The sequence below is a fragment of the Bufo bufo genome, chromosome 4, assembly GCF_905171765.1.
Source record: "Bufo bufo chromosome 4, aBufBuf1.1, whole genome shotgun sequence".
In the NCBI taxonomy this organism is placed as follows: Eukaryota; Metazoa; Chordata; class Amphibia; order Anura; family Bufonidae; genus Bufo; species Bufo bufo.
In genome coordinates this window covers 586,123,319-586,411,676 of record NC_053392.1, presented here as the reverse complement: position 1 = coordinate 586,411,676, position 288,358 = coordinate 586,123,319, and the positions used below count along the sequence as shown (strand labels likewise).

The window sequence follows — 288,358 nt, the reverse complement described above, 5'->3', positions numbered from 1 at the left end:
CACCATCACACCTGGCCCTGACTTCTCCTAAAGTCTCGCGGTGCGCTTCAGTATTAGGCGCAGGCGCAGTACAGGACAGAGACTTGCTGGCAGTTCACTTCTGTACTGCGAGCCTTTTTCCTGTACTGCACCTGTGCTGGATACTGAAGCACATGGCGCTGCGAGAAACTTTAAGAGAAGTCAGGGCCAGGTGTGATCACGTATACTTTGCCTGAACCTGTCAATGAAAATGCAGAGGACGCGGCAGTTGCAGAGAGAGCTGAGCCTCTAGGTGTAACGGCAACGCCCCCGTTGCTCCTAGAGGCTCATTTGCATATCCTAAAACATCATTTTTCTCAGCAATGCGGGCACGTATGACCATGGGACTAACACAGATGCCTTCAGCTGTAGAACCATACAAAACTAGGACAGGAAGTAAAATACATGGAGTGACTTCAGAAAATTTATAGTATTTCCAGAAAACCATCTATCTGTTTTTTATTTAAAAAAAATAAAAAAAAAGACCTAGTATTACTCTACTATATACAGATCCGAAATGGTATGTAGTCCTTCTACAATCGATGACTATTTGGACCAATTAGAAATGCCTTTTCTCTCGGCTCAGGAAACCGGAATGCTTGATCACCCCCCTACGACTTGCAGAATTGGAGGCCGCTCTTTTGTCGGTTAAATATAACTCTTCCCCCGGGGCGGACGGTTTGCCGTTTGAACTCTATAGATATCATGCCAAGGTACTCCTCCCTATTTTGCTGCAGGTTCTAAATGAATCTTATAGTTATGGTTCCCTCCCCCTTCTTTTAGGGAGGCTTTAATTTAAAAAAAAGATAAGGACAGTAGTGAGGTTGGGTCATACAGGCCCATATCACTCCTTAATACAGACTATAAGATCTTTGCAAAAATCTTAGCAAACTGCCTTAAGGGGGTAATTGCATCCCTGGTTCATCCTAATCAAACAGGGTTCATAGCCGGGAGACAGATTCAGGCGAATCTCTATGGGGTGTATCTGAACCTGCTGGTAGGGGAGGGTCTGGACCACTCCATCCTGTCTGTGGATGCTGCTAAAGCATTTGACAGGGTGGAGTGGTCCTTCCTGTGGCGGACCATGGCCCATTTTTGACTGGGGACTACTTTTATTGCAATGACCCAATTGTTATATACTCAACCAATAGCCCGAGTTAATATTGATGGGGTTAATTCCTCTATTATCGAGCTACAACGTGGTACGAGACAGGGGTGTCCCCTCTCTCCCCTTTTTATTTGCGCTATTTATGGAGCCGTTGGCCTGTAGGATTCGTTTGAATGGTCAGATTCGGGGGTTTGGGGTAGCGGGAGAGAGTGATAAAATTTGGCTTTATGCAGATGTCATATTTTTTTTGGACGAGGGCTGTTATGCAGGTGATAGAGAAGTTTAGTCAACTGTTGGGTTATTTAATCAACTGGGCTAAGTCCTCGCTCCTCCCGCTAAACCGAAATGCGCCCGAGGGTGGCTCCCGGTTCCGGGTATTGTCTCTGGATGATTCTCTGGACTATCTGGGGATAAAGATTGGTGTCCCTATAAGTAGATTTTATGATTTAAATCTTTCCCCGGTAATAGACAAAGTGAAGGGGAAAATTAGAGCCTGGCGTTAGTAAAAATGATCGTACTGCCTTTGGTTTTGTATCCGATCTGCGCCTCCCCCATTTGGATAGAGGATGCTTTTTTTATAGATTGGAAACCTTAATAAATGATCTAATTTGGGGGAGGAAGAGGGTCCGAATAAAGCAGAGGTATCAGAAGGGGGACTATCACATCCCTTTTTTTAAGGGTATTTTTTCTCTGCGTAGTTACAAAGATGTTGTAATTTTGGAGAGAATGCATTAGGGCAGTATATCTCCAGGGTAAGAGGTAGGTCACTTGAGAATATTTTTATGCACTTGGAAACAGCACAGTTTGGAGCTTTGGACACTAGGGGCCAGATTTATCATTAGCTCAGGTCAGAATAATGGAGTGAAAAAGTCCCAAAAAAGTCCCAAACGCTAAAACTGCGCACAAATTTGCGACTTTTTTCTGCTCTGCACTATGCTCGCCAGTTTTCTGAAAGTGGGCGTGTCTTCTTATGTAAATGAATCTCTAGACAGATTTACTATTGGGACTATTTAAAAAAGTCGCAAAAAAGTCGCAAAAAAGTCCCAATTTCACTCCAGTGAGGACCATGCTTATCTTATGAGACTTTTTAATAGAACATGCGACTTTTTCATAAAAACGTGCGACTTTTTCGTAAAGATGTGCGACTTTTGTAAAGCTGCTTACTGACGGATAAACTGCTACCGTCAAACCACATTTATTACAGTCTTAAAGGGCCGATCATAAATCTGACTTGGCTAAAACTGACTTTAGCCATATGTGAAAGTGGAGTGAGCTGTCAGAGGAATGATAAATCTGGCCCTAGATGTTTAATCCCGAGGACTCTGCAGAGGGTTTGGGATAGATTGAAAATGATTTTGCAGGTGTCGCATGCTTTTTATTTCACCCCATTGTGAGAGAATCTGAATTTATTGGAATTTCTAAAAAAAAATAGCGGATGACACTTATTGGAGTTGTAGGGGTATCACCAGAGTGGCCCATTTGTTTGTTGCAGATCGGTTTAAAGCTCTAGGGGACTTTAATTACACAAACATCTCCTTCTTAGATCGATTTTATGTACGCACGCTTAAAACACGCATACAAAACTACATCCGATAAAAAATACATGATTACTCAACAACATTCGTTTTTTAATTATAGTTTTGTTCACTCAAGGAAAAGGATTAAAATGGCACAGATTTATTTGAAAATGCGAGATTCACTGTCCACGGTGATTTCTTTCAAAAGTATACATAAATAGGAGCAGGAATTGAGATCTCCCCCCTCTTCCTTGGCCACAGATTTTTTAAAATATGAAAAAAGGTAGTATCTGCAACCAGCTATAGATTGATTGAGTTTAAGATTTTGCACAGGTTATACTATACACCGCAAATGTTTGTTAAGAACAGAGGTCGTGAATTTTTCTGTCAGAAGTGCGGCGGTCCCAATGTTGGATCTATTCATCTGTTATGGGAGTGTAGTGTGATAAAGCGGTTCTGGGAGCAGGTATTTACAGCGCTGCAGGGGGACCTTCCCCAATCTTGTGCTCCGGACATGATCTCTGCGATTTTGGGTCTGTATATACCAGAAAATTCTAACTCTCCCGGTCATCAATTAACCTGGCTGAAGGGCTGCTTGATGGCAAAGGTTTTGATAATCAAGAGATGGGGATCCCCCACTTCTCCCGCATTACTATGACTATGTCCCAAATAAAGTTATATGAGGAGGTTGGGATGCGGAGAAGGGGAGGCATGCGATATGCCTCTGTCCCGTAGAAGCGGGGTGGATTGACTATGCCGGTCTGATGGGCGGAGTATGTGGACTGGTATGGGGTTCGGGCTATCAGCGACGGCAGCCAAGGAGGGGGGGGGGGAATAGGTGGGATTAAATGTATTTTGTTCGAGTCTACAGAGCTGGATTTAATGTTATTGTCTGTGATGATGTAATAATTATATTAATATTCTTTTTATATGTTTGTAAGTTGTTGTTTTTTGTGTTTCTCTCTCTCTCTCTCTCTCTCTCTCTCTCTCTCTCTCTCTCTCCCGCTCTGTCTAAAAGTTTTGTAATTATCACTGAAGAAAATAAAATATTTATTATAAAAAAATAAAAAAGACCTAGAATATCAACATATATGATCAAAAATGATGGAAGTGTCCTTTTAAATGTCTTGCTGTCCATTTAGGCAGGGCTTTGAATCGAGGGTAATATGGAAAACCGTAGATGGTTTGAAGAAGAGAAAAATCAAATCCAAGTTCGGAAATGGAGATGGTGTTTCAATTGTCACCGCGCGCCGCCTATTCTGCCTGTAAAAGATTTGCTGCTTCCATTACTAGATTTTCAAAGTTCTGTCGCGAAAAGAAATAATCAGTGACTATTAAACCATCTCGTCTGTAAATCAGGCTCCGGAGCCGTATAATACCGTCCAGTAAGGTCTTGATTAACTCGGAGCCAATATATCATTTTTGGGCCTTTTCATCCTTTGTGCCTCCGCACTTTGCCGAGACCTTCATATACCCTTGAAGAGCTTCCTCTTTCTATGGCTTCGACTAGTATAATCTTACTGCTCTTCAGCATAATTCATTCTATCAGTGAAAGTTCTGCCGTCCCCGGAGTATTTTAGACCAATTGCCTGTTCTGCCGGTGTTCTCAATACTTTACAATGATTTCTGGCTGCGGAGTGATTATTCCTGGGATGATTGAATAACATGTCTCCTAATTCCGGGCCATTAAAGCAGATTTGATTATTTATTTTTTATTCTTTTTTTTCTTCCACCCTCACTGGTAGTTTGTGATAGACCTGTGCAAATACACATCAATTCATCTAAATAGTTTGAGCTGCAGTGTAAAGCATGGCAGCAGGAAGAGCCTCTGATGGTAGATGGTACTTAACGGATTGCAAGAGACTCTTATTAGACAATATGGCTGCACCCTAACGCAGCATCGGTAAGTGATCCTCCAGAGGCCAACAGAGAATAAATAGCAGCTTTTACCTATTAGTTAATTGCATTAAAGTTTTTCTGCCGCAGCCAATTTTATTATTTCTTTTAACTCACCGCATTCCAAATGCCATAACTTGGACGTTTAAATTGGTTGTCTTAGACTATGTACACCTTCAGAGGAATTTTTATGTTTGCATTTTACTTATTTGGGGCTAAAAATCATTTTTTCAATTGGTTCTCATTGAAAAATATTCGGCCATTTTGTTAGAAAGAGTTAACTGTTTTTGTAGCTGTGTGACTAGTACTTTCCCTTTTTGTTGGTCATCTAATAAAACTTACCGTATTTTTCGCCCTATAAGACTCACTTTTTTCTCTCCCCTAAAATGGGGGGGGGGGGGAAACGTTAGTGTGTATTGTGGGGTCAATACAGTGGGGAAAAAATGTTCCCTCTATAACATTGTGTCAGTGGTAGATCCCCCTATAACATTGTGTCAGTGGTAGATCCCCCTATAACATTGTGTCAGTGGCAGATCCCCCTATAACATTGTGTCAGTGGTAGATCCCCCCCCCCCCCCCCCCCCCCATAATGTGTGTGTGTAGCAGATTACCCCATAACATTGTGTCAGAAGCACCTTTTGTTCCAAATTTTTTTTTTCCTATTTTCACCTTCACGTCTTATAGGGCGGAAAATATGGTATCTCTAAATTCCTAAAAGGTCATAAACACTTAAGCCACATTCTTATCAGTAAGATAAGACTTGAGCTACAATGAGTGTTCATAAGGTCCGAGATAAGGGGCCTTCTGCGGAGACTGATGGAACAGCGTGAAAACGGACAGCATGCTACTAGAAAAACTCAAGGCTGTACAAAGAAAAGGGCAAAACATTTTTCATAAAGACCAAATGAGTACAATGCAATAATGAAATAAATTGCCCCCAAAGGTGTACATAGCCTTTAAACCATTCTTCACTCTGGTTACTAGATGAAGATCCTGGACTGGGCACCCCACCTATTAAATCGTTTGACCACTTTATATATACAGCACAGGATGTGGGAAACGGGGATATTGCCAACTTATGCAGGTCATCAAGAAGAAAGGAAACTGGAGCAGGCTCAGTTTTTTTTTTTTTTTTTTTGGGGGAGGGGGAGTAAAGGCAATGGTGGATAGGGTCACATCATGCGCCTCTCCATCTGCCACTATTTGACAAGAGCGGCGAGAGCGAGGACCTCTGATGGGAATGTGGCCCTAAGACAAATTACTGCAGAACTTCTCAGATGACGCAACCCTGGAGACGAGGTGATGGCGGCAGCAGCAGGGCCATGGGAAGTGAGTGCTCATCTCTCTATATTCTGCTATAACGCCATCCTCAGGAGCGACGTATCCCTTCCCTGTTTCCTCTGATAGGATTAAGGCCTAGTGCCTGCAGCCTAACAGAGGCCAGCACAGGTGGCACGATGATGTCATTGTCATGTCGTCACCTCAACTGGGTAGCATACAGCTCGTGACACAGGCCGGAAAAGTTCTGCACCGCATCGCTGACAGACGCATGGAGGTAAAGTTTTAGTGTTTTTTGTTTTTTTTTATTTGCCACCATGCTGTTGGTATACTATGGAGAAAGGGGGTACAGGAGTACTATGGGGCAATATATAGGGGCATTTTATACTGGCACATTTTATGGGTGGCACTATGGGGAAGGGAGGAGAGGAACACTATGGGTGCATCTACTGGGGGCACTATATAGGGACATTTTATACTGGCACACATTATGGGGTCACTATGGGGAAGGTTGGGAAGGAGTACTATGGGGCCATCTTCTGGGGCACTATATAGGGGTATTTTATACTGGCAGATATGGCAAAGGGGGAGAGAATGATAGGGGGCATTATAGCAGTATTTTATATTGGCACACATGGGGACATTAGCTCAACTGGGGGCACTAATAGGGGGTATTTTTTATACTGGCACACACAAGGGAGCATTGGCACTATGGGAACATTGACTCTACTGGGGGCACTAAGAAGGTATTTTTGTATTGGCACACATGGGGGCACTCTCGGGACATTGGCTCTACTGGGGGCCACAAAGGGAAGGTATTTTTGCACTTGCACACAGAACAAGGGCATTTTTGTACTGGCACACATTATGGGGGCATGTTTTGTACTAGCTCACATTATAAAGGGGCATTTGTGTACTGGCACACATTACAAGGAGAATTATTACTACAGGAGCATTATGGTGAGCTTTAGTACTACTGGGGGACTATGGGGAACATGATTACTAGTATGGGCACTATGGGGTATTATTACTTCTGGGGCACAATGGGGACATTATTGCTGTTGGGGGCAACGTAGGGGCGCTATTACTTCTAAGTGCACTCTGGCAAAGAATTATCACTATTGGAATATTGGGGAACACTATTACTGTGGGGGGCGCACTGGCATAGTATCGGTTAAGTACAGTTATGTTTTGAGGGGCATTATGTTTACATTATTAATGTCGGACACTATTTGCTTTGCGCAGTTATGTTTTAGAGCACTCTGTGCCAATAATTATTGAAGGGGGCACTGTCTTCATGGTATAGTATTTTTAGGGGGACTGTTTCTGCAGTATATTATTTGGGAACACAGCAGGCACAGTATTCAGGGTGGCAGGATAGGGTGTTCAGAAGGTGGGGATGATGAAGGAAAATCATGATGGCGGTCTGGTTCGAATGGAGAATATGAGGAAAGAGAACATCTACATCAGAGAAGATGTCACTGGATGTAAGAGGTATGTGGCGCTGTATGTTACTGGATGTATGTATGTCACTGGATGTATGTAGCTGGCCAGCTGGGACCTGTCCTGGGTTGCTAGTGTAGCTTGTATGTGTATACAGCTTGATCTGCCAAAAGCCTTAGTGCAGTTCCTATGTTTATGTGTTAAAGACAAAAGCAGAGTTATTTACTGTGACATCATGTTTTGGATGTCATATAACTGTTATATTTTGTGTTCACAGAAGCAAAAAAGATAATATGCCTTTAAGATTCATTTTATAGTGTAAGGTAAGCTCAGTGACGCAGCAGAAACAACAGAAAGCATAGTGTTAATCTGTTGTTGCTGGTCAGAAGTAGACCAATCACAGCCAGCTTCTCACAGAGCAAGAGTTTTCACCAATCACAGCCAGCCTCACAGACAGCCTGTCTGGGAATTCCCCTAGCAGGAGCTGCTAGAATCCTTATTCACCAGAGACAGGAGCTGAAAAGACATTCACTCTACTGAGAGCTGTGTTTTTATGGAAGCAGGACAGGCCAAAATAGGTATTTAAAAGAGTTTTATATAATGTTCCTGTTAGTATTGTGATTGGAACTGTATATTGAACCAGTTATATGGGTGTTTACTTACAGTTCCACCAATTGCAACCATACCAATTGCAAAGTACAAATACAAATTGCACTCTACAGTTGCAAACTGTGAACTACTACAAATACCATACAAACATATTGCAATCCAAATTGCATACAACCATACCAGATCATACTCAACCAATCTGCAAATAGTTACTGCTAACTGCATGCCGCCATTTTGTGATATCTTTTCAACACGTGTTTTGTACATGGACTATCTGCTGCGGAGGCGCAGTGTTATATGAAGAAAAGTTGAAGTTAATAAAGAAGTTATTTCAAGCATTTGGTGTGCTCTTTAAACCTACTGTTTCCATAGAACGGCGCTAGAGGAATTACAGAGTAATAGAAAGTCTGGTTAGACTAAAAGTCAGAGGTATCAAAATTCTTCTAATGCCACAGCGCAAAAGGCACTTGATAGTGCTGCGCCTGCCACAATGTGTGTAATGTTAGGAGGGAAGAGATTCGGTTGAGATTTCAATTTTCGCCTCAGGCAGCAGAAAGGCAAGGTGCATCCCTCCAAATATCCCAGGACCCTCTGTCCTCTACTGATTATGTATAGGATGGCCAACCTCTCTACCATCAAGTTTTCCAAACCAGACAAACTCTTTAAGCTTCTAACTGGACATCTGGATTTTTCTGAAAATCCGCAGCACAAATCCAAAACTGAAGCTTGGATTTCTGCTGTAGATTGCCCAGCACATCCTCATAAGCATAAGCCCCACTGTAACTCAATCCGCTTATTCACAGCTATGGACAGTGGCGGCACTTACAATGGAGGCAGAAACCCTGATTGCTATGTGGCCCATGTTAAGGGGGAGCCCTGCACTGAACTCCTATTTCCAATATAAGGGCTCATGCACACGAACGTGTTTTTTTTTTTGCGGGCCAGAACCATTTACTTCATTGGGTCTGCAAAAAAAAAAAAAATGAAATGACTTAGTGTGCATTCCGTTTCTGTATGTCCGCATGGTTGTTCTGCAAAAAAAAAATAGAACATGGACATTTGGCATATTTTTAGTGAATCCGTGTTTTGTGGAACGAGAAATACATACGGTCGTTTGCATGAGCACTACATCCGCAGCATTTTCAAACAGCCATCACTAGGGTTGCTTCCATTGATTTCATTGGTAGCTGTATACATTGCTACACACTGAGCTCCCCCTAGTGGTGGCAGCAATTTTTATCATGTACTATATAAATGGAAGCAGGAACCTTAAGGGTACATGCACACGTTCAGGATTCATGTGCGGAGCATCCGCACTGAAAGCCGCAGGTGTTCGCAGGCAAATCTGTGCGGTCAATCCGCATCAATTGGTGCGGATTTTACTAAGTGAATGAAGAAAATCCGGTCAGGAAAAATAAATTAACATGCTGCAGATTTTAAAATCCGCATCGCAGGTCAAAATCCGTGCAGAAAAAATCTGCATTGTGTGCACTGAGAATTTCAAATTCTCATAGAATAAAATATACATGACCTACAGTGCGGATTATCCGCGCGCAATCCTGATCGTGTGCATTTACATTAATCAGGGTATAACCCCTTAAGGCTAAACAATGAAAATGAGACATCCTACGCATTAATCAAGCTGCCAGCTCAGGAATGTGTCCTGACTGCTGGAGCTTATGGGGCGTGTCCTTTCTACTGCAGCTTAGGGGACGTATGTGACTCCCTATCTCTCTCCCTATTACTGCATCCATCTCGGCAAGATGGACAGAGAAGTAGGAAAAAGAACAAACAGTGGGAGGTGCTACACAGATACATTTTATTGAACAACCAACTGGCTATACAAAATTTTTAACTGCATGAAACTACAAAAGTATTCAGACTGCCAAGTGCTGGTTTGAAAACAGAATATTTTTGTGGGACAACCCCTTTAAGAGCTGAATGGGGGAGATTTAGCAATGTATTTACAGTTGTGTTCAAAATTATTCAACCCCCAATGCTGTAAAGGGTTTTAGGGAATTTAGTGTACATTTGTAATTGTGTTCAGAATGAAATCTTACAAGGACTTTTTAAAGAACCAAATGCAACTAAAATGACATCAAATGTTTTTGTAATACAGTATTAAATGTTTTTTTTGTGATTTCTTCATTGACACAATTATTCAACCCCTTAAAGACTACCACTCTTAAGAACAGAGGTTCATTCAAGTGTTTTCGATCAGGTATTGAAAACACCTGTGGATGAAAGGAGCAGCAATCAAGCATAATATGCACCAATTAGGCAGATGTAAAAGGACTGTGATACTCAGCTCCTTCTAGACATTTACTGGTGTGTTTACAAACATAGTGAAGTCAAGAGAATGGTCCAGGAAGACAAGAGAAGAGGTGATTTCTCTTCACAGGAAGGGCAATGGCTATAAGAAGATTGCAAAGATGTTAAACATACCAAGAGACACCATAGGAAGCATCATTCGCAAATTCAAGGCAAATGGCACTGTTGAAACGCTACCTGGTCGTGGCAGAAAGAAGATGCTGACTTCAACTGCTGTGCGCTACCTGAAGCGCAAAGTGGAGAAAAGTCCCCGTGTGACTGCTGAGGAACTGAAAAAAGATTTGTCAGATGTGGGTACTGAAGTTTCAGCTCAGACAATAAGGCGCACACTGCGTAATGAAGGCCTCCATGCCAAAACTCCCAGGCGCACCCCCTTGCTGTCTCCAAAGAATAAGAAGAGTCGACTGCAGTATGCCAAAAGTCATGTGGACAAACCACAAAAGTTTTGGGATAGTGTTCTGTGGACTGATGAAACAAAATTAGAACTGTTTGGGCCCATGGATCAACGCTATGTTTGGAGGAGGAAGAACAAGGCCTATGAAGAAAAGAACACCTTGCCTACTGTGAAGCATGGCGGGGGGTCAATCATGCTTTGGGGCTGTTTTGCTTCTACAGGAACAGGGAAGCTTCAGCGTGTGCAAGGTACCATGAATTCTCTTCAGTACCAGGAGATATTGGGTGAAAATGTGATGCAGTCCGTCACAAACCTGAGGCTTGGGAGACGTTGGACCTTTCAACAGGACAATGATCCCAAGCATACCTCCAAGTCCACTAGAGCATGGTTGCAGATTAAAGGCTGGAACATTTTGAAGTGGCCATCGCAGTCACCAGACTTAAATCCGATTGAGAACCTCTGGTGGGACTTAAAGAAAGCAGTTGCAGCGCGCAAGCCTAAGAATGTGACTGAACTGGAGGCTTTTGCCCATGAAGGATGGGCGAAGATACCCGTAGATCGCTGCAAGACACTTGTGTCAAGCTATGCTTCACGTTTAAAAGCTGTTATAACTGGAAAAGGATGTTGTACTAAGTACTAAGATTGAATGTCACTTGGGGGTTGAATAAAACATAATGATGTGAGCACAGAAAAGACATTTGTGGTTATTTCATTATAAATGTTATGTTATATTTGTCTGACTTACAAGGGCCTCTTTGATTTAATTGTAAACAAGATGACTGAAATGATCAAAATCAATGTCAAACTGGCCAAAACACTCAATTTCAGTGGGGGTTGAATAATTTTGAACACAACTGTATGTCTGCTGTATACACTGAGAAATATGAAGTCAGTTAAAGTAAACGAGGAGCAACTTTTTTTCAATTAAAATTTCTTCCCTGGGAGGGATGACCCAAACTAAGTTGTTTTTTTTATGGGACCTATGAGGTGCCCCTGGCTATGAAGGTGCTATGGTCCTTTTGTTCTGCTGATTGGTGGAGTGCCAAGGGTCAGACCTTCACGTTAATACCCTATATGCCATCCCATTAATCATTTAGGGCTCATGCATACAACCACAACTATTTGTATTTTGCTGTCTGCAAAAAACAGATCCGCAAAAATTATGGATGAAATCCGTGTGCATTCCGTATTTTGCGGAATGGAACAGCTGGCCCCTATTAGAACAGTACTATCCTTTTTCGCGGGACGGACATACAGATAGACGGAAACAGAACGAACAAGGAGTAACTTCCGTTTGTTTTTTTTCGTGGGCCCATCTAAATGAATGGCTCCGCATACGGTCCGCAAAAAAAAAAAAAAAAACAGAATGGACATGGAAAGAAAATACGTTTGTGTGCATGAGCCCTTACTCTGTCCGTATTTTGGTTACTATTGTAACAAAATGACAAAAATATTTCAAAAACTGTATTTTCTCACAGCTTTCAGCAAGACAACCTCTTTTTCCATATCTCAAGTGTTTGTAGAGGGAGCACAAGGGCCGCCTCAATACATTTCCAGACCTGGACCGAGCTTATTAGCAGAATAAAACTACGACTGAAATTTTCGGTGTCACCTTGTCCTACTCACCGGGAGTCAATAGTAATTAGCAGGATCTTAAAATCTTTTCTCTAATGCAGAAAATCGGTGCATATTACGGAGGCATGAAATGTATTGACGGGTCAGGCTGCCATTGGCGGAGCAGGAAGATGATTACTTTCTTGAATAAAACTACTGGAGGATCATTTATCCTTTGTGAAGGTGATATTTGTGAGAACTCTAATCCACATGAATTGGATGTGTCACGTTGGGGGGGGGTCAAAAAGGCTTCTCTCCGAGATGTAACATTAATAAGGGTCCATTCCCACGTCCGTGTGTGTGGATCCGCAAAACACGGACATCGGCGATTTGCTGACCGCACATCGCCTGCACTTAATAGAAAATGCCTATTCTTGTCTGCAATTGACAAGAATAGGACATGTTCTATATTTTTCGGGATCGGAAGTGCGGATCCGCAATTCCGGATCCGGGCAGCACATCGTGCTGCCGCATAGAAATGAATGGGTCCGCAATATGCAAAACGATATTGCAGACGTGTGAATGGACCCTAAAGGCTATGTACACCTTTTGGGGGCATTTTTTTTTATTATCGAATTCTACTTATTTTGAGCAAAAAAATTTTTTTTCAATTGGTCTTTATTAAAGGGTTTCTACCACCAGAAATACTGTTACGTAGCTGACTGACATTGGCGATGCGCTAATGTCAGCACTACATAACAGTATGTTTCTAACATTTGTCCCTGCAGCCGTTTTTGTAAAAAAAAAGCACTTTTATTATATGCTAATGAGCCTCTAGGTGCTATGTGGGCGTAAAATCAGCACCTAGAGGCTCCGTCTACTCACCCTTTATCCCACCCAGGTCCCCTGTTCTGCCCGCCCAGCTCCTCTTGATTGATGCCACTGTTCCCTGCATCGTTGACGAAATCCCACGCCTGCGCTGTTCACTTCTGTCTTCGGCGCAGTGAGTGAAGGCCGCTCTCCTGATGCCGGCTTCCTCACTGTGACGTAGTTGGCGCAGGCGCAGTGAGGAACCCGGCGCCAGGAGCGCATCATTCATTCACTGCGCCGAAGACAGAAGTGAACGGCGCAGGCGCGGGATTTCGTCAACGATGCGGTGGACCGTGGCATCAATTAAGAGGAGCTGGGTGGGCAGAACAGGGGACCTGGGCGGGATAAAACGTGAGTGGACGGAGCCTCTAGGTGCTGATTTTACGCCCACATAGCACCTAGAGGCTCATTAGCATATTATAAAAGTGCTTTTTTTAAAAAAAACGGCTGCAGGGACAAATGTTAGAAACATACTGTTATGTAGTGCTGACATTAGCGCATCGCCAATGTCAGTCAGCTACATAACAGTATTTCTGGTGGTAGAAGCCCTTTAACAATATGGAATATGGAGTATTTTTGTGTACAGAGCTGTCATGCTCTAGTAGCAGCCTGTGGAATTTCTGTCTATTCCGTCAGACCAGCAGCTGATGGACTCCTTATCTCTGCTCTCTGACATCCTAAACACCCATTTAGTTCAGTTCTTATCTTGCTGATAAGAATGTGGCTTCAATAAGTGTTTATGACGCCCTCACTTGAATGGAAAAAAAACCCAAAAACTTTTATTATTATTTTTTCTCGGGAACCCCACGACTGATTTTTACAAGACAGGTATCATTTTAATCAGCAGGATATACCCTAGCAGACAGTATCCCTGGTTTAATGGGGATGATCCTGCTGACAGGCACTCTTTAAGTAATGAATTAGGATAACATATGGCAAACTGTATTGAAAACTAAACACAAATGTCATCTTATATAGGAGGATGATTGAATGGCGCAGGTTGATCTTTTGCAAGTGGATGAGTTTGTTTTTGCTGCCACCTAAAGTCTACATGAAAACATATGGTTACAACGTGCCCGAGATTCTGTTTTCTCTCAAAATTAGCATTTTTACATATAGATAAACCTTCTGTTGGCTTTGACGTGGAGAAAACTAACAAGAATCTATCTTAGATCAGCAATTCAGACACCTGTTTCCTATACAAAGAACAAAACATATTTCAGATTATCGTCCTACTCAGATGTGCGACTTCCAAAACATCTTAAAGAGCAAGCGGCCTAAAAATCTCCTGTAAAATGGAGTAAAAGGGGTTTTATGAAAGTAAGAAATAGAGCCACTCTGGTCTATAGGCTTTGCCTGGTGTTACGAAGTGGATGTGGACCTGCCGTGTCCCTTGAACAGATTTGGCTTGGGGCTATTCCTAAAGGGCATTATCTAGGTGGTCTTCCCCCTTTAAAGGGAGTCTGTCATCAAAGTTTCACCTTTTTAACCCTTCCCATAGCTTTCTAGCAGCCTTACAGTTAATAAAAACGTTACCTTTATGAGCAATCCTGGACTTATAAAACCGGCAAAAAACATCTTAGCATATGCAAATGAGGGCTCGCAAGTGCCCAGGGGCGGCGTTACCCTCGTAGGTGCCCAGCTAGCTCAGCCTTATCGTCGCTTCCCCCCCGCCCATCCTTTTCCCTCTGACTGCCCATCTACTTACTTCTTGTTTCGCCGAGATCCCGCGCCAGCGCACTCAGTCCGTCGGCCGGCGCATGCGCACTGCGATGCCCATTCCTTGTACGGCATCACAGTAATTAATGCGCATGCGCTAACGGCGCGAAAACACCACAAAGGAGGCAGTCCATCGGCGCTGAGTGCGCAGATGCGGGATCTCGGCGAAAGAAGGGTACGAGGGTAACGCCGCCCCTGGGCACTTGCGAGCCCTCATTTGCATATGCTACTAAGATGTTTTTTGCCGGTTTTATAAGTCCAGGGTGGCTCATAAAAGTAACGTTTTTATTAACTGTAAGGCTGCTAGAAAACTGTGGGAAGGGTTAAAAAGGTGAAACTTTGATGACAGACTCCCTTTAACCTCTATACAGGCATCTGAACTTCGCTGCAGTGGAACCACCAAGCCTCTCTTTCCTGGAATAGTCTCTGGTCAGTAGATTACTGACCCACAGGTGTCAAGAGACACCGGTGCGAAACACAGAAGGGTCAGGCAAAACCGTAGTCAGGGACAGGCCAAGGTCAGGTCAGGTCAGTGTATGTGAATTCCAGTAAACAGGTCAGAACGAAGAACAGGCAGAGGTGAGTCAAACAGTGAAGGACCAGAAACAGACAGAAGTCAGTACACGGGAGAGCAAACAAAACAAATAGCGCACCTTTGCAGAATGCTAGCCTACTAGAATCTATTCCCCACAAGGGGAATGTGCTGTAAAAACCCAAGGGCACACATCCATTGGCTGGAGAGGATCAGAGTACGTGTGTGCTGGCCCTTGAAGAGCCTAAGGGAGCACATGCTTTCTATGGTCAGAGAGACAGCGTAAGCAAGGAGCAGGCCTCAACCTACAAGAAGTGAATGGAGTTGCACAGTCCTGCCAGGTGGGAAATGGAGGAGCCTGGCGGGCACAGGCTCCTAGGATACCAGCAGGGGAAGGAAGGTGAGCGCTGCAGCGGCTCTGCATACTGGGGGAGAGGCGGCAAATACAGTGTCACACTCAGGCTGTCTACGGTACTGCAACTCAGTTCTATTCACTTTAATAGAGCTCCATATGGTACTGTACCTCATGCACAGGCTTGTCACTGTTTTTGGAAGCAACCAACCAAGTCCTTCGAAGCCTGTACAACCTCTTTAGAGGCCAAAATCAGTATACTTACATGGCTAGAGGGTTTGTCTTTAATGGTTCCAAAAATAGTCTGTTTGCAGTGGAGGACCTGGCACACCCATACATTGCAAGGACAGCTAACTGAATTCAATGAAATCTGTGCATCCCAATTCTCCTACTTCCTCTACCAGCTCCTCCCTCTCCTTGATTGACAGGGTCGGATTCCTGCAAAGTCTTCTTGCCTGAGCCTGTCAATCAAGAAGGAGAGGGAGGGGCTAACAGAGGAAGCAGGAGCAGCAAGGGTGCACAGAGTAGCTTGGGCCCGCCCTTGGTGCACCGAACTGTTTGCCTATGGATTAAAAGCCCCTTTTTTTTCTAGAATGAAGCAACGGATCATTACAGTTTGATGAGCTAGTCCTACAAGGCATTGTTCCTGGTGATGGGTTCATGCACACGACCGTATATGTATTTTGCGGTCCGCAAATACGGATCCGCAAAAAATACGGATGACGTCCATGTGCGTTCCGTATTTTGCAGGACGGAACAGCTGGCCCCTAATAGAACTGCCGTATCCTTGTCCGTAATGCGGACAATAATAGGACATGTTCTATACCTTCGCGGAACAGACATACGGAAACGGAATGCACGAGGTGTAACTTCCGTTTTTTTTTTATGGTTTCACGTAAGGTCAGCAAAAAATAAATAAATGGAATGGACACTGAAATAAAATACGTTTGTGTGCATGAGCCCTTAAGAACAGACGCAATAGATCCTATGAGAAATGTCGTAGGCGCTCAAGCCTCGTATACTTTTTATAAACGCGACGCTCCATTTGTTCGGCGCCAATCGGATAAGAGTTAACCGCTCTCTTTATTGGACTTCATTTTCAGCTGCTTCCGAGCAGATCATGGCTGTGTATCCGAGGCGACGCCGCTTTAATAAGCGCGCGCTCCAGGCGACGTCGTAAGACCTTGTTCCATGATTGCTCTGGAGAAGAAATATTTCGGAAATTCTGTAAACATCGTGTTACTTCTTATTAAATCAATAGATATTACAGATAGTGGCTGTGGGCAAGTGCAAAAACGCTCTCTCCTGCGGTATTCTTGCAGAGCGAAGCATCTGTTCATGTGCATTTTCCAATTAATGTTACGTAAATGATTCATTGTGAAAAAGAAAAGTGTTTGAAGAAAAAGGAAAATGAAGGCTCCTTGTAACCACAGAAGAGGTTCCAGAATTTTCCTTATTAATAAAAAAATTCTGGCAAAAATGTATCCCTCTGTAATGCATTATTTAAAGGAATACATCATGGAAAACCAATACACTGCTTTAAGCCTTGTGCAGAGCTAGGGGGCGGAGCATGACAAAGGGATTCTGTCACTAGTATTATTTGAACCCCCTCAAGCCTAGGAGGCATAACCTGGAGTAGAACAGGATTTGATAGTGATTGCCTAGGATAGACCTATCAGGTTGGTGGAGGGTCTGAGACCCTGTACCCCTCCTGATCAGCTGCTTAGTTGTAGTTTTACCACCGGACGTGCCTTAAAGGGGCTATCCCGGATTTTGATAATGATGGTCTGACACCCCAAACCCCCGATGATCAACTGTTTAGTTGTAAGTCTGGTGCCTGAAACTGAGACAACTCCATGCAAGAGATAACTTCAGTGGGAGCAGAGTTGCAGCTACCAGCTCCACTCACTACACAATGGACGGAGCGGTGTCGTTCTGATGCCGACTTCTGGATAACCCCTTTAAGGCACATCTATGGATGATCAAGTAGCTTTTGGCCTTGATACCCAATGACCAGTATGCATACACAAAAAAAATAGCATACATAGACAAACATGCTTACGCTACTTTCACATCTGCGTTTTTGCTGGTTCTGGCTCAGCAAAAACGTTTCCGTTACTGGTAAAACAACCGGCTGCATCCCTTATGAACGGATCCGGTTTTATTATCTCAAAAATAGCCATGACGAATCAGTCCCTAAAACCATTGTCCAAGTCAAAGGGCACCGGATCCGTTTTCTTTTTGTGTCTGAGAAAACGGATCCTGCACCATTGACTTAAATTGTGTTTCACGCCGGATCCATCTTGCTCCGCATCCCATGATGTACTGAAAAACGCAACCAAACGGAACGGAACGCATTCTGGAGCACTCCATATCGTTCTGTTCAGTTTTGTCCCCATTGACAATGAATGGATCTCAATACCGGAAAGGAAAAACGCAGATGTGAAAGTAGCCTTACTAACCTCTACTGTATATACATCCAAAAACTAGACTTCCAGTTGTTCTGTTATATTATGACATGAATACGTTTCAACCGACAACCCTTTTTTTTTTTGCATCACGGGGTAAAAAGGGTATTAAAGAGGATCTGTCACCACAAAATACAATGCAATCTGAAAACACCATGCCATAGAGCAGGAGAAGCTGCGTGCATTGATACACACTGTATATATTTTTTGGGAAAAGACTCAGTAAAACTTGTAATTTATACATATTATATGTTTTTAGTTTTTTTTTACCTCCTGTAAAGAACTTTTGGTTCAGGGAGGAGGTGTTATCAATAACAGCTATCTTCCTATGCACACATATACACAATGCTATCACTAAGGGCTCGTTCACGCACGGGCACCTTCCGTGGGGCAGGCGCATGGGGATCGCAGACCCATTCACTTGAATGGGTCCGCAAAAAGATAGAACATGCTCTATCTTTTTGCGGTGCGGAGGCACGGAACGGAACCCCAGAAAGCACTCCGTAGTGTTCCGTTCCATACCGCTCCGCATCTCCGCATTGAAATGAATGGGTCCGCATCAGTGATGCGAAATGACAACGGAACGGTGCCCCGCGTTGTGCGGATCTGCAATATGGGAACGGGACACCAACGGTCGTGTGAACGAGCCCTAACACTAATAACCCCTCCTGACTGTGCCGATAGGTATTCACAGGAGGTGAGCAAAGTATAAATTACAGGTTTTACTGAATCTTCCCCCCCCCCCGCCCCAAAAAAAAAATATATATATATTTATCTCAATACTCTCAGCTTCTCCTGCTCTACAGCATGGTGCCTTCAGATTGCATAGCATTTTGTGGTGACAGGTCTTCTTAAAGTAGAGATGAATGTTATTTGCATCCAAGAGGATTAAGGGTATTAAGTAGAGCTGAGTGTAATAATCATCCATGCCTAATTTCTATGGGACTTCCAAAAAATAGCTGGGCACGCCGCTCTCGGTCTGCTCTCCTTCACTTTGTGGGCTTCGTTCTAGAGATAGCTGCAGGTCCTGTTATCGCCGATCGCATACGTTATCCCCAGGTGCCTGTTTCTTAAAACTGTAGACACCTGGCTGCTATGGCGCTCGTGAGAGGACACCATCTTTAAATACCTGACCGACGACGTATATGCGTCAGCCAGTCAGAAATGGGTTCTCTGAGATTAGGAGCCCTTTTCACGGCCAGACAGGATACAGAGGTTGAAAAAAAAGTCCAAGCGGACGTTGGCGCTCTGGTTTCAGCTCTCATGTCCCCCGCTGGACCAAAAGTGTGACGTGCAGTCTACATGCACCTTACCTCTGCTAGCCAAACGATGCCTTCCACCGTGACCACTACCACCGCTGAGGCAGCCCGTCCTATTTCCGGCCCAGCAGGGGACAAGAGAGCTCGGCTCTGGAACCGGAACTCCAGTGACACAGATAGAAAGTTGCAACAATGTGTCAAGGAATGTCAACGATGATACATAAATTCAAATGTCACTCAATGACAATCATCTTTAAATTCATCCCCCCCTATAATCAGTTCCTAAGGGAGCACTTTGCTACAATTTAGCAGATATTGCCGTTCCATAATGTGAGACTTAATTACAAACCCCACAAAACGATTTCTTCATCACAGCCCAGGGAAATAAAGTCAGACTGCATCTGTGTCATTTCTCCTTAAGTAACGCTCTACCCCGGGCTGATGGATGCCTTCAGCTCCTTTCTTCCATGGCATAGAAGAGTAATAATGGCTCCTGCAGCTGTTATTGTAATCACAACGGTGTGAAATTAACAATTTCTGACTGTGAATAACATGATTTTCATCATCGCTACGCAGCGGCCTGCCGCGCAAAAAAAAAAAATATAGCTTCATTTTCTTCCTGGCACTTGATAAATGAAGTTGTATTTGCCTTAAGACAGCAACATTAATGGGATCAGGTTTATCTTAATAAGCATTTGATATTTTAGAAAAATTATCCACGGGGTAATGTGTGTGTGTAGTAAATGGAGTTAATCAAAAATTAATTTAAAAAAATAACATCTCCAGCACTTCTTATGGATGCCTGAGCTTACCAAAAAGCCTAAGGCCCCTTTCACACGGGCGAGTATTCCGCGCGGATGCGATGCGTGAGGTGAACGCATTGCACCCGCACTGAATCCGGACCCATTCATTTCTATGGGGCTGTGCACATGAGCGGTGATTTTCACGCATCACTTGTGCGTTGCGTGAAAATCGCAGCATGCTCTATTTTGTACGTTTTTCACGCAATGCAGGCCCCATAGAAGTGAATGGGGCTGCGAAAATCGCAAGCAAGTGCGGATGCGGTGCGATTTTCATGCATGGTTGCTAGGAGACGATCGGGATGGGGAACCTGATCATTATAATTTTCCCTTACAACATGGTTAAAAGGGAAAGAATAGCATTCTTAATACGGGGCTGGAGGGGTTAAAAAATAATAATAATTTAACTCACCTTAATCCACGTGTTCGCGCAGCCCTGGTCCTTTTCTTCCTGCACAGCAAAGAAGAAGACAGAAGAAAAGCCGGGCTGCGCGAACAAGTGGATTATGGTGAGATTAATTATTATAATATTTTTTTTTAACCCCTCCAGCCCCGTATTCAGAATGTTTATTATTTTCCCTTATAACCATGTTATAAGGGAAAATAATAAAATCTACACAACACCTAACCCAAACCTGAACTTCTGTGAAGAAGTTCGGGTCTGGGTACCAAACATGGCGATTTTTCTCACGTGCGTGCAAAACGCAAAGCGCATTTTCCCGCGACGCACCCGCATCTTATCCGGCTCAAATCTATGACGCCCGTGTGAAAGAGGCCTATAGGGAATACATAAAACTGACCAGCTACATATATACACATACAGATATCACTTCCTAAAACAATACTGACCATATCCGTTTTACAGTCCAAAAATTGCTGATCCGCAAAATATGGATAAGGCCCATGTGCTGTCCACATTTTATCTGCAGACCCATTGTTTTCAATGTGTCCCTGGTCCGCATTTTTTGGGACGTAGTCTCTTTTTGACAACCAGCTGCCGACAACCAGAATGGATGGTTACTGCATTAATCCCTTGACGACCAGCTCCGTACATGTACGGCAGAAGTTGTCACTTTAACCCCTTAAGGACTCAGCCCTATTTCACCTTAAGGACTTGGCCATTTTTTGCAAATCTGACCAGTGTCACTTTAAGTGCTGATAACTTTAAAACGCTTTGACTTATCCAGGCCATTCTGAGATTGTTTTTTCGTCACATATTGTACTTCATGACACTGGTAAAATGATGTAAAAAAAATTAATTTTTATTTATAAAAAAAATATCAAATTTACCAAAAATTTGTAAAAAAATTGCAAATTTCCAAGTTTCAATTTCTCTACTTCTATAATACATAGTAATACCTCCAAAAATAGTTATTACTTTACATTCCCTATATGTCAACTTCATGTTTGGATCATTTTGGGAATGATATTTTATTTTTTGGGGATGTTACAAGGCTTAGAAGTTTAGAAGCAAATCTTGAAATTTTTCAGAAATTTTCAAAAACCCAATTTTTAGGGACCATTTCAGGTCTGAAGTCACTTTGCGGGGCTTACATAATAGAAACCACCCAAAAATAACCCCATTCTATAAACTACACCCCTCAAGGTATTCAAAACTGATTTTACAAACTTTGTTAACCCTTTAGGTTTTCCACAAGAATTAATGGAAAATAGAGATACAATTTCAAAATTTCACTTTTTTGGCAGAACACCCCATATGTGGTCGTAAACCGCTGTACGGGCAAACGGCAGGGCACAGAAGGAAAGGAATGCCATATGGTTTTTGGAAGGCAGATTTTGCTGGACTGTTTTTTTTGACACCATGTCCCATTTGAAGCCCCCCTGATGCACCCCTAGAGTAGAAACTCCAAAAAAGTGGCCCCATTTTAGCAACTACGGGACAGGGTGGCAGTATTGTTGGTACTAGTTTAGGGTACAAATGATTTTTGGTTGCTCTATATTACACTTTTTGTGAGGCAAGATAACAAGAAATAGCTGTTTTGGCACTGTTTTTATTTTTTGTTATTTACAACATTCATCTGACAGGTTAGATAATGTGATGTTTTTATAGACCAGGTTGTCACGGATGCGGCGATACCTAATATGTATACATTTTTTTTTATTTATGTACGTTTTACACAATGATTTCATTTTTGAAGCAAAAAAAAAATCATGTTTTAGTGTTTCCATAGTCTGAGAGCCATATTTTTTTCAGTTTTTGGGTGATTACCTTGGGTAGGGTATGATTTTTGCGGGATGAGATGACGGTTTTATTGGCACTATTTTGTGGTGCGTGTGACTTTTTGATCGCTTGCTATTACACTTTTTGTGATGTAAGGTGACAATTTCTTTATTTAGCACAGTTTTTATTTTTTTACGGTGTTTATCTGAGGGGTTAGGTCATGTGATATTTTTATAGAGCCGGTCTATATGAAAGCGGTGATACCAAATATGTATACTTTTTTTTTTATTTATGTAAGTTTTACACAATAACAGCTTTTTTAAAACAAACAAAATTATGTTTTAGTGTCTCCATATTCTGAGCCATATTTATATATTTTGTTTGGGCGATTGTCTCGGGTAGGGGCTCATTTTTTGCGGTATGAGGTGACGGTTAGATTGGTACTATTTTGGTGGGCAAACGCCTTTTTGATCGCTTGCTGTTGTACTTTTTGTGATGTAAGGTGACAAAAAAATGGTTTATTTAGCACAGTTTTTATTTTTTACAGTGTTCATCTGAGGGGTTAGGTCATGTGATATGTTTATAGAGCCGGTAGATACGGACGCGGCGATACCTAATATGTATACTTTTTTTCCCCCCCTTTTTTTCAAATTTTGTTTTCACTTTATTTTTTGTCCCACTTTGGGACTTGAACTCTTGGTGGTCTAATCCTTTACAATGCATTCCAATACTTCTGTATTGGAATGCATTGGCTTGTGTGAGTAATACTGTGTGTATTACTCATACAGCTTCCGGCCTGTGAGATCCAGGGGGCTGGATCTCACAGTCTCGTCACCGGAAGGCAACGCGATGCCTTCCTTAGACATCGTGCTGCCTTCCATGCCATCGGGTCTTCCCTACAGCCGCATGGGGACCCGATGGCACCGCCGCACAGCCGCCGCAACCGCAGGTAAAAGCCGCAAACCACAGGTCTGAATTGACCACAGTGGCTAAACCGCAGGTGTCCATTTTCAAAAAAGGGGCTAGGTCTTTACCAGGAAATTATAGACCAGTAAGCTTAACATCCATAGTGGGAAAAATGTTTGAGGGCCTTCTATGGGACCCAGGGCCTGCGTCAGAACCCGACACACCAGGGGCATGTGCCGGGGCCCACTGTGCCCGCTCACTCCTGCAGCTGTGTCTTGGTCTTCATTAAACTGCCTGTTCTGAATTCTAGAGCAGCTTACCCCAGCAATGCAGACAATTTTCGCCATGTGCACTGCTGGGGTGGGCGGTGCCAGGACTCAGAACAGGGTAGATAGAGTTTCCTACCGGGCTAAAGGACCTTCCTGATGTCATCCGCCCATGTGACCAGTGGGGGAGGAGCTGGAGGAGCAGAGAGCTGTGTTCCTGTAGGGACAGGAGCCAGGCTGGAGTGTGGTGAGGCCTAGTTGTATGTCTGTCCCTGTGTCTGTCTGTCTGTCCCTGTGTGTGTGTGCCCCTGTGTGTGTCTAAGGCATTACTTAGACTCCATCCCACAGTCTAGCGAGTGCCTAATGGGTTACATTTTAGACCACCTTCTGGTACATGTTGATAATTCCTTTGTAAACCCCAGTCCATGTCCCCCCAGTACTGGGAATCAGTGGGAGTCATATTAAAAGGTAACAAAAGGTTGGAGCATAACTAAAGGTGGAATTCCCTTTTAAAGTCCCCTACAGGTGGCCACACATTAGATAGAAGTTGGTTGACGTTCTCACCATCGCACGGGTGTCTGTCCCTGTGTGTGTGTCTGTCCCTGTGTGTGTGTCTGTCCCTGTGTGTGTGTGTGTCTGTCCCTGTGTGTGTGTGTCTGTCCCTGTGTGTGTGTCTGTCCCTGTGTGTCTGTCCCTGTGTGTGTGTCTGCCCGCCGGATCCGTCAAAACGCAGGCAAACTGATGGCATTTGTCAGACGGATAAGGATCCTGATCCGTATGACAAATGCATTGAAATGCCGTATCCGTCTCTCCGGTGTCATCCAGAAAAACGGATCCGGCATTTATTTTTTTCACATTTTTTGCAGTCTGAGCATGCGCAGACCGCAATGACGGATCCGGCATTAATGGGAAAGTCAATGGGAAAAAATGCCGAATCCGGCAAGTGTTCTGTAATTTTGGATGGAGATAAAACCGTAGGTATTATCTCCATCCTGAAAAGTCAAAAAGACTGAACTAAAGACATCCTGATGCATCCTGAACGGATTGCTCTCCATTCAGAATGCATTAGGATAAAACGGATCAGTTATTTTCCGGTTTAGAGCCCCTAGGACGGAACTCAGTGCCAGATAAGAATAACGCTAGTGTGAAAGTACCCTAACACTCCCACATTATCAGCACTAGTGTTATCTGTGGTTTTACATAGGACTGCAGGTAACACTACCACATTATCAGCACTAGTGTTATCTGTGGTTTTACATAGGACTGCAGGTAACACTACCACATTATTAGCAATAGTGTCATCTGTGGTTTTACATAGGACTGCAGGTGACACTACCACATTATAAGCACTAGTGTCATCTGTGGTTTTACATAGGACTACAGGTAAAGCCTCATTCACACGTCAGTGATTTCCATCAGTGATTGTGAGCCAAAACCAGGTGCGGCTCTAAACACAGAACAGGTGCAGATCTTTCCATTATACCTGATGTCTGTGGAGTCTCCAATCCTGGTTTTGGCTTAAATACACTGATGGAAATCAGTGACCAAAACACTGATGTGTGAATGAGGCTTAACACTAACACATTATTAGCACTAGTGTCAATCCGTGAAAAGGTTGCCATGTCATTCATTGTACCATACAAGGGAAATAAGTGCAGGTTCTGGGAGCTGGACTCATGGCGATCAACTATACTGATGTGTCTTCAATAGTGATGAGCGGCAGGTCCCATATTCGAATTCACAATATTTTGCGAATATTCGTATTCAAGATAATTTCGCAATTGCGAAAAATCTGCAATGTAAAAATCGCGTAAATGCGAAGTGGGTCAAAAACGAATATATAACACTATAGAATATAGTGCTATATATTCGTTTTTTAGAATGACTGTTCACTTCAGATAAAAAAAAGACGAATATTCTGAAAAACGAATATATAGCACTATTTAGAATATAGTGCTATACAGGGAGTGCAGAATTATTAGGCAAGTTGTATTTTTGAGGATTAATTTTATTATTGAACAACAACCATGTTCTCAATGAACCCATAAAACTCATTAATATCAAAGCTGAATATTTTTGGAAGTAGTTTTTAGTTTGTTTGTAGTTTTAGCTATTTTAGGGGGATATCTGTGTGTGCAGGTGACTATTACTGTGCATAATTATTAGGCAACTTAACAAAAAACAAATATATACCCATTTCAATTATTTATTTTTACCAGTGAAACCAATATAACATCTCAATATTCACAAATATACATTTCTGACATTCAAAAACAAAACAAAAACTAATCAGTGACCAATATAGCCGTCTTTCTTTGCAAGGACACTCAAAATCCTGCCATCCATGGATTCTGTCAGTGTTTTGATCTGTTCACCATCAACATTGCGTGCAGCAGCAACCACAGCCTCCCAGACACTGTTCAGAGAGGTGAACTGTTTTCCCTCCTTGTAAATCTCACATTTGATGATGGACCACAGGTTCTCAATGGGGTTTAGACCAGGTGAACAAGGAGGCCATGTCATTAGATTTTCTTCTTTTATACCCTTTCTTGCCAGGCACGCTGTGGAGTACTTGGATGCGTGTGATGGAGCATTGTCCTGCATGAAAATCATGTTTTTCTTGAAGGATGCAGACTTCTTCCTGTACCACTGCTTGAAGAAGGTGTCTTCCAGAAACTGGCAGTAGGACTGGGAGTTGAGCTTGACTCCATCCTCAACCCGAAAAGGCCCCACAAGCTCATCTTTGATGATACCAGCCCAAACCAGTACTCCACCTCCACCTTGCTGGCGTCTTAGTTGGACTGGAGCTCTCTGCCCTTTACCAATCCAGCCACGGGCCCATCCATCTGGCCCATCAAGACTCACTCTCATTTCATCAGTCCATAAAACCTTAGAAAAATCAGTCTTGAGATATTTCTTGGCCCAGTCTTGACGTTTCAGCTTGTGTGTCTTGTTCAGTGGTGGTCGTCTTTCAGCCTTTCTTACCTTGGCCATGTCTGTGAGTATTGCACACCTTGTGCTTTTGGGCACTCCAGTGATGTTGCAGCTCTGAAATATGGCCAAACTGGTGGCAAGTGGCATCTTGGCAGCTGCACGCTTGACTTTTCTCAGTTCATGGGCAGTTATTTTGCGCCTTGGCTTTTCCACACGCTTCTTGCGACCCTGTTGACTATTTTGAATGAAACGCTTGATTGTTCGATGATCACGCTTCAGAAGCTTTGCAATTTTAAGAGTGCTGCATCCCTCTGCAAGATATCTCACTATTTTTGACTTTTCTGAGCCTGTCAAGTCCTTCTGTTGACCCATTTTGCCAAAGGAAAGGAAGTTGCCTAATAATTATGCACACCTGATATAGGGTGTTGATGTCATTAGACCACACCCCTTCTCATTACAGAGATGCTTATCACCTAATATGATTAATTGGTAGTAGGCTTTCGAGCCTATACAGCTTGGAGTAAGACAACATGCATAAAGAGGATGATGTGGTCAAAATACTCATTTGCCTAATAATTCTGCACGCAGTGTATATTCGCTATATCGAATATTCCTCATTTTCTAACATCTGGAAACATGATTCCTCCCTGCTTAAAAAGGGGTTCTGCACTTTGTTTAAACTGATGATCTAACCTCTGGATAGATCATCAGCTTCTGATCGGCGGGGGTCCGACACCCGGGACCCCCGCCGATCAGCTGTTTGAGAAGGCAGCGGCGCTTCAGCAGCGCCGCGGCCTTCTCACTGTTTACCGCAGTCCCAGTGACGTCACGACTAGTATCAACTGGCCTGGGCGGGGCTAAGCTCCATTCAAGTGAACAGAGCTTAGCCCCACCCAGGCCAGTGATACTAGTCGTGATGTCACTGGGCCGGCGGTAAACAGTGAGAAGGCCGCGGCGCTGCTGAAGCGCCGCTGCCTTCTCAAACAGCTGATCGGCGGGGGTCCCGGGTGTCGGACCCCCGCCGATCAGAAGCTGATAATCTATCCAGCGGATAGATCATCAGAACCCCTTTAAGTTGCTTGTGGGCCAATGACTCATTGGCTCACAAGCAAGAAGCAGGGAGGAATCATGTTTTCAGATGTTAAAAAAATGACAAATATTCGATATAGCGAATATATAGCACTATATTCTAAATATTCGCGAATTCTCGAGTTGCGATATTCGAGATAAATATTCGTGCTCAACACTAGTCTCTAATCTGAAACCAGTAGCATCCATTGTTTTCTGCTTTAGGTCTCAGTCCTGGGCATATTTCTGGTCCTTTGAAAGCACTGAATATAATATCAGTATACAGCGTACAGTCATGAGAACCAGTGAGACCGCAAACCAAGCAAAGTAACCCTACTAATTGCTATCTCCTCTCCTCAGTCCAGTATGTCTAGTGCGCGAGAGGCGAGGACGCTACAGCTCGTAGCTCGTGTATTCTGCTCACGTCTTCTCCGATGCGGCGCGCTACAGCTTGGATTATTTTGTTCCTATGTTGTTCTTGTCCATTGTTTTGCTGCTGGACCTGGATCCGGGGAGTGAATTTTTTTCTCATTGTTTTGAGCAGAAAGTGACAAATTATATATTTTTTAAGTGTAACTGTCATCATTGTATACAGGGGCGGTCTGGCATTTATACACTGCTCGTATCCAGTGGTTACGAGTCGACCACCCTGTAATCCAGCAGCGGTGGCCATACTTGCACACTATAGGAAAAGGTATATACGCACTCCCACAGTCTCTGCCTCAAAGGTCGTCGCTGATGGAGCAGTGTATAATGTGATGGAAAAATGAAAGGAGGCAATAGGGAGAATCACAATACATTAGTAAGTGTCTTGTATTCACTTTCTTTACATAAGTGCCATTGGCTGAAGTGAGAGGACCCCTTTAATGTGTGGGGACAGGGATTTAAAGTGTTTTTGTGATACCCCAAAAAAAGAGAAAAACATGGATCGCACATCCTAAGTTGTTGTTCCTGAGAGCACATGGAAAGAGGAGCTTTTGACATCTGTTCACATGAAGCAGTGCTGCATGGTTGCCATTTTTGCTGTGGCGCTGTGCTGGCGGGTAGGTGGGACCCAGTGCCAGGGTGGCCTTGGCTTGCAGCAGGGGTGCTGTTTGACTGCTGGGTCCCACCGCCTACTGGTGCAGTGGTGCAGCGGTCGCCACGTGCTTCTGTGCCAAATTGGAGTAGGTCCCACTTAAGGAGGCAACCTTGGCGTATATACGTATATCAGGGGGCTGTGTACTATTATTACACTGAGAAGCAACGTGAATTGCGCTGAGAAGCAGTTATAGATCAATGCATAACATGTGGAGGTGCGATCCAGGGTTTTTTCTCTTTTTTGGTAAAACACTTTATTAGGAAAATGCGTAATTTTATTAGAAAATTGTTAGTGTCCCCAGTGCTGTCGCGGTTTGCGGACTAATTGCCTGGAAACGCCAGGGACAGCGCTCTGAGCCATGTGCAGACTGTGCAGACCTGGAAGAGCCAATATCTGCACTGCCAGGAAAATTGTCCGAGGTGCCACAGCTCGATGTTGAAATGTTAATAACATTGGTCCAGGAGAGGTCCGAGCTCTGGGACACACGGGGGTATGTCCTGGGAGGAGGCTGACTGGGAGCTGTTGCCCATACAATGGGAGACTGTAAGCCGGGGTCACCGTCAAAAAATAAATAAGTGCCCCCACTGAAATATATGTAAGTAAGGCTACATTCACACTAGCGTTATAGTTTTCCGGTATTGAGATCCGTCATAGGGGCTCGATACTGGAGAAAAAACTCTTCAGTTTTATCTCCATTCATTGTCAATGATGACAAAACTGAACTGAACAGAACGGAACGCTCCAAAATGCATCCCGTTCCGTTTAGTTGCGTTCCCATACCGGAGAGCAAACCGCAACATGTTGTATTTTGCTTTCCGTCCTGGGATGCGGAGCAAGACGGATCCGGCATGACCCCCAATGGAAGTCAGTAGGGACGGATCCGTTTTCTCTGCCACAATCAGCCACATCAAACAGATTAATGGACTTGGTCCTATGGATTGAGGTCACTAAATATCATTAACAATAACTGCAGGATTAGTCATTTGTTGATTGTATTAAAACATAACTTTTACTAAAGAATTTAAGAAAAATAGGCCCAAAATACATGAATAAATTAAATTGTTAGGGCGGCGGTATAACAGGTCAATGTGCACGGCGGCACCCAAACAATAAGAAAAAGGTACTCAGCGGCACCCAAAAAGAAACCTGTACTCCTACCGCTCTGTCGTCTGACATTGACTTCCAATGGAGTTCATGACGGATCCGTCTTGGCAATGTTAAAGATAATACAACCGGATCCGTTTATAACGGATGCAGGCGGTTGTATTATCAGTAACAAAAGCGTTTTTGCTGGACCCTGCCAGATCAGGCAAAAACGCTAGTGTGAAAGCAGCCTAATTACCCAGTACTGGACCCTAAAATATGTGAACCCCCTTTTGCACCCTAGTTAAAGTATGTTAACTCCAAATTGCACCCAAAAATATGTTAATCATCTATTGCACTCTAAGGCTATAGTGACGGATCTGCTTTTTTTAGAAGCCTAAAAAACTAAATCCATCACCCATTGACTTTCAATGTATTTAGTGACTCATCCGTTTTTCCCCCCGTTTTAATCCCACACAACCGCATCCAGTGGCGTAGCGCGGGTTGCCAGCAGCCGGGGCACAGATAACACAGTGATAACTCTCTGAGTACAGATAATGTAGTAGATGGGTGTGAGCCCCCAGAATTCAGAACACGCACAGTGTGACCTGACGTCTGGGGCCAGGCTGCGGAAGTGTGGGCCAAAAATCTATATCCACCCTCCCCCCCAACCCTACCGTGAAACAGATATTTGGATGGACATTACATACATTGCTACGAAATATACAGTAGAACACAGCAGCACATACCTCTTACACCTAGTGACATCTCCTGTGATGTAGACTTTCCTCAGTGTCTTCATTCAGAGATAAGACCGCCATGACACCTTCTTTCAGCCGCGTCTCGTCTCTGCAGAGTTTCACAGAATTTTTTTTTAGATTCCTCACTTTACTATCATCCTCTCCTTCTTGGTGTCTCAACACTGTCATCCTGCTTCTACCTCCCAATACTGAGCTAGTACCACCAGGGCCGGCGCCACCAGTAAGGCGACTTAGGCAGTCGCCTAGGGCGCCATTTGGTGTAAAAAAAAAAAAAAAGTTGGCTATATAAGTTCAGCCGAACGCTTGCCGCTCCTCTAAAGAATCTCCGGCCGCCGGCTTAGTGCTGCGCAGCCTGCCTGCGCCTGCTGTGTCTGCTCTGTGCTGTTAGGCTGAGTTCACACGAGCGTGTCCGGATTAGGTCCGGATGTGTCCTGGTGTATTGCGGCAAACCCGCGCGAGTAGGAACGCAATTGCAGTCAGTTTTGACTGCGATTGCGTTCCGATGTTCAGTTTTTATCGGGCGGGTGCAATGTGTTTTGCACGCGCGTGATAAAAAACCGACTGTGGTACCCAGACCCGAACTTCTTCACAGAAGTTCGGGTTTGGGTTAGGTGTTGTGTAGATGTTATTATTTTCCCTTATAACATGGTTATAAGGGAAAATAATAGCATTCTGAATACAGAATGCTTAGTAGGTGATCAATTGAGGGTTAAAAAAAAAAATTGACTCACCTTCTCCTCTTGATCGCGTAGTTACCGGTCTCTTCTTTACTTCTTTAATGATGAGCTGTGGGCTAAAGGACCTGTGGTGACGTCAGATCACATGCTCCTATCACATGGTCCATCACCACGGTGATGGACCATGTGATTGGAGTATGTGATCTGACATCACCACAGGTCCTTTAGCCGACAGCTCATCATTAAAGAAGTAAAGAAGAGACCGGTAACTACGCGATCAAGAGGAGAAGGTGAGTTAATTTTTATTTATTTTTTAACCCTCAATTGATCACCTACTAAGCATTCTGTATTCAGAATGCTATTATTTTCCCTTATAACCATGTTATAAGGGAAAATAATACAGTGAATAGACTGTCACCTAGCAACCATGCGTGAAAATCGCACCGCATCCGCACTTGCTTGCGGATGCTTGCGATTTTCACGCAACCCCATTCACTTCTATGGGGCCTGCGTTGCGTGAAAAACGCAGAATATAGAGCATGCTGCGATTTTCACGCAACGCACAAGTGATGCGTGAAAATCACCGCTCATCTGAACAGCCCCATTGAAATGAATGGGTCGGCATTCAGTGCGGGTGCAATACGTTTACCTACCGCATTGCACCCGCGCGGAAATCTCGCCCGTGTGAACCCAGCCTTAATGTAGCGTGGCCGAGCTCTGTTCGGTCCGCGGTACAGGAGCTTTTGTTTCCTGTACCCGGCCGGACTGACAGGAAGTGCTCACTGTACCGCGGACCGAACAGAGCTCGGCCACGCTACACTAGAGGTGACAGGGTGGGGAATGGAAATGAGAGTAACAAGGGGGGGGAGGAAATGAGAGTGACAAGGGGGGGGGAAATGAGAGTGACAAGGGGGGGGGAATGAGAGTGACAAGGGGGGGGGGAATGAGAGTGACAAGGGGGGGAATGAGAGTGACAAGGGGGGATGGAAATGAGAGTGACAAGGGGGGGAGGAAATGAGTGTAACAAGGGGGGGAATGGAAATGAGAGTGACAAGGGGGGGGGAATGAGAGTGACAAGGGGGGGAGGAAATGAGAGTGACAAGGGAGGGGGTGTAGAATGAGAGTGACAAGGGAGGGAGGGGGGGTAGAATGAGCGTGACAAGGGAGGGGGGAAATGAGAGTGACAAGGGAGGGGGGAAATGAGAGTGACAAGGGGGGAGGAAATGAGTGTAACAAGGGGGGGAATGGAAATGAGAGTGACAAGGGGGGGGAATGAGAGTGACAAGGGAGGGGGTGTAGAATGAGAGTGACAAGGGAGGGAGGGGGGGTAGAATGAGCGTGACAAGGGAGGGGGGAAATGAGAGTGACAAGGGAGGGGGGGAAATGAGAGTGACAAGGGAGGGGGTGTAGAATGAGAGTGACGAGAGAGGGGGGGTAGAATGAGAGTGACAAGGGAGGGGGGTAGAATGAAAGTGACAGAAATGTATGGGTCCACAATTCCGTTCCGCAAAAAGAGACAGCTACAAGAAGCTTGATTAACCGTAAGGGAAGCATAGCAGTTCTTTTAATTTAAAAGCTGAGAAAGGGGTGGAACATATGTGATGTCTGATAAGGGGGAGGGCGGCAATTTTTATCTTGCCTAGGGCGGCAAAAATCCTTGCACCGGCCCTGAGTACCACACAGATAGTCCCCCATAATAACATGCTCCCAAATAGTGTTCCCTACAGCAGGGTTCCTCAACTCCAGTCCTCAGGGACCACCTGCCGGTCATGTTTTCAGGATTTCCTTAGTATTGAGCAGGTGATACAATTAGTGTCAGTGCATCAGGACTTACCACAGGTATTCATTCTGTGGGATACACTCAAATCCTGACCGGTAGGTGGGCCCTGAGGACTGGAGTTGAGGAACACTGCCCCACAGTACCTCCAATAGCATCCCCATTAATAATAATGCCCCCAGCAGTAACAAGGCCCCTCTATAAGATATCCCTATTATTGCAGTAGTTATAATGCCTCCTATAGTGGTCCAATTATTTATAAAGACCCGCTGCAGTGCCCCATGTAGTTACAATGACCCTCTGTAGTGCCACTAGAAAAAGATCTCCCCTCCCCCCGTAGTGCCCATATGTATAATGCCCTCTGTATTATTAAAATACATAATGACCCTTCTGTATTATTTATTATTATTAATATTATGATGGCCCCCTGTGTATTATTATTATTATGGCCCCCATTCTTTCTATATATAATTGCCTCCTTTGTATATTGTCCCCCACCCCCATAGTGCCCCCAGTATGGCCTGCCTATTAAAAAAATAATAATAATACTCACCTCTCTTCCTCACTCCGTCACCGCTTGTTGCCTGTCTTCAAGCGTCCCGGGGCAGGCGGTCAGGAACACATCACCGTGCCCTCCTGCGCCGCGTCATCACGTCATCTCGCGAGACCCGGTGCAGGAGGTCACGGTGAGGTAATTGCGATCTCCTGCGCCACTGTACTGCTTCATAGGCTTCAGGTCACTAGCCTGGGCCTATGGCCCACATTGAAATTCCTGCTGCCTGGCGACCCCTGCAATTTTGCGCCCGGGGCAACAGAACCCCCCCCCCCCCTTCCCTCACGCTATGCCACTGACCGCATCCCAATGGAACGGATGCCTCCTGATGTGCAAAATCAAAACTGAGAAGTTTAATTCCTCTGCCGGATCTCAATACCGGAATTAAGAACGCTAGTGTGAAAGTCGCCTTAAGTAAGTTAAATTCCTATTAAACTATAATGTCTGTGAGTCCTCTATTGTACGATAGCGTAAGTTAACCCCCTATTGTACCATAAAGTATGTTAACCCCCTATTGCACCATTTATTTATTATTTTCTGCACTTATATAGCACTGCTATAGTTCGCAGCTCTTTACAGACACTAGCATCAATCTGTCCCCAATGGGGCTCACAATCTAAGTTCCCTATCAGTATGTATTTGGAGAGTGGAGAGGAAACCGAAGAAAAACCACGCAAACACGGGGAGAACATACAAACTCCATGTAGATGTTGAATGGATTCGAACCTAGAACCCCAGCACTGCAGGGCACCAGTGCTAACCACTGAGCCACCGTGCTGCCCACCATAAAGTATGTTAACCCCCTATTGCACAATATTTTATGTTAACCGCATATTGCTACCTATACTAATTGAACCCACTTAGATAAAACTTGTAAAAAAAAACGCAGCATGTCTGGGGGAGCTTCGGACTGGCTCCCAACACGGCTGGCACCACCACAATAAGGAACAGTATATTGTTTGTCATTGTGCTGCGACACCTTTTTTCTTTTTCTAGAGTGAACCCACTTAGGCATGGTTGAATTTTGTTGGCAGTCGAGGAAGTCAAGACCCAGGAACAGCCGCTGGGACCAGTTTCACCGGGAATCAATCCAGCATTCTCGCAGTGGAGACCCCCCCCCCAACAAAAGAGCTTACTTATACACACAGCAACACAAATATGCAATTAAGGGCACCGAGGGCGGGCTCAAGACACTTTGTGCACCCTTGCTCCTCCTTCTTCCTCTGCTAGCCATCCTTCCCACTTCTTGATCAGCAGGGCTGGGCGAAAGGAACTTGATCCTGACAATTAAAAATTTGGAGGGCCTGGCAGAGGAAGCAGGAGTGCACTGAGTGTCTTGGGCCGACCCTCAATGCACTTCTGCTAATTTGCATATGAAATAAACGTGATTGTTCTCCAGAATGAAGCGACGATCACTATGTGAAAGGTATCATTACATTCAGCTGAGCTAGTCCTGCATTGTGCCTGATTTATCCCATCTCAGTAACTCTAAGGCCCCTTTCACACGGGTGAGATTTCCGCGCGGATGCGATGCGTGAGTTGAACGCATTCCACCCGCACTGAATCCGGACCCATTCATTTCTATGGGGCTGTGCACATGAGCGGTGATTTTCACGCATCACTTGTGCGTTGCGTGAAAATCGCAGCATGCTCCTCTTTGTGCGTTTTTCACGTAACGCAGGCCCCATAGAAATGAATGGGGCTGCGTGAAAATCGCAAGCATCCGCAAGCAAGTGCGGATGCGTGTGCGATTTTCACGCACGGTTGCTAGGAGACGATCGGGATGGGGACCCGATCATTATTATTTTCCCTTATACCATGGTTATAAGGGAAAATAATAGCATGAATGAATACAGAATGCTAAGTAAAATAGGGCTGGAGGGGTTAAAAAAAAAATTAAAAAATTTAACTCACCTCATCCACTTGTTCGCGCAGCCGGCATCTCTTCTGTCTTCATCTGTGAGGAATAAGACCTTTGATGACGTCACTACACTCATCACATGGTCCATCACATGATCCATCACCATGGTTAATTTTTATTATTATTTTTTAACCCCTCCAGCCCTATTTTACTATGCATTCTGTATTCGCGTTGCACCCGCGCGATAAAGACTGAACAACGGAACGCAATCGCAGTCAAAACTGACTGCAATTGCGTACCTACTCGCGCGGGTTTGCCGCAACGCATTCGGGCCTTATCCGGACACGCTCGTGTGAAAGAGGCCTAAAGGTTAGTGAAAAAGTGAATGGAGAGCGTTGCACATGCATAGCCACCTATCAGTTCTTTCTCTGCCATGGTATGGTGGTCCGCCATTTCAGCTGCAAAGGGGCCCAGCATGGGAGGGGGCCCTCCAGCTCAGTTGTTTCTGATGCACAGACAGCTGATTGTAATGGTAAAGCAGAGAGCCGCCAGCTCCCCGCTTCACCATTCATCACTCCATCTAGTATGTAGAAGGGGCCCCCCTGGCAACCATCTAGCCCTCCTGTGACTGTCCCTTGCCCACACACTGTGAGGCTACATTCACAAAATCTTATGTGCAACGTGTGCCTCACCCAGGACCCTCTATATCACATCCCAGGTTTGGTAGAAATGCTGAGTGGTGTAATGCGGCCTAAATGTCTCTTTATGTGTGTCACGGTGCTCCTACCTGAATATCGCTGGGCCCCAGGCTTTGATATAATTGAGGGCTTGGAAGAATAATTTGAGTCCAGACCTTGAGATGAAGTTCAATGGCCGCTTTACTTAACTGCCTCCGGACCGCCTAACGCAGGATTGCGTTCCGGGGCGGTCGATTAATTCCTCCTAGACGCATATACGCGTCATCTCGCGAGACGCGAGCGCACGTTCACAGGAACTGCAGGTAAACGAGTTGATCTACAGCCTGCCAGCGGCGATCATTCGCTGGCAGGCTGTAGATCCGATTTTTTTTTAACCCCTGAAAGGTATATTAGACGCTGTTTTGATAACAGCGTCTAATATACCTGCTACCTGGTCCTCTGGTGGTCCCTTTTGCTTGGATCGACCACCAGAGGACACAGGCAGCTCTGTAAAGTAGCACCAAACACCACTACACTACATCCCCCCCCTGTCACTTATTAACCCCTGATCACCCCATATTAGACTCCCTGATCACCCCCCTGTCCTTGATCACCCCCCTGTAAGGCTCCATTCAGACGTCCGTATGTGTTTTGCGGATCCGCGGATCCGCAAAACACATACAGACGTCTGAATGGAGCCTTACAGGGGGGTGATCACCCCATATAGACTCCCTGATCACCCCCCTGTCATTGATCACCCCCCTGTAAGGCTCCATTCAGAAGTCTGTATGTGTTTTGCGGATCCGCAAAACACATTCGGATGTCTGAATGGAGCCTTACAGTGGGGTGATCAATGACAGGGGGGTGATGACCCTGTCATTGATCACCCCCCTGTAAGGCTCCATTCAGACGTCTGGATCCGTGGATCCGCAAAACACATACGGACGTCTGAATGGAGCCTTACAGGGGGGTGATCACCCCATATAGACTCCCTGATCACCCCCCTGTCATTGATCACCACCCTGTAAGGCTCCATTCAGAGGTCCGTATGTGTTTTGCGAAACACGGACACCGCAGATCCGCAAAACACGGACACCGCGGATCCGCAAAACACGGACACCAGCAATGTGCTTTCCGTATTTTGCAGATCCGCACATTGCCAGAACTATATAGAAAATGCCTTTGCGGACAAGAATAGGACATGTTCTATAGGCTCTACAAAAAACGCAGTGTTCGCCCGATTAGGCCTGATCTTGTGCGCACACTTGCGTTCAGTCCGCCCCACCGCAGTGACAGAAATAAATTTTTTCTGATCACTGCGAAAACACCGTAAAATCGCTGCGGCGCTATAAAAAGATCACTTTTGAGGGGCATGGCGAGATTTTTTTTTTTTTTTTTGTCACAAGTTAGCGGAAATTGATATTTTTTTTATTGTTTTTTTGTTTTTTCTTACAAAGCCTCATATTCCACTAACTTGTGACAAAAATTAAAATCTCACATGAACTCACGGAATCCAAATGCGTAAAATTTTTTAGACATTTATATTCCAGACTTCTTCTCACGCTTTAGGGCCCCTGAAATGCCAGGGCAGTATAAATACCCCACATGTGACCCCATTTTAGAAAGAAGACACCCCAAGGTATTCCGTGAGGGGCATGGCGAGTTCATGTAATTTATTTTTTTTTGTCACAAGTTAGTGGAATATGAGACTTTGTAAGAGAAAAAAAATAAAATAAAATAAAAAATAAATAAATCATTTTCCGCTAACTTGTGCCCAAAAAAATTATTCTAGGAACTCGCCATGCCCCTCACGGAATACCTTGGGGTGTCTTCTTTCCAAAATGGGGTCACTTGTGGGGTATTTATACTGCCCTGGCACTTTAGGGGACCTAAACCGTGAGAAGTAGTTTGGAATCCAAATGCGCAAAAAAAATGCCCTGTGAAATCGTAAAGATTCTCATTGGAATTTGGGCCCCTTTGCGCACCTAGGCTGCAAAAAAGTGTCACACATGTGATATTGCCGTACTCAGGAGAAGTAGGGCAATGTGTTTTGTGGTGTATTTTTACATATACCCATGCTGGGTGAGAAAAATATCTCTGTAAATGACAACTTTTTAATTTTTTTTATACAAAGTTGTCAATTTACAGAGATATTCCTCTCACCCAGCATGGGTATATGTAAAAATACACCCCAAAACACATTGCCCTACTTCTCCTGAATACGGCGATACCACATGTGTGACACTTTTTTGCAGCCTAGGTGCGTAAAGGGGCCGAAAGTCCAACGAGTACCTTTAGGCTTTACAGGGTTGCTCACAATTTTGCCCCGCCCAAAATGTCAGAACAGTAAACACACCCCACAAATGACCCCATTTCGGAAAGTAGACACCCCAAGGTATTCGCTGAGGGGCATATTGAGTCCATGAAAGATTGAACTTTTTGTCACAAGTTAGCGGAAAGGGAGACTTTGTGAGAAAAAAAAATCAATTTCCGCTAACTTGTGCCAAAAAAAAAAAAAAACTTCCATGAACTCGCCATACCCCTCACGGAATACCTTGGGGTATCTTCTTTCCAAAATGGGGTCACATGTGGGGTATTTATACTGCCCTGGCATTTTAGGGGCCCTAAAGCGTGAGAAGAAGTCTGGAATCCAAATGCCTAAAAATGCCCTCCTAAAAGGTACTCATTGGAATTTGGGCCCCTTTGCGCACCTAGGCTGCAAAAAAGTGTCACACATGTGGTATCGCCGTACTCAGGAGAAGTTGGGCAATGTGTTTTGGGGTGTCTTTTTACATATACCCATGCTGGTTGAGAGAAATATCTCTCTAAAATGACAACTTTGTATAAGAAAATGGGAAAAGTTTACTTTTACAGAGATATTTCTCTCACCCAGCATGGGTATATGTAAAAATACACCCCAAAACACATTGCCCTACTTCTCCTGAGTACGGCGATACCACATGTGTGACACTTTTTTGCAGCCTAGGTGCGCAAAGGGGCCCAAATTCCAATGAGTATCTTTACGTTTTCACAGGAGGTAAAATTCATTTGGGTGGTAAGTTGTATGACCGAGCAATAAACCGTGAAAGTAGTGTAGTGCAGAATTGTAAAAAGTGGTCTGGTCATTAAGGGGGTTTAAGCTAGGGGAGCTGAGGTGGTTAAATAAACGTTTTTTCAAACGTTTTTCAGGCTTTGTCTTGGTTCCAGCAGGCTTTAGCATGAACTGGCAGGCAGGGGCGTTGCTAGGGTCGAAAAAGATCTGGGGCACAAGCCCCAATGAATATGGCCCAATTCTATAAGTCCATCACCCACCCCCGCACACTGCATTTTGCTCTACTTGCTATACAGCAGCACCTACCTCTCACATCCAGGGCCTCCCAGTTGACGTCTCCTCCGATGTAGATCTTCTCTGTCATCATCCTCTCAATTCGGTCCGGACAACTTTTCTCAGCCGCAGAGTGTGACACACAGACATCTTAGCTTCTTCACATTTCTATCATCATTCTCCAACCTGGAGCCCCCACAGTGTTATCCTGCTGCTCGCTGTGCTCCCCAATACCCCCAAATACTATCCTGAAGAAAAATAAGTGCCATACAGATAATCTTCCCCATAGTAATAGTATTACTCATAGTCCCACCAATAATAATTCCCTTTTAGAATGCCCTCATTAGTAATACTGCCCCCTACAGTGCCCCCCATTAAGTATTTTGCCCCCCACACTGCCCCCATTAAGTAATTTGGCCCCCACACTGCCCCACATTAAGTAATTTGCCCCACACTTCCCCTATTAAGTAATATGCCCCCCACACTGCCCCACATTAAGTAATTTGCCCCCCACACTGCCCCACATTAAGTAATTTGGCCCCCACACTGCCCCACATTAACCGCCTCCGGACCGCCTAACGCAGGATCGCGTTCCGGAGGCGGCAGCCCTGCACACAGTCACGCATATACGCGTCATCTCGCAAGACGCGAGATTTCCTGTGAACGTGCGCACACGGGCGCGCGTGTTCACAGGATCGGAAGGTAAGCGAGTGGATCTCCAGCCTGCCAGCGGCGATCGTTCGCTGGCAGGCTGGAGATGCGATTTTTTTAACCCCTAACAGGTATATTAGACGCTGTTTTGATAATAGCGTCTAATATACCTGCTACCTGGTCCTCTGGTGGTCCCTTTTGTTTGGATCGACCACCAGAGGACACAGGTAGCTCAGCAATATGTAGCACCAAACACCACTACACTACACCCCCCCTGTCACTTATTAACCCCTTATTAACCCCTGATCACCCCATATAGACTCCCTGATCACCCCCTGTCATTGATCACCCCCTGTCATTGATCACCCCCTTGTAAGGCTCCATTCAGACGTCCGTATGATTTTTACGGATCCACTGATACATGGATCGGATCCGCAAAACACATACGGACGTCTGAATGGAGCCTTATAGGGGGGTGATCAATAACAGCGGTGATCACCCCATATACACTCCCTGATCACCCCCCTGTCATTGATCACCCCCCTGTCATTGATCACTCCCCTGTAAGGCTCCATTCAGACGTCCGTATGTTTTTTTACGGATCCACGGATACATGGATCAGATCCGCAAAACACATACAGACGTCTGAATGGAGCCTTACAGGGGAGTGATCACCCCATATAGACTCCCTGATCACCCCCCTGTCATTGATCACCCCCCTGTAAGGCTCCATTCAGATGTCCGTATGTTTTTTACGGATCCACGGATACATGGATCGGATCCGCAAAACACATACGGACATCTGAATGGAGCCTTATAGGGGGGTGATCAATGACAGGGGGGTGATCACCCCATATAGACTCCCTGATCACCCCCCTGTCATTGATCACCCCCCTGTCATTGATCACCCCCCTGTAAGGCAGCATTCAGATGTCCGTATGTTTTTTACGGATCCACGGATACATGGATCGGATCCGCAAAACACATACGGACATCTGAATGGAGCCTTATAGGGGGGTGATCAATGACAGGGGGGTGATCACCCCATATAGACTCCCTGATCACCACCCTGTCATTGATCACCCCCCTGTCATTGATCACCCCCCTGTAAGGCTGCATTCAGATGTCCGTATGTTTTTTATGGATCCACGGATACATGGATCGGATCGGCAAAACACATACGGACATCTGAATGGAGCCTTGTAGGGGGGTGATCAATGACAGGGGGTGATCACCCCATATAGACTCCCTGATCACCCCCCTGTCATTGATCACCCCCCTGTCATTGATCACCCCCCTGTAAGACTGCATTCAGATGTCCGTATGTTTTTTTATGGATCCACGGATACATGGATCGGATCCGCAAAACACATAAGGACATCTGAATGGAGCCTTATAGGGGGGTGATCAATGACAGGGGGGTGATCACCCCATATGGACTCCCTGATCACCCCCCTGTCATTGATCACCCCCCTGTAAGGCTCCATTCAGATGTCCGTATGTTTTTTACGGATCCACGGATACATGGATCGGATCCGCAAAACACATACGGACATCTGAATGGAGCCTTATAGGGGGGTGATCAATGACAGGGGGGTGATCACCCCATATAGACTCCCTGATCACCCCCCTGTCATTGATCACCCCCCTGTCATTGATCACCCCCCTGTAAGGCTTCATTCAGATGTCCGTATGTTTTTTACGGATCCACGGATACATGGATCGGATCCGCAAAACACATACGGGCATCTGAATGGAGCCTTATAGGGGGGTGATCAATGACAGGGGGGTGATCACCCCATATAGACTCCCTGATCACCCCCCTGTCATTGTTCACCCCCCTGTAAGGCTGCATTCAGATGTCCGTATGTTTTTTACGGATCCACGAAAACATGGATCGGATCCGCAAAACACATACGGACATCTGAATGGAGCCTTATAGGGGGGTGATCAATGACAGGGGGGTGATCACCCCATATAGACTCCCTGATCACCCCCCTGTCATTGATCACCCCCCTGTCATTGATCACCCCCCTGTAAGGCTTCATTCAGATGTCCGTATGTTTTTTACGGATCCACGGATACATGGATCGGATCCGCAAAACACATACGGGCATCTGAATGGAGCCTTATAGGGGGGTGATCAATGACAGGGGGGTGATCACCCCATATAGACTCCCTGATCACCCCCCTGTCATTGATCACCCCCCTGTCATTGATCACCCCCCTGTAAGGCTCCATTCAGATGTCCGTATGTTTTTTACGGATCCACAGATACATGGATCGGATCCGCAAAACACATACGGACATCTGAATGGAGCCTTATAGGGGGGTGATCAATGACAGGGGGGTGATCACCCCATATAGACTCCCTGATCACCCCCCTGTCATTGATCACCCCCCTGTAAGGCTCCATTCAGACATTTTTTTGGCCCAAGTTAGCAGAATTTATTTATTTTTTCTCACAAAGTCTCATATTCCACTAACTTGTGTCAAAAAATAAAATCTCACATGAACTCACCATACCCCTCACGGAATCCAAATGCGTAAAAATTTTTAGACATTTATATTCCAGACTTCTTCTCACGCTTTAGGGCCCCTAGAATGCCAGGGCAGTATAAATACCCCACATGTGACCCCATTTCGGAAAGAAGACACCCCAAGGTATTCCGTGAGGGGCATATTGAGTCCATGAAAGATTGAAATTTTTGTCCCAAGTTAGCGGAAAGGGAGACTTTGTGAGAAAAAAAAATAAAAAATCAATTTCCGCTAACTTGTGCCAAAAAAAAAAAATTCTATGAACTCGCCATGCCCCTCATTAAATACCTTGGGGTGTCTTCTTTCCAAAATGGGGTCACATGTGGGGTATTTATACTGTCCTGGCATTTTAGGGGCCCTAAAGCGTGAGAAGAAGTCTGGGATCCAAATGTCTAGAAATGCCCTCATAAAAGGAATGTGGGCCCCTTTGCGCATCTAGGCTGCAAAAAAGTGTCACACATGTGGTATCGCCGTACTCAGGAGAAGTTGGGCAATGTGTTTTGGGGTGTCATTTTACATATACCCATGCTGGGTGAGATAAATATCTTGGTCAAATGCCAACTTTGTATAAAAAATGGGAAAAGTTGTCTTTTGCCGAGATATTTCTCTGAGACACTTTTTTGCAGCCTAGGTGGGCAAAGGGGCCCACATTCCAAAGAGCATCTTTAGGATTTCACAGGTCATTTACCTACTTACCACACATTAGGGCCCCTAGAATGCCAGGGCAGTATAACTACCCCACAAGTGACCCCATTTTGGAAAGAAGACACCCCAAGGTATTCCGTGAGGGGCATGGCGAGTTCCTAGAATGTTTTACCCAAACCATTTTTTTTTTTACCCCAAATTTTTTTTTTTTATCAAAGACATGTAGAACAATAAATTTAGAGAAAAATTTATATATGGATGTCGTTTTTTTTGCAAAATTTTACAACTGAAATTGAAAAATTTCATTTTTTTGCAAAAAAATCGTTAAATTTCGATTAATAACAAAAAAAGTAAAAATGTCAGCAGCAATGAAATACCACCAAATGAAAGCTCTATTAGTGAAAAGAAAAGGAGGTAAAATTCATTTGGGTAGTAAGTTGCATGACCGAGCAATAAACAGTGAAAGTAGTGTAGGTCAGAAGTGTAAAAAGTGGCCTGGTCATTAAGGGTGTTTAAGCTAGGGACGCTGAGGTGGTTAAGTAATTTGCCCCCCACACTGCCCCACATTAAGTAATTTGCCCCCACACTGCCCCACATTAAGTAATTTGCCCCCACACTGCCCACATTAAGTAATTTGCCCCCACACTGCCCCCCATTAAGTAATTTGCCCCCAACACTGCCCCCATTAAGTAATTTGCCCCCACACTTCCCCCATTAAGTAATATGCCCCCTACACTGCCCCACAATAAGTAATTTTCCCCCAGTCTCATACCAGCTGTACATATATAATAATATACAGGAGAATATACCAGTAGTACCTACTACCTGGGCTTAGGTCCTTGCGCCTAGGCTGGCTCATGCTGAATCGACTAGTGCTGCCTGCTGGAGGCTGGACTGGCTCTGGCTAGCTGAGTCGACGCTGACTGACTATGTCTATGACTGACTATGCCTGGGCCTGGCTGGCAGTCAGAGAACGAGGACGACTGACCGTTTCAACAATATGGCTGTGCCAGTGATTACAGTGGAGTAGGCACTGCAGTGGCACCGGCACCTCGCTCATCTGTTCCCGCCTGCAGAAACAAGACTTAGCCGGCGGTGCAGCAGCGCTGATGACGTGATGTCACAGCGCGCTGTGTGATCTGCACGTTCTGCGCGGCCATGCCTACCATAGGGTTGGAATCAGATACCAGTTGTTGGGGCTGCTGCTAGAGCGAAATACGGGGCAGTGGTAGATTGATTCGGGGCCCTGGCCCCGGATAAAAGGCCCTAGCGACGCCCCTGCTGGCAGGCAAACTAAATTCTGCTCTATCTCTTTCTCTCTGCTGTACTGACAAGTTAGTTTAGTAACTTTGATTCCTTCTTTATGCTGCACTCCACTCTTTAGTCTGACTTAGTTTCAGCCAAGGAATAGGTTAGTGGCCTGTTAGCTCTAACATGGAGTCTAAACCAGAATAATATTGAACTGCCACACTTCCTTCTGGTAGCAAGCAGGACTAGCCCACTTCTGCCCAAAAACGGGGAGAATGGAATGGTGAGTTCCATTCTAACTATAGCTCTGCCATATTTGCTGCCACCTGCTGGCGAACCAGGCATATTACATGTAATAAACAGTTACATAACAAGATTATCAGTGCACAATATGGAGAGGACCTGGAAGAAAATACATAAGATGACATACAAGTTAGACCATTAGCAATAGTAGCAGGGTGCCGGAGTGGTAACACCACTCTGGGGTGTTACATACCCCCTTATTTAAAACCAAGCTGCCCTCGGTTTGTGCTTAGGGCATGCTGTAGCGTTCTCTTTAAAAGTTAAAGTACTGCTTTAAACTATATACTGTCACATACAGTCATGTGAAAAAATTGGGACACCCTTTGAAAGCATGTGGTTTTTTGTAACATTTTTAATAAAAGGTTATTTCATCTCCGTTTCAACAATACAGAGAGATTAAAGTAATCCAACTAAACAAAGAAAACTGAAGAAAAGTCTTTTCAAGATCTTCTGTAAATGTCATTCTACAAAAATGCCTATTCTAACTGAGGAAAAAGATAGGACACCCTCACATGTATTCCCTCTTAAATTGGCTCAGATCTCACACAGGTATATCACACCAGGTGCACATAATTAGTAGATCGTTACTCTGCATGTTGAATGAGGCTTGCCCTATTTAAACCTCAGACATTTAGTTTGGTGTGCTCCTGACTGTTGAAGTGAGAGTGAGCACCATGGTGAGAGCAAAAGAGCTGTCAGAGGACTTCAGAAAAAAGATTGTAGCAGCCTATGAGTCTGGGAAGGGATTTAAAAAGATCTCAAAAGATTTTGAAATCAGCCATTCCACTGTCCGGAAGATAGTCTACAAGTGGAGGGCTTTCAAAACAACTGCCAACATGCCCAGGACTGGTCGCCCCAGCAAGTTCACCCCAAGAGCAGACCGCAAGATGCTAAAAGAGGTCTCCAAAAACCCTAAAGTGTCATCTCGAGAACTACAGCAGGCTCTGGCTACTGTTGATGTAGAAGTACATGCCTCTACAATCAGAAAGAGACTGTACAAGTTTAACTTGCATGGGAGGTGTGCAAGGAGGAAACCTTTGCTTTCCAAGAGAAACATCGAGGCCAGACTGACATTTGCCAGAGATAAAGTTGACAAAGACCAGGACTTCTGGAATAATGTTCTTTGGACAGATGAGTCCAAAATTGAATTATTTGGACACAACAGCAGAGGACATGTTTGGCGTAAACCAAACACAGCATTCCAAGAAAAGAACCTCATACCAACTGTGAAGCATGGAGGTGGAAGTGTCATGGTTTGGGGCTGCTTTGCTGCAGCAGGACCTGGTCAGCTCACCATCATAGAATCCACGATGAATTCTACTGTGTATCAGAAGGTGCTTGAAGAACATGTGAGACCATCAGTTAGAAAATTAAAGCTGAAGCGGAACTGGACCATGCAACATGACAATGACCCAAAACATACTAGTAAATCAACCAAAGATTGGCTGAAAAAGAAGAAATGGAGAGTCCTGGAATGGCCAAGTCAAAGTCCAGATTTGAATCCCATTGAGATGCTGTGGGGTGACTTGAAAAGGGCTGTACGTGCAAGAAACCCCTCAAACATCTCACAGCTGAAAAAGTTCTGCATTGAGGAGTGGGGTAAAATTTCCTCAGACCGATGTCGAAGACTGGTAGATGGCTACAAGAACCGTCTCACTGCAGTTATTTCAGCCAAAGGAGGTAACACTCGCTATTAGGGGCAAGGGTGTCCTATCTTTTTCCTCAGTTAGAATAGGCATTTTTGTAGAATGACATTTACAGAAGATCTTGAAAAGACTTTTCTTCAGTTTTCTTTGTTTAGTCGGATTACTTTAATCTCTCTGTATTGTTGAAACGGAGATGAAATAACCATTTATTAAAAATGTTACAAAAAACCACATGCTTTCAAAGGGTGTCCTAATTTTTTCACATGACTGTACAAATAGACTGAATTAGCAATTACTACCCATAGGTCTCTGCCCGTGTGAGTAGGGGTTCTATTAACTGTTTCTCTCCCAGTATAAACCAGAGAACCAAAGAGTCTGCATCAAGCGCTTAAATACTCCCGTTTTGTGGATACTGAGCTCTAGCACCACCAGGAGCGCGGGGGTGTCATGTACTGTAATCCCTCCACGTTACTATAAAACGCCCGCAAATAGAAGGGTGGCTTCATCCTGTTCCTTCCTGTATTCAGTGTCATCAGAGGCAGTTCATACGAGCAATGAAGCAAGGATGCTAACTATCTGGCTAACAATATAAAGTCCAAAGTCCATTTTAAGTGCATAGAATCACATTGTTGTACCCATAAAAGATTCCATACAATGGTCTAAAGTACTTAAACGTTGCAGAACCTTAGAACTTTAGTGCAAAAAATGTCACATTAGAAATTACAAAGAGTTCAGGTACATGTTTGAGTCCTTTCTTTGGGTGCAGGCTTGTAACGTTGCAAAACTGAAACACATAATGCAAAAATAAAAAGTAATTTGTAATCCACATGAGCACGAAGTTTCCTCTGGGAGGGGATGGAAGTCTTCCTCCTGGGTCCCATATTTGAGGGCGCAAAAGTCCTTCTTTAAGCTGTGTGGCATCCTCATCGCTGTGATTGCTAGCTCTGGTGCTCTCTGCAGCTGCAACTCCAGCAGAAAGTTCATCTGCAATGTCCTGGTGGCCTTCTGTGGCAGAACTTTGAACTGCAGGATCACCCTCTTCTGGAGGATCTTCTGTAAGCCTCGGCCTTTTCCTGGTAGGTGACAGATTCTCCGGACAACAGTAAAAGATAGACCCTTGGTCTTTTATAGCCAGGAGCTCTGGATTTGGTGGTGGTTCCGAAGTGCATGGAGCAGTATGAGTGGACTCCTCCTCCTTTTTCCTGCGCACATCAGGCCGGTGTTCCCGTTTGTGGGGCTCAGGTGCTGCTTCAACTATATTTGGAGGCTCAGGGGCAACAGGAGTAAGTATGGTGGCACTGGTCACCTGTAGACTTTGCAGAGGCACTAGTGGTGTAGGCTTATCACCCTTGCCAAATTGAGTCTCCAGGGGGTTAGGAGTGCAAATGACTGGAACCAGGACTTGATTTGGTGGCTGGGGGAGCCACTGTGGTGGATTTAATACAGGAGACATTTCTGAGGTCTCCCATCCTCCAAGGTATCCACACTGGATTAAATCTTCAGCAGGGTACACATTAGGCAGACAAAGTAACATGCCACACACATCTTAACCAGTGGTAGAGTCCAGAATTCTAGATGAATCAGTCTCTTCCCTCTCTAGGGCCGGACTTTGCAGTCAGACATAGCTCTTAGTACCCTGTACCAGACTAGAGGGGTCAGTGTAAGCTAGACTGCAATTTTAGTGCATGTTGCTATGGGTAGCGGCAGAAGAATTAGTGCATGGCTCCTTTAACTCCTCAAGGACACAGCCTTATTTCACCTTAAGGACCAGGCCATTTTTTGCAAATTTGACCAGTGTCACTTTAAGTGGTGATAACTTTAAAAAGCTTTTACTTATCTAGGCCATTCTGAGAATGTTTGTTTTTTCGTCACATATTGTACTTCATGACACTGGTAAAATGGAGTCAAAAAAATTCATTTTTATTTGTAAAAAAAATACCAAATTTGCCAAAAATCTGGAAATATTTGCAAATTTCCAAGTTTCAATTTCTCTACTTCTATAATACATAGTAATACCTACAAAAAGAGTTATTACTTTACATTCCCCATATGTCTACTTCATGTTAGGATCATTTTGGGAATGACATATTATTTTTGGGGGATATTACAAGGCTTAGAAGTTTAGAAGTAAATCTTGAAATTTCTCAGAAATTTTCAAAAACCAACTTTTTAAGGACCAGTTCAGGTCTGAAGTCATTTTGTAAAACCTACATAATAGAAACCACCCAAAAATGACCCCATTCTAGAAACTACACCCTTTAGGTGTTCCACAAGAATGAATGGAAAATAGAGATACAATTTCAAAATTTCACTTTTTTGGCAGATTTTCCATTTTAATATTTAGTTACAAAGCAAGGGTTAACAGTTAACAGCTAAACAAAACTCAATATTTATGGCCCTGATTCTGTAGTTTACAGAAACACCCCATATGTGGTCGTAAACTGCTGTACGGGCACACGGCAGGGCGCAGAAGGAAAGGAATGCCATAAGGTTTTTGGAAAGCAGATTTTGCTGGACTGTTTTTTTGACACCATGTCCTATTTGAAGCCCCCCTGATGCACCCCTAGAGTAGAAACTCCAAAAAATTGACTACATTTTAGAAACTACGGGATAGGGTGGAAGTTTTGTTGGTACTAGTTTAGGGTACATATGATTTTTGGTTGCTCTATATTACACTTTTTGTGAGGCAAGGTAGCAAGAAATAGCTGTTTTGGCACCGTCACCATTCATCTGACAGGTTAGATCGTGTGGTATTTATATATAGCAGGTTGTCACGGATGCGGCGATACCTAATATGTATACTTTTTATTTATTTATGTAAGTTTTACACAATGATTTCATTTTTGAAACAAAAAAAATCATGTTTTAGTGTCTCCATAGTCTGAGAGCCATAGTTTTTTCAGTTTTTTGGCAATTATCTTGGGTAGGGTCTCATTTTTTGCGGGATGAGATGACAGTTTGATTGGCACTATTTTGGTGTGCGTATGACTTTTTGATCGCTTGCTATTACACTTTTTGTGATGTAAGATGACAAAAAATGGCTTTGTTTACACCGTTTTTTTTTTTTTTACGGTGTTCACCTGAGGGGTTAGGTCTTGTGATATTTTTATAGAGCCGGTCGATACGGACGCGGCAATACCTAATATGTATGCTTTTTTTTATTTACTTAAGATTTACACAATAACAGCTTTCTGAGCCATAGTTTTTTTATTTTTTTGGCGATTGTCTTAGGTAGGGTCTCATTTTTTGCGGGATGAGGTGGCGGTTAGATTGGTACTATTTTGGTGGGCATACGCCTTTTTGATCGCTTACTGTTGTACTTTTTGTGATGTAAGGTGACAAAAAAATTATTTATTTTAGCACAGTTTTTATTTTTTACGGTGTGTTCATCTGAGTGAGGGGTTAGGTCATGTGATATGTTTATAGGGCCGGTCGATACGGACGTGGCGATACCTAATATGTCTACTTTTTTTTACTTTATTTGGGGAAAATTACGTTTTTGTTTATTTTTACTTGAAACTTTTAATTTTTGGGGGGAAAACTTTATTTTTTCAACTTGGGACTTCAACTTTTGGGGGTCTAATCCCTTTTACAATGCATTCCAATACTTCTGTATTGGAATGCATTGGCTGTTTGAATAATACTGTGTGTATTACTCATACAGCTTCCGGCCTGTGAGATCCAGGGGGCTGGATCTCACAGGCACGTCACAGGAAGGCATCGCCGATGCCTCAGGAAGGCATCGTGCTGCCTTCCATGCCATCGGGTCCCCCCTACAGCCGCATGGGGACCCGATGGCACCGCCGATCGCCGCCGCCGCTTAAGGTAAAAGCCACAAACCGCAGGTCTCAATTGACCTGCGGTTTGCGGCGATCGCCGACACGGGGGGGTCACGGGACCCCCCCTCGCATTTAGCCAAGGTGCCTGCTCAATGATTTGAGCAGGCACCGGGTTCTGATCACTGCCGACCGCGCAGCGGTGAATGGAAATACACAGGGCATACATGTATGCCCTGTGTCCTTAAGTACCAGGACATCAGGGCGTACCTGTACGCCCTGTGTCCGTAACAGGTTAAGAGTCACTGCAACTGCTCAATTTTGGGGAGTATTATGCTCTGGCAGGCAGATAATGGCCCCAAACAGTCTTTAGCAAGGTTATTTTCCCCAGCAGTACTCACTCAGACCTCTGGACATATCTTCTTAAGATCCAGGGAAGAAGGAACTATATTTTCCCTTTTCCAAGATGGCCACCGCTTCCACTACCTGTAGGGGGTACAGTTGGTTTCTCTGTCCTCCTGGGAACTTGTGCTGAGCACTTTAGTTCCTTCTGCTGTAAGAATGGTTCCTCTGTGGAGGTGGGCTGTTTGGTTCCCTCCCATCTACTTGGTGGATGTCTTCCTCTCAACACACGATGCCCAAATCCAAGATGACCGATTAACCCTTGTTTTGCCACAGTGCTGCAACTGATGCAGATTCACACTCTCCAGCAGTAAGTAGATGCTATGAAGTCTCTTGTAGGGGGTTTTACGGATAGAGGGGGCCTTCAAGGCGCAAAAATAGATCCTGTTCGTGATGCCAAATTGCGACAGGTTAGACCATTAGAGATAGTGGCAGGGTCAGGAGTGGTAACACTACTCTGGGGTGCTACAAATGTATTTTGCTGTCTGTGGATTGGCAAGACATGGATGCAGTCCATGTGCGATCCGCATATTTTTGCAGACCCATTGACTTGAATGGGTCTGCAGTCAGCATTTTGTAGAGAAGCATAGGACATGTCACATTTTCTGTCTTGTGCATACATACGAAGAAAGTACATAGAAGTAATTTGCTTTCTGCATCGATATGTCTGTTTCGCAAAGGATTGAAAATGTGATATGTCCTATACTGGTCTGCAACATGCAGGCCAGTTGATGGGTCTGCAAAAAAAAATGCAGATGGCACATGGACGTCACCCGTAATTTGCAGATCACAAAATACATAAATAACAAAATATGGTCGTGTTAATGGGTTAGAATTGTTTCCCAGACACTCAGGGAGTCATTTATTAAGACTGGCGTTGTAGAAGCCCAACCCTATATCTGGTGGTGGATCCGCTGAAGTTATGAAGAGGCGCCGGCCTCTCTATAACTTCAGTACATCCAGTGCCAGTCTAAAAGTAATGATGATTGATTGATAGTGTTATATTTCGAATAATGATGACTGTTACTAATCAGTCGTGATCTATGATGTGCATGCAGATTGATGAGACGTGCGCTATATTACTAAACGTTTATTTTATATTATTTGTTAATACTTCATTCTATTTTCTATTTTGACTATATGGGATTCTTTCACCTGCAACAATTTTACTTTTATTAACAGTTTTCAATGAGAAGAGTATGCTCGTTGGTGACATAGAGGCTTTCTTTTCATACGCTCGATTTTGCTATCAGACGCATTAGTCTGACGTCATATGTATGCGCGCGGGCTTCTTTGCGTTCCATTAACTAGTTAGACGCATGTTTGCGTTCCACATACAAACCGGGCACCTACCAGTGACGTCAGACGCCGACGAATACGCGCGAAACTCACTATAACTGGCGCCGCTTAGCCAGTTTCCCCTGTACCACCAACGAACATACATCGCTTCAGATATAGCAGGTAATACTTCGGATATGTCGCTCGTTTTTTGTGATACTTCGATTTATCTTTTGCATTCTTACATGCCACCATAAGGTCGCTGGATTCATTAGGCATACATGTTTAGGATAGAACATTAGAGCTGCAATTGGAGTTATTCTTTCTATGGGTCTATACTATAATTATTATTACCATTTTGTTGATTCAACTATATAATCCCCCACTCTTGATTGGGATTTTCTATTAAACCGCAATTATGACATATGGTATATATTTGCCTAGACTCCTCCTTCAGCTTCTAATTTTTCTATTTTTCTACTTTTTCTTACTTTTTCTTTTTTTCTTTTTTTCTTATTTTCTTGTCAGACTAACCCACCCCTGTGGCTGATTACTGGATTTCTATACAAGTGTGGACTTATTATTGTGTATAATTCTTTAAAATGCTTAGAGTTAACGTTATCTTGCACCTGATTGTTGTAATACATATATATTTTTTCTATGTTCATTATAGGCCGTGATCAAGGTCCAGGTTGGACCGAAACGTTGGCCCTATCTTTTCTGTTATGCTATACACTAAGTTGGTGCCGATATTACAATAAATTCTATTCTACTGACTACCAACAGAGTGTGCCGTGGATTTATAGTTTATTAAAAATAAAACAGCTTCCTTGCTGTCTTGGATTTAGACCATTTTCTACACCTAAAACAGGTGACACCAACTTTTATTTGACCTGCCGTGAGCAGGTAGAAGTTGCGGATTACAGCTCAACTAACAGTTGCACAGAAATCTGTGCCTGAAATATGCCTAATGTATTTCAGGATAATAAATGATCCCCTCAGTTTCTCCTACTGATCAGACATGGAGAGACAGCAAGAACATTTCCGACTGTGAGGGGCACATATCTGGCATAACTACTGTGAGGGGGCACATATCTGGCATAATTACTGTGAGGGGGCACATATCTGGTCATAACTGCTATGAAGGGGGCACATATATGGGCATAACTACTGTGAGGGGCACATATCTGGGCATAATTACTGTGAGGGGCACATATCTTGCATGACCACTGTGAGGGGGCACATATATGGGCATAACTACTGTGAGGGGGCACATAATCTAGCATAATTACTGTGAGGGGCACATATCTGGGCATAATTACTGTGAGAGGCACATATCTGGCATCACCTCTGTGAGGGGGCACATATATGGGCATAATTACTGTGAGGGGGCACATATATGGGCATAACTACTGTGAGGAGGCACATAATCTGTGTGACACAGTGAGAGGTTTGGTCTGGGAAAACAGGTATTTTCCTCCCACCATGTGCTGCTGGGCTGATTTACAGCCAGGTGAGGTCAAATTCCAGACCGGATTTGAAATGCCGGTCTGAGTTTTGGCTGCACCTGGCTGTCCTTAAATAGGCAGCTGGGCTCAGAAGCCAGGTCTCTGTGTTAGGATCTGGGAGCCTTGTGTCTGGATGAAGGCTTGCTACCTGTTTGGCGTAAGAACAGATTGGTGCTGCTATTAGCAAGGACTCATTGAAGCAGAATTGCTGCATGGTGTGAATTACCACCAACACCGCAAGGTGACTTTTTGTTTGAATATGACTTGCCCAAAGTGTGAATAAAACACTGAACTGTTTGATCCAAAGAACTTGTTGCCTCTATACTGCGTCCGCTAATCCTGTCTACCAGAGCGAGTCCCCACATCTGGCATAATAAATGTGAGAGGCACCAGTTGGTCGCCATTGGAGCCTGCGCCAAAATTCTGGCAGCAAAATACGCCATGTAAATGAGCCCTTACAGTTCAAACCGAGTCCCACCTAACCCTTATAATACTGATTTCTTCTTATGTAATCCCCATGGGGCTCCAGGGGCAAGTTGTCCCTGCTGCACCTTTTAGGGCCAAGCTCCTCAGTTTAAGGCTGCATTCACACGTCCTTGGAACGCGGTCCGTGTGATACCGGCCTGGATTTCTTCTGAGTGCAGGAGCGCACGGCGTCCTGCTGCCGCCGCTGTACAGTGATACACTGTTATAGATCATACCAGTGTATTACTGTACTGTGGCGGCAGCAGGAAGCGCACGGCGTCATAGCAAGCAATGACGCCGTGCGCTCCTGCACTCAGATGAAATCCAGGCCGGTATCACACGGACCGTGTTCCACAGACGTGTGAATTCAGCCTAAGGGTCCATTCACACGTCCGCAAAATTTTGCAGAACGGGTGCGGACCCATTCATTTTCAGTAGGCCCGCAAAAGATGCGGACAGCACACTCTGTGCTGTCTGCATCTGCACTTCCATTCTGTGGCCCTGCAAAAAAATAGAACATGTCCTATTCTTGTCCACAGTCACGGAAAAGAAAAGGCATTTCTATCATAGTGCCGGCCATTTGCGGTCCACAAAATGCGGAACGCACATGGTCGTTGTCCGTGTTTTGCGGATACGCAATTTGCGGACCGCAAAACAGTTGCGGACGTGTGAATGGACCCTAACCCTCTCTGCTGGCAGCACAGTGCCGATTCACCGCCGAGCTGAACAGCTGAATGATTCAAGACACTGGTTTCCAGGAGCAGCCCTAACAATTACAGTCTATTTTATGTGGTTGTCAAGCAGCATCTGCCAAACTGGCACCGCTCTGAGGGCAGAGAGGGTGAAAGCAGACAAAGCGTGATTTCAGTCTTCTCTATCTATTGCACCATATTAATTAGAATTTTGCAGAAATTAAATGTAGTTGCAAAAACCCTTTAGAACCCTGCAATTTTCAGTTTTAGCGTTTTTGTTTTTCACTCTCTGCCTTCCCAGAGCCATAACTTTTTTAGTTTTCTGTTCACATAGCCGTATGAGGGCCTGTTTTACTTTTTAATACCATTTATGGGTTTTATTTTTACAGCACTCCCTTTTTTCTTTTAATAGCCATATTCTGACCCCTGTAACTTTTTATGGTTAAGTTTATGGAGCTGTGTAGTGACTTTTTTTGCAATTTTTATTGATACCATTTTGGAGTATGTACAACTTTTTGATGGCTTTTTTGATTTTGGGAGGTGACGTGACAAAAAAATGGCGAATAAATGACTGAGCTGCAATACCAAGCACAGCCACTACACAATGTATGGTGCTGTGCTTGGAGAGATGTCGGTGAGAGTGGTGGCTTAGTGGAACGGCCTATCGGCAAGGGTGTCGGGACCCGGGACCCTGTCAATCTGATAATGATGACCTATCCAGAGGATAAGCCAATCTTTACAATTCCCCGGATAACCCCTTTAACAGCTGGAGGGCAGTGGTTGGATTGAGAAATTGTCACAGGGGGTGCCAAATTAATTTTCTGCCTCTGCCTGTAAACACACACAATGAGTGAGGCCCCATTCCGTAGCCATGTTCTTCCGAGCAGATTCAGAGATAGCATTGTGCCTGCTGAGTAGAATAGCTCAGGGGCTGAGGATTATTTCTTGGCTTCTCCACTCACCTACTCAGCAGGCACAATGATGCCACTGCATCACACCTGCTGGGGAGAGCGGGATATGCTCCATATAATATAAGGTGGGCACTAAGCTAGAGCCCTACTGTGTGGGGGCAGTTTGGGGACATAGCTAGTAAGGGCACTAAGGGGGCATAACTACTGTGTGGGGGCACAAAAGAGGCATAACTACTGTGCTGGGGCACTATGGAGACATAGCTACTGTGTGGGGCACTAGGGAGACATAACTGTTGTGTGCGGCCACTATGGAGGCATAACTAATGTGTAGGGGCACTGTAAGGGCATAACTACTGTGTGGGGCACTAAGGAGGCATAACTAGTGTGTGTGGCCACTATGGAGGCATAACTAATGTATAGGGGCACTATAAGGGCATAACTACTGTGTGTGGGCACTATGAGGGCATAACTACTGTGTGGCGGCACTATGAGGGCATAACTACTGTGTGGCGGCAGTTAGGGAGAGCACTACTGTGTGTGGGGTAACTAAAGGGGCATAACTACTGTGTAGGGGCACTATGGAGGCATAACTACTGTGTGGATGCAGTAAGGGAGGGCACTACTGTGTGGGGGTCACTAAAGGGGCATAACTACTGTGTGGGCGCACTATGGAGGGCATAACTACTGTGTGGGGGCACTATGGAGGCATAACTAATGCATGGGGGCACTATGGTGGCATAACTACTTGTGGGGTCGGGCACTATGGAGGCATCTCTACTGAGTGGGTGTGGGGTTCTATGGCAAGCATTGGCTTTTTTATGAGCCGCGAAGGGGGGGTTGTGGGCAAGTTGCTGGGGGGGAGGGGGTGATAAACAAAAAAAAATTTGCTACATTGCTCAGCCTTTTCTAGTTTCACCCCTGTCATTTCCTTTACCCTTCAGTGGCTCGATTTCAGGAACATTATGAGTCCATAATCTTAATAAGCCGCTGAATATTTAGATCTGTTTATGTGATTTTTTTTTTCCAGCTCATCACTTGCCGTTTCATGTTACAGAAGAGATGAGGACGTTTCCAAGCGATGCTATTTCCAGTGTCTGTTTAATATGGAACAGTCATAAAATGTTGTTCCTCAGCACAGAACCATTTGGACCCTAAAATCCTCAGCGTATCCAGGATGACTTGTTCATTTCTAATTACAGATACAATGACTTGATTTTTTTAATACTTTAAGAGCATTCAATTAATTAAAAACCACTTACTAAGACCTCATTTATTAAAAGGCACTTATAAAAATCCAAAAATACAACACGATTAAGTGGAATAGACAATAAATCCCACCATCAATCATATGCACTCTCATTAGCCAAGTGAAAGCCAAACTGTGCATATGCTTAAAGAGGCTGTCTTGATATAAATGGACCTCATAGCCAAAGGATAGGGGATAAGTATCTGATCGGAGGGGCTACAACCTCTGGGCCCCCCATGATCATGAGAACGGGGGTCTTGAGTTCTCTGAATTATTGGGTTTAATTGTAATTGGTGCCACAGGCTCTACAATTGTGAAGGTCCTACAGTACCAACAACATGAACAGAGCCTCTTCCTTGTTGCTTCATCGGTGGTGGTCTGTAGCTGGTGACTACCATCGATCCAAAGCATTTATCTCAGCTCTCGACTCTTCGACTTCTTATTTGGAGAACTTTGGATCTCAGAGTCTGATGGTGGAATCTCCCATTCATTGCAATGGAACCATGTGAACTAGAGATATTGAGGTCCTTCAGCACCAATGACATGGACGGACCCTCATCCTTCTCTCCTGATCGATGTAGGTGTGACACTGGTGACCCCCAACTGAATAGTGAAACAAATGGGCCAAAGCCTTCATCCCAGCCCCATGCCTCTGTGTCTTCCGACCAGGATGTCTTTGGAGTCTGACCTTACATCTCCTATTCACTACAGAGGGGCCCGGAAGCAGAGGAGAAAAGACCTTGACGCTGGATAGGTCATCAATATCGGATCGATGGGAGTCCAACAACCAACTTCCCCACTAAACAGCTGTTTTGGGGTGCCACAGCACTGGAAACTATACAGTGTATGGGCAGGAGGCTAAAGTTAGGTCATCAATATCTGTAGCCCGGAGAACCTCTATAACTTTTGAAACCTGCCTAGCCATATAAATGGGGCTTCCTGGTCTCAGAGAACCCCTTTAAGGTCATAAAGCACCAGCAACATGGACAATGTCCCATTTTCCCCTCTTCATTGGTGGGGCTAGTGAACTCCATCGAATGCAAAAATAAGTGGGCTACATTATGTACCAACATCAAGAATGAAATAAGGTCTTTGGAGGCCCCTGAGCTCCAAAAATGAGCCTAATACCTTCATGTAGTCCCATAATATCACCAGGCAAGGGTGGACATACTGTAGTGACCTGGAGCAGGGGTACTTTGAAGTCTGAACATTTGTGGCATTTGCCTGTTTCCCCAACTCCTTACTTTATTTCACTTTAAAGGGTTAACTTGCATTGACTTATACTGTTTAATACTGCGTAATTGTATTTCATATGTTTGTTGTCATATATATCCTGTTCATTTGCACAACACTGTGGAAAGGGTTATTAAATGCTAAGAGACTTTTGGGACTTTCTAGCTAATAATGAGAAGCTGGTAATTTTCCACAGCTACCATAGGATTTAAAGAAGAGTATGTTTTGGAGGGAAGAGGCCTGGCTTGTTTGACACCAAAACCAGACTGACTTTTTGAATGCCATGTGTTGCTATGTTATGTCTGAAAACCTGTTTTTGTCTGGAAAAACTACCGTGTCATTGCCATTTACTGTTATTAAAGCTCTAATACAAATCTATGAGAGACGGAAAGTGAAACATTGTATTTGTTTGTGCTGAGTTTCTCCACTCCACCCTCCCACTAGAAGGTTCTATTTTAGATAGAAACTGTATATAAAGAGAGCAGTCAGAGCCCCTAGTGTTAAGCAATTATGGATCAGTGCTTAGAAGAGGAGACTCTGCCAGACTATTGAGTGACCAGAAGAAGACACTGAGACAAGGATACTCTGCCACAGACCCTGGGCCACCAGCCTTTGGCCAGCGTACCAGCCTTCTGAAGAGAGAGGGACAGCTAGTTCAGGCCTTTCCTCAGCAAACCCTTTTTCTGTCAGGAAGAGACTGGAGAAGGCAGCCCTATGCCTTTCCTGTATTGTTTTGCACCTGAATTCCTCCAGTAGACCCTGACTATCTGGACTTATTTACCATTGGAGAGCACCATGCTTTACCATCCCTTCCAGAGAGAAGCAACACATGGTGACACCTGGACTGTGTCTGGGGGACCCAGCGTAGCGTTGGGGCCACCCCAAACCCAGCCACTGCAATACCATTGGTTCAGCCTGCACAGCTGTAAAGGGGCCTTATAGGCAAGGGGTACATAGCAATATAAAAAATAGTTCCCTTGGCTCAAAATGAATAATAGATCCTGATCCATTAGATGATTGACTGACATTAGAGGCATGGCAAGGGACACTATGATGCCCCCCTCAGGGGCAATCATACTATTTTTGCACTGGGGCCAATGTTACCAGGTCTATATAACAGGCCCATGCAGTGTTCAAATAACAGTGCTATACGGTGACTAGTTAATACCGCCATATAGTGCTCAACTAACGATGCCATAAAGTGCCATACTGGAAAATAATACCAGGTCTATGCAGTAGCAAACTATCCTCAGCATCCAGGCCCTTGTTACATGCTAAGAACTTTATCTGGAATTCATCTAAGGGTCCATTCAGACGTCCGCATGATGGGTCCGGATCCGTTCCGCTATTATGCGAAACGGGTACGGACCCATTCATTTTCAATGGGGACGAAAAAGATGCGGACAGCACACAGTGTGCTGTCCACATCCGCATTTCTCTGCATAAAAATAGAGCATGTCCTATTCTTGTCCACAGCTACGGACAAGAATAGGAATCCTCTATATTGTGCCGGCGATGTGCGGTGTCAGTGTTTCGTGGTCCGCAATTTGCGGACCGCAAAACACTACGGAGGTCTGAGTGGACCCTAAAGGTGAAACTGTATTTCAGGGCTAGTGTGAACAACACACTACAAAGGTAGGAGAAAAATGGGGGTGGACATGCAGCAGAGGGGTCCAAGTCCAAGGATTAAAACAGTGCCCCCTTCTGGCACTGAATAAAAGTACAGGACCCCAAACCACATGGGACAGGAGGACTCAGTACTATTTTGCCTCATTTCCTTTCCAGGATCATTGGGTTAACCTCTTAATGACCTCTGGTAACTGTTTTTATGACTCTCAATAATAAGTCTCCCATGTAGAGGAGTGAGCCATGCTCCTGCTGTTATCTGGACCAGAAGGGGTGCCGATCCGGGCTGTTAGCTTAACCCCTTAGATGCCACGGTCAATAGCAATTGCTGCGGCTAAGTAGTTTAGAGGGAGCTCTCTCTGTCTCCCATTGGCATCCCACGAATGAGATTGCGGGGTGCCTATGTCTTTGCATGGCAGCTAGACATCTAATGAAGGCCCAGGCCTGCCTGCAGTGCATTCCTAGCCACCTGCACATCTGCTGGTGACTGTCAGCATAGCACTGACAGTATAATACACTGTACTGCATAAGCAATACAAATGTTTTATAGAAGTGATCAAAAGATCGCCTATATAAGTGCCCTTGTGGGACTAGCAAATGGTTAAAAAATGTAAAAAAAAAGTTTTAGTAAATAAAAAATTCACACTTTTTCAATCAAACAAAGTTTTCCAATGGAAAACATTGCAAAAATTCCTCTCTACATATCTGGTATTCCTGCCCAAAACCGACCTGCATTACACATTATATGTAATCTATCCCATATGGTGAACGCCGTAAAAAAATACTATACCAGAATTCTTATTTTCTAATATGTTGCAAAAAAATATATAAAAAATGAAACAACAAACAGTAAAAAAGGATATCAATGAAAAGTACAAATCATCTTGCAAAAATAAAGCCCTCACACAGCAACGGAGAAAGAAACAAGAAGTTATGAGTCTTGGGATGCAGCGATTCAAAAATGATTTTTTATTTTTTTTTAAAAAGGGTTGCATTTGTGCAAAAGTAGTAAAATGTAAAAAAAAAATGCATTTGGTATAACTGTAGTCGTACTGCCCAGAGAATAAAATGGGCAAAAAAATGAACACCACAAAATTTAGAACGTAAAAACTCTGTGTCAGTATTGCTGTTTTTCCCATCTACCCCTGAAAGAGTTACTATAACTTAACCACCTCAGCCCCCAGTGCTTAAACACCCTGAAAGACCAGGCCACTTTTTACACTTCTGACCTACACTACTTTCACCGTTTATTGCTCGGTCATGCAACTTACCACCCAAATGAATTTTACCTCCTTTTCTTCTCACTAATAGAGCTTTCATTTGGTGGTATTTCATTGCTGCTGACATTTTTACTTTTTTTGTTATTAATCGAAATTTAACGATTTTTTTGCAAAAAAATGACATTTTTCACTTTCAGTTGTAAAATTTTGCAAAAAAAACGACATCCATATAGAAATTTTGCTCTAAATTTATAGTTCTACATGTCTTTGATAAAAAAAAAATGTTTGGGTAAAAAAAAAATGGTTTGGGTAAAAGTTATAGCGTTTACAAACTATGGTACAAAAATGTGAATTTCCGCTTTTTGAAGCAGCTCTGACTTTCTGAGCACCTGTCATGTTTCCTGAGGTTCTACAATGCCCAGACAGTACAAACACCCCACAAATGACCCCATTTCTGAAAGTAGACACCCTAAGGTATTCGCTGATGGGCATAGTGAGTTCATAGAACTTTTTATTTTTTGTCACAAGTTAGCGGAAAATGATGATTTTTTTTTTTTTTTTTTTTTCTTACAAAGTCTCATATTCCACTAACTTGTGACAAAAAATAAAAAGTTCTATGAACTCACTATGCCCATCAGCGAATACCTTGGGGTCTCTTCTTTCCAAAATGGGGTCACTTGTGGGGTAGTTATACTGCCCTGGCATTCTAGGGGCCCAAATGTGTGGTAAGTAGGTAAATGACCTGTGAAATCCGAAAGGTGCTCTTTGGAATGTGGGCCCCTTTGCCCACCTAGGCTGCAAAAAAGTGTCACACATCTGGTATCTCTGTATTCAGGAGAAGTTGAGGAATGTGTTTTGGGGTGTCTTTTTACATATACCCATGCTGGGTGAGATAAATATCTTGGTCAAATGCCAACTTTGTATAAAAAAATGGGAAAAGTTGTCTTTTGCCAAGATATTTCTCTCACCCACCATGGGTATATGTAAAATGACACCCCAAAACACATTCCCCAACTTCTCCCGATTACGGAGATACCAGATGTGTGACACTTTTTTGCAGCCTAGGTGGGCAAAGGGGCCCATATTCAAAAGAGCACCTTTCGGATTTCACAGGTCATTTTTTACAGAATTTGATTTCAAACTCCTTACCACACATTTGGGCCCCTAGAATGCCAGGGCAGTATAACTACCCCACAAGTGACCCCATTTTGGAAAAAAGAGACCCCAAGGTATTCGCTGATGGGCATAGTGAGTTCATGGAAGTTTTTATTTTTTGTCACAAGTTAGTGGAATATGAGACTTTGTATGAAAAAAAAAAATAAAAAAAAAAAAGCATTTTCCACTAACTTGTGACAAAAAATAAAAAATTCTAGGAACTCGCCATGGCCCTCACGGAATACCTTGGGGTGTCTTCTTTCCAAAATGGGGTCACTTGTGGGGTAGTTATACTGCCCTGGCATTTTCCAGGGGCCCTAATGTGTGGTAAGTAGGTAAATGACCTGTGAAATCCTAAAGGTGCTCTTTGGAATATGGGCCCCTTTGCCCACCTAGGCTGCAAAAAAGTGTCACACATGTGGTATCGCCGTATTCAGGAGAAGTTGGGGAATGTGTTTTGGGGTGTCATTTTACATATACCCATGCTGGGTGAGAGAAATATCTTGGCAAAAGACAACTTTTCCCATTTTTTTATACAAAGTTGGCATTTGACCAAGATATTTCTCTCACCCAGCATGGGTATATGTAAAATGACACCCCAAAACACATTCCCCAACTTCTCCTGAGTACGGCGATACCAGATGTGTGACACTTTTTTGCAGCCTAGATGCGCAAAGGTGCCCAAATTCCTTTTAGGAGGGCATTTTTAGACATTTGGATACCAGACTTCTTCTCACGCTTTGGGGCCCCTAGAATGCCAGGGCAGTATAAATACCCCACATGTGACCCCATTTTGGAAAGAAGACACCCCAAGGTATTCAATGAGGGGCATGGCGAGTTCATAGAAATTTTTTTTTTTTGGCACAAGTTAGCGGAAATTGATATTTTTAATTTTTTTCTCACAAAGTCTCCCGTTCCGCTAACTTGGGACAAAAATTTCAATCTTTCATGGACTCAATATGCCCCTCACGGAATACCTGGGGGTGTCTTCTTTCCGAAATGGGGTCACATGTGGGGTATTTATACTGCCCTGGCATTCTAGGGGCCCTAAAGCGTGAGAAGAAGTCTGGAATATAAATGTCTAAAAAATTTTACGCATTTGGATTCCGTGAGGGGTATGGTGAGTTCATGTGAGATTTTATTTTTTGACACAAGTTAGTGGAATATGAGACTTTGTAAGAAAAAAAAAAAAAAATTCCGCTAACTTGGGCCAAAAAAATATCTGAATGGAGCCTTACAGAGGGGTGATCAATGACAGGGGGGGTGATCAATGACAGGGGTGATCAATGACAGGGGGGGTGATCAATGACAGGGGGGTGATCAGGGAGTCTATATGGGGTGATAACCACAGTCATTGATCACGCCCGTGTAAGGCTTCATTCAGACGTCCGGATGCGTTTTGCGGATCCGATCCATCTATCAGTGCATCCGTAAAAATCATGCGGACAACTGAATGGAGCTTTACAGGGGGGTAATCAATGACAGGGGGGTAATCAGGGAGTCTATATGGGGTGATCACCACAGTCATTGATCATGCCCCTGTAAGGCTTCATTCAGACGTCCGGATGCGTTTTGCGGATCCGATCCATCTATCAGTGCATCTGTAAAAATCATGCGGACGTCTGAATGGAGCTTTACAGGGGGGTAATCAATGACAGGGGGGTAATCAATGACAGGGGGGTGATCAGGGAGTCTATATGGGGTGATCACCACAGTCATTGATCATGCCCCTGTAAGGCTTCATTCAGACGTCCGGATGCGTTTTGCGGATCCGATCCATCTATCAGTGCATCCGTAAAAATCATGCGGACATCTGAATGGAGCTTTACAGGGGGGTAATCAATGACAGGGGGGTAATCAATGACAGGGGGGTGATCAGGGAGTCTATATGGGGTGATCACCACAGTCATTGATCACGCCCCTGTAAGGCTTCATTCAGACGTCCGGATGCGTTTTGCGGATCCGATCCATCTATCAGTGGATCCGTAAAAATCATGCGGACGTCTGAATGGAGCTTTACAGGGGGGTGATCAATGACAGGGGTGTAATCAATGACAGGGGGGTGATCAGGGAGTCTATATGGGGTGATCACCACAGTCATTGATCACGCCCCTGTAAGGCTTCATTCAGAAGTCCGGATGCGTTTTGCGGATCCGATCCATCTATCAGTGGATCCGTAAAAATCATGCGGACGTCTGAATGGAGCTTTACAGGGGGTTGATCAATGACAGGGGGGTAATCAATGACAGGGGGGTGATCAGGGAGTCTATATGGGGTGATCGGGGGTGATTAGGGGTGATCAGGGGCTAATAAGGGGTTAATAAGTGACGGGGGGGGGGGTGTAGTGTAGTGTAGTGGTGCTTGGTGCTACTTTACTGAGCTACCTGTGTCCTCTGGTGGTCGATCCAAACAAAGGGGACCACCAGAGGACCAGGTAGCAGGTATATTAGACGCTGTTATCAAAACAGCGTCTAATATACCTGTTAGGGGTTAAAAAAAACACATCTCCAGCCTGCCAGCGAACGATCGCCGCTGGCAGGCTGGAGATCAACTCTCTTACCTTCCGTTCCTGTGAGCGCGCGCGCCTGTGTGCGCGCGTTCACAGGAAGTCTCGCGTCTCGCGAGATGACGCGTATATGCGTGACTGTGCGCAGCGCTGCCACCTCCGGAACGCGATCCTGCGTTAGGCGGTCCGGAGGTGGTTAATCAGTACTTTATGTTTACCCCAAAATGGTGCCATTAAAAATTACAACTTGTCCCACAAAAAGCAAGCCTCATATGGCTACATAGACAGAAAAATTAAAAAGTTATAGCTTTTGTAAGGCGATAATGAAGAAATAAAAAAAAATTGCTTGGTCACTAAATTTCAAAATGCAGGCGTTAATTCCCAAAGCCCATGTCTGCTATCATTGTAGGGGCCTGTGAAGACGTTATCCCTGCACTAGTCCCTACCAGACATGCCCGGGCCCCCTATTTACCTTGTTCCCCAGCACCCGCATTGCTTCTGATGCCTGCACGGCCACTGCTGTATCTCCCAATCCCGTGGATCAAAACATCCAGCGACGGGTGGGGACGGGTACAGCCAATAGTAGGCCGCAAAGGGGACGAGCCTCCTAACATCGCGGGTGACACTAAGAAGGCCGTCACAGCCTGCTTTTAGCTAACACACACACCCCCCCCCCCCCCGTCGCCGGATGTTTTAATTCGCGTAACGGGGGGATGCAGGGGCGGCCGTGTGGCCATCAGAAGCGACGTGGGTGCCGAGTAGCAAGGTAAGTACAACCTGTGTGAGGGGCCCGGTCATTATAGGAGTTGGATAACCGCTTAATAAGGTCACCATGGAAGGACCCTTTTTCTTGTACCCAATTTCCAAATAATATTCCCTGAAATTTTTATTTTATTTTTTTCAAGAGAAATGTTAATGTATCAAAAACTGCACGCCAACTGCCCTGTGTGAATGAGACCTTCAAGGATCTACGCCTTGGATCTCTCACATGTGAATATTTTTTCCTAAGTAAGAATTTCTCTATTTTTGCTCCGGGGAAAGTCCACCGTGACCCGGACCTGGACAGCTGCGATGAGAATGTTTTAGCGCCCTCTTTCTATTTTGTTACTGTATGCAGAGCTATTATTTGAAGGACCCATCTGACTTCACAAATCCTAGTATCATCTTATCAAACGCTATTATTATACCAATTTGGAGGTGAAAAGCCGAAGGATTTCCTCCAAATGTCTTTTCCTGATAGTAACTCCCATATACCCACAGCTTTTATCAGCCGTGTTAAAACCCTTTTGTTCCAGAGCATTTGTTCCTGTGATCCGTGAAAGTGACAGATTAAATCCCATTACAGGGACTCATCATGTCAGTGTCGCCACCTGTTCTCACCAGTCCTTCCGTGGCAATCCATGCTCAATTTTAAAGCAAAGTCTTATATTATTTCTGCCATGGCTATGGTAACACCTGTGACACAACTTCCAGGAGGTTATCTAGCAATCCAACGAGGAATTTTTCAGGTCTAATAGTTTTCCTCTGTAATTGCATTAATGCCGTCATATCTGTGAAGGTCCAACATCACAGGGACACCAACACAAATAATGGGCGCTATCCATGCAAGGCTAGTTTAATAGAAAATTGTATCATGGCCAACAAGCAATATTGGGTAACCCCATCTAGGCAGTTCTCATAATTTCAAAAGATGTATGTACTGTTCTACTTTATCTACTCAAATAGTGCCATAAAGTACCCACACTACACAAAACACGTAAGTTTTCAGTGCCCAAATGATGCCGCCATATAATATTTAACTATTACCCCAATACAAAATCCAAATAATATGGCTACATATTGCCCATATAACACTGCCTTGTAAATCCTGTGCAATACAGCTATTCAGTGCCCAAATAATACCACCATACAATGCTTATATAATATAGCCACAAAGTATCCAAATAGTATGTTTATATACTGACCACATAATACTGCCATGTATTTCATACAATACAGACTTTCAATGCCTAGACAATACCACAAGTGATGAACGTCAGGGGCAATATTCGATTTCGCAATATTTCACGAATATTTAGACGAATATTCGTCATAAATTCACAAATTCTCGAATTCGCGATTATTTTCTTGATTGCGAAAATCGGCAATGTAATATGCGCGTAAAGCGCGCGCAATACAGGCGTGGGTGACTTATGCTACATTTTTCAAGCTGCTAGAAGTTTCCTGAGACTGGAGAAAATGGTTGGCACGGCAGAACATTGCAATAACTTTATATGCAGATAGAGTGCTCCAATATATTCGCGATTGCGCAAATTGGCAATTAATGATGCGCATATTTTTGCGCAATACGTGCAACTTCACATTTTAGCAGGTCTGACTACATATTACTGATTGGTGCATTAAAGGGGTATTCTCATCTTGCTATTTCATCCTCACCTGCAGACAGCTCTGCTGTTCACTTCCTGGTTTCCTGCTGCTAAGGCTGGGCGGGCTTAGGCAGTTTGAGTGAAGGCCGGCCACGCCTCCTTATGACATCACTCTGAGAACTCAGTCCTTCCGTGCTAGTTCATGTGAATTGTATGAGTCATCAGCAGCCTGCAGACTGCTTTTCCATGTGCCCCTCAAATGTACAATGTCCTCCTATTCCCTAAATGTGGACCCTTTGTTCTATCCACTCCATATTTGTCTTCCCCCTATGTTCCTATATTCCACAATAGAGTTCCTCAATTCCTGTTGATTCCCTTTATTATCATATATTGTTATATGGTGGATTTGGTGGTGCATATAGTATTTTAAAAATAATACTCACCTCTTTTGAACTTTCCTCCGATCCTTCTCCGGCACGTCCTCGCGCTCCTCTGTAGTTTCGGCAGTCTTCGGGCGGCCGCGCATGCGCAGATATATATTCTTTTGAGCCACTGCTAAAAATTTTAATAAGATAGATTTACAAAAATGCTCAATGGGACATATTTATTAACTTAAACAATGATCACTGAGATGGAAATACCGCTTTAAGCATTGTTGCGAATTTGTGACATCACAGCACTATGTCTGTAGCATGTACAGTCATGGCCGTAAATGTTGGCACCCCTGAGATTTTTCAAGAAAATTAAGTATTTCTCTCAGAAAAGTATTTCAGTAACACCTGTTTTGCTATACACATGTTCATTCCCTTTGTGTGTATTGGAACAAAACCAAAAAAGGGAGGAAAAAAAGCTAATTGGACATAATGTCACACCAAACTCCAAAAATGGGCTGGACAAAATTATTGGCACCCTTAACTTAATATTTGGTTGCACACCCTTAAAAAAAAAATAACTGAAATTAGTCGCTTCCTATAACCATCAATAAGCTTCTGACACCTCTCACCTGGAATTTTGGAGCACTCTTCCTTAGCAAACTGCTCCAGGTCTCTCTTATTGGGAGGGCGCTTTTTCCCAACAACAATTTTAAGATCTCTCCACAGGTGTTCAATGGGATTTAGATCTGGACTCATTGCTGGCCGCTTCAGAACTCTCCAGCGCTTTGTTGCCATCCATTTCTGGGTGCTTTTTGACGTATGTTTGGGGTCGATGTCCTGCTGGAAGACCCAAGATCTCGGACGCAAACCCAGCTTTCTGACACTGGGCTCTACAGTGCGATCCAAAATCCGTTGGTAATCCTCAGATTTCATGATGCCTTGCACACATTCAAGGTACCCAGTGCCAGAGGCAGAAAAACAACCCCAAAACATCAATGAACCTCCACCATATTTCACTGTAGGTACTGTGTTCTTTTCTTTGTAGGCCTCATTCCGTTTTCGGTAAACAGTAGAATGATGTGCTTTACTAAAAAGCTCTATCTTGGCCTCATCTGTCCACAAGACGTTTTCCCAGAAGGATTTTGGCTTACTCAAGTTCATTTTTGCAGAATATAGTCTTGCTTTTTTATGTCTCTGTGTCAGCAGTGGGGTCCTCCTGGGTCTCCTGCCATAGCGTTTCATTTCATTTATATGTCGACAGATAGTTCACGCTGACACTGATGCTCCCTGAGCCTGCAGGACAGCTTGAATATCTTTGGAACTTGTTTGGGGCTTCTTATCCACCATCCGGACTATCCCGCGTTGACACCTTTCATCAATTTTTCTCTTCTGTCCACGCCCAGGGAGATTAGCTACAGTGCCATGGGTTGCAAACTTCTTGATAATGTTGCGCACTGTGGACAAAGGCAAATCTAGATCTCTGGAGATGGACTAACCTTGAGATTGTTGATATTCTTCCACAATTTTGGTTCTGAGGTCCTCAGACAGTTCTCTTCTCCTCTTTCTGTTGTCCGTGCTTAGTGTGGTGCACACAGACACACAATACACAGACTAAGTGAACTTCTCTCCTTTTTAGTGTGATTTTTAGATTGCCCACACCTGTTACCTGCCCCAGGTGAGTATAAAGGAACATCACATGCGTGAAACAATCTTATTTATCCACAATTTTGAAAGGGTGCCAATCATTTTGTCCAGCCCATTTTTGGAGTTTGATGTGACATTATGTCCAATTTGATTTTTTCCCTCCCTTTTTTGGTTTTGTTCCAATACACACAAAGGGAATAAACATGTGTATAGCAAAACAGGTGTTACTGCAATACGTTTCTGTGAGAAATACGTCATTTTCTTGAAAAATCTCAGGGGTGCCAACATATGCAGCCATGACTGTATGTATGGACAGCAGAACCTATCAGCTACACTATATCACTCTAACCTACACTGACTATCTCCCACTAACTATCTGTATTATACATACGGTATAAGCCAGTGGTGGGCAACCTTTTTTTTTAACTGAGCCAAATATCGCCAAAACCACGATTAAAATTTCTTTGGAGAGCCACATTTTTAAAACCTAAAATATTGCGTCAACAGTACCAGTGAGGACTATTAGGGCTCATGCACACGACCGTGTGCCCGCCATTTCCATATTGCAGGTCGCATACGGCGGGTCCGCAATACACGGGCACTGGCCGTGTGCAGCCCGCATCAAGGACCCATTCACTTCAATGGGTCCAGGATCCGGAATATGAGTGCTACAGAGTGCTTCCGTGGAGCTTCTGGCTGTGCCTCCGCACCGCAAAAAAGTAGCGCATGCACTACTTTTTCGCGGTGCGGAGGCACAGCCAGAAGCACCACGGAAGCACACTGTAGCACTCATATCCCCGATCCTGGACCCATTGAAGTGAATGGGTCCATGATGCGGGCTGCACACGGCCGTGTGCAGCCCGCATCATGGACCCATTCACTTTAGCATGCGCTACTTTTTTCCGGTGCGGGCAGTCGGATGCGGATCGTGAACCCCATTCAAGTGAATGGGTCCGCGATCCTCATGCAGCTGCCCCATGGTCTGTGTCCGTGCATTGCGGACGGACCGCTATTTGCGGTCCAGAGCTCAGGCACGGCGCCCTTACATTCGTGGGCATGAGCCCAGAGTGTGTTTTTACATACTTTTATATGTACTTTCTTTTATTTGGATCTTGATTATTATTTCATTTAATCTTTATAATTTTTTACTTTTATTAAACGCACTTATGGGGGATATCTGTGGATGACGCACTTATGGGGGATATCTGTGGATGACGCACTTATGGGGGATATCTGTGGATGACGCACTTATGGGGGATATCTGTGGATGACGCACTTATGGGGGATATCTGTGGAGGGCGCACTTATGGGGGATATCTGTGGAGGGCGCACTTATGGGGGATATCTGTGGATGACGCACCTATGGGGGATATCTGTGGATGACGCAACTATGGGGGATATCTGTGGATGACACATATATAGCATAAGATGCTATATAAGTGCCCTCCACAGATATCCCCCATAAGTGCCCTCCACAGATATCCCCCATAAGTGCCCTCCACAGATATCCCCCATAAGTGCCCTCCAGTAAGTAAAGTAATGTATTAGTGGGGGGAAGGGAGGAGGCACATGAAATACATGAAGCCCACGGGGGCACTCGGGAAAGCGGCATTTGATATTTGCCATTCGGTGTTCTTGGAAAGGAGGGTGACCACTTTTTTGCGCGCAGTAATGGCGGACATATTGCTTAAGACTCATAGTCATTGGTTATTATTTTTAAACTTTTATTTTTGAAGAAAACTTTCCACAGCTCACAGAACATTTTCCACAGCTCACAGAACATTTTCCCTCAGAGCCTATGTTCATTTTTGAGGGCTATTTTCCCTCAGCACAGTTCAGTCATTAATCCCAATTCATCCCTGTTTACTAAAACTTCCCCCGACGTTAGTCTCCACACCTCCCCATTGACTGCGACCTTCATCTGTATTATAAAGTACTGTAGAGGGCCCGGCCAGAGGCTATTCAAAACTCACCGCACGTCCGCACAGTCACTGCCGCCTGCTGCTTCTGAGTGTCTGACTGGGAGGGATCCGGAGATGCACGGAAACCACGCCTCCGGGCGGCTCCTCCTCACTCTCCTCTGACACACGTGAGCTGCCTACTGCGCTGCGCCGTGCGCACTGCCCCCGACACTGTTAGATCACATTTTGAATAGGAGGCGGTGGGGGGGCCGTGGGCCCCCCTGGCTCAGGGGCCCGGTCGCAATTGCGACCGCTGCGACCCCTGTAGCTACGCCACTGCATCTCACCCTCTGTCATGCACCTCCTGCCCCGCCTGCCTGCTTCATTCATAAAGTGGAAGGAGCAGACAGACGGGGCAGGAGGCGCATGACGGACATTTTGCAAGCTTGAGCGGCGCGATATGGCTGCGCGGCCGCCCACCCGCCAGCCCGCACCAAAGAGCCGCATTCAAGGATAAAAAGAGCCGCATGTGGCTCGCGAGCCGCGGCTTGCCGACCACTGGTATAAGCTAACCAGTGGCGTACCTCCAATAGAGGCAGACCACGCAGCTGCTATGGGGCCCCTGGGGGAAGGGGGCCCGCAGTGGAGGATAGGCCCCGCCCACTAATTACACTTGTATGGTAGATGCTATTTCCTAGCCAGCTAAAGGACCTCTGATGACGTCATGCCCATGTGACCAGACTCGAGTAGGCGGAGCCAGTCTGGAGTCTGCAAGAAGCACAGTTGATTTCCCGGGCTTTTGAGTGGTTTGATCTGGTGAGGACAAGGGCAGAAGCAGGTGAGGTTTTCGCTTGGTGGGTGTATGGCTAAGTAATACTCTGCAGGGGGCCTATAGAGTTAGTCTGGAGTCTGCAAGAAGTACAGTTGATTTCCCCCAGAGGCTTAGGAGCGGGTTGCTGGAATGCTCTGCAAGGGTGGTGGGGGGGGGTTGCTGTAATGCTCTGCAAGGGTGGTGGGGGGTTGCTGGAATGCTCTGCAAGGGTGGTGGGGGGTTGCTGGAATGCTCTGCAAGGGTGGTGGGGGTTTGCTGGAATGCTCTGCAAGGAGGGTGGGGGGGTTGCTGGAATGCTCTGCAAGGGGGGTGGGGGGCTTGCTGGAATGCTCTGCAAGGGGGGTGGGGGGGTTGCTGGAATGCTCTGCAAGGGGGGTGGGAGGGTTGCTGGAATGCTCTGCAAGGGGGGTGGGAGGGTTGCTGGAATCTGCAAGGAGGGTGGGGGGGTTGCTGGAATGCTCTGCAAGGGGGGTGGGGGGCTTGCTGGAATGCTCTGCAAGGGGGGTGGGGGGGTTGCTGGAATGCTCTGCAAGGGGGGTGGGAGGGTTGCTGGAATGCTCTGCAAGGGGGGTGGGAGGGTTGCTGGAATGCTCTGCAAGGGGGGTGGGAGGGTTGCTGGAATGCTCTGCAAGGGGGGTGGGAGGGTTGTTGGAATGCTCTGCAAGGGGGGTGGGAGGGTTGCTGGAATGCTCTGCAAGGGGGGTGGGAGGGTTGTTGGAATGCTCTGCAAGGGGGGTGGGAGGGTTGTTGGAATGCTCTGCAAGGGGGGTGGGAGGGTTGCTGGAATGCTCTGCAAGGGGGGTGGGAGGGTTGCTGGAATGCTCTGCAAGGGGGGTGGGAGGGTTGCTGGAATGCTCTGCAAGGGGGGGTGGGGGGGTTGCTGGAATGCTCTGCAAGGGGGGTGGGGGGGTTGCTGGAATGCTCTGCAAGGGGGGTGGGGGGGTTGCTGGAATGCTCTGCAAGGGGGGTGGGGGGGTTGCTGGAATGCTCTGCAAGGGGGGTGGGGGGGTTGCTGGAATGCTCTGCAAGGGGGGTGGGGGGGTTGCTGGAATGCTCTGCAAGGGGGGTGGGGGGTAGTAGCAGGTGAGGTTTTCGCTTGGTGGGTGTATGGCTAAGGGCTCTTTCACACTTGTGTTGTCCGGATCCGGCGTGCACTCCACTTGCCGGAATTACACGCCGGATCCGGAAAAACGCAAGTGTACTGAAAGCATTTGAAGACTGATCCGTCTTCAAAATGCGTTCAGTGTTACTATGGCAGCCAGGACGCTATTAAAGTTCTGGTTGCCATAGTAGTAGTGGGGAGCGGTATACTTACAGTCCATGCGGCTCCCGGGGCACTCCAGAATGACGTCAGAGCGCCCCATGCGCATGGATGACGTGTCCATGTGATTACGTGATCCATGCGCTTGGGGCGCCCTGACGTCACTCTGGAGCGCCCGGGGAGCCGCACGGACGGTAACTACACTGCTCCCCCGCTCCCCGCTACACTTTACCATGGCTGCCAGGACTTTAGCGTCCCGGCAGCCATGGTAACCATTCAGAAAAAGCTAAACATCGTGTCCGGCAATGCACCGAAACGACGTTTAGCTTAATGCCGGATCCGGCCTTGCGGCAAGTCTTCAGGATTTTTGGCCGGAGCAAAAAGCGTAGCATGCTGTGGTATTTTCTCCGGCCAAAAAACGTTCCGTTCCGGAACTGAAGACATCCTGATGCATCCTGAACGGATTTCTCTCCATTCAGAATGCATTAGGATAAAACTGATCAGGATTCTTTCGGCATAGAGCCCCGACGACGGAACTCTATGCCGGAAGAAAAGAACGCAAGTGTGAAAGAGCCCTAAGGCTACTTTCACACCTGCGTTAGGAGCGGATCCGTCTGGTGTCTGTACAGACGGATCCGCTCCTATAATGCAAATGCTTGTATCCGTTCAGAACGGATCCGTTTGCATAACTGTTTATTTCAGATCTGATTTTTCACTTCGGAAAACTCAGATCCGACAGTATATTCTAAACACAGAAGCGTTCCCATGGTGATGGGGACGCTTCAAGTTAGAAAATACTGAGAACTGTGTACATGACTGCCCCCTTATTGATGGCCAGTGCGGCCCCCCCTCCCTCCCCAGTATTAATTGTAACCAGTGCGGCCCCCCTCCCTCTATAAATATGACCAGTGCTGCCTCCCCCCCCCCCCCCTAAATTAAAATCACCCCCCCCATCATTGGTGGCAGCGGAGAGTACCGATCGGAGTCCCAGTTTAATCGCTGGGGCTCCGATCGGTTACCATCGCTGCCATTGTTACTTAGCAATAAATAGAAGCATTATACTTACCTGCGAGCTGCGATGTCTGTGTCCGGCCGGGAGCTCCTCCTACTGGTAAGTGACAGGTCTGTGCGGCGCATTGCTTATAGAAAAAATCTTAATATATAAAAATAGACTTTTATGAAATCATTACATTTTGTAATTTATATTTCCCCAGTCGTCTCCATGACAGCACAAACTGAGATTGCCTTCCTCTGATAGGACAGGAAAAAGCACACAGAGAGGTTAAAAACCCCACCCCCACCCCTCATCGCCAGTGTTTTTTCCTGTCCTGTCAAGGAAGGAATGCCAGAGAGGTGCTGGGAGACCTTCTGGGTTTCCTAGCTTTCTAATTTTTTTCCCCTTTTTCTTCTCACCCTGCTACGGCGGGATGTCACCTGTTAGACCGGAGGTCGGTTCCGGGGTCCGGGTCACCCTCACTCATGGTGATCCCGGCGAAGTTCCCTCTGCGGCGGCCCAGGCGGGCTTAAAGCAGTGAGGTAGGGCGGCTGGAGCGACGCTGTGACGCGCTTCCCTCCAGTCGCCGGGTGATGACGTCAGACGCCGGGAGGCGTGGCCAGCGTCGTGACGTCACGGAGGCCGCGGCCGGCGCCAAATTCGAAAAAGGAAAGCAGAGTCTGCCGATCTGAGGTCTCCACGGTCACCCTACCTGCTGACAGCAACGCAGGTAGACGGGAGCTGCGAAGATGAGCGCCCCTACCACCACTGGCTCGGTTCCTGAGCCTCCTACCACTCTGGGCGGTGTGAGTAGCCTGCTGGCCTTCTTTCTTATTGCTGTTTTTTCCCTGCAGTGGTTGACCTCTTCCTCCCTTGGTGTTGCAGGGAGAAAAGGAGTCTTCCTCCTCTGTTAAATCCAGACCCAGGAAGTGCGGCGTCTGTTCTAAGCGCCTTGCTTCCTCAGGGTCCAAATTACTATGTAAGGACTGCACCTCTACCGTGGTGAAGGCAGAGTCCTCTAGCTTCATAGAGGAGATCAAGACTCTGGTCAGAACGAAGGTCCAATCAGCATTGGCCGCTAGGGACCCCCCTGCCTCCCCTATACCCCAGCCCGGTCAGGGCCGCAGACCACCCTCTTCCAGAGGCCTGGACTACTCCGGGAGTGATCTGTACTCGGCCGACTCCGTCTTGTCAGATGCGGAGACTTCGGCTAGATCTCAGGAATTGGAGGAAAGTAGTGAGTACAGGAGATTCCTCTTTAACCCAGAGGATATAGAAGAATTGATCCGAACCATAAGGGCCACTATTAAGATGGAGGTCCCTAAGAGATCCAAGTCAGTCCAGGAGGAGATTTTAGGGGAGAGGCACAAATCTGTGTTCCCGGTCCCAGACAATATCCAGAAGATGATACGGGCAGAATGGGAGAAGCCAGAGAAGGGTTCCTTTATCCCACGGGGCCTCAAAAGGCGATACCCCTTCGACGAAGCGGACTGTGCCGACTGGGAGGCCATTCCCAGGGTGGATGCTCCCGTCGCTAAAGTAGCAAAACGAATGGTCCTTCTGTTTGAGGACGCAGCGCAGCTCAAGGACCCTCTAGATAGGAAAGCCGAGAGTCTGCTCAAGCGGACCTGGGAAGCTACAGCAGCTCTCCTAAAACCGGGGGTAGCAGCGACATGTGTGGCTCGTACACTCGCAGTGTGGCTTGAACAGCTAGAGCACCATATAGCGAATAGGGCCCCTCGGGAGGAGATCCGGGATAGTATTCCTCTTCTGAAGAAGGCTACTTTCTTCCATGCCGCTGCAGAATCGGTTAGGCTTTCTGCCCGCACGGCGGTTCTGTCCAACACCACCAGACGGGTACTATGGCTTAAAGCCTGGTCGGGCGACACCGTATCGAAAAACAGGCTGATATCTCTACCCTTTCACGGTCAGTACGTGTTCGGCTCCGACCTGGACAAAATCCTTGAACGCCACGGACCGTAAGAAGGGCTTTCCAGAGGACAAGTCCAGGAGACAGTTTTTTCAGAGGCCCCAGCAGGATTCCAGCGCCGATAGGAGGAGCCGCGAGGGTCGCGGATTTACGAGAGGCGGGAGAGGAAAAGGTTTTTTCCTTAATCCCAACAGGGGAGATCCCTCTCCCTCTTCATCAAAACAGGTTCGTCCTGACCAAGCTCAACAGGGGCCTCGAGTCCCCCTTATCCGAGGGCGTAAGAAACTTATTACGCCCAGGGGCAGTAGAAAAGGTTCCTGCCAGAGATTTGGGGAGGGGTCACTATTCCCCTTTATTCCTGATCCGGAAATCGAATGGCAATTTTCGGACCATCATAAATTTAAAACCCCTGAAAACACATCACCTACCACAAGTTCAGGATGGAGACAGTCAAGTCAGCGGTGAAGCTCATCAAAGGAGGGTCTATGATGGCTACAATAGACCTCTCCGACGCATACTTCCATATCCCAATACAGCTCCGTTCCAGAAGATTTCTGAGGTTCGCGGTGGAGCAAGGCGGGACAGCTTACCACTATCAGTTCAAGTGCCTCCCGTTCGGCATATCATCGGCACCCCGCATATTCACCAAGGTGATGGCAGAGGTCGTAGCCTCCCTAAGCAAGGAAGGGATAATAATCGTCCCTTACCTAGACGACCTGCTAATAGTAGCAGAAACCTCAGATCTCCTTCGCAGACACATCCAAGTGGTTCTCTCGCGCCTCCAGAACTTGGGCTGGTTGATCAACCGGGAAAAGTCCGACATGTTGCCAGACCATCGGAAGGTATTCCTGGGTATCCTCTTGGACTCAGCTCTTCAAAAATCTTTCCTCCCTCCGCTAAAGGTACAGAAGCTGAGGTCAAGGGTCCTCCACTTCACCAAGCAGTCCCGTTGCTCAATAAGACAGGGCATGGAAATGCTGGGCCATCTCACCTCCTGCATCCCCGCGGTAGCCTGGGCCCAATTCCATACGAGAACCTTACAGAAGCTGGTTCTAAAACAATGGAACGGGTATCGATCATCCCTGGACCAGGGGTTGTCGGTGTCCCGGGAGGTAAAGGCTTCACTGGGCTGGTGACTCAAGACCGGGAATCGGGAGTTCCATGGAGGCAGGAAAGTGTGTTTTCCCTCACGACGGACGCCAGCTCTCGGGGCTGGAGAGCCCTCACGGCTTCGGAGACTTTTTAAGGGATTTGGTCAGAGGACCAGAGAAGGATGTCCTCCAACTACAGAGAACTCCGTGCGGTGTGGGAAGGTCTCAGGTCCATCCAAAAATCGCCACGTCCTGGTCCATTCGGACAATTCCACTGCGGTGGCATTTATCCAGCACCAAGGAGGAACAAGACACGGTCATCTCCAGAGGCTCTCAGACCGAATCTTCCTCTGGGCAGAAAAGAATCTACAATCCCTTGCGGCAGTACATCTAAAGGGATCCCTGAATCTCCAGGCAGATTACCTCAGTCGGCAAAGTCTGGATCCAGGCGAGTGGTCTTTGTCCCAGACCGCTTTCCAACAGATTCGGGACCGTTGGGGGGAATCCCGTCCTAGACCTGTTCGCATCCGCAAAGAATCACAAGGTTCGGAATTTCTTCTCCCTCAATCGAAGAGACCCATGTGTGGCAATAGACGCTTTTACCCAGAGCTGGATGACTGGCCTAGTCTACGCCTTTCCCCCTATACCAGTAATCCCAAGAGTGCTCCAAAAGTTTCAGTCCGAAGGGTACAGACGGATTCTGGTGGTCCCATTCTGGCCCAGGAGAAGCTGGTTCGGGCTCCTCAGGTCCCTCAGCCCGGAAGATCCCATTCGTTTCCGGCCGGAGGAGGGTCTTCTAACCCAGGGTCCCATACCGCACCCCAATACCAACCTCCTCAAGCTGTCCGCTTGGATTCTGAGCAATCCCTCTTGCTAGGGCTCTCTGAAAGAGTGTCAAGACCCTCTTACTCAGTAGGAAGTCCAACACCTCCAAAGCGTACCTCAAGGTTTGGAGGAAGTTCGCCTCCTGGGGCGGAGTCAGGTTCAACCAGTCCACCCCTAATATCCCGCTTATCCTGGAATTCCTCCAGGATGGGCTGGATTTGGGTCTTGCTCCTAACACATTGCGAGTTCAGGTGTCTGCCTTGGGGGCCCTCTATAATACCAGCCTTTATGAGGTCCCCTGGGTAGCAAGATTCCTGAAAGCGGCAGATTGACTAAAACCCAGAGTCAGGAATATGGTCGCACCATGGAACCTCAACACCGTCCTTTTAAGACTGTCAGATGTTCCGTTTGAGCCTCTGCTCTCCCTATCTATTAAGTGGCTCACTTTGAAAACCATCTTCCTAGTGGCCATATCCTCCGCAAGGAGGGTTTGCGAGCTCCAGGCCCTGTCCATACAGGTACCCTTCCTCAAGGTGCTAGACGACAAGCTCATTTTCAAATTAGACCCCTGTTTTCTCCCCAAAGTGGTCTCCTCTTTTCATAGGTCGCAAGACATAGTTATCCTGTCTTTTTTTCCTCACCCTAAAGACGAGCAGGAATCTAGATTCCACAATTTAGACGTTAGGCGTTCAGTTCTTCATTATTTACACGCCACAGAGGAGTGGCGTATCGACAAGAATTTATTTATCCAGTTTTCAGGTCCAAACAAAGGGAGGAAGGCAGCGAAGAGCTCTATATCCCGCTGGATTAGATGCACCATTTCCGAGGCCTATAAAGCCTCCGGTAGAGAGGCTCCTCCATCCCTTAGAGCCCACTCAGTTAGATCGGTCTCCACTTCTTGGGCTGAAAGAGCCTCTGCTTCGTTAGAACAGATCTGCAGGGCAGCTACCTGGAAGAGGGCCCACACCTTCACCAAGCATTATAGGGTGGATGTGTTTGCTGACGAGGACTTGGCCTTTGGATGTAAAGTCCTAGGTGCTGTAGTCCCTCCCTAAGTTACTTTGTTAGTTCTCAGTTTGAGCTGTCATGGAGACGACTGGGGAAATGAGTATTACACTCACCGGTAATCCGGTTTCCTGGAAGTCTCCATGACAGCACAGCTTTGTCCCGCCCTTGTTTTTTTCTTTGTCAATAGACTATTTGGCTAGTTTTACGTTCTACCCCTTGTCCTAGTCCTGTTATAATACACTGGCGATGAGGGGTGGGGGTGGGGTTTTTAACCTCTGTGTGCTTTTTCCTGTCCTATCAGAGGAAGGCAATCTCAGTTTGTGCTGTCATGGAGACTTCCAGGAAACCGAATTACCGGTGAGTGTAATACTCATGTATTAGAAATAATGCTAGAGTTCCACTATTATAACTATATCTTGAAAATGTAAATAGTGTTTTAGCCTATATAACAGTCTACATCAATGACTTATGGACTAAAGCCATACCTAGTCCATACAATTACTAATGTGCTCACCACACAGGTCATATGACCCTGCGTATCCAGGTAAAAGTAGTGAATGGAGGAGTTGAACTTCGACAGTATTACCACCTCCAACATCTTCTTATCGTATCTGTGTAAAAGCTGCTTGCATGTGGTTCTGTCTCCTCTTTCTTTTGTTAATAAAGTTAACTGTATTACACAAACACTATGCTGGAATAAAGATAAGATTTATTCCTATTCAGTTACCAACAGATGTCATATAATGTTGTTCCTAACTGAATGCCAGAAGGTAACATGACTGTATATCTGTGTAGTCTATTAAGTTAGCTTATGGATGCATTATACAGGACTCCTCTGTGGTCCATTGTATTCTACTGTGCAGAGAGGGACTAATGCACTGTTAGAGAAAGGCTATATTTTATGGAAGTGTGATTTTAAAATATAGAAATATTTGAACTATTTAAATGAACATTTTGATAGAAATGTGACATGGATAAGAGCAAGACATTCATTTTTGAGGCAAATTTTTTTTGCAGGTGCATGGTCTGGTCATATCAGAGGCAGACAACAATAGGGGTTGACGCGCGTTACCAGAAAGATACCTGGTGGTGATGTTTCCTGAGAACATCGAGCCTTAGGGAAAATGCAAAAGAATGGATATTGTATGAAAGGTAATAAAAAAAAAAAAAAGATAATAATTATTTGCCTAGTAAATTTTTTTGGTCTTTCTTTCTGGTTTATATATTCACTTTTTTTCCCCTTTATTTTTAAACAGGTTTCAGTTGGCTTCTTACATTTGCTTTCTTGAAGATTGAATGGATCATGTCACCTCGTTCACAACATCATATGCTTATATTCTGTAATTTATTTTTTTTTACCATTGTTATGCACTTGTCATAATTTCTATTTCGTTATGCACTTGTATTGAGCATCTCTAACCCCTTAACTACATGTGACGTAAATTTGCGTCAACATGACAGTAAGAAGATATGGAGCTGTTGCAGATTATGTGTAAGTAACCATAGGAAGAAAACAAAATGATGTTCGGCTCCAAAAAACAAGCAAACTTTTCATTTGGTTTAAAAATCCAGACAAATACAAGGCAAACGGTCCACGCTATATCATTATTATTTATTATTAAAGCGCCATTCATTCCATAGCTCTGTACATATGAGAAGAGGTATACATACATAATACAGACAATTGTACTAATCATAAATAAGATGAGTTACAGACTGGTACAGAAGGAGAGAGGGCCCTGCCCGTGGGGCTTACAATCTACATGGTATGGGAGAAGGACACAGTAGGTGCGGGTGAAGTTGGTCATGGCGGTATGGAGGCAGCAGGGTCACTGGTTGTAGGCTTGTCTGAAGAGGTGGGTTTTCAGGTTTCTTTTAAAGGATTCCACTGTAGGTGAGAGTCTGATATGTTGGGGCAGCGAGTTCCAGAGTATGGGGGATGGACAGGAGAAATCCTGAAGTCGATTGTGGGAAGAGGCAATAAGAGGAGAGAAGGAGGTCTCGTGAGGATCGGAGAGTGCGTGTGGGGATGTATCAGGAAAGTAGCTCAGAGATGTAGGGAGGGGACAGGTTGTGGACGGCCTTGTATGTATTTGTTAGTACTTTGAAGTGAATTCGCTGGGCAATGGGGAGCCAGTAAAGGGATTGGCAGAGGAGTAATAGGGTGAGAGGTGGATTAGTCGGGCAGCAGAGTTGAGGATAGATTGGAGGGGTGCGAGTGTGCTAGATGGAAGGCCACAGAGGAGAGTGTTGCAGTAGTCTAGGCGGGAGATGATGAGGGCATGTACAAGCATTTTCGCAGATTCAAAGTTAAGGAAAGCACGGATGCGGGAGATGTTCTTGAGTTGGAGGCGGCAGGTGGATAAAAGTGCTTGGATGTGCAGTCTGAAGGAGAGGGCAGAATCCAAGGCAGCGGACTTGGTTGACTGGGGAGAGTGTGCAACCATTGATCCTGATAGATAGATCTGTTTGGAGGGTTTAGCAAGATGGGGGAAAGAGGATGAATTCTGTTTTATCCATGTTAAGTTTTAGAAAGCGAGAGGAGAAGAAGGATGATATAGAACATGGACATTGTGGGATTCTGGATAGTAAGGTGGTGATGTCTGGACCAGAGAGGTAGATTTGTGTGTCGTCAGCGTAGGAGTGATACTGAAAGCCATGGGACTCTATGAGCTGTCCCAGGCCAACAGTGTAGATAGAGAAGAGCAGGGGTCCTAGGACAGAGCCTTGCGGGACACCAACAGAGGGAATGAGACGATTAGGTGGTACAGGAGTGGGAGACTCTAAACGTCCGGTCTGGGAGGTATGATGTGATCCAGGAGAGGGCCAGGTCAGTGATGGCAAAAGATGAGTTTGCAACCGGAGGGGACCGGCCAACAGTGTTGAAGGCAGAGGACAGGTCAAGGAGAAGGAGGACAGAGTATTGTTTCTTGGTTTTGGCTGGCAATAGGTCATTGGTGACTTTGGTAAGGGCAGTCTCAGTCGAATGGTGGGGTCGGAAGCCAGATTGTAGGCGGTCAAAGAGGGAGTAGGAGGAAAGGTGAGAGGACAGTTCAGAATGGACATGTTGTTCAAGTAGCTTTGAGGCATACTGAAGCAGTGATATGGGGCGATAACTGGACAAAGAAGATGGGTCAAGTGAAGGCTTTTTGAGGATAGGTGTAATGGTAGCGTGTTTAAAAGCAGAGGGGAAGACACCAGAGGTTAGTGATAGGTTGAAGAGATGAGTTAGGGCTGGGATAAACACTGTGGTGAGGTGGGATGGGATCGGGTCAAGTGCACAGGTGGTCAGATGTGATCTGGAGAGTAGAGTGGAGAGTTTTTATTCTGTAATGAAGAAGCGGGTTTTGGAAGAAAAGGACTGAGCAGTTGTGTAGAGGGTCTGTGGGGACTGTGTAGTGAAGCTTTCTCTGATGTTGACTATGTTTTGTTTGAAATATTTGACAAAGTCCTCAGCTGAGAAGAGAGGATGGGAGCGCTGGGGGACGGAGAAGGGAGTTAAAAGTGCTAAAAAGTTGGTTAGGGCTGTGGGCCAGGGAAGATATGACAGATGAGAAGTCGCCTGTTTTGCATCAGCGAGTGAGGATTTGAATATGAGGAGGGATTGCTTGTATGTGGTGAAATGATCTTTTGAATGGGATTTCTTCCAGTGACGCTCAGCAGCCCTGGAAGCTTGTCTGAGTTTTTTGGTCAGGTTCGTGTGCCAGGGTTGTCTGTTAATTTTTGGGGTTTTGTTGTGTGTGATGGGGGCAACAGTGTCCAGAGCTGTACTTATTGTGGTGTTATATAGGGTGGTAGCAGCATCTGGGTCTTGGAGGGAACAGATGGTAGAGAGTGGGAGAAGAGAGTCAGAAAGCAAGCAAAAGTCTAGATTTTTAAGGTTCCTGCGGGGGGGTGCTAGTGTGTGGACCGGGGGAGCAGCAGAAGCGACCAATGAAGAGAATGTGAGTAGGTTGTGGTCGGATAGGGGGAAAGGCAAATTAGAAAGGTTAGATAGGGAGCAGAGGTAAAGATAAGATCCAAAGTGTGACCATCTTTGTGGGTGGGAACTGAAGACCACTGTGATAGGCCGAAGGAGAAAGAGAGCGATAGGAGTTTAGAGGCGGCTGAGTGGCAGGTGTCAATAGGGATGTTGAAGTCAGCCATGATGATAGTGGGGATGTCGGCAGAAAGAAAGTGTAGTAGCCAGGTGTTAATGGTCAAGAAAGATGGGGGGTGGTAAATGACAGCTATTTGGAGGGAGAGTAGATGCGAACAGAGTGTACTTCAAATGAGATGAGCGTAATGGAGTGTGGCAGTGGAGTTGGGCTGTAGGAGCAGGTGTCTGATAGGAGAAGATCAACTCCTCCACCATGTTTGCAGCCGGGGCGGGGAGTGTGAGTGAATTGAAATCCACTATATGAGAGTGCAGCAGGGAAGGAGGTGTCAGAGGATGTCAGCCATGTTTCTGTGAGACCCAGAAAGGAAAGGTTTTGAGAGATGAAAAGTTCATGAATGTACGACAGTTTGTTACAGACAGAGCGTGCATTCCATAATGCTGCAAGAGGAACCAAAGGAGCAGGGGTCACAGGAATGGTTATTAGGTTTAAGGGGTTGCAGAAATTTGTAGAAGGAGATTTGTAGTAGGAGGTAGAGGTGATAGTAGGGATTTGCTGAGGGGGGCCTGGATTTGGAGAGATATCACCAGTAGTAAGGAGAAGCAGAGAAAGTGTTAATAGATGAGAATAAGAGAGGGCAAGAGGTATCTGGTTTGTGTTTGGGAAGGAAGTGTTTTATGTTGCCAAGCAGATTTGTGCAAGCGGTCAGATGAGAAGGTAAGATGGAGGGAGAGATGAATAGTTCCTTGCTGGGTGAATGAACGTGGGGGTATTTCAGGAGGTTGTTGACAAGTGGGAACAGTAAGATGAAAAATTGAAACATTGTTTGCATTAACTATGTCTGTAATTACCTGTGGTCCCCTTCTGGTATAATTCAGTCTGTGCACTTAAGAGTTGCACTTGAGAGATGTTGCATTTGGAAAGACCAAGGTCTGAAAAGACCTAGGACCTTAGATTTATACCACTCAGTGTTGAATCTGGTGTGACCAAGAGGGGAGGGGGTACATTTGGCCTAATCAAGGAGGACCAGATACAGGGGTGAAATAGTCAATGTAAACAAATGCTCAATAAATCCAGCAGTGAAAGAGACCTTAATAGTTCTAGAAATGCCCTGTCCTTCTTCCTGTCGGCGGACAGAAAACTTGCGCAGACACAGTACCGCCTGCGCGATCATCAAGCTCCTGAGGGCAACAGCCTCAAAAGTCTCACTGGGCTTGCGCTGAGCCCAGTGATGTAACCTGAGCGCTGTTGCCCTGAGGAGGTTGATGATCGCGCAGGCGGTACTGCGCGTGCGCGAGTTTTCTAGCCAACAGGAAGAAGGACGGGGCATTTCTAGAAGGTAGACTATGACGTGGGGAGGGGGCAGAACCGTTTGCCGGGGCTGTGGGAGGTTATTTGAGGATCAGGAGGCGTTCTTGGGCACTGCAGGGGGTCGTCACTGGGCACCGGAGAAGGGAAAAAACGCCCCTCTGGGCACCTTGGAGCCTCATTAGCATATCATAAAAAGCGCTTTTATATCAAAAGGACAAAACGAAATAAAGTAAAAAGAAGACTGCTGGAAATAAGGTACTTTAGTGAACATAGCGATGGTGCCAGCTTAAAATGGCAAAAGCAGGTGACAGATTCCCTTTAAATGTAGGTTATGAGGATATAAATATATATACATATGTAAATACAGTATTATTTATTATTATTTGCACTTTTTTCTTTTTATTTCTTTGAGACCCAACATATAGTAATTTGCACTTTGTTATTGATATGGTTATATTTTATGTCTAAATATGAACTATTAATGTATTTGAATTAATAGATATGAGTTTTTCACTACTGGTGCACACTTTTTATTCCAATGTGATTTGTTGCATCATACGATTTTTTTGTAATCATGTAATAATAAAAAAATGTAATTTATTAAATGCAAAACATGGTTGTGCACCTTTTTTTTTTGAGGTAGTAATATACTGTACACTCAAAAAATTAAATGACAAACCCAGTGGTTCTGTATGGTTTAAAAATGTTTGGTATGTCCACTACAATTAAGGAACATTGTTTATGCTGTATTTTCTTGTCAATAAAAAAGTTTTCTTAGAAATATTGGTTTGTAGTGTTGATTTACAGTTGGACCAATAAACACTAGCAGATCCAAATGTACAGGGTTCATTTTAGGACATTGTCAGATATCATAGTCAAGTATCAGAATAATGTAAGGCAAAATACTATCTCTGACACCTGACTTTCTTCACAGGTCAGGGTCAGTCAGAATGAGTTATAGATAGACTTATTTGCGAGAGCTAATAGAACTATAAAAGAGCCTATAGCTCAGAGTTAAAATTGCTGCATTGCAAACTAACGGTTTTTGAGTTCAAGACCCAATAGAAACCTTAATAACAAAAATATATTTTTAAATCCAAGCTAGGAGACAAATTGAAATGATGTCTGACTTTCCTCTTTGGTCAGCGTCAGAGTCAAAATTATTTAAAGAGTTCCTGTGGTGTCTGCTGTATCACATAGTGAAAGAAAATCCATAACTACTCAGAGTTCAGCCTATACCTTAATGGTAAGGCTTCTGGCTTACAAACACCAGTCTTTAGGTTCAAGACCCAATAGAAACCTTGAAAAAATTAATTTTGTTAACCCTAGCTAGGAGACAAATGCAAATTATTTTTGACTTTGATGTGTGACTTTTCTCACCCATCAGTGTCAAAGGAGTTTCTTATATAATGTATATTTGCTGCTAAATCACATAGCAATAAAAAAAAACATGAAGTAAACCCACTTTGTACCTCTATTGTATCCTTAAAGGGGTTGTCTCACTTCAGTAAGTCACATTTATCATGTAGAGAAAGTTAATATAAGGTACTTACTAATGTATTGTGATTGTCCATATTGCTTCCTTTGCTGGCTGGATTAATTTTTCTATCACATTATACACGGCTCGTTTCCATGGTTAAAGACCACCCTGCAATCCATCTGGGGTGGCCATGCTTGCACACTAGGAAAAAGCATCAGCCTCTCTGGTGGCTGGGTCCATGGGAGCGTACATACACTAGTGCTTTTTCCTATAATGTGCAAGCAAGACCACCACTGATGGATTTCAGGGTTGTCTGTAACCATGGAAACGAGCAGTGTATAACATAATGGAAAAAAGAATCCAGCCAACAAAGGAAGCAATATGGATAATGTAACGGAACGCCTGCCACCCCGACTGGGCACCTTCCGCGGACGGATGCTCCTAGTGCTTCCAGAGGGCTCCAAGCACTCCACCGGACACCATAACCACCACAGACCCCACAAACCGCCGCAGCTTGGTTAGGGTCTCGCCGTCCTCCACCCATGCTGGACCCAAGACCGGGCTTTAGCTTCCAGTGGGTGAACCTCTCCTAAATCCATAGAGCAGGAACAACCTCTTACAAGAGCTTATACTCAGGGGAGTATTGTGATATAGCAATCCCCAAGAGTGTAGTTATCCCATCCTCCAAACATGAGCCAAAACTTCATGAAGGGGTAAAGCAGGACTCCTTTATTGATGGCCACAGCTCGACCTTTTATGCACGTCCTCCAGCAAGGGCTACTCCCCCGGGGACCTGATGGAGGACAGGCACACAAAATACAGTGACCAATCAATATACAGTACGATATAACACACTCCCATATAAACAGTAAAATCCCTCCTCTCTATCCTGGAGATGATTGGATTAACGGGCCGGACATAGTTCCATGCGGTCGATGACCAAGCCCCGCTGGGCGTTCGTCAATTTAAAAAGGCCCATTGTGTTTGTTAAATGTATCACATGCAATGTCCCTTGTGCTTGTTAATTGCGTCACAGGCAATGTCAATTGTGCTTGTTAATGGCGTCACAGGGCAAGAGGCTGGCAAGCAGACCTCTCCAACTCCCAGTGATGAAGGTGCTTTCGTCACAGATAATAACAATACATTAGAAAGTGACTTGGATACTTTCTCTACATGATAAATGCCACTGAAGTGAGACAACCCCTTTAAGTAAGCAAACCCCTGTTGCACCCTAAAGTGAGCTCCCTATTGCACTGTAAAGTAAATGAACCCTTTATTGCACTCTAAATGTAGTAAACACCTATTGTAACCTAAAGTATGTGAACTTCCAATGCACTATAAAATAAGTGAATCGCTTATTGCATTATAAAGGAAGTGAACCCGCTAATGCAATTTAACGTAAGTAAACCCACTTTGCACTGAAGTATTTATTTTTATGCTAAATCACACAGTTCAAAAAGTAAACCTATATCTCATCGTGAATTTGACCCTGACCTGTGAAGAAAGTCAGACATCAAAGTCAAACTCCGATATCGGTGTCAGATAGTATTTCGCCTCACACTGATATTATGATACTTGATTATGATATCTGACCATGTCCTAAAATGAACACTGTACGAGAAAAAAGACTATTGAATGTTATTTTCTCATTTAATTTGTGTACTGGTAAGCTAAGGGATGTAATATCTGGCTTCTAGAATATAGGCCCTTGTAGATATAAATAGGATTCTATGGTTCCAAGATAACGTGAGCTGATTTATAACAGACAGAGGGACCATGTCCTTTATTGCATTAAGTCTAGCATATACATAGAGAAGTCAGGGTGTATAAACCTGCACAAAGCCCAGCATCCATATCTAATAAAGGGGGAACTTTCACAGCTTTTATACTTCTGGAACATACTCCTCATACTCCGACTCTGGAGATACTGTAGGTGGTACACTCTACTTGGTTCTTCAGAATCATAGTAATTCAAGTTCTGTACTTGCAAGAGCCATCAACAACTGTTAGACTGATCTATACAAGCAATATATATTTTGTATATCAGTCAGCACTTGTTAAACGCTACTCTGAAAGTTAGATTGCATGCTATAAGACACACTTCTTCATAGTGTTTACATGTGAGAGCCATTATTGTTTGGTAACAAGTGCTGTAAACTCATGCAGCTAATTAATTAGACTAATGATGATAGCGCTGCAATACTCTGCAGTGCTGTACACAGAGTATCACACATTTGTCCATGGCACTCTTGGGGTTTACAGGTGCTGTACTACAACACCAGAGATGAAAACATCTAGGGATGAGCGAATCGACTTCGGATGATTCATCGGAAGTGGATTCCTAGAAAACTTTGTTGTAATACTATAATGAGCCGGAGCATAAGCTATTTCCTAGTCAGCAGAAGGACCAGGTTCTTTATCCTGTGGGATCCAGTCTTTGTATATATTATAAGCCATTTCCTAGGCCACAGAAGGACCAGGTCCTTTATCCTATAGGATCCAGCCTTTTTATATAGCATAAGCTAATTTCCTAGTCAACAGAAGGACCAGGTTCTTTATCCTGTGGGATCCAGTCTTTGTATATATTATAAGCTATTTCCTAGGCAGCAGAAGGACCTAGTCATTTATCCTATAGTATCCAACCTTTTTATATAGCATAAGCTAACTTCCTAGTCAACAGAAGGACCAGGTCCTTTATCCTGTGGGATCCAGTCTTTGCATATATTATAAGCTATTTCCTAGGCAGCAGAAGGACCACGTCATTTATCCTATAAGATCCAGCCCTTTTATATAGCATAAGCTAATTTCCTAGTCAACAGAAGGACCAGGTCCTTTTTCTGGCTAGGATTGATTAATCTCACATAGAGCAGGCTATTTCCTAGGCAGCAGAAGTACCTAGTCATTTATCCTATAGTATCCAATCTTTTTATGTAGAATAAGCTAATTTCCTAGTCAACAGAAGGACCAGGTCCTTTATCCTGTGGGATCCAGTCTTTGTATATATTATAAGCTATTTCCTAGGCAGCAGAAGGACCACGTCATTTATCCTATAAGATCCAGCCTTTTTATATAGCATAAGCTAATTTCCTAGTCAACAGAAGGACCAGGTCCTTTTTCTGGCTAGGATTTAGCAATCTCACATAGAGCAGGCTATTTCCTAGGCAGCAGAAGGACCTAGTCATTTATCCTATAGTATCCAACCTTTTTATATAGCATAAGCTAACTTCCTAGTCAACAGAAGGACCAGGTCCTTTATCCTGTGGGATCCAGTCTTTGCATATATTATAAGCTATTTCCTAGGCAGCAGAAGGACCACGTCATTTATCCTATAAGATCCAGCCCTTTTATATAGCATAAGCTAATTTCCTAGTCAACAGAAGGACCAGGTCCTTTTTCTGGCTAGGATTGATTAATCTCACATAGAGCAGGCTATTTCCTAGGCAGCAGAAGTACCTAGTCATTTATCCTATAGTATCCAATCTTTTTATGTAGAATAAGCTAATTTCCTAGTCAACAGAAGGACCAGGTCCTTTATCCTGTGGGATCCAGTCTTTGTATATATTATAAGCTATTTCCTAGGCAGCAGAAGGACCACGTCATTTATCCTATAAGATCCAGCCTTTTTATATAGCATAAGCTAATTTCCTAGTCAACAGAAGGACCAGGTCCTTTTTCTGGCTAGGATTTAGCAATCTCACATAGAGCAGGCTATTTCCTAGGCAGCAGAAGGACCTAGTCATTTATCCTATAGTATCCAACCTTTTTATATAGAATAAGCTAATTTTCTAGTCAACAGATGGACCATGTCCTTTATCCTGTGGGATCCAGTCTTTGTATATATTATAAGCTATTTCCTAGGCAGCAGAAGGACCTAGTCATTTATCCTAAAGTATCCAACCTTTTTATATAGAATAAGCTAATTTCCTAGTCAACAGAAGGACCAGGTCCTTTTTCTGGCTAGGATTTAGCAATGTCACATAGAGCAAGCTATTTCCTAGGCAGCAGAGGGACCAGGTCCTTTAGCTGGCTAGGATTTAGCAATCTCACATAGAGCAAGCTATTTCCTAGGCAGCAGAGGGACCAGGTCCTTTAGCTGCCTAGGATTTAGACTCTACCACACTTGTATGGCTACCTGAGAAAGTAAGAGGTGGAGAAGGACCTTTGGTGATGTCATCAACCATGTGACCAGTGCAGGAAGCCAATGAATAACAGAGCAGCAGAAGTCTAAAGGACCTTTGGTGATGTCAGCAACCATGTGACCAGTGCAGGAAGCCAATGAATAGCAGAGCAGCAGAAGTCTAAAGGACCTTTGGTGATGTCATCATCATGTGACCAGTGCAGAGGACTGGTGAAAGACCTGTGGCATATCACTGTGAGGGGGCGGAGCTTCTGTGTGGTGCCTGAAGGAGAGGTTAGTGGTGTTCTGGGATAACATAACATCCTAGAAAAGCTGGGAGTTGTAGTTTTGTCGTATTATATGTTTCTCAATGTAATTTAAACGTATGCCCTAGTACAGGCTGGTAATGCTGGGAGTTGTAGTTCTCTCCTCTTGTACCCTCTCTTTGGAATGTATACTGATGACCCATAATACGTCTGGCCATACTGGGGGTTATAGTTATTTCTTTTTAAAGCTCTTACCTGGTACAACTAGATGATGTCCTATAATCTGGACATGCTGAGAGTTGTAGTTCTCTTTTCTTAGGCTGGATTCTCATCACAGTTTAGTTTTCCGTTTTGCATGCAGGACTTTTTTCTGTCTAAAATAACGGATCTCCGACAGAAATGGCATAAACGGATGCCAAATGTGCAGAACTGATGCTTGAAATACAGGATCATTTTTTTTCCTTTATTTTTCTGTTTATCTGACGGATCAGAAGAACTGAAAACTAAGCGGTGATATGAACCCGGCCTTATACTCTGTGTAATATCTACTGGTATCTGATCATAACAGCCTGGACATGCTGGGAGTTGTAGTTCTCTCCACTTTCACCTCTCCCTGTGTTGCTCCCTAATTTCCAATAATAATCTGGTGATGATGAGACTTGTAGTTCCCTTGTCACTATTATAATGTTCTGCAGCAGCTGAGGTGTGTATTACTTGTTCACTTCTGTGCTGGTGACGTTCGCTGTTCTGCCGTCATAGGAGCACAACAACGAAAATCACCGCAGTTCCGGATCTGGCACTTCATGGACGACAACACCTGACGGATCCCGCTGACTATGATGAGATCTGTCAGGTTTCCATCTTCCAGGCTATAAAATTGTGTCCAGCATTTATGACCTGATCCACGAATGAGGCCCCAACACAGATGTGAACGAAGCTTTATATGTTCTGCAGCAGCTGAGGTATGCATTAGGAGGTTCTGACAGTTTATAAGGCAAGGGGGGCTATGGTGGCACTGGTATACTATTATGCCAGCACCACCATAGCACCCCCAATGAGCTGTGCCTGTGTGCTGCTTATAGTGGAGAGTGCCCTCAGACAATGAATGGGGACAATCAAAAGCGGGTTTTTTCCCGGTATTGAGACCCTATGACGGATCTTAATACCGGAAAATAGAAACGCAAGTGTGAAAGTAGCTCCTAATGTCTACACGGCTGCAACTGCTGGGGGTATGGCAGGGGAGAAGCCAGGGCAGGTGGTGGGATGGGCCAGTGGGCGGAGTTAGTGGGGCCCCATTAAGATTCTTGCTATGGGGCCCAATGATTTCTATGTACGCCCCTGAAGCTAACTATCTAATGTAATGACACAGCAAAGCACAGAGCACAGCAATGACACTGCTGTCTCTCTCAGAACTGTAAAAAATGGCTGCTGGGGAGTTTCTAATATAGTAAGGGGTAGGCAACTTTCCTATTGGTTGCTAGGGATGTTGCTAAGCTCAGACAAAGACATTGCAGCCTTCTCATTGGCCCACAAGCAGGAAGGGAGGTTACTGATGTCCTAGGTGTAGTAATGCCGAGTGGTATAGTGTGGCCTCACATGTCCTTTTATATGTGTCACGGTGCTCCTACCTGGATACGGCTGGACCCCAAGCGTTGGCTCCAAATCAATAAATAGGGTGAATAATTGAGGGATTTGAAAGAAAGATTGGGTCCAGACCTTGTATGTAGTTGAACAGCAGCTTTACTTTGCATAAACGTGCTCCAAAACGGTTTACAGACTGTTTCTCTCTGGCTCTGCTGTACTGACAGGCTGACTATATTGCTTCTTCTTGTATGCTGTACTTCTCTTTGTATGGTCTGTCTTTAGATTAGGCCAGGGAACTCTCCTCCTGGCTCCTGAGGCTTCAAGCGTTGGCCTCCATGGCCAGAAGAGCTTAGGGTGTTCTGGCTGGCTTGGACACGTCCAGTTGAGATGTGCCTTCCCCTAGCATGGGGTAAGCTAGACTCACTAGAACTGGTCCCCACCCTTCCTGCAGGAAGTGGGACTAGCCCACTTCTCCACAGGGGGGGGGGGGGGGGGGTAGAATGGAATGGTAAGTCCCATTCTATATACAGCTCTGCCGTGTTTGCTGCCACCTGCTGGTGAACCAGGCACATTACATGTGAACATAACAGTTGCTTAACAAAATAGGAATGCACATTATGGAGGACCTGGAATAAATGCATAAGATGACATTCAGGTTAGACCAATAAAGACAGTAGCAGGGTGCAGAAGTGGTAACACCACTCTGGGGTGTTACACATACATTATCCAATAATATCATATAGTGAACAAATGACACTGCCATGTATTTTATACATAATAAAACCATTTAGTGCCCCAATAATACCACCATATAATGCTGACATAATACAGTTTACACCGTATCCAAATAATGTGACCTTAGAGTGACTTCATAAGACTGCCATGTATTTCATAAGTAATACAGCTATACCGTGCCCAAATAATACTAGCATAGAAAGCTTACATAATACAGCCACACACTATCCAAATAATATCACGTTATAGTTAACACTTAACACTGCCATATATTTCCTACATAATACAGCCATTCAGTGCCCAACAGTACTGCAGCCATACAATATCCAATAATATTATCTTATAGTGACCAAATAACACTTCTATGTATTTCCTACACAGTACAGTCATTCAGTGCCCAAATAATCCCACAATACAGTGCTTACCTAATGCAGCCAAACAGTATCCAGATATTACCATATAGTGACCACATAACACTGCCATGTATTTCCTACATAATACAGCCATTCAGTGCCCAAATGCTGTAATACCACCATACAATGCTTATGTAATACAGCCATACAGTATCCAATAATATTATCATATAGTGACCAAATAACACTGCCATGTATTTCCTACACAGTACAGTCATTCAGTGCCCAAATAATCCCACCATCCGGTGCTTACATAATGCAGCCATACAGTATCCAGATATTACCAAACAGTGACCACATAATACTGACACATATTTTCTATACAATAATGCCATTCAGTGCCCAAATAACACCACCTTACAATGCTTACATAATATAGCCATACGGTATCCAGATAATAATACCAAATAGTATCCACATAAAACTGCCATATATTTCCTCCATAATATAGTCATTCAGTGCCCATATTTTACTGCAATACAATGCTTAAATAATACAGCTATACAGTATACAAATCATATTTAGCATATGGCACCCACTGCCATGTATTTCCTAGTCCTAACCAATGCTGCCATTCAAATACAACTTCCCTGCAGTGTCCACATCATGTTCAGCTTCCCCTTCTTCATAGGTCCCTGCACTGAATTTACAGTATACCAGGCTATAACTCCTCCACAGTGCCTCCGCAGGTGAAATGAAGTATAACACAGTTTCCATTGGAATCAACAGGCTGTCCATATCTTGAATTGATATGCTGGGTCCTCCAGGCTGGGGCATGGTCATTGCAGATGTCCTGGCTAAGAGATAAGGGTCTTGATGGGGACTCCCACTCCCTCAATTAACTCAGCCTTCCCTTAAAGGGTGTTTATAAATGGATTTTTTTTTAAACCAAACAACCTCTTTAAGAACCTTTCTATTGCTGCAAACTAATTGGAAGTTGGCAACCAAACATGCTCTGTGCAGATGGTGAGGAATGAAATCCTGCGTCGTTGTACTATAATAAAGCTTTACGCTGTGCCGCCTAAGAATTTTCTTTGCAAAGTTTTTGCAAAAACCTGACTTACCCCTTAAGAGCGGCTCACAGGTGTTCTGTCCAAATCAAGTAGTCCGTGACCTTGGAAGAAACTCAGTGACTTTTCTTTCCCAAGTGATTTTTAAGCCTAAAAGTATCTTAAGAGCAACATTCATTGAGCAATGCATTAACAGACATCTGTGTCCTCCGCGCTCTTATTATCCGGGCCATATGGCGCGTCCTCTGCTGTTTGTTTCCTCTTTTGTTATTGCATGACACAGTTATATTGTATCTGAAGACGGATAATTGTGTTACAACTAAGCATGCTTTGTACCAGAACTACTTGAAATATCCCAATGGAGAAATAAGAATGTCACCAAGGGTAACACAACCGAAACCTTAAGATATATTTTGTACTATTAGAGCTGACAAGTCATGAGTAGAGAAGCAGTAAAATAAAGTAACGCAGGGGGTGCCACAGAAAAGATCTAAATAGGACTCCATTATGGTGCTGAGTTTTGCCCTCCCAGGATTGAAGCGTTTGGTGTTTGTGCAGCAGCTCGATGGGAGGATGGGAGCGTGGTGATGAGGTGCAGGACAGGAGAGGTAGTAGTAGTTGCAGATGATGGGGCTTCTCAAATTGGTGGCATTCCCCCTACAGTGCTCCGCTGGGGCCATGCAGTGAGGAGTGCCCCTGAGTATACCCTGGTGAAGGTCTCCTGCCCAATGGAAGGTGGGGTCCTCTTGGTGTTAATGTTGTGAGGTGCAGGGCAGTTGAAAAAGGTGGAGAGGCCAGTGAAGTTCAACCTGTAGTCATCCTGTACCATTGTTTCTTAACATACATTGGTTTTATAATGTAGGTGCAGTTCTTTTAACAGTCTCAATATATTCCTGACTGAATCCAGAGAATTATCTCCATGTACCTCATCCAGATGCATTTTCTTATAGCCAGCTATACTGCACTTTATTTCAACCTGGGGTTGCAGTATTCTCCAAAACTGTGTCTCTACAATGCCCACTGCGGGGTACAGACCTTAAACAGACCTGTCTCTCTTGTATGACTGGGGTACCTGAGACATTTAAACCCACTCAAGGAGCAACACAACACCGGTGTAATTGGCATTACCTCCACAGTCTGTGTCCTTGCACCTTCTACTTTGGCTGTTTAACTGTCACGGACACTCCCGTGCCAGGTGCCAGGTGATCAGAGAGACTGGCAACATGTGGGTTAATCTGACTGGTTCCTTGTGGATCATTTGTGTCTGTGTTGTTTTGGTAATGACCACACCTCTTGTTATTACTGCTTACCTCTTTTGGGGGTGCGGCTTATAGCCAAAAATTTTGGACTCTGGGCCTGCTGGTTGTTGGATCTTGGTTGAGCTCCTGGCGCTGCCTTTGCTCCACGTAAAGTTATGTGTCGTCTTCCCTATTTGTATTTTGTTTGTTGCATTTCCCTGTCTTTTGGATCTAGGCCTGAGGGAGACTTCTGTTCATCCTTCTGATGGAGGAATAGGTTGTCTCAAGTCCTGTCACTATATCCGGGCCCTATAGGGGGTGTTAGGGCTCTAGGTTTCTGTGTATGAACTTTCCTACCATCGAGGTCAGTTTATACTGATAGTTAGTCAGGACTTGGATTAGGGTTGTACTAGGAGGTGACCTTCTCCTCTAACCTAGTTTCCCAGGACTGGGAACATAAAGTGTCCCTGGAAAAAAATAAAAATAAATGGCACCATTTTTTTAGGCAGGTCCAAATTAACAGAAGGCTGGTCAACACAAGTAGATGGGGTCAACAATACCATAGTGCAAAAACACAGCAGAACCACATAACACAGTGTAGCACAATATACTGCCCCAAAAGCTGGCCCACTGTGTTGGCCATCAATAGCTACTATCTTCTGTCCTCCTGCCCCAGTTTTCTGTTGAGCAGGGGGCTTAGGAGGTGTGATGCGGCTACATCAGTTGAATTCAGGAGGGCATGTGTGGTCGCTGGCTTGCTACATGGGTACCTGATTCTCACAGCATTAATTAATGTTGAGAGCTCATTATGTACCTATTCAGCGGCACTGGGGCACCGGGCCACCGGGAAATTTCCCTGTAGGGGCTATGGCCAATCCACCCCTCCACAAACTCTGAGGAGGCAGCCCTGAACTTCTCCTGTTCCTGACATAAGACTACAGCATTTTCCTGCAGTCACCTTTAGGGGGAGCTAGGTGCATAAAGGTTTTCCCAGCTTTCATTGCTATGCACTGAGCTCCCCCTAATGGTGGCCGTAGGCAGACAGTTTTATAATATCCAGTGTGAAAAGAACCAGGTGATTTAGCTGTATGGAGGGGGGATTGAATTTATTAGATCTCTGGTGTAAATACACCGAGAAATATGGTGTTCAAAATGCCATATTTATAAAGCACGTGTTCCACTTTTTACGACATAGAAGTTAGATAATATGGGGGAGTTGAAGCTCGGCTTTACAAAATTCCTTCACGTAATTAAAAAAACATTAATAAATTCAGCAGAAATCTCGTATGGAGGAAGGGGGGTATGATGTGTCGAACCCTGTCTAAGGGACTGTTGTATTTTTATCATTGGTCAATTTCTGCTGTTATATTGCTTCGCTATTTATGATGAGTGGATCCCTGGATGTAAAGCCGGCTTCAGCTGTCTGTCTTTTAGCCTAGTGACTTAACACCTACCGATATAGAATTGTCTCAGCCACAGCCTTAAATTGAGTCTCATGAGAGGCCGCAGCTCCAGCAAATGTTTCCTTACAATCATTACAGAAACCAACAATGTTGTCTCCATGGACCTCGTTACCATTAACTTACTGGAAACACACAGGTTTTAATCTTATCGTCACGTTTATTTTGGATTTACATCTAGCGACTGATACAAATAACCTCTACTAAGCGCCATTTAGATTAAAGGGGTTTTCTAGGATTTTAATACTGATGACCTATCATAAGGGTAGGCCATCAATATCTATTTGTCCAGGGCCGGACACCCTGCACCCCAAAAATCTGCTGTTCTACAGTACATCTGATGCTAGAAGTTGGCACCAGAGCAAAAAAGGTCTTTCCATTGGGTAGTGGATGGAGCCAGTTACTGCAGCACTGCTCCCATTGAAGTGAACGGGAGCAGTGCTGCTGTTACCAGCTCCGTCCACTGCACAATGGCTGTAGCGGTGTAGTTCCAGTGACGGATGTACTCTGAAACAGCTGATCAGCAGTGGCGGAGTGGGGCAGTAGATCTTCGTTGATCAGATATTAATGGCCTATCCTGCAATTGCCTGACGGTGATGGGGCTTAGCCAAGAGGCAAGTCTTAATGATCTTTGCCTCCAATTGAGGAAAAAGCAGTGGGGGAGGGTTCCTGCTACAGCCAGATGCTCTACATACAAAACCGATCTGATTTGTTTGGGGTTTTCAAGAATTATGGGGGAAATGGCTGATCTTCTGGGACACACGTAGAAATATTCTTTATACATTTCCCACTTTTTTTTTTATTGCAATATGGTACAAGACAGGATAAAAGAAGAGAAGGAGATTAAAGGGGTTTCTGGGGATTTTTGCTTAAAGGGGTTGTCTTACCTCAGCTAGGATATGCCCCCAATGTCTCATAGGTGCGGGTCCCACCTCTGGGACCCGCACCTATCTTTAGAATGGAGCCCATAAAGTGAAGGAGGGTGCACCATGCATGCGTGGCCACCCTCCATTCATTCCTATGGGAGGGCCGAAAATAGCTGAGTGGCGCAGTCGGCTATTTTTGGCAGCCCCATTGAAATGAATGGGAAGTGCACTGCGCAAGTGCAGCCACCTCTCCAATCACTTCTATGGGGCTAGTGGAAATAGCAGAGCCAGTGCTTGGCTATTTTTGGCTCTCCCATAGGAATGAATAGAGGTCAGCAGCACATGTGTGGTGCACCCTCCTTCAGTTTACGGGCTCTGTTCTAAAGATAGGTACGGGTCCCAGATAGGTGCATGCATCCCCTCCCCACCCCCATGTAATATTTCTGCTGATGTTACAATTTTTTATTAAGTCAAGAATTTTTTAATAAAAAATGAAAAGTGCACTCCGACTCAACTTCTTTACCTGACTTCTACGTGGGAAAAACCAGGACCCATGCTGTCTAAAAATGGTGCTCATTCTGAACACCAAATTTCTCAATGTATTTGAACCAAACAATTGGCTTAAATATACTGAGAAATCGCACCACATATAGCTGTAAATCCTATGCTTCTCTTCAGTATATCATAAAGCTGACTATCTGCGGCCACCACTAGGGGGAGCTCAGTGCATCGTAAATTATACAGTTACCACTGAACTCAACAGAAGCTGTAAGATTCTCTATGAATGATGGCTAAAGAAAAGTAATGTGGTTTTAAAGTATGCTGTGAGCAGGTGAAGGAGTTCGGTGCCAATAACCCATACCCCCATAGCAATCATACGGTGTGCCGCCACTACTTAGCACATGTCACAATGTTTGATCAGTGGGGGTGCCAACCTTGGGACTCCACATAAATCAGTATAACAGTGGGGCATGGTCTGTGCAGTACAATACTCTTCATGTGAACCTGACTGAGCTGCAATACCAGATACAGCAAATCCTAAAAGCCTCTTTAAAGGGATTGTGTCGCAAAAATATTCTACATTTTTCAAACCAGCACCTGGATCTGAACACTTTTGTAATTGCATGTAATTAAAAATTTACTATATTTATTGAGTTATTCAATAAAATGTATCTGTATGGTGCCACCTGCTTTTTGTTCTTTTCCTTATCTTCTGTCCATCTCACTGAGCTGGTCACACGTGCTCAGTTTAAATCTTCAACTGCCACCAGCCATATGTTCTCTTAGAAGCTGTGGCAGTTAAAGGAAGAGAGCTGCAGCAGATGGAGAATGGAGAGATCGCTGGACGAATATGAGGTACCGCATTGGTTTTAGCTTTGTTAGAAAGGTATGGTCATATGCCTGATTTTCCTTTTTTTTACACCTATCATGGCATTTAAGGGAAATCACCACTTTTTACTCTCTTAAATGTTTTCTGCTCGTATCTTCATTATGCACAAATTCCTGCAAGATTCATCTGATTTTACAGGCAGCGACATCCTGTTTCGGTCAATTAAACTACTTAAAGGGGTAGACCACTTTCTGGTTACTGTTGGTAGCCGGAAAACACTTGCGCAATTTACCTACTGCGAGCAGAGCTAACTCTGCCTCGCCATACCTGTTATTACCCTGAAGAACAGGAACCATTGTGTGTATGTGTGTGTGAGATACAGGCTAGCCTGCGGTGCAACACAGCAGCTTACAATCTTACCAGACTATACCGTACTATTCCCCTCCCTTTTCCCAAACTGAAATGTGGATGTGCCTAATATACAGTATATCACTCCCGATAAACACGCTGGGGTAACTGGAGATTATGGTCAAGTGTTCTCTGTTCTCCGGAGTGAACCAGAACTTTAACTGATAAATCCTTGTGATAAACAAGCAGCAATTCTTGATAGCCTGCCACTCAGCAACACAAACTAACTAACTACCGCAGGTTTGATCTCAGTCTCTAGTATTTAGGCACTAATCTTATATTGAGGTGCGTGCAGGCTCTGTCCTACCGACCCGGGTCTGCTCAGCCTCTACTGAAGACTGCTAACTGAACAAAGGCTGATCCAACACAAGTGCGGTACCGCAGGGTCAGTTGCTTTGCTCTTCAGCTCTCATCAGCGATCCTGGCAGCTATGCTCCTTCTCCTGGACGAGATCCGGGTCCTTGACACGATCAGCTTCACTTGGCGGCAGTCCTGGTCGCAAAAGGGTGATTCCATGCTTGGAGGTTAATGAATTTCTTCTCTCACACACTTTTCCAGTCTGCAACTAAGATGGACACCAGCTTCCTTTCTCTAGACACACAGCTCCACCTCCTATGAATATTTAAATCTGAGCAGTCTGTTTAGCTGTGTGGGGAAACACAGGCCTCTTGTGGCCAAACAGCAAAATAACAGTGTTCATCCAATAACAGCTGTTTCACAATCTCACATACCACCCCCACTAGATGTTGTCATCCTCGGCAACCCTCCCCATACAAACTCGTCCTGTGCATAGGACTGTGGGAGCACACAGAGTGGGAGGCTCAGAAGCACTGGGGACATCGGGCACATGTGATGGGGGAGGCACTGCTGACTGTTCAGCGCTTCCATTGGGTGGTAAACTTGCCACCACTGGGGCCTCTGGGATTTCTGGGGCAGGGGCAACCCACCATTCCTCCTCCTCCAAGGGGATTTCCTCTGGACACCGCAGGAGGAGGGATCTCCTCCACGCACACTGGCTTGTCAAAATTACAACGTCTCAACATGTTACGATGTAAGTTCCGTGAGGGTCCCCCAGTCCCTACTGGCTCTACCTCATAGACTGGGATGGCAAGGTCTACCTATCCAATTTCCCATACGGCCGTTTGGCTTTGAACATCACGCAATCTCCCAGGGCATACCCATCCCTTTGCACTGGTCTTGGGTTAGGGTGTACCACTTGTCTCAGGTGCTCCCCACAACCTTGCGGAAATACTTCTCGGTGGTGGTTCCATCAGGTCGGGCATGTGGAGGTCTTTCATCTCCCGTCCAGATCTCCCAAACATAGCATATGTGGGGAGTATTCGGTAGTACTGTGTACCCTGTTGTTATAGGCCAACATCAGTTTACGTAGGTATTCGGGCCACCAAGCCTTTTGGTTATATACTCCAGAGTCTGCCGCATCTGGAGCAAAGTGCGGTTGAAGCATTCGCACGCCCCGTTTCCTTGGGGGTGGTACGGGGTGGTGCGGGAGAGTTCGATCCCATATAGCTGGTACAGTTCATTCATTAGAGTACCCTGGAAACACGCCCTCTGGTCCGAATGTATTCTCCATGGACACCCGAACACCTGTATAAAGTGTTTGCAGACAGCTTCGGCGGGTGACTCTGCTGTCTGGTCTCTGGTGGGTACAGCCACCGCATACTTTGTGAAATGGTCTGTCATGACTAGACAGTATGAGTGTCCCGAAGTAGAATTTCCAATCTGCACATAATCAATCATAAGAACCTCTAGTGGCGCTGAAGTCCAGATGGCCTGGACAGGAGCCCGCTGTTCATCACTCTTGCTCAACCTGCTGGGCCGACACTTAAGACAGGCCCCGGCCACCATGTCTGCCAGATCTGGACAGTATACCAGCCGTTGGAGCCGCTTAAACGTTTTGTTGCTCCCGAAATGGGCGCCCCTCTCATGGGCTTCCCGGGCAGCCTCCGGTCCCAATGACATAGGGATGACAATCTGTTGCCGATACTGCAGCTCTGACTGTAAGTATATGGTCCGACACAGGAGGCTCTGGGTTAACAGTCAGCTTATCCCACTGCCTCAACAACTTTTGGCCCTCTGGAGTCTGACGGGCCCGCTCTTCTGGCAGAGGGCAGGTCTTGGTCCGGACCCATTCTCTCACATTCCACACGTCCGGGCAGCCATTCTGGACTCTCTCCCAATCAGCCAACATCTTTTCCAACACCATGGACATCCCGGACGACACCCCACTTGAATGTGCCACATCCTGGAACATGGGTAATCGACCAAGGTCAGGAGTTTCAGTATCCTCTAGCTCCTCATCGGCTCTCTGAGTCGGCGCCCTTTTGGGATAACAATGCCCCCAGACCATGTAGACTTCCGTCAGTGTACAGCAGGAATGGGGTGTCGAACTGCGCATAAGCCAGAATCGGGGCACTTGTCAGCACCTCCTTCATTGCCTCAAAGGCCTCTTGTTGCCGGGGTCCCCAGTCGATGGGATGATTCTTCGGGCCTCCCGCTGTGCCCCTCAATAACTCGTTTAACGGGCCCACCAAATTAGCAAATTTGGGTATACACCTCCTGTAGTAATCGGCCAGTCCCACGAACGTCCGCACCTCTTGTAGTGTACTCGGCTGGGGCCATTTCTGGATGGCTTCCACCTTGCTTGGGGCCGGTTTTACCCCCTACCGGGTGACCACATGTCCCAAATACTCTATCTGCTGTCAAAACAGTTGGCACTTCTTGGGCTTGGTCTTGAGCCCATGGTTTCGTAGCCATCCTAGGACCTGTCGCAGCTTCTGGAGGTGATCTTTAATGTATGCCCCAAACACTACTATGTCATCCATGTATATCAATACTAACTCGAAGTTGAGATCCCCCAGACAGTGCTCCATCAACCGCTGGAATGTTCCCGGGGCATTGGAGAAACCGAATGGCATCCAGTTGAACTCGTAGAGTCCCATAGATAGAATGAAAGCCGTCTTCACTTTGTCCTTCTTGGCCACCGGTATCTGCCAATACCAACTGGCCAGGTCAAGAGTCGAGAAGAACTTCGCCTGGCTCAGGGCTGACAAGGATTCCTCAATCTGCAGGAGGGGATAGGCATCCCGGACAGTCTGGGCAGTTTCCGATAGTCCACGCAGAACCGGAGACTCCCATCTTTCTTCCGCACCAAGACTACTGGAGCAGCCCAAGGACTTTGACTGTCCTGGATCATCCGGTTTCCAACATGCTGGCTACCATATCCTGCACCTCCTGGTACATTTTAGGTGGGATTTGCTGGTAATGTTCCCTAATCGGTGCAGGATCGCCGGTAGGGATTTTGTGTTCAATGGTGGAAGCACACCCGAAGTCCTCATCATGTTGCGAGAATGCCTCTTGAAATGCCCAGAGGGTGTCTTCCAGCAAGTTCTGTTGTCCGGGAGTCAGAGTCTTGTAGTCCACCTCTATACGGGCCATGATCCTTCGACCATTCCACTCCGCTGTCAGGGTCTCTCTTTGATGAACCTCTACAGCATAGGTCCAGGCTGATCTTCTATCAGGCTGTAGCGTGAAGTTCCTTCGTCGAGAGATATCTCCCTCGGACACATAAACTTTGGCCAGCAAGGTGTTTCCGGGGACGGTTAACTCGCAGTCTTCAACATTTCTGTAGCATACAGGCACACATCCATTTATCACAATGGCGAGGGCCCGGGCTACCAGTGGGCGAGCCTGTGTTCCCTCTTGATAAGTGGGCTCGATCAGGATCTCCAGTCCATTCATTCGTCGTCCAGCCCCCACCGGCAGCATCAATATTCGTTCTTGTCGAGGTGGGATCTTCACCGGGGTCCTCCGCGGCACCTTCACATCTCCGATGGGCCGACTGGACATGTTACTCTTTTGCAGACTACAGCTTCTCACCATATGTTGTAAAACCTTCTGGGTCGGCTGGTGTGTTGTGGCCTGTTGCCAATTCTTTGGCCCTTCTTTGGCATAGATTTGATGGTCTAGGTCTCTCATTCATACCTAGGGTCACTTCCATTCCTTTCCGGGATGGCTGGTCCACCAGCATGACCCCCTTCTTGCCGACGTCTTGTCCAAACAGTCGGACCCGCATCCAGACTTTCCCTCAGACGTCCATCTCTCTGTTATTGGTCTTTCTGTTATTGGCGGCCGTCAGCCTGTTGACGCTCCTGTCTTCTCGCTCCATCATATGTCTAAAGTGTCTTTCGAAGAACTGCAGAGGCATAAGGGTGCACTCCGACCCTGTATAAACTAGGCAGCGAACCTTCTGGCCTTCCAACTCTGCTTCCATAACTGGGCTGCTGGCATACAGGTCGTGTTCCTCACGCATAGGGCTTAGCTTCTGGTGTACCGCCGCAGGTACACCAGCTACTGCGGTGGTCAGAAGTTTAATGCCAGATCGGACTCCATCTGTTCTGGGCACTCTCTGGCCATATGGCCATACTGTCGACAAGCCCAACAGAGGGGCCCTCTTTTGATGTTCCCCCGCACCTGGGTCCTCCTGGGTGGAGTGACGCGGGATGCTGGGGTCATTTTCGGAGACCGGGATGTTTCTGCCTTTATCTGGGACACTTCTAGCCGAAGTCCTCTTAATTCTGTCCACAGGGCCTGTCCCACATCCTTTAGGGACTCATATTCTTCAGACCCCGACTGGTCCCTTGTGGCATGAGTGCTACTCACCACTCTCCCCGCTACAGGTACAAGCACTTCCTCCCTCTCCACGGCAGCTTAGTAGACATTATAGAATGTAATTTCGGCCGCTGTCTGGGTCATCTCTTGCAGCTTGTCCTGTAGGAACTTGTTGGAGAGCCCCGCTATAAACTGGTCTCTTAGTAGCTGGCCATCTCCCGGAAGACTCCCATGGCCTCTGGGTCTCGCCGCTGTATCTCATTGAGTGTTTCCTGTAAGGCATTGGAGTACTGCATCAGAGTCAGAGTCTCGCCCTCTCACTGTGGTCGGCTGAAGAAGTGGCTCCGCAACTGCACTACTTTAGCATGTTCCCCCGGGCTATCTCCAGAAGGGAGAATATTTTCTCTAGGGTGTCTCTCTCTCTGATTCAGGCCTTACAATCACTGTCCATCTGACGTCGTCCTCTAGAGCCCCCAATGCAACCTCTGCCTGCAGTTCGGGGGTCAGGTTACCCATTCTAACCGCACTTCACACCTTTTCTGTCACTGTCCCTCAGGTGTCAGGAAATCAAGGAGATTGGCTGAGCGTGGAGGAATCTAACAGCCTCCTTGATTTCTCTTGATTCAGTGTTGATAAGGTTAATGACCACTTCCCTTTTCTCAGCTGTTGCTCAGTGGTCATCACTTCTACCCTTTAAAGTCTCACCCCACCCTTCTGACTATGCGGTTGATAGCTTCATTTGGGTTTGGCTGAGATCCTCTCTGGTCTTCCTGTTCTTCCATTTCTACAGAAGTTAAGTGTCGCGTTGGTTTGTATTTCTTATATTCCTTGTTGTTGTATCTGGGCCTGAGACAGAGACTTCCATTCGTCCATCTGGGGAGGAATGGGTTGTCTCTGGTCCTATACTTATTCCAGGGCCTTATAGGGAAATCAGGGTCTAGGTATTATGCTTATGAATATTCCTGCTTTCAAGGTCTATTCATATTGATAGGTAGTCAGGGCCCGGATTAGGGTTGTCTAGGAGGTGACCTGTTTCTTCCCTAGTTTCCAGGCCCAGTTACTGTTCCCCTTCCCTCCTGTGTTCAGTGTGGAGTCCCCCCCTCCACACTGATCGTGACATTATCAACCGCCACAAAAACCGCCATTTCGTTCAGGTCAGTGCAGCTATGGATCCTATGTCTGTACTAGTCGAACAGCTGCAGGGACTGTCTTTGGAGGTAGCTGACCTCCGCGCAACAGTCTTACGGATTCAGAGACCACAGGTGGCTGGTTCCAATGGTGGGTACCAGGCCTGCCCTGAACCTAAGGTTGCCGTCCCGGACAGATTTTCTGGGGGTAGGGACAATTTCATTCGGTTCAGGGAATCGTGTAAATTGTACTTTAAACTGCGTCCATACTCTTCATGAGTGTCAACGTGTGGGTATGATCATTTCTTTGCTTAAGGATGATGCACAGTCTTGGGCTTTTTTTCTGCCGACCGGATCACCGTCTCTCCAGTCGGTAGATGAATGCTTTAGAGCCTTGGGTCTTATTTATGATGACCCGGATCGGATCTTTCAGGCTGAGACCAAGTTACGTGGTTTACGGCAGGGAGAACGCTTCGTGGAGATCTATTGCTCTGAATTTAGGAGATGGGCTACGGATACAGAGGGGAATGATCCTGCTCTCCGTAGCCAGTTCTGTCAGGGTCTATCTGAGAGGCTGCGGGACGCGTTAGCCTTTCATGAAAAACCTGAGTCATTGGAAGCAGCCATGTCCCTTGCTGTACATCTGGATAGACGCCTGAGGGGGAGATCTAAGGGTCCTCAGGACGTACTGTCAATTAAGGTGGCAGCTTCCTTTGACACTTATGATAAAGAGACACCTGTGGTTACGCCTTGTGAGAAGCCTATGCAGTTGGGGGGAGCTACTCCTGGGACTGCTGGTAAGAACTTTGGTCATATGGAGTCTGTTTTTGTTGTGAAAAGAAGGGACATTTCGTGAATATTTGTCCTTACATTCAGAGTCAAGGTGTAAACAAAAACAAACTTTTGTCATTTACTGGTAGTACCCGATTTATCCTGTCTTCCGAGGTGGCGCTAGAGTCCAAAACTGGAAATCAAGGTATTTATCGACAGTGGGGCTGGGGTTAACCTGATTGATGGACAGTTTGTTCGTATGCATGGGTTGACTACTAGTGCACTGCAGAGAAGCATTTCTATTTTTGCAATTGATTCTGCACCTTTTACCCAAAAATGCCTGTCGCAGGTGGTAAATGACATCCATTTAAGAGTGCGTGATTTGCGTCAGGAATCTATCTCCTGTTATGTGTTAGAGGGTCTGCCTGCTCTGATGGTATTGGGTTTACCATGGTTAAACAAACATAACCCTACCATCGACTGGCAAGCGAGACAGATTCTCGATTGGAGTGATTTTTGCATGGACAACTGTCTTAATACATCTTTCTCTGTGGTCACCACTAAATCTGTACCCTAGTTCATTTCCGAATTTTCTGATGTGTTTTCCGATGTGTTTTCCGAGAGTGGTATATCATTGAGAGCTTGGCGAAGGGTCATATCAGACCATCCAAATACCCAGTGGCTGCTGGGTTGTTCTCTGTAAAAAAAAAAGATGGTACCCTTAGACCATGTCTGGACTTCCGTGAGCTCAACCGTATTTCCGTCAATGATCCTTACCTACTTCCTTCATTCTTGTCATTAGCTGAGTTTGCCATTAATAACCGTAGACATGAGTCCACTGATAAGTCACCGTTTTTTGGGGCATATGGATTCCATCTACAGTTTGGCACATTTTCTGGTTCTCAAACTTCCGGTATTCCTGAGGAGGAACGATTTTCCTCTTCTTTGTCTTCGATTTGGCGGTAAAACCAAAATAATCTGAAAAAGATGGTCTGACAGGAGACGTATGAATGGTACGGACCTGAGAGTGGGTGATTCTGTGTGGCCGTCCACAAGAAACATTAAGCTTAAGGTAACTACTTGGAAGTTGGGCCCAAGATTTATTGGTCCATATAAGATCACTGCCATTGTTAACCCTGTAGCCTTCCGTCTTGAACTTCCTCAGGCTTTGAAAATTCATAATGTATTTTAAAAGTCGTTGAAGAAATGTGTTGGACCTGTTGAGCAGTCCTCCTTGCCTCCCGCTCCTGTCATGGTGGACAGTAATTTAGAATTTCAAATCAGCAGGATTGTGGACTCCCGAGTTCTCCATAGATCCCTCCAGTATCTCGTCCACTGGAAGGGTTACGGACCAGAGGAGAGGATGTAGGTTCCAGTGGCCGATGTTAATGCGAATCGTCTGGTAAAGGCCTTTCACAGAGCCCATCCTGATAAGGTCAGTCCTGGGTGCCCGAAGGTCACCCGTAGAAGGGGGGTACTGTCACGGTCCCTCAGGTGACTGATGTCAGGAAATCAAGGAGATTGGCTGAGCATGGCGGAATCTAACAGCCTTTTTGATTTCTCTTGATTCAGTGTTGATAAGGTAAATGACCACTTCTTTTTCTTAGCTGTTGCTCAGTGGTCATCGCTTCTACCCTTTATAGTCTCACCCCACCCTTCTAACTCTGGTGTTCCTGTTCTTCCATCTCTACAGAAGTTAAGTGTCACGTTTGTTTGTATTTGTTATATTCCCTGTTGTATCTGGGCCTGAGAAAAAAGACTTCCATTCATCCATCTGGGGAGGAATGGGTTATCTCTGGTCCTATACTTATTCCAGGGCCTTATAGGGAAATCAGGGCCTAGGTATCCTGCTTATGAATATTCCTACCTTCAAGGTCTATTCATATTGATAGGTAGTCAGGGCCCGGATTAGGGTTGTCTTGGAGGTGACCTGTTTATTCCCTAGTTTCCAGGCCCAGTTACTGTTCCCCTTCCCTCCTGTGTTCAGTGTGGAGTTCCTCCCCCACACTGATCGTGACACTTTCAGTCCAGTCCTGCAACGTCATGTTTTTACCGTCAAATTTCGGCAGATGATGCAACAGCGCCCCCACGGGGATGTATCCTACTGGGGAGGACATGACGTTGGGGGTAAGCTGGCCTTGCGCAGGTGCACCTTGAGCTGGGTCCTGATCCGTTACCATTGGCGCCGGAGAAAGGTCTCCCGCCGCATTCCCATCCATAACGGTCGCTGTATCCTGCCGACTACGCCAAGTTGTAAGCTATGTACCGGGGTGGGCTCCCCAGGATACAGCGAAGTCACAAACAAGGAAAACGACTCTGACACCAGCTCTTGTAGAACAGACTTTGTTTTACTGTTACGGGATATCAGACACACTCCCAAATGCAGTGAACATAAAATCAGATTACATACACTCAGCCTGGAGGCTGAGATCCCTGTGTCACACAGCATGGTGCCCTACGATGGTAGCCAGAAAACACTTGTGCAATATGCCTACTGCGAGCAGAGCTAACTCTCTGCTCTGTCTCCACTGATGACTGTGAACTGAACAAAGGCTGATGCAACACACGTGCGGTACCGCAGGGTCAGTTGCTTTGCTCTTCAGCTCTCATCAACGATCCTGGCAGATGTACTTCTTCTCCTGGACGAGATCCGGGTCCTTGACACGATCAGCTTCACTTGGCTGCAGTCCTGGTCGCAAAAGGGTGATTCCACGCTTGGATGTTAATGGATTTCTTCTCTCCCACACTTTTCCAGTCTGCAACTTCCTTTCTCTAGACACACAGCTCCACCTCCTATGAATATTTAAATATGAGCAGTCTGTTTAGCTGTGTGGGGAAAAAGCAGCCTCTTGTGGCCAAACAGCAAAATAACAGTGTTCATGCAATAAGAGCTGTTTCACAATCTCACACTGTTGGGAAATTGAACACTTACTGCCAGTTTTCCCAACAGATTACTGCTGAACACTCGTGGTCCCAGTAAGGGAATATTTTATGATTAAGCTTATTGTCAAGGGACCCTTCTATGTAGGGATTCAAAGTAGAAACCCCCTTTAATCCACATTATTATGTTGTTTGACTTTTTCCCTTTCCTGTGGTAACACTGCGCTGCTGTCTCCCAATTTCAGTTATGATGTTTTATCCATAGGGTATAATGTCTACACCAGTCAGTCATGTTATTCCTAATGTCCTCACCGCTGTCATTCTGTGTGTTGTCCCTATGGACGTCATTTCAGAGAGCTTGGATTAAAGGGAGTCTTTCGCGCAGATTCACCCTATTAACCTAATAACAGTGTTATGTCCACGGCATCCCCCCTATTAAAACTGTGCTTACTGTTTGTTCCATGCTATCATCGTTCTGCAGAAAAACACTTTTAGTCCACATGCAAATGAGGATGTGAAGGTGCCCAGGCCCCTGGGTCCTTTTTTATACAAAGCCACTCCCCCTCCGCCGCGTCTGCCCGCCCTTAGTCTCTGCTCTAACCTCCCTCCTCCCGTCCGTAATCCCGCGCATGCACCGATGAACGCGATATCGGCGCGTGCGCATTGAATGAGCACAGTCAGGCCGGGGCATCACAAACTCCCTTTAACCGGCCGGGGCATTGAGGGAGTTGAGAGTAATTGCTTAGGCAAATTGAGCTAATTGGCTGGAGATAAATAGGATGTAAAAATTCGGAAAAATAAGTTACTGCCAATTATAGTGAAGCACATTATGACAGTCGATGGAGCTTCTAATGTTAGACGTAAATAAAAAAGTGCATAGAACTCGTGTGAACAACCACACTCTCACTTTAAAGGGAACCTGTCTTCAGAATTGACTTATAGAGCTATTTACATATTCCTGCTGTTCATGTGCCCATCATTCATCAAATGGTTTTGTCAAGAATCAACTTTGAACATGTACCTGACATCATCAGCAGGAAGCTCATGAAGTCATTGGGGCGTTGTTCTGGATGAGGCGAGTCACAAGTCATTTTCCTCACTCTCCAACCGATCTTTATGTCACAGACCTCCCTCCTCCCTCTCACAGACCTCCCTCCTCCCTCTCACAGACCTCCCTTCTCCCTCTCACAGACCTCCCTCTCACAGACCTCCCTCCTCCCTCTCACAGACCTCCCTTCTCACTCTCACAGACCTCCCTCCTCCCTCTCACAGACCTCCCTCCTCCCTCTCACAGACTTCCCTTCTCCCTCTCACAGACCTCCCTCTCACAGACCTCCCTCCTCCCTCTCACAGACCTCCCTTCTCCCTCTCACAGACCTCCCTCCTCCCTCTCACAGACCTCCCTTCTCCCTCTCACAGACCTCCCTCTCCCCTCTCACAGACCTCCCTTCTGCCTCTCACAGACCTCCCTCCTCCCTCTTACAGACCTCCCTTCTCCCTCTCACAGACCTCCCTCTCACAGACCTCCCTCCTCCATCTCACAGACCTCCCTTCTCCCTCTCACAGACCTCCCTCTCCCCTCTCACAGACCTCCCTTCTGCCTCTCACAGACCTCCCTCCTCCCTCTTACAGACCTCCCTTCTCCCTCTCACAGACCTCCCTTCTCCCTCTCACAGACCTCCCTCTCCCCTCTCACAGACCTCCCTTCTGCCTCTCACAGACCTTCCTCCTCCCTCTCACAGACCTCTCTTCTCCCTCTAACAGACCTCCCTTCTCCCTCTAACAGAACTCCCTCCTCCCTCTCATAGACCTCCCTCTCACAGACCTCCCTCCTCCCTCTCACAGACCTCCCTTCTCCCTCTCACAGACCTCCCTCCTCCCTCTCACAGACCTCCCTTCTCCCTCTCACAGACCTCCCTCCTCCCTCTCACAGACCTCCCTCCTCCCTCTCACAGACCTCCCTCTCACAGACCTCCCTCCTCCCTCTCACAGACCTCCCTCCTTTCTCTCACAGACCGCCCCTTGCCTTCTTGAAGACAGAAACTTTATTGCGTTGCTCCGATCCTGACATACGCAGTGAGCGGAGGTGTATACAACTCACAGCTTCAAGCCCTCACAGTGCATGCGCCGGGACCAATGTCAGCTGATCAGCATGACGCAGGAGCATCTGGAGCCACAGGACCACGGACAGCAGTGAGCACATGAAGCTGAAGGAGAAACAGCTACGTTCATTGTGCATGTCAGGATAGTGGCAGCGCAAGGAGGTCTTCTGCTCTTGCGCCAGATTTTGCACGGCAAGGGGTAGCAGTGGCGGATCCAGGGGGGAGGGCAATGGGGCAATTGCCCCCCCCCCCTGAGCTGGCGGCGGCAGGGCACAGGGAGATGAGCGCTTCCATTGTGGAAGCGTTCATCTCCATAGTCATCTGTATCGCCATCCTCAGGACAGCGATACAGATGACTGTGCTGAGGCAGGGGAGGGAGAGGCGTGACCCTTTCCCTTCCTCTGCAAGGCTGCAGGCACTAGTGCCTGCAGCCTATCAGAGGCCGGCGCAGGCGGCGCGATGACGTCATCGCGCCGCCTGAGCCGTACAGCGCGGGACACAGGCCGGAAGAGGCCTGCATCGCATCGCTGACATGGAGGTAAGTATGTGTTTTTATATATATATATATATATATATATATATATATATATATATATATATACACAGTATATATATACAATACTTTTACTGGCACATGGGGGGGGCTGTTATTGCTGGCACATGGGGGGGCTGTAATTGCTGGCACATGGGGGGCTGTTATTAATACTGGCACATGGGGGGGCTGTTATTAATACTGGCACATGGGGGACTGTTATTAATACTGGCACATGGGGGGCTGTTATTAATACTGGCACATGGGGGGCTGTTATAAATACTGGCACAAGGGGGGTTGTTATTAATACTGGCACATGGGGGGGCTGTTATAAATACTGGCACATGGGGGACTGTTATTAATACTGGCACATGGGGGGCTGTTATTAATACTGGCACATGGGGGGCTGTTATAAATACTGGCACAAGGGGGGTTGTTATTAATACTGGCACATGGGGGGGCTGTTATAAATACTGGCACATGGGGGGGCTGTTATTAATACTGGCACATGGGGGGGCTGTTATTAATACTGGCACATGGAGGGGCTGTTCTAAATACTGACACATGGGGGGGCTGTTATTAATACTGGCACATGGGGGGGCTGTTATTAATACTGGCACATGGGGGGCTGTTATTAATACTGGCACATGGGGGGGGGGGTGTTATTAATCCTGGCACATGGGGGGCTGTTATTAATACTGGCACATGGGGGGGGCTGTTATTAATACTGGCACATGGGGGGGCTGTTATTTTAATACTGGCACATGGGGGGGGCTGTTATTACTGGCACATGGGGGGGCTGCTATTACTGGCACATGGAGGGGGCTTTTATTACTGGCACATGGGGGGGCTGTTATTACTGGCACATGGGGGGGCTGTTATTACTGGCACATGATTGGGGGGGCTGTTATTACTGGCACATGATTGGGGGGTTGCTCTTGTTACTGGAACATTATTGGGGGCTCTATAGGGGCATCTACTGAGGCCACAAAGAAGGGGTATTTTATATATGGGGCTCTGTACAGTACAATTTTATACTGGGACACATTATGGTGGGTACTATGGAGAAGGGGGGAGAGGAGTACTATGGGGTCATCTACGGGGGGCACTAAGAAGGGGTATTTTATACTTGCAAATTATGGGGGACACTGAGGGCATCTACTGGAGCATTTTATACTGGTACATTATGGGGGGCACTAGGAGGAAGGTGGGTGTGGAGCACTATGGGGGCATTTACTGGGGGCACTATATAGGGGTATTTTATACTGGCACATTATGGGGGCACTATGGGGACATTAGCTCACCTGGGGCATTACAAGGGGGTATGTTTTGCACATTATAAGGAGAATTATTTCTACTGGGGGGGCATTATGGTGGGCTTTATTACTCCCCCATGGTATGACCCCCTAGTAGCAGCACCAGCCTCTCCCTGCTCTGCTATCCCTCTGCCCCTTCTCCAAATCCTTATTATGAAATCTTTCTCATTAGGATAAAACACATCAGCTCCGCCGAGCCCCCGGCCAAAGTGTTGAAGTGGTGTCCGAGATCCCCAAGGGCCAAGCCAAGTAATTGTAAGTTTTCATGTGGAATATGTTTGTTATACACATATAGCATACACTGTGCCACACAGTATACAGTATACCGCTACACTGTGTAGTCTGTTCTATAAGCACCATTGTTTTGTGGCGGCGGACAGAAAATAATCTGGAAGTGCCCCTCCCGAGACCAGGCTCTGGATCCGCCACTGAGGGGTGGTCTGTGAGAGCGAGATGGGTGGGAGAGCTGGGGGGAATGGCTCATGACTCGTCTCATCCAGTGCAACGCCCCCATGACTCCATCAGCTACCTAGTGATGATGTCAGGTACATTTTCAAAGTTAATTTTTGACATAAACACACTATTTTTGAGCGTAAACAAAACCATTTGATGAATGATGGGAGCATGAACAGTAGGAACAGTATATGTAAATACAAAATACAAATGTGATAGCACTCTGTAACCAGCATTCTGCCCTGCCTCTATGCTGGTGTACATTTTGGCCAAAGCGTAATAAGCCACTCACCACGTCAAGGTCGCCTCTATGGAGTGGTCCCTAACACTATTTCCTACCTGTTTATGGGCCATGATAGCCACACAAAGTCCAGGGAATGCAGGTACAGCATGCACGCCAGGCACACTCTGCTTTTAACCCCGTCCGGTGCCATTACAGCTTTCATCGGATCCAGGGATGCAAGTACCAACATGCACGCTGAGCCCACCATATACTTCTCCTGGAGCCAAATGGCTACTGGTAGGTGCTATACAAGCAGACTCAGTTTTATACTGACTTTAAAACCAACCTCCAGGACAGATTGACTGGTCAGGTGTGCATGACTCCAAGGAGATCGCCACGCCTCCAATATATACTACAAAGAAAAAATGTGGGTGATTGAGTCAGCACAACCTGTATGTGGTGCACATCACTATGGCGAAATACATATACAAACGCAAAAAACAAATGTGATAGAGGCAGGGCAGAATGCTGGTTGCAGAGTGCTATCACATTTGTATTTTGCGTTTGTATATGTATTTCGCCATAGTGATGTGCACCTACAGGCAGGTTGTGCTGACTCAATCACCCACATTTTTTCTTTGTATATGTAAATAGCTCTATAGGTCAATTCTTATGACAGGTTCCCTTTAAGATGGGAGTTGGGGCGCACTTCAGGCCCAATCACTCACAGGGGTTATCCCACAAAAAGTTTTCCTATGTAATGAATAGGGCGTTTTAAATAAAGTATTATTGCAATATACATGCAATAAATATACTGTTCAGTTTATTCTATGTAAATTACATTTTCCTCTCTGGCAGCGCCCCCTGCTGTTACTACTTCCGGTCCACCTTCTCCTGCAATCAGAGGTGGACTAACATTCTCATTAGCTTCCTTTCAGTCTTCTTTTCATATAAATATAGCTATATCTCTCTCTAGAAAGTGGAGAAGGACATGACCTACCTTAGTGCTATTTATTAGGGCTCATGCACACAAAAGTTTTTTATTCCGTGTACATAGCATTTTTTTGTGGCCTAACCATTCACTACAATGGGGCCGCAAAAAAATCCGAAAATGACTCTGTGTGCTTTCCATGTCCTTATGTCCGCATGGCCGTTCCACATGCCCTATTATTGTCTGCATTACGGACAAGGATAGAAGTGTTCTATTAGGAGCCGGCCCTTCCGTTCTGCAAAATGCGCAAGGCACATAACCGGTATCTGTGTTTTGCGGACAACAAAGCAACAACGGAAGTGTGCATGAGCCCTTACTGAAATCTCTGGTGCTGGGTATGAGAGGCTATTTTCTAAGCATGGACAGCAAGGAGATAACAAGAGCTGAATGCAATACACTTCCTGGGAGATGCAGGTCTTGATGGTCACGTGTGATGAGCTGCTAACCACGCACAGAAAGCGAAGAGACAAGTCCTCCAGATATTGTGAGTAAAAAAAAGCTGAAAATCTGCATTGATATAACTAAAATAATGGTGTGCCTTACTCCACACATTTTTGTTAATTCATGGGATAAACCTTTTGAAGCAACAATCCCACAAAATTATCCAAAACAGTGACCCCTTTAATCCTCACTAATATGATGTTTGACTCTTTCCTTTCCTGGGGTCACTGCCGATTGCCGGTCTTTACTTACAGGGCTGCAGGGCTGACATCACGTCACCAACACATGACTGCTGCAGCCAAACACAGGTTTGAACAGTGTACCTTTGAGGCTAATGATTGGTTGCAGCGGTCATGTTTTCGACATGATGTCATCGCTGCAGTCTAGTAAACAAAGACAACTCCTTTAAAAGGCGACCTGTCATCAAGATTTAGGAGCAACTCAGCAAAAGTCAGAAAAATACATTTCATTGCCATATTCTAATGCGTGCCACGTGTCACGGGGGAGGAGTTACCTCCAGCAGCCCACGGCGCATATGCAGTGAAGTGCACTGGCCTCGGCCTCATCTGTGCCAGGTGCCAGTGCAGTACCCAATTTGTGGATTTCAATCACGGACTAGCCCAGGGCTGGCCAACCTGCGGCTCTTCAGCTGCTGTAAAACTACAACTCCCACCATGCGCTGCTGTAGGCCGATAGCTGTAGGCAGACTAGGCATGCTAGGAGTTGTAGTTTTGCAACAGCTGGAGAGCCGCAGGTTAGCCATACCTGGACTACAAAGAGATTCTCCTCCCCTATGACTCCTGACATGAATTAGAATACAACATTTTAGATTTTTTTTATTTTTTTTTTGCAACACAATTCTGTCTTTCTTTCTGTTTTTCGTTTGTCAATTTGGACCAAACTCCCCAGAGGTCATGCACCAAATTTCTCTATACTTGGAATAGGGGTGCTGTATGCTTTTTATTTTTTATTTTTAGCATGAGAATAGAGCAATCTCTTCTTTTTCTGACTTATGCCAAATCACCCGGAATGTAAAAGGACTCTTCTCTTCTGTACCAGACGTCATCTATAAAATGACGACTACTAGGATAAGAAAATGAATAAACCAGAGCATAAATCATCTGTTTTGTAAAATATAATTTAATAAAATTAAAAACTCTTCCATGGGTGTTCCCTAGTCCATGAAATCATCAATGTCCCACCTCCAGGCCTACTCTGTGATACAATCTCTGCAGTCACATTGCCTTGTGCTCATTAGTTCAGCCTCTCACGTGGAAGCCTCGTTCTCTCTAAAAACGACAGGAGACAGTAAACAAAACGGGGACGAAAAGGAAAACAAAAAAATCAAGCGTTAATAACAGTATTCTGCCCTGCGGATATTGCTGAATGCTACAGCCCATTCTGCATGATGGATGTCATCACCTGACATCTTATTGCAATGAAGCTGTTGTCCGGGTTGTTATTTGGAGACTCGTTGGCACCCGCCGAGAGCGATTCTGTCGCGGTCACTCACCGCGTGTTGGCGTCGGTACCGTCTCTTCAGGAGTTCATAGAAAAACTTGCATAATATAAGCAGAAAAGGTCCCAACGTGTTGCTTTTCAGGATATGCATGCGACGAGTTGAGCTCATTTGCAGTCAGACTGCGCCATTACCTGACAATGTTATGCAGATGCAGCAGAGCTAAAGTTTGTCAGTGCACATTGTGAAAACTCTCCGAGCTGAAATAGTTTTGCCTGCAATGAACAAACTCAGCCCTGCTACATCTGGACATGATGGCTACAGCAGTGCAATATATGAACTCAAGAATTGTTTTTTGAGGACCTTTGTCCTCAAAGGTCCTCAAATAACAATTCTTGAGTTCATATATTGCACTGCTGTAGCCATCATGTACAGGGATTTCATTTGTTCAAGGCCTCCTGCGCATGACCGCAAGATATGGATGCGGTCCATGTGCATCGTGCACTTTTCCAGTTGTAAAAAAATGCTTATTCTTGTCTGCAAAATGGACAAGAATGGGACATGTTGTATGATATGCGGCACAGCTGCATGGGTGCCGACGGCACACAGGATTATACTGATGTGCAGTCTGCATTTTTTGCGGCCCCATACAAATGAATGGGTTCGCATTTGATCCCAAAAATTGTGGATTGGATGCAGACCGAAAATACAGGTGTGTGCATGAGGCCTTACAAGTGAGGGTTCATTCACACGACCGTACGTATTCTGTGGTCCGCAAAACACTGATCCACAAAAAATACGGGTGACGTCCATGTGACATCTGTGTTGCTTCAGTTTTTTTGCGGATCCATTGCAACAATGACTATCTTTGTCCCAAAACGGACAAGGATAGGACATGCTCTATTTTTTTTTTGCAGGGCTACGGAATGGACATACGGATGCGGACAGCACACAGTGGGCAGTCCGCATTTTTTGCAGACCCATTGAATTGAATGGGTCTGCATCCGATCCGACAAAAAAAGCCGATCGGAGGCGGACCAAAAATACGATTGTGTGAATTGACTCTAAAAGTGGACTAACTACAGATCCCAGAAAAATGAAAAAAAAAACTAAAAACTTGGGGTCTCAGATTGAGAATGGCCAGAACCTATTACATAGAGATGATGTCATTTCTCATGGAGGGAAACCTTTGGAATTTTCCACGTGGAAAAACATGCACCGCCAGAAGTTAGCATGCTTCTTATTCTGGCGGATAGAGTGAGGTCACTCCTCATGTGGATCTGTGGCACTTTAAACTGCATATCTATGGCGGAAATCCAAGTGTCAGCCTCGGATCTTGTAGCAAAATACAAATAGGATTTGCAATATCTAAAGAGAATTTAAAATAAATAGAACATTCTGAACAGAACTGATACATTGTGTCATGTCTACTGCAGGTCCTAAGGAGGCGGAGCATGACATAAGGATTTAAAGAGCACCGTAGAGAAAATTCCTTTGTCATGCTCCACCCCCTCAGGCCCTGTACTAAGTTTCTTTAAAGGGGTTGGCCACTTTCTGGCTACTGTTGACCAATGTGTTTGTGAGATGGTTATATGCCTCTTACTAATACAGTCTTTGTTGAAATTCTGCTCCATTTTCTATATTTAATAAGGTATGCCTCTTTCTTTGCCAAGTCTTTTGTGCTGTCTATACAGAGGTTTCGTCCAAAAGATGGCCACTGATGGAAAGTCATGTGACCGGGCAAATCACCTCCATGTGATGTCTCCTCCATTCAAGCATACTGCACCTGCACTAAACGCCCAACAGATCAAGTACAGATGGCAGGTGTGGTGTATCTGAATACAGGAGCCATCACAAGGAGGTGATTTGCTTGGTCACATGACCCTCCATCAGCGGCCATTTTATGGACACGACCTCTGTATGGATAGCACAAAAGACTTGGCAAACACAAGGGGCATACCTAATGAAATATAGAAAATGGTGCAGAATTTTAACCAGGACTATATTAGTAAGTGTCATATAATCATCTTACAGACACATTGGTCAACAGTAACCAGAAAGTGGTCACCCCCTTTAAGTAGTTATGGATATTATATGTCATACTGTATTTTCGTTCCAATTAATCTACTACAATTTTCAGTTTGTGGTCACTTTTATACTGATACTGTGCTCCCTGATAATATACAATAGACTTAGAAATTACATTACTGAGCCTATGTGCTTAAATTGAAAGGGGCTATCCAAGTTCCAATTTTTATAATTTTTTTTTTTTTTTTGGGGGGGGGGGGGGGGGGAACTGCAGGAAGGCAGTTAAAATAATAATAATAAAAACCACTTAACCCCTTAGGGACTTACGCCCTGTTTCCCGAGTCCTTAAAGAGGACCTTTCACCGATTATGACAATGTGAACTAACTATACAGACATGTGGAGCGGCGCCCGGGGATCTCACTGCACTTACTATTATCCCTGGGCGTCGCTCCGTTCTCCTGCTATGTCCTCCGGTATCTCCGTTCACTAAGTTATGGTAGGCGGAGTCTGCCCTTGTTCTGCTGTAGCGCTGGCCAATCGCATTGCAGAGCTTACAGCCTGGTAGAAAATAACCTCCCAGGCTGTGAGCTCTGCGCTGTGATTGGCCAGCGCTACAGCAGAACAAGGGCAGACTCCGCCTACCATAACTTAGTGACTGAAATCTCCGCCTACTATAACTTACTGAGCGAAGATACCGGAGGGCATAACGGGAGAACGGAGCGGCGCCCGGGGATAATAGTAAGTGCAGTGAGATCCCCGGGCGCCGCTCTCCATGTCTGTATACTTAGTTCACATTGTCATAATCGGTGAAAGGCCCTCTTTAAGGTGAAATAGGGCTGAGTCCTTAAGGGGTTAAACTTACCTTCCGGAGCAGCCTCTGATAAAGTGCCACCGCTCTGTCCTGTATGCTGAAATGAAGAAGAGGACGGAGTGGCAGTGCTGAGTTGGAGGGGATTCTAGAAGGTGAGTATAAGTGTTTTACTTATTATTGTAACTGCCTCCCTGCAGTTTGCCACCCAAAAATTTGGAACTCGGACTACCCCTTTAACATGTTAACGACTTTAACAACTTTTCAGAACATTAAAAATAATTTCATTGTTTTATTATTATTGGTCAAGAGTCAGACCTTTTAGTCCAAGGCTGCCCCTTAAATTGCACCACTATACTTTCCAGTATAAAATAGAAAAAAAAACCGGTAAGAATGCCAGCTCAGCGCATTGAAGTGGATCCATCATAACCCAAACTTAATGTAGATGGCCATTTTGGGGGCCAAACTTTGAGGCATCAGGGCATAAAGATACTCGTTCAACCTAAACAAAAATGGCCATCTCCACTGGGGTTGGTCATGGATCTCATCTGAAAGACCAGTGAACATACGTGTATGATTTTTATAGAAACCCTCTTAGTTAAAATGTTCAAGGGGTTTACATAATGGGTGAAGTCACCTTTAAAAGTGGGGGCATCTTAATCCTTCACTCGCCCCCTTATTTGTAGTTAAAAAAGACAATGTGAGATTTGGGCCAGTTTCCCCTCTCTTTCCTAAAACTGTGGAGAAGAGGGGCAACCAAAGGTTCACACCCATGAGCAACCAAAGGTTCAGACCCATGAGTAACCAAAGGTTCACGCCCATGATAATCCAAAGGTACACGCCAATGAGGAAGGCGCAAAGAGCCAATGTAAGTTAGGATCTCCTTTTCTTTGTCTGCCTCTATGACATGTATTATGTCGACTCTAACTAGGTCATGGCATTGATAAAAACACCATGATTCTTCACCAAGGCTAAGTTCAACAACTATTTTAGCAATATAAAAAAAGTAAAAATGAAACCTAAAAAATTTTGTTTCCAGGTTTTTAACATTCCACTAATGACTTATGTGACCTTAAAGTTTCAAACATCTTCCATCCTTTCCTGACAAGTGCATTGAGGCACCATTTGCGTGCCTCCTTTAAGCAAAATGGATTTGCCGATAAAATACATTCCTCAGGCCTAAATTAAAAAAATAAGCTATGGAGGTTGTGTGTCTATATGCATTATAAGGCACTGATCGAAAGTTTCTTAGGTTAAAGGCTGTACAGTATCTCGTTTAACGACTTCTCCAGTTACAAAAACATAGTCCGCGGACCGTCTCTTCCACTTGCCAGTCACATCCCAATTTGTAGGTTTTTGTTTTCTTGCCAAATTATTATGATTATATTATATAACATTGCATGTATTTATGGCACGTTAGAAAAGAAAATGAAAACAGTCTGGGCACCAAAAGGCATCAGACGTTGTGGAATTTAAGTTTTTTTGAACTACATATTGGATAGTTGTAACAGTACTGATTTGGTGGTCTTTGTATGTCATTTTCCGAGCTCATGCAGGCTTTAAAAATGCTGGTAGTCTTAATTATGGCAAATGTAGTATTTAGGCGATAGTGAAGTCGGTAGGTGGAGCTACTTAAAGTTTTCGATGATGGCGATCTCTTCAGAAGCACAGTGCGGAGTCAAGCCATTCAGATACATGCTGTCGCTCTTTGTCATAATGGACAGCACCTCTTTCTCGCTGGACAGGTGGTTGACGGATAAGGTTCTCTTGCAAGGAGTCATTTCCTGACTTGGACTCATACCAAGCTCTGCGGATAGCTTTCGTTTTATAGAGGTAGCCCGTTGGAACTTGTCATAGATCTCCACACTTAGTCGTCTCCGGGTCTCTTTGAACTCTGCGGTGACGTTTGCTGTCCACTCAGCAGCATGCGCCCTGAACTCGCCAACCTGCAGAGAGATAAAAATGGTGGTAAGTGTAAGAGTTTTTGGTTCATTAAATACACTGTTAGGTATTTTGAGTTTAGGGCCTCCATATTTTCCTCTGGAGGATGCGGAACAAGCTTAGATTAAAGGGGTTTTCCAGCAGGAAAACAAATTGGTGGCAGTAGAGTTAGAGGGGTTAAAAAAATCAAATAACCAATACCTCACCAATTCTCTACCATATAGGGGACAATTTGCTCTTAAAGGTACAGTTAGAAAAAAAAATACTCAGAAAATTTTTAAATAAGCATTACTCACCTCTCCAGGTCCCCGCTTCCCTCTACTTTCTGGTCCCATCTCGACATACAGGAAATGCCTGCTCAGCCAATCATTCTCACAGCTGTGACCTGCCTCAGCCACTGATTGGCTGGGTGGTTATTTCCTGTGTGTCAAGAGCCAGGAACCAGGCAGTGTTGGAGCAGGATGAAATCGGTGAAGTATTGGTTCTTTTATTTGGTTCTTTTATTTTTTAACCTCTGAGCCACCTGTAACCAATTTTTCTCACTGGAATACCCCTTCAACTTATAGTTAGGGGACTAATCTAACAAAATGCTATTGTCTGTAGATAGAGATAACCCCTTTTTAAAAAGAAGCCACCGCGGCATTCTGCTGATCTTCAGGTGTCTGACTCCTCTGACCACCAGTTGATATCATTAGATGAAAGCCAAATTAATGGAAGTCTAGATGTTGCATCAGCTCCACCAGACAGGAAAACCTTTGCATAGGTGTTATCATGCTGACACAACCCCTATAACAAGGGTGTGAACTTTCCAATGTGTAAGTGCCATTGTTTTCTCATGTTAGGAGTACACTGAACACATAAAATGTACAAGACATACATAAGTAAATCTCCCCTGTGTGTCCCAGTAGATAAGCCATGACCCACCGCCCTGTATCTGGCTATAAGAAAACTGGCTGCAGCAGGAGCCTCCACCACTACACTGTAGTAGAAAAAGAAAATTGTCAAGCACTGCTTTCTTATTAAATCACATACCCTCAGTCCACCACCGGATGAAAAAGGAACAGACCAAGTTGTTATTGCTAGAGGAAATGTAAATGAATAGCAGAGTATGTAATGCATGGGCACATCAGGTCCACTACAATGGCAGGCAGTCTTACAAAGGAGGTCTGGCACATGGAGGAAGGGGGTCCCAAGGTGTGGAACCTCTGTTCTCTGCTGGATTTCTACAGGACAGCTTCATGACCATGGATATATGTTACTGCATATGCTATTAAAGGGGTTCTCATATCTGCCTATAGTACCCCAAACACTACATATTTTCTCCCATATACCAGCACTTTCCTTCCCCTGTTCTTGGCATCACTGCATCCTGGCAGGATGTTTACATGCAGAAACTACCTGTTTTGTAACCAATCCCAGCATAATTTCCTCTGTAATGTTTCTCAGGGCTTGCTCTGCATAACTAATATGAAGGGGACAGTGCAGGGGACATTACCCGAGAAACATTACAGAGGAAAACTTATTTGAACTGCTTAGCAAACCCAGTAGGAAGCTGAGAAAAACAGGAAGTTCTGCATGTAAACATCCTGCCAGAATGCAGTGATGCTGAGAACAGGAGAAGGAAAGAACTGACATGAAAAACAGGTGTGTGTGTGTGGCAAAAATATGCAATGTTTGGGGTACTCTGGGCAGATTTCATTATGATACTGGGGAACCATTTAAAAGCAAATTTCCTCATATATGACCAACTTTAGATGTTTCATAGAGTGTAGAGCAGCTATCAGTTTTGAGTTAGCTAGAATAGCTAGCTTAAGGATCTCCACGTTTTTTGGTTGTGACATGGAGTAACATGTCCTGAATGTCTTCTACATGACCTTCTATAACCAAATGCATTTTAATATTCCTGGAAAGGCAGCACAGAGCAGTTCCAAGCAAAATGTATTCAAATCATGTTTTTTGTACTGCGTTCCATGCTAGATCTTCCAGTTAAGTCATGATAAGAGAGGTCAGAGCGAGGAGTTTGAGTCATAAGCTCAGATCTACTCAATAATTAGTATTTTTGAACATCTGTATCCAGGAATACATTAAATCAAGCCTTATTCAGATTATCTCCGTCCTTTCTAACCACTTGCTTTGCTTCATAATTATGGGAGCACTTTGTATTTTGACTGATCAAGTGAATTTCAGTTGCATTAAGGAAAATTGGATTTAATTTGTTCTGCGTGCACAGCGGTAAACAGGCTGATCTATAGTCCGCGGAACATAAAGATAAATGGCTGCAGAATTAGATCTTATTTCTTTTCCATTAATATAAACTATATCTCTTGCAATCGTGATATAAAATATATTCTTCCTACTTTGATGCAGTGTTAAAATGACATTTTCTTTTTCAGCTTTTTTTTTTTTCTTGTGAAAATGCCATCAAGGCTTGGAAAAAAATGAAAAAATCCAGCAGATTGTGTGACCTTTGTACAGAATGCAGAAGGAAATATAGCTGTAAGGGATCATGCACACAGCAACGTATACACCCTGCATGGCAGCACATGGGGACCCTATAAGGTGCAATGTCATATGAACTTCGGAAGAAAAAAAATTCTCCATAATCAGTGGTCGCAAACACAAAATGTTACATGGCTGTGTGCATGACACCCAAGACAAGATGCATCTGATTATAGGAAGCATGCCATGGGGAAGCAGATGGCACCCTGTGTCATACACAGTGAATACGCTGATGATCTGTGACTTCAATTATGGTGGCTAGCCTGCTTACTTAGCCCCTCCAAGGGTGACAGAACACTATACCGCATGAACGTTACATCACAAGGCCACATCTTAATCCCTAAACATTCAATAATACATCCATATTTTTTTCTTTTTGGACCAAGAGATCAAAATATACATCTAAAGGTCCTGTGATAGGTCTGAAACTTTGCTGAGACATGGGTGAATAAACTTTTTGTACTTTTATTCAAGCCAATGGAGGGCTCCAGTTGTCCTTGGATATTGCATTGCCCAGATAGCACTTTCCAATGCCCAGATAAACAGTGCTAAATATTGCCAAGAAAATACCACCTTATGAGTGCCATCTAGTGACTCTTGAAAGGCATACGCTACCAACTAGTGTAATACAGTGGCCAATCGTATGCCAGTGCTGTAAAATATGATGGTTTCTATGTAAAGTAAAGGTACCCTAAAGATGTGTCCTAGGTAATTCCAAGAAGAAGCCACCAGAGAAAGCCAGACCATTCTTCAACCAGGTAGCATGGCAGAGGTAGGAGGTATATACTATTACCTTACTGGACTCCCCCTGCATTACTGATAACACCGCATTATTGCTTAATGAGTTCATGCCATTACTAATGTAAAAAGTAAAAATCAGACATTATATAGTACTATTTCTAACAAAACTAGAACCAGTCCTGTACCTCACATGGGTCCAGCGTTGCTTCTATTAAACTGCTAGATTTATTTCAAGCTGGCAGCTCAGGGGATGTGTCTTTCCAGGTGAGTCTTCTTTCTGGTGCAGTTCTCTCCCTATCTCAGCTCCACGGGTGTGTCCCTTCTGCTGCAGCTCTCTCCCTGTCACTACTCAGGGTGTGTGTCCTTTCTGCTGCAGCTCTCTCCCTGTCACTACTCAGGGCGTGTGTCCTTTCTGCTGCAGCTCTCTCCCTATCAGAGCCCGGCGGATGTGTCCTTTCTGCTATTGAATTGCTATATTTATTTCAAGCTGGCAGCCCAGGGGACGTGTCTTTCCAGGGGAGTCTTCATTCTGGTGCAGCTCTCTCCCTATCACTGCTCAGGGGGAATGTATTTTCTGCTGCAGCTCTCTCCCTATCACAGCTTAGGGTGTTTGTCCTTTCTGCTGCAGCTCTCTCCCTGTAGCTTTCACAGCTCGGCGGGTGTGCCCTTTCTGCTGTAACTATCTCCTTGTCACTGCTCAGGGGGCATGTACTTCTAGCTGCAGCCCTCTCCCTATGACAGCTTAGGATGTTTGTCCTTTCTGCTGCAGCTCTCTCCCTGTAGCTATCACAGTTTTAACATTAGATAGGGTTGGTGGCAGTTGAGGGATGGAACTGAGCATGTGCGACCATCTGTGCACATTACAATACAGATTAAACACCAGCGGGCTTATATTAAAGTAACATTTAATGGCGCAACCCCCTAAACCAGATGTGCCCAACCATTTTTCGTCTGAGGGCCGCTCTAGACTTGGTATAAATTTTGCGGGCCGGAACCAGGTAGCTTTGCCAGAAAGAAATGCAACCGCTGTGAGGGGGCACGTGTGAGCATTACTACTGTGAAGTAGCATCTCTTTGCTGCCTGTGCCGTTCTCAGCGCTCCCTGTGCTGATAAAGTCCGGTCACTGCGCGGGCCGCATGACACGGCTTCGCGGGCCGCATTTGGCCCGCGGGCCGTAGGTTGGGCATCACTGCCTTAAACTAAAGGCGGTAATATCCATGCCACTGCCATCTGCAGGGCTCCACAAGTGTAGTTCTAATGCGATGGCCCTTCAGGAACTTCAAGCACATTCAGTGTTGAATTTTAAATTACATAAAGTGGCTGCAGTGGTATTATATACGGTACTTATCAGACTGGGGGAGACATTTTTATTGTCAGCAATACGTATCATGCTCACAGTTAAGAAACAGCTTGCTTCATTAACAAGTATGTAATGTTCTCCCATATCCATTGTGTACAGTAAATTATTTCCTCGTGGGCTGTGAATCCACCTGCCACATGAAATATAAGATCCAGGGGAGATTAAGAAGCAGGAATAAAACAGCACGACAACATACAATATACAATGTCTATACTGTGCAGCCCAGATTAGCTTCTGTGTACGAGCACAAACCCTCCGTTCCATAAGGCTACATTCACACCACAGTGGAAAAAAACGGACACCCTACCTAGTTTTCATGGCCATCCTGCATCCATGTGTGCCTCCGTTTTCTGGCTGTTTGTCTCATTTTAATGGGCGTTTTGCATCTGTGCAAAATTGATTAATGTCTTATTTTTTTGAACATCCCAGCCCCTGCAGTGCTATCAGTATATATTATACACCCCCACAGTGCCCCCAGTATAAATAACAGCCACCATATTGCTTCAGTACCCATGATGTTCCTCCTAGTGGCCCCCTACAGTGTCCCCTGTATATAAAATGCCTCCCAATAGTGCCCTCCAGTATAACTTTTGCCCCCAGTAGTGGCAAAAGAGATAGACCCCCCCCCCCTTGAGGGTCTATCTCTTTGAGGTGAGACCCGCCCCTATTTGGCATTGGTGGCCATGTGTGAGGTGACCCACCCCTTTAAGCTGGCCATACACTTTAGATAGCTACTCCTCCTGACCAATGCATGCCCGAGTGTGTTCCCAATAATGCCAGCAGGGTTGGACTGGCCCATCAAGGTAGCAGGAGATCCTCTGGTGGGGCCAGGCTCTGATACCATAGTGGGCCCCAAGAAGGAAAAAAAAAACATTTGGAGCCAATTATTTGCCTCTAGGGTCTATAATTTCATTTATTAGACTTTCTTGATGATATGGGCATTGGACCCTGAGAGTAATTTCCACTGGTGGGCCCAAGGAACCCCAGTCCAACACTGACTGCCAGACACTTCGTATCTTCCTTGAGAACAAAAGGATGGAGCATGTTAAAATCCAGCTACCCGATCCTTCATTCTTCCTACGTCTGCCGTCAGGGCAGGGTTGGCACACCACTACATAGATTACATGGTTAGCTGGTCCCACAGATTTTAGAGCGCACAATGCCAGTGGGTAGAGAATGAATCTCCGAACAATGGCCGATGTGATTGTAAAATCTACGGTTACTATTTGTAAACATAAAGTAAGTAATATTGAATATAATGCAACAACGTATCATGTGCTATACGTAGCCGCCCTGGAATCAATGATAAATTACCGTTCACAGGCTAGAAACTGTGCCCGTCTTTAGTTACGTATTTCTAATAAGTTTTTACCGACGTCATTCACGATCTGGTGAAGGTAGAGCGCGCTGATGAATTCTGAATCTTCCTCTTCATTCATCTGTAGCTGTTATGTTTACAGAACCCAATGTTCTTGCCGTTGATGACAAGCGACATATTATTTTTGTTTTTGCATCCGAAAAATATAAATCAAATTACCCTTTAAACAAATACATTTAGGGCCCTTGCTAAGTAATGTACAAACGCCATGTGAAGGGGGGAGATGGGGATCGGGAAAAAAAAGGATGATTCTTTTATGAAGGAGTTTTATGGTTTTATTATAAGACTTGGCGGTATTGTGCCGTGTTCCAATGACTTCTCACTTCACCTCTCACTCACCTACAAACAGCTGGATCCACTTTGTGGTCGACTATATAAGTTTTTTTTACAATTTGTGACATGAATGGCCCCGTTCTGTCCTTGCATGCACCCATCTGCAGATATATCAGAGACGAGTCTGTTATTGGACGGGATTCATAGTGATGACAAGATCTGATTTCTCTACTTTTACACAGAACTGCTGGTAAATTTACTCCATTATCTTATAGGGGCCTATCATTTAATATGGAAAAATAACTAACTTTTCAACATATGATATTTGCACGTCAAAAATTTTGGTTTGATGGGGTGATGGGGTGGGGGGGTTGGGTCTACTGACTGCTAAAACAAAGAGAAGCACTAAGGCCCCTTTCACACGGGCGGGTGCAATGCGTGACGTGAACGTATAGCACCCGCACTGAATCCTGACCCATTCATTTCAATGGGGCTGTATACATGAGCGATGTTTTTTCACGCTTCACTCGGGTAAAAATCGAAGCATGTTCTATATTCAGCATTTTTCACGCAACGCAGGCCCCAAGCAAGTGTGGATGCAGTGCGATTTTCACGGATGGTTGCTAAGGAGATGATAATAAATAGGGATGAGGTCCATTCACTTTATTATTTTCCATTATAACATGGTTATAATGGAAAATAATAGCATTCTTTAATACAGAATGCATAGTAAAATGTCCCTTGAGGGATAAAAAAATAATAAAAAAGTTACTCACCTTATCCACTTGATCGCGCAGCCGTTATCGTCTTCTTTCTTCTTCTTGCAGGATCTGCAAAAGGATCTGTGCTGACGTCGTCGCGCTTACCACGTGGTATACTGTCTGGTAGTGTGCTTTTTAAAAGTTTTAAAAAAAAATGCTAGCTACTCTTTAAAGCAGGTTTCTTAAACTGGGCTGGATATATGGGCCACACGACGCGCGACGGGGAGATGCAGCGGCGTCCGTGAGGGGATCCAGAACAACACGGGTGTCGGGGAGTGGGGTAAGTTTTACCTATATGAGGGGCCCGGGCATTGGGGGGAGACATTACAGCGATTGGATAACCCCTTTAAAGGGAGTCTGACACCACAATTTGACATTATAGACCGCCTACATAGCGCTGTAGCATAACTATACACTGGATGACGCAAGGGGCTTACAGAGCGGGCCAAGCAACAGGCTGGGGAGGAGTTATGTTAGAAGAAGACAGAGCTGCCTGGGCACTTAGCGCCCGAACCCCGCCCCTGGGCACTTAGCGCCCGAACCCCGCCCCTGGGCACTTGCGAGATATTGAACTTCAGAACAAAGGTACCATTTGACTCATGTATAGTTATGCTACAGTGCTATGTAGGCGGTCTATAATGTCAAATTGTGTTGACAGATTCCCTTTAAGAATCCCATGTAAATAACATCACTCCTCTCCCTTCAACCCCACCAAAATACAGTCCCATGGAAATAACATCAATCCTCTCCCTTCAGCCCCAAGTAAATAACATCACTCCCTTTGCTTCTGACCCTCCAACATACAATCCCATGTAAATAACATCACGCCTTCCCTCCAGCTACTTTCAAAATAAGTCCCAAGCAAAAAAGAAATCATTGCTCCCATCCACACAACAATCTGTAAAAACACGGACAAGGCGGCAATCTAGGGGCCCGCCCATTAGACATTGAGATCCCACCTCTTCTGACATTGGGCCTACAAGGGGCAACTCTATTCTAGTCAGGACCATGGCTTATGCCTGTTCCAAGTTCTTGGACCACCCTCCCCACCAATGCAGTAAACGAAAATTGTGTGCAATGCGATGGTGAGTGCACTGGCGGTCCCTGAACTTGGAACAGGCACATACTACACGGAGGGACTATAGAAGATGCACGGCCGCGCAGAAGCAGAATAAAGTCTGCAGAGGGCAAATAGTGGACTCGCAGGCTGATGAGGGGCCACATGCAGCCAGCGGGCCGATTGTTTGAGACGCCTGCTTTAAGGCTCATGCACATATACAGTTGCAAAACGTATGTGAACCCTTTGGAATGATATGGATTTGTGCACAAATTGGTCATAAAATGTGATCTGATCTTCATCTAAGTCACAACAATAGACAATCACAGTCTGCTTAAACTAATAACACACAAATAATTAAATGTTACCATGTTTTTATTGAACACACCATGTAAACATTCACAGTGCAGGTGGAAAAAGTATGTGAACCCTTGGATTTAATAACTGGTTGAACCTCCTTTGGCAGCAATAACTTCAACCAAACGTTTCCTGTAGTTGCAGATCAGACTGCACAACAGTCAGGAGTAATTCTTGACCATTCCTCTTTATAGAACTGTTTCAGTTCAGCAATATTCTTGGGATGTCTGGTGTGAATCGCTTTCTTGAGGTCATGCCACAGCATCTCAGGCGGGTTGAGGTCAGGACTCTGACTGGGCCACTCCAGAAGGCGTATTTTCTTCTGTTTAAGCCATTCTGTTGTTGATTTACTTCTATGCTTTGGGTCGTTGTCCTGTTGCAACACCCATCTTCTGTTGAGCTTCAGCTGGTGGACAGATGGCCTTAAATTCTCCTTCAAAATGTCTTGATAAACTTGGGAATAAATTTTTCCTTCGAGGATAGCAATCCGTCCAGGCCCTGACTCAGCAAAGCAGCCCCAAACCATGATGCCCCCACCACTATACTTCACAGTTGGGATGAGGTTTTGATGTTGGCGTGCTGTGCCTCTTTTTCTCCACACATAGTGTTGTGTGTTTCTTCCAAACAACTCAACTTTGGTTTCATCTGTCCACAGAATATTTTGCCAGGTGCTCTTGTGCAAATTGTAAACGTGCAGCAATGTTTTTTTTGGACAGCAGTGGCTTCCTCTGTGGTGTCCTCCCATGAAATCCATTCTTGTTTAGTGTTTTACCTATCGTAGATTCGCTAACAGGGATGTTAGCATATGCCAGAGACTTTTGTAAGTCTTTAGCTGACACTCTAGGATTCTTCTTCACCTCATTGAGCAGTCTGCGCTGTGCTCTTGCAGTAATCTTTACAGGACGGCCACTCCTAGGGAGAGTAGCAGCAGTGCTGAACTTTCTCCATTTATAGACAATTTGTCTTACCTTGGACTGATGAACAGCAAGGCTTTTGGAGATACTTTTATAACCCTTTCCAGCTTTATGCAAGTCAACAATTCTTAATCGTAGGTCTTTTGAGAGCTCTTTTGTGCGAGGCATCATTCACATCAGGCAATGCTTCTTGTGAAAAGCAAACCCAGAACTGGTGTGTGTTTTTTATAGGGCAGGGCAGCTGTAACCAACACCTCCAATCTTATCTCATTGATTGGACTCCAGTTGGCTGACACCTCACTCCAATTAACTCTTGCAGATGTCATTAGTCTAGGAGTTCACATACTTTTCCCACCTGCACTGTGAATGTTTACATGGTGTGTTCAATAAAAACATGGTAACATTTAATTCTTTGTGTGTTATTAGTTTAAGCAGACTGTGATTGTCTATTGTTGTGACTTAGATGAAGATCAGATCACATTTTATGATTAATTTGTGCAGAAATCCATATCATGCCAAAGGGTTCACATACTTTTTCTTGCAACTGTATATATTTTGTGGTCTCCAAAACACGGATCTGCAAAAAAGCAATGTGTGACGTCCATGTTACATCTGTTTTTTTTTTTTGTGGATCCATTGTAACAATGCCTGTCCTTGTCCGAAAAACGGACAAGAATATGACATGTTCTATTTTTTTTTTTTGCAGGATGGACTTGCGGACATACGGATACGGAACGCACATAGAGTCATTTCCGTTTTTTGGGCGGCCCCATATGGATAAAAAATATGTTCGTATGGATGAGCTCTTAAAGGAACATTCTGGGCAAGACTGCTACAATGTTTTCCAATGTGTTGCAAAAAAAAGACACTAAAAAGAGAATTCCAGTGTCATACACCCTGCTATAGACACAACCCAATCAGTTACCAATTTGTCAGGTGGCGTGTCCCTTTAAAATTCTGTTCGCTGTAATATTTTAACAGGAGATGGTGTATGTCACATTTTAGTACAATATTGTACCTAATAGTTTCAAAAAAGATTTACAGCCATGAGAACAACAACCTGCAAAGGAAAGAGATGAATCCTTCTCAGTATGAATTACTATAAAAACAAATGTAGTCCTGTAATGAGCTGCTGCCACTTACAGAGCTTACAGAGCTATCCATGCCTCCGGGCAGCATTGACAGGCTTATTAACTGGACAAAGATTTTGTTTTAGGCTTAACACATTAATTGCTTGGACTCTCTTCTCACCTCATTAAGGGAAAAAAATCCTTCACACGCGCAGTAATAATCACAATGTGCACAGGTGCAAGAGGCTTGGAATGATCATTGCATGCAGTTCATCCAGCCTTGGTCAGATCTGGATTGCCTCAGCCCCTGTACTGTGTGTGTACATGAGGAATGTCACTTTATTTGGCTATTACATGACTTGTATTCTGCATTTTTACCAGTTTTCCCCTTTCGAGATTGCATTTTCAGCACTGTCAGTTTTCCCTGAGCTACTGCGTGGAGACTAGCTGCTGGGAAGTCTGCCATACACAGCAAAGAGAGAAGAAAATATTCTCGTCCATCTGTAGCATACCCTCAAAAGCAGTAGCAGTATAGAAGACATCATACAGCAGTACTTAGCAGTGTAGGTGTGGATACAGCACTAGGGTGAGATAAAAGGCTTGCTAGATACTGCATCAGCAGTATATCTATGCCTTTGTCTCCCTCCAGCAGCTCTCTCCTCTTCCCCCTCCCCTCTCCATAACCAGCAGCAGTATGTCTGTGCCTTTGTCTCCCTCCAGCAGCTCTCTCCTCCTCCCCCTCCCCTGTCCATAACCAGCAGCTGTACGTCTGTGCCTCTGTCTCCCTTCAGCTTCTCTCTCCTCCTCCCCCTTCCCTCTCTATAACCAGCAGCAGTATTGTAGTGTACGGGAACTGTAATACCCGTCACTACCAAAGTGTCACTTGGTGTGCTGTCGTCCCTCCTAATTATGGGGAAGTTGTTATATGTCAGTTTTATAGAATGTAATGTAATGTGTGTATTTCCCTGTTACTGAAACTTGCATGTACAGGCCTGCTAGGGGTGTCATTCCTACTTCTAGTCCATAGAGGGAGCTAGGGAGCCCTAGTTTATATAAGGCCCAGTCAGGGAAGTGCAAGGCAGACGGAGTCTAGTGTCTGTAAGCTACAGTTGGAGATTAGACAATTTCTGAGACAAGTCCAGGCCTGAAGCCTGCTGTCCAGGAGAAGATTCCCTCCTGAATTCCCATATGCAGAAACAGGAATATCTTAGATCAAGAGCCTGAGGAAGTGTTCAGAAGCTGAGAGAGACAGAGGCAAAGATCAGGAAAGCCAGAGGTACTCAGTAAGACAGAGGAGGTACTTATGAAAGCTATAGCCAAGGATATAAAGCCAGAAATAGGTTGATGGGCCTTGGTTAAGAATTGCTATATTCCAGGATCAGACAGAATTAGAGTGCAAGCTCCTGTGCTGCAAGTCCTGTGTTCAACACTCTGTAATTACCCTGCTATAACTGAATTGCCTGCATCGACCGAATTGCAAAATCGACTGTATGCTAAGGAACTGCATTTCCATTATTGTCTCTGCTTGGAAAAACTACTAAAGTTGGAGTTCTGTTTTAATCCTACGTTTCCTCAATTTATTCCTGCATCCGCAAACGGCGTGCCACCGTTTACTTGGCACTGGCGTCACGAACTATTTCTACCTATACCTGCCCTTGCAGAGAGTCAGCTGTACCAGGTTAGTGTATATTGCACTACATCACCCAGAAACACCTACTACACACAACTTGAGTACGCTGCAGTATGTCTGTGCCTCTGTCTCCCTCCAGCAGCTCTCTCCTCCTCCCCCTCCCCTCTCCATAACCAGCAGCAGTATGTCTGTGCCTCTGTCTCCCTCCAGCAACTCTCTCCTCCTCCCCCTCCCCTCTCCATAACCAGCAGCAGTATGTCTGTGCCTCTGTCTCCCTCCAGCAGCTCTCTTCTCCTCCCTCTCCCTTCTCCATATTGAGCAGCATGGATTCTGATCCCTCAATGAGCTGATAGTGTAACACCCCAGAGTGGTATTGCCACTTCTGCACCTTGCTACTGTCTTTATTGGTCTAACCTCATGTAATCTTATGCATTTATTCCAGGTTCTCCACAATGTGCATTTCTAATGTTATGTAACTGTTCATGTAATGTGCCTGGTTCACCAGCAGGTGGCAGCAAACATGGCATAGATGTATTTAGAATTGAACTTACCATTCCATTCTAACCCCCCTCTGTAGGGGAGTGGGCCAGCCCTACTTCCTGCAGGAGGGGTGGGGACCAGTTAGTTCCAGTCTAGTTTACCCCCAGCTGGGGGAAGGGTGTGTAGGAACACCTCTCTGCTGGACGTGCCCACGCCAGCCAGAGCACCCTAAGCTCTGCTGGCCACTGAGGCCAAAGCTTGAAGCCTCAGGAGCCAGGAGGAAAGTTCCCTGGCATAACCTAGAGTCAGACTACAAAGTGAAGTGCAGCATACAGAAGAAGCCGAGTTATACAGCCAGCCTGTCAGTACAGCAGAGTCAGAGAGAAACAGATATAGCAGAGTGGAGTTTGCCTGCCAGTTTCATGCTAAAGCCTGCTGGAACCAAGACAAATTTAAACAGTTTTGGAGAAACGTTTATTCAAGTAAAGCTGCCATTGAACTTCATCTCAAGGTCTGGACTCCAGTTATTCCTTTATCCCTCAATTATTACCCCTATTTATTGCTTTGGAGCCAAAGCCTGGTGTCCAGCCGTATCCATGTAGGAGCACCGTGACACACATTTTAGGCCGCTCTATAACACTCGGCATTCCTACACCTGGGTCGCGTTATAGAGGGCCCTAGGGGGAGGCGCCAGTTGCAATAGTCTGTCTCCCTTCTCAAGACAGATTTAGGCCTCATGCACAGGACCGTTGTTCTGGTCCGCATCCGAGCCGCAGTTTTTGCGGCTCGGATGCGGACCCATTCACTTCAATGGGGCCTCAAAAGATGCGGACAGCACTCCGTGTGCTGTCCGCATCCGTTGCTCCGTTCTGTAGCCCCGCAAAAAAAATATAACATGTCCTATTCTTGTCCGACAAGAATAGGCATTTCTACAATGGGCCGCCCCTTCTGTTCCACAAATTGCGGAAGGCACACGGACGGCTTCCGTGTTTTGCGGATCCGCAATTTGCAGACCACAAAAAAAACGGAACGGTCGTGTGCATGAGGCCTTAAGCTGTGAATTGAAGTTGATTGACAATTGCAGGAGGCAAGAGGAGGAGAAAAAAGAGCTGATACAGTAAGTGGAAAAAAGAGATATTTTCGCTAATAACATTTAGTTTCTTGTACTATTGATTTATGCAAAGTTTGTTGAGTACAGTGCAAATCATCCTACGATTGTGTACACAGCTTTTATAGAGACCTATAGATAGATAGATGGAAAGATAGATATGGATTTTCAAGCTTTAAAATGGTCCCAGTAAGGCCTCATGCACACGACCGTATGTGTTTTGTGGTCTGCAAAAAAAAAAAAACGGATGACGTCCGTATGGAATCCTTTTTTTTGCGGATTTGTTATTTTTGCTGATCCATTGTAATAATGCCTATCCTTGTCCGCAAACTAGAAAAAAATAGGACATGCACTATTTTTTTTGCGGGGCTACGGAACGGACATACTGATGCGGACAGCACATGGTGTGCTGTCCACATTTTTTGCGGACCCATTGAAATGAATAGGTCCGCATCCTATCCGCAAAAAAAACGGAACGGAGAAGGAAACAAAATACGGTCGTGTGCATGAGGCCTAAGCAGGCTGAAACATCACGCTGGGTGAATAAACTTCACTTTTGATTCCATTCTGTGCTGCTATGACTTTGTATGGAGGATAGATAGATAGATAGATAGATAGATAGATAGATAGATAGATAGATAGATAGATAGATAGATAGATAGATAGATAGATAGATAGTGTGGGGATCCGCTCTGGTAGGCAGTGGTAGCGAGTGCAGTATAGAGGCATCACAGACCGGTCTTGGTGTAAAACACAATGCTTTGTTTATTCACACGGTGCATATTTGTGAAAGACGGTGCAGTTCACAGGGAGGGTGGTCACACACAGCAAAATAATAGTTCAAACACAGCAAGTCCTTGCTGCAGGCTGCTTGAGGCCTGTTTCAGTCACATAAAGCAAAGTCTATTTAAAGCCAGGAGTAATGTCACCTTTTCTCCTTGGGGAAGTAAGTCCATGGGTCCGGCTCCTAGCCACAGGACATGGATCCCTCCTGGATTCAGCTGCGGGTCCCTGCACACTCCTTTACAGGCCTCAGCACGCAGCCCAGCTCACCTCCACTCCTCACTCTCACAGCCAGAGAACACAGAAGCTCCACACTGTGCACCACACCCTTGTTGCTGGTCAGGTTTTAACCCTTCCCTGCAAAACCTGGCCTGGACCGTGGGGAGACAGGCACCCGCCCGCATATCTGCCTGCTCCCAATAAGAGCCGGCCCGGATCCGTTGTTAACAGCGTAACCGCTGCAAAATGCACTTTTCCGGCTCTTACTCCAGCGGGGCCAGGACCCCCGCTGGCACGTACCTCCCGTTTACCACCACCCCAGGTACTCTCCTACATATCCCCCCCCTTTGTTCAACCCTGAAGGGTTGCACACCCTGTTCAATCCTGAGCAGTTGGACACACGTACAACAGTGTACCCGGGACAGGGCATCGGCATTCCCCTGTAAGCGGCCTGCCCTGTGTTCGACACTGAACTTAAAATTCTGGAGGGATAAGAACCACCTGGTGACCCGGGCACTCCCCTCCTTGGCCCGGCTCATCCACTGAAGAGGGGAATGGTCGGTCACCAGACGGAACCTTCTCCCTAACAGATAGTACCTAAGGGACTCGAGGGCCCACTTAATGGCCAGGCATTCTCTCTCTATCACTCTGTACCTGGTTTCCGCTGGGGTGAGTTTGCGACTCAGGAAGACAACAGGGTGTTCCTCCCCACAGATTTCCTGAGAGAGTACTGCCCCTAGGCCCACTCCAGAGGCGTCCGTCTGAACGACAAATTCCCGTGTGAAGTTTGGTGTCACCAAAACCGGGGACCCACACAGAGCCGACTTCAAACGGGAGAACGCCTCTTCCGCCTGCTCATCCCAGCGGACCATCACAGTCTTCCTCCCCTTTAAAAGTCTTGTCAATGGGGCCGCTACTGTGGCAAAGTTGGGGATAAAGCGCCTGTAATATCCTATCATCCCTAGGAACGAACGTACTTGCTTGGTGGTAAGAGGTCTGGGCCAGCTCTTGATCGCCTCAACCTTGTCTACCTGGGGTTTGACAACTCCCTGCCCAATCACGTATCCCAGGTACTGGACCTCCTCGAACCCGATCGAACATTTTTTTGGGTTGGCCGTCAGTCCGGCTTTTCTAAGTGAATCGACTACGGCCTGTACCTTGGGCAGGTGACTCTCCCAGTCCTGGCTAAACACGATGATGTCGTCCAGATATGCCGAAGCATATGGACGATGGGGCCGTAGTATGACGTCCATCAATCGCTGGAAGGTGGCTGGAGCGCCATGCAGGCCAAAGGGCAAAACTTGGTACTGAAATAACCCCTCGGGGGTGACAAAGGCAGTCTTCTCCTTTGCCACCTCCGTGAGAGGCACCTGCCAATATCCTTTTGTGAGGTCGAGGACCGAGAAATAGAGAGCTTTCCCTAGCCGTTCTATGAGCTCGTCTACCCGGGGCATGGGGTAGGCATCGAATTTCGACACTTTGTTGAGCTTTCTAAAGTCATTGCAGAAGCGCAGAGTACCGTCAGGTTTTGGGATGAGGACTATGGGGCTGGCCCACTCGCTCCTTGACTCCTCAATCACCCCTAACCTCAACATCGACCTTACTTCTTCTGAAATGGCCTGTCGCCAGGCCTCTGGTACACGATACGGCTTTAACCGTACCCTGACGTGGGGCTCGGTGACGATGTCATGTCGGACTACCGAAGTTCGACCAGGAAGCTCAGAGAACACGTCCCTATTTCGACTCACCAACTCTTTGGCTTCCTGAGCTTGTTTGGTCGACAGACCACCCGCTATCTTTACCGTGGAGGTGCCCTCTGGGACCTCGGGTGGAGCTGGGATCTTCCCCGCAGACAAGACAGTGCTTGGGCCGTCCCCAATGAGACACTCCCTATCTCTCCACGATTTCAGCAAATTTACATGATATACCTGTTCTGGCTTCCGCCGGCCTGGCTGGGATATCTTGTAATTCACTGGCCCTACCTTCTCTTTCACCTCGTAGGGACCTTGCCACCGTGCCAAAAACTTACTGTCAATGGTGGGGACTAGCACCAGTACCCGGTCACCCGGGTTAAATGTCCGGACCTGGGCACTCCGGTTGTATACCCGGCTCTGTGCCAGTTGGGCGGCCTCCATGTGTTCCCGGACGATTGGTAGGACTGTCTCGATACGGTCCTGCATCTTTTCTATATGCTCTATAATACTCTTGTGTGGGGTGGGCTGTTGCTCCCACGCCTCTTTAGCGATGTTCAGCAACCCTCTTGGCCGTCGACCGTACAATAGCTCGAAGGGCGAGAATCCCGTAGAGGCCTGGGGCACTTCTCGCACTGCGAACAATACGTACGGCAGCAACAAGTCCCAATCCTTTCCGTCTTTGGCTACGGTTCTTTTAAGCATAGTTTTTAGGGTTTTGTTAAAGCGCTCCACTAGTCCGTCGGTTTGAGGATGGTATACGGACGTGTGTAACCGTTTAACCCCTAAAAGCTTGCAGAGCTCCCTCGTCACCTTAGACATGAAGGGTGTCCCCTGGTCGGTCAGGATCTCTTTTGGAATCCCCACTCTTGCGAACATGCCCATGAGTTCTTTAGCTATGAGCTTAGCTGAAGTATGACGTAGTGGGATCGCTTCAGGATATCTGGTGGCATAGTCTAAGACCACCAAGATATGCTGGTGCCCTCTGGCCGACTTGTTTATGGGGCCTACCAGATCCATCCCTATTCTTTCGAAGGGGACCTCAATGATGGGCATGGGTACTAGGGGACTGCGATAGTGGGGTTGGGGGCTCGTCATCTGACACACTGGACAGGATTGGCAAAACCTTTTGACCTCCTCATAAACCCCGGGCCAATAGAACCTTTGCAGAATCCGCTCTTGGTTTTTTTTTTACGCCCAAGTGTCCTCCCAGCACGTGGGAGTGGGCCAAGTCCAGTACCACACGGCGGTATGGCTGGGGTACCACCAGCTGCTCCACTACCTCGTGCTGCACTTTGTCCACCCTATACAGCAGGTCCTGGTTAAAAGCTAAATGGGGAAACACCGAGTCGGCCCCTGGGTGCTGAGCCACCCCATTTACCACTGTCACCCCTTCCCTCGCCCGCAATAATGTCGGATCCTGGAGCTGGGCGGTCCCGAACGTGTCACGGGATACCTCCAGGTCCGGGATGGACGGGGTTTCCACGGATTCGCCTGCCAACACCTCTAGGGGAAACCTATCGGGATGACACTCTACAGGTGATGTGGTGACCCCTACGGCTGGTATCCCCGCATCGGGATCCTCGGGCACTGGGCCAGATTGTCGTCTGTCCCTAAGGGAAGGCATATCGCTCTTCCATAGAGTCCAGAATAAAGGAAAATCCCTTCCCAGTATGGCGGCATAAGGGATTTGGCGTCCCACTCCGACGACATGCTGCACCTCTTTGCCCAACACGGACATGGTAACCCTGGCAGTGGGGTACTCCCGGCGATCCCCATGGATACAGACAATGGACAGGGTTTGCTTCTCTGGGAGTGTCTCAGACACTAAGGACTCATGCACTAGGGTTACCAGGCTCCCAGAGTCCAGCAAAGCATTAATCGGATGCCCATCGATCAAGACTTGGCACAGAGGTGGCATATCGGCGTCCGGCCAGGCATCTGCGGTACATACAGGCCGGGCAAAGAAAGAGGACCGGCGAGCGAACCCGCAGTCCATGGGTTCAGGTGTTTGAGGACAGTTCGCTGCCCTATGTCCCAGGCCGTGGCAGTGCCAACATTGAATCCCCGTGGTCCCTCCCCGGTCTCTCTTCCCTGGAGTAGGACTAGCCTTCCCCCCCCCCCCCTTTGTGGTTGGGTCCCATTTTCCGGATCCCTAGCCTGAGAGGGAGCCTGACGGGATTCCCGTACCTGCGTTAAGTCCCGCACCAAGTCCTGGGTCGCCACATACCTCTCGACTAGGCTTACTAACTGATCCAGGTTGCCGGGGTCTCCCTGACCAACCCAGCGCTGTATGGCCCTTGGCAGGGTCCGCACCAAACGATCGACCACCACCCGTTCCACCATCTGCGAGGGGCTCAATGTCTCAGGCTGCAGCCATTTTCTTACTAGGTGTAACAGGTCATAGGCCTGGGACCGAGCAGGCCGGGACTCAGAGAAGGCCCACTGGTAGACTCGATGTGCACGCACATAGGTATTAACCCCAAGACGAGCCAACACCTCCCCCTTCAGCCTCTTATAGCTCTTGGCTTCCTCCTGACTGAGGTCGAAGTAGGCCTTTTGTGCGTCTCCCACTAAAAATGGTGCTACTACTTCGGCCCACTGTTCTGCAGGTAACCTTTCCTGTTCCGCAGTGCGTTCGAAGACCATCAGGAACGCCTCGATATCATCCTCGGGGCCCATCTTTCTTAACGCTGAGCGCACCTTATCCCGGGCAGCAGGTAGGACTGCGGTTCCCCCTTGGACGGCTTGTTGTTGTAACACACGCATGGACTCCTGCATAGTCGCCAGTTGCTGGGCCAGTAGACTATTCAACTGCCGCTGGTCTCTCAGGGCTTCCTCATGTCTCCGAGTAGCCTCCTCATTACTTTGCACCAAGTGTCTAATGGCTTCCTCCATCTTATCTGGAGCCACAAAACTTGCCGGCTTAATATATGACGTACAGTTCAAACAACACAATTTTTCGGCCTCACTGCTGTTTGCCCGCTGAAGCCACCAATTGTGGGGATCCGCTCTGGTAGGCAGTGGTAGCGAGTGCAGTATAGAGGCATCACAGACCGGTCTTAGTGTAAAACACAATGCTTTGTTTATTCACACGGTGCATATTTGTGAAAGACGGTGCAGTTCATAGGGAGGGTGGTCACACACAGCAAAATAATAGTTCAAACACAGCAAGTCCCTGCTGCAGGCTGCTTGAGGCCTGTTTCAGTCACATAAAGCAAAGTCTATTTAAAGCCAGGAGTAATGTCACCTTTTTTCCTTGGGGAAGTAAGTCCATGGGTCCGGCTCCTAGCCACAGGACATGGATCCCTCCTGGATTCAGCTGCGGGTCCCTGCACACTCCTTTACAGGCCTCAGCACGCAGCCCAGCTCACCTCCACTTCTCACTCTCACAGCCAGAGAACACAGAAGCTCCACACTGTGCACCACACCCTTGTTGCTGGTCAGGTTTTAACCCTTCCCTGCAAAACCTGGCCTGGACCGTGGGGAGACAGGCACCCGCCCGCATATCTGCCTGCTCCCAATAAGAGCCGGCCCGGATCCGTTGTTAACAGCGTAACCGCTGCAAAATGCACTTTTCCGGCTCTTACTCCAGCGGGGCCAGGACCCCCGCTGGCACGTACCTCCCGTTTACCACCACCCCAGGTACTCTCCTACAATAGATAGATATGAGATAGATATGAGATAGATAAATAGATAGATAGATAGATAGATAGATAGATAGATAGATAGATATGAGATAGATATGAGATATAGATAGATAATAGGTAGGTAGATAGATAGATAGATAGATAGATAGATAGATAGATAGATATGAGAGATAGATATGAGATAGATAGATAGATAGATAGATAGATAGATAGATAGATAGATATGAGATAGATAGATAAATAGATAGATAGATAGATAGATAGATAGATAGATAGATAGATAATAGATATGAGATAGATAGATAGAGATAGAAAAAAGCTCCAGGTGGGAACTGAAACATCGCTTTATGGGCACAAGTGAATAAATATACATTTTTCTGCATAACCGTTAGAATGCTGGGAGATTTTTTATTTGTTTTGGATGAATCCTGTAAAACAGCGACCCTTCTTTTTTTGTTAGTTTGGACTCTTGTACCATAAATCTCCATTTTTACTTTGTATGAACTATAGAAAAATGGTAGATAGATTAGACAGACACAGACAGACTAGACAGATAGATTACACAATGGCCCTGTATATATCTGAAGATTTGCCTGTAGTATAATGATCCCCCGTAGTGGTAGTATATATAACACTCTCCAACTTCTGTAGTACCTATGAAGTATAATACCCCCCTGTAGTGGAAATATATATTGTGCTTCCCCCTCATAGTATAATTCCCCCTTGTAGTGGTAATATATAATGCCCACCCTTTAGTGCCCCCAATACTGCCAACATATAAGAAAAAAAATATATCTGTGCCTGTTCGCAATGAATTCCCACATCCCTATGGAGGAGGCTGCCATGACATTACTTTGACCTCCTGTGCCATTCTACTGCCTCATAGGCTTCAGGCTTAGTGGCCTGCGGCCTATGAGGCTGAACTGCTGCCTCTTCAGAAGCAGGTCTTTCGCCGCCTGAGGCAAGGTGCTCATCTTGCCTCATGGCAGATGCCGCAAGTTTAGATGTGGCCTGAATAGATAGACAGACAGATAGAGTATATAATGTCCTTGTATATATCTGAAAATGTGCCTTTATGCAAATTGAGTCTATATGGATAGGGATTGGTTAGGGTTAGAGGAGTAGCTTCCTGGAATTACTTTCTGAAGACATTTTTCAAACAGTCAAGTGTCGACTGCTTTTTGTCCTCACTTTTTACATGAGTCTTTTCGCCTCTGCTGATCTGCAGTTTGTTGGCATTTTGTCAGTAAGAGAATAATGTTAGTGACGAGTCGCGGTATTTACGGTCATCCTTTTCATTGATTATATCTTGTTTTCATTCTGGGATGTAAGATTTTTCCCTTTCTGCGGCAGTTGGCTTCTGGTCCATCAGTCACACTTAATGAGATACAAGATTGCCTTGAGACTTCCAAACCACAACAGGTGCGATGAAATGATGGAAATAACTACCTCAATCAGGAGCAACTAATCATCCGAGCTCATCATGAGCGTCTTACGGAGGAAAGACGAGTGACAATAGTTTAACAATAAGCCCTAATACCACGGTATGAGATCGCTGACCCTACTGATTAAGAAGATATACTAATGAGAAGCTACAACAGTATCACATAGTAAACTGGGAACGGAAAGCTTAAAGGGCTATTACAGCTTTTTGATATTAATGACCTATACGCTGTGTGGGGGAAGTAAGGGGGCAGTATAATGTTTCAGGGGCACTGAGGGTACAACATTACTGTGTGACGGACACTATAGGGGCACTATTACTTTCTGGGGAGCACTAACTATTGTAAGGGGAGGCAATAAGGGAACATCCGTACTGAGTGGGGGCATAAAGGAACACTATTACTGTGGGAGGGCACAATGGGAACTGGGTGGAATCGAGTGTATATGGATAGGGATTTGCCATGGCGAGCTAAGCGCCCCCTTCCCTGCCTCTTCACTGTGACTGACAGCTGGCTGTCGGGGATAAGCGCTGTCAGTCACAGTGAAGGGGCAGGGAAGGGTGTGTGGTTACCTTTACTTGAAGCAAAGAGGCCGCTGCCCCCTTGACTTCAAGCTTGACTTGAAAATAGCACGGACGGAGGATAAAATAACGTTTTTCATACTCCTGCCTCATCAGAATGCAGTAAGAAAATCATCATTCGAAACTCACTGCCGGCTACTTGAAGGTACTGCCGGCGGTTTGGGATGGGTTTTTCCGATGACAGGTTCCCTTTAAGTATGTGGGAGAAAACTAGGAGCACATAGCAAAGATATTAGTGCTCTGCAGGCCTCATGGTCAGTAGCATCCAGGAGATGGAAGAGTGAGTAGGTGCTGCTGCTGGGAACCAAGACAGCATTTATCCTGCGAATAGTTAGCTAGATATGTGGAGGTGATTGATACTGGTAATCAAGTTGCAACACCTCAGGGTTTGCTAACACAACTGAAGCTGAGTACTACAGTGTAGTTGAGAGGTAGAGAGAAGCCACCTAGTCCGTGCATCCTGGAAATAGCCAAGGTCTGCCTTAGAGACAGGCCTGTTACAAAGACCAGCCAGCCTGCAGGCTGCAAGAAACCCTGTGAGAGAGACGGTGTGCAATGTGTGCTGTGTGGAAGGGTATACCATGACTGAGAATAGTGGGGCAAATTTACTGTATCAAGCTCATCTGTTTTTGGCCATAAAATTAGACTGGCGTATTTCATTCATCTGTCTTTCTTTTGCTGAGTACTTATTAAAAGTCACACAACCGTTGGTGAATCAGACTTGGCGTGTTTTTATTAGTCTGACCTCTGGTGGTTACTTTTCAGGTTCATATGGTCTAATTTATTTGCGCATGAAAAAGTCTCATCTTTGTGGATAAAAGCGAAAAGAAGATTCTGGAGCCACTTCTGTTGGCGCTGCTTGGCAAGATGTCACAGACGAGGTGGATAATATCCAAATACTTTTATTGGTGTTTCAAGGGCGTATAGCTCCCTTCATCAGGACAATATTCTGCTGAACATACTGTACATACAGACATGAGGTTCTATTTAAAACACAATTTGGGCGCGCTTCTGTCGGTAAAAGGGGGCGTCACAGACAGTGGCCGGGTGTGCTCCGGGGTCATAAGCCAAGGCCGCAGCAAGGCAACCCCTGGATGCTGGTCGGGATAATTTACCAGCAAGGCATTCTGAGCTGTTGTGACCTCATCACAACACTTTCTGGTAAGTGCAATTTTATTATCTTGCTAGAAGCTATTTTGCTACTGTACCACACATGAGGCGCTGCCTCCTCTCTCCCCCTTTTTTTTAGTTCCACCTTTGTGGATAAAAATCGCATGTCTCCTGGAAGAGTGCGACTTTTCATGCAAAAAAAGTCGTACTTCACCACTGAAAGCAGACAAAGACACGTACAGCAGCCCTGGAAATGAGACTGGTTTTGTGACAGACAAAAGAAAGATGCGCCTCCATAAATAGATTGGAAAAAAGTCGCAAAAGTTAGAAAAGTTCTGAATTAGTTAAAAAAAAATTCAATTAGGCGAACAAGGCTCAAAAGTTTCAAAAACAGGCACAATTTCAGTAGTAAATGCAACAAAAAAATAAGACTGTCTAAAACAGCATTTTTTAGACTAAAACCAGTCGCAAACACTATAGTAAATGTACTACCGATTGTGCAGTGGTTGTAAAGTCAGAGATATTGCAACCTGAAGATGTCTGTTGCAGACTGTGCAGATTGTGCGTTATTGCGCCACATGGAAAGGAAGCTGTGCTGCTAACCACAGCTACAGCCATCGTCATTGCTGCCACGCTAAGGAGAACCAAGCAACACAAGCCAAAGGGAGTATGAAAGGAAAAAAGGTCACCATCCAGATCAACAGCCAGCAAAACACAAAAACTGCTACTGATCTACCCTTACCACTCCCGGTAGTAGAAATTAAGGCTACCCCTAGGTTCTTCACCAGAGCCTGCTGCAAGGCTAGATGGACTTGGCTGCTAGAGACCCAGGTTATGTCTGTGGGGTATGGTGGTAGAAAATGGGTTCGAGCTTACTGGAGTAGAGAAGAGTAGTCAGCAAGCCGGGTCAGAGTCAGTAGGGTTAGCAGGTACCAAATCAATAAGACAATGAGTTAATCTAGAGATAAACCAAAGTCAGTTCACCAGGAGTTCAAATTAGCACCATGTGCATATAAAGATACTGGAACCAGGACACATACAGAATCAGAGGCACTGACTTAGAGTCAGTCTCTCTTTTTTTTTTTTTTTTTAATCCTTTATTATTTTCTGGAACAAATATACAAGTTCTCATATCAACCAATTAAAATTTACAAATATACTTTATACAAGTTAATACACTTGTTCCTTTTAACTCACCCCATCCCTTTTGTTTCCCTACTGCGGGGTCCGTCCGCATTTTAATATCTACCTTGATTTCTGTTTCCAAAAATTCCCAGTATAAGGGATCTTGGGGGCCTGAAACGAGTAAGGGAGCCTGCCCCGTCGGGGAGCCATCACTCCAATTTCCTTGCCACTCTTCTATAGGCCTCAATAGTGTCTAGCCGAGCCCTCCATTCATAGAAACTAGGACTATTCTTCGTACCCTAATGTTTAATTATCAAGGCCTTTGCGACCATAAAACCTTCCATGCTAACTCGTAATTGATAGGGGGTCAGCTCAGAGCGGGGGAAAAGACCCAATATTGCCTGCGTAAAACTTTGCTTCAATTTGATCTTATATCTTTCATATAGTTCCTCATAAATACTAGTCCAATACCCCCACACTTCCGGACAATTCCATAGTAAGTGACTTAACTCCGCATTTTCTGATGAACATTTCCAGCACAGGTCCTTCCTTTCCTTGTATATCTTGGCGAGGAAGGAGGGGGAGTAGTATAGGCGGTGAACAATCTTGAACTGTATCAATCTATATTTCTGAGAGATCGATACTTTTTTATGTTTTGATATACGATATCCCATTCCAAGCTGTTCCCCTCGCCCAATTCAGCTTCCCAGCCTCCCTCACTTTTAAACGTGGTTATTTCCCCCAAACAGTCCCGAAGTTTATGATATATTTGAGAGAGTGTAAGTTGAGTATCCTTAGATCTAAAACAATAATCCAAGAAGGGGCTTGTCCTAATGGCCAATAAACTTTTATCCTGAGTGCTCATATATGCGTGACTAATTTGTGCATACCTATATCTATCTACAAAGGACGGTATACCTTTTATTAATTCATCTAAGGGAATAATATTACCATGTGATGTTATATGAGTTAAGCAGTTAATTCCGCATGAATTCCAATATTTATAATGTACAATTGACTTAAATTCTTTTAAATTATAATTGTGCCAAAGTGGAGTAAAATGAGTAGGGAATGTCTCACCCAGTAATTTTTTTATCTTATTCCAAACCTTGTTTAGCGTATCGCTAATCAAACATAGTTTTTTCCTCATGTCCAAATGACCAGTCTCCAAGACAGAAAAAATGTCCCCATATGGCCCCTGGAAATCCCTTAAGAGGATACCCAACAACAAAGCGGCCTGGCTTTCTGCCCTCCCCCCTCCCAAACACCACTTTATCTGTGCTGCAATATAATATCCCTGGAGGAATGGAAGAGAAAGGCCACCCCTTCTCTCCGATATACAGAGATATTTTTGCTTAATCCTAACCCTTTCCATCCCCCAGATTAAGTCGTTCATCAATTTGTCCACTAACCCAAAAGTGGAATCATCAATCCATATCGGGCATGCTGTCAGAGGGTATAATGCAATAGGGAGGACCACCATCTTAATCAATGCAATCCTTTCCTCCTGTGACAAGGGCAGCTTCTGCCAAGACCGGATCTTCTCCCTGATCTTATTAACCATAGGAGTTATATTTAAGGAATTATATCGAGACAGGTCCGCACTTATGCTGATACCCAGATATCGGATGGAATCATTTAATCCAAGAACCTTAATGCCTAAGGGCCTATCAGGGGGCACTCGGACCAGAGGGAGAAGTTCAGATTTATCCCAGTTTACTTTATACCCCGATATCGCCCCATATTATTTCAAGATATTAATAACAGGTGTAACGGCCTTCCATCCCTGCCTCAGGAATACCAGAATGTCGTCTGCGTATAGACTAATCCTATCTTCCTCTCCTCTCCCCCCAAATCCTACGATCTGATTAGACTGCCGGATTTTACAGGCGAGAGGTTCCAGAGCCAGGGCAAATATCAGAGGTGAAATGGGACAACCCTGCCGAGTACCTCGCTGTAGGGGGAGCTGTTCCGAGTCGATCCCATTTATCTTAACCCTGGCCCTAGAATCCGAATAAAGTAACTGTATCCATTTAATGAAATGTTCGTCCAAGTTCATTTTATCCAAAGTCACCCACAGGAAGGGCCACTCCACCCTGTCAAAGGCCTTCTCGGCATCCAAAGACAGGATGGAGCGATCCTCTCCCTCCCCAACATATACATTAAGAAAGGCCCTGCGGATATTAGATTGTATGTCTCGTTTTGGGATAAAACCCGTCTGATCCGAATGGATCAGACGGTGAACAACCCCCCTTAACCTATTTGCAAGCACTTTCGCTAGTATCTTGTAATCGGTGTTAAGTAGCGAAATAGGGCGATACGCCCCCACCTCTGTCTTATCTTTATCTTTCTTCAGGATTAAGGAAATGGAGGCTTCCCTCAAGGAGGGGGGGAGTGAACCACTCCTCCAAGATTCATTAAACATTTGCAAAAGAAGAGGCAATACGGTTTTACGATATGCTCTGTAAAATTCAAAAGGTATGCCATCCCTGCCCGGAGCCGTATTGCCCTTTATACTGTCAACAGCTTTCTCCACCTCTTCAAGAGAGAGTGGCAAATTTAATTTGGCACCATCTTGCCCGGAAAGGCAAGGGAGTGCCATACCTTCTAAGAAAAGAGCCTGGGCTCCGTCATCCACCCCGAGGTCCGACCGTTATACTTTAGTGAAGTGTTCTACGATTGCGGTTTTGATTTTAAAGCTGTCATTAGTTAGTACACCCGTTGGGAGTTTTATTTCCTTTATTGGGATTTGGGCCCTTTGACTAGCAATCACCGATGCCAGCATTCTACCTGTCTTGCCTTTCTCAAAGAAATCTTGCTGTCCAGCAAAAAAGCGTCTATGTTGCGCCTTTTCATAAAGAAAAGTCTGGTATTCCCTCTTTGCCTCCATTAGTAATGATCGAGTGCCATTCTCATTTTGTTTAGCCAAGACCGCCTCAAGCACCCCGACCCTCTCTACCAATTCCTTTTCAGTATTAGCATATTCCGCCCTTTTCCGCATAATCCTCATACTATATGCCCCTCTTATCATGGCCTTCAAGGAATCCCACACATAGTGTATGTGTGTGGATCCATAATTTAGTGCCCAGAATTCTGAAATGTCTTTCCCAATTTTTTTCTTGGTCACCGACCACCTGTATCTAATGTGGGTTTAACCTAAAGGGTTTTTTCCCCACAGGGGGTAGAGAGTCAGCCCTCGAAACTAACATTGGAGTATGATCAGATATACCATGTGGTTCGTACTTCATTTTTTAAATCAGTTCCAAAAATTCTGCACTTGCTAGAAATAGATCTATCCTAGACATGGCCCTGCAAGATCTACTAAAGCAGGAGAAGGCCGTTTTTTTCCCGTACAAGAACTGCCACACATCTATAAGACCCATCTCCTGGCAGATCCCGCTAAGGATCGTGGGTTGATCATTAATACTCCCTCTTCCGCTATACTCGGATACCCTGTCCTTATTATCCATAATAGAGTTAAAGTCTCCCGACACTAATATAGGACACGGATCCCACTTACATAAATACTCTGCAGGTTTCCTAAGTACTTCCGAGGAGAAAGGGGGAGGAATATATACAAACGCAAGTACGCATACCAGTCCCTTCCACCGGCCATATAGGAATACAAATCTTCCCTCTTTATCAATCCATTGATCATATGGATCATAATCCACATTCCTATGTATGTAAACACTGACACCTCGTGAATAGGCAGAGTAGTGGGAGTGGTACTCGTATTGCGTCGCATATATTTCAATTTTTCAGCAGTAAAATGTGTCTCAATCAACCCCACAATAGCAGGTAAATGTCTAGAGATGATATCATATACCACCCTCCGTTTAAGTTTGTCCGCCAATCCGCGGACATTCCATGTTAGTATACGTGACATTTACAGAATTGCGACAAGTGGCCAGGCCCTCCCGCCCCTCTCCCAAATTCTAGGTCGGACCCCGCAGCAGAAAAACAAGCCCCCCCCCTTCCCCATGGTGCACAGGACAATAAATTCCCATGCGCCTCTTACACATCGCCTAGGACTCCTCCCCCCCACACCCCCCGGCCCCCCACCTCCACCCCCACTTAGAGTCAGTCTCTGATTTAAATCCCCCACAGCTTTCTGATTGGATGATGAACCAGACCCCTAATTCGTTCGGCCCTCCTCTCTGATAGTCTGACCAGCCAGGGCATGATAATCTTCTGTGAACGGCCATACGACTGGCACATGCATTGTTCCTGTTCTTTGCCAGTACCACCTATAGTGGCACAACTCCTGGACAAAAAGATCTCTTCTGTAAGGTGTGACCTGCTTACAAGCTAGGCACCACTGGGGATGTGGAGAGAAAGATGTGGGTCCATACAACTGCCCAAACACCTGAACACTCGATCCTCCCTCAATCAGCTTTTAGTAGATTAAGCAACAAGTATGGAATCAAGCTTTTTGAGCAGAGATTAGTCAGAGGGCACGGCCTAAATATTTTACACACATTTATTAATACTAAAGCAAGAAAACGGTACAGATTTTGGTGCAAATCTATGCCTCCTCATAGCAGCGGTATATTTTATTTCCTGACGGTAGAACAGTCCAGAATACGTCAAACTTAATCACACAAAAAATATTCCACATTTTCCAAACATTTTTCAAATTTTTGTAACTGCATGTAATAATGTAATAATAAATTTAGTATAGCCATTCAATAAAATGTATCTGTATAGCACCACCTGCTGTTTATACTTTTCGTTATTTTTCTGTCCACCTCTGTAACATCACTGAGGTGGTGCACATCCTTCAACTGCCACCACCCCAATCCACTGGTAGATGGTGTGACAGTTACAGGGAGAGCACTGCAAACAGAAAAGACACACTTCCTGAGAAAGTATATGTCTCCTGAGAAAGGACACGCTCCCTGAGCTGCGAACTTGAAATAAATCTAGTAATGACTGGGGAGATCTCTGGATACATGTGCGGTGCAGGGCTGGTCCTGGCTTTATGAGAAACAGATTGTCATGTACTGTATGATTTTCATACTTTAAATTAATCATGGGATAACCCCTTTAAGAGCTATGGACCTTTCAATAAATTAAACGCAATTCACTCCAACTAGCTTTTTTTTTTTTTGCATATTAAACTTCAATTTGAAAGATACCTGCCACATAATTTTTAGAAAATTTTTGCATATTGCATAATTTAATATTTTTAAGTTGACCCAGGGTGTGGATTTTAAAATCAACAGTACGACGACTTCTGTTGTGTATTTTCACAGCCTATTTTACCCCTTTCAGTGTAGAGTGGTAAATCCTCATGTAACATATACAGATTTGCAGCAGAAAAAAAAAATATGCTCGTGGACCTCCCCTCAGAGTAGAAGAATGTCCATGACCATGTGGGAATGGTACTCCGTATGTGCAGAGTGAGGCAGAAAAACTCATAAAGAGTCTAAAAAATGTAATTGGATCCTAAAAAGTAATTTCTGTAGCTTGATTGTATAGAATAAAACTGCAGTGTAAAATAGTCATTAAAAAGAGAGATTGCGGCTGTAGAATATCATTGTAATATTCGAACGATTAGTGGACCTCTGAGGTAATCAGAGAAAATTAAAGTAATTATCCGAGCAGGGAGCATATACATGGTGAACAGCGGAACTGAACATCCATGTTTGGTCAGAGATTTGTTGACCTGGTTTAACCGGGCTTTCTAAGGTCTCCAAAACTACTTGAGACGAATGGAGCTTTAATTTCAAGCAGTAACCTCCATGGCGTGACCCTCAGTTTTCTCCAGATTCTCTAACCCCCTGAGATCAGAACCACTACTGCCCCGCCCCGGTGGGTCATCATAACCTTTAACCCTATGAAAACCAAAAGAGCAGCAGCATCCTACTTCAGATCTTCATTATTTTGAAGTGAGATGCTGTTGCTCTACCATTGTTCTGCCCAGCAGAGTTTAAAATCATTACAGATCACGTCTGCCAGAGTCTTGGTATTTCTGTAGTGATTAATGTGGTTACAGTACCATCTAGCGGTGTTAAGTTGTATTACACTTGTTTTTCCTGTTACAAAGACTACTGCATTGTGGGTGGTGCAAAGCATTGTGGGAAAGAGAAGCCTCCAGTCTCCAGCACACATCAGCAGAGCTGTCGTTCTGCATATCTCCTTCTCAAACTCCATCATCCTTGTAAAAGCATATCTGGTGAGAGATTTACCTTTGTTTCAGGGATATTATGTTATGCAGAGCTGTTCAGCTAGTTGTAATTGTTATTCAGGGAGCTGTTAATACTGTTAATGCAAATGTTATAGTACATGCTATGCTTAATACTTATACATGTTATTTGTATTCTTATAGTTTTATCAATCAAATACTCCTTTTTTGCCAATCAACAATCTTGTTTTATCAATCAATCGCACACTTGTACAATCTCTCACTCACGCAGAGAGTACAACCTGTTGACCAATAAACAAGTTAGACTACAAAGAACAGTCCTCTTATTTGGAAGACAGGAATGGTTTATGCTGAATGTCAGACGGCACACTGTGTGAACGTGTATGAAGACAGAACAACCATCTCTGATGCATTTTGTAGTGGGAGATAAGGACCTTCTCTCCTTGGGACATTTAATGGCTGCTGCTTTCTCACCTTCCTAACTGGATCAACCACTGTAACCCTGACACATGTCTAGAGGAGCTAGGTACAATCTGCAACCATCAATTTTGGATTGGATGACTTTGGGGTATAAATAAAGGGGGAGATTTATCAAAATGGTGTAAAGTAGAACTTGCTTAGTTGTCCATAACAACCAATCAGATGCCACCTTTTATTTTTCACAGCTCCTTTGAAAAATGAAAGGTGGAATCGGATTGGTTGCTATGGACAACTAAGCCAGTTCTATACTACACCAGTTTGATAAATGACCCCCCAAAAAGTTTTTTTTAATCTATCTAATATCTATCTACCTCATATCTATCCATATCCTATCTATTATCTATCTATCTCTCTCTCACATCTATGTATCTATCCCATATCTATCTATCTCTATCTATCTATGTATCTATCTATCTATCTATGTATCTCTCTCTCTCTCTCTCTCTCTCACATCTATGTATCTATCTCATATCTATCTATGTATCTATGTATCTATCTATCATCTATCTATCTATCTATCTATCTATCTCTCTATCTCTCTATCTCATATCTATCTATCTATCTATCTATCTATCTCCTATCTCATATCTATCTATCTATCTATCTATCTATCTAAAGTATACATCTATTAACAACATTCCCTAAACCCTCAGCAGAAAACACTGTTAAACAATAACCTGAAATAGCTTTAGAAAATGATAAAACCAGTGCCACATTTATCAGCACAATATTCCGGAGTACATGCGAGGTGTGAGTTTCTGCATCATTTATTTACGAATTTAGATTAGTGCCAAACCCATTTTATTATATTACATTAATTTCAGGCTTATTCCCCATCTGAAGCGGTTGTCGTGCATATATAACATAAGGCGATGAACAGCAGTCACCGAGGAAATGCAAATGTAGCGCATCAAATCATCTTGGCACTTACTGTACAGAGCGAGCTCTAAAACACGCAGAAAAAAATCTGCTGCCTCCTACATATAGTGACCATTACTAACCGGGGAAGAGCTAGAAAACCGGCCATTGTAAGATAGATAGATAGATAGAAAAATTATGTGCAAAATCTATCTATCTATCTATTTATTTATTTATAGATCTATCTATCTATCTATCTATCTATCTATCTATCTCATATCTATCTATCTATCTATCTATCTATCTATCTATCTATATATCTCACATCTATCTATCTAATATCTATCTATCTATCTATCTCATATCTATCTAATACACTGCCTGTCCAAAAAAAAAGTTGCCACCTGGATTTAACTAAGCAAATAGTTATGAGCCTCCTATTGGATAATTACTGCATGGGCGATTATCTTTCAGCTGGCAATAAGTTATTTAACCCCAACTGGTGCAATGAGTTGCTTCCCATTTCTTAAACAACCATGTCGAAAGACACATCTCGTGGTCGTGGAAAAGATGTTAGTCTGTTTGAGAAGGGTCAAATCATTGGCATGCATCAAGCAGAGAAAACATCTAATGAGATTGCAGAAACTACTAAAATTGGGTTAAGAACTGTCCAACGCATTATTAAAACCTGGAAGGATAGTGGGAACCCATTGTATTCGAGGATGAAATGTGGCGGGAAAAAAAATCCTGAATGATCGTGATCGGCGATCTCTTAAACGTTTAGTGAAATCAAATCGAAGAAAAACAACAGTAGAACTCAGGGCTATGTTTAATAGTGAAAGTAAGAGCATTTCCACACACACAATGCGAAGGGAACTCAAGGGATTGGGACTAAACAGCTGTGTAGCCGTAAGAAACCCACTAATCAGTGAGGCAAACCAGAAAAAAAGGCTTCAATTTGCTAGGGAGCATAAAGATTGGATTCTGGAGCAATAGAAAAAGTACATGTGGTCTGATGAGTCCAGATTTACCCTGTTCCAGAGTAATGGGCGCATCAGGGTAAGAAGAGAGGCAGATGAAGTGATGCACCCATCATGCCTAGTGAATACTGTACAAGCCTGTGGGGGCAGTGCTATGATCTGGGGTTGCCGCAGTTGGTCAGGTCTAGGTTCAGCAACAGTATGTGCTCCAAGAATGAGGTCAGCTGACTAACTGAACATACTGAATGACCAGGTTATTCCATCAATGGATTTTTTTCTTCCCTGATGGCACAGGCATATTCCAAGATGACAATGCCAGGATTCATCGGGCTCAAATTGTGAAAGAGTGGTTCAGGGAGCATGAGACATCAATTTCACACATGGATTGGCCACCACAGAGTCCAGACCTTAACCCCATTCAGAATCTTTGGGATGTGCTGGAGAAGGCTTTGCGCAGCAGTCAGACTCTACCATCATCAATGCAAGATTTTGGTGAAAAATGAATGCAACACTGGATGAAAATAAATCTTGTGACATTGCAGAAACTTATCGAAACAATGCCACAGCGAATGTGTGCCGTAATCTAGGGATCGACCGATATTGATTTTTTAGGGCCGATACCGATAATTTGTGAACTTTCAGGCCGATAGCCGATAATTTATACCGATATTCTGGGAATTTTCATTTTTGAGAAAAAAAAATGTTTCCTACACAAATCTGCTGAAAATTAATATGTTTATTGTTAACGTGTATTATTATTATTATTTTTTTGTAAATCTTTTTCATTTATACTTAATATTTTTGTGTTTTTTTTTATTTTTATTAACTTTTAGCCCCCTTAGGGACTAGAACCCTTGTCCCATTCACCCTGATAGATCTCTATTAGGGTGAATAGGAGCTCACACTGTCCCTGCTGCTCTGTGCACACAGCAGCAGGGAGCTGAACAAGGCAGCCAGGGCTTCAATAGCGTCCTAGCTGCCATGGTAACCGATCGGAGCCCCAGGATTACACAGCTGGGGCTCCGATCGGAGGAGCAGGGGAGAGGGGACCCTGTGGCCACTGCCACCAATGATTAATACTGGGTGGGGGGGCGCACTGCGCCACCAATGTTTTTACTATTGGGATGGGGGTGGGGGGCGCACTGCGCCACCAATGATTAATACTAGGGGGCTCGGGGGGGGGGGGGGCGCACTGCGCCACCAATGAAGATAAGTCTCTCAATCATTCATATACAGGAGGCGGGAGCTGGCTGCAGAATCACATAGCCGGCTCCCGACCTCTATGAGCGGTAGCTGCGATCCACGGCACCTAAGGGGTTAACTACCGCGGACCGCAGGTAGTACCGCTCATAGAGGTCGGGAGCCGGCTATGTGATTCTGCAGCCAGCTCACGCCTCCTGTATATGAATTAATGAAAGACTTATCTTCATTGGTGGAGCGGTGGCCACAGCCCCTCCCCTCCTCTTATGTTCTATCCCCTCATTGGCGGCAGCGGCAGCAGCAGCAGCACAGGGGGAGGGAGACACTGCTTCCTTCTCCCCTGTGCTGCGGAGGGAACACAGAGAGCGCTGAGAGCAGCGCGATCTGTGTTCCCAATATCCTCAAAATCCTCAATATCGGCCGATAATATCGGTAAAACCGATAATCGGTCGATCCCTACCGTAATCACAGCTAAAGGCGGTCCAACAAAATATTAGAGTGTGTGATCTTTTTTTTTGGTGGAGACTTTTTTTTTGGTGGAGACTTTTTTTTTGGTGGAGACTTTTTTTTTGGACAGGCAGTGTATCTACCTATCGATTTATCTCATATCTATCTTGCTATCTATATATCTACTGTATCTATCTATTATCTATTTCCCTATTTTGCTGACACTTATAATAAGCAAAGGAACCCAAAGATTGTGGAAAGGGGTGGAGGGGGCAACAAAAACCAGGCCTTTCTGTGACAGGTGGTAAAACCATGAATAATGAATAATAGGGGAACATTTTGGTCACTTCCATTGATCTCCCTCTCTTCTATCTATGCCACAGGCAGCAGTTACACAAGGTGAAACACAATGGGGGAGATTTTTCAAACTGGTGTAAAGTAAAACTGGATTAGTTGCCCATATCAACCAATCTGATCCCACCTTTCATATTTCACAGCTCCTTTGGAAAATGAAAGGTGGAATCTGATTAGTTTCTATAGGCAACTAAGCCAGTTCTACTTGACACCAGTTTGATAAATCTCGCCCAATGAGTTCTTCAATTTAGAGTATCAAGCATCCGGTTACAGGAGGAGGGCTGCTGGTTCAATTCTGTGGGGATGAAGTGGGGATGGAAGGCAGAGTCAGAGGTAAGGGGCCACCGTTAGTGTAACGTGGGGTTGGGTTGGTGGAAAGAACTGTAGAGTTCTACAAGGAGCACGCCAGAGAGTGGGGGAAGAGTCAGTAGAGTTTGGGAGGTCACAAGGACCCAACAAGAGAGTCATGTGGCAGATATTGAAGGCAAGGATCTGTTCTCCTTTGGCAGCCTTGGATGTTTTTCTGCCACCACCTAATAGACCCTGTGTGGTTGGAGCAGTGGATGACCCCCTGGAGGACCATTTCAACCAACCTCTCGAAATGAAGATAACAAAATTTAAACTCCACTGAATACTGTACATTAAAGAGGTTATCCAACATTTTGTCAGACCTGACGCAGACCTAGAGGTAGGGACCAGGTAGGTAAGTATGATCACCACTGTGGGTCAGCCACTCTGTGAGGTCTGATATAATGTTGGATAACCCCTTTAAATAATATTCCGAGGTTATGCCCTCACATGCCTAGATGGAGGTAACAATGGGATCAGCAAACCAAACAAGTCCTTAATCCCAAGTGCAGGAAGCCCTCATATAAGGCAAATAGTTCAAAAAGATCAGTAAGAGGCACGTAGAAACATCTATTTCTCTTGATTATTGTTTTTTATTGTTGCTTTTTTCACTTACCTCTTCCTTGGTCTTTTTTGAAAGCACCCTGAGCCAGTCGCCAATCATGCTAAGCACAGCAGCAAAATAGGCAAGGCCCACCAATATCCAGAACCAGACCACAGGCTTGTAGAAATCAAGGTACTCAACATCCGACCCACCTAGAAGAAGATTGGGTTACCAAGTGATTAGAATGGATGGCAAATGTGGTTAACACCTAGAAACAATTCAGAAATTAAAATGCATGGACTATAGTTGTTGGACTGGTCAGTCAGAGGACTAAAGGATCTATGGTGGGCCAAGACTAGATAATAATGGAAGCCAACCTCAACAAAAAAACAGTACTGGACAATTGTATGGGTCAATACTCTACATTACTTGGTATTCCAGTTAAAGGGACACTTCCGCCTAAAAGGGCAATTATTATTATTTTTAACTCAATATTCATATAACATTTTTTCACTGTTTTTCTTTTTCATTTCAGCAGTACTATACCATGGACAATTAAATACAACATATTGTCCTCCTATATAGATAGGTAATCCACTGTCTACTGCTGCTGTTAGGGGAAGATGTTATCTACTTGTATAATAGTAGGTGTAGAACTGAGATAACAGTATTCTCCACTGTATTGTTCTTTTGATAGACATAGATAAAAATGCCACATAAGAGCCTTGCATTGATTAGTGTAATGTGAGGTGCTAGATCTATCTATCTATCTATCTATCTATCTATCTATCTATCTATCTATCTATCTATCTATTTTACATTATCTATTATATCTACATTATCTATCTATCTATCTATCTATCTATCTATCTATCTATCTATCTATCTAATCTATACTATCTATCTATCTGCTCATTGCTGACCAGAACAAAAGGATCAGGCATTTAAATTCAGCATGCCCTTCTTTCCTCCAACATCATCTACTGGGAAAGAGTCAGCGTGCCCCCTATTCACAAAAGACAGTCGGCCACTCCTGGTGAAATTGGTGAATTTGGCCCACTTTATTCTTATGTGTTAGGGCACCTTAGGTAACCACCAACAATTAAAGAGGGTGTCCAAGTAAAAAAAAATGTTTGCCCTCTTGACAGTGGTTATGCCCAGATGTGTCCCTTCACAGGAAGTGAAAAAAACAAACAATAAATACTCCTGCCATGATCTGCGCTCCCCATTAGCAGCAGCAGGATACTGTGACACATCGTGCTGCTGTGTAGGAGACGCAGAGGCTGATTCCCAGCCTGCCCCGCTCCTCCTCTTACACAGATCAGCAGGACGATGTGTGAGGACATTGTGCTGCTGCTGTGGAGTGCTGGCAACTCAATGGTGGAGCAGGGAGCAAATAGTTCCCTGCTTCAGTGGCATGCCTACGGTGTTTGGCACCCAGGGCAGGTCCTTTCTCTGGCACCCCCCCCCCCCCCCAATACTTTTTAAAAAATTGTACCCCCTCACAGTAGTATTGCCCTCATTGTACAACCTCACATTAGTTTTGTACAGATGTGTGCCCCCTCACAGTAGTTATGCCCACATTGTGCCCTCTCAGAGTAGTTATGCCCACATTGTGCCCCTTTCACAGTTGTAATGCCCTATCTGTGCCCCTTCACAGTAATAATCCCTATTGTGCCCCCTTCATAGTAATAATCCCCATTTTGCCCCCTTCATAGTAGAAATCCCCAATTGTGCCCCCTTCACAGTAATAGTGTCCACTGTGCCCCTTTCATTGTAGTAATGCGCTCTGGCTCTGTGCCCCCTCCATAGTAGAAATGCCATTTGTGCCCCCTTCACATTAGTAATGCCCTCTGTACCCCCTCCAGAGTAGTAATGCCCTCTGTGCCCCCTCCATAGTAGAAATGCCCTCTGTGCCCCCTCCTTAGTAATAAAGTCCTCTGTGCCCCCTCCATAGTAATAGAGACCTCTGTGCCCCCTCCATAGTAATAAAGACCTCTGTGCCCCCTCCATAGTAATAAAGACCTCTGTGCCCCCTCCATAGTAATAAAGACCTCTGTGCCCCCTCTATAGTAATAAAGTCCTTTGTGCCCCTCCATAGTAATAAAGACCTCTATGCCCGCCCCCTCCATAGTAATAAAGTCCTCTGTGCCCCCTCTATAGTAATAAAGTCCTCTGTGCCCCCTCCATAGTAATAAATTCCTCTGTGCCGCCTCCATAGTAATAAAGTCCTCTGTGACCCCTCTGTGTTAAAACCAAAAAAAATAAACAGTAACTACTCACCTTGTCCCGTTCCACCCACACAAGCCGGCAGCGCAAGCCGTGCTGCAGGCTTAATGGTGGAGCAGGGAGAAGTCTTCCTGCTTCACTATTCAGAGCGCGGCTGGCCTGAAGGAGGGGAGGAGCATGGGGAGCTGAGCGGTGAGTGACAGGACCGCAGCTCCCAGCGCTCCAGCAGTGAGCGCTTCCATCTGTATTGATGGAAGCGCTCATTGCTTCTGGCCTCTGGCAGCTGTGCTGTGGGCCCCGGCACTTGCCCGGGTATGCCGGGTGCTGACGCCGGCCTTGCATATGGACACATCATTGCTGCAGTTGTAACGCCCTGCTAGTGGGCATTACCACTCTTTTTGCCCCATCTCTATCTCGTATAGTTGATCTATTGCCATCATGTGTATTTATTCCAGATCCTGCACAATGTGTATTTATTCTTATGCAACTGTTAAGTCATATGTAATGTGCCTGGTTCACCAGCAGATGGCAGCAATATTGGCAGAGCTAGTTTATCTGGAATGGAACCTTTTTGTCCATTTCAGCCCTCTTTAGAGAGGGAGGAGTTTAGTTAGTTAGTGAAAGTCAGTCTAGCCTTCCCCTCCTAAATTATGCTGCAGAGAGCTCGTCCCTTCTGGGGGAGCCCTGCCTAGACCAGCAGAGCACCATCAGCTCTGCTGGAACAAGAGAAAAGAGAAGCTAAGAGTAAAGATTCCCTGAATAAAGACAGGAATAAAAGATACAGAGACAAAGAGAAAGATAAAGATAGAGACAAAGAATAAGACAGAGTCAGACTACCGCAAGTAAAGTTCAGCAGAAAGGAAAAGTTTCTATCTAGTCCTGCCAGCACAGCAGAGTCAAAGAGTGACAGATGTAGCAGACCCTAATGTGTTTGCCTGTCAAAAAGTTAAGCCAAAACCTGCTGATGACCAAGACAAAGCTTGAAGATTGTTTCTGATGCAAGTTTATTCAATTAAAGCTACTGTTCAACTGTATTCAAGGTTTGGACTCAACTTATTCCATCTCCTTTATCAACTACCCTTTTTCTGCAGCGACGTCCACGCTTGGGGTTCCAGGATATCCAGGTTAGGAGCACAGTGACATACCACCAAGGGACATTAGGCCACCCATACACCACTCTGGCATTCCTATCCTGGGTACCACCATATCTCCTAAAAGGGAGACTCTGTCCCTCATTGCTAAAATGCAACTGGCGTCACGAAGAACACTTTCCCTTTAAGGGACCCCATTACCTGCGCCGCGCCATACTGCACAGTCAAAAACAATTTCATGGCAGAAGCACATGTGGAGAATCAGAGAGGCAGCACTAGAATGGAGGGGGTTCAGAATGGCGAGTCTAATTTGTTTGTTTTTGTAATTCTAGCTCGGACAACCCCTTTAAGACTTGGGCAGTTTGGCCTAACCTTAGATATCATGTCATATAAATCATGTATTTAAGAAAATAGATATGGTTGACTAATGTCTATGGACGGTGTAGAGATTGGTCAAACGGCCGTTCCTCTGCCTCAGCATGGAGATGATACAGCCCTACAGGAAGGAGACGGGAACGTCTTTCCTCAAGGAGGCTTGACTCGTGTGATACCAACAACTTACCGGCAACATAATCTCCAAAGCCAATTGTGGTTAGAGTGATGACCACAAAGTAGAAGGCGTCTAATGTATGCCAGTTCTCTATGTGCTGGAAAATGATTGCTGGGATGGCAACGAACAGTATACATCCGAACAAAATGAAGATGACGGTTGAGATGATCCGAATTTTCGTCTGACTTACATTCCACTTCTGTGAAAACAAATAAAACAAGACTGTTAGAGCACAAGAGGGGGCACTTATATAATGCTACGTATGAAACGTACAACCTATGGCCAGGTGATTAGATGTGTCCACCCTATGGGGTCACTCTTCCCTGTCTAATCGGCAAGATTTTGTTGGAGGCACCAAAATAAAAACTATTGAGGAATATATCTCACTTTGGACCTGATATTCTCATCTGAGGCGCTGGCCTCTTCAAAACTTCGGCAGATCCTCCACCACTTCTAAAGGCAAGACAGCTTCCTAGCAGTCTTACATTTAGACTGTTTTCTATGCTTAAAACAGGCGTAGTATATGGTAAATGAGATGGGCCTTTCGGGCTGTCCCCTTCCCTGCCCACTCCCTCTTTATTAGACCTGGTGTGAGCAGGGGGTGCAGATGCCAGAAATACGCCTAATTTAGGTGTATTTCTGCTTGATAAATGTCGCAAATGTTCATTTCTCCTGCGGGGGTGCTGCAGGCGTTTTATAGCATTACACATCTTCCAGCTGTAATAAACTAAATCTGGTTTGTCTAATAGAAAAGGAACTTGGACAGGGATGTCCCTTCTATGAACTCAGAATTTCCTAATAAGATAAAATGGGTTTTCTAAGCCAGAGAGCCACTTAAAGGCCACATATGAGCAGAATCATCCCTTTTAAACCAGGTATCCGACCAAGTAAAGTCGATAATGCTGATTAAAATGATACCTGTCTTTTGAAAATCAACTGTGGCATTCCATAGAAAAAAAGCCTTTTATTCTTAATGCAACTGAGCGCTTCAGTATACTGATGGGAGGGGCCTAGCTCCTCTGTGCACCTCAGCTTTCCAGTGCTAGCCACGCCTCTAGTTGCACTGAAACTCAAATTTGCATTAACAATATAACTCTTTTTTCTTGAGAACCCCACAACCGATTTTCGCAAGACAGGTATTATTTTAATCAGCAGGATCAATCCCACCATGCAGCATTCCTGGTTTAATAAGGGGAACCGCTGCGCTCACCGGAGCTCTGGTGAACAATGCAGGTGTTCTGTCTTCATACATGTTCACACAGTGTGCAGTCTGACATTCAGCAAAAACCATTCCTGTCTTCCAAATAAGAGGACTGTTCTTTGTAGTCTAACTTGTTTATTGGTCAACAGGCTGTACTCTCTGCGTGATGCGCATGAGTGAGAGATTGTACAAGTGTGCGATTGATTGATAAAACAGGATTGTTGAGTGGCAAAATAGGAGTATTTGATTGGTAAAACTATAAGAATACAAATAACATGTATAAGTATAACGTATAGATAGCATGTATTATAACATTAATAGTCATCAGTGAAGGCACATGGTAAAATACTAACAACTTCCCTGAGCAACAATTACAACTGACTGAACATCTCTGCATCACACAATATCCCTGAAATGAAGCTAGATCTCTCACCAGATATGCTTTTACAAGGATGGTGGAGTTTGAGAAGGAGATATGCAGAAGGACAGCTCTGCTGATGTGTTCTGGAGACTAAAGGCTTCTCTTTCCCACAATGCTTTGCACCACCCACATTGCAGTAGTCTTTATAACAGGAAAAACAGAGTGTAATACAATTTAACACCGCTAGATGGTGCTATAACCACATTAATCACTACAGAAATGCCAAAACTGAGGCAGACGTGATCTGGAATCATTTGCCTAACCCTGCTGGGCAGAACACTCCCAGTCTGGCATCAACAGACGCCACTACTAGGTCTCTTAGGTGAAAACAACAAAACAAGCTCCGCCACTGGCCTGTGGAATAGTTTACACTCGCCAGGCTTCCAAATTTTGACCTCGGCCTTGCGTACGTTCCCATCCTTGCTTGGGAATGTGTTGTGATGAGGACCAGTGGCCACTCATTCCAATGCGATGGCTGTCTTTCATGAGCACGACATCCCCAGGTCTGATGTTCAGCTTGTTAGTTTGCCACTTCCTTCTTGACTGTAAGGTAGAGATATACTGCTTCCTCCACCTGTCCCAGAAGGCATTAGAAAGACTTTGCACCTGCCTCCATTGTCGTCTATAGAGGTCTTTATCATTAAATTCTCTAAGAGGAGCATTCGGGGTGCTGGTCTTCTGTGTGAGTAACATGTCAGGATTGAGGATAGTCAAATCTTCAGGGTCGCTGGAAAGGGTAGTCAACGGTCTTGCATTCATGATGGCTGAGATTTTCGCCAAGAATGTGGTCAAACTTTCATGTGTGAGTCTAGTACTCCCTACTTGCAAGAAGATTGAATCCAAGATTTTCCTTGCTATCCCTATCTGTGGCAGGCGCAGCACTATGAAGTGCCTTTCACGCTGTGGCATCAGAAGAATTCTGATATCTCTGATCTTTATTCTAACCAGACTGTTTGTTACTCTGTAATTCCTCTAGTGCCGTTCTATGGAAACAGTAGGTTTAAAGAGCACACCAAATGCTTGAAATAACTTCTTTATTAACTTCAACTTTTCTTCATATAACACTGCGCCTCCGCAGCAGATAGTCCATATACAAAACACATGTTTTGTGTTGCATAAAGATTCATAAAATGGCGGTATGCATAAGATGGTTCAACTGTTCAATCTTGTAATTCAATATAAAATGGTGGATATATTTCTCTATTTAGTATCTGTACTCTCACTTTAAGTTATTTAAGCACTTTATGATCTCTCTGAGAGGTATATCTGAGGTCTAACTAATAGTTCTACTTGCTGAATTTGGTTGCAATTTGCAGTATGCAGTTAGCAGTAACTATTTGCAGATTGGTTGAGTATGATCTGGTATAGTTGTATGCAATTTGGATTGCAATATGGAATTTGAATTTGTTTGTTTGCAATTGGTGGAACTGTAAGTAAACACACATAACTGGTTCAGTATACAGTTCTAATCACTACATTAACAATAGGAACATTATATAACTGTTTTAAATACCTATTTTGGCCTCTCTGCTTCCATAAAACACAGCTCTTAGTGGAGTGAATGTCTGTTCAGCTCCTCTGCTCTGGTGTAATGATTCTAGCAGCTCCGACTAGGGGAATTTCCCACACAGGCTGTGTGTGAGGCTGGCTGTGATTGGTTAAAACTCTTGCTGTGTGTGAGGCTGGCTGTGATTGGTCAAGACTCCTGCCCAGCAACAACAGTTTAACTCTAAGCTTCCTGTTGTTTCTGCTGTGTCATTGATCTTACCTCACATTCATATAATGAATCTTAAAGGCATATTATCTTTTCCTGCTTCTGTGAACACAAAATATAACTATTACATGACATCCAAACATAAAGTCACTGTAAATAACTCTGCTTTTGTCTTTAACACACAAACATAGGAACTGTATTAAGGTTATTGGAAGGTCTAGCTGTATAAACACACAAGCTATGTTAGCAACCTAGGACAGGTTTTAGCTGACCAGCTACACACCCACCAAAATTACTTATAATTCTATGTTCTTAGTGGTAGGACGTAAACATGAATTTGATGAATTTTCTATCAGCTTCTCAACTTCCAAGTGTCTTATATCACTCTCAAGTAGAACAACTAACTTCTGTATAGGACGTTCCAACTTGAGTGGAGTAGTGAGTCGTTTTCCCTTTTTGTCAAGTTTTGAGTCTTCTATTTGTAACAATACTCTTCTTACTAGTTTGTCTTCATCCTTTTGAACTTCTAGAACTTTGGCCAATTTCCATTGACTAGGTAAATCTTCTTTCAGAAACTTGCTTACTGATGCTGAAACAACAGCTGCTGTCAGTTCAAGTCTTGGTATTGTCTAAATACTGGTAGGTGCAACTCTGGCCTTCCCCATAACCAGGGCACAGTGTATCTTTTCTTCTCCTATCACTCTGATGTAGGAGCACTGACCATAACCATAACCATAATTTTTCTCAAGTTTTGCAAGTCTCTTATCCAACTCTCCCACCATGGCCTCAAATTTCCAGGTATGGGCTCGTCCCATCCCAACTTTTGTCTGCATAATTTTGGTAGTATTTCTTTTGCTCTGAGGATTACTGGGGCCAAGAATCCCAATGCATCAAATATAGAAGGCACTGCGGAAAGAATGGTGCGTCTAGTTGCAATTTTCTCTTCAATAGATACTTCAAAAAAAGAACTTGCTATTCTCTACATTCCATCCCAATCCAAGTACGTTCTGGACTGCAAGATGATCATAATTGAGATTTACATTCTTCATTGTTGATGCACGTTCAGAGTCACTGATGGATTCCAGTACCTCTCTGTTGTTTGAGATAAATTTATCAAGGTGCAGGTTTCCTCTTACGCATAACTCTTGGCTTTCTTTCACTAGTTTGATTGCAGATTATGTGGACTCTAGACTTATAAGACCATCATATACATAAAAGTTTTTCTTCAAAAAATTTGCTGCTGATGGGCATTCTCTTTCATTCCGATTGGCCAGGTACTTCATACCATAATTGGCGCAACCTGGAGATGAAGCTGCTCCAAACAAATGTACTTTCATCCTGTATTCTGCTGGCTCTGAATCTGTATCTCCGTCCTCCCACCATAGGAACCACAGGAAGTCTCTATCTTCATTCTTCACATAAAACTGGTGGAACATCTTTTCAACATCAGACATGACCGCTACGGGATACTTTCTGAATCTACAGAGTACTCCAGGAAGAGTGTTTGTAAGATCTGGTCCTTTTAGTAGATGATCGTTCAATGCAACACCATTGCTGAGCAATCAAATACTACTCTAATCTTATCTGGTTTCTTTGAGTGGTAAACACCTTGATGTGGGATGTACCACACTTCTTCTTTAGGTTGGTTATTAACTTTTTCTGCATGTCCTTCGAGGATGCCTTCCATAAATTTCAAATAATCATTCTTGAGTTTGGGATCTTTTCCCATCCTTTTCTTCAAAAATTTCAATCTTACTAGAGCAAGATTTCTGTTATTTGCAGACGAGGTCGTTCTCTAAAAGGTAAGGGCATTTCAAGATGACCTTGTTGATTCTGCTGAATACTTTCTTCTAGAGTGTTTACAAACTTTATGTCTTCTTGGGATACACTCTTTTTTTTTAGAACTTATGTCTGCAAAGTCGGATTCAAGGATCTTGATTACTTTTGCTGGACTTACAGTTGGTAACTCTTGGACAGATATTCGATGACACAATCCTGTGACCTGTCTTGAGTTTGCGATCTGCTGTTTTCCTCCAACACCACCCCATCCTAGATCAGTTTGAACAGCGTAGGGTTCACCCTTTCCTCCTGTGATTACCTTTTGTGGTACCAAAGCTTTGGGACAATCGTAACCTATCAACAGTCCAACACCAAACTCCTTTAGCGGAGACATTTCATGTGATAAGACAGATAGGTTCTCCCATTTATTGGCTCTTTCACAGGTAGGTATGCGATCTCGATCTAGAGGTTTATCATCTTTTGTATAAACTGGAGGTAGATCTAATGTGAAGTTTGAATGAAGTCCTCTAACTCTCAGTCCTTTGACCCTTTGACTGTTCACTAACGAGTTTGAGCTTCACTGGTTCTGTAGCCACTTGTAATTTCTTGCAGATTTATTGATCAATGAAGGTGACTTCACTCTGGGCATCCAGTAGCGCATAGGCGTATACCTTTTTGTTCCTCCTTTTAGGATTTGAAATGCACACTGGTACAACCATTGATGTGCCATGGCTTTCTCCTTCCCTTACTCTGCAAGAGAATACCGATACTTTCTTTTATTCCTCAGTATCTTTAGGTATTGAGGATTTATCTTTCTTTGGATGTTCTTCATGTAGTGGTGTAGGATGGCAACCTTTGCAAACGCTGCATGTGGCATTTTTCTTACACTCCTTAGTAACATGGCCTTTTCTTAGACAACCAAACACAGTTGGTTCTCAAGTACAAACCTTTTCTTTTCATCTGGGGGCTTCTTCAATGGTTGGCACTGGTGTATGGAGTGGTTCTCTTCACAGAACATACACTTGAAGGTAGTCTGAAGATTTGTCGGTTCTGTCTCTCTACTGATCCCAGTAGTGACTTTGAACTTGCTCTTGTAGGTATCTGGACCTTTAGCTGCTGTGTTGGTTGCAAAGCTAGTTGCTCTTGCACGTCTTATCTCTCTTGCAGACCTTTCTTCTAAGGATTTTAAGATGTAAGTTGATGTTACTGGATTACATGCTATCCGTGCTTCCTCATTGACAAACTCAGAGAACACTTTAAAACCTGGGAAGTTTTTACCTAGATCTAACTGTTTAGTCACATAGCGATTCCATCTAGAATCCACTTCTTCAGGTAGCTTAGTTAGCATCCTGTGGTTTTCTAGATAGTCGCTCAGTACTTCCAGTCCTTGAACATGTGGGATGGCATTGCTGCATGCTTGCAGGAAGTCACCATACTTTTGGAGTCTAAAGTGTTCTTTAGGACCTATTTTAGGCTAGTTATTCAGTTTATCTCTAAAGGTTCTTTGTACTAAGAAAGGATGACCATATCTTTCATTCAATTTTTCCCAAGCTTGCTTGTAGGCTTCTTTGTCTTTTCTATAGAAGTTACCTTCAAGAACTTCCTTTGCTTCCACGCCAACATATCTCTGAAGGTAGAATAACTTGTCAACTGGACTGAAGCAATGATGCTCAATGATCATTTCAAAGCTTGCCTTCCACTCTATGAACTTCAGTACGTCTCCTGAAAATACAGTGGGTTCCAGAACGGGAAGTCTAGCGAGGACTATTCTCTGTTGTCTTGCTGGGACAATAGTTGTAACATTTTCTTGACCGTTGCAGTGACATCTAGGGATAGACTCACCCGGTTCTATTTTCTCACTTAGTTCTGAATTAGGTGAGTCCCTTTCTTCATCTTTTTCCGAACACTGGACTAGGTCTCTCTTTGTCTTTTTGAGCAGGGATGGAAGGATAATGACTTATTTCCTCACTACATGCTGGAGATTTCCTTCCATTCTCCTGGGCGTATGTAGGAAAGTAGGAGTCTGCTTTTTTACTTAGTACAGATTTTAACTAAGACTACTCTGATTCATATCCTCTTCATGTACTCTGAGTCTGGCTTCTATGATCAAATGGCGCTGTGCCTCCATTTGATGGCGCTGTGCCTCGATGGCAACTTCCATCTCAATTTCTGCTCTCTTGACAGCAAGTTGTTCAACCAATTCCTTTCTTTTAGCTGAAGTACTTGAGGACTCTGATATGTGGGTGGCACTTCAGCCTAGCGAAGGAAGTCACACTTGAGATTGTGGTACCACCTAAGGACCTAGCATAGTCTCTCATAAAAAGCTCATTCGTTCTACTTCTTGCTTTAACTTCATGATAGTTTTCTGCAGATGATAGTTCTCTCATGAGCTTTACCAAATCTTTAGTGACCGCAGTACATGTGTCCATGTTCCTTACAATATCCTGGGAAGGTGTCTTAAATGACCGCAGGTTGACATATGCTGCCATAAGCTCTGATTCAGATTCTTCTACCATCTCTACCATATCACTCAAGTTCCTTTTTATACTTTCATGCTTTAGCTGTCTATGAATGTCTTTAATGTATGATTTCCAGAACTTTTTTCTCTTTTAATGCTGCTTTTTGCTCCAAATTTTCCAGCATCTTTGAGGTTGGTTTCCTGGCACATGATGAACGTCTTAGTTCATCTGCTTGGGCTAGATTTGTTTGAGGCAGGACTAGTGCTGCATTAGACTCTTCTAACTCAGACAGGTTCTCTTGCTCTTCATCTTCTACCCTATCTATCTTTGTAGCCTCGAACAGTGGCATGGTAATACTAGGCTCAGACATTTTACTTTAAATACTATAACAATAAATACGAATATTAAATGACCTTTCACTAAAAATGCAATATCAATAAATGCATAAATAAATGGCTTTCACTTTAAATGCAATAGCAATAGATGCAGTCAATAAATGACTTTCACTTTAAATACTTTAGAGTCCGTATACAACAAACTGTCCTTTGTTTTACTTTAAAGTCTTTTATTCCTGAACACAAAAAATGTCTGTCTATGCCAAAACCTATGTGCAATGATAAGCAATAAAAGGAAAGCTCTGACCTTATTCTGAAAAGCAGGAACAAATGTCAGTCTTAAAGGAGACATGTTTTTTCTTGATGATGCGATTCTCTGCGCTGACTTGTGATGGTCTGCGATGACTTGTGATGGTCTGTGCAGACTTGAGATGGTCGGTGCAGACTTGCGATGGTCGGTGCAGACTTGCGATGGTCGGTGCAGACTTGCGATGGTCTGGACTTTGGCCTCCCAGGGACTTTGGCCTCTCTAGGGATCGCAGGAGGGTTGGCGCTCTTTCTCTGACTATTTAGCCTTTGCCGTTCTGCCACTTTAAGAGTTGGCTGCAGTTTGACTAATGCACACGTTCTATGGCCTCTATGGTAGCTCCGCTAAGGTGTCTTTGCTTGCTCACTCAGGGAACAGTTGCTGCGCGGAATTATATGCTGGCGCTCCGCTGCTCTAATGCGCTCTTTTCTGTGCAAGTTGAGGAGCACTATCGCTTCGCCCTCTGAGGGAAATAGTTCCACTGTGGCAGGCGCAGCGCTATGAAGTGACTTTTGCGCTGTGGCATTACAAGAATTCTGATGTCTCTGACCTTTAGTCTAACCAGACTGTTTGTTACTCTGTAATTCCTCTAGTGCCGTTCTATGGAAACAGTAGGTTTAAAGAGCACACCAAATGCTTGAAATAACTTATTTATTAACTTCAACTTTTCTTCAGTTAATACTGCCGCCTCCACAGCAGATAGTCCATGTACAAAACACGTGTTGCATAAATATTGATAAAATGGCGGTATGCATAAGATGGTGGTTCAACTGTTCAATCTTGTCATTCAACATAAAATGGTGGATGCATTTCTCTCTTGAGTATCTGTACTCTCACTTTAAGTTATTTAAGCACTTTATGATCTCTCTGAGTGGTATATCTGAGGTCTAACTAATAGTTCTACTTGCTGAATTTGGTCGCAATTTGCAGTATGCAGTGAGCAGTAACTATTTGCAGATTGGTTGAGTATGATCTGGTATAGTTGTAAGCAATTTGGATTGCAATATGGAATTTGAATTTGTTTGTTTGCAATTGGTGGAACTGTAAGTAAACACACATATAACTGGTTCAGTATACAGTTCTAATCATTACATCAACAATAGGAACATTATATAACAGTTTAAAATACCTATTTTGGCCTCTCTGCTTCCATAAAACACAGCTCTTAGTGGAGTGAATGTTGTTCAGCTCCTCTCCTCTGGTGTAATGATTCTAGCAGCTCCTACTAGGGGAATTTCCCACACAGGCTGTATGTGAGGGTGGCTGTGATTGGTCAAGACTCCTGCCCAGCAACAACAGTTTAACTCTATGCTTTCTGTTGTTTCTGCTGTATCATTGAGCTTACCTCACATTCATATAATGAATCTTAAAGGCATATTATCTTTTCCTGCTTCTGTGAACACAAAATATAACTATTACATGACATCCAAACATGAAGTCACTGTAAATAACTCTGCTTTAGTCTTTAACAAACAAGCATAGGAACTGTTATTGGCAGGTCTAGCTGTATAAACACACAAGCTACATTAGCAACCTAGGACAGGTCTTAGCTGGCCAGCTACACTATTATCCTTTCCCAGACGCTGCCCATGTGAGAAGAATGAGACGGATTAAAAAGGTCCAGGTGCATCCTTGCTCATTTAAGTATCTTTCCACGTTGGCAGTGTCCAAGTTGGAAGGAATTTGAAGTTCTTTTACTGCTCCAACAAAATTTGTGCCCCTGTCCGAACGAATATGCTTCACGGGCCATCTAATGACAATAAACCGTCAAAGTGCATTTATGTCCATGGATTCGATCACTTCCATATGGAAAGCTCTGCTGGACATACAAGTAAACATGACCGCCCAGTGCTTTGCACTGGCGTGAATACCTCTAGTGTGCCGTGTAGCCACTGACCGAATACATCCAGACCAACGTTGGTGAAAGGAGGATCTGTACTGAGTCTCTCAGTTGGGAGACTGGCCATCTTTGGGTTCTGGAAGATGCCACGAAGTTTGCGACAGGTAAGGGTACTTTCACACTAGCATTTTTCTTTTCCGGCATAGAGTTCCATCACAGGGGCTCTATACCGGAAAAGAACTGATCAGGCATATTCCTATGCATTCTGAATGGAGAGCAATCCGTTCAGGATGCATCAGGATGTCTTCAGTTCAGTCGTTTTGACTGATCAGGCAAAAGAGAAAATCGTAGCATGCTACGGTTTTATCTCCGGCGAAAAAAAACTGAAGACTTGCCTGAATGCTGGCATTTTTCCCCATAGGAATGTATTAGTGCTGGATCGGCATTCAAAATACCGGAATGCCGGATCCGTCCTTCCGGCCTGCACATGCGCAGACTGGTAAAAATGTGAAAAAAGATACAAGACAAGCGGAGAGACGGATCCGCTCTTGCAATGCATTTGTAAGACGGATCCGCATCCGGATCTGTCTCACAAATGCTTTCAGTCACATACAGATCGGCGGATCCGGCAGGCAGTTCCGACGACAGAACTGCCTGCCGGATCACACTGCCGCAAGTGTGAAAGTAGCTTAACACAGTTGAAGATGAGCTTGCTCACACACCTCTTTGCTCCAACTATCCATAATCCGGCAGCTCGTAGATTCCCTTCGGTAAACAATCGACCCTAGTGTTTCACTTGAACGTGGTTATGTCGCACAAGCAAGGTCGTGACGTGATGATGTCAGGGAATTATTACAGGATGTTTCTTCACGAATTCCACTTTGGCTTCTTGAAGACAGCCTCCTATTCTTATCAACCGATTTTGGTCAAAGATGGGATCAAGCTTTTTCAAAGCGTTATCCTTGGAGACTGTTTGACCTTTGCTTAGGTAGTCAATTTCCTTAGCATAACATTCATGTTGTATAGTGCGAAATATGTTTTTGGCCTTTTCTAAATTAGCATCGGTAAGGGCGTGTTTGCAGTGATGCCAACTTTTACAGGGCTTCTGCCTCACAGGTAATGTCGACTTGTAAGATTGAGCTATATGAACTAGACAGGCAATAGCACCAACGAGTGACATCCAGGTGGAGAACGATGGGATTTGAGTTGGTGGTCCAAAGTCACGGTATGTAGAACAGACACTTCAGGTCGGATTTCTTCATCTGCATCTGGGTCTACCAATTCGAATGTGTCGGATCCGATGCTGCAAGACGTTGAATGGTACAGAAATGCAGGACCCATAAACCATGTTGTGTCCTTAAAGTGGCTTGGTGCGATGGATATAGTCGCGTGGTCCGCAGGATTATGCTGTGTAGGCACATATGCCACTGTTTAGGACAAATGGATCTCCTGATCCTTAGCACCCGATTGCAGATGTAGACGTCTGGTTTCGTTGCAAATATATCCTAGGACTACCTTGCTGTCCGTTTAAAACTCGACTTCCTCAATTTCCAGGTTCATTCCTGTTATTATAAGCTCAGCCAACTCCACTGCAAGCACAGCAGCGCAAAGCTCCAGTCTGGGAATCGTGTGTTCGCGGAGTGTTCGCGGAGTGGTCCGACTCATGACAAATCCTATATAGCATTGTTCTTTGACATCAATGGTCTTTAGGTATGCTATGGCAGCAATTGCCTTAACTGAAGCATCGCAGAAGATATATAGTTTTTGCATCTTGACTTCAGTTGATGGCACAGAAGCATAAGGTTGTGTCTTGTGAAGGCGGGTCAAAGCTCGAGAGACTTCTTCCAACCTGTCCACAGGTAATTTTTCTCAGCAGGAAGCGGATCATCCCAATCAGATGTCTCTGTGGTGAAGTCTCTTAACATCATTTTGCCTTGGATAGTAACAGGCACTACAAATCCCTGAGGACCATATAAGCTGTTTATGGTGGACAGGACTCCTCTGCGTGTGAAGGGCTTTACTTCCTTGCTGATTTGGAAGGTGAATGTGTCTGCCTTTAAATCCCAGAGCAAACCGAGGCTCCGCTGCATGGGAAGGCAGTCGGTGCTAAGATCCAAGTCCTTTAGATCATTTGAATGGTTTTGGGGTGAGAAGGCCTCCATTAACTCACGGCTGTTGGAGGCGATTTTGTGCAACCTCAGATTAGATAGAGCGAGCATTTCTTGATCCCTTTTCAGGAGACTGATTGCGGTCTCGTTCGTGGGTGTGGATTTCAAACAGTCCACATAGAAATCTTTTTCCACAAAGGATCTGACATCTGACCTATACTTTGTTTCACCCTCTCAGGCTGAATGCCTGAGACCATAGATAGCGACTGCAGGGGAAGGACTGTTTCCGAAGATGTGCACTCTCATTCGGTACTCTACAATGTCTTCATTGGGGTCGTTTTTGCGGTACCAAAAGAACCTCAAGTAGTTTCTGTGTTCTTCCTTGATGAGGAAGCAGTGGAACATCTGTTGTATGTCGGCCATAAATGCTACAGAATCTCTGCGGAAGCGTAGAAGTACCTCCAGAAGTCTGCTGTCTCCATGATCTCCAAGAACAGCCTGTCTTCTATGGACATTGCGACCCTGTTGTCTTCTCTGGTCCTGTGAAAGACTGTGCACCCTAAGTGATCTTGCTCACCATCGCAGGCGTGGTCTTCACAGGAGGGATCTGTGAAAGGACAAGACACAGGAGCTGTGTGACAATTCTTTTATCAGGAAACTGCTCTAACATGGCTGGAATAAGGAAGGACGTCCATTCTCAAGTGTGTTGGTGAGCATACTGTTGACTGAGGTCGGCTTGTGTGCTCCTCCTAGACAGACGTCTCCTATGATGACCCATCCTAGGTCAAGTCTCTGGGCGTATGGAGCATTTTGGGGACCGTTAATCTGTTCTCTAGCCTTATGAACTCATAGTATGTCTCTTCCAAGGAGTAAGACTATGGGGGCTTCTGGATCCAGTTCTGGTACCAGGTGAGCTATACACCTCCGATGAGGGTGGCATCCTGCCACCTCTGGTGCTCTGGTGTAGGTATCTCAGACCGGTTGTCAGGGATGTGATTGCACTTCAATATGGTTGGCAGGGACAAGCAGGTCTGACCATCCATGGACTCTAGATTGTACCCAGTTGCCTTCTTCACACCCGTCTCAACGGTACCTGCACATGTCCTTAAGGAGTAGGGAGAACTGGGCCCTACGATGTTGAAGGTGTCGAAGAGGGTGGATTTAGCTGAAGACGTGTTGCTTTGATCATCCAAGATTGCATATCACCTTATGTCGGTGGCCGACAGGATAAACTCTGCCAAGGAAGATTTTTGAGCAGGACTTCCCTCCTGCAAGTCCTTTACAGATCTCTGTACAGTGAGAAGTGACTACTGCGGTGTCTATGTCAGTGTCTATCTGCTTTCCGTCATGCTCCTCTGCTTGGGATGATACCTGCAAAGGTAATCCAGGGTGTAAAGCTGTGTTGTGTTCTGTGCTACTGCATTCTGTGCATGTCACACTGACCTTACAGTTCCTGGCGAAGTGCGATGTTGTAGTGCAGCACCTGAAGCAGATGTTTTCTTTGAGGAATTCTTTGCGGTCCTCTAAAGACTTCACCCTAAAGGCGCTGCATTTTAGTAGAGGATGTGGTTTCTTGTGCAGGGGGCATTCTTTGGTAAGATCTTTGAGTTTGTTCTCTTCTTGAGAAGACTTAAATGGCCTGTAAGGAGAACCTGTGGAGGCAACGTTAGTTTTGTGGACTGCCACTGGTGTTTTATGAGGTTTGACACCAGGGGTAGTGGGACATGACAATGTAAAGTCAAAACTGGTATCATTTCTGATCCTTGCCTGTTCAGCGACAAAGTCTACAATCACCAAAAAGGGGGGGAATGGTACATTGTAAACCTGTTTATAACGGGAACCATGCGTGATCCACTTCTCTTGTAGATTATAAGGGAGTTTTTGGACCATTGGATTTACACCTCTGGTGGTGTCCAGGAATGCTAGCCCCAGCAGATCTCCTTCTGCCTGAGCAACCTGTACCTCTATTAACAAGTCACTGAGAAAATTATCAATTCTCTTATATAAAGCATTTTCTATAGCTTCTATTGACCCATAACACTTATCAAGTCTTTCCTACACCATCTTTATGCTTTTGCCCGGATAGTTTATGTTAATGTCTCGGATTCTTTTGGCATAGAAACATAGAAATGTGTCGGCAGATAAGAACCATTTGGCCCATCTAGTCTGCCCAATATACTGAATACTATGAATATCCCTTGTCCCTATCTTATATTAAGGATAGCCTTATGCCTATCCGATGCATGCTTGAACTCCTTTACTGTATTTGCAGCTACCACTTCTGCAGAAAGGCTATTCCATGCATGTTCAGCAGACTCATTTCAAAGCCACTTTACCAAGAGATCTAACTCCTCACTACAGTAAAGATCGAAGTCTCTTATGGCGTTTTGGAAGGACGCTCGCCATGCCCTGTAGTTCTCGGGGCGATCAGAGAAGAGCTACTAAACTAGTACATGGATTGCAGGATAAAACTTACCAGGAAAGGTTAAAGGACCTTAATATGTATAGCTTGGAAGAAAGAAGAGACAGAGGGGATATGATAGAAACTTTTAAATACATAAAGGGAATCAACTCGGTAAAGGAGGAGAGCATATTTAAAAGAAGAAAAACTACCACAAGAGGACACAGTTTTAAATTAGAGGGGCATAGGTTTAAAAGTAATATAAGGAAGTATTACTTTACTGAGAGAGTAGTGGATGCATGGAATAGCCTTCCTGCAGAAGTGGTAGCTGCAAATACAGTGAAGGAGTTTAAGCATGCATGGGATAGGCATAAGGCTATCCTTCATATAAGATAGGGCCAGGGACTATTAATAGGATTCAGATATATTGGGCAGACTAGATGGGCCAAATGGTTCTTATCTGCCGACACATTCTATGTTTCTATGTTTCTATGTGAACTTTATAAGTCCTTTGGTAACCAACTCTAGCAAAGAACTTAGCGAAGTCCATGGCGGTCTGGTTAGCACCAATACTACCCGGTGTGCTGTTGTTATGCTGCACGTGTGGTGTTATGCTCCATACAATTTAGAGGTTTCTGGCTTAGAGAAGTCTGCATAATATCGTTCTGATGCGAAAGTTGTCCCTTTAAGTCGAAGCGAAGGTTGTAGCTTCTATTCTGTAGGGCGGTAGTTGTGGTCAGCATCGCTTTGTCGCATACCGTCCTGCTTGAGTACTGCGGTTCAAAGTAGGATTTTTGACACTCTGTATAGGCTGGCTGATATACTGGATCATAGTTGTCATCTGTCTTGCGATGCTGATGGACATATTCTGAGACGTGCTGTGCTGGATCTTGTTGATCTAGGTCTGGCCCAAGTACTTGGCTGTGTTTCTTGTATTCAGGGAACTCCAAGGCTTCTAGGAACTCTGCTTTGGCCACCTCGGCTGACGCTTCTATCTCTGTGACGCTTGCAGGCATGCTGCCCCCTCTTCCAGTGACGCTTGCAGGCATGCACTCTCTTTTTTCTTTGATGCTTGCAGGTGTGCTGTCTCTTCTTCCAGTGGTGCTCTCTCTTTTTCCTTTGACGCTTGCAGGCATGCTCTTTCTTTAGTTGCAGCAAAGGAAGACCTTACTTTTGCAGCCTCAGCTTCTGCATGGGCGAGAGCAGCCTTTTCTTTTATTGAGGACTTACTAGAGCAGCTTGCTCATGACCTGGTCCTGTATGATGATGCCTGGCTAGCGGACGTTGTGTGCCTTTTGCTGGCTGCTTAATGTCTCTGTGCAGACTCAGTCTATGTAGAAACTGACTTCAGCATGGTCTAGATCGTGCTGAACTTGCTGGGGGCTACACCCTCACTTCTTGTGACTGTATGGCAGTCGTTGCAATCTTGTACACAGGACCGCGTGTGCGATGGCGGCTCCGTACAGTCAGATCCACTATCGCTGGGGACTAGCATCTGTTTTACTGTTCTTCATACACATTCACAGTGTGCAGTCTGACATTCAGCATAAACCATTCCTGCTTTCCAAATAAGAGGACTGTTCTTTGTAGTCTAACTTGTTTATTGGTCAACAGGTTGTACTCTCTGCGCTATGCGCGTGAGTGAGAGATTGTGCAAGTGTGCGGTAAAACTACAAGAACACAAATAACATGTATAAGTATAACATATAGATAACATGTACTATAACATTAACAGTCATCAGTGAAGGCACATGGTAAAATGGCTGCCTATACATAGGATTACATGGCTAGCTAACAGTACTAACAACTTCCCTGAGTAACAATTACAACTGACTGAACATCTCTGCATCGCACAATATCCCTGAAATGAAGGTAGATCTCTCACCAGATATGCATTTACAAGGATGGTGGAGTTTAAGAAGGAGATATGCAGAAGGACAGCTCTGCTGATGTGTTCTGGAGACTGAAGGCTTCTCTTTCGCACAATGCTTTGCACCACCCACAATGCAGTAGTCTTTATAACAGGAAAAACAGAGTGTAATACAATTTAACACCGCTAGATGGTGCTATAACCACATTAATCACTACAGAAATGCCAAAACTGAGGCAGACGTGATCTGGAATTATTTTCCCTAACCCTGCTGGGCAGAACAGCAGGCTCCTGGCAGCTTTACAAGGACATTGTCGTACATCGTATAGTGGCAGTGCTCGTTATTGCAGCTCAGCCCCAATGACTTGAATGGGTTTGAGCTGCCACTCGACCATGTGACCAATGTACAGTGATGGCACTGGCCTAGAAAGAGGCTGTGGTGCTCAAGGTCTGTTGTAACAGCTGATCAGAGGAGGTCCAGGGTGTCGCACCCCCGCATATGTGATACTGATGACCTACCCTGAGGATAAGTCATAAATATCTTTTCAAGGTTAACCCCTTTAGGAAAAAAAAATTTGAAGATATTTTGGGTGCATTAGGATTTGGAATTCAGAATCTCCATAACAATTTAGAAAAATGCCAATATTTCAGTAAGCCAATTTTTGAGAAGGGACATTAGGTAGATTTTCAAAAGTGGCATACAAAGCGGCACACTTTGGGTGCCCTGCAAAATTTTGGCCTTATGACCTGCCCATTTAGGTCAGACACGCCCCCAATTTACAGACTTTAAATGACAATAAATAGAACCCCTTCATCACACTGCAAAATTCATCAAGAATCCAGACCAGACATCTACACAAAGACAGACAACACAAAAAGACCACCTTAGGAACAGAATAAACCCACCAAAATAAATACAGAAACCCTAAATACCCCTAAAATGTACAGTAGACCTACTAAAGAAATGCCAATACACTGACGAGCAAAAGGGTAACAATATTTTGAACTTTTGACTTTCAGCCTCCATATCTACTACAGCTTCGAACGTGAGACTACAATCAATTTATAGACAATCATCTTGGCTATCTCATACATAAATTGGACTTGCAACTATTTAGCATATGATTAGTTATGCAGATTCTTGTCATGTAACTGCATTGTTACTGTTTTTATTTATAAATGTTTATTTTTATAATTTTGGTAGTATTTTTTAAATCCACCTTTGGCTTTCAGCACTGCCTGAGTCCTTCTGGGCATGCTCTCAATTAGATTCAAGCTTGTCTCGACCACAATCTGTTCTCAGGTCTCTTCTACACGTTCCCAATGTTGGTGCATACCGGTTGACTTAATTGGGTTGAGGTCTGGGGACTGTGGGGGATAATCTAGCACCTCTACTTCATTGTCATTGAACCATTTCTTTACCAATCTCGATCTATGCTTCGGGTCGCTGTCCTGCTGGAACACTATATCGTACTTTTCATACCCGATATTTTGCCTGGACGTTCACCTCTTGGCTTTGGAATGGATGGACTTCATTTCGTATTCTTCAAGCTGTCATGATGCAGTTTGTCAATTTACTTGGCCAAGATACCACTATCGATGATGATAGTGATGATGATGTTTCTCTTTTCTTGGGAAATCTTCATGGCTGCTCCTGGATTCGAACCAGGGGCCTTTCGCTTGGGAATCAACCTAATAACACACTGAGCTATTAGGAATGTGGGAACAGGTTGTAATTTGTAGTATTCAAGAAGAAAAAGATTGTTCCACCACCAGGAGCAAAACAGTAACAATGCAGTTACATGACAATAATCTGCATAACTAATCATATGCTAAATAGTTGCAAGTCCAATTTATGTATGAGATAGCCAAGATGATTGTCTATAAACTGATGGTGAGATATGGAGCCTGAAAGTCAAAAATCTCAAAACATTGTTACCCTTTTGCTCATCGGTGTACATCATACAGAGGTCAAAAAGTAGTCCCCCCTTTATAAAGACCCCAAACTGGACACCTATACTAAATCAGATCACAGAAAAAATCAATACAGAAGGGCTCATATATAAAATAGAGACCTCACACCGGACTCCTCATTACACAGACCCAAGATGATACCCCCCTGCCTTCATATAAACCCAGAGGGGACCACCTATATAAGCAGACCCCAGACAAGATCTCTATTTATGCGGAGCCCAGTCTTTAATCTAGAGCTCAGACTAGCTGTACAGATACTCCTGGAGTCAGGACACTGCTTGAGCAGGGGCGTAGCTATAGGGGGTGCCGAGGTAGCAGTCGCTACCGGGCCCAGGAGTCTGAGGGGCCCAAAGACCCTTGTGCCACATAAGAAGACACCGGTTTTATATCAATAATTTGGCATGGAGGGTGGGTGCCGTTTACATTTTTTCTCAGGCAGTACGAAGGCTACGTGCTTCTCGGCTCCTGGCCACAAAGGGAAGGGGGGCTTAAGCTACACTCTTGCACCAGGGCCCATGAGCCTTTAGCTACACCCCTGTGCTTGAGGTTGGGTCTGGGACTGAAGAGAGGTGCAGAAACTACTGTAGGAGAGGTGAGCATAATTTTAAAATGTTGTGGCACCTGGGAATGTTTCTTTTTCTTTCTGAAGTCCATGAAATCTCCCATTTTTCTTTGAGTCTCCAATCCAGAAGAGTTGGCAAGCATGATGTTAAACAGACTAATTACCAAACTTCTAATTTACGGATACAGATGTAGCAACTGCATTTTGTACGTTTAGTACCGTATATTACAATGGTATTCTACCATGTGATGCATTGCATGCCATATGTACAGATGCCACTTCTACATCTGAATATTAGCAGTTTTATGTTTTGGATGCAAATCTACATGAACAACAATAACAAACCAGGCGTACTGGTAGGGTTGATCATACCAATTAAAACAATACCTTGCTTTTGCCTGTAGGTTAAATAGAAGAGATATCTGCGTTTTTATTCATATAAAAATGAGCAAATTGGAGCACCAGGAGGCAGGGCTGAATCATTGGAGCACTGATTTTGTAACATACCAGTACTCTGCGCACTCCCCTTGATATCAGCATGCTCAGGGCAGGTCTGTGTGCTGGAGCAGAGCTGTATCCTAGCATGTACAAATCATATAGACCAGTGGCCCCCAACCTTTTGTTACGGCGCTCACCACATAGGAAATATTTTTGATATTTTAATAGTTTGGACTTTTCAGACGTAGCGATATGTAATATGTTTATTTATTTATTGTTTATATATTTTATATGTAAAATTGGGAAAGGGGGCGATTTATACCTAATATTTTGGTTGTTTTTTTTTACTTTTTTTCTTTTTTTTACATTTTATTTAATAACTATTTCCCCCCTTAGGGGCTAGAACCTGGGATATTTTCATCCCTTGTCCTATTCACCCTAATAGAGCTCTATTAGAGTGAATAGGACTTTACACTGTCCCTGCTACCCTGTGCATAGTACACACAGCAGCAGGGAGATTACCATGGAGGGCTTCAGTAGTGTCCTGGCTTCCATGGTAACCGATCGGAGCCCCAGGATTACACTGCCGGGGCTCCGATCAGAAGCTGCCACTGCCACCAATGAGGAGGAGGGAAGAGGGCACCCTATGGCCACTGCCACCAATGATTTTAATACTGGGGGGGTGCACTGCGCCACCAATGTTTTTAATACTGGGGGGGGGGTGCACTGCGCCACCAATGATAATTAACCTTTAATACAGATACAGGAGGTGACTGCGGCAGAATCACATAGCCGGCACCCAACCTCTGAGAGGGAGCTGCGATCAGCGACATTTAACCCCTCTGGTGCCGCCTCCTGTATCTGTAAGAGGACCTTTTATGGGTCCATACTTTATTAACTAAGTAGCAAGACATGGAGAGCGGCACCCAGGGATCTCCCTCCACTTACTATTATATCTATGTGCCGCTCCGTTCGTCCGCTGTGGCCCCCATTACCGTCTCCCGCACTGTATGCTAATTACTACTATCGGAACACCAGGGAGGAGACATCAGCTTCTCTCCCTGGGCGTTCCTTCTCCCTGGCTGTAGCGCTGTCCAATGGCAGCGCAGAGAGTCACAGCCAGGGAAAAGGTGAGGTTTTTTTTCTCCCTGGCTGTGACGCTCTGTGCAGTGATTGGACAGCGCTACAGCCAGGGAGAAGGAACGCCCAGGGAGAGAAGCTGATGTCTCCTCCCTGGTGTCCTGATAGTAGTAATTAGCATACAGCGCTGGAGACGGTAACAGGGGCCACAGCGGGGCGAACAGAGCTGCACCCAGGAATAATAGTAAGTGCAGGGAGATCCCTGGGCGCCGCTCTACATGTCCTGCTACTTAGTTAATAAAGTCCGGACCCATGAAAGGTTCTCTGGTTAATTATCATTGGTGGCACAGTAGCCGCAGTCCATCCCCTCGTCCACCCACTCTCTACTTATTGGTGGCAGTGGCTGGCGGCATAACAGTTGGAACGAAGGAATGCTCTCCTTCCATCCTGCTGTACGGCAGCCCGCTGTGTGTGATGTGCGCGTCGGGCGCCTCCGCTCCTCTGTATTGCTGCAGCCCAGCAAACAATCTTCCAGGGCCAGGTCCTGGGCCGCGGCCTGGCGGTTGGGGACCACTTATATAGACCACTTACCATATCCTTATCATAATGAGAAGAGTGGATTTCTATGCTTAGAATTGTAATATACATATTATTGGTTTATTCACAGGCACAATATATAATTAGAAAGAAATCAGTAATTTGTGTTAGCTTTCTAAGTATAGCATAACCTCAATTGCACATGTGACAAGGCTGTAGCCTGGAATTAGGTGGTGAGCCTTGCATGTAGAGATCCCAAGTTGAAATATTGGGACAAATTTTTAGATTCGTTTTTTCTTCAGATATTGTTTTTCTCCCTCATTTATCATATAATAAAAGGCTATAGCCTTACTATATTGTAATAGCTTAGAAAGCTAATACATACAGTTAGGTCCATATATACCGGTATTTGGACAGAGACAACATTTTTATAATTTTGGTTATGTACATTACCTCAATGGATTTTGAACAAAACAATTCAGATGCAGTTGAATTTCAGACTTTGAGCTTTAATTCAGTGGGTTGAACAAAATGATTGCATAAAAATGTGAGGAACTAAAGCATTTTTTTAAACTCAATCCCTTCATTTCAGGGGCTCAAAAGTAATTGGACAAATTAAATAATTGTAAATAAAATGTTAATTTCTAATACTTGGTTGAAATCATCATCAATAAACACTAGGGACCCAGTTCCACTGGCAGCCAGGCATGCCCAAGCCATCACACTGCCTCCGCCGTGTTTTACAGATGGTGTGGTATGCTTTGGCTCATGAGCTGTACCCTGCCTTCGCCATACTTTTTTCTTTTCATCATTCTGGTAGAGGTTGTTCTTGGTTTTATCTGTCCAAAGAATGTTCTGGTTTTTTAAGATGTTTTTTTTGCAAAGTTCAATCTAGCCTTCTTATTCTTGAGGCTTATGAGTGGCTTGCACGGTGCAGTGAACCCTCTGTATTTACTTTCATGCAGACTCTTTATGGTAGATTTGGATATTGATACGCCTATATCCTGGAGAGTGTTGTTCACTTGGTTGGCTGTTGTGAAGGGGTTTCTCTTCACTAGGGATGAGCGCGCACTAAAGTATTCGGGTGTTCGGCCCGAACACATTGCTATATTCGTGTGCTCGTCCGAGCACCCGAGTATAATGGAAGTCAATGGGAAACAACCAGGCACCCCCAGCTCGGAAGAGAAGAGGTTGTCTGGTTCCTATAAAAAAAGGTTAGAAATTGATGGAAACACCATTAAAATGGTTTGGAAACAGCATTAAGAGGATAGCTGGATGTGTCTTAACTCCTATTATGTACGACATACAATAGACAACCACACAAAGGCTATATGCCAAAAGCCAGGTATGTACAAGCCATCCATCTATCCATGAGACAGATAACAGCCAGCATACCTTACAATGGCAGCCTTGTGCACTATGAGATATTCTAAACCAGCTCTCATCTGACTGAGAACCAATAAATCTCAAAGATATTTAGCATCTGTTGGATGTCTTGGGTGGACCTGCACACCTAAATCAATATCATTAGGGTGACAAAAAGTTTTCAGATTGTCCTAATATAATATTCAATAACCTTTCTATACAGTTTTGTCATGTAAAAACTAATTTGCATAAACATGGGTATATGGGAAAGACATGCAAATGAGCAGAATCTGCCTTGTTTTTAAGATGTCATAAGACTATAACTACCAATTGAGGGCGCTATTGAGTTATGAACAGCGCCCTCTATTGGTTTCACAGTCTTATGACAAGACAAATATTCTTGTCAGAAGACTATGAAACCAATAGAGGGCGCTGTTCATAACTTAATAGCGCCCTCTATTGGTTTCATAATCTTCTGACAAGAATATTAGACTGAGTCTTATGACAAGCTTATTAGTATAGCCTTTTGCATGGAAAATTTGCGATTAGAATATTCGCGATCTACACTAGGATGATATCTGACACTGGGAAAGCTGGGTAATAACTCGCGATCTACACTGAGTCATTACCCAGCTTTTCCAGTGTCAAATATTATCACTGATTTCCTACATAATTATTACATAATATTTGCTATATTGCTATATATTAGTTTTTTTGAATATTCGTAATATTCAAAAAAACGAATCTATAGCAATATAGCGAATATTATGTAATAATTATGTAGTAAGTCAGTGATAATATTTGACACTGGAAAAGCTTGGTAATACCTCAGTGTAGATCGTGAGTTATTACCCAGCTTTCCCAGTTTTAGATTTTATCACTGAGTTATTACCCAGCTTTCCCAGTGTCAGATATCATCCTAGTGTAGATCGCGAATATTCTAAATCGCGAATTTTCCATGCAAAAGACTACACTAATAAGTTTGTCATAAGACTCAGTCTAATATTCTTGTCAGAAGACTATGAAACAAATAGAGGGCACTATTGAGTTATGAACAGCGCCTTCTATTGGTTTCATAGTCTTCTGACAAGAATATTTGTCTTGTCATAAGACTGTGAAACCAATAGAGGGCGCTGTTCATAACTCAATAGCGCCCTCTATTGGTTTTCATAGTCTTATGACAGCTGAAAAACAAGGCAGATTCTGCTCATTTGCTTGTCTTTCACATATGCCCATGTTTATGGAAATGAGTTTTTATATGACAAAACTGTATAGAAAGGTTATTGAATATTATGTTAGGACAATCTGAAAACTCTTTGTCACCCTAATGATATTGATCTAGGTGTGCAGGTCCACCCAAGACATCCAACAGATGCTAAATAACTTTGAGGTTTACTGGTTCTCAGTCAAATGAGAGCTGGTTTAGAATATCTCATAGTGCACAAGGCTGCCATTGTAAGGTATGCTGGCTGTTATCTGCCTCATGGATAGATGGATGGCTTGTACATTACTGGCTTTTGGCATATAGCCTTTGTTTGGTTGTCTATTGTATGTCGTACATCATAGGAGTCTAAGATGCATCCAGCTATCCTCTTAATGCTGTTGCCAAACCTTTTTGACGGTGTTTCCATCAATTTCTAACCTTTTTTTATAGGAACCAGACACCCTCTTCTCTTCCGAGCTGGGGGTGCCTGGGGTTCTCCCATTGACTTCGATTATATTAAAGGGTTTCTACCATCAGATATTGTGATATGTAGCTGACTGACACTAGCGATGTGCTAGTGTCAGCAGTACATAACAGTGTTTCTTGTTATACTTCTGTCTGCGGCCGTTCAGCTAAAAAACTTACTTTTATCAATATGCTAATGAGCCTCTAGGTGCTATGTGGGCGTAGATTCAGCACCTAGAGCAGGCATGCTCAACCTACGGCCCTCCAGCTGTCACAAAACTACAACTCCCATCATTCCTTGACAGCCTACAGCTATCATCCTACAGAAGGGCATTGTGGGAGTTGTAGTTTTACAACAGCTGGAGGGCCGCAGGTTGAGCATCCCTGACCTAGAGGCTCCGTCTACTGACCATTTATGCCGGCCATGTCGTCCCTCTAGCCCGCCCCGCTCCTCTTGACTGACGGCCGATTTCCCAGCATCTCAGTCTAAATCCCGCGCCTGTGCCTTCCGCTTCTGTATTCGGCGCAGGCACAGTGAGGAAGCCGGCACCAGGAGCGCGTCCGACAGTCACTGCGCCTACGCCGAATACAGAAGCAGACGGCGCAGGATTTAGACTGAGATGCTGGGAAATCGTCCGTCAGTCAAGAGGAGCGAGGCGGGCTAGAGGGACGACATGGGCGGCATAAATGGTCAGTAGACGGAGCCTCTAGGTGCTGAATCGACTCCCACATAGCACCTAGAGGCTCATTAGCATATTGATAAAAGTACGTTTTTTAGCTGAACGGCCGCAGACAGAAGTAAAAAAAGAACACTGTTATGTATTTCTGACACTAGCACATCGCTAGTGTCAGTCAGCTACATATCACAAAATCTGATGGTAGAAACCTTTTAAATTGTATTCGAGCACCCGAATTATTCGGCCGAGCACTCGGATCTGCCGAGCATAGCGATGCTTGAGTCGAACAGGTATTTGGCCGAGCATGCTCGCTCATCACTACTCTTCACCATGGTAATTATTCTGCGATCATCCACCACTGTTGTCTTCCGTGGGCGTCCAGGTCTTTTTGCATTGTTGAGGTCACCAGTGCTTTCTTTCTTTGTCAGGATGTACCAAACTGTAGATTTTTGCCACTCCTAATAGTGTAGCAATTTCTCGGATGGGTTTTTTCTGTTTTCGCAGATGAAGGATGGCTTGTTTCACCTGCATGGAGAGCTCATTGACCGCATGTTTACTCTCAGCAAAATCTTCAAAATGCAAGCACCACACCTCAAATTAACTCCAGGCCTTTTATGTGCTTAATTGAGAATGAAATAATGAAGGAATTGCTCACACCTGCCCATGAGACAGCCTTTGAGCCAATTGTCCAATTACTTTTGGTCCACATGTAAATGAGGTGCCACATGTAAAGGAGCTGAAACTCCTAAACCCTTCATCCAATTTTAATGTGGATACCCTCAAATGAAAGCTAAAAGTCTGGACTTTATGACCATGTCCATTATATAACTATAACTTGAATATATTTTAGTAAACAGGTAATAAAAACAAAATTTGTGTCAGTGTCCAAATATATATAGAGCTAACTGTATTATTGGTTTCTTTATAGTCCATATTATTGGTTTCTTTATAGTCATATACAATCTGTAAATAAACCAGCAATATGTTTTAGCTTTCTAAGCATTAGGCCTCATGCACACGACCGTGCCGTTTTTTGCGGTCCGCAAACCGCGTAAGGCGCCTGTGTGGCCTTCCGCAATTTGCGGAACGGAACGGGCGCCAGCAATATAAATGCCTATTCTTGTCCGCAAAGCGCGGACAAGAATAGGACATGTTATATTTTTTTAGCGGGGCCAGGGAACGGAGCCACGGATGCGTACAGCACACAGAGTGCTGTCCACATCTTTTGCGGCCTCATTGAAATGAATGGGTCCGCATCCGAGCTGCCAAAACGGTGGCTCGGATGCGGACCCAAACAACGGTCGTGTGCATGAGGCCTTATTTTATGGTTTAAATGAGGGAGAGAGAAAAAAACAACTGAAGAAAATTTTTTAAAGTCTCTGGTGGGACTGGGAATTCTACTTGCAAGGCTGACCACTTACCACCAGACTATAATCTCACTATATAAAGAATAATATTTTTTTCTGTTTTTAGAAAGCTAAATATTACTGGTGTGGAAAGTTAATATTACCGGTTAATATGTATTAGCTTTCTAAGCAGGGGCATTGCTAGGATCTGAAGACATCTGGGGCACAAGCCCCCGTGAAGCCACGCCCTCGCCCCATGAAGCCACGCCCTCATCACCACGGGGTGGGGGCCTTCACAGTAGTTATTAACCCCTTTCAGCAGTCCCCCCTTCAGTGAATGGGGGAATGCTGAAAGGGGTTAATAACTACAGTGAAGGGCCTAGCCATCTGGGCAACCCCACAGATCATCCTAACCTATGGTCAGCCTAATTTAAAATTAAGCAAACCCCCCAACTATAAACTAATCACAGATTGTGCTGCTGAATTCAGTTGTAATCTGTGAAGGAACCCATCAACAGGTGTAGGAAGTTGGAACCCATCAACCCCCCTTGTACTTGTTCCGCTACTTGCAGGCTGCACGGGCATGAGTTCAGAACTTCAGTCACTTCGGTCCGCAATTCTGTTTCTGCGGCGCGTGATCTCGCGAGACCCGTGACCTCCCGCGGTGGGTCTCGCGGGATCACGCGCCGCAGAACAGAATTGCGGACCAAAATGACTGAAGTTCTGAACTCATGCCCGCGCAGCCTGCAAGTAGCGGAACAAGTACAAGGGGACTGGGGGGGGGGATGATCTGTGGGATTGCCTAATAATAAATCTTCTGAATATGATAAGGCTGTAGTAAGTAGTATATATCATATGTACATGCTAGGACACAGCTTTACCTTCAGCATGCTGATGTCTAGCCCTGTCAATCAAGGGGGGGAGGAATGTGCAGAGGACAGGTGGTGTTACAAAGCAGTGCTCCAAGTATTCAGCCCTGTCCCCTGGTGCTCCAAAGTGCTCATTGGCATATGAATAAAAACATTTTTCATTTGCATTTTTTTTTAAATCTATTACTAGGAGAATGGGGGGAAGGGGGAGGGGGCAAGAATATACAATCAATCAATGTCATTCACAGAATTAGCAACTAAAATTCTCATTTTAATTATGCCAGATGTTGGACTATTGCCCACCTTTGTTTTCTTCCAGTGAGTAAGCGAGAAAATAAAATAATAATAATGTTTAGAATAATCTTAATTTATATAGCGCCAACAAATTCTGCAGTGCAGTACAAATGGAGAAGCAACAAACAAGTAAATAAGGAAAACCAATGAACAGCCAAAGAAACAAAATGAGAGAGGTCCGTGTCCATGAGAGCTCACAACCCACATGGAATAGGCGCGGTGACGCAGTGGGTACATGGAACCATCTGTATCCAGCAGTATAAACCTTTCACCCAGCTAATGGCTGAGCCACTGCGGATATAAAGGTCAGGTTGCGTACAGCCAAGAACGGGTGCGATGTGATATAGACCTTCTTGCAGAAATCTTTTTAAAGGCATGCTTAAAACTGGGAATCCGAGGAGCCAATCTGATGATCTGAGTCTGTTGGAGAGTGGGTGCAGCGCGAGAGAAGGCCTGCAGTCGGGATTGAGAGGATGTAATAAGGAAGGGTGAGAAATGCAGATCAATGTTTGAACAACATTGGTGTGCTGGTAGATGCGGAGCAACGTAGAGACTAGTAGGAGAATTTTTAAAGAGCATCTGTCATCACTTACCAGTAGGTGAAACAATCGGCCGCTGTAGATCTGCTCGTCTGCATCGGCTTATGAGTTATGATATCTCTGGTATATCCATATGTGTTAGCAATCTATAGAAAAAAGGCTTTTTCTAGTATGAAAATTTCCCACCTAGATGCAACGAGGCTTGCTGGTTGCACCCAGAGGCTTCGCTCTTTCTTTCAACAGTGGATAGGGAAGGAAGTGAAAACACTTCCACACCTGGCCCTGAAGTGTCGCGGGAGCACGTTCGGCACATGCACAGTAAGCAGGGGCGGATTAACTGCATGATAGGCCCGGGCTGTCTACCCAACTCAGGCCCCTCCCTCCATTTTAGTTTAAAAAAAAATCTGTAAGAAGAGGCTGCGGTGCTTTGTGAGCGCCACAGTCTCTTCCTAGGCCATATGACATCACATTAATCGTTTACATGGCCTAGATGAGTGATTGGGGCTGAGCTGCAATACCAAGCACAGTGCTATGGAATGGACAGCGCTGTGCTTGGTAAGGAGCAAAGAGGTTGCGGCTCTCACTGGGACATCGCGGTCTCCTCAAACAGCTGATTGGTGGGGGTGCGAGGAGTCGGACCCCCATCATCTCATAACTCTCTGTGTACAGATGTCATAGATGTTCCCTGCAGTCCTATGTAACACCCCACATAACACAGTGAACTATTGTATTATGTGGGGTGTTACATAGGACTGCAGGGAACATCGACTACATTATCTGTACACAGAAAGTTATCACTGTTATCCGGGCTGTTACATAGGACTGCAGGTGACATCTACAAATTAGAATTTTAGTTGCCAAATTTAAAATACATGTGATTATGGTAAAAAAGTGAGCCAGTAGTGAGCCAGCTCTACATATAGGGGAATACAGCACCACATACCTCTTACATCCAGTGACATCTCCTGTCAAGTAGACCTTCTCTTTCCTCTTCTCCTCCGTTTGACCCAGAAGGCCATGACAAATTCTTTCAGCCGCATCTCGTCTCTACAGAGTTTGTTACACAGACACGTTAGATTTCTCATAATTGGGGTCATTTTTGGTGTAAAGTAGATCTGTCTTAGGTGCCCATAGCAACCAATCAGATTCCACCTTTCATTTTCCAAAGGAGCTGTCCAAAATGAAAGGTAGAATCTGATTGGTTGCTATGGGAAACTAGCCCAGTTCTACTTTACATCAGTTAGAAAAATGACCCTAAAGGTCCCTATAGTGTCTACAGCAATTATAATGCACCCTAGAGTGCCCCCAGTAATAATAACACCCTATATTGTGCTCCGGGTAATAATCCCTGTATAGTGTCCCCAAAAAAATTGTCCCCTAATATGTCCCTGTAATAGAAACACCCCACGCTGCCCCCATATGGTAATTTCCCCCACATAGTAATTTCCCCCACACTACCCCATATGGTAATTTCCCCCACATCGCCCCATATAGTAATTTCACCCACACTGCTCCCATGAGTAATTTGCCCCCACACTGCCCCCATGAAGTAATTTGCCCCCACACTGCCCCCCATGAAGTAATTTGCTCCACACTTCCCCCATAAAATAATTTGCCCCCACACTGTCCCCATGAAGTGATTTGCCCCATGTAATAATTTTTCCCCACACTCTCCCCCCTGAAGTGATTTGCCCCATGTAATAATCTGCCCCAACACTGCCCCCCAAAGTTATTTGCCTCCACACTGCCCCCATGTAATCATTTGCCTCCACATTAATATGTCCTCCTTTGCCCCCCAAAGTTGCCACAAAAAAACAAATGACAAAAAAATAACAGCTAATACTTACCTGGTGAGGCAGGCCGCAGGCGTGCATACTTCATTGTACTGCGTCCTGGCTCAGGCACGTGATGATGTCATCACGCATGCCTGCGCCGGAATTATACTACCACATAGGCCTCAGGCCTACTAGGCCTGAAGCCTATGGCTGTGATAGGTGGCGGGGTAGGGAACTATGCCCTCCCATGCCCCACTGCAGTATGTGGGCGTTCGGGTCGGTGTTGGGCCCCCCAGCGTTGCCGGGCCCGGAGATGCCGACCCGAATGCCCCTATGTTAATCCACCATTGACAGTAAGGAAGGAGAAGGAGATTGCCCATCTGCCCAGAGGTCTCCATCCCTTTACTGCGCATGTGCCAAACACGCTCCCGTGATACTTCAGGGCAGGGTCATAGCTATAGGCGGTGCAGAGGTAGCAGTCGCTACCGAGCCCAGAAGCCTGAGGGGGCCCAAAGACCCTTGGGCCACATAAGAAGACACAGTATTATAGAAAGTGCATGCTAGGGGGGCTCTGTTAAGTATTTTGCCATGGGTCCCAGAATGTTCAAGTTAGTCCTCTGGCTGGAGGGAAGGGGTTAGATCAAGAATTTGGGGAGGGGGTGCCGTTTCAATTTTTGCCTCAGGCAGCAAGAAGGCTATGCACTTTCCTGCCCTTGGCCACAAAGCACTGAGGGAAGGAGGACCCCAAGCTGAACTCTTGCACCAGGGCCCATGAGCCTTTAGCTACTCTCCTGCTTCAGGGCCATGCGTGAATATGCTTTCACTGCCTGCCCTTCCTATCACAGCGGTGGGGGCACAGCATAGGAGACAGGGTAGTATAACCTCTGGGTGCAATCAGTGTGCAACGGACCTCGTTGCACTTAGGGGGTAATTTGCATATTATAAAAAGTCTTTTTTCTACAGATTGCCGACACATATGGAGATACCAGAGTCAGAGATATCATCAGACTCTGTAGACAAGCACCGATCTACAGCAGCCGACCATTTCACCTACTGGTAAGTGATGACAGATGCCCTTTAAAGGGATCGTCCCAATATACAACCACAGGATAAAGTATCTGATCGGTGGGCGTCCAACCACTGAGATTTTCAAGGGATAGCCATTTTCATGATCAATGGGGGTCCCAGTAGTTAGAGAATCATGCTTTATCCCGTGGCTAGGGCATACGTTTATATCTTGGGACAACCCTTAAAGTAAGGGTGGAAGGATTTGGCAATGGACGTAATGTGATGGGATGGCAGTGCTACAGATCGTGACTTGAGGATTAGGTGAAGAAGATGATGAACGAACAGAAGGATGAAATAGAGAGGAAATGACAGCAGAACCATGTGCATAGATCCAATGGCTCCCTAGTATGGACAACCTCCGTCTGCTGCCACACACACTATGTCAAGCACCATAAGTACGCAACTATTCTTCATAGTTATGGCGGACATACAGCATATTATGGTGCACAATGCAGTTTTTTTCTGTTGGATTTCTGTCTGTGTATGAAATTGGAGACATCCAAAGGTACAATAGAGGGCTCATGCACTAGAATGAGAGACCTATTATGGCTGAATGCACGTGGCCTTAGGAGAGCAGGAGACATGTTGGGTGTCGTAAGCCTAACGATCAGAAAAATACTCATTTAGACTTAGGAGAACTGCATATATACTTACTACGAAGATATCTTCCACTCGTGCTATGCCTTTGCCAAATATAGTTCCTAGTTGGTCTCCAACACCAGCCAGTAAGAAGCCAAACAAAGGAATTCCAAGAAGAGCATAGATAATGCAGAAGATTTTTCCACCTTTTGTTTTTGGCGAGATGTTCCCAAAACCTGGAGAGTGAAAATACTGAAAATGTCAAAAAAAACTAAAAAAATTCAAGGTTGGACAGCAATAAGTCAATGGCAAACGACCCAGCACAATGTAACAGGCATGAAGAACGACCGTAATAGATTTATTTACGCTAAAAGACCATAGATGAAGGGAAGTGACCATCTATAACTGTATGAATAGACCATACCAAAATGTTGTGACAGTCTGTTTGGGTTACGGGGAACACAAGGTCAATTGTTACAGCTCCAAGAAAAGACATTTATTCTCCAGATATGAAAATTCTAAACAAAGGAGACGTTTGGAGCATCCGCCCACATATTCCGGAATTGGCAGATGCTGTGTAAAAATTCAAGTACTGTAGGTCTATCATAGAATATGAACACTATTGTTTCCATTCAGAGATGGGAACCCCTTAGGGCTTGTTCACATCAGCGAAGTGTTTTCCGTATTTCTGTTCCATTAAAGGAATAGAAAATTGAAAAAACTTCTGTTTTAATCCCCATACTGTATGTTTGACAGATCTGCAAAACACGGATACCAGTCAAGATCCAGACGCTATTTTTATTTTTTTTTACTCCTTCAGAAATGTCCTATCCTTGTCCGCAAAATAGACAAGAATAGGACATGTTCTATTTTTTTTGCAGGGCTGTGGAACGGGCTTAGGGATGCGGACAGCACACCATTGAGATGAATGGGTCCGCATCTGATCCTCAAAAAATGTGGACCAAAACCAAGGCCGTGAGCATAAGCCCTTTAGCTGAGAAGTGGATACAATTGTATCCAGTCTAGACAATGCTCTGTGAGCTAAACACAACTCCCCGTAGCTCACAGAGTATTGTCTAGACCTGATCATTACTGTATCCACTTCTCAGCTGAATGTAGGACTAGATCGGTCCAGTGGTTGGCGCTCTCATTCACTGACCGCGAACATCATCAGCGAGAAAGTGAAAAATAAAGTATATTAGAAAACTGCAGACAACTGAAAAACCTCTTCAATTATCATCACCAAAGGTGAACTGATCACCAGGCCAATCACAGGATATTTCTGTCTTTTGTGAAACTAATGTATAAATCTGCATATTGGTGATGAAACTTCCAAAATGTTGTAAACCAGAGGTTCCTGACTACTTTTTGGCTGAGCTTTTAAGGCGGAGCTTTGCAGTATTGATCTATGCTGAGGACACGAATGCTGCGGCCTTTTCATCGAATACCAAGCACGGCGCCGTACATTGTATAGTGGCTGTGTTTGGTATTGCCCCTTAAGTTGATTCACCTGAGCTGCACAAAGGTCATGTGACCAATGGCATGATGTCACGGGCTATAGAAGAGGCTTCTGGGCTCTCCCGAGAGCTATGAACCGCCAAGAGTTAGACCGCCACCTATTCTAAGGATAGGTCATCAGTATTCAAGGCGTGGAAAACCCCTTTAAGGGGGTCTTCTGGGAGTAAATTATTGATGACCTATCCTCCCAGCATCCCACAGTGCACCGGTTAGTGCTGCAGACTCTTATTAGGCCAGTGACATTCCATTCATTGGTCACATGACCTAGGCACAGCTCAGTCTCATTCAAGTCAATGGGCCTGAGCTGCAATACCAAACATAACCACTGTACAATGTACGGCGCTGTGTTTGGTTTGCTGTGAGAAGGACAAGGCACTCACAGGGGCACTGCATACCCTTGAAAAAGCTGATCGGTGATGGTGACAGGAGTTGGACCCTCACCAATCAGAAATTGATGACCCCAATATTGTACTTCCAAAAAGCCCCTATAAGCCCCTACAGTATATAATAATTTACACCAAGAACTGATAACAACAAATGAATTGATAGTAAAGATGGGCAAATCGATTCTACATCAATCAAATTGGTGGCCACCATTTCACAGGTCTGAAGACAGAGAAGCAGAAGAAGACAGAGAAGAAGGTACCTGCCACCAAAAAGGAATCATTTTTGAAACGTTTTAAAATTTTGAAAAAGCATTAAAAAAGTTATTAAACAGGCCGTTTGTTACCTCTTGCTCAAATCCTTTTACCCTTGGCCCTATATGTCGCTGTCACTCTGACATTATTAATGCTGTCCTGGTGTTAAAGAGCTTGAAAGGGGTTGGATACAGTCCCAGGAGACCTCAGAGTATCATATGTGACTTCTCAGAGCAATCGGAGAACTCTCCATTCAGGTTGAATTTTTTCTGACCAAATCTGGTGGCTTATTTGACCAAATTGGACTCAAAACAAATTTTGGAACATTTTGGAAAATTCGCTCATCTGTAATTGACAGGGAGCAACCAGGACAGAGCCCTGTCCTATAGTACTTTTCCGAGACTTTAATACTGATGACCGGTCCTCTGGATAAGGCATCAGTATCTGATCAGTGGGGGTCTGACACCCGGGACCCCTGCCGATCAGCTGTTTGAGATGGCAACGGCACTCCTGCGAACACTGAGGTCTTCTCTCTGCATTTCCTAGACCAGTAATGACACGTTCATCAATCACGTGGCCTAGAAGCAGCTCAGCCCCATTTAAGTGAACGGGGCTGAGCTACAATACCAAGCACAGCCACTATACAATGTACGGCGCTGTGCTTGGTGAGCTGTGAGAAGGCTGTGGCGCTTACAGGAGTGCCGGTTCCTTTTCAAACTGCTGCTCGGCAGGGGTCCCGGGTGTTGGACCCCCACCGATCAGATACTGATGATTTATACAGAGGATAGGTCATCACCAAAAAAATCTTTGAAAACCCTTTTAACCCTAAGAGGTATAATTGTAAGAGCTGCAGAGTTAATAATTGCATCCGAACTATGTTTCAAAACGGGCTCAAAGACTCCACTGGCAGATTAGAAAATGATTATGCTTATGTTATCTGGGGGTGCTTGGTACCAAGGTTGCATCAAGGCTAAGGAGTTTTAAGCTTCCCCTCTGAAAGCTACATAAAGCTGTGGGCACAGTAAGCAGTTCTGGCCATTAGCAGTCAGCAGCTGCTTAACCCCCCTGGCCAGAGTTCAAGGAACCCGAAGATTCCTTCGATTCTTGGAGGCTTACACAAATGCGAGGCATGCCTACCCAAAGGTTGTGTTCTCCACTAGCAAACTCCACTTCTTAGGAATGGCATTTGCTTCACTGGAAGATTCAGGGCGTACAATAATAACTACAGCGTAGATAAACTAGAAACCACTAATAAATAAGAAATGGAGCATTTTTTAGAGTCAATTTCTACAGGAGGCTTTGAACAAATAACTGGAGATGTGATCGCAAGTTCCATATAATCCTCTCCAGCACTGAAGCCCTCGAGGAACATTTCCGATTCTCAACATATCTCAAGAGCAGAATACAACAGAAAATAAAACGCGTCCTGGCCCCCATCATTGTGTAATATCACTCTGTTACAAGCCCAGGAATTACAATGAACATGAAACAATATCTTCTCCGCTCGTCGTTCCCACAGAAAGTAACGCTTCACACTGTATCAGCAGGAAGAACCGCACTTGGTTGATATTCTGACTTACGTGAGAAAAAGATATGATTAGGATTTAGCCAGCAATCTATGATGCTAAGTTATACAAAGCTGCGCGATACCTACGGTAGAGGAGGCATGGCGGGATGTGTGACAGAGGGGTCGAGTCGAGGGGGAACGCGTGGGAACGGCGTTCCTGCACTTTTTTCATGGCAGGAATGCCGTTCCCTTTCAGGGCAAAAGGACCAGGAGGAAGCGGTGAAGGCTTTGTACTCACCGCCGCCTTCCTGGTCCTCGGCAGTAGAAGAGGAGCGTCTGCGTCCAGGAGCAGGAGAGGTAAGTGTAAGTGTTTTTTTTTTTTCTTCCATATTTTATACCAGTGTTTCCCAACCAGTGTGCCTCCAGCTGTTGGAAAACTATAACTCCCAGCATGCCCGCACAGCCTTTGGCTGTGCGGGCATGCTTTGAGTTGTAGTTTTGCAACAGCTGGAGGCACACTGGTTGGGAAACACTGTTTTATACTATAGGCTGAATGGAGAGGCACTGACTGTTGGCTGGTGGAGGGGGCAATCGGGGCTTGTGGATGGGGCAGCACTGGGCGCTAGTGAATGGGGCCCTGGGGGCTGGTAAGAGGCACTGGGCGGCTAATGGAGAGGCTCTGGGGGCTGATATAGAGGACTGGGGGCTGATTAGAGGCACTAGGGGCAAATTAGGGGCACTGGGGGCTGATTAGAGACACTAGGGGCAGACTAGAGGCACTGGGGGCTGATTAGAGGCACTGGGGGCTGATTAGAGGCACTAGGGGCAGATTAGAGGCACTAGGGCTGATGGAGAGGCACTGGGGACTGCTATGAGGCATGGGGCTCTTATCTGAGGTCTGATTGGGGGTCATTCATATTGGGTTCTGATCTGAGGTCTTATTGGGGTCTTATTAACATTGGGGGTCTGATTGGTGGTCTGACCTGAGGTGTAATGAAAAAATTTTTTTTCTTATTGTGCGGTGCCCACTTCCAGCCCTGAGCCCAGCTGCCTAGAGCACTGATCCGGAGCAGCTTGGAGAAAAAAGGCCTCACAGTCCCAAACTCCTTCTGCTCGGCCAAGCCTGTCAGCACCCCTGAGGCCAAGCCAGCCAGCACCCCTGAGGCTAAGCCAGCCAGCACCCCTGAGGCTAAGCCAGCCAGCACCCCTGAGGCCAAGCCAGCCAGCACCCCTGAGTCTTCAGAACTGTAAGTAAATTATATATAAGGGGAGTTTTTGTTTTGTTTTGATCACAATGTGTACATTTGGCTCAGACCGCAGGGACACAAATTACAGCATGCTAGATTTTCTGTGTTTTTTTTTTTCCGCTACACGTAGCTTTCAAAAGCCCATTCACATGTATTGTATTTTAAAGGGGTTTTCCATCTCAGACAATGGGGGCATATCGCTAGGATATGCCCCCATTGTCTGATAGGTGCGGGTCCCTATATATATTTGTTTATTTCATGTTAATTTTGCAGTTGTTTGTGTAAACTGGCACTTTACAATAAATGTTGCACTGAATTTTCAGCGAAATATATATTTTTTTGGGGGGGGGAGGGGGGGGGGTTTGCAGTGGATCTTGGGTGAGTTCCCACACTTTTTTTCCCTGGACTTGACCCCTGTCAGACGCCACGTGTGACCTGTGGTGGCCAGATACCGATGGACAGAGTAATAGAGTCAAGCTAGTTAGGCTGTGAATGCATTGTATATATTGGCACAACAGTGGCAGTGGAACAGTTAACTGCCAGGAGTCAATGGTCAGCAAGAGGACAATGTCACTGACGTCCCCACATTAGCTGCACATTCCCCAGAGGGGATAAATGGAAGCAAAGTCAGAGCCCTATGGAGAGACGCAGGAGAGACGCCCAACTCAGCACTGAGACAGTCAGCTGGAGACGTCGCTGTTCCTGCATGTAGCTAGCAAGTGAATAATCATTTGCCCATAACTGTTGTGTATACAGATAATATCATTAAAGTGGTATTTCCATCTCACACAGGATCGTTAGGATATGCTGAATGTCTAAAAGGTGCAGGAACTCAAAGTGAATGAGGGTGCACCGCAAAAGAGTGGCCACTCTCTATTCATTTCTATGGCAGAGACAAAAATAGTGGTGCTCTGGCTCAGCTATTTCTGCTGGTCCCAAAAGAAATAAATGGAGAGCAAGCTGTGCATATGCAGTGCACTTTCCTTCGCTTTAGGGGCACTGTTTCAGAGGTAGGACCCACACCTATCTGATACTGGTGGCATATCCTAGCTATATGCCCCCAATGTGCTACAACCTATACCCCCACACAGAATAATGTTTCCTTGTAGCCCCCCTACAGTATAATGTCTCCTTGTGGCCCCCATACAGTATAATGTCTCCTTGTAGCCCCCATACAGTATAATGTCTCCTTGTTGCCCCCATACAGTATAACGTCTCTTTGTAGCCCCCATACAGTATAATGTCTCCTTGTGGCCCCCATACAGTATAATGTCTCCTTGTAGCCCCCATACAGTATAATGTCTCCTTGTAGCCCCCATACAGTATAATGTCTCCTTGTTGCCCCCATACAGTATAATGTCTCCTTGTTGCCCCCATACAGTACAATGTCTCCTTGTTGCCCCCATACAGTATAATGTCTCCTTGTTGCCCTCATAGAGTATAATGCCTCCTTGTTGCCCCCATACAGTATGTCTCCTTGTAGCCCCCATACAGTATAATGTCTCTTTGTAGCCCCCATACAGTATAATGTCTCCTTGTTGCCCCCATACAGTATAATGTCTCCTTGTTGCCCCCATACAGTATAATGTCTCCTTGTAGCCCCCATACAGTATAATGTCTCCTTGTTGCCCCCATACAGTATAATGTCTCCTTGTTGCCCCCATACAGTATAATGTCTCCTTGTTGCCCCCATACAGTATAATGTCTCCTTGTTGCCCCCATACAGTATAATGTCTCCTTGTTGCCCCCATACAGTATAATGTCTCCTTGTTGCCCCCATACAGTATAATGTCTCCTTGTTGCCCCCATACAGTATAATGTCTCCTTGTAGCCCCCATACAGTATAATGTCTCCTTGTAGCCCCCATACAGTATAATGTCTCCTTGTAGCCCCCATACAGTATAATGTCTCCTTGTAGCCTCCATACAGTATAACGTCTCCTTGTAGCCCCCATACAGTATAATGTCTCCTTGTAGCCCCCATACAGTATAATGTCTCCTTGTAGCCTCCATACAGTATAACGTCTCCTTGTAGCCCCCATACAGTATAATGTCTCCTTGTAGCCCCCATACAGTATAGCGTCTCCTTGTAGCCCCCATACAGTATAATGTCTCCTTGTAGCCTCCCTACAGTATAATGTCTCCTTGTAGCCCCCATACAGTATAATGTCTCCTTGTTGCCCCCATACAGTATAATGTCTCCTTGTTGCCCCCATACAGTATAATGTATCCTTGTTGCCCCCATACAGTATAATGTCTCCTTGTAGCCCCCATACAGTATAATGTCTCCTTGTTGCCCCCATACAGTATAATGTCTCCTTGTTGCCCCCATACAGTATAATGTCTCCTTGTAGCCCCCATACAGTATAATGTCTCCTTGTAGCCCCCATACAGTATAATGTCTCCTTGTAGCCTCCCTACAGTATAATGTCTCCTTGTAGCCCCCATACAGTATAATGTCTCCTTGTTGCCCCCATACAGTATAATGTCTCCTTGTTGCCCCCATACAGTATAATGTCTCCTTGTTGCCCCCATACAGTATAATGTCTCCTTGTAGCCCCCATACAGTATAATGTCTCCTTGTTGCCCCCATACAGTATAATGTCTCCTTGTTGCCCCCATACAGTATAATGTCTCCTTGTAGCCCCCATACAGTATAATGTCTCCTTGTAGCCCCCATACAGTATAATGTCTCCTTGTAGCCTCCATACAGTATAACGTCTCCTTGTAGCCCCCATACAGTATAATGTCTCCTTGTAGCCTCCATACAGTATAATGTCTCCTTGTTGCCCCCATACAGTATAATGTCTCCTTGTTGCCCCCATACAGTATAATGTCTCCTTGTAGCCCCCATACAGTATAATGTCTCCTTGTAGCCTCCATACAGTATAACGTCTCCTTGTAGCCCCCATACAGTATAATGTCTCCTTGTAGCCTCCCTACAGTATAATGTCTCCTTGTAGCCCTCATACAGTATAATGTCTCCTTGTTGCCCCCATACAGTACAATGTCTCCTTGTAGCCCCCATACAGTATAATGTCTCCTTGTTGCCCCCATACAGTATAATGTCTCCTTGTAGCCCCCATACAGTATAATGTCTCCTTGTAGCCCCCATACAGTATAATGTCTCCTTGTAGCCCCCATTCAGTATAATGTCTCCTTGTTGCCCCCATACAGTATAATGTCTCCTTGTAGCCCCCATACAGTATAATGTCTCCTTGTAGCCCCTATACAGTATAATGTCTCCTTGTAGCCCCATACAGTATAATGTCTCCTTGTAGCCCCCATACAGTATAATGTCTCCTTGTAGCCCCATACAGTATAATGTCTCCTTGTAGCCCCTATACAGTATAATGTCTCCTTGTAGCCCCTATACAGTATAATGTCTCCTTGTAGCCCCCATACAGTATAACGTCTCCTTGTAGCCTTTATAGGACAGCAAGCCTGGACCAGACAGGACAGTGGACAGAGTCTGTCACAAAATTCCTTGCATGTTTTGAGTATTTTTCTTCTAAATGGGTATTTATTGTGATATATATCGTTATTGTGGGAATATTTTTTATATCGCCTAACCCTACATACTAGACCATCCATAACCTGACCCCTCCATACACCTGTGACCTGACTCCCTGGTACCTTCCTACACGCAATCTCCGATCCTCATAAGACCTAAAGGTGGATTTAGACTGGCAGATTATTGGGCAGATCATAAGGAATGCTCATTCCTGACAATCTGCCAGTGTAAAGGTGCCACCGATCACGCTCATTTATTAGGTGATCCTGTTGTTCGTGCAGGCACATCAATCATCTTTTCTAGACAGCAGATCGTGGAGTCTAAAGAGAGATCTGCTGCCCAGAAACAATGCAGCTGTATGAGGACGAGGGATGGCAATAGCGACCTCTCCTCCTCATACTGTGGAGGAGATCACTGCATGTAAATGCAGCGGTCTCCTCCACTGAACGAGCAGCCAACTACCGGGAAGGAATGCTTCCTTCTCAACAATCTGCTGCTCAGAGTGTGTAAATGTGCCTATACTCTCCTCTTATCTCCTCTTCCCATAATCGCCTCAACAATAGAGAGATAGATAATTAGAATGAGAGATAGATAGATAATTAGATAGATAGATAGATAGATAATTTGAATGAGAGATAGATATATAGATAGAAAGATACCGTATTTTTCGCCCCATGTGACGCACTTTTTTCCCCCCAAAAGTGGGGGGGAAATGCCCCTGCGTCTTATGGGGCGAATGCTTCCATTTTACATCGCAGACTGCGATGTATGAGCCGGGAGAGAGGAGGGGCTGGAGTCCGGAACTAGGGGCGGGGCCCGGAGCAGTCACTGTACTCTTACACCGGCCCCGCCGCTCACCGCAGTATTTATAAACATTAATCCTTATCCTGTTAATAAGTTTAACTAAAGCTGCGCTCTCCCCGTTCCCCTGTATCAGTACGGCACTTATGAACAAGCTTCCATAGCAGGCAGAGCGGACGGCAGCAGTAACGTCACTCACTGACGTTGAGCGCCTGCTCCTCCCACTTTAATGAACCAGGCGGAGCAGGCGGGGTGAGCAGAGGGCCGGTGTATTGGGGGACACTTATGAGGGGGATCTTTGGATGACATATAGCAGTGTCATCCACAGATCCCCCCCATAACAGTGCCATCCACAGATCCCCCACCCCATAACAATGCCATCCACAGATCCCCCACACCATAGCAGTACCATCCACAGATGCCCCATAACAGTGCCATCCCCAGATCCCCCATAAACAGTGCCATCCACAGATCCCCCATAAACAGTGCCATCCACAGATCCCCCATAACAGTGCCATCCACAGATCCCCCATAACAGTGCCATCCACAGATCCCCCATAACAGTGTCATGCACAGACCACTATTAATTCAAAACCCACCAAAAGCACACCTTTTGGTTCAAAAAATTTTTTTTCTTATTTTCCTCCTCAAAAACCTTGGTGCGTCTTATAGGCCGGTGCGTCTTATAGGGCGAAAAATTCGGTAGTTCGATATGAGATAGATAGATAGATAGATAAGATAGATATGAGATAGATAGATAGATACAAATATGAGATAGATATGAGAGAGATAGATAGATAGATAGATAGATAGATAGATGTGAGATAGAGAGATAGATAATGAATAAGATATTGGGCAGCACTGCAGACAAATATAATCTTGTCATGATTAAGGACCGAAATATGAGGGTCCGAAACGCGTAGACTGTGTTCTTGCTTATGAGGATTGGAAAGTTTTTACCGCATCAATAAAGTGTCTCCTGTTGTTAAAGAGCTGGATTTTTTCATCAAATTTTTCACTAGTTTGCAGCAACAGCCGTGTCCAGGCTGGTGTCCGTGCTCACAACAGGTGCAACAGGTGAGAGCTGCTATTTTCTAATATTGAACATCCAAAACAGATATAAAAAAGAAAATCCACGGCACTTCCAAAAAGTAGTTAGTGTGTTTATTACACCAGGTGCAACGTTTCGGTCCTCTCAATGGAACCTTTTTCAAGCAACAAGATAGATAGATAGATAGATAGATAGATAGATAGATAGATAATAGATAGATAGATGTGAGATAGTCAGATAATTAGAATTATGCTTTCTTTGTTGAATTTTACAGCAAAAGCATAGGTCTGTAAACAGCTTACAACAGATTAAAGGGATCCGTCAGGAAAAGGGTACATAAAAATTCAGATTTCCTGTGGAACACAGTGAAGACATTCATCAAGAATTGAATAAAATTTGGCACAACAGTGACATTACCAAGAACTGGACGTCTCTCAAAAATTTATGAAAGGACAAGAAGAAAATAGGTCCAAGAAGACAGGCCTACGTTGCTGAAGGAAATTCCTGGCCAGTACTGCATGTGCACTGCATGTGACAACAATCTCCCGTATTCTTCACATGTCTGGGGTGTGGGGCAGGCTGCCAAGACGGAAGTATTCCAACTCCAGCAATGTTTTACCACAACCTACATCAAGTGTGCCAAAAGCATGTGGGAAAACGTGTTCTGGTGTGATGAGACCAAAGGTGAACTTTTTGGCCATAGTTCCAAAAATTATGTTTGGCGCAAAGCCAACACCACTCATCACCAAAAGAACAGCATAACCACAGTGAAGTATGGTGGAGGCAGCATTATGCTTGAGGCTTTTTTTTTTCTGCAGCTGGAACTGGGGCTTTAGTCAAAGTGGAGGGAATTAGGAATAGTTCCAAATATCAGTCAATTTTGGCACAAAACCTTCAGGCCTCTGATAAAAAGATGAAGGGGAACTTCAGCAGGGCAACGACCAAAGGGAACTTCAGCTGGGCAACGACCCAAAGCAAACCTCCACATGAACAAAAGAAGAAGATCAAAGATTTGGAATGGCTCAGCCGGAACCTAGTCTTGAATCCAATTGAAGATCTATGGTTTGACCCAAAGAGGGCGTTACACAGGAGATGCCCTTGCTTTTGAGCGTTTTTGCAAGGAAGAGTGGGCAAAGATTGCCAAATCAAGATGTGCCATGCTGATAGACTCCTATCCAAAAAGACTGAATGCTGTCAGAAATTCAAAGGGTTCTTCAACAAAGTATTAGTTGAAAGGAATACATATTTATGCAACCACATATTTTAGTTCTGTATTTTTATTTTTCCACTCTAAAAGATTTCAGTTTGCTGAAATTGTACAGATTATTGGTGACATTAAAGGTGGAAAAAGGTCTAAAATGATTCTTCCTAGTCTGATTTTTTTACATGACAAAAACCTGCCATTTCAGGGAGGGGGGGGGGTGTAGACTTTTTATGTCCACTGTACGCAGCAGCTTACAGTTATCTTGAAGGCAATGTTCCCTTTGCAATCATTATTGCATTATTGCTCTAATACACTTTGCTGACAGTATTGATTTGTAAGCAGCTCACATGTAGTCCTATATATCACTATGGTTAAAATGACTTCCAGAAATTTTAAAAAGAATGGCCTATTGTTTTGAAGTATTGTACAAAAGATCAAGCGCTCTAGGGAGTTTTTCTTAAAAAAAAAAAAAAATAGAATAACTAACATTTTTAAGTACCTGTAGAAATATTACAGTTAAAACTAGAAAAAAAACTTTTCATCCTTCATCATATAAAAATATAGAAAAACATAATTGCTATTGCCACAAAATATTCTGCAATTTATCCTGCTTGGTGAATGGCCAAAATGCCAGAATTATAAGGGATTTTTGGTTACCTCACATCCTAAAAAATAGCAAAAAGTTGTATCTACTCCAAATACTGTATGCAGCTCATTCTGGGCTTTAAAGTCCAGGAGGCGGTCCTATCAGTGATTGACAGCTATCTCTGTATACACAGTCATAGGGAGAAGGCTGTCAATCACAGATAGAACCGCCTCCTGCACTGCAAAGCCCAGAATGAGCAGGAATTTAAAGGATGAAATACAAGTTTTACTGAATCTTTTCCCATAACACTATATATCAACCTGCTCAGCTCCTCCTGATCTATCACATGCTGCCTGCAGATTACACTGCATTTACATGGTAACAGGTTCCCTTTAAAATATGTTTCCTATCAAAGCTTCTAGTAGAAGGCACCTCGCTATCTGACGTGACTTTGCTGGCAGGTGGCATTAATGCTATGACATCCCCGATGTCACTGGAACATAACAGTCTGCAGATCCCACAGTCAGGAAGCCATATGTGACTCTGATAATTTATGGGTAATTTCTAATGAATTGTGTGCTTCCTCCTAATTGCACTGGTAGTGAGCATACAGGAATGACCTGATTGTCTAATGAATAGGAAATGGCAGACACGTGTAAGCTGATAACCATAACACGTCACATCGCTCTACCAGGGGACACCAAGGAAGTCAACGGAAATATCTGGAGCCACTATAACCAGGACTGTATCATACCTCCTTCTGGGGCTGTATCTGGACTACCCCAGGGATATCCAACCTGCGGCCCTCCAGCAGTTGCAAAACTACAAGTCCCAACATGCCCTAATATCTGTAGGCTGTCTAGGCAAGTTGGGAGTTGAAGTTTTGGAACAGCTGGAGGGCTGCAGCACTTTAAGGACATTAGCATCATGCTGTCCCAAATGGGGCTCACTATCTAAGTTCCCTATCACTATGTCTTTGGAATGGGGGAGGAAACCGGAGTACCCGGAGGTACCCAGATGTTGCCCATGTTTGGTGACTCAGAGGGACTCCCTGCCTCCATCTCCACTGCATACTGCCACGGTGTGTCAGGGTCCTCTGCCTCGTCTTCCTCATCGCCCTGTAGTTCCTCTGGCTGCTCCTGCTCCTCCTCTCCAGTGACCTGTGTAGAAAAACCACCCATTTCGCTACACTTTGCTTGTGCTCCAATGTCCTCCTCCTCCTCCTCCAGTTCAGTCCCCACAGGGCTCGTGTGGCCATGAGATCTAGGTGCCATGTCTCCAGTCCCCTGACCAGACAGATTTACCAGCATCTGTTCCAGGACATGAAGCAGTGGAATGACGTTGTTCATCCCGTAGTCCTGGCAACTGACAAATAACGTAGCCTCCTCAAAGGGCCTGAGCAAATGGCAGGTGTCACGCATGAGCTGCCACTGGCTGACATCTAAGTTACACAGGGGAGTACTCCTGTCCGATTGGATCATCAAGAAATCGTTTATGGCCTTTCTCTGTTCGTATAGTAGGTCCAACATATGGAGGATGGAATTTTACCGGGTGGAAACTTTGCATATCAGCCTATGTTGGGGAATGCCGTTCTGCCGCTGCAACTCAAGGAGGGTGTACTTTGCGGTGTACGAGTGGCTGAAGTGCATGCAAAGTTTCCTGGCCATTTTTAGGATGTCTTGCCGATGGATGGAAGACTTCAGGAACCACTTGACAACCAGATTGAACACGTGTGCCATGCAGGGCACATGGCTCATCCCTCCTTGACGCAGCGCCGACACCATGTTCTTCCTGTTGTCGGTCAGCATGGATCCAATTTTGAGTTGTCACGGAGAAAGCCAGAATTCAATTTCTTGATGAAGGACACGGATCATTTCCTCCCCTGTGTGACTCCGTTTGCCCAGGCAAACGAGGTGCAGAACAGCGTGACACCGCATTGCCCTGCACATGTGGTTTGCTGGAGGGGCACTGTGAATTGTCCCTGCAGTGGAGGCTGAGGACACGGTGGAGAATGAGGAGGCAGAGGCAGACATTATCGCAGGACCAAAGGCGTGAGAACGTGGAGGCGGAAGCAGTGGCGTAACTACCAGGGAAGCAGGGGAAGCAGCTGCTTCGGGGCCCGGGCTGACAAGGGGCCCGGAGCAGTAGTAAACAGTCAGACTGGCCACACCCCCCTCTACACTCACTTCACTGCTGCTTTAGAATGTCCTGGGAGCAGAGCAGGGAGCTAAGCCCCGCCCATCAGCACGGACCATTAATAAAAGAGCCTGGCTGCTTAATAGTGCAGCCAGGGCTCAGTACAGTGTGCTACAGGGAGATCCTGTGTCCCCCCCCTCCTAACTATTAGTACAGCCCAGCTTCTGCTACAGAGACTGCTCTGTAGTCGGCAGTAACAGGAGGGAGAGGGGAGACAGGAAGTGTTGCAGAAAGAAGAGCCTGTGCCTGTCACTATCAGGAGCCCATACATTCCAGGCTCATCCCTGCCAACCCTAGCTGTCCTGTATCTCATGTAGCGCCCCCCCCCCCCCCAGCTACATTCATCTGCTGTCCTGTATCTCATGTAGCCCCCCCAGCTACATTCATCTGCTGTCCTGTATCTCATGTAGCCCCCCCCAGCAGCATTCATCTGCTGTCCTTTGCCCCCCCCCCAGCTGCATTCATTTGCTGTCCTTTGCCCCCCCCCCCAGCTGCATTCATCTGCTGTCCTTTCAGAAGCCCCCCCCCAGTCCTGTCCTGTGGGCCCCCTACTTATCTGATGCCCTGCCCTCTAGGCCCCCTATCCATCTGATGCCACACTCCTCTGGGCGCCCATGTGCAGCTTGGGGACACCACTATGAGGCCAGAACAGGGACTGGAAGATCACGGAGCGGCGGGGAGCAGGCGAGTTTTTTTTCAACAACTGTACAATGCACCGCTAGTTCACATCACATTTTTGTCCCACATTTAAGGCTGGGTTCACATCACGTTTTTCCCATCCGTTTAATATATACAAAAAAACGTATTCGGATGCCTCATACTGATGCCATGACAGTGACATCCGTTCACCATAGAGTTTCATTGCAAAAAAAAAAAAGTATCCATTTTTTTTACCGGATTGTGCAGGATACAGAACGTGGAGTACTGCATTTTTGTATCGTGTACGTCATAGTCCAGTAAAAACACATGTATGTTAAAGAATCAAATCCCACTGTATGACGCCTGCCTGCCCGTCTAAAAACTTGCTGTGGGGCCCAGTCATTTCTAGCTACTCCACTGGTTACCAGGGGCTCAGACCATGGGGACAGACTACAGTCGGTGTCAGCCCTGCAGCAATACATAGAATGGGCGCCTCTCCTACAGCAGGGGTCATATTGTGCTGTATGTCAGTGTAGTGTGATGTCATCTTCACCTCTCCAAGTATATTACCCAGGAAAGCACAATTCTGCAAAAAGGACATGTTCTATCTTTTGGTGGAACGGAAGTGCGGAATGGAACCCCACGGAAGCACTGCGTAGTGCTTATGTAGTGTTCCGTTCCGTGATTCGATTTCGCACCCTTCCGCATCTCCGGATTTGCGGACCTATTGAAGTGAATAGGTCCACATCCGTGATGCGGAATGCACACGGAAGGGTGCCCATTTATTGCTGATCCGCATATGCAGTCCGCAATACGGGAATGGCTGGCCCCTTTCACACGAACGATACGGGTTGGCTCCAGATGCGTTCAGGGTGCATTCAGTGAAACTCGCACCTTTTTTCAAGCAAGTTCAGTCAGTTTTGTCTACGATTGCGTTCAGTTTTTTCTGCGCAGGTGCAATGCGTTTTGATGCGTTTTTCATGCACGTGATAAAAAACTAAAAGTTTACAAAGAACATCTCCTAGCAACCTGGTGGTGAGCGTGGTGACGTCGGAGCAGGTCCTGCTGAATGAAGATAGAAGATTTCTATCTTCATTCAGCAGGACCTGCTCCGACGTCACCACTCTCACCACGTTGTGAGCGCGGTGACGTCACCAAAGGTACTTTTCCTGCCAGGTCCTGAAAGAAGACGAGCCGGGCTGCGCGATCAAGTGGATGAGGTGAATAATTAAATATTTTATTATTTTTTAACCCCTCAAGCCACATGTTACTTAGCATTCTGTATTAAGAATGCTATTATTTTCCCTTATAACCATGTTATAAGGGAAAATAATAAAGTTCCGGTCCCTATCATCTCCTAGCAACCATCCGTGAAAATCGCATTGCATCCGCAATGCTTGCGGATGCAATGCGATTTTCAAGCAGCCCCATTCACTTCTGTGGGGCCTGCGCTACGTGAAAAACGCAGAATATAGAGCATGCTGCGATTTTTACGCAACGAACAAGTGATGCGTGAAAATCACTGATCATGTGCACAGCCCCATTGAAGTGAATGTGTCCGGATTCAGTGCGGGTGCAATACGTTCACATCACGCATGGCCCCCGTGCGGAAAAGTCGCCCGTGTCAAAGGGGCCTAAGACTTTGACACGGCCCCCACAACAGTATGATAGAATGACACTAGATGACAGATAGAGTGTGTGTGTATGTATATAATATATATATATATATATATAATAGGAAAAGGATGGCGTGGCAGCCTGGTCTGGTCTAGATCGTGCCAAAGGAGCGGGGTTTACACGGGGGGTGGCCTATACAAAAATTTGCTGTGGGGCCCAGTCACCTCTAGTTACGCCCCTGGGCCGAAGCGGTGTCACCTGGTCAAGTTGCTGGTGTGGCTGTGCAGGAACCACATTAACCCAGTAAGCTGTAAACGACATGTATTGTTCCTGACCGTAGTTACAGCTCCACACGTCGGCGCTGCCGTGCACTTTGGCAGACACCGACAGGCTCAAGGACTGGCCCACCTTCTGTTCTACATATTTGTGCAGGGCTGGTACTGCCTTTTTGGCAAATAAATGATGGCTTGGGACTCTCCACCTCGGCTCTGCACAAGTCATTAGTTCTCTGAAAGTTGCAGAATCTACCACTTGGAAAGGGAGGGACTGCAACACCAGCAACTTGGCCAGGAGCACATTCAGCTTCTGCACAGTTGGATGAGTGCACGCATACTGTTGTCTCTTGGCAATCGCTTTGGTGATCGATTGCTGATGGAATGACTGACGAGGAGTAGGAGCAGGAGCATCAGGACCAGCAGATGATGGGAGGGACAGACAGCTCCCTTTGGCTGAGGTGGTGGAGCCTTGACTGCCTGAAATAGGATGCATGCCACTGGGTGATGTAGCGGTTGCTCCGGCAGGCTGGACCACCAAATTGGAGCCACGGTTCTCCCAAGCCACTATATGGTGACGCTGCATATGTTGACGCAGGGCCATGGTGTCAACATTGGCACCCTGGCAACGCTTCACCTCCTGCCCACAGATTCTAAAAAAATATTTGCCACTAATACACGCAAAAAAGGGCTTTAGAACATATAACTGCACCACTGAACGGCAAGTATATATTTTTGTGCCACTAATACATGCCAAAAAGAGCTTTATAACATATAACTGCACTGCTGAACAGCAAATAGGCCTTTACTTTTTTCCACTTATGCACTCCACAAAAGGCTTTAGAACATATAACTACACTGCTGAACGGCAAATAATATCTATTTTTGTGCCACTAATACATGCCAAAAAGGGGCTGTAATCTTCTCACTTCACCACACAACGGCTAATAAGCCCTTTTTTCCCACTAATACAAGCCCAAAAATGCTATAGAACATATAACTGCACCGCACAAGGGCAAATAAGACGTAGAAATATTTCCTTGTAATAAACCCTATTAATGGCTGTATCAAACAGAACTTGCACCCCAATACCAAGAACGGTTTGCTGGAATTACAGAGCTGTATAATGGCAATTTGGATTCACAGTCAGTGCAGCAAGGTGTAATAGGATTGTTCCTATTACCCAGTCTGTAAACTCCCCTACTAAACCCTGTTCTGCTTCAATACTGTGGAATGATTCCTCCTTATCCTTTCCATGAACTTCTATACAGCAAAATGAAAATGTTAAAGTCTTTCCTAGCACTGTCCCTAGCGCCTGCTGATGTCTCTCCCTGCACTGGAAAATGGCTGAATCCAAGATGGCTGAGGCTGTTTATAGGGCTGTGACATCATAGGGCTGGCTGGCTGCTGATTGGCTGCATGCATGGCATTGTGGGTGATCCCTCGTTCCCAGAGTTCCTTGCTCCATGTCCTAACACGTGCAGCAGCCATTTTAGGAAAAATCGAGATTCGTTACCACGAAGCGTGAGGAAATTCAGATTTGGTGCAAATCGAATTTTTCCTGAAATTTGGATCGAATTCCACTTTGTTAACTTCGATTTGCTCATCTCTAGAAGCAAAAGGAGTAAGGGTGCACAAGGGATAACTTTAATTATTAGGGGTCCTACTGCTGGAACCTCCACTGATCACGAGAACAGGGACCATGTACCTCATGAAGCACCCTAAAAATGAATGGAGAGGCCAGTCGGGCATTCTCGTTCCCATAGAAACAAATAAAGTGGAAGTGCATGCCTGACATTCCACCCCATTCATTTCAGGGGGGTTTACGGGGTACAGGGTCCCCATTCTTGTGATTGATGGGGGTCCCAGTGGTAAGACCCCCACCAACCAAATAATTATCCTCAACCCTGTGTATTGAGGATAACTTCAAACAACCGGGATACCCCTTTAACACGTTGAATGTCAAGATAGTGATTTAGTGCATCTATAATTTCATGTCTTCTATCAGTGTTTTTTGGGGTTTTTGGGTCATGTATGAGAACACAAAAAATCAAGATTATGCAGATTTGTATATTAAGGGGGAATTTCTGGACAGTTTGGAGAATGAAGAGTTTAATGGTCCCACCATGTGTGTCTTAAATATTATCATTATTAATTTACATTATATACGGAATCAGATGTAGCAAATGTCAACTTGAGGTTTAACACATTAAAGGCTATGGAACCTTCAGGGCAAGTTTTTATGATGGAATTTTGGGCTAAACACTTATTTAAGCCATAGAAACATAGAATGTGTCGGCAGATAAGAACCATTTGGCCCATCTAGTCTGCCCAATATATCTGAATCCTATGAATAGTCCCTGGCCCTATCTTATATGAAGGATAGCCTTATGCCTATCCCATGCATGCTTAAACCCCTTCACTGTATTTGCAGCTACCACTTCTGCAGGAAGGCTATTCCATGCATCCACTACTCTCTCAGTAAAGTAATACTTCCTTATATTACTTTTAAACCTTTGCCCCTCTAATTTAAAACTGTGTCCTCTTGTGGTAGTTTTTCTTCTTTTAAATATGCTCTCCTCCTTTACCGAGTTGATTCCCTTTATGTATTTAAAAGTTTGTATCATATTCTTATGAGTTTAATAAAAGTTAAGTTATAATGAAAGTTTATGAGGTCAGGAGATCAGAGATAAGACTTCACATAAGCTCTGAACTGATGGAATTCAGGAGGGACAGTCTCTAAAATAGACAGATTTTTTGCCATACTGTATGTATCACAAAAACTGCAAAAATGTTTTTTTTAAATAAAGACCAATTGAAAAAATTATTTTTAGCTCAAAAAGAGTAAAATGCAATCATCCCAAAAAAAAAATACCCTGAAGGTTTCTGTAGCTTTTAAGTACAGTCTTGCAGCAAATTTTAAAGGGCTTTTTTTAACACTTAGTAAAATTATACAGACAGCAGGATGACTTACTGCGCGTCTAGTCCATGGGGCTTCCGGTCCCCGTCAGACTGTAAGGGATGACGTCACGTCCATCATTCATGTGACTGCTCAGGGAATCACTGGCTTCAGCAGTGATATGCCATTTATAAATTCATGATCGCTGAGGCCAGTGACTGGCTAAGTGGTCATGTGAATGAAGACATGATTCAAGGACTAGAAGCCACAGGGACCATACCCGCAGCGCTGGAACAGCTTGGTACCACTTTTATCCCAAAGATATTGTTAAATGTGTTGTTATTAAATGGGTTAAATTAAAAAAAATTATTTTGCCCTGTTTTTTTTATGGGACAAGTTGTATTTTCTAATAGCCCATTTAATATTTCATATCATGTAGTGGAAAGCTGGAAATAAATACCAAATGGGATGGAATTGGAAAGAAAAACACAATGCTACCATAGTTTTATGGCAATGAAAAAACACATTGAAAAAATAGTAAGCTATTTTTTTCTGGTAATAATATAACATTACCTTAAAATAGACTTTTTATTTGCATTCGTAGTTTTCCACCGTAGATTTTGATATATTATACTGTACGTCCATATTTGGGAAACTGGGTATGAAATTCATCTGGGGAATGTTTTTGGGAGTAGGTTATTTTTTGTGTATTTTTAAAATTTAGGTTTTACTTTTTTATGGTTTGTCTCTGAATGGTAAGAAAAGACTTTTGGGGGACTTATTATATATTTTTTTAACACTATAATTTTCCACTGTAACTGGGGCTGCACACTAGCCCATTAGAGGGACATATGCCCAGTACAAGTGACCGCTGTTTGGGTTGCACTTGGTCTAGTTAGGCCTAGTGGCAACCTTCTAGAACCGGCATTTCAGTGATCATGTGGCCAGTCACATGATCACAAGGATGAACAGAGACAAAGGCATCGTCTAGCTTATCTTCAGAACCCCTGGCGGTCTTTCATGGTGGGGGACCTGACATTCAGCTGCCCGACTGCTTGGTTAGGCCGCTAAAGCCAGCACTGTAAATATACTGGACTACCCACCAGCAGTCGGTTCTTAACCAGTTAAAATTATGCGTGTGCAAAGTGTTACATTTACTCATATAATCTCTTTATAAATTCTTTCAAAAACTGTAGCCGTTATTCCAAATTCTATTAGGAAATTGATTTAAATTCGAGAACCTCCATCAATTCCCATTCGCTCAGTTGATCACTAGGGGTTCAAGGGGCTTGGACCTCCACAGATAACCCCTGAAAGACCTTCGATCTTATATCCTAAGAATGTCCCTTTAATTTCTCCATGTCTTTCACTATTACCAGTATTACTCCCACTAGTAAAGGGAACGCCCAAAACAGCGCGCGACCGTTTCCCAAAATTCTAAGGTCACAAAAATATTTTTCTGATCCAAATTCCCGTGAACGCTTCAAAAAAAATTCTGCGCCGTGAATTACTGGAAAAGACTAGATTTTTCCCTCGACTAATGGCGATTGACTGATGTGACCGGCTGACCGTAGAGAGGAGGGTAAGATGTTTGCGACGCTGATTTCCGATGAAAGATCAAGTAAAACATACAGAATCACGCCACAGTGACTCACCTGTTATTACAGATGCAGGACATGGCTTTATAATAGGTCATGTGTGTTTTTCTTTCTGCGGGAGATATGCAAACAGCGAACATTTCCAAAAACGTTATACAAGCAGATACACGGTCAGCATTATCATGCTGTGTACGCTCACACCCAGCATACACAGTCATTATAATCAGCACAACGTCCTTGTATTAGGTCTTATCAGGGATGTAGCCATAAGGGGGGCATCTGTAGTGGGCCGCCAAGGTTCCTCTGCCACATATAAAGTGCTAAAAGTTATAATAAGAAGTCCTACCAAGCAATAAAGCGCTGATATTTCTAGTGGGCAGGTAAATGACTACTGGACAGTAGAAACTGAATAATATGCTCTAGATCAGGGTTCCCCAACTCCAGTCCTCAGGGCCCACTTGCCGGTCAGGATTTAGGAGTATCCCACAGAATGAATACCTGTGGTAAATCCTGATGGATGGACACTAATTATATCAGCTGCCCAATACTAAGGAAATCCTGAAAACATGACCGGCAGGTGGGCCCTAAGGACTGGAGTTGAGGAACACTGCTCTAGATCACTTAAAGGGCATGTTCACCAATTTAAAATTGATATATAAATATAATCAGCATTAAACACAGAGTAAAAATGTCTTATTACACTAGAACCAGTTTATTTAAGGACCCTTTCCTAAGGACTGGGACTCCATTTGCCGGCCGTTTGTAAGACAGGAGACCTCATAAACACATTGACCTTTACACTGAAGACTATGTAAATTATAGAAACAGCCTATTTGTGACTACCTTAGATGCACACACACACACACATAAGGTGACTAGACTGGATAGAATGGACATTAGGGGACATCCATTAATGGTGCCATACATAGTGGCCCACAAAAAGTGACTGGTGTTTTTAGTAGGAAGTAGGAGTAGGAAGGGAAAGAAGCCATTTCCTGAGGGGTCTGCGGGTGGCTTCACTCCCCTTTTGCTCTTATCTCTGTGCATGTTAAAAACAGCATGCCCAATCCTAATCTCTCCCAAAATCTGTCATCAAGGAGACTCTGGAGGCTCCCATGCACATAGGATGGTTGGCCGCTCCTGCCGAAATCAGGGGGTTTAATCAAACATACATCTAATGTGCGTGGTCCCACTATACTTTTCTGCCTTATCTAGGCCTCCAGAAATATATTTCATTTAGTACATTAGAATGGGCAACCTCTGCTGGCTCTGTCCAAGCCTATCCAGCAAAACTATATGTGTGCTTTACTGGCCAGTGTGAAATATTTATTTTTATAGGTAAAGTCACATAAAATGCTGTATAAAAGAGACACCACCAACATTTCTCAAAAATATGTTGTCAGTTAAAACCTGATTTAAGTAATATGTCCTTTTCTGATAATACATTCCCTTTAAAAGTAAACTGCTCCTTGAGGCGTGTGAGGGATTAGCTCTATCTCCAGGGTCTAAGTCACAATATTCCTGCTGACAACCATGTTGAATGTTTAAACAGTGCATTTATTTTGATACCAGCACCACCAAACATGATACAAAATGAAAACATTCCCGTCTGGGCTCTACCTAAACATATAACACGATCCCTGACTCACCTATACAGAGCGCTGTTCACACATGGAACATAAATGCGGCTTTCTCCAGCCATACAGTCCAGCAGCTTCCGGGCTGTAATCCTTCAACACGTTCTGGGGGATTGTGGCTCAGTAGGCCTCCCAACTCTGGCCTCGTGACCCTTGTTCCCAGGCGTCAAGGCGTTCCCCAAAGTAGCCCTCGCCTGCGATCCTCTCTGGTCCAAGGGAACACCGATGCTGGAAGGGTGTGGATTGGCAGATCCCACTTCTAATCCTATCTGCCAATCCAACTAAAATCCGGCCCAGACTACACCAACAAGAACCTTGTCTCAGCAACCTACATTCTGCTGATACTATTACCTCCCGTATTTTAGCTATCCCACCCAGCTGAGGTATCTGAGTTGGATATACATCTCTTCCCGCTCTGTCCACCTTATCACACTTATCACATATCCCCCGCCCCTTTGTTCACACCTGTGGAGGTGAACACATGTAATACCCGGATGCTCGTGAGAGGGCGTCCGCCGCACCTGTTTCCCTTTATTTTTCCAGACCCATGCCAGCAGAGCTTGGTTTATCACCAACATGGAATTATTACGGAGCAGATAATACCTAGAGGATTTCCTTGCCTATCTCATGACCAGGTACTCCCTTTCACAAGCAAAGTTGACGCGCTTTCGGACTCGTGGCCTCTTTCTTTTCTCTCAATATTTTGCATTCGGCCTCTGGAACTTCTCTCAGAAGATGTTCTAATACGATCGGCAGGCTCTCTTTTTAGATTCTCTGGCTTTCGCACATGCTCCTCATGTCCTTTCTTGGACTGCTGCAGCTCTTGACTGAACGGTTCCCAGTCATGGTCGTGTCCTTCAGCAGAGCATGCTTGTCCCCACTCGCTTCTTTTACGTGCATTCAGTTGACTTCTTCTTTCTTTTCAGTAGTGGTTTCCCCCGGCAGTTTCAGAGACCACTGGTTCTTTAGTAGCTTTTTCCACTTCGGTAGCCACTCCTTCGGTCTCACGTCCTCCAACACATCGGCCTTAACTTCTTCAGCCTTTGTCTTCTTGGACCCGGCATCATATATTTGCCCTCTTAAGTACTTCTTCTCTTTCTCACCGAGGTAGGAGGCACCGGGGTCTTCAGCAGACTTCTCGTCTTCTGTATTTTTCTCCAGAGGATCACCCAGGACACTGTTCTCCTTTTGAGGAGGAGTCAGGAGACCAAGCCCATCGTAATAGACAAACTGATTGTTCACCTCCTCGTACTTCTTCCCCAGCAGGCTGCGATTTGGAAGGCCTTGTAGGTGGAGGGGACATCTTTCAGGCCCGGGCTACACTCTAGCACGGGTCTTTGGGCTTCTGCATCCACATCAGCTCCATCAACTGGTTCAGCATAAGCATCTTCCATCTTCTCTGCCTCGGCCATCACCGCAGTGCCACCATTTCCAGACCTATTTTTAACAGGCTCTGACTTCTTGGCCTCTTTCAGAGGATTCTTCTCTTCAGGTTTCTCATTTTCCTCTGATTGAGCCAGAGACGCTCTTGCCTCTAACTCTTCAGGCTTGGTCCGCATTTCTTCCACCTGCTGCTCGAGAGCATGCTTAGACTTCTCCAACTCATAGACGTTCTTTCCGATGTCATCATTTAAGCTCATGAGATCCTCCATCTCTGCTCTGAATTGTTTGTTCAGCCTCTCAAATTCATCTCGCTCAAGTGCTTCTTCCAGGGCTCTAGCCAAGGAGAGGGCCTTGGTCTCCTTCTCCCGAGCATCAGCCTCCACTCAGTCACGTTCTTCAGTATATCGAGCCAAGATGTATTTCTCTTCAGCCAGTATCTGGTCAAACTTCTTCTGTTTCTTCTCCAACTTAGACACCATTTGTCTCTGGTGGTTCAGGTCCACCATCCGATCATGCAACTCTTGATCAAGTTGAGCAATCCTGGCTTCCAAATGTCTTTCCTCCTCCAAGAGAGCAGACTTTCCTGAGGTGCTGTTTGAGACCTCATCCGCCAGCTCATCTCTTTCCTGCTCCGCATGACGTCTGGATCGCTGAGAAGCTGCAAGTTCTTCTTGAAGTTGGAGAATTTCCGCTTCTATTTGTGACTCTAGATCCTTCAGTTCATTCACCTCTTTCTGAGTCTCCTCCTTTAACTCCTCTGAAGCTTTCTCCAGTTGCTCTGTGAGAACAGCTAGTCCCTTCTCTAGTGTATCTAGGGACTGTGCCGAGCAAGCGAAAACATCTTCAAGTTTGCAGCTGTACTGTCGTGTCAAGTCATCTACAACTGTCTGGTTATAGGCTTCAGACACTAGTCTGACGTCACCCGACTGAACTCTCGTCTCGTCAGATATGTCATCTGGTCGCTACTAGTAACCACCTTAGTTTTGCAGGACCTTGACATCGGTCACAGCACATACGTCACATACACCACTCGTGTCATTATTAATCCTGACCTCTAGGGGCACCGATGAGTCAATCCCCACCTGGGACATTTCCTTTTTAATCATAGAAACCTGTGGAGACTGCCTATCCACCTCTGGCACATGTGGTACACCCTCTAGCACTGCCGCACTTTCCACATTGGGTTCCCCCAGCTGTATTCTCTCAACATTTATCAACACTTCGGCATTCTTTAAAAAAAATTCCCCAGGGAGTGCTATTCCCCTGAACAAATCCTGCAACGGAAAAGGCATGTCACTGTCACCACATATTTCATATGACATCACATTTTCATTATGCATTTCCACACTCTTGGCACCATCACTGCACTTTACCAGCACCATTGTTTCTAATGGTCACTTCATTTAAAGGGCTAGGTACAAGTTCTGCAGGAGGTTCGTCACTGACTGCAGAAGTGTTTCCGCTTCCCCACAAATCACGGAACAGAAAATTACGGCCCAACATTCCCTCATGTATGAGCGTATTTATGCCAGCAAGTCCATCAGGCCCAGTGAGAACTACCTGAAAGTCCTTATTAGGGTCCATTCACACGTCCGTAAGTGTTTTGCGGATCCGCAAATTGAGGATCCGCAAAACACGGACAATGGCAATGTGCATTCCGCAATTTGGGGAGCGCACATCGCCGGCACTATAATAGAAAATGCCTAATCTTGTCCGCAAATGTTCTTTTTTTTGCGGAAACGGAAGCACGGATGTGGAAGTGTGGATCCGCAAATGCGGATGCGGACAGCACATTCTGACCCCCATTAAAAATGAATGGGTCTGCACCCAAATTGCGGAACGGATGCAGACCCATTTTGCGGACGTGTGAATGGACCCTCAACCGCATGTCAGGCTTTACTTTTGTGCTACCTCTTACCCGGGCTAGCATTGGATCTCTGATTTTCGCCATCCCAAATCTAGCCTTAATCACGGGCACTTTGGGCAACACAGAAACCTTCTCCCCTGCAGATTCCTGCGAGGGGGCAATCACAACAGGCTTACCCACCTGTTCAGACACTGCTTTATTCCCAGTGTCACATACTTTTGAGACAGTTTTTCACCTCTGTGACTTATCACCTACCGGCCCAGCAGGTAGCAACTGCCGCCGGCTTACTGTCACTGGGTTTGTCACATAACTAACAACCGTAACGTACTTACCCAGCGTTGGCACTGGTTCGGCAGTCTCAGGAGACGAGGATATTCCAACAACATCTCTACCGAGCTCACCAACTTTCTCTTGGTACCCGGTATCACGATCACCGGCAAACTCCTTACTGCAACCATTGCCACTGGAAACGACATGGCCTGGAGTCCAGACCTTTCCCAGACGGTCACTCCAGCCACACCCTTTAGGACTTTGTGCACAGTTGCAGGAAATATAGAAACTACTAAGAACTGCACCGCTCTCCACCTCCTTTTCTTCCCACACTTCAGCTTGTCCTCCGGAAATCCAACCGCAGAACTTGTAGTACTCCCACCGTTCCATATCTGCCAAAACAAGGGAAAATCCCTGCCCAACACAAACTCTGGCCTCAGGATCTCGCATTTCAACAGCTCCCACTGCAAGGAGCCATAGTCCGTCACAAAGGTCAGTGACACCTTTGTTTTTGTTTCGGGCCCTCTTGTTACAAAGTCCAGAATTTCGGGCAGGACCCGAGACACTTGCTGGCGGGAATCTATTATAACCCCCAGCGGGATTCCCCCGATCACCATCTCGCAGGACTTTTCCCACGGGCTACACCATTTTGAAGCCATTTTCACAGGTCAGTTTCTTTTATTGTGCTTATGGCCCTTTAAATCCCCGCACAGTTTGCACCTCAGAAAAAAAAGTCCAGATTATCACCAGCAGTTTTCTAGCAGCACCTGCTCCAGCGAACAAACAAGCTTCTAAGATTTTGTTGCCCCTAGCAACCACTTTGCCTTGCTATCTGCTGTAACTTTTCAGCATGGACGCTTGCCGGAGCCCTTAGCAACCGGTTGTCTCCTTTCAGCACGGACGCCTGCCCACATCCTCCACCAATTGCGAGGGATTAGCTCTATCTCCAGGGTCTCAGTCACATTATTCTTGCTGACAACCATGTTGAATGTCCAAACAGTGCATTTATTTTGATATCAGCAACAGCAAACACGATACAAAAAGAAAACCTTCGAGTATGGGCTCTACCTAAACATATAACATGATCCCTGACTCACCTATACAGAGCGCTGTTCATACATGGAACATAAATGCGGCTTTCTCCAGCCATACAGTCCAGCAGCTTCCGGGCTGTGATCCTTCAACACGTTCTGGGAGATTGTGGCCCAGTAGTCCTCCCAACTCTGGCCTTGTGACCATTGTTCCCAGGCATCAAGGCGTCCTCCAAAGTTCCGCCTAGCGCCTAACCCCATGGCCCCTCAGCCTTGCCCTGCTGAGACCACACTGACAGAGCCTCACCAGGCCTATGTCTTTACATTCCCCACTAACTGACAACCTGTGAGGATCTTTATCCCAGTCTGATTATTGCAGACCTCACCTGCGATCCTCTCTGGTCCAAGGGAACACCTGTGCTGGAAGGGTGTGGATTGGCAGATCCCACTTCCAATCCTATATGCCAATCCAACTAAAATCCGGCCCAGACTACACCAACAAGAACCTTGTCTCAACAACCTACATGCTGCTGAGACTATTACCTCCTGTATTTTAGCTATCCCACCCAGCTGAGGTATCTGAGTGGGATATACACCTCTTCCCGCACTGTCCACCTTATCACACTTACCACAGGTGTCTCAACATCTAAAAGATTCCTAAAGGAGAGCATCACACATAGGGGTCATTTATTAAGACCAGTGTTTTCATAACCGCTGCGCTGGCAGTGGATACGCCAAGGTTACGTAGAGACGCTCTACATAACTTTGGCACATCGACTGCCGATTCTAAGTCTATGCCAGCTTCTTTGCTGGTGTATATTTAGAACATTTTCTATGCCTAAAACAAGTGTAGAAAATGACAAATGAGAGGGGCCTGGCCCTCCTTTTGTCGACCTGGTGTGAGTGGGAAAAAGTTGCAGATTGTGGCACAAATAACCTTTGCACCACAATCTGTGACAGATATACGCCAGAAAACTGCCATATATCAGTTAATAATTGACCCCCTCATAGTGTTTCCATCAGAACAATGGTGATTTATTAAGAAAGGAAACATGCGGAAATATTCTTGAATACAGACTAGTCTGTGAAATGAGTTGGCTGGGCTATGAACAGCCGAGTAGGAAAATCTATTAGTAATTGATGCACATGGCTCATCCGATCATTTATGGAGCACATGTGGGTTTATCAATTGAATACGGTGAAGCAGTGCTTTTATTACAGTGCGGAACAAATGCTATTGATTTGTGTTTAGTGCAATTAGATGAGCCAGCACCTCTGTACACATCATCAGTCTGGTTAATAATTCAAGTGGATTACCGTCATAAGACACTTAGTAATTTTAAAGGGACTTCTACTTCTAGATTCAGTATTATAATAGTATTACACTTTTTTATAGAGGGCGGTATTATGGTAGAAAGCAGTAGTATAGTAGTTATATTCTTGTACATGGGAGGCAGTATTATAGTAGTTATATTCTTGCATATAGAGGCAGTATTATAGTAGTTATAGTCTTGTACACAGGAGCAGTATTATAGTAGTTATATTCTTGTACATAGGAGGCAGTATTACAGTGGTTATATTCTTTTTTTTTTTTTTTTGTATATTCTTTATTTCATCTCGTATCTTCACAGCATAGACGATTGCCTTCAGATGATACGAGATGTGCAGCATACTGGAAGCCTGTGCTAGCATTTCTCCTGCGGTGTTGCTATCAGTGTGTGAAAAGTGGGAGAAAAGGGTTGCATTGACAATCCAACACAATGGGCAGCACATTGAACACATTTTGTAAGTGGTCAGAAACTTGTAAATAACTCATGAAAGAATAAAGCACACCATTGTTTTTCTTGTGAAATTCCCAATAAGTTTGACGTGTCAAATGACCCTCTTACTATTGAAAAAACAAAAGTTGGATTCAAAATGGCCGACTTCAAAATGGCCGCCATGGTCACCACCCATCTTGAAAAGTTTCCCCCCTCACATATACTAATGTGCCACAAACAGGAAGTTAATATCACCAACCATTCCCATTTTATTAAGGTGTATCCATATAAATGGCCCACCCTGTATTATTGTACATAGGAGCAGTATTATAGTAGTTCTATTTTTGTACATAGGAGGCAGTATTACAGTAGTTATATTCTTGAATATAGAGGCAGTATTATAGTAGTTATATTCTTGTACATAGGAGCAGTATTATAGTAGTTATATTCTTGTACAAGAAAGGCAGTATTATAGTAGTTATATTCTTGTACATAGGAACAGTATTATAGTAGTTATATTCTTGTACATAGGAGCAGTATTATAGTAGTTATATTCTTGTACAAGAAAGGCAGTATTATAGTAGCTATATTCTTGGCAATTTTCTTTTTATTGAGCAGTAACAATAGATGCATAAAGGATCCAACTCCTTGTAGTAACTGCACAACAGGTAAATTAGTGTGTATAACATAGGCATATGTGGTACAAAGGCAATTGCAATGTATACAGAAATATCATGTTATACTACAATACATGTATTGACCACAACATAAAATGCATACACAACAAGGCTATTGATCCAAAAAAAGATTATTGTACTTGGTTGAATAGTAGTTATATTCTTGCACATAGGAGCAGTATTTTAGTAGTTATATTCCTGTACATAGGAGGAAGTATTATAGTAGTTATAGTCTTTCACATAGGAGGCAGTATTATAGTAGTTATATTCTTGTACATAGGAGCAGTATTATCGTAGTTATATTCTTGTACATAGGAGCAGTATTATAGTAGTTATATTCTTGTACATAGGAGCATTATTATAGTAGTTATATTCTTGTACATAGGAGGAAGTATTATAGTAGTTATATTCTTGTATATAGGAGGCAGTATTATAGTAGTTGTGTTTTTCTATATAAGAGGCAGTATTATAGTAGTTGTGTTTTTCTATATAAGAGGTTGTATTATTTTCTTGGACATATGGGGCAGCATTATACTTGTTATTACAGTTTTTATAAAAATTGTATTACTATTTATGGACTACAGTGAACACAAATGAAAACTCTTCCCATGGTAAAGAGAATATGAAATCTGTGCTCCATCCTAAACCTTAGCAAAAAAATATATCTACCATCTGGAGAGGGCAACTAAAGTAATAACTGGAATGGGGCAACTACAGTACCCTGAAAGATTATCAAAATTAGGGATATTCACTTTAGAAAAAAGACGACTGAGGGGAGATCTAATTACTATGTATAAATATACCAGGGGTCAGTACAGAGATCTATCCCATCATCTATTTATCCCCAGGACTGTGACAGGGGACATCCTCTGCGTCTGGAGGAAAGAAGGTTTGTACACAAACATAGAAGAGGATTCTTTATGGTAAGAGCAGTGAGACTATGGAACTCTCTGCCTGAGGAGGTGGTGATGGTGAGTACAATAAAGGAATTCAAGAGGGGCCTGGATGTATTTCTGGGGTGTAATAATATTACAGGTTATAGCTACTAGAGAGGGGTCATTGATCCAGGGAGTTATTCTGATTGCCTGATTGGAGTCGGGAAGGAATTTTTTTCCCCTTAAGTGCGGAAAATTGTCTTATACCTCACAGGTTTTTTTTGCCTTCCTCTGGATCAACTTGTAGGATAAAAGGCCGAACTAGATGGACAAATGTCTTTTTTCGGCCTTATATACTATGTTACTATCTAACTTAGGGATATAAATAACAGTATTCTTGATATTGATGACTGAATTTCAGGTACCAGCAGACATGATGCCTGATAACTCATCTCCTGCTGTGGAGCAGAGTAAAGAATATGTGGAACATGGCAGTAGATGGCCCCAAGGTCTCAAGCTTTAGATCAGGGATTCTTAACCTGAGGCCCTCCAGCTGTTGTAAAACTACAACTCCCACCATGCCCTTCTGTAGGCTGATAGCTGTAGGCTGTCTGGGAATGATGGGAATTGTAGTTTTGCAACAGCTGGAGGGCTGCAGGTTGAGCATGCCTGCTTTAGATAATAGAGACAACTGAGTGCGGTATGTTTCTTTAGTTCCTACATAAGAGGCAGTATCAGAATAGAAGAGAGCAGAAGAGAGGGGAGGTGAAAAGCAGTGCACATACATAATACAGCCAATTGCACTAAGCATGAACAAGACGAGTTACAAACTGGTACAGAAGGAGAGAGGGCCCTGCCCTGAGGGCTTACAATCTACATGATATGGGAGAAGGACACAGTAGGTGTGGGTGAAGCTGGTCATGGCGGTATAGAGGCAGCAGGGTCACTGGTTGTAGGCTTGTCTGAAGAGGTGGGTTTTTAGGTTTCTTTTGAAGGATTCCACTGTCGGTGAGAGTCTAATATGTTGGGGTAGCAAGTTCCAGAGTGTGGGGGATGCACGGGAGAAATCTTGGAGGCGATTGTGGGAAGAGGTGATAAGAGGACAGGAGAGAAGGAGGTCTTGTGAGGATCGGAGAGTGCGTGTGGGGATGTATCGGGAAAGTGGCTCAGAGATGTAGGGAGGGGACAGGTTATGGACAGCCTTGTATGTATTTCTTAGTATTTTGAACTGAATTCGCTGGGTAATGGGAGCCAGTGAAGGGATTGGCAGAGGGGAGAGGCAGAGGAGTAATAGGGTGAGAGGTGGATTAGGGTCCATTCACACGTCCGTAATTTGCGGATCCACAATACACCTGGCCGGCACCCCTATAGAACTGCCTATTTTTGTCCGCATTTGCAATCGCAATTGTTTTTTCCGGAGCCGTGGACCGGAAGTTCGGGGCCACGCTCCAGAAATGCGGATGTGGACAGCACACTGTGTGCTGTCCGCATTTATTACTGCCCCATAGAGAATGAATGGGTCCGCACCCGTTCCGGATAATTGCGGAACGGGTGCGGACACATTCTACGGACGTGTGGATGGACCCTTAGTTGGGCAGCAGAGTTGAGGATAGATTGGAGGGGTGCGAGAGTGCTAGATGGGAGGCCACAGAGGAGAATGTTGCAGTAGTCTAGGCAGGAGATGATGAGGGCATGTACAAGCATTTTCGCAGATTCAAAGTTGAGGAAAGCGCGGATGCGGGAGATGTTTTTGAGTTAGAGGCGGCAGGTGGTGGAAAGGGCTTGGATGAGCCGTTGGATGGAGAGGGCAGAATCCAAGGTTACTCCAAGGCAGCGGACTTGGTTGACCGGGGAGAGTGTGCAGCCATTAATCGTGATAGATACAGTTGCAAGAAAAAGTATGTGAACCCTTTGGAATGATATGGATTTCTGCACAAATTGGTGATAAAATGTGATCTGATCTTCATCTAAGTCACAGCAATAGACAATCACAGTCTGCTTAAACTAATAACACACAAAGAATTAAATGTTACCATGTTTTTATTGAACACACCATGTAAACATTCACAGTGCAGGTGTAAAAAGTATGTGAACCCCTAGACTAATGACATCTCCAAGAGCCAACTAGAGTCCAATCAATGAGATGAGATTGGAGGTGTTGGTTACAGCTGCCTTGCCCTATAAAAACACACACCAGTTCTGGGTTTGCTTTTCACAAGAAGCATTGCCTGATGTGAATGATGGCTTCCACAAAAGAGCTCTCAGAAGACCTACGATTAAGAATTGTTGACTTGCATAAAGCTGGAAAGGGTTATAAAAGTATCTCCAAAAGCCTTGCTGTTCATCAGTCCACGGTAAGACAAATTTTCTATAAATGGAGAAAGTTCGGCACTGCTGCTACTCTCCCTAGGAGTGGCCGTCCTGTAAAGATGATGGCAAGAGCACAGCGCAGACTGCTCCATGAGGTGAAGAAGAATCCTAGAGTGTCAGCTAAAGACTACAAAAGTCTCTGGCATATGCTAACATCCCTGTTAGCGAATCTACGATACGTAAAACACTAAACAAGAATGGATTTCATGGGAGAATACCACAGAGGAAGCCACTGCTGTCCAAAAAAAAACATTGCTGCACATTTACAGTTTGCAGAAGAGCACCTGTATGTTCCACAGCTGTACTGGCAAAATATTCTGTGGACAGATGAAACCAAAGTTGAGTTGTTTGGAAGAAACACACAACACTTTGTGTGGAGAAAAAGAGGCACAGCACACCAACATCAAAACCTCATCCCAACTGTGAAGTATGGTGGTGGGGGCATCATGGTTTGGGTCTGCTTTGCTGCGTCAGGGCCTGGGCGGATTGCTATCATCGAAGGAAAAATGAATTCCCAAGTTTATCAAGACATTTTGCAGGAGAACTTAAGGCCATCTGTCCACCAGCTGAAGCTCAACAGAAGATGGATGTTGCAACAGGATAACGACCCAAAGCATAGAAGTAAATCAACAACAGAATGGCTTAAACAGAAGAAAATACGCCTTCTGGAGTGGCCCAGTCAGAGTCCTGACCTCAACCCAATTGAGATGCTGTGGCATGACCTCAAGAAAGGGATTCACACCACACATCCCAAGAATATTGCTGAACTGAAACAGTTCTGTAAAGAGGAATGGTCAAGAATTACTCCTGACCGTTGTGCACGTCTGATCTACAACTACAGGAAAGTTGGTTGAAGTTATTGCTGCCAAAGGAGGTTCAACCAGTTATTAAATCCAAGGGTTCACATTTTTCCACCTGCACTGTGAATGTTTACATTGTGTGTTCAATAAAAACATGGTAACATTTAATTGTTTGTGTGTTATTAGTTTAAGCAGACTGTGATTGTCTATTGTTGTGACTTAGATGAAGATCAGATCACATTTTATGACCAATTTGTGCAGAAATCCATATCATTCCAAAGGGTTCACATACATATTCTTGCAACTGTAGGTCTGTTGGGGGGGGGGGGGGGGGGGGGGTTGAGCAAGATGGGGGAAAGATGATGAATTCTGTTTTATCCATGTTAAGTTTTAGAATGCGAGAGGAGAAGAAGGAGGATATGGAAGATAGACATTGTGGGATTCTGGATAATAAGGTGGTGATGTCTGGACCAGAGAGGTAGATCAGCATAAGAGTGATACTGAAAGCCATTGCACTCTATGAGCTGTCCCAGGCTGAAAGTGTAGATAGAGAAGAGCAGGGGTCCTAGGACAGAGCCTTGCGGGACACCAACAGAGAGGGAATGAGACGAGGAGGTGGTGTGAGAGTGGGAGACGCTAAACATCCGGTCTGTGAGGTATGATGTGATCCAGGAGAGGGCCAGGTCAGTGATGCCAAGAGATGAGAGAATTTGCAACAGAAGGGAGAATCAGACAACACAGGATTTGTTTATAGTCTGTAACCATGGAGACAGACAGGTGTACGTAGGAGCTGCATACTTGAAATAGTACGGGGGAGTTTTGTAATCAAGATTAAATAATTAAATTAAATAAATCCACTGTATCTTCTCTTAGAGAATATTTTAGTAATTAAATAATTCCTCTGCAGAATTCATGCAGTTCTTATACCTAGAACAAGGCTACATGGCTATCAGAATAGATACAAAAACATCCCTACAGCTCTTGCAAGATAATGTTGTGAGGAGGGATCGACCAACCATTAGGAGAAAATTACCTGTGTATCAAATGTGTGTGTGTATGTGTATCTCAGTTTGTGTAGATGTGTTACAGTATGTATACAGTATGTGCGTGATTTTCTCACAGGGTGGACTGGGAACTTAAAGTGACCCTGGGAAAAAAACTTATACTGGCCCCTATGTTGTAGGTGGCTCCAAATAGACAGAAGGTGTGGCAACACAAGTAGGCGGGGTCAACACAAGTAGGCGGGTTCATCCATATCACAGTGCAGCACAAAATACCATCCCGGCAGAACCAAATACCACAATGCAGCACAATATACTGCCCTAGCCAAAATCCAATATGACAATGTAGCACAATAAACTGCCCCAGCAGAACCAAATACCACAGTGCAGCACAATATACTGCCCCAGCAGAACCAAATACCACAGTGCAGCACAAAATACTGCCCCAGCAGAACCAAATACCACAGTGCAGCACAATATACTGCCCCAGCAGAACCAAATACCACAGTGCAGCACAATATACTGCCACAGCAGAACCAAATACCACAGTGCAGCACAATACACTACCCCAGCAGAACCAAACATCACAGTGCAGCACAATATACTGCCCCAGCAGATCCAAATACCACAGTGCAGCACAAAATACTGCCCCAGCAGAACCAAATACCACAGTGCAGCACAATATACTGCCCCAGCAGAACCAAATACCACAGTGCAGCACAATACACTACCCCAGCAGAACCAAATACCACAGTGCAGCACAATACACTGCCCCAGCAGAACCAAATACCACAGTGCAGCACAATACACTACCCCAGCAGAACCAAACATCACAGTGCAGCACAATATACTGCCCCAGCAGATCCAAATACCACAGTGCAGCACAAAATACAGCCCCAGCAGAACCAAGTACACAGTGCAGCATAATATACTGCCCCAGCAGAACCAAATACCACAGTGCAGCACAATATACTGCCCCAGCAGATCCAAATACCACAGTGCAGCACAGTATACTGCCCCAGCAGAACCAGATACCACAGTGCAGCACAATATACTGCCCCAGCAGAACCAAATACCACAGTGCAGCACAATATACTGCCCAGGCAGAACCAGATACCACAGTGCAGCACAATATACTGCCCCAGCAGAACCAAATATCACAGTGCAGCACAATATACTGCCCCAGCAGAACCAAATACCACAGTGCAGCACAATATACTGCCCCAGCAGAACCAAATATCACAGTGCAGCACAATATACTGCCCCAGCAGAACCAAATACCACAGTGCAGCACAAAATACTGCCCCAGCAGATCCAAATATCACAGTGCAGCACAAAATACTGCCCCAGCAGAACCAAATACCACAGTGCAGCACAAAATACTGCCCCAGAAAAACAAAATACTACAGCATAGCACATATCAGATCATTTTGTACCCGGCTAGCTGCAGTCCGTGGGGCTCACACAGCCCACTAGGCATTGGCCCACCCAGAAATTCCCTTGTGGGGTCTACGGACAGTCCGCCTATGGCTGTAAAACTGATTATTATCGACAGCTGATCTGCTAGTACAGGCTGCTGTCTTCTGTTATGTGGCTAACTTTTTCCCTTTAGATCACATGTTGCTATCATTGGATGTACTACAACTCTCATTTTGTGTTATGTGAGTATAAATACGCAGATTCCCAAAATACATTTCTAGTGTAAAAAAACACATTGTAAACCTGTTATGAGATTATTCTTCCTTTCTCCCCATAACAGCAATATAAGGAGGCAGTAAAGGCCAGTAAAGATTTCTGACTGCTGTGTTATATACATTTAAAAACACACATTGAAAAGGGACCTTTTTAGTGTAAAAAAAAAATGTTTAAGCCTGGTATGAAATGACTCCACCCCTCCCCACACAACAGCAATATAATAATGCAGTAAAGGTCGGTAATATTTCTGTGTAATTTGTGTTTAATTTCACTGCTATAAAAATGGTTATTGCTGTAAAATGCTTTTGCTATAACACCAGACAGATATAAGGCATTGGGGAAAAAAGTGCAATTGCTCAGCAGCAGAATGCTGATGGGGAACTGTACTGGAAATAAGCCTATGTGTAAACTTGAGGTTTTGGAAGAAAAAAAAACACACAGCTATCTCTCAGTTCTAATGTGAAAAAAACAATATTTTTTTCTTGAAGGTGGTTAATTTTTGACATTCTGCAGCAGCTGTATGCAAGTCCCTGTATGAAGCACTGTGCCCCAGACCCTCATCCCCCCCCAAAGCTTTCCCTGATCAAAGTCCTTATTCTAGACAATTTTTTTCTATCCTTTCCCTACAGTGTCCCTGTTGCATCTACAACAGATTCTTGCTTGTGAATCTGTATAATGTACAAGATCCTTTTTTGAAATACACAAAGCGGGGGGGGGGGAGTCAATTGAACGTGACCAAGGAGGGTGGCCAGGATCGTGTGTAGAATCTCAGTGAATGATGGCAGCGAGGCAGTGTGCTTCTGATCAAATGTTTTTAACCCTTTGTTTTTAATCTCCTGCTGATACCGCTAGCAGGAATTGAACTTCATCTGTCTATCAGTTGTAATAGACTTTGTATATTTTCTAAATACACCTTGTACCTTTATTTTATTTTATTTTATATGTTGGTACTATACCACCAGGTTACTACATTCTTTACCCGCTCATAGCTTGGTTTGGCGCTTTTTGTACGTTTCCCCACCCCCCTTGGTCATTTGAACTCCGTTCAATTGACTTCCCCCCCCCCCCTTTTGTGTATTTCATTTCTACATTGAGTGCCTTCATTGGACACTTCTTGGGCTGCCTCCCTTGCGTTACTCAGACTCACTTTACCACCACTGTCGGCGCCTACTTTCAGACACTCTGGGGATTTCTCCAGATCCTTGAGTGGTTGAATAAACTTCCTTTTTTCCTTTTTTTTTTTTTTTCCTATAAGATCCTTTTTTGTCAGACACGGCATAGACCCATCCACCGTCATTGTCAGCTCAGCACAGAATGACGCTCTGCTCGTTCATGTGACATGTGAAGTAAAATGGTGCTGAGCAGCGTTTTACTGGATCCATCTGAAGCAAATCTGAAAAGCCTCGGGTTCATTTTGTTGATGAATTTTTGTGAAATTTGCAACGAAACCGGTTCGTTATGAGTCAATTCGCTCATCCTTAGTAGGAACCTATACAGATCTTTCTTCTCCAGAGGAACAGCTTTGTTAGCAAATAAGAGGGTGGGGAAATGGCCAATAGGTTATGGAAGGAGACTGGTGGGAAAAACAATATATACCAGTCCTGGATGGTTAGACGTGGTAAGATAACGAGGGGCCTACTTTGATCTTTGCTATGGGGTTCCCTGTTCTCTATATCTGGTAGGAAATCGAATAAGAGGATGAATCAGGCATTTTAAAGTAGTTTTTTCCTTTTAATTTAGAGTATTTTTTTATATTTTTTTACTAATTTGTTCAATATTAGACTCATTCTGATCTCATTCCTCATTAAGGACCCAAATAAATCCTCCCAAAACTACACAGAGGTTAATTAAAGAAACTTGAAAAATACTTGTGACTACCCTGTAAATTATTTACTTTTCCCCAAAGCATTATATCCTGAAACCTAAATGTGACTTTGCTGGAAACTTCGTGCTGTGTTATTCAACCAAAAATGTCACAGACTTCCCATGGACGCAGCATAGCTATAGAACGGATCCTCCTAAGAAAATTATTCCATAGCGGCTCAGAGGCTCAGGTCATCATAGGCTGCAGGGGTTAAATACTTCCAACTTCCAAATTAATTTCTCCCCTCTCCTGCACAAAATGACCACATTACCTGCACCAATTCCACTGCTCTGAGGTATCTTCCAGAGAAACAGGTCCTTCTTCCTAGTGCCACCTTCTGGAAGGGGCTCCCTATGAATCAATTACAGATGAGCGAATCGAATCCAACGAAGTGGAATTCGATCCGAATTTCGGGATAAATTAGATTCACCGCAAAGCCGAATTTTTTCGTGCTTTGTAGTAGTGAATCGATTTAACCTGAAATAGTAGGGGAAAAAAAAAATCATACTTACCTCCTCCATTTGCTTGCGACTGGCTGGCCGCCTCCATCTTGATTGAAGATCTTGGCCGAAATCCTATGCGTGACGACATCATCTCGGGCTGCGCGAGATTTCGTGCAAGATCTTCAAGCAACATGGTGGCGGCCGGCCGGTCGTGAGCAAAAGGAGGCAGTAAGTATGATTAAAAAAAAATTCTGTTAATTTAAAACTGTATAATTACTCTCAGATGCTGCAATCATGTATGAACGCGGCATCTGAGGGGTACAATGAGGGGTGCGGTGCCATCGCAGCTTCCTGTCATCGCACCCGCTACTTACAAAATAAATGCGCTTTGTGACAAAGTAATTCGTCATCGAAGCGAATTTTTTGGTAAAATTCGGCGAAGCAGCGAATCGAATTTCCCAAAACATCGCTCATCTCTAGAGTCAATGATCAACTTTTAACAGGCCTTGGGACATGACAAGGGAAAACGGTCAAGCCAAATATTCATCTGCAGTAACTGCTTCGGAGTGTTTGCCGCTCGTCAGTACAGACTCGGATTCTTGCTGGCTGAGTGAGATGTCTGGGATGCAGCTTAGCAGAGGTGATGGAGACTTAGTGGCAATGTTTCATGGCTTGCACTATCTCCCAGAGAAAGCTTTCTCACTGCGCCTGCGCCGAATACTGACGGCGCAGGCGCGAGATTTACACGGCAGACGGGGCCAGCAGGAGAACTAACGCTGGCCTGGCCCTGTCAATCAAGACAGAAGGGTGGGGAAATGAGGCGGGCGAACGGAGCCTTTAGGAGCAGGCGCCCCCCCCCCCCCCCCCCCTGCTCCTAATGGCTCATTTGCCTATAATAAAAGTAAAAATTACACGAAAACGGGGGCATACTTAAATTAAAAAAATACGGAGTTAATTTCAGGTGACATTTTCACATCTATAATGTCAGCCTGTTTAATAGCGAAAATTGGGGTGACAGAAACCCTTTAAGAAGATAATATAACACAATGAAATATGGAACCCCAGCACTTACCTATAGTAGTGATCACAGTTCCAGCAAAGAAGAATGAGCTGCCCAGGTCCCAGTGACTGTTCTGACTGGAGGCGTTTCCTAATGGTTTTATCCCTGCGTTTATTGCCGCCATAACGTGCTGTAAGTTGAAATGGAAGCTGTTAGAAAACACGAAACACATGATAGCGGGTCACGGGTGATATCGAAGGATATTTAGGAAAACTAATTCTAACTCAATAACATTGTGATCACATATGGCTTCCAGGATTCGCAGTGTAGCAGTGATCCTATATAAATAAATGGGGTTGCAGCACGAGTTGCATGTGTGCCGCAACTGCAACCCCTGAATTGCAAAAAATCCAGCAGAATAGGATTTTTTCAGATTTTGGGGTCGCAACCACGGCACAAATGCAACCCGTGCTGCAACCCCATTCATTTCTTTGGGATCACTGCTACACTACGATGATCCTGCGATCCTGGAGGCAACAGCTGTCGCCTGACCAGTGTCGCCATGCAGCCGTACCCTTAAAGGCTAAGTACACCTTTGGGGGTATTTTTTTTATATTATTGCATTGTACTCATTTTGAGCTAAAATCATTTTGTCAATTGGTCTTTATTAAAAATGTTATGCCACTGTCTCTGTACAGCCTTGAGTTTCTAGTAGCAGACTGAATTTTCAGGCAGCTCAGCTGACGGCTCCTTATCTCTGATCTCTGACCTTATAAACACATTAGTTATAGCTCAATTCTTATCTTACTGATAGGAATGTGGCTTAAAAAAGTCTTTATGACCTTTAGTAATTTAGAGATAAGGTTTATTAGATGACCGACACAAAGTGAAAGTACGATTCACACAGCTAGAAGAACATCTAAACCTGTGACAGAACCGCTCAATATTTTTAATAAAGACCAATAAAAAAAAATTATTTTTAGCCCAAAATGAGTAAAATGCAATCATTAAAAAAATGACCCCTGAAGGTGTACATAACATGTAAAGTCACATTTCAGATCCAGTTGTGAGCAGGGAAGGACTGGGAACTTAAAGTGGCCCTGGAAAAAATACTAAAAGTGGCCAAGTTTTGTAGTCGGGTCCAAATTAAGAAAGGCAGGGCCAACACAAGTAGGAGAGGGTAACAACATCATATTGTGGCACATTATACCACCCCAACAGAGCCAAATACCACAGTCCATCATAAAATACATCCCCAAAAACTTCCACTGGCCAGCTGTGAGGAGGGCTCAGGCGGCCCCCTGGGCATCAGCCCACCTGTAAGGTCTAGGGGCAATCCACCCCTGGTTGGGAGTTATGTCCAAAGCACAAAACGTGGTGTGAACAATGCCTTAGACAGCAGCTACAAAGAGCATCTTTCTTTATGAAGGACCCTGCATTACATGGACAGACCATTGATTTTAGATCTCATGCACACAACTGTGTCCGTATTGCGGTCCGCAAACTATGAATTCGCAAAATACGGATACCTCCCATGTGCAATCTGCATTTTTCTCACTCCCATTACTAGATATGACTATTCTTCTCTGTAATACAGACAAGAATACATCATGTTCAATAAAGTGTGCAATAGACATAAGGATGCTTACCGCACATGTATGGCATTTGTGTGCTGTCCTTTTTTTGCGGACCCATAAAAAATGAATGGGCCCAAAACATGCCGATTGGACACAGATGGAAAATATAGGTGTGTGCATGAGGCCTTAATCAGAAACATGTAATGCATCGTCTCTCCAGTGGTGACGCTGCAGGGAAATAAACTCCTGCTTTCACCTTATTCCAGCTGATTGCTGGGGATCTTAGCAGCAGGACACCCTGGTATCAGCTTATAGTTGGGGAACAAAAAAGGTATTGTTCAAAGCAGAGCACCACTTTAACCACAAAGTTATGGCATGCCTTCCAACTGTTCCAGATCCGGCAGGGCAATCCTGAATGGTGTCCCGCTATGGTGCAACAGGTCCCGATTTCAACTGTATCTGCCTCCTCGGGATCATGATTCAGTTGAATATGGTGAAGCAGTTAACTCCCTGCTCCACCTTTTGCTGGCCAGTGCACAATGATTTCACCGCATCACATCTCCTGAGCTGAGCAGGAGGGAGCACAGGCCATGGAGTGTGCTACTCCACTCATCGTGGGAACGGGGCTAGGTGACAGCTATTTTTTTAATGTTAAAACTAAAGGGGCTTCATTATTGTGCAGAAGCACTAAGGGGGCACTAGGGAGACATTTTTTAGAAATGTAGTAGGGTACAAAGGAGGCATTCTTACTGTGAAGGGGGCACTAAGGAGGGATAACTACTATGACGGGGTGCTAAGGGGGCATAACTACTGGGTGGGGGCACTAAGGGGGCATTCTTTCTGTGAGGGGGTGCTAAGGATGCATAAATAATATGTGGAGGCACTAAGGGGGTAGTATTACACTGAGGGACAAAATGGAGACCTCATCACTGTCTGAGAACACTACTACAGTGTATCACTCGAAGACGGCACTGTTAAAGTGTGCGGGGTACAAAGGAGACTAAGCAGGATTGGGTGTGTAAGGAGAGAGAGTAGGCGGGGTTAGAGGCATAGCTTAAAGGGGTCCTCTCACTTCAGTAAATGGTATTTATCATGTAGAGAAAGTTAATACAAGGCACTTACTAATGTACTGTGATTGTCCATATTGCTTCCTTTACTGGCTGGATTAATTTTTCCATCACATTATGCACTGCTCGCATCCAGAGGTTAAGGCCACTGCTGCAGCGCAGGTACGTGGTTGTTGGGATGGGAGCTGCTGCGCATGCATGCCTATGTGCGCCCCCACAGTTCCGGCCATCAGAAAGGCTGACGCTGTTTCCTCTAGTGTGCAAGCACGGCCACCACTGATGGATTGAAGGGTGGTCATAACCATGGAAACAAGCAGTGTAAAATGTGAAAGAAATATGAATCCAGCCAGCAAAGGAGGCAATATGGACAATCACAATACATTAGTAAGTGCCTTGTATTAACTTTGTCTACATGATAAATGCCATTTACTGAAGTGAGACAACCCTTTTAAAATAAAAAATAGTATGCCATCTTTTCCCTTTTTTACTTTCTAACTGACATCGTAAATGTATAGTACATATTGGTTAGTGACTGAGAGTCATGCACACAACCAGTATCGGCCTGTGCCACAGTTAACCACCTCCGGACCGCTGTACGCACAGACGCGTCCTGGAGGTGGTTGTTTCATTCCGAGTGGACGCGCCGGCGCGTCCTCTCGCGAGACGCGAGATTTCGGTCACAGCCGGCCCGCGCATGCGCATCGCGGGCCGGCAAAAGTTCGAGTAGTATTGCATCAGCAACCTGCCAGCCAATGATCGTCGCTGGCAGGTTGCTGATTTTTTAAAAATCGAATCAGAAGCCAGATAACAGATCATATTAGTAAATATGATCTGTTATATGGCTTGTCTGCTCCTGTGCTGGTCCTTTTCGTCGGTTGGATCCAGCACAGGAGCAGACTGAACTGTGAGTAGCACCAACACTACACCTTAGCCCCAGATCACCCCCCTGCACCCCAATTAACCCTTTGATCACCCCTTTGCTCGCCCCTGTCAATCACTAGTGAAAGACAAAAAGTGATCAGTGTAAACTGTCACTTTTTTTTTTCCACTAGTATTGGCTGTTAGGTTTTAGGGATAGTTTAGGCCCCTTGGTTAGGTAGTTAGCGTCAGTTAGCGCCCAGCCCACCGCACCGCAGTCACTTATTCGCTGTTTAGCGTATCGCTAATCAGCATTTGTACTTTTATAGTATCTGTAAGTGATCAAAACTGATCACGGTCAGATCTATAATAGTATTAGTGTCACCTTAGTTCGCCCTCCACCCAAAACGCAGTGTTTGCCCGATCAGGCCTGATCGGTCGCCCACACGTGCGTTCACCCACGCCCGCCCCGCCGCAGTGATAAAAAATATATTTTTTTTGATCACTGCACATTCATTTTACACGCACTGCGGCGATAAAAAAATCAGTTTTGATATTTTTTATCAACCGCAGCGGCCTCCGGTACTTCGCTAGCCTCCCCTTTGTAAGACAGGCTTGCTTTTTTTCTTGGGTAGTCTCAGGGAATACCCCTAAATTTAGTAGTCCAAAATGTCAAACAGGGGGTATTCTTCTGAAGAGGCCTACAGGATTCTGACCCAGTCGGATGAGGAGTGGGAACCCTCATCTGATGAATCTAGCGGGTCAGAATATGAACCTGTGGAAAGCAGTGGCTCTCTGACCCAAAGTTCGGACGAGGAGGTGGAGGTCCCTGGCAGCACCAGGCGTACCCGGCCCCGTGTCGCTAGACCACAGGTTATGCAGGATCCGCTTCAAGAGCAGCAGAGTGGGGCTGTCGCTGCCGGATCACGTGGTGAGGCATACACCAGCAGCGCAGCCCTCCCTGGACCTAGTACCAGCACTGCCGTACAACATGGTGACGTGGCGAGCACCAGAAGGGCAGTTGAAGCTGGTACGGTGGCACGTGCAGTAGTTACCCCGTCGCAGCCACCGCGCAGACAGGCCCGTAGAGCCCCTAGAATCCCTGAGGTGCTGGCAAACCCTGATTGGCAGTCACCAACTTCAGCCGCACCTGTAGTTCCCCCTTTCACCGCCCAGTCTGGAGTTCGGGTTGAGACGGCTCAAATCGGTTCGGCCCTGGGATTTTTTGAGCTGTTCTTGACTGCGGAGCTTTTGGACTTAGTCGTGGCAGAGACAAACCGGTATGCCACACAATTTATAACCGCAAACCCGGGAAGCTATTATGCCCAGCCTTTCCGGTGGAAACCAGTCCAAGTTTCCGAACTTAAAATTTTTCTGGGCCTTCTCCTCAACATGGGCCTGACAAAAAAGCATGAATTGCGGTCATATTGGTCCACGAACCCAATTCATCACATGCCCATGTTCTCTGCTGCTATGTCCAGGACACGATTTGAGACCATCCTGCGTTTTCTGCATTTTAGCGACAACACCACCTCCCGTCCCAGAGGCCACCCAGCTTTTGACCGGCTCCACAAAATTCGGCCCCTCATAGACCATTTCAACCAGAAATTTGCAGATTTGTATACCCCTGAGCAAAACATCTGCGTAGACGAGTCCCTAATACATTTTACCGGGCGCCTTGGCTTCAAACAATACATCCCAAGCAAGCGTGCCCGGTATGGGGTCAAATTGTATAAGCTCTGTGAAAGGGCCACAGGCTATACCCACAAATTTCGGATCTATGAGGGAAAAGATCAGACCCTGGAGCCGGTCGGTTGCCCTGACTACCTGGGGAGCAGTGGGAAGACAGTCTGGGACTTGGTGTCACCCTTATTCGGCAAGGGGTACCATCTTTATGTGGACAATTTTTACACAAGTGTGGCCCTCTTTAGGCATTTGTTTCTAGAACGGATTTGCGCCTGTGGCACCGCGCGAACTAGTCGCGTGGGCTTCCCCCAACGGCTTGTAACCACCCGTCTTGCAAGGGGGGAGAGGGCTGCCTTGTGTAACGAAGAACTGCTCGCGGTGAAATGGAGACACAAGCGTGACGTTTACATGCTCTCCTCCATTCACGCAGACACGACAATCCAAATTGAAAGGGCAACCCGTGTCATTGAAAAGCCCCTCTCAGTCCACGACTATAATGCGCTCATGGGGGGGTGGACTTCAATGACCAGATGTTGGCTCCCTATTTAGTTTCCCGCAGAACCAGACGCTGGTATAAGAAGGTGTCTGTATATTTAATTCAATTGGCGCTGTATAATAGTTTTGTTCTCTACAGTAAGGCTGGGAGAACAGGATCCTTCCTCAAATTCCAGGAAGAGATCATCGAGAACCTCCTTTACCCAGGAGGTTCCGTGGCCCCATCCACCAGTGTAGTTAGCCGTCTACACGAGCGACATTTCCCCAGTGTCGTTGCTGGTACCTCAACCCAACCGCCACCCCGAAAAAAATGTTGTGTCTGTAGCAGGAGTGGAATAAGGCGTGACACCCGCTATTTCTGTCCTGACTGCCCTGACCACCCTGCCCTATGCTTAGGAGAGTGTTTCCGGAAGTACCACACACAGGTACACCTAGCATAGGGATTGCATCTCACAGGACAGGCACACAGGGCTATTAGGGCCCTTTTACTCACAGCTGCTGCAAACCTCTCCTTTCACCTGGGATAAAGTGCATAACGTACTTTGCCACATCTTTGGGCGATTTGCGCTTTGCACATTGTCCCATGGGGAAGGAGAGGTTTGTTCTATAAAGGTAAAAAAAAACTAAACAAAAAAAAATTACCGGTAAGTAAAAAAGTTAAAAAAGTTAAAAAAAAAGTTAATATGTTCTGTTCTAAAGTTAATAAAGTTATTGCATTGCGGCCTGGTTTTTTCTTTTTTGTTTTGTTTTTTTTACCTTTCAGGTGGACCAACCGATCGACTAGCTGCAGCACTGATGTGCATTCGGACAGAAGCATTGCGCTGCTGTCAGATTACACGCAAGTCGGTGTATGCGGCGCTGCAAGACGAGATTTCTCCTCTGCAGTAAAAGATACGTTTGCCGAGGCATATGAGCTGAGGAGGTGGCGGTGTTCATATACTTTGGCAAACACTTTGTATATATAAAAAAAAAAATCCCGGCAATGATTTATTCATCCACATCGATTGATGTGAATGGAGAAATCGGGTTTGCCAGGGCATACGAGCTAAGTGGGTATGGATGTTGGGCGGAGCTCCTATGTCCTGGCAGACGCCTTTCCCCTCCTTTTTCTTTTTTTGGCAGAGATTTTTTCATCCACATTGATCGATGCGAATGAAGAAATCTGTGCCGTTCATTTTTTTCTTTCAGCCCAGAGAATCTCATTACCTGTATGCTCAATATAAGGAGAATAGCAGAAACTCCTAATGCTGGACATACATGTAATGATTGCGGAGACCCTCAAATGCCAGGGCAGTACAAACACCCCACAAATAACACCATTTTGGAAAGAAGACACCCCAAGGTATTCGCTGAGGGGCATATTGAGTCCATGAAAGATTGAAATTTTTGTCCCAAGTTAGCGGAAAGGGAGACTTTGTGAGAACAAAATCAAAAAAATCCATTTCCGCTAACTTGTGGCAAATTTTTTTTTTTCTATGAACTCGCCATGCCCCTCATTGAATACCTTGGGGTGTCTTCTTTCCAAAATGGGGTCACATGTGGGGTATTTATACTGCCCTGGCATTTTAGGGGCCCCAAAGCGTGAGAAGAAGTCTGGTATCCAAATGTCTAAAAATGCCCTCCTAAAAGGAATTTGGGTACCTTTGCCCACCTAGGCTGCAAAAAAGTGTCACACATGTGGTATCTCCGTATTCAGGAGAAGTTGGGGAATATGTTTTGGGGTGTCATTTTACATATACCCATGCTGGGTGAGATAAATATCTTGGTCAAATGCCAACTTTGTATACAAAAAGGGGAAAAGTTTTCTTTTGCCAAGATATTTCTCTCACCCAGCATGGGTATATGTAAAATGACACCACAAAACACATTCCCCAACTTCTCCTGAATACGGCGATACCACATGTGTGACACTTTTTTGCAGCCTAGGTGGGCAAAGGGGCCCACATTCCAAAGAGCACCTTTCGGATTTCACAGGTCATTTACCTACTTACCACACATTAGGGCCCCTGGAAAATGCCAGGGCAGTATAACTACCCCACAAGTGACCCCATTTTGGAAAGAAGACACCCCAAGGTATTCCGTGAGGGGCATGGCAAGTTCCTAGAATTTTTTATTTTTTGTCACAAGTTAGTGGAAAATGATGATTTTTATTTTTTTATTTTTTTCATACAAAGTCTCATATTCCACTAACTTGTGACAAAAAATAAAAACTTCCATGAACTCACTATGCCCATCAGCGAATACCTTGGGGTCTCTTCTTTCCAAAATGGGGTCACTTGTGGGGTAGTTATACTGCCCTGGCATTCTAGGGGCCCAAATGTGTGGTAAGGAGTTTGAAATCAAATTCTGTAAAAACTGACCAGTGAAATCCGAAAGATGCTCTTTGTAATATGGGCCCCTTTGCCCACCTAGGCTGCAAAAAAGTGTCACACATCTGGTATCTCCATACTCAGGAGAAGTTGGGGAATGTGTTTTGGGGTGTCATTTTACATATACCCATGCTGGGTGAGAGAAATATCTTGGCAAAAGACAACTTTTCCCATTTTTTTTATACTAAGTTGGCATTTGACCAAGATATTTATCTCACCCAGCATGGGTATATGTAAAAAGACACCCCAAAACCCCCCATTCCTCAACTTCTCCTGAATACAGAGATACCAGATGTGTGACACTTTTTTGCAGCCTAGGTGGGCAAAGGGGCCCATATTCCAAAGAGCACCTTTCGGATTTCACTGGTCATTTTTTACAGAATTTGATTTCAAACTCCTTACCACACATTTGGGCCCCTAGAATGCCAGGGCAGTATAACTACCCCACAAGTGACCCCATTTTGGAAAGAAGACACCCCAAGGTATTCCGTGAGGGGCATGGCGAGTTCCTAGAATTTTTTATTTTTTGTCACAAGTTAGTGGAAAATGATGATTTTTTTTTATTTTATTTTTTTTCATACAAAGTCTCATATTCCACTAACTTGTGACAAAAAAAAAAAACTTCCATGAACTCACTATGCCCATCAGCGAATACCTTGGGGTCTCTTCTTTCCAAAATGGGGTCACTTGTGGGGTAGTTATACTGCCCTGGCATTCTAGGGGCCCAAATGTGTGGTAAGGAGTTTGAAATCAAATTCTGTAAAAACTGACCAGTGAAATCCGAAAGGTGCTCTTTGGAATATGGGCCCCTTTGCCCACCTAGGCTGCAAAAAAGTGTCACACATGTGGTATCTCCGTATTCAGGAGAAGTTGAGGAATGTGTTTTGGGGTGTCTTTTTACATATACCCATGCTGGGTGAGATAAATATCTTGGTCAAATGCCAACTTTGTATAAAAAAATGGGAAAAGTTGTCTTTTGCCAAGATATTTCTCTCACCCAGCATGGGTATATGTAAAATGACACCCCAAAACACATTCCCCAACTTCTCCTGAGTACGGAGATACCAGATGTGTGACACTTTTTTGCAGCCTAGGTGGGCAAAGGGGCCCATATTACAAAGAGCATCTTTCGGATTTCACTGGTCAGTTTTTACAGAATTTTATTTCAAACTCCTTACCACACATTTGGGCCCCTAGAATGCCAGGGCAGTATAACTACCCCACAAGTGACCCAATTTTGGAAAGAAGAGACCCCAAGGTATTTCGTGATGGGCATAGTGAGTTCATAGAACTTTTTATTTTTTGTCAAAAGTTAGTGGAATATGAGACTTTGTAAGAAAAAAAAAAATCATCATTTTCCGCTAACTAAGTCAGAGCTGCTTCAAAAAGCGGAAATTCATATTTTTGTACCATAGTTTGTAAACGCTATAACTTTTACCCAAACCATTTTTTTTTTTACCCAAACATTTTTTTTTTTATCAAAGACATGTAGAACAATAAATTTAGAGCAAAATTTATATATGGATCTCGTTTTTTTTTGCAAAATTTTACAACTGAAAGTGAAAAATGTCATTTTTTTGCAAAAAAATCGTTAAATTTCGATTAATAACAAAAAAAGTAAAAATGTCAGCAGCAATGAAATACCACCAAATGAAAGCTCTATTAGTGAGAAGAAAAGGAGGTAAAATTCATTTGGGTGGTAAGTTGCATGACCGAGCAATAAACGGTGAAAGTAGTGTAGGTCAGAAGTGTAAAAAGTGGCCTGGTCTTTCAGGGTGTTTAAGCACTGGGGGCTGAGGTGGTTAAAGGGGTTGTCCCATGAAAAATATTCTACAGTTTTCAAACCAGCACCTGGATCTGAAGACTTTTGTAATTGCATGTAATTAAAAATTTTGAATAGCCACTAAGTTATTTAATAAAATGCATCAGTATAGCGCCACCTGCTGTTTGTTTTTTTCTTATTTCTTTGTCCTGCTCACTGAGATGGCTGCACATGCTCAGTTTCATCCTTCAACTGCCTCCTGACTTGTGATAGGGAGAGCTGAGACACGCCCCCCTGAGCTGCAGCAGAAAAGACACTCCCCTTGAGCTACCAGCTTGATATAAATCTAGCAGAGCAATGAATGGGGCGATCTCTGGATCCATGTGAGGTACAGGGCTGGTTCTATAGATTGTCATGTACTATATCATGTCTGATTTTCATATTTTACATTAATCATGGGGAAACCTCTTTAACACATAGTCTCCTATATAATCCTCGTATAATCCCTGGTGATTGTGTGTTAAACTATAGATAATGAATAGTGTGGTCATGCAGGTGGAATACTGGTGGAAGGAAGGTATATTTCACCCAGATTTCTCAGCTGTGTAATCCAGGGAGTGCTGTGGCCTGAACAAACTTATGCCTCTTTCACACTTGCGTTGTCCGGATCCCGCGTGTACTCCATTTGCCGGAGGTGCCCGCCGGATCCGTAACACCGCAAGTGAACTGAAAGCATTTGAAGACGGATCCGTCTTCAAAATGTGTTCAGTGTTACTATGGCACCCAGGACGCTATTAAAGTCCTGGCTGCCATAGTAGTAGTGGGGAGCGGGGGAGCGGTATACTTACAGTCCGTGCGGCTCCCGGGGCGCTCCAGAATGACGTCAGAGCGCCCCATGCGCATGGATGACGTGATCCATGCGATCACGTCACCTATGCGCGTGGGGCGCCCTGACGTCACTCTGAAGCGCCCGGGGAGCCGCACGGACAGTAAGTATACTGCTCCCCCACTCCCCACTACACTTTACCATGGCAAACAGGACTTTAGTGTCCTGGGAGCCATGGTAACCATTCAGAAAAAGCTAAACGTCGGATCCGGTAATGCGCCGAAACGACGTTTAGCTTAAGGCCGGATCCGGATCAATGCCTTTCAATGGGCATTAATTCCGGATCCGGCCTTGCGGCAAGTGTTCAGGATTTTTGACCGGAGCAAAAAGCGCAGCATGCTGCGGTATTTTCTCCGGCCAAAAAACGTTCCGGTCCGGAACTGAAGACATCCTGATGCATCCTGAATGGATTTCTCTCCATTCAGAATGCATTAGGATAAAACTGATCAGGATTCTTCCGGCATAGAGCCCCGACGACGGAACTCTATGCCGGAACAAAACAACGCAAGTGTGAAAGAGCCCTAAGTTGTTTAGGCAGGATTCTTTTTGGAAATACGTGGGGCCTGGATTATGCGGAACGGTTGGTAGAGGAGCAACCGTTCCCTTCCTTCCAGACCAGTTTGTTGTTATGCTCTGAAACACCTTAAGGCCTAGTTCACACGAACGTGTGTGATCCGTGGCCATATTGCGGCCCGCAAATTGCGGGCCGCAATACACGGCCACAGTTCCTTGTGCATTCCGCATAACGGATGCGGACCCATTCGCTTCAATGGGTCCGCAAATCCAGAATTGCAGAACGGCTGCACGGAACGGGACCCCTCGGAAGCACTACGGAGTACTTCCGTGGGGTTGCGTCCCGTACTTCCGTTCCGCAAAAAGATAGAACATGTCCTATCTTTTTGCGGAACAGGCGGATCGCGGACCCATTAAAGTGAATGGGTCCGCGATCTGATGCGGCTGACCTATGGCCGGCGATCGTGCATTGTGGCCTGCAATTTGCGGGCCGCAGCACGGGCACGGTTCACACACGTTCGTGTGAACTCTGCCTAAGGCAGTTAACCTCGTTAGATTACTATATACAGAGTGCTGTGGCTCACTTAGGTAGAAGCTTGAGGACCAGGGAACAGAGTACATGCTGTGTGAACGTCAGATTACCAACTGTAGCCTAGGTGAGACAAACTCTTGGTGTTATTAGTTAGTCCCAGACGGGAAGGCTTTTGTTTTGCTATTTGTTACTGCTATACTCGAAATCCTGGGTTCCACTAAAAAGCCTGTGTGGATGTAAACTTCCTGAAATCGGACCCTAAATAAAAAGTGACGTGAACTTTATATCATCTGTGCCTCCGTGAATGTCCACAACCGTACGCTGCCCCCCCCCCCCCCCCCCTTTGCAGGCTTACAATAGATTATCCAAATCAATCACGTAAAACTTGAAGGATTATTTAATAATACATCTGCATATTAATAGCAGCTCATGGCGTAATTCATCAACTCATGCCACAACCTGAGATGAATGAATCCACAAGTATATTGCAAAGTCTATGGGAGTGAAGGGCTGGGCAGCTTGGCGAGTCATACTGATAGCTGGAGGATCACAGGGGGTGTGGATAAGACGATCAATGTAAGGGGGTGCCCTGATTAGGACTGTCGGAGCACTTAGCCAGCCCCTTCCAGCAAACCATATCCTTGCACTGGATAGGTGGTCTCCCCCCACTAATTGCCAAAACGGATGATCCGCTGTCACCAGTTTTCTCCAGCTGCAAGACCACGACCAGGAGGAGTCTGAATGGAGCAGTGGTAAAGTACGCCCCCTGTCGCTCCATTCAGTGACGGAATCCTCTGAACACAGAGCATTGTCCACACTGGATACAATTGTATCCACTTCTCTCATCTGAGACACTACGCACTGCATTTGAATAGAACCAAGAGTGCTCTCACTCACTGACAGCAAACAGCAGTCCTGAAAATGGTGAGGAATTAAAACATCAAGTAATTTAGAAACTTGACTTGATTAAAACATGACCTCTATTTCCTCGTAGGAAACAAGAATACATAACGAGCCTAATGGCCAGCAGTCCATACAGCAGCACAGTATTATTCCCTTCTGGACATTTATGGCAGAGCCATAGGATGATAGATGTGGGTCCCAACTCTGGCCACGTGTCTCAGGAATGGGCCCCATCTCACGTCCCCTTTGAATGGAGGGGTGGTCATCTGTTTACTTCTATTGGTGCGCCAAAAATAGTTGAGCGTGCTCAGCAAGAGGTTCACCTTTGGGACCCGTACAGACGTGCAGTGCCTCAGAAGACAATTGCCAAGGGTTAATTTAATGCTGCTCAGTTAAATGCTGTGATTTGTTGTTAAAGCAATTATTTCTATTTGCACCGTGTATACCTAATAACAATGTATGGGTAATATATGGTAACACTGACAGACTGGTTACGTTACCAGGTTGATGGACTTAATCTCCCCACCCCTCGGCTAGTTACTGTGAGTCTTAGCAGAGCTACAGATGAGAGCTACAGTCGTGGCCAAAAGTTTTGAGAATTACATAAATATTGGAAATTGGAAAAGTTGCTGCTTAAGTTTTTAGAATAGCAATTTGCATATACTCCAGAATGTTATGAAGAGTGATCAGATGAATTGCATAGTCCTTCTTTGCCCTGAAAATTAACTTAATCCCAAAAAAAACTTTTCACTGCATTTCATTGCTGTCATTAAAGGACCTGCTGAGATCATTTCAGTAATCGTCTTGTTAACTCAGGTGAGAATGTTGACGAGCACAAGGCTGGAGATCATTATGTCAGGCTGATTGGGTTAAAATGGCAGACTTGACATGTTAAAAGGAGGGTGATGCTTGAAATCATTGTTCTTCCATTGTTAACCATGGTGACCTGCAAAGAAACGCGTGCAGCCATCATTGCGTTGCATAAAAATGGCTTCACAGGCAAGGATATTGTGGCTACTAAGATTGCACCTCAATCAACAATTTATAGGATCATCAAGAACTTCAAGGAAAGAGGTTCAATTCTTGTTAAGAAGGCTTCAGGGCGTCCAAGAAAGTCCAGCAAGCGCCAGGATCGTCTCCTAAAGAGGATTCAGCTGCGGGATCGGAGTGCCACCAGTGCAGAGCTTGCGCACGAATGGCAGCAGGCAGGTGTGAGCGCATCTGCACGCACAATGAGGCGAAGACTTTTGGAAGATGGCCTGGTGTCAAGAAGGGCAGCAAAGAAGCCACTTCTCTCCAAAAAAAACAATCAGGGACAGATTGATCTTCTGCAGAAAGTATGGTGAATGGACTGCTGAGGACTGGGGCAAAATCATATTCTCAGATGAAGCCTCTTTCCGATTGTTTGGGGCATCTGGAAAAAGGCTTGTCCGGAGAAGAAAAGGTGAGCGCTACCATCAGTCCTGTGTCATGCCAACAGTAAAGCATCCTGAGACCATTCATGTGTGGGGTTGCTTCTCATCCAAGGGAGTGGGCTCACTCACAATTTTGCCCAAAAACACAGCCATGAATAAAGAATGGTACAAAAACACCCTCCAACAGCAACTTCTTCTAACAATCCAACAACAGTTTAGTGAAGAACAATGCATTTTCCAGCACGATGGAGCACCGTGCCATAAGGCAAAAGTGATAACTAAGTGGCTCGGGGACCAAAACGTTGACATTTTGGGTCCATGGCCTGGAAACTCCCCAGATCTTAATCCCATTGAGAACTTGTGGTCAATCCTCAAGAGGCGGGTGGACAAACAAAAACCCACTAATTCTGACAAACTCCAAGAAGTGATTATGAAAGAATGGGTTGCTATCAGTCAGGAATTGGCCCAGAAGTTGATTGAGAGCATGCCCAGTCGAATTGCAGAGGTCCTGAAAAAGAAGGGCCAACACTGCAAATACTGACTCTTTGCATAAATGTCATGTAAGTGCGCGCAATTATATTTCACTACATCACAGAAACAACTGAAACAAAGATCTAAAAGCAGTTTAGCAGCAAACTGTGAAAACTAATATTTGTGTCATTCTCAAAACTTTTGGCCACGACTGTACATGTACAAGCTCCTGCAGACCCAAGTCCAGAGAACCTCCGTCTCTGAGACTATAGCTGCCAAAGAAGCACCTCTATTGCCAGAGTACTGCTGAAGGAAAGATGTTACACTTTATAGAAGGTCCAGAACCTTCAGAACATGCAAGATAACGTCAGTAAGGTATTTCGCTCGTTTATGGCATTGAGACTTTATTGCTGTGGGAAAGACTATTATCTCTGGCACCCACCACACCTTGAGACAGATTGGGCACCTGTGTCTAAATTCTGCACCAGTCAGTCCGGGAATTGCAGAAAGCGTTAACAAAGAACCTAATTGCATGCCTTTGGCTATTTTGGTGAGACAGCAAAGTGTCCTTAGAAGGAGAGTCAGGGAGGACTACTAATACCATCATTGTTTATGTCCATACTCAACTACTGGGAGGAGATCTACTTTGGAACTGTGCCTTTGTACTACTACTCCTATCAACGGCTCAGTAAAGAAAGATTTTATTCATTACTACCAAAAGGCCTGGTTATTGACTCCACCATCCATCCGCTGGCCCCCTGCACCCTGCCACCTGTTACACATCAAGGGCACCCCAACTACCGCCAGGCAGGATCCCCAATACCATGGTGTGGACCGAGTAAAAATAGGGCGCACCCTCCAGTTGGGATTACCACTGAGAACTGTGATTACTACTCCTCCTCTCAGGAACACAACCACCACTCCCAGCCTCCTTACTGCACCTCCCCTGCGGCTCCTGTGGATATGCCATATTTACACATGGAGATACCCCTTTAGCGACCTCACCTTCATAGGGAACAGCTCGTCCTGATTGATGTATCATTGTAAAATATCAATATATCATTCACTTATCAATATATATCCTAAGATTCTGTGACACCGGAGTCTACAACTCTTCAGACGCCATTCTATCCAGTTGCTAGGAAACCTCAGCTGTGCCCCCGTACGCCTATGCACATTGCGGCAGCTTCAGAACATAACAAACTGTATGGATATTCAGCATCTAGACCTATCATGGTCGGGTGGAATCTTCACTCTTTCCAGCTCTTGTGACACCTCATACAACCTGAGGCCACTAGAGTCGAAGGTGAAGACACAGACGTGGGGGGCGGCTTTTACCTTCTTGGATCAATCCAGCAAGAAACACGACATGGACGGAAAAAAAGAGGGTACGATTGACCTGTGCAGTCATGACACGTGGATGCTCCCGCGGTCCCCCACTGCTCCTTGTTTCCATCAGAACCGCCCTGAATGGCTGCTGCAGTCCATGGCATACATACTGGCATCACCACCGCGCCCAATGATCACGTGCTAGTACTGACAGAAAAGTTACACATTTTGGCGCAAATGTGACAATCTTTGGTGAAGCTTTTTATTCTCTCAATAGGCCATCACTGTCGTTTCTATAGAAATGATACACATTATTCACCCCCGTGAAAAATATTAGCAGGGGTTCAATCCAGGGTTATCTAAATTGAGGGGGGGGGGGGTGTTATGATGATACCACTAGACTTTATCAGTGTCCATAGGAAATAAATTAAGAAGCTTGAAAATTGCTGTGGTCAAGTGGGTCGCTTAGACTTTCCTGGAGCGATTTAGTCGCTAGAGATCAAATTGCTGATTTTTAATGTTACCCTATGGAGGAAAAAAGGGTCTGTAAAATTGCTCTGAAGTCCCAGCTATCACATTGTGATGGAAACAGAGCGACACTGGTTTTCAGGGGTCTTCACATATGAGCCGAGATGCACCGGCCATATTGCTGCCCGACTTCCACCAGTACATCAATGGCAATGCACCTATAGATGAGGCCGAGCCACAGTACGTGAGTGCCCCTGCGATACAGACTAGCTGCCCTGAGGTCATGCATCATGTGAATATTTGTGTGGTGCCAAATAAATTAGAAGTATAAGTATGTGCATGCCATATAGCTTTCATAATGAGCCCAGACACACTAGGTGGCTTCATGGGAAAGCACTTCCTCGTCCCCCTGAGCAAGACCCCTGTTATTTAAAAATACATTCACGTATATATAGCAGACATGACATCACAAAAGGGGGGTTCCTTAAGAAGAGACTAGTGGCTCCTTAACCTGATAGGAGTGGTTTCAGCAACTTCAACTGAGTTCATAGGTATATTTGAAAACTGTAATGTAATCCCCTATTTACCTGAAACAAAAGAATGCACAGATGGTTCAAACATCTGGTTTGCGGCCATCTTGTGGACAAAAATGTGTACTACAGGATATTCACACCACATACACATAGAGAAACAAAGTTCATTTCTCACACAAGCAAGTGAACCGAAGCTCAGGAGCCGACGAGCCGTCTATCAGTAACACAATGTGCCACAGTTAATCGCGCCCCGTCACCCAGGTCCCAGACAACAGTCAGACACCAAGAAGTGAATGTGATAACATTAACAGTACACTGAATCTGATAGATCGGCTGATCAGACATAAAATAGTACACACACAAAGGTAATTGAAAATAATACTGTGCAATGTGTATATTATTTTCTACCTGAAATTTCTGTGTAAAGAGCCTAATCTAAACTCTGTGTCATCTCTCTGCTGACTGTCCCGGCCCTGATCACTGCTGCAACCTGGTCATTGTTGTGGTGACACACCATTCTTTTAACTAGTAGACTCATTAGATTCTTAGACTCAGTGTGTGACTCAGTGCTTGTGCTTCACAGATCTGATTGGCTGCAGATCGGGGAGTGGAGGGGCTGGCAGAAGCCTGGCTTTCCCTCTAGGATCATATTACACAAGACCTGCTGCAGAGTCGCTGCTATGTACTCAGTCTGACTGAGCTGCTTCAAACGGAGCAGCTCAGTCAGATGAATCGACTCCTCCAGTTCATAAATCGGACATCTCTAGCTGGCAGGGGGGAGGGATGATGAAGCAGGGAGCTGATGCCAGCGACGGCTCTCTGCTTCAGGGTGTATATTCCTACCTCTCAGTTGGAGTTCCTGAGAGGATGTGATAGGGTGAGTTCCATACCTGTTCACATGGTGAGAGTATGTGATGGGGTCGGTTCCACACCTGTTCACATGGTGCAGTACTGCACGGCGGCCATTGTTGCTTTGGTGCCGTCCTGGTGGGTTGGTGGGGCCCAGTGCCATGGTGGCTTTGTCATACAGCGGGGGCGCTGTTTGACTGCTGGGTCCCACTGCCTGCTGGGGTGGTGCTGCGGCGTCGGCGGTCGCCGTGCAGTGCTGCGCCAAATCTAGAATAGGGTCCCATTCAAAGAGGCAACCTTGTCGTGGTGAGTGGGCCTATGCTTTTTTGATCAAATTGTATACTAATGCCTCATGTATAGCATGCAGCATAGGGGTAGGTATACAATAAATTACGCTGAGAAGCGATGTTTATTATGCTGAGAAGCAGTTAGATAAAAGCATAGTATTGAGGATGTGCGATCCAGTTCTGTTTCTTGTATTTATACATCCTATGGAGGCAGAGACAGCTGCCAGAAAGTGGGACATACCTACCCCATACAGGGACAGCGGGACAATGAGTGGGCCATCATTCTAGTGCTATCAGGGAGGAACAATGCGGCCTGTGTAGTGCTGCTGAGTGCATTCTAAGGCCTCATGCACATGGCCGTTGGTGTCCCGTGCCCGTATTGCGGACCGCATTCGCAAATCCGCAATACACAGGCACCGTTCTGTTGTCATTCCACATCACGGATGCGGACTTATTCATTTCAATGGGTCCGCAAATCCGGAGATGCGGAATGGAAGCGCGGAACGGAACACTACGGAAGCACTACGGAGTACTTTCTGGGGTTCCGTTCTGTGCCTCTGCACCGTAAAAAGATAGAACTTTCTCTATCTTTTTGCGGAACAGAGGGATCGCGGACCCATTCAAGCGAATGGGTCTGCGATCCCTATGCGCCTGCCCCATGTAAGGTGCCCATGCATTGCGGACCGCAATTTGCCGTCCACAGCACGGGCACGGGACACCAACGGTCGTGTGCATCAGGCCTAACTCTTATTGCTAATGCTGAGCTGACAGCCTGGCTGACACTTCCTCTCCTCATACATTTACCCTGAGTTGAAGGGAAAAGAAAAACACTTAGGCCCCTTGCAGACGAGCGTGTCCGGATTAGGTCCGGATGCGTCCCGGTGCATTGCGGCAAACCTGCGCGAGTAGGTACGCAATTGTAGTCAGTTTTGACTGCGATTGCGTTCCGATGTTCAGTTTTTATCGCGCGGGTGCAATGTGTTTTGCACGCGCGTGATAAAAAACCAACTGTGGTAATCAGACCCGAACTTCTTCACAGAAATTCAGGGTTAGTTGTAGCGTAGATTGTATTATTTCCCCTTATAACATGGTTATAAGGGAAAATAATAGCATTCTGAGTACAGAAGGGCTGGAGGGGTTAATTTTTTTTTTTAAATGTTAACTCACCTTAATCCACTTGTTCGCGCAGCCGGCATCTCTTCTGTCTTCTTTTGTAAGGAATAGGACCTTTGATGACGTCACTACGCTCATAACATGGTCCGTCACATGATCTTTTACCATGGTGACGGATCCTGTGGCGGACCATGTGATGAACGTAATGACGTCATCAAAGGTCCTATTCCTCACAAAATAGGACAGAAGAGATGCCGGCTGCCCCGGTAAGCGGACACAATACAGAGGCAAGACCACGGTTGAAAAAAACAAAAGTCCAGTGTTTATTCACACAGAAAAGGCAGAAAAGAAAAAACAATGCTTTACAGAGTCCTGGTGTTAGTTCACACAGCAAGAGCTCCCAAAAACACAGAGCTTTCACAGCTCCACTCTCACTTGGAGGAACATACCACACCCAGCTGAGCTGCTGGCTGGGTTTTTAAACCCCAGCCCAAAACGTGGGGAACAGCCACCCACCCTGCTCTTTGGCTGCTCCCAATAAGAACCGGCCCGGATTGGCTTTACAGCCACACTAAGTAAAACAGTGTCAGCGAGCACTAGCTGCCGCTGACACACAAAATAACCGGTTCTTATCTCACCGAGGCCAGGAACCTCGGTAACACGCAGTGCAGTTTCTAGGTAAAATTTCTCTCAGGGCGAGTGTCAAAAAAACTCCCCCCCCCCCCCAAAACTGCTCGATGAAATAAGTGTCTCCCCATTGTAAAAAATGTGTAACCACATTGCAAGGATGGACCCAGTGACGCACTGTCCCACAGACTCAGGCTCTCACTCACAGCAGGCTTCTTTCTCAGCACTGCTCCGGGCGGGCGGTAACAGGCAGGCAGTGCGGGCGGCGGTGCTCACCTCACTCACTGTACGTCACGCGGCGCGTGAGGTACAGTGAGTGAGCGCCGCCGCACGCACTGCCTGCCTGTGGGGGACATTATTTTTAATAAGGATCACTATGGACATTATTTAGAATGGAGGCTGCTGTGGGTGTCATTATAACTGTATAATGTCTGATAGGCCTAGTCCTAAATTATATTACCCTGCCCTGTATAATAATGTACCCTGATACCCCTTAGTTATATTACTCCAGCGGGGTAATATAACTAAGGGGTATCAGGGATGGGTACATTATTATACAGGGCAGGGTAATATAACTCAAGACTAGGCCTATCAGACATTATACAGTTATAATGACACCCACAGCAGCCTCCATTCTAAATAATGTCCATAGTGATCCTTATTAAACTTAATGTCCCCCACAGTGACAGTGGCCCCCCCATTGTAATTAATGCCCCCCCCCCCCATTGTAATTAATGCCCCCCCAGACCATTACTCGCCTCACAGCAGGCATCAGCACTGCTCAGGGGCTCAGGGCGGGCGGTAACAGGCAGGCAGTGCAGCGCTCACTCACTCACTGTACGTCACGCGCCTGCGCCGCCTAGTGGGAGGAGCAGGCGCGTGACGTCAGTAAGTGCCGCCCGCACTGTCTGAAGAGTAATAGGACTCAGCACTCGGGCGCAGGTCAGAGGGAGGGAGCCAGGGCACACGGCCGAGAAACGACAAGAAGGCGCCCCTGCCGGCAACCCCCCTCTGACAGCGCCCCGGGCGGCCACCCGTCCCGCCTGCCCCTAGAAACGGCCCTGGTGACACGTACCTTCTGTCAATGACGGACCACTGCGCCCTCCTACATACCTCCCCCTTTGTTCAACCCTGAGGGGATGAACACACGCCAGACAGTGTACCCGGGACAGGGCATCTGCATTTCCCTGTAACCGGCCTGCCCTATGTTCCACGGAGAATTTAAAGTTCTGTAGAGACAAGAACCACCTGTCGACCCGAGCATTCCTCTCTTTGGCCTGGCTTATCCACTTTAGAGGGGAGTGGTCGGTCACCAGAAGGAACTTCTTCCCCAACAGATAATAGCGGAGAGACTCGAGTGCCCACTTGATGGCCAGGCACTCTCTCTCCACTATACTGTACCGGGTCTCCGCTGGAGTGAGCTTACAGATGAGGAAGACAATGGGATGCTTCTCCCCGTTGACTTCCTGAAACAGTACCGCACCGAGACCTACTTCGGAGGCATCGGTCTGTACCACAAAGTCCCTCTTGAAGCCGGGCGTCACCAAAACCGGGGACCCATACAGGGCCGACTTCAAAGCGGAGAAAGCCTCTTCCGCCTGGTCATTCCACCGGACTATTACGGACTTCCGTTCCTTTAAGAGCCCTGTCAACGGAGCCGCTAAAGTGGGAAAATGGGGGACAAACCTCATATAATAGCCCACCATTCCCAGGAACGACTTTACTTGTCTAGAGGTGGCAGGTCGGGGCCAATTCCGTATCGCCTCTATTTTGTCTACTTGGGGTTTGATGACTCCGCGCCCAATGACATACCCAAGGTATTTAGTCTCCTCTAACCCTATCGCACATTTCTTTGGGTTAGCTGTTAGTCCCGCCTTTCAAAGGGAGTCCACAACGGCCTGTACTTTGGGCAGGTGACTTTCCCAGTCGGTACTGTGAATGATAATATCGTCCAGGTAAGCCGAGGCGTACCACCGATGTGGACGAAGTACAATATTCATTAGCCGCTGAAAAGTGGCAGCCTCCGTCAAGGGTATCTGCCAGTACCCTTTGGTGAGGTCCAAAACAGAAAAATACCTGGTTTGGCCTAGCTTCTCAATTAGTTCATCTACCCGAGGCATGGGATATGCCTCGAATTTAGATATTTCGCTCAACTTTCTAAAATCGTTACAAAATTGTAACGTCCCATCTGGCTTAGGAATCAAGACTATAGGACTGGCCCACTCACTTTTAGATTCCTCAATGACGTCTAGCCGCAGCATGAGCTGCACTTCCTCCGAAATGGCTTTTCGCCGAGCCTCGGGCACCCGGTATGGCTTTAACCGGACTTTGGCCTGAGGATCAGTGACAATGTCATGTTGGATTACGGAAGTGCGTCCAGGGAGGTCTGAGAACACATCCGTGTTCCGACTAACGAACTCCCTGGTCTCCTGAGCCTGTTTAGAGGAGAGGCTGTCAGCAATTTTTATTGTGGCAACCGCTGCCTTTGCATCAGACCGGAACCTCTTCTCCTAGAAAACCCGGTCGTGAGCTGTCTTCCGTACAGGTTTCCCTATCCTTCCAAGGTTTTAGTAAATTAACATAGTAAACCTGCTCTGGCTTTTGCCTCCCCGGCTGGTGTACCTTGTAATTTACGTCTCCAATTTTTTCACGTACCTCGTAGGGACCCTGCCACCTGGCTAGGAACTTACTGTCCACGGTCCGCACCAGAACCAAAACCCGATCACCCGGGTTAAAGATCCGGACCCGAGCCTGCCGATTATAAATCCGACTCTGGGCTCGCTGAGCGGCCTCCATATGCTCCCTGACAAGAGGCAAAACGGTCTCTATCCGCTGTTGCATCTTGGTAACATACTCAAGAACGCTTTTTATGCGGAGTGGGTGGTTGTTCCTCTTTGGCTACGTCCAACAAACCACGAGGATGTCTGCCATATAGCAATTCGAAGGGCGACAACCTAGTAGAGGCCTGGGGCACCTCTCGCACTGCGAACATAAGAGAGGGCAGAAGAAGGTCCCAATCCTTTCCATCTTTGGACACCACCCTTTTTAACATGGTTTTTAGAGTTTTGTTAAACCTTTCAACCAAACCGTCCGTTTGTGGGTGGTACACGGACGTCCGTAACTGTTTAATATGCAGCAACTTACAGAGTTCCCTCATGACCTTGGTCATAAAAGGGGTCCCCTGGTAAGTCAGGACCTCTATAGGTAACCCCACTCGGGAGAACATCTCCATTAGCCCTTTAGCTATAAGTTTTGCCGATGTATGTCGCAGTGGCACTGCCTCCGGGTACCGAGTGGCGTAATCAAGGACAACCAAGATGTGTTGATGTCCCCTAGCTGACTTCAGTACTAGGCCTACTAGGTCCATAGCTATTCGCTCAAACGGCACCTCGATGATCGGGAGAGGCACCAAGGGACTGCGAAAAAGGTGCTGGGGGCTAGTTGCCTGACAGGTCAGGCAAGACTTACAGAACTCGTCTACCTCTTTAAACACACTGGGCCAGGAAAACCATTGTAGTATCCGGTCCTTTGTTTTCTGCATTCCCAGATGACCCCCGAGAACATGCTGGTGGGCTAACTCTAACACGAGTTTGCGATAAGCTTGGGGCACCACCAACTGTTCAATGGATCACCTCGCAGCTGATTTACCCAATACAACATATCCTGGTGAACCACAAAACGGGGGAACACCGACTCTGCCCCTGGTTGTTGTGGTTCATCATCTATTATTAGTACATTTTCCCAGGCCCGGGATAAGGTTGGATCCTGGTGTTGTGCAGTACCAAAATTATTTCTGGAAACATTGAGGTCCACTAGCTCAGGCCCCGGCGGCAAGTCCTCCATGTCTCCCACCATTACACTTAGCGGGGTTGTTTCCCCCTCTTCCACCGAAGTGGCAGTCACCCCTACCGCTGGCCCTTCAGACTCAGGTTCCCAGGGTTCTGGTCTCCCCCCTGAGTCGGGCCACTCTTCTAGGGTTACCCCTGTCACATGGGTATCAGTCACTCTCGTAGCCGGCCACAGTGCCGGGAAACCCGGGAAGTCTCTCCCTATTATAAGTTCATAGTGAAGGTTGATTGCGACAGCCACCTCATGGGTCCACCTGCTGGGAACCGGGGACAGAAACACCATAGCAGTAGGGTAGTCTTTTAAGTCCCCATGTATACACATGACCCCTACTTTAGCGTACTAGGGAAGCCCTTACCAGGGTCACCAGACTCCCTGAGTCCAACAGAGCCTCCGCTGGAGTGTCTCCCACCTCCACCTGGCACAGATGATTCAGAGACTCCAGAGCACCCACAGCACACAGTTTCCTGGCATACAATGATTGACGGAAGCCATAGTTCGTGTCCATGGGTTCCCCCTGCTGTGGACAGTCTGCTCGAACATGGCCAGGCGCCCGACACCGCCAGCAGATCATTTGAGCGGGGTCCACAGAGGCCTCATCCCGGGGAGGTTTGGTGGGCACCAGTCGCCGGGACACGGGATTTGAGTGCCCCCTCCCAAAAGAACCCCCCTGTAAGTTCCGGGTAGCCTCATAGCGCTCCACTAGGTCGACCATCTCCAGCGCATTACCTGGAGAGACCTGACCAATCCATTGCTGGAGAGGGGGTGGCAGAGCCCTCCAGAACCTGTCTGCTAGCAACCGGTCCAGCATAGCAGTGGGGCTCAGCACGTCAGGTTGTAGCCACTTTTGCAACAGGTTGAGCAGGTTATAATACTGGGGTCTCACAGGTTCAGCCGGGTTGAACTCCCACTGATGCACCCACTGGGCCCGAAGTCTTTCCAAAATCTCCCCCTTTACCTTTGGATAATCGGCCGCTTGATCGTCCGGCAAATCGAAGTACACATGCTGAGACTCTGATGCCAGGAAAGGAGCAATGACCTCAGCCCACTGGTCCGGGGGCAGCCTTTCCCTGGTGGCCACTTTCTCATACATCGCCAGTTATGTTTTGATGTCATCTGTGGGTGTCATCTTAGGGATCACTGCACGGACTGCTTTCCGGGCATCGTGGATGCTTGGGGTTTCTCCTGCTGTTTGCAAAGCCATCACGTGTTGTAGCAGCAAGCGGTTGGTCTCTTGCTGCTGCTTATTAGCCTCGCGTTGCTGCAGGTTGGTCTCTTGCTGCTGCAGATTAGCCTCCATAAGGGCCTTCAAAACAGCCTCCATTTTGTCACAGGTTTAAACCTAGCAGGTTTTATAAACGACATACACTCGTGTGCAAACCAAAAATATTTTGGCGATCACGTCAGCCTCACTGCGATTGCCCGCATCCTCCACCAATTGTAGGGAATTGCTCTGGTAGGCAGGGTAAGCGGACGCAATACAGAGGCAAGAGTCAAGACCGCGGTTGAAAAAACAAAAGTCCAGTGTTTATTCACACAGAAAAGGCAGAAAAGAAAAAACAATGCTTTACAGAGTCCTGGTGTTAGTTCACACAGCAAGAGCTCCTAAAAATAACATAAATCACCTGGCAGACCACAGGAGGCTTTAGGGCGCCTGACTCCCAGCAGGCGGCTCTTATGCAGCTCCCAAAAACACAGAGCTTTCACAGCTCCACTCTCATTTGGAGGATCATACCACACCCAGCTGAGCTGCTGGCTGGGTTTTTAAACCCCAGCCCAAAATCTGGCCTGGACGTGGGGAACAGCCACCCACCCTGCTCTTTGGCTGCTCCCAATAAGAACCGGCCCCGGATTGGCTTTACAGCCACACTAAGTAAAACAGTGTCAGCGAGCACTAGCTGCCGCTAACACACAAAATTACCGGTTCTTACCGGTTCTTATCTCACAGAGGCCAGGAACCTCGGTGACACTTACCTTCCGACGGACCCTTGCACCCTCCTACAATAGTTATAAGCCTCCTGTTGGATTATTACTGGATGGGCGATTATCTTTCAGCTGGCAATAAGTTATTTAACCCCAGCTGGTGCAATGAGTTGCTTCTCATTTCTTAAACAACCATGTCGAAAGACACATCTCATGGTCGTCGAAAAGATGTTAGTCTGTTTGAGAAGGGTCAAATCATTGGCATGCATCAAGCAGAGAAAACATCTAAGGAGATTGCAGAAACTACTAAAATTGGGTTAAGAACTGTCCAACGCATTATTAAAAACTGGAAGGATAGTGGGGACCCATCGTATTCAAGGAAGAAATGTGGCGGGAAAAAAAATCCTGAATGATCGTGATCGGCGATCACTTAAACGTTTGGTGAAATCAAATCGAAGAAAAACAACAGTAGAACTCAGGGCTATGTTTAATAGTGAAAGTAAGAGCATTTCCACACGCACAATGCAAAGGGAACTCAAGGGATTGGGACTGAACAGTTGTGTAGCCGTAAGAAAACCACTAATCAGTGAGGTAAACCAGAAAGAAAGGCTTAAATTTGCTAGGGAGCATAAAGATTGCACTCTGGAGCAATGGAAGAAGGTTATGTAATCTGATAAGTCCAGATTTACCCTGTTCCAAAGTGATGGGCGCATCAGGGTAAGAAGAGAGGCAGATGAAGTGATGGGACTGTATGTTGATGGTGGCTGTGGGAGGGAGTAATGTTATTTACATTGGACTGAATGATGTTTACATGGGATTGCATGTTGGAGGTGGCTGGGGAGAGGGTGATATTATTTACATTGGGCTGTATGTTGAAGGTGGCTGGGGAGGAGGTGATGTTATTTACATGGGACTGTATTTTGGAGGGGGATGTAGATAGAGAGGGATGTTATTTACATGGGACTGTATATTGGAGGAGGCGGGAGAAATGGTGTAATGTTATTTACATGGGACTCTATAGCAGACGGAGTGAAATAGTGTTAATTACATGGGACTATATATTGGGAGGCTGAAGTGAGGGGAGTGATGTTATTTACATGTGACTGTATTTTGGAGGGGGGCAAGAGAGATGGTGTGATGTTATTCACATGGGACTGTATGGTGGAGGGGGGCAAGAGAGATGGTGTGATGTTATATTTACATGGGACTGTATTTTGGAGGGGGGCAAGAGAGATGGTGTGATGTTATTTACATGGGACTGTATGGTGGAGGGAGGAATATAACTACAGAGGGCACTGCAGGGGGTATTATAAATACTGGGGGCACTTTAGGGTGACCATTATAACAGTAGGGGGCAGATATAAATACTACAGGCACTGTAGGGGTATTATAAATCCAGGGGACATTATAGGCGTTCTTATTACTACTGAGGGCTCTATAGGAGGGACTTATAGATCCACCTTATTTCTACTAAGAGCACTATGTAGGGCCTTATTACTACTGAGGGCTGGGGTCTGTAGAGAGCTGTATTACCACTGGAGGAACAATAGGGGGCCTTATTTCTACTGGAGGCTCTGTGAGGGCATTATTAATACTGGAAGGCTCTTCTACTAATGGGGGCACTCTTGGGGAGCGCTCTCACGGTTATGGGCACTGTAGGGGGCAGTATTACTAATGGGGGCACTCTTGGGGAGCGTTCTCACGGTTGGGGGCACTGTAGGGGGCAGTATTACTAATGAGGGCATTCTAGAAGGGAATTATTATTGGTGGGACTATGTGGAGCACTATTACTATGGGGGACACTATTATTTCTTCAGGACAGTATTTGAGGGTATTGGGGAGCACAGCGGGCAGCAGGATAACACTGGGGGGACTCCAGGTTGGGGGATGATGATAGAAAAGTGAGGAAGCTATGATGTCTGTGTGTCACACTCTGCAGGGATGAGGCGGCTGAAAGAAGTTGTCCGGACCAAATGGAGAAGATGATGACAGAGAAGATCTACATCAGAGGAGAGATCACCTGGAGGCCCTGGATGTGACAGGTATCTGCTGCTGTATAGCAAGTACAGCAAAATGCGGAGTGTGGGGGGAGGGGGTGACTTAGAGAACTGGGCCATATTCATTGGGGCTTGGGCCCCGGATCTTTTAAGACCCTAGCAACGCCGCTGGTTGTTACCATCTCAGATATTCAAGGCCTATCCAAAGGATAGGAGGTGGTGATCTGCACCTATCTCTAGAAGAGGGGTCACCCAGCAGCCTCGTGGTGAGATTGGAATACCCCTCGAAGACTGTCCAGCAGAGCATTACCTTAACATTTTTAATCTGCAGACACTAAATATATATATATACAGTTGCAAGAAAAAGTATGTGAACCCTTTGGAATGATATGGATTTCTGCACAAATTGGTCATAAAATGTGATCTGATCTTCATCTAAGGGCTCTTTCACACTTGCGTTGTCCGGATCCGGCGTGTACTCCATTTGCCGGAATTACACGCCGGATCCGGAAAAACGCAAGTGAACTGAAAGCATTTGAAGACGGATCCGTCTTCAAAATGCGTTCAGTGTTACTATGGCAGCCAGGACGCTATTAAAGTCCTGGTTGCCATAGTAGTAGTGGGGAGCGGGGTAGCAGTATACTTACAGTCCGTGCGGCTCCCGGGGCGCTCCAGAATGACGTCAGAGCGCCCCATGCGCATGGATGACGTGTCCATGCGATCACGTCATCCATGCGCGTGGGGCGCCCTGACGTCACTCTGGAGCGCCCGGGGAGCCGCACGGACAGTAAGTATACTGCTCCCCCGCTCCCCGCTACACTTTACCATGGCTGCCAGTACTTTAGCCTCCTGGAAGCCATGGTAACCATTCAGAAAAAGCTAAACATCGGATCCGGTAATGCGCTGAAACGATGTTTAGCTTAAGGCCGGATCCGGTATTTTCTCCGGCCAAAAAACGTTCCGGTCCTGAACTGAAGACATCCTGATGCATCCTGAACGGATTTCTCTCCATTCAGAATGCATTAGGATAAAACTGATCAGGATTCTTCCGGCATAGAGCCCCGATGACGGAACTCTATGCCGGAAGAAAAGAACGCAAGTGTGAAAGAGCCCTAAGTCACAACAATAGACAATCACAGTCTGCTTAAACTAATAACACACAAAGAATTAAATGTTAACATGTTTTTATTGAACACACCATGTAAACATTCACAGTGCAGGTGGAAAAAGTATGTGAACCCTTGGATTTATCAACTTCAACCAAACTTTTCCTATAGTTGCAGATCAGATGTGCACAACGGTCAGAAGTAATTCTTGACCATTCCTCTTTGCGGACCCATTCATTTCAATGGGGCCGCAAAAGATGCGGACAGCACACCGTGTGCTGTCCGCATCCGTTGTTCCTTCCGTGGCCCCACAAAAAAGATAGAGCATGTCCTATTCTTGTCCGCAAGCTTGCGGACAAGGTTAGGCATTCTCTATATAGTGCTGGCCATGTGCGGTCCGCAAATTGCGGAAAGCACATGGCCGGTATCCGTGTTTTGCGGATCCGCAATTTGCGGACCGCAAAACACTTACAGTCGTGTGAATGCACCCTTAGATGAAGATCAGATCACATTTTATGACCAATTTGTGCAGAAATCCATATCATTCCAAAGGGTTCACATACTTTTTCTTGCAATTGTATTAATAAAAAAGCAAAAACGTGTGACTTTCCAATAGGTCTGAACGATGTAGAAGAAGTCCCGAGTCAGTACGGAGAAGCTGACAAGTAATGAATGTTCCAGTATCACTGGCAGATTAAAGTACAAGAAGGTGGACGCCAGAAGACGAGCTCGAGATGAGTCTCTGTTCAAAAATAATTTATTGAAACCTGGAATCGCCTCCAGGGAAGCGAATGTTACAGAAAGGAGGAGGAAGACATGAGAGACACAACTGAGAAATGTACAATGCTGTAGGGAGCCCAATACTAGCAATTATTGTCCTCCCATAGACTTGCTTAGTCTGTTTTTGCATTATGCACAGGGGGGCGTTACAAGGTCCATGGACGTCCCAAGGCAACAGATTGGGTGTGGCCCGCCATATGTCTTCCTGAAAGGAGCACTAGCTAAGAAAAACGCAGTACAGGGAAAAGGGGAACATAATACACCTACGGGCACCATCAAACCGAACATAGGGCGGAGATTTATCAAACTGGTGTAAAGTAAAACTGGCTCAGTTGCCCATAGCAACCAGATTCCTCCTAGCGGATTTGAGAAAAGTTGGGTGGCAACCCATGTGTGACCAGTAAGCGAGGCCATATTGGTTGTATTGTATGGGCCAGGTGCTGCAGAAAACTGGCTTAGTTGCCCCAAGCAACCAATCAGATTCCACCTTTCATTTTCCAAAGGAGCTGTGAAAAATGAAAGGTGGAATCTGATTGGTTACTAGGGGCAACTAAGCCAGTTCTGCTTTACACCAGTTTGATAAATCTCCCCCATAAAGTTGGCAAATAATTATTTATCTTAACCCTGGATATTTGTGACATATCAGCAAGATAATCCGAAGTAATAGGAAGAAGCTCCACATTTATTAAATTCTGCCCAGTTCTTGGTTGTCTGGTCTCCAGAAAGGCAAATCTATCTCAGGAGGTGTAAATTGGGACCAAAATTTATACCAATTTCTGCTGTCAAATATGGTCATTCCAACAGTCCACACAAGGACACGCCCCTTCCTGCTAAACCTGCCCACTTTTTGCATCACTTTTAAAAAGTGATGGAAAAAAATGCTAAACGGTGGCTTTGTTACATCAGAAAACCGGTGTAAATGGCTAAATACAGTGATGTAGACAACATCTAAAGAATGGGAAAATTCACATTCTACCCATTGTGTAGGATGATTTATACACTTGGATCATGAGGCGTAAAATAATATTATAAGTAATATAGTGGGGGCATTACTGCTGCTTACGTCATGCTTTAAAGGGGTTGTCTCAGGAAGATGAACCCTGGCCATACGGACATCACGAAGAGGGGGTCCCATTCACAGGGGATTGATTGCAGGGAGGCTGAACGCTGCCTGGTTCCTCAGAAAATGAAAGCTGACCTTTAAAGCTGAGGTCCCAGCATCTGGATAGCCTATGGGAAACTTATTTTTTGAGGGACCCTTCTAACAAAATGGGATTCCACATAGGGAAGGGGTTTCCCCCATTAAAAAGCATCTATCAGCAGGAAGCAAAAAATATGTTCAATCCATATGCAAATGAGCAGGTAAGTGCACGACTGGTGGGTCCAAGCCTCCTCCTGCCGGTAACCTCTCTCTCCTTGATTGACAGATGTGCAGCGTCCCACTCAGGACACGTGGGAACTGCAAAATTACTGTAAAACAGCATTACCACATTGCATGTCATTTTATATTACAACATCTGTTGTATCCCTGTTGATAGGCTGGTCTGGTGTAATTTATACATCCCGCCACTAGATGGGGATAGCACTTAGTTTATATAAATACTTAGGTCAGGCCTAGTGGAATGATCTGGGAGATTAGGAGGTTAGTGAAGAGTCAGTTTGTGAAGCTGAGGCCACACACCACGGAATAGTGGGTGAAGCCAGCTGCAGAAATGAGGTAGAGCCAAGGTATGAGGCGCAGGAGAGCGTTTTCCTTCTGTGATCCTTAGTTCCTACAACCAGAAGATAGCGTTTTCGTCCCTGGAAAAAGAAAACCAAGCTAAAGGCTTAATGGGCACCTTTGCACATGGTGGAGGACAATCTAGGTACAGGCAGCCTCACCATACATTGAAGAATACAGATTAGCTACCTGTTCAAGGGCTTGGAAGAAACAGAAGTAATAGGACTAAGCATACCAATAAGCATTACAGGCAACCTCACCAAATTACTCTGGTTCACTAGGGACCTGAAGCAAAGTCACCTACCAGAAATACTTCTACAGAACCTTCAAATTAAGCTGAACCCAGCCAAACCTACTAACAGTGGATCAACAGGATTCCTCTAAATTGCAAAAGACTGTATTCTGTCTGATGTATATACTGCAACTGGAACCAACACCAGTAACAGTTGTGAGTTGTATCCTACCACTGTCTACTTCATTCTTACAACTGGTTGTACCACCATTAACGGTACTGGCGTCACAACAAATACCACCAAGGGACCCAGCCGCCACAAGCACCCTAAACACCACTGCCATCAAGGGCACCTCGACCTCCATCTTGGCTAGTGCTTCCCTACCACAGAGCGTGCCCCGGAGGATTTCGTGTTGTCTTCTTCAACACTGTGCTGCCGGCCCAGGGAGTCTTTCTTCTAACCGTGAGTAAACCGTGAACTGTGTTATTATTTGGCCCCTCATCGGCCCACCGTGCACCTCACGTGTTGCCCCTGCGGTTCTGGCTGGCTGAGGATGGAAATACACGGAACTGGCCCTGTCAATCAAGAAGTAGAGGGAGGAGCTGGCACAGCGAGCAGGCGGAGCAAGCTTGGACAGAGCGCTTTGGATCTGCTGATTCGCATATGAATTAAAAGTAACAAAAGGTATGATTTTTATCAGCAGGATCAAGCCTAGGAAGGGTTATGCCCGGTTTAATCGGGTTGATCCTGCTGACAGATACTCCTTTTGGTGCCCGCTACATGACAAATTCCTCACAATTCCAATAACAGACGATTCTGCAGGAAAAACCAAGAGGTTTGCGGAGGCAGCTGAAATATCCTATTATTTTTTTTCTTCCTTGTAAAATAGCAGAATTTTTCAGGTCTTGAGAGCTCATGCAGAGAATGCAATGCAAACGGTCCTCTGTGTGCGAAGCCGCCGTATATCACGTCTACACCCGAGCACACTCTCTCCGCGGCAGCGCTGTCAATAGCAGTCAACACAAGCAATTACTCAGCTATCCTGCAGTCATTTACCTTCCCGAATATGGAAAAAACGAAGGAAACGTTCTAGAGCCGAGCAAACTGATAAACTAGTGAAGTGTATCTGCCCCCCCCCTCGGGCGTCTCCCGCTGTTGCAGAAAATTGGACTTTGAGAAAGGAGAGATTTTGATTGGTTGTAGATTTGTCCATAGAGGACATCTGCCAGGGGGCAAATACTTTTTCTCAGCATTAAACCCCCTTTCAGGCCAATAAAATGGAGCGTGGACCCCTGTGTAACTGTTATATTTAGGGAAGGGTTAATCCCGGGGATGGATTTTAAGGCATTGCGCAATTTTCAAGGACGTGGGTATGAACATGGAACATGGAATCCCCAACTTGCGTCCCCCCCAAACACTGCCAAAAAGTGGCGTATATCTGTTCGGAAATGACCCCGTTTTTTTTTTTTTTTTTTTAATCCTTTATAACCCCGTATCAGTCAGCCAAATCAACTCTATTAAACTAGGCAAAATGCCTGGTGGGGTTCATCCTGCTGATTAAAAGCATACCTTTGTCATGCATATCTGTGGCTTCATTCTAGAGAAAAAGTGCTTTCAATCCATATGCAAATGAGCAGTTAAGTGCATCGGGGGAGGGCCCAAGCCAGCCTGTGCACCCTTGCAGCTCCTGCTTCCTCGGCCAGCCCCTCCCTTTCCTTCTTCGTTGATAGGTCCAGGAGAGAGGACTACGTAGGGACCTGGACCTCCCAATCAGGAAGCAGAGGGAAGGAGGGGCTGGCAGAGGAGGCAGAAGGAGGCTTGGGCCCACCCTCAGTGCACTTAACTGCTCAGTTACATATGGATTAAAAGTACTTTCTCTCCAGAATGAAGCAGCAGATCTCCATAACATATGATATTAATCAGTGGGATGAACAACCCTACCAGGCCTTATACCTGGTTTACTAGGGTTGATCCTGATGACAGATGGTGTATATATAGTAGCCTAAGGGTCTGATATTCATCCTGTCCAGTTATAAAAATATATGCCCGTGACTTACGTACCAGTCCCCACAATCCAGCTCCACATGAGACAATTATTACAACTTTAATTACTCTGCGCATAAATTATCATTTGACGCATGTTCGGCGTGGATGGTTTTACAACTTCACAGCTTCTAATGAGATCTGGGAGCAGGTTCCACCACTTCCCTGTTACCTCATTCGTCTTATCCTCATAGTCGGAGCCTCTTTTATTACAAGGTGAGCCGTAGAAACCTTGCCTGACCTCAAGACCCCTCGCATTAGATGTGCCAATTTCTGCAAGATCGGCCTACCATCTAATGTGTATAGGTGTGCCCTACACTCTTCCGACATCTGGGAAGGCTAGGATAGGAATTCAAGAAGTATCTGGCAGCAGCTTTCTCCCCTCTCTCGTTCAGAGCACATGCACGCTCGGCCGAACAGAGTGTGCAAGTGTATGGAGGGATCTGGAGGGATATATGATGGCCGGCTTCAGCTAGGAAATGTTGCAGTTTCCCTGTTTGGCGACAATTGGGATTTCAGTACCCCCATTCTAGAGATGATGGGACCACCAGCGATCAGACACTATCCTGTGGGAAGATGATAAAGGTCCTTCATGGGACAACCCCTTTAAAGGAGTTGTGTCCTCTCGTACATTGGGGGCTTATCACTAGCATATACCCCCAGTATCTGACAGGTGCGAGTCCCACCTCTGGGACCTGCACCTATCTCTCAAAGAGAAGGAAAGCGGACCAGGCATGTGCGGCCACCCTACATTAATTTCTATGGGAGTGCCGAAAATAGCTGAGTGGTGAGCTCAGCTATTTTAGAAAGTCCCATAGAAATGAATGGGAAGAGCACTGCGCAAGCGCAGCCACCGCTCCATTCATTTCTATGGGGCTGACAGAAATAGCCGAGCCAGCACTTGGCTATTTTCGGCAGTCCTATAGAAATGAAAGGGGGGCGGACCCGCACCTATCAGACATCTCATATCAGTGTATAAGATGACACAACCCCTTTAAGGTGCTTCATTCCTCTTAGACAATGGCAATTACCTAAAGGAGGGTCTTGACTACATTAACCATCCTTTGCATACTCAGGTCCCTTGCTTAATATGGCCACATAGTTCAATTTTTCCTAAAGAGGTTGTCCTGCTGCTAAGATCCCCAGCAATCAGGTGCAATCTCTAAGAGAACTGGTGCTGAATTTCCCTGCAGCGCCACCACAGGAGAAATGTAGAATTACACTGAAATCAATGGGTCATCTGTGAAATGACTAGGCATGTTGGGTCCTCCATAGACAGGGATGGTCTTTGTAGATCCCCCCCATTCATTGACGGAGGACATTGTTGAGGGACTGCCCTTAATCATTCACGATGTCCGAATAGGAGTATTAAAATATTTTTTAACCCTTTAATGGTACAAAAACTGTGAACCACCATGGCGTATCAGTAATAACATTCAGGTAGAGAAAAATGACGCAATTACCTGAATCAGTTCTTCTAGCTCGGTCGCATTCACACAAGAGTGCTCAGATACAAAGTTATTCTTCTGAATCAAAATGGTGGTCCTCTGGAAAGTCTCGTAGGGCTGTTCCAAGGCTTTGAAGACTGTGGCTCCGATAATTAGGTACAGGACAACCACGAGGAACACTGTAGACACGGTTTTCCATTTCATCACATTCACTGTGATGTCCCTCAATTCCCGGGTGGACAATAAGGTGGGTTTGGCTGAGAAGGAAAGCCTTGGTTTGCTGTTCTGAGCAGCTGCTTTTGGGTCCAGTAAATCAGGAGCTGCCACTAAGAGAAAAAAAATAAGGAAAAAAAACATGATGAGGGTATATACTCATGGACTCCTGGTGAGAAGATATGAACTGCTTTGCCTGCAGCCACCACTAGGGGGAGCCTAGTGAAGACAGATAGATTTTTACAGGGACAAATGTTTTCCTGGCCCACTGTTTCCTCTAATAGGCTTTAGTCCTTGTTCCTGTAGCTGTTTCAGTTTTCGCCTCAAGCAGCAGAAAGGCTAGGTGCACCCCTGTGTGTGACATTTCAGTCTACATGACAGCACCCAACCTTCATCAACATTCAGTAAGAGTATGAGTTCCCCTTCAGATCATTATGGATTAACAATATAACTATGTACGGCAGCACACATGCTGACACACCTGCTATATCTTTGTCTATAAGGAGTCAATCCATACAAATAGTCACCGCTGGTGCTCCTGCTGACATCAGATATTGCAGCTTAAAGGTTATGTACAACTTTGTGGGGGTTCTTTTATTTTATTTTATTGCGTTTTACTCATTTTGGGCTAAAAATAGGCTCAAATAGTCTTTATTAAAAAAAATGTTTAACTGTTTCTGAGATATAGGGTTAAAAAGCAGTCTGCAGGCTGTCAGTTTCTGTTTTCTATTTGAATCCAGTCATCAGACGTCTCATATGTAGCTCTTATCTCCTGACCTCATAAACACTTATTTAAGCCATATTCTTATCGGTTTGATAAGAATCAAGCTATTATTAGTGTTTTGTGTCCTGGCACTCAATATTTCCTATAAATCTCTAGTTCATATATAGACCTGGGCTTCTTACCACAAAAAAATAAAATAAAAAACTCCACTAAAGATGCAAAGTTCAAGCATCCAAAAAGCAGCACCAAAAAACTCAGCATGAAAACACATGTGCTCTCCAAAAAGTGCATTTATTTTTCCTGCAAGCCAGAAGTGGCTCCAGCTGGAAGAAGAAGTAGACGTCCTTTCTTCATATTTCTCATTCCCTTCTAACCCACTTATGGCTTTGGCTCAAAAAACTGCATCAAAAACTGCCACAAAAAGCCATGTGCACTGACACCAGCCTAAGATTGTGCTCACAAGTGACAGGTTGGTCGGTGAGTAGTTGCATTATGTGGTTGATGTTCTGCAGCACGAATTTCAAGAGGATCCATTCCTGCTCCTATGGCGGCTCTAGGAAATTAGATTTTAGGTACAGATCACATTGAAGACCATTTTCAGAAAGTCCTCCCATAACTGTCACAGAGATCATTAGCTCCTCGTGCAGCCATATTGATCCTTATGAGGATTGATCCTTAGTGACTATTATATGAAAATCTCTCCAAGCAGAAGTGATCAATCTTTATGCTCTTCATGGTCCCAACCTACAGAATACAGATGTGATTACAGGATACATCCACTTCATTAATGCTCCAAAACAAGAATTTCGGTTGCCATCACATGAAGACATTTCTGGTCTGACTTTGCACCAGACAGCTGCAGTCCACAGGAGAACATGCAAAGCTTTCCTCCTGCCTGCAGCCACAATTTCAAAGTGTCTTCTAAGTAGGTCTAGACGAGGGATGCCCAACTTGCGGCCCACCAGCTGTTGCAAAACTACAACTCCCAGCATGCCCAGACAGCCTACAGCTTATAGCAGGGCATGGTGGGAGTTGTAGTTTTACAACAACTGGAGGGTCGCAGGTTGAGCATCCCTGGTCTAGACTAACATCAAAGATAATCCAGCTTTGCAAAAAGCCTTAAAGGGTTTCTGTCATCAGAAATAACGTTATGTAGCTGACTGACATTAGCGATGAGCTAATGTCAGCAGTACATAACAGTATGCTTTATGCACCGAATACTAAATGGGCCGGCGCCTGCGCAGTGAGTGAGGCCGGCAGTAGGAGAGCGTCCTTCACTTACTAAACGGGACGGCGCAGGCCCGGGATTTAGTGGACGAAGAGGAGAACTCGCCAGTCAATCAACTGGACCTGGGCGTGCCAAAGGGTGAGTAGACCGAGCCTCTAGGTGCTGAAGCAACGCCCTCATAGCACCTAGAGGCTCATTAGTATATTTTAAAAGTGTTTATTTTAAGAGAACGGCGGCAGGCAGAGACTTAAAAAGCATACTGTTATGTACTGCTGACATAAGCCCATCGCTAATGTCAGTCAGCTACATACTGTAACGTAATTTCTGATGACAGAAACCCTTTAAAGCCTTCCTACCATTTTGAGTATACAGCTCCAAAGCAGACCTATGTGTCCTTATGGTTACATGAACCATTCTGTAGTCTGCAGTCATACTCCCTGCCATCTGTCCTCTACTTCTTGCCAAATTATTGAATGTATTTTAGGTAGAAGAATTATTTGTCCTTGGAAACACATAGGTCTGCATAGGAACTGTATACACAACATGGTAGGATATTCTATAAAAGCGAATGTGTCACAAAATAATTTCTGCCAGTTAAAACCACATAGCGACACATATCCCTTTTTTCTACTGTTTTTATTTTCAGATTTTTATTCTATTTTCTGAACATGATTATGGGGTGGCGGCCATTTTGGATGAGCCGTTATTAACAGCATTTACACCACATTCCCAGTTATTATGCAAATTGGATTTAGGTGTCATAAAGATGTAATTTTTTTTTGTTTTTTAATTAAACTCATGGATAGTATTGTGTCTCCGGGTCTTTGGATCACTGAAATCAATCTCAAACACCTGTGATAACTAGTTTGCCAGGTGAGCTCAATTAAAGGAAAACTACTTAAAGGCTATGTACACCTTTGGGGGCAATTTTTTTAAATTATTGGATTGTACTCATTTTGAGCTAAATTTTTTTTTAAATTGATCTTTTTTTTAAGAAAAATATGGCGTCCTTTTTTCTGTACAGAGCTGAGATGCTCTAGTAGCACCCTTTGGATTTTCTGTCTTTTCCGTCAGGCCAGGAGCAGATGGACTCCTTATCTTTGCTCTCTGACATATTAAACACTCATTATAGCTCAGTTCTTATCGTACTGATAAGAATGAGGCTTAAATAAGTGTTTATGACCTCTCCATAGTTTAGAGATAAGGTTTATTAGATGACCGGCACAAAGTGAAAGTACCAGTCACACAGCTAGATGAACAGTTAACCCTTAGATGAACTGATCAATATTTTTTTTATAAAGGCCAATTGAAAAAATTATTTTATGCCAAAAATGAGTAAAATACAATCATTAAAAAATAAATAAATCGGCCTCTGAAGGTGTACATAGCTTTTAAAAAGGATGTTCCACATTATTAAGCAGGCCACAGATTTCAAGCAATATGGGAAAGAAAAAGGATATCTCTGCTGACGAAAAAGCGTCAAATAATGTAATGCCTTGGACAAGGTATGAAAAAAATTTGATATTTCACGAAAACGTAAGCGTGATCATCGTACTGTGAAGAGATTTGTGGCTCATTCAGAGCCCAGACTGTTCGTGCAGATAAAGGCAGAATGAGGAAGGTTTCTGCCGGACATATTCATTGGAGAGCAGCTGCTAAAATGCCATTACAAAGCAGCAAACAGGTATATGAAGCTGCTGGTGCCTCTGGAGTCCCGCAAACCTCAAGGTGTAGGATCCTCCAGAGGCTTGCAGTTGTTCATAAACCTAGCCAGTGCTCACAAGCAGAAACGGCTGCAGAGGGCCCAGACATACATGAAGACTAATATTCAACCAGTCGTATTTACTAATGAGTGCCGTGTAACCCTGGAAGGTCCATATAGATGGAATAGTGGATGGTTGGTGGATGGCCACCATGTCTCAACAAGGCCACGACCTCAGCAAGGAGGTGGCGGAGTCATGTTTTGTGATGGAATTATGGTCAGAGAACTGGTAGGCCCCTTTAGGATCCCGGAAGGTGTGAAAATGACCTAGGAAAGTATATACAGTTTCTGACTGACCACTTTCTTCTATGGTAAAAAAAAAAAGAAGAACCGTGCCTTCCGAAGCAAATTCATCTTCATGAATGACAATGCACCATCTCATGCTGCGATGGGCATAAAAGGAGAGAAACTCACTGTGTGGCCACCATCCTCCCCTGACCTCAACCCTATTGAAAACATTTGGAGTATCCTCAAGCAAAAGCTCTATGAGGGTGGGAGGCAGTTCACATCAAAACAGCAGCTCTGGGAGGCTATTCTGACGTCCTGCAAAGCAATTCAAGCAGAAACTCTCCAAAAACTCACAAGTTTAATGGATGCAAAAATTGTGAAGGTGATATCAAAGAAGGGGCCCTATGTTAACATGTAACTTGGCCTGTGAAGATGTGTTTGATTGAAATAGCCTTGGATTTCAGTAAATGTGACCTCTTAATGCTGCAAATTCAACAAATGACCATTTTCAGTTCTTTAGAACCTATAAAACGTTTGTAAACTCTGTTGTGCAGAATAATTTGGAACTGTGCATTTTGAGTTTTTAATTTGTGAAAAAAATACTGTTATCATTGGGAGGTTTGTTCTATAAAATTTGATTTGTACTGGTTGATGACAGAAAATTATACTGACTGTCATTTGCATCGACTATTTAGGAAAGTCAGAGAAGAATATAATTTGGATAATAATTTGGAACGCGGTGTAGAAAATTTCGTTACCGCAGCCACCATGGGTCAGAGGCACATTGGACCAGGAGGGGACCTCATTGACTTTTATCGGAGAGTTTTCTAGACATGTTCTGTGATCCTTGCAGAGGTCAGGAGGGAGTAGATAAGCTGTGATATCCCCAAAGTGAATGGTGGATCCTGTGTTATCTATAGATGATATCTGTCATTGTATTCCTGCCTGTGATGATAAGCAGATGAGTGCAGTGATGTGATCTGCACAGAGCAAGAAAGGGCGCCTGTTATTTATTAAGTTTAGTGGCCAGTCTGAAAACTGCAGGATTTCATTTCTTATTGATCTGATATCAATACCATAGTCCTCGAAAAATTCTTAAAGCAATGTACCTTGGGTAAATTATGCAAATTAGTTCACCCATAAAAATAAACCGTCTCTGTAGTGCCACCTATAGGCAACTTCACTGTAAGTCAATGTCATGAGACAGATTTGCTGTAGACGGCACTAGTAGAGCGCACGGATCTGATGTCAGGTGCTGCGTGAACTTTTCTTTCTTGAGAAAAGCTGTTTTTGCTGAACGCTACCGAATGTGTCAAATTCAGCTAATTAGTGTAGAACAGAGTCACAGAGCGTGTCAGGTGATCGCTTTCATGGGGAATCTGTCGACAGAGATGCTCGTCTGCACGCAGCACATGCTTCTCTGATAGAGCATGAGCTCGATGCCGCTATTTTAACCCCTTAACGACCCATGACAAATATATATTCAGGTACTAGTTGCCCTACTATGACAGATATCCGTCAGGATGATCTCATGGGCACTGCCAGGGTTGCCAACCGTCAAGAAATTTCTGGACAGTCCGTTAAAATAGGCAACTTTTTTCCTGTGTCCGTGATTTTTTTTGAGGCTGGTGGTACCTGACTAGAGTATTTTGGTGATAATTATCATCATTTTACAGCTCACAGTAAATTCTAGTAATAAATTGTTAACAATATATTGAACTATAGACATTTTTTATTTATAATGTTTATGATTTATTTTGTTTTTCCAATTTGTCCGTAAAAAATGTTGGCTGTCCGTGATTTTGAGAGAAGTTGTCCAGAAAAAAGAAAAATTCTGGTTGACAACCATGGGCACTGCTCAATTTTACCATGAGCTGTACTATATTACATGGCCGGGCCCAGCCGCAACTACTGAGATTGGAGATAACTCTGCTCCTGGCAGTTTAACCACTTACATGCTGCTGTTAATAGCGACCATGGCATCCAAGATATCTGACAGAGGAAGGGGGCTCTCTATCTAGCCACCAGCACAAAGAGTGCCAAAATGGAAAGAATACTATACATATTTGGTATCGTTGCATTCATGCGGAGCCAGATTAATTTCACTGTACTGTAAACAGTGGAAAAAAATGCAAAGAACAATGGGAAAAATGCAGGTGTTTTTTTTGGATCCCCTAACAAAAAATGTAATAACAGCTAACCTATAAAATATATGTGTCTTAAATTTGTGCCATTCCATTGAAAAATACAACTTGTCTTACAAAAAAAAAGCCCTCATAGAGGTATGGCAATGGAAAAATAAAAATGTTATGGCTCTTGGAATTCAACAATAAAAATTAATGTCAAACAAGCCTGGTCTGCCTGGGGGTTAAGGGGTTAAGGGTCTTTCTCCACAGCAGATGCTCAGCCATAATTTTTCATGGAATCAGACCACTGGGACTATTATCGATTACGAGGAAGCACTCAGCAAACTCAGTAACTTCCACCATTTTAATAGGAAGAAAGGAGGCTCGTACGTGTAGCCCGCCCTGCCCAGTCAAACGGACATGCCATAAATGTCTGAGAGATGCAGGTTCCACCTCTGGGGCCTGCACCTATGTGAAGGATAAGGGACCTGCTAAGTGAAGCATCTATCGTCCACCGGGTCCATGGTAAGAATGTATGGGGAGGTGGCCATGCTTGTGTGTAGCTTTCTCTATTCACTACCATGGAAGTTACGGAAACAGCAGAGAACGAAGGTGTAGGGCAGAAATGTATATCTGATTTGGGAATACTTATTTAAGAGCGGTTGTTGTCCATCTTTACGACCTATCCTATCATAAAACATTATGGTGGGAAAGCCCTGTTAATTGCTTTAAGGTGGTCATACATATTAGTCTAAATTGATTAAAATGGATGATTTCAACCAAAATGAGGAGTTCAATAGCCAAAGGCTATAGGGTTACTGTTTATAGCCAATTTTTAAAACATAACCTTTAATAATATAATGTTAAAATATATATTGTAATGTTAAACTGGGCAATATATAATTTTAACATTATTAAACGTTATATTTTAAAATTGGCAATAAACAGGAACCCTATAGCCTTTGGCTATTGAACTCTTTATATTTGAATTTTCCTAGGCCCCCCTGGGTCGTTTTTTGCTTAATTAACAACCAAAATGAACATTCGTCGGTTTAACAATAAAGGATTGTTTTAGCCAACCGATGATAGACTAAAAAGAAGAAGTCATTTAAAAAGAAGTCGGCCGTTTTTAATATTTTCATCCAATAGAGACGAAACATCTTTCATTCAAAGAAAGATCGTTTGTGAAAGATGATTGTTTGTTGAACTGCTGTTCAACCATCAAGTAACTTCTATCTAATGTGTATGGCCACCTTTACTGGACCGAATGGCCTTATAATGATTTATAATGCTGTGTGTCTCTGCCCGACCTCAACTGTATTGATTTGTACTGATGGCATCATGTTGGCTTCAACATTATGCCACCTCTTCCCCTGCTGCTCTATCCTGTGGTGGGCTACACTTTTCCATCAACCCCAGACCTGACGACCAGCATGGTGGAGGAGTAGGCATACTTATTTTTCCACACTGCACGTTTCAGGTCATTCCCCCAGTACCCTCTTCTCACATTCTCCTCTTTTGAGGTCCACATCATTAGACTCCTCTACCCATTCTCCCTGCAAGTTGCTGTTGTCTATCGTCTCCCATGCTCACCCCACCAGTTCCAGGATCACTTTGCTGCTTGGCTTCCTCATTTTCTTTCCTCCGAGTTACCAACTCTTATTATGGGGGATTTTAACATCCCCATTGATGATCCAGCCTCCTTATTGGCATCTCACTTTCCTTCTATAACCTCCTCTCTAGGCCTCTCACACTTACTTCCTCTGCCACACACAAAGACAGGAATATGCTTGATCTAGTCTTCTTCCGACTCTGTTCTGTCTCTGACTTTATCAACTCATTGTCACGGCTGAGGATGGGAAAAACCCTCAGCCGTGCGATGCCACGAGATGTTAGTGGCTGCTCGGCCAGGACAACAGAATAAGGGAGCAGGTCACCTCCTAATGCATCCCTAATCTGACCCTGACTCCTAGCTGCATGTGCCGACCTTGATGGTAGGAGGGCTTATGCTCAGGAACCTCAGATCCCTACTCACCCTCCGCCGATCCCCGAACTAGGAGCTGGGTAGACCACCTGTTCCTCCTGGATGCGGAGAAACAGGAGTCTAAACTGGCCGGGCTGCAAAGGGAACAGAAACAGACATATGGCAATGGCAGGTAAGTGCAACTAGTACCACACCTACCTGCCACAGACACAGAGCCTGGAACCCAAGTATAAGTGCTGCTGTCCACAACAACACAAGAGACAGAGCACACACCACACAGGAACCCAGGAAACCATACGCTGCAATAAACAAGCATAACACAAACACATCTTCATAACATCGTGTATCACAATTTATGACCACAAGGGTGGCCCTCACTGGCAGATGGAATAAGGGACCAGGAGGGTGCCTCCAGCTTACAAACAAGGCTGGAGTACCCCTCAGACATCAGGTCTCAACTGAGGCTATATAGCCCAAAGTGGCCACACCCACACAGACACACCCAGTGTTCACACACACAGAAGGGAATTAACCCTTCTCACACCAGGGAAGGGAGAACAGCCACATACAGGGTAAAGTGCACACATAACTAAAACCCTGTGCACACCAGACATATAAAAAGGCACACCTGACAAAGATAGGTTGCCAGGTGCAACCGCATGCACATTGCAGCAAGCTGCCCAGCACCAGCTCAGGCTGCTAAACTGCCACATACATTATGTTGCCAGCGGTAACCACAGGTGAGGCAACATACTACAGCCCTCAACCTGTGATTGACAACAAGACAAGACCGCAGGCAACTGCATGCGGTTCCAAGAGTCACGGCCATGAACAAGGTCGTGACACTCATCCTTCTCACTTTCTGACCTCAATCTTATTTCCTTTACTATAAAGTTTGCTCGCTCTTCTCATGACATTTGTACCTTTCACACATACAGAAACTTACACGCCAACAACTCCCAGCAACTTATCAACACCCTAAAGTTATCACTGGCCCCAATCTTTTCCCTTTTTTGTTCAGATCTGGTTGTCTATCATTGCAAACATACCGTCAAAACCACCCTGGATGAAGCAGCTGCTATTATACTCCAACCTTCCTAACACAGACCGCGGAAACCCTGATACACACCTGAAACACCTTCTCTTCAGCATGCTCTAGGTGTGCCGAATGTTTATGGAGAAAATGTTTCTGGCATGAAATAATCTCCCAGTCACCAACCAGCTTCGATCCCCCTCTCTCCCACACCTCCTCTTGTTCTCTCTCCTCATTTGACCTAAAACAGAAGTCCCCAGGCTCTTCTCTTCCTCTCGACTGACTATCTGCAGCAGTGATCTGATTCCTTCACATATCTCGGCTGTCATCAGTCACCAAACTACAATATCTGACCTCTCTCTCTCAACATCTTTGCGTCTTCTTTTAAACATTAGGTTATAACACCACTACTCAAAAAACACATCTCTTGACCCAACTTGTGCTGCTAACTACTAATCTGTCTGTAATCTCCCCTTCATCTATAAACTCCTGGAATGTGTGGTCTACACTCACCTAAAAATTTACCTTTTTGCAAACTCTCTTCTCGACCACTTGCAATCTGGCTTTTGCCCTCTACACTCTACAGAAACAGCCCTTACAAAAGTGTCTGATCTCCCAAAAGTGAAATGGAATGGCAACTACTTTCTACTGATTCTCCTGGATCTCTCTGCAGCATTTCACACTGTAGACCACAAACTCTTCCTTAGTATGCTCCACTCTATTGGAATTAAGGACACTGCTTTCTCCTGGCTTTCTTTCTATGTCTCTGGTCACTTCTTCAGTGTATCATTTGTAATCTCTACTTCTCTTTATCCTCTTCATGTTGGGGTTACTCAGGGTTCAGTTTTATCAGACAGACTATCAGCAGATTTGGTTTCCAGTCCCATCCCTTTTCTGATGACACCCAACTATATACTTCATCCCATGACATCACCCCAGCAGTACTAAAACACCAATAATTGTCTGGCAGCTGTCTTTAACATCATGTCCTCTCTTTTTCTGAAACTGAATTTCTCAAAAACTGAACTTCTTGTCTTTTCTCTATGTACTAGCCTACCTAAACCTGATATTTAAAATTCAGTCCGTGGTACTATCATAACTCCTGGGCAGCATGCCTGCTGTCTTGGAGTTATGTTTCACTCAGATCTTTCCTTTGCTTCGCATAATTAATCAATTGCACACTCTTGTTGTCTGCACCTCAAGAATATCTCCAGAATCTGCCTATTTCTCACAATGAAAACGGCCAAAACTCTTGTTGTTGCTTTAATTCATTCTCGTCTTGACTACTTTAGCTCATTACTGATCAGTCTTCCCCTCACTGAGCTCTTCCCCCTTTAGTCTGTCCTAAATGCAGGAGCCAGGCTGAACTTTCAGTCCAGCCATTACACTGATGCCTCTAGCCTGTGGCAGGAACATCACAGGGTTGTCCATCCACTACAGGACACAGTTCAAACTCCCCACCGTCACCCACAAATCTCTCCACAGTGCTGTACCCCCCTACATCTCCTCCCTGATTTCAGTCTACCACCCTACCCATGCTCTCCATTCTGCAAATAATCTAAGATTTAAATCCTCCATATATCGAATCTTTCACTCCCATCTTCAAGACTTCTTTCGCACTCGTTTTCTCGAATGCACTGCCCTGGACAATCAGGTTAATTCTCAACATCCTTAGCTTAAAACATGCCTTACCAACATATATTTTTTACACAGGCTTATTACGTTCCCTGATCTAACTTTTCCCTTCCCTCCCCCGACCCTCATTCTTCAGAACGGAATGCCATCATCCAACATTAATCCCTACACTCAATGTATTAGGTCATACAGCTCCATCTGCACTGCTCTATCTAGTACAAAGGTGGCCAAACCACTTTATAAAACAATCAACTTTACCTTTTGTGTCACCCCTTTTTCCTCTTAGAGTGTAAGCTCTTGTGAGCAGGGACCTCACTCTTAGTGCTTCCTTTGTATATTAGCCTTTAATCCTGTGATGTCTATTTTGTCTTGTACATGCACCCTCTGAAGTGCGGAAGAATATGGTGGTGCTATAGAAATAAAGATTATTATATTATTATTTTTATGCTACAGCATTATGAAGTGCCACATAACTATCTCATACACCTCATTAATCAGACTCTGGATGCAGTCATTGAATGGGAACCTTTACTGTTTACACTTAAAGGATGAAAATCAGTTTTAGGTTGCGTTCACACTTGGTCAGTTATTTCCATCAGTTATTGTGAGCCAAAACCAGTAGTGAAGTCTACTTAGAGATAAAGTACAATGGAAAGATCTGCGCCTGTTCTGTGGTTTTAGCTCACAATAACTGATGGAAATAACTGACCAAATAACTGAAATGTGAACTCGGCAACCCCTTCAAAATACCAAATGAATGCTTAATCTTTTTCTCTGTGTCTTCTAGCGCTGCGCTCCGGTCCGCCCGCTGCTGAAATCATCTTGGCTGCAGCGGTGGCTTTCCGTGCACAGGTCACCCCTACAGTCAACCTCTGGCCTCAACCGTGCACAGGACATCTCTGCTGAGCCACATAAACCACCAATGCTAAAAATGGTCTGTGCTGCCGGTGTGAACCGACTTTACAACATCATAGTCAAGTCAGTTAACATTGGAAGCATGCAGAAAAGAACATGGCGCATCCTTTAACCCTTCATCATGCTTGCCAACTTTTAGAAATTGGCATCTGGGAGATCCAAGAGTGCAGTGCGTGACAATTTTTATTTTTATTTTGTGGATTGACAAGCCCCTTTTTGCAGACCACAAGGTTGTTTTTCAGGAGGTAGCAGGAGGCTTCTATGGGGCTTGGGGGATCTCCTTTTTTTTCAGGAGCATCTTGGACATTTCAAGAGACTTGGCAATTGTCCCTTCGTACACATCTTTTAGTCGTTCATATATGACAGAGGCACCTTAACATTCCGACCAAAAACATCTATCACCTGTCCACTGCATAAGTGATAAATGCTCCAGTTTTTAAAATGGGGGGGGTGTATGGTTCCCCTATACCCCGAGTTGCACAACCGTGGCAAGAATCAGCAGTGGTCGAGCATGCATGCTGCTGCTCCACTGCAAATCTGTGGGTGTGACGGAAACAGTGGTCAGTGGAGAGGTGATAAATGTTTTTGTCCCTTTAAGTCCATTTTCCTCCATTGCCATTCACATTTTCTGAGGGCCACCATCTGTTGCTGGGTAAATCCCTCTGCTAACTGCAGAACTATGAAGTCTAACAGCTGCAGAGGTGTTTATAGATGTAGATCCCGACTTCCAGTTATAAGACGACAGAGATGGATGACAGATATTCTTATTATGAGTCAGGGAATGGCAGTATAAGTGTATGTGGTGACACCATGCTGATTTATGGACATTGCATAATGGTGGTGGGTCAAGACCCCAGCAGCTCCATGCTGACTGATATGTCTTGGTTTACAGTAATAGGTGGAGTTTTCCTACCACTGCCACCGGCTCTGATATTTCCCTATTACCCGCACAACATGAATTCCCTTGTGTTTGAACTCAGGACTGTAGTCATTGTAAAATTCTATTAAGGAAGGGGAAATTCACAACTTAATGTAATAAGCATCACCATGACAGTGAGCGGTCTCCAGCTAACCCATGCTGTGACCCAGGCATGACTCTCCTTGAGGTCCTTGTTAAGCAGTGGCACATGACGCTTGGCACAGAGAGCTTCAGCTTCGTCAGAGGAGAGACAGTAAAGCAAAAAAAAACTTAAATGTTTAATTGATTGAACAAGTGGTATTCCAAGGGTAATGCGATACTGGTAGCACTTCAAGAATTAAGGGCCATTAATGTGTATTTACAGTCAGAATTTATATTTAATCCTTCGTATTTATCAAAAAAAAAACTGTCCCCATGTACAAAAATATAACTACTATAATACTGCCTGCTATGTAAATGAATGTAACTACTATAATACTGCTCCATATGTACAAGGATATAACTACTATAATACTGCTCCTATGTACAAGAATATAACTACTATAATACTGCTCCTATGTACAAGAATATAACTACTATAATACTGCTCCTATGTACAAGAATATAACTACTATAATACTGCCTCCTACATACAAGGAAATAACTTCTATAATACTGGCTATGTACAAGAATATAACTACTATAATACTGCTCCTATGTACAAGAATATTACTACTATAATACTGCTCCTATGTACAAGAATATAACTACTATAATACTGCCTCCTATGTACAAGAATATAACTACGATAATACTGCCTTCTACATACAAGGATATAACTACTATAATACTGCCTCTTATGTACAAGAATATTACTACTATAATACTGCTCCTATGTACAAGAATATAACTACTATAATACTGCTCCTATGTACAAGAATATAACTACGATAATACTGCCTTCTACATACAAGGATATAACTACTATAATACTGCTCCTATGTACAAGAATATAACTACGATAATACTGCTCCTATGTACAGGAATATAGGTAATATTATACTGCCCTCTATAGGCAGACATGGTAAATATGCTGTGCTATGCAGTCATACATTTTCTCATACTATACTGCTACATATCACAACAAATGTTTCTGTTCTGGACTCTAGGAAAACGTGATGGTGGTAACTGGTTGTGATATTGACTTCTCGTCAGTTTTTCTCAGTACCAGATACAACTAATAAGAGGTTAAATGGAAATGTTAACAACTTTTCAAATGAGAACATGAGAAGAATTTAGAAGATGGACTCTTAGGCCTCTTTCACACAAGTGTGGCGGATTGGCCATAGACCTTACAGGGAGATTTCCCGGTGGACCGATGCCCAAGGGGCCACCTGAGCCCTCACAGCCGGCCAGTGTAATTTTTGAGGATGTATTTTGGGCTGATGGGGGCAATATTTTGTGTTGCACTGTGGTATTTGGCTCTATTGATGTGGTATAATGCGCCATAATATGGTACTGCTGGCCCCCCTTCCATCAATTTGGACCCGACTACAAAACAGGACCACTTTTAGTATTTTCTCCAGGGCCACTTTAAGTTCCCAGTCCGCCCCTGGGCTCCGGATGCGTTCAGTCAGTTTTGTCAGCAATTGCGTTCAGTTGTTCAGTTTTTTCCCGCACGGGTGCAATGCGTTTTGATGCGTTTTTCACGCGCGTGATAAAAAACTGAAGGTTTACAAACATCTCCTAGCAACCATCAGTGATAAACGCACTGCCTCCGCACTTGCTTCCGGATGCAATGCGTTTTTCACTGAAGCCCCATTCACTTCTATGGGACCAGGGCTGCGTGAAAAACGCAGAATATAGAACATGCTGCGATTTTCACGCAACGCAGAACTGATGTGTGAAAAAAACCGCTCATGTACACAGCCCCATTGAAATGAATAGGTCAGGATTCAGTGCGGGGGCTGGGCGTTCACGTCACACATTGCACCTGCGCGGAAAACTCGCTCGCGTGAAAGGGGGCTAAGAAAGGTAAAATTGGATCTGGGGTCCTAGGAAGAATCCACTAAAGGACATCTACATAGAACTAGCATATTGTCCACTAATGTGTGTACATCGTCTGCAACAACCCTCATAATACACCGATCGGGTAACTGGTACTCTAGGAAATCTCCGTACATTGCTACGGTATATGCATGCACTATATTACGCACTGAAAAGTAAGTACGCTATTCATACTAAGGCAAGGGCTCCGCAGTGTCACATGGTGGTTGTGGTAAAACCGTGACCATCACATCACCTCAGTGTTTCTCTAAGGGTAACTGAACACGATGCGGATTACGTGCAGTTTTTCCGTGCAGATTGTCGTGCAGAAAAACCACAGCGTAATACAGCACCAGCAAAGTGCTTTTTCTTCTGTGCGGAAATTGACTTTCCATGTGGCTTTTAAAATCTGCAGCGCGTCAATTGTTTGTGCGTTTTCACACCTTCTGTAGAGGGGTTTTCTTCATAGACTTCCATGGGGTTGTTAACATAAACAGAAAATCCACAAAAAAAACTGAAATTGTACAAAAACCACACCGACACCGTGATAAAGAGTGCGGATTTATGTGTTTTTTGCGCAGTTTTGGTGTGGATTTCAAGAGGATTGTTTACATGCAAATTTGTACCGTGTGCAGGTTCCCTAAAGGGGAAGAAGCTGGAGGAAAACCAATAGTATTTTGATCATTTTAGAAAGCTGCCCCTAGTTGTCAGCTGTGCATTTGTTTGGGCGCAGATTTCAGCATTTTCTGTATGGTAGTGGGTGAGATGCTACAGGTGGCAGTTTTTCAGCTCGCTGTCGCCCATATCATTGCCACGTGGCACCTGCTGATACTTTCAGAATTTCTTTGCATTGTTGTGTCACCAGGTTTGGGAAAGCGGTCACCAAGCAATAAAGGCAAGTGTCAATTCGGACATCCTCCCCGGAGTCACATAGGATTCCTCGGAAGGCTCCATACTACAAAAACACACTGGTATGTTCAATGGGCTTAGTAAATTGGCCTTTAGCTAATGCAGGTCAGTAAACTGGAAATATGAGAGATAGATAGATAGATAGATAGATAGATAGATAGATAGATAGATAGATAGATAGATAGATAGATAGATAGATAGAAGAGATAGATAGATAGATAGATAGATAGATAGATAGATAGATAGATAGATAGATAGATAGATAGATAGATAGATAGATGATAGATAGATAATAGATAGATAGATAGATAGATAGATAGATAATAGATAGATAGATAGATAGATAGATAGATAGATAGATAGATAGATAGATAGATAGATAGATAGATAGATAGATAGATGGTCAGTTCCATACTGTAGACCTGTAGTGACAGCCCTGGTGGAGTTTGCAGTCACATTTCTGGACACTCAGCTCCTCAGTATGAAGCCTGTGCTAATGAGGAGCTGGGGCTGTGAGTGTCCAGAAGCTTCATTACTGAGCATCCAGGAGACCAGGAGACCTCCTTGTAGGAAGTCTCCTGTGTGATCCTGACTCCACATCATCCAGAGAGAACATCATCACGCATTGCTACAAACCCGCAGCTCTGCATTATGCAAGGAGCATACATCAGCTGCCTCTCCTTGTTCTTCTTAAATCCGAATCCTTCAGCAAGGACCCCAGATGCTCATTATGCCCAAACCCCCTCACACAATGCACACCCTGCACCCTCTCCTCCCTGGTGGAGCAGGTCTCATCTGCCTACACCTTCTGCAAGATAAAAGTAAAAATCCTTCAAAATCCGAAGCCAAAGGGGTAGAAGGAAGGAAGGAAGCTACAAGAAGTGGTGCAAAATGCAGGAGGAGTTCAATCATTAAATGGAAACATTGTTGCACCCATAGATCCAAAATGTATAAGCGAGGTGGAGAGGCATGAAGGGGTTAAGTCCAGTTCAGCTGTAAAACAGAAACATTGTTGCACTGGTTTACATTCTGCTACATGAATTGTGATACAATGCACCCAGTATACAACAACCTGTAGCACCACAAAGCAAGCTTCCTGTTACTTGTAGTTCTCCAGTACATTCCACCCTGCACATCCATCAGTCTAGAAAGCACTTACTTCTCATTTCCAGGCTCTCTGCAGGTCCTTCTCTGGGAAGCAAGGCATTGTCTGACTGTGTGGTGCTGCTGGGGACTGGAGAAGCCTGGATGTAGAGTCCACAGAGTGCTAGAGCTGAGGAGAGGCAGGAGCAGCTACTGTGGAGAGGCAGGGGATGTCTATGATGGTGATGATGATGATGATGGGGAGGGAGGAGGGTTTGAGGCAGGATCCAAGGGGTTTAGCTGGAAATGGAAGACCTAGAGAAAAGGCTGCTGTGAATGAAACTACAAAGAGCAAGCTGTGCACACAGCAAAGCCTGTGCTGAGGAGGGGAGGGCAGGCAGGTGCTGGGAGACAGAGGCATGCCAAGTGGGGAGCACCTGCCTGCTAAGTGCTGCCTCCTCGGAAGGTGCAAAGTGACTGTCTCACCCCCTTAGGAATGTAGGAGAACATTCTGGATTTTCTTATGGCATTGCCTGAATTAAAGAAAAAGAAGGCAAAGTATTGTGTCCATTGAGGGAATCAGGCTCCATGGGTGAGCACGACCCTCCGTCCTGGACTCGCAGCATGAGGCCAGTATTGCAGCCCGCAAAAACTGCTGGTCCACAATATATGGGCAGCGGCCGTGTGCGCAATCCGGAAGGAGCTGTGCGGAATGGAAGCACGGAAGCACTAATACTTCTGTAGGGGTTCTCTCCACCAAAAAATAGAACTTGTTCTATTTTTATTTTTTTTGGTGTGGACGGATCACGGACCCATTCAAGTTGAATGGGTCTGCATCCATCTGCGGCAACCGCACGGATGGTGCCCGTGCATTGGAGACCGCAATAGGCCTCGTGCACACGAACGTATTTTCTTTCCATGTCCATTCCATCTCTTTTGCGGACCGTATGCAGAACTATTCATTTCAAGGGGCCCACAAAAAAAAAAAAATGGAAGTTACTCCATTTACATTCCATTTCCGTATGTCCGTTCTGGAAAAAAAATAGAACATGTCCTATTATTGTCCGCATTAAGGACAAGGATAGGACTGTTCTTTTAGGGGCCAGCTGTTCCGTTCCGCAAAATACAGAATGCACACGGACATAATCAGAATTTTTTTGCGGATCCGTGTTTTGCCGACCGCAAAATACATACGGTCGTATGCAGGAGGCCTTATACTGATTTATAGTGCCGTGTGTTCCTCTGCTTGACCTTACTGATACAAGATCATACGGACAGCTTTATGTCACTATGATCAGTGCTTTAAGTGGGCCAAAAGAGGTGCCGGTACTCTATTAGGCGCCGGTGCTCCCCCCCCCTGCACATCAGACCCCCCCATCACACACATATATATTAGTTCCTCTATGTACCAGTACAGTACCCCCCCCACCACCGCACATTCGTTCCTCTCTGTACCAGTACCCCCCTGCACATCAGACCCCCCCCCCCACTCATCACACACACACACATTAATTCCTCTCTGTACCAGTACCCCCCTGCCAGGGGGGTACTGGTACAGAGAGGAATTAATGTGTGTGTGTGTGTGTGATGAGGGGGGGGTCTGATGTGCAGGGGGGTACTGGTTCAGAGAGGAACGAATGTGCGGTGGTGGGGGGGGGGGGGGGTACTGGTACATAGAGGAACTAATATATATGTGTGTGATGGGGGGTCTGATGTGCAGAGGGGTACTGGTACAGAGAGGCACTAATGTGTGGTGGTGGTGGGGGGGGGGGGGGGCCTGGTAAAGAGAGGAACTAATGTGTGTGATGAGGGGGGGGGGTCTGATGTGCAGGGGGGTACTGGTACAGAGAGGAACGAATGTGCGGTGGTGGGGGGGGGGGTCCTGGTACATAGAGGAACTAATATATATGTGTGTGATGGGGGGGTCTGATGTGCAGGGGCCCCCTACACATCAGACCCACCCATCACACACATATATATTAGTTCCTCTATGTACCAGTACAGTACCCCCCCCCACCACCGCACATTCGTTCCTCTCTGTACCAGTACCCCCCTGCACATCAGACCCCCCCCCCCCACTCATCACACACACACACATTAATTCCTCTCTGTACCAGTACCCCCCTGCCAGGGGGGGGGGGGGGTACTGGTACATAGAGGAACTAATATATATGTGTGTGATGGGGGGTCTGATGTGCAGAGGGGTACTGGTACAGAGAGGCACTAATGTGTGGTGGTGGTGGGGGGGGGGGTACTGGTAAAGAGAGGAACTAATGTGTGTGATGAGGGGGGGGGGGGTCTGATGTGCAGGGGGGGACTGGTACAGAGAGGAACGAATGTGCGGTGGTGGGGGGGGGGGGTCCTGGTACATAGAGGAACTAATATATATGTGTGTGATGGGGGGGTCTGATGTGCAGGGGCCCCCTACACATCAGACCCACCCATCAGACACATATATATTAGTTCCTCTATGTACCAGGACCCCCCCCCCCCCCCCCACCGCACATTCGTTCCTCTCTGTACCAGTACCCCCCTGCACATCAGACCCCCCCCCCCCCCCCCCTCCCCCACATTAATTCCTCTCTTTACCAGTACCCCCCCGCCCGGGGGGGGGGGGGGGGTACTGGTACAGAGAGGAACTAATGTGTGTGGGGGGAGGGGGGGTGCCTGTCACTCACCAGTACTCTTCAGAAGTTGGATTCCAAAGCAAAGTCGATGTTCTTTGCTGCACCGTCCGACTCCTGACTCCAAGGAGGACCAGTCACTGGTCGCCGCACTGATCGCTCCTCAGTCACAGGCGCGCGGGAAGGAGTTGACGTCACCTAACGTGAGGTCAACTCCCTGCCTGCGCCAGCCTGAGCCGTACTCTGCAACGACCCGCCCCCCTCCACTAGCTGCCCAGCCAACGACATTAGGGAGGAGATACTGCCAGCTCTCCGCTGCGCTCCGGTACCGGAAACCCACGTACTGGGCGCACGGAGAGGTGCTGGTACTCTCCAGGGCAATTTTTGGAAGTGGCGGTACTGAGTACCGCCGCGTTCCGGCCCACTTCAAGCACTGACTATGATTCTGTAGCAATAAGGTCAAGCAGAGGAACACACAGCATTATAAATCAGTATAATGCCCTGCGCTCCTGTAAGTCTAGAACGGAGGATAGCGCTGACACACGGAGCGTGATTCCCACAATGGACTCGCTCGTGTGAAACAGCCCTAACCCATTATGTGCTAGTGAATCCACCACGTGTGGATTCACCACCGATTTCACCCTTTCTAATATAGGATGTGCCTTATGGCATCACCCCAACTGATCAGATTCTTATTCCCTATTCTGTGGATATGGGATAAGTTTGAAACTTGGCATAGCCCTTTTGAAAGTGTTTTCTGAGATGTTGATATGAATGATCTCAGGATAGGTTATCAATATGAGATGGACACCTGGCAGCCCTACCGATTAGCTGTTGGAGAAGGCTGCGGTTCTCCAGCGAGTGCCGCCGCCTCTTAGCAGCTTACCAAGCACAGCCCCATCCATTGGATACTGGCCGTGCTGGGTATTGCAGCTCAGCCCCATTCACTTCAAACAGCTGATTGCCAGGGGTGCTGGGAGTTGGAGTCCTGCCGATCTCATATTGATGACCTATCCTGAGGACAGGTCATTAAAGCAGTGTCACGGCCATGCCCATGACCGTGACTCCTTTACCGCATGCGGTTGTCTGCGGTTTTGTATGGGCGTTCAACCACGGGTGAGGGCCGCTTGTCTGTGGCCTCACTTGTGGTTGCCGCGGACAACCAGTGTTGTTTTTAGCAGCAGAGCAGCCTGAGCGTCGCTAGGTAGCTTGCTGCCCTGGCATGCGGTCACACCTAGCAACCCTATTGTTAAGTGTGTGTGTTGTGTGCACTGTGTTGTAAGTTATTGTGTGCACTTTCCCTTTATGTATGTTTGTTTTCCCTTCTGTGTTACTGGAAGGGTTAACTTCCTTCCCAGTGTGTGTGTGATGTCACTGGGTGTGTCCAATCCTTGGGTGTGGCCACTTGGGCCTATTAAGACCCTCTCTCTTGCAGAGCTCAGTAGGTTGCTTCAGCATGCTTGCTGATAGCAGCCTCCTGTGTTTGGCATCCGCCAGTGAGAGCCACCACTGTGGTCATAGTTTGAGTTTAGGTTTAAGTTAAAGTTTTATGTATGCCTATGTCTTTATGTGTGTGTTGTAGCAAGTTTGTCTGTTGGGATTTTCATATGTGTTTGTGCAGCATAACGGTTCTGGATCCCTGTCTGTTTAGGGATCCAGTCAGCAGGGCTGTGGCAGGTTGGTCAATGTCTGTTCACCTGCCATTTCCGTATTGCTGTTTCTGTTCCCCTTTTCCCAACAGCTTGGCCATTGAGGCTCCTGCTCCTCCGTGTCAAGGAGGAGTAGGTTGCATTACCCAGCTCCTAGCTCAGGGATCTGCGGAGGGTAAGATAGGGCTCCGAGGTTCCGGCGCATGGGCCCTCCTACCTTAAAGGTCGGCCCATGCAGGTTAGGAGTTAGGGTCAGGGTAGGGACGCTGTAGGAGGTGACCTGCTCCCTGTCCTGTGGCTTCATGGCCGAGTAGCTACTTCAACACCTGGCACCTCACGGCTGAGGGTTTCCCCCATCCTCAGCCGTGACAGTATGACCACAAGGCTTCCCGCGTGGCGTTCCCTCGAAAGAGGGTAAAGCATGCACCGCTATCTACGGATGGGGTGCATGCGCGTTCACCGGAGGGAGAGCGTTATGGGGCTTTCACCATTTACGGCGCGGTGAGTGGCATTCCCCGCCATTGCTCGCTCACCGTTGTCCGTGTTGGTATCCCCTTTGTTTGTCTTTCCCCTCCCCCCCTCCCATTGTTTCCTATGCCTCACCAACCTTCCCCTTTTGTTGTTGGGAGGGGCTTTGAGGGGTGGGAGTATGCATTCCCTCGAAAGAGGGTGTAGCATGTACCGCCGTCTGCGAAGGGGTACATGCGCGCTCTTCGGAGGGAGAGCGTTCTGGGGGTTTCGCCTCTGATGGCGCGGTGAGTGGCGTTTCCCCGCCATCCCTTCACCGTTGCCTCGTGTGGCGTCCCCCTGATTTTACTACACGTGGTGTGTGTCTGGTATGCGGTATGCATGCCTTCGGAAGAGGGTGCAGCATGCAGTGCCATCACCTTGTGGCCTGCATGCGCGTTCTCCGGAGGGAGAGCGTTCCTGGGGGTTCTCCGTTAACGGCACGGTTGGTGGCTTATTCCCCGCCACCTTACCGTCCGTGTTGGGGATCCCTCGTTCCTCTCCATGTTCCCATCTCTGGTCGTTTGCTGGCAGCACTCCGTAAGTGGTCCGGCTGCGTGCTGGTTAGGAGTGTCTGCTGGCAGCGACTGGAGTGGGGACGTGAGTGGAGAGTCCCCTCGTCCATCTCTCGGTGGTTCTCTCTCCTGTGTCGCTGGTGCGGGCTGCAGGCCTCGTCGGACTGGCTGTGTTGTGTGCTGGGAGAGGATGCAGCTGACAGCGACTTTCTGGGAACCATGTCA

At 45.1% G+C, this 288,358-nt stretch overlaps 1 protein-coding gene and 1 long non-coding RNA gene across 2 annotated transcripts; one reads left to right on the top strand and one right to left on the bottom strand.

Moving 5' to 3' along the window:
- Positions 1-71,335: 71,335 nt before the first annotated feature.
- LOC120997519 lies at positions 71,336-80,268 on the top strand. Its single transcript, XR_005778189.1, has 3 exons — positions 71,336-71,471; positions 79,592-79,726; positions 79,831-80,268. It is a non-coding gene; the product is annotated as an uncharacterized LOC120997519 (long non-coding RNA).
- Positions 80,269-118,710: 38,442 nt separating this feature from the next.
- Positions 118,711-283,037, bottom strand: KCNK2 (potassium two pore domain channel subfamily K member 2). The gene is made up of 7 exons (XM_040427599.1): positions 282,915-283,037; positions 266,070-266,380; positions 231,291-231,408; positions 191,335-191,495; positions 160,065-160,251; positions 156,255-156,394; positions 118,711-120,596 (listed from the first exon to the last, which is right to left on the bottom strand). The coding sequence occupies exons 1-7, from the start codon at positions 282,919-282,921 to the stop codon at positions 120,279-120,281; spliced, it is 1,242 nt and encodes a 413-aa protein (XP_040283533.1). The 5' UTR covers positions 282,922-283,037; the 3' UTR covers positions 118,711-120,278.
- Positions 283,038-288,358: the final 5,321 nt, after the last annotated feature.

Bases quoted from the DNA above. Each gene is read 5' to 3' on its own strand.
- KCNK2 (XM_040427599.1), bottom strand. The intron at 231,409-266,069 runs GTAATTGCGTCA...TTCAACTTACAG, and splicing joins AGCTAGAAGAACTGATTCAG to CACGTTATGGCGGCAATAAA. The intron at 191,496-231,290 runs GTAAGTGCTGGG...TTCACTCTCCAG, and splicing joins AACTGTGATCACTACTATAG to GTTTTGGGAACATCTCGCCA.